Source organism: Ambystoma mexicanum, chromosome 3p, assembly GCF_040938575.1.
Source record: "Ambystoma mexicanum isolate Mex_15411 chromosome 3p, UKY_AmexF1_1, whole genome shotgun sequence".
Lineage (NCBI taxonomy): Eukaryota > Metazoa > Chordata > Amphibia > Caudata > Ambystomatidae > Ambystoma > Ambystoma mexicanum.
The window spans coordinates 467,987,755-468,276,112 of record NC_090925.1 but is presented as its reverse complement, the minus strand read 5'-3'; positions in this window follow the sequence as shown (position 1 = coordinate 468,276,112).

The following is a 288,358-nucleotide window of genomic DNA, read 5'->3' as shown; positions in this document are numbered from 1 at the left end:
CTGGTTCTGGAACGTTGAGGGCTAGTTGAAAATGGTTCAGCTATGCAATGGGTTTCTGCTTTGCCAAGTTTCTGGAGTCTCGAGCAAGGAAGATGTAGAGTTCAGCAGCAGGGTGCTCTGCCAGCATCAGGATAGTGAGTGAATCTGTCTGTCTTTTTGTGTGGTGAGCTGTCTCTATTTATGCTATGAACAGATGTCATAAAGGGGGTGTGTGTGGGCCGGTTTAGCCTAAGCTTGCCCCTTTTGACAGGTGATTGGGTCAGAGTCTACTCTCTGCCTTGATAGGAGGAGAGAAACGGTGTGTCACCTTTATGGTGTGATTTTATGAGGCTGAGAATTCACCCCTAGCCCCTGGAATACAAAATCTACTTTTGGCACCATCCATATTTACACATGTGCAACCTCTATAACAATCACATATACAGATTACATATTTTACACAGCAACTACTCCTCAAAACCCTGTAGCTGTGGGATCTTGTCTCCGCTTTTCACAGAATTTTGCCCTTTTCATCAGGAACACAATGTCCATTTTATAAGCAAATTTCTACACGTATGCGCATTTAACATGGGCATAAGTGTAAAAAGTTTCACATTTCTAGCGGAAATACATTTTGCGTAAAATCACATTTATTGCCTTTTCTTTCCAGAACATGTCACACGATTTTGCTGCCTCTTGAAACATGCAGCCAAAATTTAGATTCACAAATCTGTTACTTTTATATTTTTTACAATTTTAAACAGTAAGTTACCCGTCTTTTTAAAATGTGTTCTTTGTTAATGTTCAGCCACAGATGGTTGTTTGGGTCCGTCTCTTTTTGTCTCCCTTCAGTCCAGTAGCAGTCTCCTCCCTGTTTGCCCCTGGCAGAGGCCATTTACGACTGTCCTCACACCTTGCATTTCCTTACTTGCAGCTGGTCATTGTTCCTCATGCCTCTGTAGACCAGGTTCTTTCCCAACCCCATAATTAATGCTTTTGTGTGATTTCCTGCTGGGGAGAACGACCTTCCTTCTTTGAGAAAATCTGTTCTTCCAGTATGGTAGCTTCAAACAGGCTTAATTTTAATTGTTACTTCTGTTGAATTTTCCCTTAGCTTAAAACAAACTTGTTGTATCAAATCACAGCTAAATTCTCACCCAAGATTTTAAACTATGGGATCAAAACAATTACAATATGGGTTACTATTGGTAACAGGCCTCTTAGTTTGCAAACATTTGATTTCAGTTTATACATGTTAAAGTTTAATCAGGCACGCTCCTTACAGCTGTCATTCAGGCGGCCTGGGTACTGCACCCAGAGTTTTTTGACAGATCCACAGACAGGCCACTTTTGCTGGGGAAATCTCTTTATGCTTTCAGCTTTTCAGGACCTTGTAGGTTCACAATGATTTCTTAAACTAAGTGAATCGTAGCACCCAGTAAGAATTTTGGATGTTTGAGGGTGTTCTGTACCAGTATTCTGAAGTTTCAGCAACAAAGAAAAAGGGATTTAAAGGAAGATTTTGGGTTTCATTTAGCAAAGCATTGCTTTTTCCTTCTGTACTCCATTTTCAATTGTTGTGGAGCCCAGTGACACATTTCATGAGTGAGAGCTCTGTTCCATCACTGACAACATGCGTGGCAGATTGGGCAGCCATCTTTTGTGCATTGAGAAGCATGATTTTCAGGGATTTTGGCGCACACAAAGGTTTCACAGCCATTTTGCTATTTCTGGCTTCTGGCACCACCATAGCAGAGCTATGCAGCATAGCAGAGTAAAAGTGGGTCAAAACATCAACAATATGGTCCTTGATGGTTCTGGAGGAGCAGGGGAGCACCTGTTTGAATGACACTTTCACATGTCAGATTTGTCTAGAAACATTGTCAGGTGTTGTCAGAGAGAAAGAGGAGAAAGGAGGAGGAGAGGGAGAGATGGCCCAGGGGGGCCAAGAGAGGAAGAGGGAGTGGAAGAGGAGGTAGAGGACAGGATGTCCTAAGTTTTAGCAGAGACGTGAGAGGCCAGAGCCATACAGAGGGCCTGGGAGGGAACAGGAGAGGTAGAGACTATGACAGGATTGGCCAGTTCCTTGCAGATTTTAAAGGGTTTAGCCATGTTGTTAGAGGCCGCAGAGACGCTGCCTTGAATGTGTATTCTCTTCTTGGACAGGACAGAGAGTGTGTATTACCTTTGTAGCAGGCAACAGGCCAGTTTGCCAGAGGATGCCCCCAAAGCTCTCCAATCCTCTCAGCCACCCCGCACTTGCATTTCAGGACGCCAAGGTTGGAATCATACCAAGAGTTGCTCTTGTAGGTAGGCTTCAGCCAGGCTCTCATGACAAGGACAAGGATGTCCAGGGTGTTGGAAATAGAAAGATGCCGAACATAAAGGGCTGTGTCAGGGTTGTGAGTCAGCCACAGGAGTGGGAGGATCAGAGTAAGTAGAGACAAAGGCATCCACTGACACGCTTCATGGGCTGAATGACCAAGAAGGTAGGTGGCAGTTCTGGGGTGGGCTTTGCCTGAGGGGTAGGGAGTTTCAGATGAGAGGAGAGTAGAAAATGGTCAGTCCAAACAAGAGGAGTGCTGAGAGGGTTAGAGAGGGGGATGTCTGAGGCAATGAGAACATCTAAAGTATGTCTGTCAGAGTGTGTCGGGCCAGAATGCAGAATGGAAAGAGAGAGAGTGTTGGCCATAGTTAGAGAGAGGCCAGGAGAGATAGAGAGCCTGCAGTCCAGTAGGTCTGCATAGGGATGACAGAGGCCAGAACGCACTCCGGAAAGGGCTTCTCCACCTCCAGGATGGTTGGTTTTTGGTTTGGAGAGGATCTTGTAGCCCACAGGGAGGAGAGTGTCAAAACTTGTGACAGAACTGGCCATAAACTGTGTCTCGGTGAGAGCAAGGACATATAGGTTGAGTTCTTCGAGGAGGTGACAGATGTCAGAGGAGTGTTTGACAGCAGAACGATAGTTGAGAGTAGCGTTGTGGAGCAGGTTGCCACATTTGAAAGACTTCCGTTGAATGGTACAGGCTTGAGGTACACCCTGCAGAGGTGGTAGCAGGGCCCAGGGGTGGGCAGAGGAGGAAGATGAGGGTGTCAGAGAGGTGGCAGAAGTAGTAGTAGGAGAAGGGAGGAAGCTGATAAGACGCAGGAAATGCCTATCACATGGAGGAGTTTTGGTTGAGGGCTCTGAACCAAGATGGTGCCGTTCAGATAGACATTAATTATGGTGTTGGAGGAGTGGGAGGGGGCCAAGAGGACCTCCCACCTAGTCCTACCATTAATGGGAGAGGAGGAAAAAGTAGAGAGAACAGAGATCATTTGAAGGGTCCATAGGTTTGGAGAGGGGACCACAAAGAGGATGTCAGTGAGGGTCTGTCTGGAGGAAGCACAATTCCACAATTTGATGTTGTATATTGAGCTGCAGAGACATGAAGTGTGGCAGCTGCCAAGGAGACTGCCCCTGCAAAGACAGTGGAGATGTGCCATGAGGAAACCACTCATACCCCAGGTCACACCCTCATCCTTCTCAATACATGATGATTAGACAACTTCACTCTACCAGCTGGACAGGGACACCATAGCTGAGCTGCTTAGCCTCATACAGCTAGACCTCCAGAGTGCGATCAGAATCAGGACTGCCATCCCACCCATGCTGAAGTTGGTAGCTGTCCTGCAATATCTAGGTACAGGCACATTTCAGCACACCATTGGGATGCTACAAAGTAGTGGCACAGGTGCTTGAGCCCTAATGTGACATACAACAAATCACCCTGCATGCCACCAAGGCAAGTTTCTATATCACAACTCAAAACCCCAACGTGACTGGTGCACTGAACTATATGCATGTTTTATTGGTACTACTCCAGGCATGGGAACATATATACCTGTCAGGTGTATTGACCCAGGTTCAAGTTATTACACTGCAACATTTGGTGCTGTGGGCTTAGAAAATCCAAGATGGTCGAAAAGCCCACATTTGCGCCAGAATCCAGGAAAAGCACGCAGTTTTGCGCACACCAAAATGGTCGCCTGACCCGCCACCCACCAGTGCAAGCGTGATGTGCCAGAAGCGCCATGAGTGAAACGTGGTGCCAAAGGAAAAACAGCAGTGCCTGTTAGCTCAAAAAAGCGCTTTGAAATCACCTTTGTTTCTCTGAATGCAAGCTCAAAATGCCTATTTCAAACATTGCAAGATATTCAAAAATCTTACTGAACACCAGCAGACGTCTGGTAGAATGAAGTATTTTGTGCATACCAAATCTGGAAAGATGAAGAGCCTAAAATAATGTTCATAACAAAACTGGCTGAGCTGTGGATGTCAGCAGCTTAAGTGAAATGGGATTTAAAGCCACTAAAATCGAAATGTTTAAAATAAATGAGTGACCTACTTTTGAGTGTCACATAGGTTGCAACTGCTTAAATGTCATGGTTTTGAACTTAGAATCAGCGTTTTAGCTGCATGTGTCAAAATTGTAAGTTTGATTTGAATGAAGAAAAATGGGAACAGAAGTGACCTTTGGCTGAAGCCTGGCTTAAGGAGATTGAATTCTGCCCGGCAACTACCCCCGACAGGAGATGAAACTTGCCCAGCAACTGCATTCACAGGCCTGGCCTGCCTTCTGCTGCCCCACCAAAAAGAGATTACACCTCTCTGATTGAGTCAGGGGAGGGGTACCTGGGACTGCAGGGAAACAGAACAATGAGCTTCCCTTTGCTCCAAGCAATTGCTAAATCAGGGGGTCGTAAATGGCTTCCTCTTGGAAGGAACTGGGAGGGGCACTGCCTCTGTGAGCCAGCTGAGCTTGGAGGAAGTGGACAAACCAGAAATTCCCCCATGTGCTTTGGGAAACCACACCCCTCTGGGCCAGAGCATAATTTTAAAAAGATGGATAATTCATAGTACAAAATAGTCAAAATTATATAAATAATATCATTATTCCTGTGATTTTTCTGTGCACATTTTAAGAGGTGTTAGGACTCTGTGGTATGTTCTGGGGGTAGTAGCGGAAAATAGGGTATTACTGAAAATGTCTGTATGTTAAAAATCTGACACTTCATCATCTGATGCCCATATTCCTTGTGCACATTTGTGTAAATTCTGGAAAAGTTTAGAGGTTGTGTTCTGGATGAAAAGGGCAGAATTCTGTCAGAAGTGAACACAACATCTTACAAAGACAGGGATCGGATGGTTTGGCGCTACAGAAAATATGTTAACTGGACACATAATATTAGAAAAATTGTACATAGATAAATATGCAGTTAAGTCAAGAATAGATTTGTGTGGAAAGTGACAAGGGGAGTGTTCTTTCTGTATGCCATAAAAATGATGTCTCATGACATGGGATGACTCACAGCTCAGTTCCCCAATCAGAGGACAGAAAATCCTCTAACCCATCAGGATCCTTAGAGGGTTGGGCATAGAAAGTCAGCCTTCCCACCCATTTTCAAAAGACATAAAAAGAACCACTGAAAGCCAGATAGGGACAGCTCCTTCCACTTTCTTGCGAAGCACTTTGATGGATTACTTCAAATTCAAGCAATATCCAGAGACCGAAACTTAGAAAACCAGACTCCAGATTCCAGAACTTTGAAGCAGAAGGCCTGTTGCAAGCTAAAAGTATTCTCAGCTGGCCTTACAATTTTGCAAACTGATTTACCCCAGAATTCCAAGGGGCACATCAGAATAAAACAGCCGGGCTGTGCTGTTTGATTCTAGCCAAGAACATTTGCCAGAACCAGACCCAGAGAGCAGTGCTGTATCCAGAACCGCAGACCAGACCAGACCAGACCGCTGTGCAGTGCCAAGAACTTTTGCCAGAACCAGAGATCCAGACCAGCAGAGTGGAGCTGACCCAGATAGCTCTGACTTCAGAACCACCCGCTAGAAGTCCAGTCTAAACCTGTTGACCAGATCTTGACGGCCTATTTCAAATTTATAGTGTGAGTATCCAGCCAGAACTGTGCAGAACCAATCTCTTAGTCTAAAATAATCTCATCCCATCCATTTCAACCTATTTAGAACTGCATAGAAATCGTGTGTCCATTCTGTGATTTCAAACCTGTGAAAGTGTCATTTGTCATTTGAATCTTACTTTACTTTATTTCTGAGAATCTACCTCCACTAACCCGTCCGTATCTTTTGAACTGCACGTCCTAGAAGCGAGATTTAACTTTCATTTTAATGCTAAGAACCTAAGCTTTCCAACAAGCCCAACTTTCTACTCCTTATGGTTTCTATAGTTTTTCCGTAATCGCGATCGACGCACTCGGAAAATGTGCTGCAAATTGCAATTTGACTCAATTTCTCCACCTGTCAAAAATAGCTGTCTTTTGCTGCAACTGCTGAAATTCGTTTTCAACCTGACAATCCCTCATGAATCACTGATAGTATTGACCTGAACCAATCTTAAGTAGCTGTCACCTACCCTGAATCTCCTGTAGGGAATTAAAATCATTTTTAGCATATTTTTCACTTCATTGCAAATCACATTTAAAAGTATTTCTGCCTGTTTTAAAGCATACCGGTTGCTCTAAGCTTGCTAGGGGGGAACTGGAATTTGTATTGCATTTTGTTTGCATTCCTGAAAACTATGTGCTCTCTTTTCCATCTCTTTATATTGCATATGGGGGAGTGAATTGTCACAAGGAAATGTGATCATATTATCTCTTGTTGAAACCATATCTCTTGTTGAAACCATATCAGTTTATTTCTAAGCTGCATTCTTTCCATCATTGCTTTTTCTTGAAACCATAAAAGTATTCTCTGCTACCTTATCCTTTCTATACTAACTCCTCACAAATATTAATTTATTCATAAAAGGTGTGATATATATATATTGTTTAATTTTTCAAATAAATCTTTTAATTTGCAAAACAAACCTACTTCTTGGCTCAGTGAGGTCAGGGGGATTCAAAGAGAGGGGTGTTATACAAGGGTTTATCATCCAGATCTATGAACTTATCATAAAAATATATAAATAAGGGCTTCCCTTGGGCATCCCAGACTAGGCATTGACTTAGTTGGAGTGCTGAATTGAAATCACTTAACATACCTCAACAGAAAACAGTACCATTCTATGAACATACAAATGACATGCAATGCTGATCTGACAGCGAGCCACTGCTGTGCCAGTTTCCCGGGTTCAACCGGGAAATGGTCTTGACGAAAAGCACCCTGCCAGTGTACACAAACTCCCCCAGGGACCATCATAAATGGATATTGGGTAAGTAGCAACTGTGAAAATGCAATGCACATGTGGACCAAAAAATGTGAAGGGGTGAATGTGGGGGTGGGAGGAACAGGATTACTGCTATGCATATATTATGCATAGAAAAACAAATGTAAGTACATATTCCGTGTGAGAGCAACAATGCAACAATGCAAGCCTACATGGGGCACAAAGCTCTAGACTACAGAGTGAGCAGCCCATTACCCACATCACGCCCTCCCTTAGGCACAGTGTGATATGAGTGTCCCTGGTAGTACTGGTAGTAGGATACAGAGGATGCACTGATGTACATCTCACAATCCCTGTCAATAACCACATCACAATAACAAACAGAAAAGCATACAATTGGCAAGACTCCCCAACTATGCCCAGCACAATGACAGATAAAAGGTAGCAGCAGGCCAGTGTTATTGAATAGAGTAAGGGCGATGTTGACCTTGTGATAAGCTGGTGAAGAAGGTGGCAAACGCATTCAACTGGAGACTTCCTTTAAGATGAGTAGCAATACTCTGCAGATGGATGGGGATGCAGATTTTAATCAAACATCAATAATTCAGACAACACAAATAGCTTGACAAAAAGTTTGTTCTGTTTTAATGTAAGTAAATAAAACAGGGAGTACAACGAACATCAGCAATCGCTTGATACTCAATTATTTAATAAAAAAGCTGAGTTCTTAAACCCTACATTGGTCATAGCTGAAGTGCTGACCTATGTCATTATCAACATCATCCTACGTGGCAAACTTCTAAAACCTATCGGGAAGCGGGGTTGGCTCTTAGTGAATAACTAAACATAGGTGTTATATCTGTATAGAGTAACAGAGGGAAATAATTGGATAGTCAACAACAGGTGGGGCAACTAAGCCCTCCCTTCAAAATGGCCACTATGAAAGTCACTAAATGTACAACGTCCCATTGGCTACACAATTATAGGACACCCTACTATGTGGTCCTCTACAATTGGTTGGCTACTAACCCCCGTCAATAACTTTCCACCTACGTGAGCAGCATGCAGACTGAACAACCAGGTGCGGGTGAGCTAGTCTTGATACCAGCTTCCCACTAATTAAAAGTACACTCCTTCACCACCTCAATGTTTCAGTGTTTGAAGTTGGCCTTGAGTCTGAACTGTTCTCTGAGATTTTTTAAGGAGTATGGGTACTGTCTGGCTTCCGTGCGTAGGTGTGATCTCCTCATGAGTCCAACTTTCTTCCATCACGTGACTGGACACGACGATTTGCTCCTTTTTGGGTATTTGATTTTATTCTTCAATAGTCCTCTGACGTGTTTTGTTTTCACTTGACCATCTTGAACGGGAGCTTCTGTTCTTTCACGTTAATTTTATCTAATGTCAGCCAATTTTAGTTCTGATAAGACCTTGGCTCTTTGGCTCATCCACCACCTTAGCTGAAATATGCTCTGCTTAATTTAATTGCTTTTGTAACTGCAACACTGAATTTAGGCCTTCCTCGTTGCTCAAGACTGCTATATACGTAGTGGAACCTTCATTCTTTATTCAGTCCATATGTATCTATGAGGTATATATATGTATATATTGGTGATTGCCGCAATCTATTTACTATAAGCATTTGGATAGCTTCATGATTACTTTGCTGCTTGCGTTTCATAGCATCTGTACACGTTTAAACTAACTAAGTATCTTCATCATGATTATGGCATAAATCTCGTTATATTGATCTCAAGATGTCACTTATCCTTTGTACTTCTTCATTCTTCATAAATCGTCTGCCTCTCTGGTCTTGTTATCTTCTATATATGGAGTTGATTCAGTTTCGTATGACGTCCCCATTCATCCTGGTCATTCAGTTTCTTTGTTTCATCAGGAATCGCATTCAAATGGCTATCATATTGTCTTGAATGTATGTATGGTTTCCTTAATGGATACTTCACTTCCCATATTCTCTTAGGTATATGTATTCTTATGGGTACTGCACAGAGTCGTTGCTCTTCTTCTTGCCTTCTGATTGGTGTAGTATATGTCACATGCTTTGGTTCACACTTCTCAGGTAATGTAGGAGGGGTAGGTGGAGTAGGGGTACTTGGCTCCTCCTCTACACTCCCCCCTTTGGGTGATTTATCTATCACTCTCACATTGTCTTCTATCCCTAGACATCCTGGCCTAAAGAAATGCCTCTTAGGCATCCATATGTGTATGACTCCCCTTCAGGCATCCAGCTGACTTCACATGCTCATCTTTCTTCCATGTCATGAGCATGTACTGTCCACTTGGACTGCAGTAGATCCATCTTCCCACATATTTTCTGTGTTCCTTTGGATACAGGAACTTCGTTCCCTCTGGTGCATGGATACTAGACTTCACAAAGTCTCTGATCTCTTCATCAGTCAAGTCTTTAGGCTTCCATCCTGGTTTAACATTGATCATGATCTTCATCCCTATGGCTTTCTTTGCTGTCTTCTTGCATTGCGAGATTATTATCTTAATCACACAGAATCCAAGCATCACTAATAATCGCAAGGCTCCAAGAAATTTGAACCTATCTGCCATCCATTGTGGTATCCATGAGAAAAGATTTCCAAACCAGCTGTCATCAGCAATGTCTTCAACCTCTTCTATCATCTTGCCATGGAGCTTCGTTAGCATGTCTATGGCCTCTGTCAATGTTCCATTCTCGTCATCATGAGAAAGTATAAATGTGCAACATGATTCTCCAATTTTGGCAAAAACACCTCCATCTATGGCTGTAATCATATCCAGGACGTATCTGTTCTGGAGAGCCACTAGTATTACTGCTCTCAGTTCTTCTCTGATTGCATTTAATCCTTTTATAGTTGTGTTAATTGTCTGCAGCAATTGCCATCTGGTGATTTGTAACCACTTTGTATTTGCTCCAACCTGGATTCTTGGCATAAAGATCATCGTGAACACTGATGAAATCTGGCTGAACAGCCTATGTACATACGGGATGGCATCAAAGGCTTCTATTGATTTAGCAGAGAAGTAATTCTCTCTCTTTGTTCAACTTATCAGTTCCACAGATCCCCTTTTTCTTAGATGAGCATCTGCTTTTGGGAAACTTTCAATGTTCAGGTCACCTTGAGGAATCACCAATACAGGAACATTGACATTCACCAATGTGCAAATTCCTCTCCAGCCTTTAGGCAGTCTGATGTAGGCTTTTGATCCACAAGCCCAATAATGATCCATGATTACTGCTGTTCCATGCACCATTCCTGGTATATTCGTACACAGTTCTGATTTTCTCCCATCTTTCTTGTACCATTGTTCCTGAAACAAAACCTAGAACTTTCTAATGCTACTATCTGCAATGGTCCTCTCCTCTCTTCGGCCCGTGTCAGTAGTTTAGCAAGTCTAGGCCATAATGGCTTGCATAACATTTGTGCATTCTCAATAGTTTCTTTGTAGTATCCAGTAATCATTCACGCTCTGCAGATCACCACTCCTTTTTCCCATTCTTCTGGTTATAGTACTGTTCCCTAAATTTGCATTTGTCCTCTGTTCTTCCATCTGCTTGCTTCTTCTGCTAATTTTCCTTTGACATCAAGTTTCTTGTTCACTTCACATCTAATGCCAGCTCCTTTCTCTCCTGGCTTCTCATATCTGATGATTTCTCGTATGGGCTCTGTTTCTTGTCCTTATATCTTGTATGTAGTCATCTTCATCTGGATCTGTCTTTTCGGTTGCCCATTTAAGAGAAGCATTGCTTCCCATAAATTGACCTCTTGTTTTGTTTTGCAAAGTGTTATGTGCAATAGGCAATGTGCTGTCTGGACATCAATTTCAATTGCTATGAAGATCTTTGACTTCCCCATGCTATATGGCAGAAGTGCACACATGAAGCAGTCTTCATCTGACGTTCTTCTTCCAACTTCTTTTATGTGTTGGTACCATATGTTGTTTCCCAAGTGTGCTGTGCTGTCTAGGTAATCGTTCAGTTCATAATTGTCTTCTTGGTTGCTTCTTTTAATTCTCAAAGTCTTCCTGTAGTTTTCTATAACCACATCTCTGAATACATCGGTATAACTTCTTCTAGCTGGTCGAATTGCAAGAACATCCATCCGGGTTCCCTGAGTAGAAGAAAGTTCAGCAAGTCTTTCTTTATCCCTCTCTTTCTGGCAATGGCTATGAATGGCCATATTGATTCTGCTATCATCTCTGCATGTGATTGTCTTGTGGGACTTGTGCTTGGGCTTCTTGTCACTGCATCAGGTGTGTCTGTATGCATTATCTGTGTAGGCCCAACCTTTGTCAATACCTTATTTTGCTTGTTTTGCCGACCCTGTCTCTGGCGTTCAAAAGTAATGTTTGAAGCAAATGCTGTGTGTGATGCATTACTAATAACATCCATTTCAATCTTGGGTATCTGTCCATTTTTTCTAGGGACGGGAATGACTACAAATGGGCTGGGTTGCTTTGTAGTTGCCACGTTTACCTTTTCCTTCTGCTCAGACACATACATAGGAACCTTTGCATCATGTGCTCCTATATAGAAAGCATTTCTAACTGTCAGTGAAAGCAATGACTACAATACATGTGTAAACAATACAGTGATAAGTGAGTTTACAGCATCTGCTTCTAGGGCAATGTGACCGTTTGTCCTCTTGGGGCACCACATCTCGATCATTTGATGTTAAGGAAAGAAAAATTCTTGTTTAATGGCACTGCTTTTTTTTAGATTGCTTCTGGAACTTGTTATATTTCTGCAGCATTCGTCCTCGATCAACTAGCTGCTTTCTGGAACCAATTTCTCCACCAGTCGCGGTGCAAATGTTCCTTTATTGTGAAAAAAGATGATTTCTGCAAGCTGCTATGAATTCATCTCCATTAAGCAGTTCCCAATCGATACCTCAAATCTGCTTCAGACCAGATGACCTTGTAGCTTCCCTGTCAGCATGAACAAAGTTTTAGGTTTTTATCACTTCCTCGATCTGTCCCCCGGAGGAAAGTTTCTATACAGCTCTGTGGTTTCTTTGAGAATAGATTGCTTCCTGGATTATGATGCCTTCCAGGATCACATAAAAAATTTGTCACCACATCCGTGTGTCTTCCAACGAGATGCAGGTAACTGTCATGCCCGCGCCGCTGGCGCACGCATTGGCAACCATCATGGACCACTTGGTACTCATTTATCCTCCTAATCCTCTTTGAACAACTCCTATTCACGCCTTGGTCTTTTATTTCCATTTGTTCAACTTTGGTTCTTTCTTGTTTTATTCAATTAACTACATTTCCCATAATGCACCTGGCTACAGTCCTCAATTCGTGGCTATTCTCATTCCTCGTTATTGGGACCACAATCCCCAGAAGCCCTAGCAGCCAGTGCTGCTTCCACCTGCTCAGGGCCAGAGAGGGAGGAGGCAGATTGTCTTCAGGTGTGCTGCTCCAGGTGCTGGCAATTAGCCTGCCTCAGAACAGGGCAGGGCTGTATGTAAGCAGCTGCCTGCAGGAGCACAGGGTCTTGCATCTTGAGATCTCCCCGCTCCTGTTTGCCTTGACCCTCTACTTTGTTTGCTGTTCCTGTTGCTGCATTTCCCTGTTTTGGATCCAGTGCCCTACCGGGCTCTCAACATTGCAGCCGACCTCGCTCTGCTGCCTTCCAGCCTCCGCCCTTGCCATGCCGGGCTCTCAACATTGCAGCTGATCACGCTCTGCTGCCTTCCAGCCTCCGCCCTTGCCCTGCCGGGCTCTCTACATTGCAGCTGATCACGCTCTGCTGCCTTCCAGCCTCCGCCCTTGCCCTGCCGGGCTCTCTACATTGCAGCTGATCACGCTCTGCTGTTTTCCAGCCCCCGACTGTGCCTTCGGGGTTTCCTACCTTGCAGCCGATCACGCTCCGCTGCTTGCTACCTACCTTTTTCCGCTGGGTTCTCAGCCTGGCAGCCTACTACAGTCCTCTGCAGCCCTCTACAGTCAGTGACCCTGCTCCTCTGGGCTCACTCCCCGCGGCCCTGCTCTTCAGGGCTCCCTGCCTTGCAGCCGATCACGCTCCGCTGCCTTCTACCTACAGCCCTTGTCCTCAGGGCTTCCTGCCTTGCAGCCTACTACAGTCCTCTGCAGCCCTCTACAGTCAGCGGCACTGCTCCTCTGGGCTCACTCCCTGCTGCCCTGCTCTTCTGGGCTCCTTGTCTTGCAGCCTGCCGCACTCCGGCTGCCTACAGTCCTTGTCCTCTGGGCTCCCTGCCCTGCAGCCTGCACCTCTTTGCTGCCTACAGCCCCTGTCTTCTGGGCTCCTTCCTTGCAGCCTACTCCCTTCACTGCCTACAGCCCTTGTCCTATGGGCTCCCTGCCTTGCGGCTTGCTACACTCCTCTGCCTTACAGCCTGTATTACACTTAGCTACCTACGGCCCTGCTCCTTTGGGCTCCCTACCTCGCGGCCCTATTCTTTTGGGCTCTCTGTCTGTCGCCTACTACTAATCTCTCTCTGTCCTGTTCTTCTGGACTCCCTGCCTTGCAGCCTACTACAGTCCTCCGCAGTCCACTACAGCTTGCCTGCACCTAGTGCCACTCTTAACTGCAGACCTGCTTCCTACTTTGCAGCCCTTCTGTTTTCCTGACTGCTGCTCCCTTGTTCTCTTCCTTGAGTCCTCTGTACTCCACCTTAGGTTATCTACTTCAGTATAATTGCCTTTCCTTCATTTCCTTCTGCTAGATTGCTCATAGACTTCCTTTTCGCTGGATATTTCTGTTCTTGTCTTCTTATGTGTCTTATGTAATCCCTTTGTACAGAGCTTGCCCGTTGGTTTCCGGCAGGCAACCTCTGCCCCTTCCCTTGTCGCGTTTTCAGTGTTACAGACACCCACTGCTGTTGTTCCCAGCCATAAGCATACAGCGCAGGCGTCTGTTATAGCAATCTGTGCAGAAGGCTGGAGTTTCCTAAGGTTCGTGGAACACTCTTTCCCATTTCAGCATACACCCCAAGAGGGAATCCAGTTTGTTTGTACCTTTGTATCTTTTGCCCCTTTTGGCTCCCAGCTAAAGTTTCCTACTCTTCTTTCTTGTTGAACTTCCTGCTGTGTGCGCTTATCTGCTACCTTACTTCAGCACAGCCACCCAAACCCTACCGGGGTGCCCTGTGCCACTCTTGACAGAGTGCCATTCCTGACAGTAGCCTTCAATCAAACGAAAGAACACTACACTGACCAGTCTATGTGCTGTGTCAGGTGATAGGGGCATTTGTGTTTTCCTCACTGAACTCAGGCAACTTCAAAAACTTCAGCGATGATTATGAGCAATCTTCTAACAATTTTTTCGTTGTCAATATTACCAAGAAATGCTGGAACGCAACAAGTTCTCCCCACCAGTGACGGATACGTACATAATACCAACTCAAAATATGTAAGTATGTGCCTAGAATGGTCATCACTGACTAACACCATGTGTAATTCCGAAAAAGAGCTCTGTATGGAATGAATCAGGATACTGATTTTCCAATTGCTGTGTCCACGATCATAGTTTGGCATATCCTTTTTTTTATCAAGGCTTAAGTGTGTCTCAGTCCAAAGTTAATACCCTTTTTCACTTTTCTTATCAAGGCTTTAAGCATGCCTCAGTCCAAAGTTAATAACCTACTGTGGCTTTCAAGAATGCAGAGCTTCCCTTAACCCTGCAACTAAGATGTGCAGAGTGTTTGAATGTGTCCTTTTACCCTTTTATTTGTAGATAAAAAGGGAGTGTCCATATTAAGCCACAGTCCAACCACAGAGTTCTTGACGCTTTCCACTTGTCGGGTTATGCGTCCTTCTTCCTCGCCATGGATCTCGTCTGCATATGCTGTGGTTTTTCCCTGATGTTTGTAGCTTCTTCACGGTGGGGTGTAAGCAAAGGTGTCCCTCCAGCGTAGATCTTTGTATCGCCCAGGAAGATCCAAGCTGACCTACCCTGCACTTTGACAGCAGATTGCGTGACGTCCTCAACAATGAAAGGACCATGAAAGCGGGGCTCGTCCCACTTTTTCCTTATGTGATTATGAATCAGGATCTTATCATCTGGGTAAATTCTTGGACGTATACATTCGGGAGTTTGGATTGTTGCAGCATCTCTTTCTGTGTTCTGTACTTCTGTACACACTCGCATCTGCAACTGTCCTGAAATCACAGAAAAACTAGATGTTAAACAAGTAGTTTTGCAATTCAAGTCCTAATACTTCGGATGTTGGCTGAGCATCACTTCTAACTCGGGATGGAGGCATTAAAGGTGTTCTCACTCTCCTGACAGTCACAATCTCGTGTGGCGTAAGATGATGGTCAGAACCTAGTTGGTTCCTTAATGCATACAATGCCAGTGGTAGGCAGTGCAACCACCCTTTTTTCAAAGTAAGCTTCAACTTAGCTATTCTCTCCTTTAACAGGCCATTGAGCTTTTCACAGATACCATTTCCTTGCAGATGATAAGCTGAAGAAAACATATGTTTTATTCCGAGCAGCGAAGTGATCTGCTCGAAAACTTCATTAACAAAGTGAGGTCCGTTATGCTATCTCATTACTTCACACACCCCCATCTGGGAAACACTTCCCCCACCAAAAACTTGGCTGCACAGTTAGAGTCTGGGTGCGTACATGGACCTGCCTCTATCCATCTGGAGAAAGGATATACTACAACTAAAAGGTATCTGTATCAATTACAAACTTGTATCATGTAGACATAGTCGATATGTAAGTGCTGAAAAGGACCATTGGGTATTGGGATGACCCCCCTCACAATGTGAAGTGTATGCCGAGCCATCAACTGCTGGCAAATAATACAATTTACCATAAAAAATGCAACATGTTCCATTAAGTTTGGAACAAACCAATCCTCAGCAATGGTTACAGCAAGATTCTCCCTAGTTTTATGTGCTGGGTAGTGTAGCTGTTCTAGCGCTATCTTTAACAAGACTATAGGCATTACTGGTTTACCAGTGCTGTCTTGTCACCACAATGCTTCAGAGGGGTTTAAAGAACACCCTCTTCACTTCCACAAGTTCTTTTCTTCTTGCGGTGCCTCCCCTTGGAGCTCTACCATCTGTGTTTTAGGCATATGATTGTATCCCTCGTCCACACTTAATATTACATTAATTCTTTCATTTACATCAATGGTTTGGACACCCACCATTCCTGTGTCTGTATTTGCTATTCGCTTGGCTTCAGCGTCTGCTGCTTGATTTCTGCCTGAGATAAAATCTGTCCCTTTCACTTGAGCTGCGCATCTAACGACTGCTATGCCCACTGGGAGTTGTAGTGCCTTAATGAGCCTATCCAATAAGGCTGCGTGCTCCACTGGCGTGCGTCCGCTTGGAGGTAGCCCTCCTTTTCCAGCGCGCTAATCCTGCATGTACTGTCGACGTCACATAGGTGGAGTCGCTGTACACTGCCACTTCCTGGTCTGCGTGATTGTCGACTGTGAGTATCAACACAAATAATTCTGAAACATTTGTGCTGAAAAATGTGATGGCAATCGAGTACTCACAAGCACTCAAAATTCTCCATATGTCAAATGTTTCACTACCGCAGCGCCTTTATATCTTTGCCTGTCATTTTGATCGATTCTTGAAGAACCGTCAATGAAGACAATCTCTCCCCCTGCAAGTGCATTCTCCTTTACCCTAGGAAGCTCATCACAGAACTCTTCATGTTTTGCACAATCGTGTATAGGCTCTCCTTCTGTGATTGGCTCAGCTATAAACATAGCTGGATTCACTATTTTACATCAGACTATTTTAATCGCTGGAGTCGATATGATTACCTCACAGGCAGAAGCCCTTTGAGTATTCAACGTGTCTTTTCGTTTTTCTAATATTTGCGAATAATGCATGTTCAACAAATAACGTCATGGAACATCCCATCACCATGTTTGTAGCCTTCTCTATGGCGAACGCGGTGGCTGCTAAACTTTGTTAGCATGGAAAGTGACCTCTCATTACAGGGTCCAAAATTCCACTGTAATATGCAAGGGGTGTGTACCCCAATGTAGTTCTCTGTGTAAGTACTGCTGTCAGAAAAAAGTACCATCTGTGTGCGAGAATAAAAAGAATTCCTCTGCATAAATGGGAATCTCTAAAACTGGAGCTGTGCAAATGGCTTTTTGCAATTCGTCAAACCCTTCTTCCATTACTTCAGTCCACCTGATTTTCTCTTGCATCGCCTGTGCTTTGTTTAAGGCCTGCAAAAGCAGCCTAGTGTACGAACTGGAGTCAAAGACCCATGCTCTGCCATAATTGCATAATCCTAGAAAACTCTGCATTTGTTTTATCGTGTGTGGCTTGGCTGTTTTAAGATTGGCCTCAGGTCTTTCAGGGGCAACTTTCTTTCCCTCATGTGAAATCAATTGGCCTATATACAATACTTCTTGTTGACAATATTTTAACTTTTCCTTGACAACCTCATATCCTTTGTCAGCAAATATAATCATTAGCTGAACAGAATCGCTTCTGCACTCTTCTTCTGTGGTGCTGCAAACTAAAATATAATCTACGTATTTCAGCGCAACGCTTTCTAAAGCAATATTGCTCAAGTCCATCTGGAGGACTCTGTTAAAAATCGATTGTGGACTCACAGTACCCCTGCGACAGCCTCATGCTTTTTAATCTCACTTGTCTAAAAGTGAATGATGCCAAATCTTGTGAGTCTTTGTGCAATGGGATTGAGAAAAATGCATTTTTCAAGTCAATCACTGTAAAATATCGTGCATCAACAGGTATATTACATAGAATCATGGACAGGTTAGGGACTAGAGGGAACTCGGTCTCTACAATCTTGTTTATTGGGCGTAAATCTTGAATTAGTCTCCAGGACCCCCCCTTTGATTTTTTTAATAGGATAAACTGAGGTATTACATGGTGACTCTGATGTCACTAAGATACCTTGGTCCATCATAGCAGAAATCGTCTTGAAAATTCCTTCCTCTGCCTCTGGAGACATGGGATATTGCCATGCTCGAGGTAAAGTCACTCCTGGTTTCAATTTAATCTTCACTTCCCCAACTCCTTTCAGTAAGCCTACGTCATACGGGTCAGTGGTCCATAATGAAATTGGCACTTTCGCCATATCTTTGTCAAAATATTCAGGACGCTTCTTTGCTAGCATCATTCTCTGCGGGACCTCTCTCTTAATCACTTTGACCCAATAAGTGATGCATATTTCAAATATCATAAAATCGTCAGATTTGTCATCTCCAATCAAATCTTCATCAGTAACGTCAGTCACTCTGCAGCCTTCCTCAATGGCAATTATTGTGCTCCATCGTCTATCCTTGTCATCAGTTGCATCAAGCAAAGCCATATTTCCTCGAGCTATAGCTGCCTCTATAGCTAAGGGGAACATTCACCCCTCTTTCTCATCCATAGGTATATGTGGTCTAACTAGAAACTCATCTGGTATTCTCATGGTTCTGCCTACCAGACCTGGCAGCCATGTTAACAAAATGCATATCCCATAATGAAACACTTTGGGTTCCAATCGTATTGCTCTAGGCGCTATTTGTCCTGCGTATGCCCTAATCATTTCGCACACGTTTAAATAATGCATTCCCGGTGTTGAGCATACTATACCATTGTCTGTAAACAAAATGGTCATATTCATTTTTGTCATTAAATCTCATCCTAATTTGTTGACAAGTGTTTGCCTTGAATAAAGCAGTGGTACCTTCATATCACATTCTCCTATAGAGACTGGTAATTCTTCTGTAAAAGTAACACAACTTGTAGCTCCTGTAAAGCCCTGAGTATTCATCGCATCGCCAGAAAACTTGCCCTCACGTATACACGAGCGTGTCGCACCCGTGTCCACTAGGTAGAAGTAAGCTTTGCGCCTATAATTATGTCTATCCTTGGCTCCTCACAAGGATTTGGCATAATAGATAGGACTGAACACATCAGGTCTCCCAGTGAGCTGTCCTATTGTGGGTGGAGCCTCACTCCATCACTTGTGAATGGATTTTCTCCATCAACAGTGACACCTCCCATTCTACGCATCATAGGCTGGTCTGTGTTTGTGTTTTGCTGAAGTTTCATAGGAGATTGCTGCGATTGCCCTTGCGGTTGGTTACCTGTTACTTGCTGTGGTTGCAAGTCTTGCTGCACCCTCAGCGCTTGCTGCTGCACTGTTTGATCTTGCGCAACTCCATGTCCCCTCTGCTGCGAATATGCAAGTGTATTTGGCATTCACTGTCTTGAAAACTGAGCATTCCGTACCATCCCTTGGCTTCTCCACATACAAACATGTGCCCTGTCATTCCACACGTCCAACACACAAGCGGTTGTCTTCCCATCTGCCCATTTTGCATGTTTTGATTACTATTTTGCATATTCTGAAAACCTCCCTGATTATTCTGTCAATACCCTTGATTACCTTGCCAACCGCTCCCTCGATATCCCCTTCCTCTTGGAGTATATCCATTATTTGTCTGATCTAACTGTCTTTGGTTATTTACTTGTGCATAGGTACTGCTTGCTGTGGGTTTGATCCGCTCATGTTAGTTAACATGGCCCCTTCACTGGCATACTTGGATATCTTTTTCTGCACTAAATTTGCTTCTTCACCTTTTCGTGCATTGTCCTTTTTGCGATTCTTATCCTGCAGGAGTCTGCAATATTGTTCGATGGTCAACTGAATTTCCGACCATGGTTTTGCTTCGATCCCCACTAATTTCTTGAGCTGCTTCTGCACCTGCTCTGGCAGCCCTTGGCATAATATATGATAAAATACAGGTATAGACTTCCCCCAAGCCTCACGTGTTTCAAGCGCCCATGCGTCTTAAAAACTTTGAATCTAAAGCAACAGATCCTCTCCTTCTTTCATTTTTCTTGTCATTATAGCTCCCAGATCAGTCGTGTGCGGATATAGCACTCGAATCGCTTTCCAAATCGCTGCTCTACAATTGTTTAACGTCGCTCCATCATGCGCGCTATTGACTGTAGTCACACCAGGGTAACCTGCTCTTGTCCATACGTCATCAGCTCTTTCACCAAGTATGGCGATTAGAAGACCTTTGATATCTCCTATAGCTAATGTATTCCCTCCCGTCATTTTTTCGAAATCATGTATCCATTTTCCAGTGCCGAAAGTTAAATTTGGCAGTTTACTTTTTAAGTTTTCCCTGTCTATCTGGGGCCACGGTATATACTGTGTCCTGGCTCCTCCTTTTTCTAACAAGGGGAACTGTGATGCTCTAAACTCATTCTCATCTCTCATCATTTGTCTATCTACTGCTGGAGTAATATTTCCACATTGCCGTCTACCTGGCAATGACATTAGCCTGCTTACATAGGGTGGCGACTCCCCCCTCTGACCATGGGGTTTCCCCTTGTCGGTCTGACTGTGTCAGTGGCTCTGATGCCTTAGACATAGGTAATTTTAAATCTGACCATCTTACTTCTTTATACAAAGGCGGATGTTCTTCTAGGTCACATATTAAACGTCTCACTTCCCTTGAGTAGGTTTCCCTTTCTTCGTCTATAGACAGCTCCTTCTGTCTCGTACTTCGGGAGGTTTCCTCCGTGTCATACAACTGAGTACTCTCGAGACAATCATTTTTTCCCTTCCTTTGTGCTTCTTTCTGGGCTTGTATTTCGTGATATACTTTAACAATCGTTTCCCCAATGCTTTGCGAGTCAAATTTGTCTTACAGATTTACTCTAGATGTGCTTGGAAATGGCTCTGACTCAGGAAAGAATTCCTCTATGTCTTCCCAGTGGATTGGGATCTCTTACTTCACTTTCCAAATACTCAAGATCGCGTGCTCTCTGTCTCCTTTTGAGTTCTATGTCATCATCGACTTCTCTGCGCTTTCTCGCCTCTTCCCTTATTTCATCTTCCTCTTTCTTTTTCATATCCCTTCGTTCATTTGCCCTTCGCTTTTCCTCATCCCTTCACCCTTGTATTCTTTTCTCTCTTGTTCTTTCCTGTTCATCGGCTTCTATTCTTTTCTCCTTTAGTCTTTCTTTTTCCTCTGCTGTTCTTCTTTTATTATCACGCTTTCTTTGTTCTTCTGCTCTCTCGTGTTTTTTACATTGCTCATCTTGATATAACTGTTCTCATCTTTGTGTATCTTTTCTTCTCGCTCCTTTGACTCTCAATCGTTCCTCCCTTCTTTGTCTTTTCTACCTTGTTCATCTTGGTCTCCCCTTTGCCTTACATCTTTGATGCCTTTACCATCGAGTTTAAGTAAAATCTGACCTCCCAACCATTTGTTCTGTAGGAGCGCTATCTCATCAGTTTTGTCCTTACCTCCTTTGCATCTCTTTATTTCTCTCCTTATGTCTAGAGATGTACTTGCTTGATCAGTTCACTCCTTTTCAAGTCCCTCCTTGTTCCTCGGGACTTTGGTGGTGATATCTTTCGCTGTGTCTTTATCTGGGCCCTCGTCACTACTTTGCGTAGGTGACTCATATGAAGGATTGCTATATCCTGTCACTGCTTTACGTTCCCTTAATGGGTATAACCCTTTGTCTTTCTTAGTCTCGTCTTTTATTTCAGATGGAGCGGGCGGAGCAGAAGGCATATATTGAGTATCCAATCTAAAGCAGGCTCCTTCTCCTTCTCACGTTCATACATTTTCTAACTTTTTTCTTGTGTATGCGGCATGCAAATATGTCATCATATGCTGTAGAACTGTTCTCGATAATGACCCGCTCTGGGGCCATGGCATGAACATTTTATCTACGGTCCCTTTAACCCATTCTGCACTGTACTGTTTAAGTTTAGGTGCATGCTTTGGTAGCTGTTTGCAAATATGCACTAATGGCGTAACTTCTTCCATTTCTAACTTTTACTTCTCTTTTTATTACCACTTCGCTTTGCTTTAGTTACAGTTTTCAATTGTGTTTCAATCAACATACACTTATGAGCAAGCACCAATCGTCGCACGCAAGCTCCAATCCCGTTACAATGCAATTTGTTTACTTTAATCTTGGTAAAAAACAACCATCAAAGTTTAATCTTAAAATAATCCCTTTTCGTTTCTTAAATTTCATGTTTCTTTATCACTTAAAACATTTCTTTTTCCAGCTCTAACATCATCGCACTTTCCAATCACATGATATGATATGATATGGCATTTGTAATGCGCCTATACACAAGTGTTTGTATAACAAAACAGGCAGACTTGACCGGCCATATATACGTGCAACTCACAATCCTTTCCTTAGGACTCGTTTTACCCTCTACAATTCTTGTTCCAACTGGAACTTAAGCCAATTCCCTTAAAAAAGTCTTTAAACTTATCTCATCTCCTATATGTCCCTCATTAAAGGGGGCTCTGAATTAAGGCTTCTGCTAGCATTCTTTAAAATCTAGGAACAGGGCGTATCCTTATAGCGTGGCTATACCTCACATCTATTTTCCTTCTCGTGCCTTGAAACACTTGAGTATAGGTGCGTTATAAATGCCATATCATATCATATATATTACTTGGCAACACTCAAGTCAATATATTTCCCCATATACATATATGTTACGCTCTTACTGTTACATTATATTTTATCCCGCCTCCCTCAATTACTCTCTGTTACTTACTACACATGCATCCCTTTCGCCACACTCTTTGGTCTTATTCACTCACTGTTCGCATGTTTTTGTCTTCAGACCCTCGGGATCACCGCCTTCGTTACCGCCTCTTCAAGCTGATTTCTGATCCGCTTTGCGTAAATGTTAGAGGGGTTCCTATATTAAAATAGGGGTACCGTCACACCCGTCTTGCAAGATTTGGGTCCCATTCTAACAACAATCTACGGGGAGCTTCACGTCCTGTCAGACGAATGGCAAAGGTCATGCAATATTGCCGAGACCCTAAAGTTACTTGTGTCGACGGCCGATGGTATCTTATCTAACTATCATCCTCTGCTACCAAGTGAGCTGGAGACTTCCAGCCCTTTAAGATGAGTAGCAGTACCCTGGAGATGGATGGGGATGCAGATTTTAATTAAACATCAATAATTCAGAGGACACAAATAACTTTTCAAAAAGTTTGTCTGTTTTAATGTCAGTAACTAAAACAGGGAGTACAACGAACATCAGCAATCGCTTGATAATCAACTCTCAATTATTTCATAAGAAAGATGGGTTCTTATACCCTACATTGGTCATAGCTGACGTGCTGACCTGCGTCATTACCAACGTCATCCTACGTGGCAACTTCTAAAACCTATCAGGAAGCGGGACTGGCTCTAAGTGAATAACTAAACATAGGTGTTATATCTGTATAGCGTAACAGAGAGAAATAATTGGATAGTCAACAACAGGTGCGGCAACTAAGCCCTCCCTTCAAAATGACCACTATGAACATCACTAAATGTACGACGTCCCATTGGCTACAAAACTATAGGACCCCCAACTATGTGGTCCTCTACAATTGGTTGGTTACTAACCCCCATCAATAACGTTCCACCTACATGAGCAGCATGCAGACTGAACAACCAGGTGCGGGTGAGCTTGTCTTGATACCAGCTTCCCACCAATTAAAAGTACACTCCTTCACCACCTCAATGTTTCAGTGTCAATTAGTGTTTGAAGTTGGCCTTGAGTCTGTACTGTTCTCTGAGATTTTTTAAGGAGTATGTGTACTATCTGACTTCCGTGCGTAGGTGTGATCTCCTCATGCATCCAACTTTCTTCCATCACGTGACTGCACACCACGATTTGAGCCTTTTTGTGTATTTGATTTTATTCTTCAATAGTCCTCTGACGTCTTTTGTTTTCACTTGACCTTCTTGAACAGGAGCTTCTGTTCTTTCACGTTAATTGTATCTAATGTCATCCAATTTTAGTTCTGATAAGACCTTGGCTCTTTGGCTCATCCACCTCCTTAGCTGAAATATACTCTGCTAATTCAATTGCTTTTGTAACTGCGACACTGAATTGAGGCCTTCCTCGTTGCTCAAGACTGCTATATACGTAGTGGAACCATCATTCTTTATTCAGTCCATATGTATCTATGAGGTATATATATATGTATATATTGGTGCTTGCCGCAATCTATTTACTATAAACATTTGGCTAGCTTAATGATTACTTTGCTGCTTGCACATATATTGTACACGTTTAAACTAAGTATCTTCATCATGTTTATGGCATAAATCTCGTTATCTTGATCTCAAGATGTCACTTATCCTTAGTAATTCTTCATAAATCGTCTGCCTCTCTGGTCTTGTTATCTTCTATATGGAGTCGATTCAGTTTCGTATGACGTCACCATTCATCCTGGTCATTCAGTTTCTTTGTTTCATTAGGAATCACATTGAAATGGCCATCAGATTGTCTTGGATGTATGTATGGTTTCCTTAATGGATAATTCACTTCCATATTGTCTTAGGTATAGGTATTCTTATGGGTACTGCACAGAGTCACTGCTCTTCTTCTTGCCTTCTGATTGGTGTAGTATATGTCACATGCTTTGCTTCATACTTCTCAGGTAATGTAGTCGGGGTAGGTGGAGTAGGGGTACTTGGCTCCTCCTCTACAGCGTTCACCATGCAGCTGGATTATTGGTACTCCTCTATCAGCCATTGTAAAGCACAGAAAACCCTAATGTCATGCAGAAAGAGGCTCCATGTATTACTGATGTGCCTGATGAAAAATGAACGCATGCTGCACTGTAGAAGGAGGGCCATGTACACAACAAACACAAACACTTCCATCGTAAAAATGGTCACTTACCTATTGCAGGTGACTCGGTCTATCCACTGCTGCCAAGGCCGATGACACCCATCACAATTCCTGAAACCCCACAGGAGATGGCTTACAATGAGGCACACACACCGACCATTGAGTGCACATTTGGGCTGCTCAAGGGAAGATTCCGGACAGGTCGGACACTAATGTACAGTCCTCAGAAGGTGGGGAATATGGTCATGGTCTGTGCAATGCTGCACAACATGTGCATTTTGAGGAATGTCCCTTTGCCTCCTGAGAAAGATATTGGCCACCCAGACTCTACCTCAGACTCTGATGATGCAGGTGATCAGAGGCCACTTCGAGGTGGACGTGAGGATGCAAGGGAAGGATGCATCATCTGTCATAATCTAGTTCAGAACTTTGTTGAAATCCCTTGGCTTTCACATTGCACTGTAACATAACATCACTAGATTCAGTACTATAAGGTACACTCAATGATTACTGTACACTTTTGCTGGAGTGATGCTTTTTTTATTTAACTGGAGCAGCCCTTCCCCAACAATTATACCCACCCACCACCCTCATCCCCAACGATCATGCCCACCCACTTCCCCAAAACAGTACCCTTGGCATAGTCCCTCCTATTTCCTTTGTGTCTTGCCATGTCCACGTGTCACAGGTGCTGAGGGGGGCTGTCTCCCTTGATAGCCCCTCAGCGGGGTGATGGGCAGAGATCCCCATGTGGGCGTGGCCGAGATGGAGCAGGAATGTGCTGGAGAATGAGAGTGATAGCCCTCAAGATGGGCTCATTGCTTGAGGAAATTAACTTGGCCAACTCCTCCACCCTTTGGGCCACTACTGTCACCGCCGCTGTGACATCTATCACCCTCCTGCTCTGCCTCTTCACCACAGAGGCCACTCTTCTTGACGCCCCTGAATGGCATCACACATGGCCTGAGAGGGCCCCAGTTCCTCCTGTGCCCTGGCCTCTATTCGCTCATGGCTTTGATCCATCTGGCTGCATCTTTCTCAGATCACATCTAGGGTGTTTGTGGGGACTGGTGATGGCCGGTCATGGGGCATTCACCAACCCCCTGATACACGTGGTCTGCCATCTGTAGTGTCATCATCATCAGGAGTAGAATCAATATGGTGATCATTTTGCCACTGCTTAGCCTAGCCAGTGGATATGGTCAATGACTTGGTGGTGAGAGGCAAAAGGGAGGGAAGTGGAGGCCAGTCAAGCTGATGGGGCACACGCCTTATGGTGACCGAAGTGTGTCAGAAGGTATCCTCAGAATCCACTGCCACCCTTGCCTCAGAGGTTGCAATTGGCATACTGATTGTCTGAAACTCAGAGACACATGCAGCTGTGATGATGGTCACTTCTGCGGCTGTCATGGTGGCACACATGGCAGAGGTTGTGGTGATGGTGGTGGTGACCACAGTGTCACAGCTGCCGAAGGTGGGTATGGCACTGGTATTATCAGTGCTGGCAGCCACAGCTGATAGTTTATTTGATAGTTTATTTAATGTTGCTATCGGGACATCTGGCACAGTGGTGCCTGGTGCAGACATTTGTGTTTTTTATACCTCTGCTAGCACTCTGCCATGCATCCCTGAAGGTATTGCGGGAGGGTGGTGTTGGGTTTGCAGTTGAGGTACCAGAGGTGCCTGTAGTTTTGGTGCTTTACTGTTCCTCCTGGCTGTCATGGCTACCTGTGATGAGATAAGGGACATACTATCAGATCCTTTGTGCAAAAGGGGTTGTAAGTGCATTGCATTACAATGTTAATTTTAGCCCACCCAATACAGTTCTTTTGGGGAAGGGTGTGAATATTTCACATGGGACCCCTGGGACTTGATATGTTAGTTCCATGCAAATTCTGAATGCCTCTTGACTACCTGAATGTCGTGGACTTAAAGGGAGTGTGTAGTGGCCACAGTTGGGGATTAGAGAGGTGAATCTTGGTTCACTGTTTAACGGAGTAGGTCTTCATTGTTGGATGAAGCATCCCTACAGCCCTTCATAATAATTGTAGGTGCATGGATAGGTGGCACATGCCCCACATCGACTGGGAGCCTTTTATATCAACCATCATGGTCACCATTATAACAAATAGTGACAAAGCCAATAGATCTGGTTTTGTAAACTTAGAGGTTAAGATTGTTTTGCAAAGCACTGACAGGATAAAAAAGTGTAATAACCAGCACGTTATTTTGGTACACATTCTATTCTGTGATTATTACCCGATGAAGAAGTCTACGGGACTTCAAAATCGTGTGCGCTGTACAATATCAACATACTATTTTCATTTCATCCAGAAAAGGCACACACACTTGGTTTCTGTGAGATTTAAAAACTGGACAAACATGGCATGAAATCTTTCTTTGCAAATCAGCGTGGCTGACAACTCAAATCTGGGTGGACTTGAAAAAAATAACTCCTTTATTGGAGACATTTTTAATCTGAGTTCATCCAAAAAAGGCTTACCCTGATAACATTTGACTCATGCCTCGCATCATTGAATTCACGTGATCAAGAGATGCAGATCACCTGTTGGGGAGCTTAAATTCCCAGTGTTTGATAATGCATCCTCATAATACCTCTTTGAAAAATGAGATGCATGAGGCTAGGTGAAAGGTTTTGGGAAGCTTGTTTGATCTCTACAAAGGTACATCATCCCTAATAAATGTAAACTATTTACTTCCCTTCAGGATTGATTCAAAGAAAGGCAGTAAACTGGAATATTCACTCTGGCCCTTTTTGTTTCATCCACATTTGGAGCCTCTAGCTTTGGCAAATCAATTGAATGTCAAATCTGAATGTATAAATCTTAAAGATTCGAAATGTAAAGAATTAGGATATGTGTGGAATGCATGCTCATGACTACTCTGGCCATGATCTAATCCAGCCTGCCTTGCTGGGTCAAGTGAATGGGTGAGTGAATTAATAAGGGCGTATCTCCAGTTCTCATGTGTACTAGTCGAAACCCATTCTTATGGTCATTCCATTGATGGGGAATAAAGAGTCTATAAAGATCTTCTTTTCAAATTGAGGAGCAGGAAAACTCGCTACATGGGCATTTATATAATAAAACAAGTGTCTGGGATAGGGTGAATCTATTTAACTGATTTTGCTACTGAGAATTATGCTCCTGTTCAGAAATATGTGGATCCAAGCAAGGATTAAATTATACATCAATATGGAGAACATCGTTAATTGGTTATCTTTCTGGGAAGATCTTAGACTCGTGAGCATGCTGATAGTGTTGACACTCTTTGCAAAGAGATATCATGTGAAAGATGTCAGAGGGGTTGGGAGTCATTGCAGTTCAGATCTGGTTCAGTGCACGTTGGATCAAGGTCACTTTCTCACGCACTGGGGAAACAGAGTCAGACCTCCCTCGTCCTGGCTGAAGCACAGTAATTAAAATCTCATGATCATTATTTCCTGATCCTCTTCAGGAGTGCAGATCTCACCAATTAGGACCTTTTGTGGTGGAGGGCCCTGTTTTCACTCTCTGAGTTGCAGAAGCCACAGTAGAATCTGGGCTTGCTTTGTACCCCTCAGAATCTCTTTAACCAGTTCAGAGCTAATGGCTTTAGTGGCAATACTTCCTTTCCAATGCCTGAGCAGCAAATCGTGTTCAATGCAGGTAACAAAGTGAGAGAAAAAATCTTGCTAGAGACCCCCCACAAAGTTTGGAATTTCACAAGTAGCTCTCTTTCAGTAACACCTCTCCCAAATACTGTTTTAACTCTATTTAAAATGTTTTTGACCATAAGGTCAGAAACAGCTTTATGAAGGAACTGTAAGTGAGGCATATCGTAAACTCTGAACTTCAAGTTTTAACTTTTTGATATCATTCTTTTGCCAGGTTTAGAGCATTTGAGACACCTGGTACCAACGTACTCTTCTGACCAGGGTGCACCCAAGAGAAAGGATACACTCACATGTAGTGACCATGTTCAATTTGGTCGGGCATCATATCCAGCATTAGTTGTTGAAATGTATGGCCCACAATGTCCACTGTGAATTTTGTTGCCGCCATAGCACTGTAATTCATTTCATCTGCAGAAAACGATAACATGTATGAGAATTTGTATATTCAGCACCTCTCTTTTCCATTGCCTGTGGCAGTTTGGTGACATTCACTTCTTGGTTCCTAGACAAATAAACCTGCTATGTGTTTGGGAAATGTCCTAGGCTCTTCTGAACACGTGAAGGCCTCCGATAGCTGGACCAGCAGTTTGTGAATTCCAATCAGTTCAAGGTTAGAAAATATAAAGGATACAATGCAGTCTGTTTTAAAATTGGAGGAGGATGAGCAGATACATGAGAAAAATGTGTTTTGGGGGAATCCATAACACATAAATAAACACAATAAAAGACAGCATACACATTGTGCCAGATTACCATCTGGTGCAGATGTAGTAGCCTGAGCTTTTTGATTCTTAGTAATAAAATGATGTGGGTAATTCTGTTTCTGAAAGTGATATCTGCTAATCAGACACCACCAATTGTAGAAGGCATCAGGCCAGAAACATAATGCACACATGCACCTTGCTGTCACTGTCTCCTGAAATACCCAGCAGCTGCCCTTCAGTGGTGACAGGGAAGGTTCAAAGGCCAAATACGTGTGAATTCCTGAACACAGCTGCTAGAACTCCAAGTTCCAATAGGCAGAGGTGGCTTTTTGACCATCCGCACCCCTGGTTCAAAATATCATAATTGTGCACCCGAGAGAGCCTGGTGGCAATTATTCAAATCTAAAGATAAGCTATGTCTGGGTTTGACATGGTGGCCACTGGTATTACACAATTATACATCCACAAGCAGTTGATGTCATTTATTGACAGCATTGTGAAAAGCGACTCAGTCTTGGCAGGGCTGTATGCTTGAAGCGGTCTGGGCTGGGTGTACTCAAAGCACACATGTTGGGTTCAGTACGGAAAGCTCTCTTTTGATTCACTTGAGGAGGGGTGTCACCTTCCTGCAGGAAACAGGAACACTCCTTTGGAGGTCCTTAGGGAACCGGTGCTTCAAAGACAATCCTCTTGTGACAATGGCCACCTAACACCAGGATGCTGAATATTGAAGACATTTTGATGTAGTCAGACAGAGGAAGGGGGCAGAGGTAGAGTAGTCCAGGGGAGAGGTTTCAACCACAGAGTTGTCCCACCATCTTGTATTTGCATTGCAGTCATGATTGGACCCTTAACATTAATCCACTGTAGCATTTCCCATATATGATGGGCCAGGAACCTCTGCCTAGAAGATTTATCTTTGGTTCATTATTGAAGAAGGATTTACCTGGAAATATGTGCAGGTACAGTCTGCTTCAAGGGCATCTGCCATAGAGGTGTACACTTGGCTGTACAAGGCCAACTGCATAGGAGCCACTGGTATGGAGAGTGCTTTCTAAAAACTGAATTGCCTCGATGACAGTTTGGGCACCTTCCAGGGCGTCCAAACTGCTGTATGGGACCCACCTGAGTCACCTTCACCTATGAAATTTGATCTCCTTCGCATTTCTGAATATTTTGAGCACCAAGCTGTTACAGTACCCCGACCCTGTGTTGAGCCAGGCAAGTGTGTTTACTGCCAAAGGTCAGTCTCCACTTCTCTGCATCTGAATCCGGCAAGACATTCAGTACCACCAAACCAATCAATCAAATTGTTTATTCTAAAGCGCACTATAGCCAAAGGCATCAAGCTCTGGCAGGAGATACCGAGAAGAGAAAGGGACTGGGAAAGGAGACACCTATGTGAAAAAGAAGGTCTTAAGTTCTTTCCTAAATGATGCAAAATCTATGTTAGTTCTTAGTTGCAGAGCAAGGAGTTCCAAAGCCTGGGCCCGTCCACAGAGAAGTCTCTTCCAACAAGCCATTCCGTTCTGTACCTGGGCACACATATAAGTGCAGTGTTTGTATATCTCAGAGTTTGGTTTTGGTTATAGCTATGGAGCTTCTCTTGAATGGCTAGACATCCTTTGCAGTTTCGTGGACAATGAATCAGGGCACAGTTATTTAAATGTAACCCTCGCTTCAATGGGCAGATAGTGTAGACATTGCTGTGCCCTGTTTACCCCTCTTCCAATGGGAACATGTTTCACCAGAGGAACTGCTGCATTTTGCAAAATTGTAAGTGATGGATAAGATAGGACGGCTGTGCCAAGTATATTGCGTTGCAATAGTCAACGCTGCAATTGACACCTGCAGCCACAATCTGATCACGGAATCTTTCAGGCACAAAATGGAGAACCTTCTTCAATTGCTTAAGTTTGAAGAACCCCAGGCCACACACTGCATTCACTTGAGCCTCCATGGACAAAGATTGAGATATTTTGATGCCTAAATTTCAGACTGTTTTTGCTGGCTCAGGAAGTGATCCTAATGAAGCTGGCCAAAACGCTGAGATCGATTTACTAGCTGCCTCTGAAGGACCGATGACCAGGACCTCCATCTTCCCGACATTTAGTTTTAGCCAATTAGCCTCCATCCAGCCCCAAATTGCCTCCAAGCAATTTCTAAGGCTCTCACCAATTTCTGGCTTGTCCGGCTGTAGCCTGAACAAAATGTGGGTGTCATCCGCATAGGAAAAAAACCTAAAACCGAATAAGCAGATAAGGGCCCTCAGGGGGTGAATATAAAGGTTAAACAGCAAAGGGGACAATGCTGACCCCTGAGGCACCCCACATGTCACAGCCACCAGGGACGAGCGGTAAGGGGGGAGTGAGACTATTTTAGAGCAGAAAACCAAAAACTCATGAAACCAATCCAGAACCGCCCCAGAAAGCCCTGTTTCCTTCAGCCTGGATACCAAAATCCCCTGATCGATAGTATCGAAAGAGGCCGAAAGGTCTAGTAAACTAAGACGTGCCGTGCCGGCCTGGTCTCTGATCATGGTAAGGTCATCGAGCACTGACACGAGAACCGACTCTGTGCCCATCATGGGCAAAAAACCCATCTGGCAGCTATACAAAATCATTTGTTCTTCAAGAAAGTCCATCAATTGAGGAGTGACTTCTGCTTTCAAAACCTTCATGATTAAAGAAAGAGGCAAAATAGGGCGATAGTTCACCAAAATCGAAGAATCAAAGGATTTTGTTTTAGTAGAGGTATTACATACGTCTCCTTTAGTTTTCTAGGGATTTGACCCCAGACTAAGGACGAGTTAACCTCCTCGGTCAAAATCCCAAAGAAATCCTGAGGTGCCAGTTTTAATAAATGCAAAGGAATGGTATCAAGAGGAGAAGCAGATTTCAGATGCGCTACTATCTTGCTCACTTCCTATTTGGTTATCTGGCTAAAGACAGAAAAGCTAGCAGCCGTATCCTTTACAATAGGAGATGTTAAAATCTCACTGTCAAGGGGGGGCACTGTTGCACGCAACGAAGATGGCCGCCTGATCGCCAAGCTCACCTCCGGTGATAATCCTTTTGCAAACAAATCCTATTTCAGAGCCACCCGAGCTGCCTACACTGGCCGTGCTGTCTGCCTATATCCCCAGGGACCCCAGGAAGAAACAGCGAGAAAAATCAGTGACATATGACCTAGAAATGGAATCCACACGGCACAAAGGGTTGGAGCTGTGCGGCGGGCCGACATAGATAACCAGCGGATTGCTGTGAGAGGCTGCGGCTCCGGCGGAATACAAAGGCCTTGGAGTGGGTGGAGCCTACCTTCCCGCCCGCAAGTCATCGTAACTGCAACCCATTGCCTTTCGTGGGGGTATGCTGAAGATGTGGTCCGGACATCACCGGGGCACCCCTCGAGCAGTGGATAATAAAAATACAAAGAAGAGGCTGCCCTGCCGCGTGCATGACTTCTTGAGTAGCTGGGGAGCACTTGAGGACAACTCGTATATTAACATTTCCCCGGTAAGATAAGTGCACCCTCCACCCCCCAAAGGCCAACTGAGCTCATAATACTCTGGGGCACCCAATTCCACCTTCTGGCCTGCCCGGGAGGGTGAGAGCTGTGGGTCATGCAGTGCGTCGACTGGGCAGGATCACTCGCTGCCCCGGGGAACGGCAGATACACCGGGAGGCTGGTTGGAGCAGCCGCCCTCACTGAATTGAACTGCTGCGGGGCTCATCCCTCCCTGCCCGGCCTCCTCCTTCTGCAGTCCGGCGCTGGCTGAGACAGTGGTTGGGGGGTGGACAGAACATCCGATTCTCGTTGTGGTGCCCCTGGGTGGACCCGGCCTGCGGCGGTGCCGTCTGCCGCGCTGAGGGGGCTCCAGGGCCTGACACCACACGGCAACGAGATACTGCATTTTCCTGGTACACTGGACAGATACGCGACACCAGCGGATCACACGTTCCTTGGAATAAACAAGCCGTCGCCTGGCGGATTGCCCCAAGCAAACACATGAATGGTTCTGACCAGTGGCATTACTACCTACATCACGGACTGGTCACTAGCTAGCTAGCCGCAGAGTGATCCTTCCCAAAGTAGTCGCCATTTCCTCCTGATCTAAAGATAAAAATATCAAGGTACGTGGGAGATCACAGTCCATCCTCTATTATAACTGGGCTGTGCCGGAAGTAAAGGCCCTGAAAATTGAATAAACAACATATATGCTTTAAACTGCACATCCCCTACAAGCACAGGAAGAAGCCTGAAATATCGCTGGAACAGTGGCGATCCTTCTGGGTACACATACCAGTCTGAATTCAATAGGAATCACGTGGCCATAAATATATCTTGTGAATATATCCCCCTCTCAGGTGCACATCTACTTTAAACACGAGTGCATATATAGATGCTGGTGATCCTACCTGGAGTACCGTCAGATTGCTCTGAACACCCAGACAGCCGTTGGCTGCATGTTATTGATATCCAGGAGATGCCAAGAGAAACTAGTGCAAAAAAGAAGAAGACAGGCCCAATGGATTCATACCCAAGCTCCCAGACCCCGACTGGTTTGGCGGGTCCCGCGGTCACAGCCTCCTCAGATGACACCAAATTCGACCACCTCCTCACTTCAGTACAAAATGTTTTTTTGGCAGTAAATGTTAAACTAGACAATATCGTATCAAACATCGGTTCACTCAAAGCCCGCGTTGATAAAGAGAGTGCGAGAATCACAGAGGCAGAAAACAGAACTAACGAGGACTCAATAGGCCAAAATACCCACGACATAACCCTCTTGAGAGGAGAGATGACCAATCTTCGTGGTAAATGTGATGATTTGGAATCCAGATCGCGCTGCAACAACATCCGAATAGTAGGTCTCGCCGAATCCTTTTGTATGGGCCCCATGGAACCTTACATCGAATCACTGCTAAGAACCTTGTTTGGTGAGAACTGCTTTTCAGAACACTTTTTGGTGCAAAGGGCGCAAAGCACTTTGGCCCTGATGCCCAAGCCGGGGCCCCTCCTCCTACCGTCATCGCCAAACTACTCAATTACAGAGACAGAGACATGGGGCTACGGCTGGCCAGGGAGATGGGCCAGCTGCGGCATGGCAGTGACAATATCCACATATATCCTGACTTTGCAGCAGGAGTCCAAACGCAAAGGCGATCATATGATCTGGTTAAAAGACAACTTAGACTGCGAAAGATCCCCTATGCCCTACTTTTTCCTGCAAAACTACGGATCCAACAGGGCGGCCGGGCACACTTCTTTGAGAATCCATCAGTGGCAATGAACTATGTAGAAGCCTGCATACCCCTGCCACCGCAGAGGGGTGACCTTGACCAAAATAATCTCCAACGACCGATTGACGAAATGAAAGACCCCAATGACTGAAAGGCAGCACTGCAATATCCTTTACAAGTTTAATGTGTTATGGTAGGTGCTCGGAGGGCACTGTCTCAGAATTGGTTATTAACCGGATGAGATGCATTTGGCTACAGGGGCTGTGGCCGTAACATACGCTCCCCGGGAAGTTCCACAAGTTAAAGATAAGGGCTCATCATCAGGTTGGGGTTGATGGTTTGGGTGGGGGTAGGGGCAAGGCACAGAGTACTATTTTTTGGGATATTGGGGGAGCGCGTTTTGGCTTGGAGCAGGTAAAGACCCCCCGTTAGGCACCGGGAGTTGAAGTTAAAATGTTTAAAATTTGCACTCACATCATCACATGCTGCACCACACTGGGGAAAAATTTCCCTTATTATGGTTTATTCAATTATACATGAATGGCACAACTCGTGATATTGGGCACAGAGCTGAAGCTTAAACTTCTCACATGGAATGTCCCTGGGCTTAATAACAGATCAAAATCTAGCAAAGTTGGAGGATACATTAACAGGCTTCATCCCCATATTGCAATGCTGCAAGAGACACAGGCATTACAAAATGTAAACAATGGTATTCTACGGCAATGGGGAAACAATAGATATTATACTAAATACTCATCTCAAAATAGAGGAGTCCTTACACTGATACACCCCTCATTGGGCTTTAAGGTTGAGAAAAGTAAAATTGACCCTCAAGGCAGATATGTAATCATATGGGGCAAAGGGTCGGGGGAGGAGCTGATCCTAGTGAATACCTACGAGGCGAACACTGATGACCCTGATTTCTTTGTGAACATAATTGATGAAATTGGTCTAGCGGAAAATGCATTAATATTGTGGGGAGGGGATTTTAATACTATACTTGATGTGTCTCTCGACCGGTCCTCCGATAAACAAAGGAGTCTCACCAGAGCAGCTAATGTACCACATCAGGCCTTAGCACAATTATCCCTTGTTGATACATGTAGAGTTCTACACCCACTAGAGAGGAAGTATTCATTTTATTTATTGGCACATGACACTGAGTCAAGAATTGATTACTGGTTTATTTCATCCCATCTGGCAAACTTGGTAAATCACTGTGGCATACCCCCCCGTACATTATCGGACCATTCCCCAATCACTATTGAGGTAACATTGCTGAATATCAAACCTCCCGTCAAAAGATGGAGAATGCCCCCAAACATCTTCAAAGATCTGAATGTGGTAGAATCACCACACACTGAAATTGGAGAATTCTTTAATATACACAAAGGATCGGTAGATAAAAATACAACGCTCTGGGAAACCTTTAAAGTGTTGGTAAGGGGGCCATAATGTCTAAAACCACAGGACTCCTGAAAGAAGTCAGGTCAGAACTAGCAGATAAGGAAAAACACTTGAAAATACTTGAGAATGATTACATCACAACACATGAAAAGGGAACCCTAGCCAAGATCAATATTCTTCTTCAATAATTCAATGAACTAGTAGCCAGGGAACAACAATACATGATATTGCCCATCAGGCCACGCAGATACGGAGATGGGAACAAGGCAGGGCACTTACTAGCCAGTCTTCTAAAGAGCGAACAAAATCATATACCAATCACAAGCATTATAACGGGGAACAGTGAGGTTTTAAATGATGAAGGAGGGATCAACGCAGAATTCACCAAATTTTACACCAATTTATACTCAAACCACGACACATGCCCGGAAACCAAAATGAGGAATTATCTAGACGCCATCACGCTCCCAACACTGTCAATGGATAGTGCCCTAGCTCTTGAACAACCAATAACAAGCGAGGAAATCGCTGAAGCAATTAAATCACTAACATCTGGTAGAGCCCGGGGTCGGACGGACTGGGTGCAGAATTACACAAAGAATACTCCTTAGAACTCTCCCCAATATTATCTCTCATATTCGAGGAAGCAATGACATGTGGCTTACTCCCAGGCACAATGAGGGAGGTAATCAATACAGTGTTATTGAAACCTAGATGTCCCTCCCATGAAATGTCCTCTTATCAACCTCTCTCTTTAATCAAAATGGACGCAAAAATATATGCCAAAGTACTTGCCACTAGGTTACTACCCAATGTGACAACACTGGTCCACAAAGACCAATGTGGTTTCATCCCGACCAGATCCACCGCGTTAAACTTACGCAGACTATTCAGAGTTATGGCACAAATTAAACCTGAGGCTCAAGCCGCTGTTGTGTCACTGGATGCCGAGAATGCTTTCGACTCGGTATCCTGGTCATATTTATTTGCAGTGCTCGAGAAATTTGGATTAGGACCATATTTTGTCCAGTGTGTTAAACTACTATATGCCTCTCCGGAAGCAAGGGTCCTCACCAATCACACTCGTTCCAACAGTTGGAAGACTGCCCGTTTTCCCCTGTTTTGTTCGCCCTCACGATAGAGCCTGTTGCCGCCGCTGTCAGACAATGACAGGAGCAAAGAGGTAAAAAGATGGCCGGTATCACCCAGTCCATATCCCTCTATGTGGATGAAAAACTGCTATACATGCACGAACCGGAGGAAAATCTTGGTCCTTTACTGGAAGTCATGAATAAATTTGCAGTATACTCGGGATATAAGATAAACACCTCCAAATCCGAGATCTTCCCACTAACACCTGCCACCACTCACCCAACTAACACACATGGCCTTCGATGGTCATAAGATATCTGGGGATCCTTGTATCCACAGACAAGGTGTCCCTTTACATTGACAACTATGAGCAACTCCTACAAACAATCCATGGCAAGCTTCAACTATGGGCCAAACTCCCTATCTCGCTCATTGGTTGAGTTGCGGTACTGAAAATGGTGATCCTCCCAAAACTCCTATAAGTGTTTAGCAATGCCCCAATATGGTCGGCTAGACCATTCTTGGATAACCTATGCTCCATTGTGACGACGTTCATATGGAATGGCGGGGCGAATAGGATGAAGTGGGAAAAGCTTGCTGAACCATATGAGATGGGTGGCATAGCGGCACTGGATTTCGAATTATATTATCTAGTAGCCCAGGCACAATACGCCAAGTACTGGCAGGACCCGACCGATACAGCACTACATATCCCCGTAGAGCGTCACTCAGTATGCCCAAAAAACTTGCGCTCTATAGTATTTACAAAACACCACAAAGACACATGCAAATATGAGCCGGTAACCACACTCTATGACTCACAGGCCCCGCTGTGGAACTTTCTAGGTATTAAGCCCACGTATGATGAAGATGTACAAAAGACATGGGTCCCGGAATATGAGATTAGAATGAGAGACATGTTCCCAAATGGGAAATTTGTCACACCGGTGGACTTTGCAACCACGGTGGGAGGAGGTCAGCTAGCCATCTTACAATACCATTGCATGAAGTCCGCATTTAAAGCAAAATATCCGTTGTTCCCAGATGAACCAGCCCCGCATGCATGTTTTCAATCCCTATATTCACAAAATGGTATTGGTATATCTAAACTGTATAATATAATACAAACTCAGACACAGCCACTGAATAAGGTCAAAACCTCATGGGAAACAGACATGGGCGTAATCATCGAGAAGGAAAAATGGAAAAGATACTGCCTCCTAACTAAAAAAGTCTCGCTAAATGCTGTTCTCAGGTTAATACAGTTTAAGGTGTTGGACAGACTCCACTATACACTGGTTAAAATGGCTAAATTCGGAAACACTGTAACTGGGAGCTGTCAGAAATGTGGAAACCCCATGGCTGACGCATACCATATGTACTGTGCATGCCCACCCATCACTGAGTTCTGGAGGGAAGTGGCGGGAGTACTAGAGGAAATGACACAAATCCCAGCAAACCTTACACCCCAGAAATACTTGTTTGGAGATATAGGGAAAATATCAGAGAAAACCAGAAGGTTATTCAATGTCACATGCATTGTAGCAAAGAAATGCATACTCCAAACCTGGAAAAGTCCCCATGGGCCACGTATAGACCACTTTCTCCGAGAGCTAACATATGTGAATGAATGTGAAGAAGCATATGCCAAGATGATACCCAGCACAAATAGACCGAAAGACATTTGGACACTGTTTAGAGCATACCTGCGTGATACGCTGTCAGATGAAAACAACCCCATTAATACGTAATTTGTCAAATGGATGTATACAAAGGCAATGTAAATACAAAATACCCAGGTGTACTGTATACTTGTTGATATTGAACATATGTAACAGCTGAGATGTGATGCGCAATCAAAAATAAAGGTTTTTTTAAAAAATGTCACTGTCAAGATTCTTGTTTATGTTTTGATATATCACTGGACTTTTCATAATCTCCTTTCTGATTGTTTCAATTATGTTGTTAAAGAAACCAGAAAGGTAGCCGCACATAGCTTGCAAACTAACCCTGTCAGTATTAACTTCAGGTTTAGTTACGTTTTTTATTATCTCAAAGAGTTTTTTCGGGACTTTCACTGCTGATTGAATGGTGTCAGCAAAATACAATGGTTTGGCTTCTTTCAGACCTTTATGATACGCTAAGCGTTGTTGTTTAAAGACTTTGCACATTTGAGTATCATAGTGCTTTTTCCATTTACGTTCTGTCTGTCTGGTCTCAAGGCGTAGTGCACGTAGTAGCATAGGTGCATACCAAGGTGCGCAACGAGGGGCTGTTTTTGTCATCATTTGGAAAGGCGCTAGCTCATCTGCCACTGCCTCCATTATACTGATCAGTCTAAATATATCTGATGGTCAAGGGGCCAGATCAGAAGGGGCCTTGGTGTAATACTGAGCCACTTTGGAAAAGATTAAGGCAGGGTCAATTCTTGCCCAATTTCGCTTCAAAGTGGGAATATTACAGTTAGGATTTAATCTAGATGTTCCCACTGTCTGAATCTTGAAACGAATCACACGATGGTCTGACCACGTGAGAAGATGACTCGAAAAAAATTCACAAGTGCAGATGAGGCGAATATTAAATCCAAAGTATTGCCTGTAATATGCGTGGAGCCCTTAAATAGTTGCTCAAATTGTGCCAGTCTCATGGTATTTAGGAGACCCTCATTATCTTGTCCTGTTCTCTCTTCCACCCATAGATTAAAATCACCTAAAATTATTAGATTTTTAAAAAGCAGTGGTGAATTGAAATCAGCAACAAAAGCCTTTGAGAAAACCATAAGATTAGCAGATGAAGGGGGATAGCCCAACATACAATGACAAACCCAGGTCGCGTTTACCAGAATTCTGACCAACAAATGTTCCATTTCTGTCTCCAGAATATTTGGGAGCAACAAGCACTCATAATGCATGTTGTAGATCAGTGCAACCCCTCTCCTGGTGACTTAGCCCCACGATCCATATGAAGAATAGCATAGCCAGATGGCAACATTTGAATAATATCCGGACCGGACGACTCGGTCAGCTACGTTTCTGTGACGAACACCAAATCAGGACAGTGGGATTCTAAAAAAGAATGCATCTCAAAACTATGCGTCAAAAGTGAATGCGCATTTATTAGACATGCATACAAGTGAGTAGAAGGACCATAGGCAGGCAGCTTCTCTTGCATTTCCTGCCAACCAACTGGAAAGATGGCCTGGGGAGGCACTAGATCAAGTATTTTTCTACATGTATCAAACGTACTACTATCCTGCTGTGCCCAAAGCACGGACTCTGCGCAGACGAGCGCAGACGGGACGGACTTTGGCCTGACTTCGGGCTGTGCTCAGTCGCTGCATTCCCGGCGCTTCCGTTTAAATACTATTGCCATAGTAATTGTGGAGACCAATACAAGCAGAGATCGATTCAGATGTATAAAGCGAGGAAGGACTTGCGGTCTAATGTTGAATGCAAGTCAGTAATAAAAGAAAGCTGGGAGCTGAAGTCCTGGCACGAGCACCGGTCTCCCCAAGCCCAGGTAGCTCGCTACCGCAATGCGCTGTGTACAAGGAAATAAAAATGGAAATGTCACGTTTAAAAACAAACTTAAAGAGTAAAATAAAAATTATTAGCAATAGTTTGCTTATTTTCCACGGGGTTCAGTCAACCCAACATCACCTGCCACCCACTGTGTCTTTGACTCCCAATGGGTCACTGTTGCCGAACAGCACCACATCAATGGGACCCTGCACTGCTGGCCCCTGACTCAACCACAGCCCAGAGCTGAAAGCACCCAGACTCCAGGTTCAATGCCAGAAAGCCTGCCTTGACACTGTTGAGCCTTGAAAGACAAATCCTAAAGGTATTTGAAGTGACATTGTCCCCATACTCTGCCTTAAATGACCCTAGTGAATTGTAAGCCCCTTTCTCTAACTCTTTGAAGACATACTTATAAACTTTGATATTTTGCTGCTGAAATCGTTGCCTGGGCTCCTCTGTCTACAAAGCAAGAGTGCCCTTTAGTTTAAAGTCTGATTTCTATGGGGGTCATCACGAGTTGGGCAGAATGGTAACATTTCCAGAAGTTAAACATTGAAATAAATTGTCTATTGATGCATGTGCATCTGGTGAGAGGTAATTGAGGGTGGACTTAAAGCTATGTTAACAATCCATATCCAAGTTATGGGGCTGAGGGAAATCAGATAACGCCCAAGTTATGGGTCTGTGGCAAATTCGAGGGTACATATGGGCATAGTTATAGGTTACTAGCTAGGGTACCAGGTGTTGCCCATATCCTGATCGAGTCATGTCTCTTGTGCCCTGGAGGATGTTGCTCTTGTCGGCAAGTCTTGCTTCAATTTGCTCTGGTGTCTCATGTTTCCTGGAGGATGTTGCTCTTATCCTCATGTCAGCAAGTCCTGCTTGAGTTTGCTCTGGCATCTCATTTGCCCTGGAGAAAGTTGCTTTTGTCCTCTGGTCAGCAAGTCGTGCTGCTGTGTGTTGTTGTGTTTCAAAAGCTCTTGATAGGGATTTTCACCTTGCATCAGATGGAGCTTTTCCAAGTGTTAGTCGTTTTTTGTGCTGCATGTTTCAGTCACTCAATGGCTTCAGCACATTTGAGAAAATGTCTAAGAAATACTGATTGATTATGCTCTCTTCTTGTGAATGAACTTAAGTAAACTGTAACCTTGCCTTTTCCCATATTAAGAGTGGCATGATAAAACATGTTTTTTTATTCCCTTTAAAAATGCTTTAATAAACACTTTCGAGATGTATAGAGTAGTAATACATTTCAAAGTCATAACCAACACATTGAAGACACTTTTCCATATGTCTCCTTCTAGTACCCATTGTAGTGAATCAGGGTGAGCCTCACTAAATGAGGGCATCCAAACATAGACTACAATCTTGCCCAGACAAATGAGGAATCCATGCAAAATTTGGTAGCAGTGGGTTCAACGGTGTGAATTTGTATAGCCGGACAAACATAACGACACACATCCAACATTTTGTTTGCATACACAATTTTTGCATCCAAACATAGACTAGGATCTTGCCCCAGACAAAAGAGGAATTCATGCAAAATTTGGTAGGCGTGGGTTCAACGGTGTGGATTTGTATAGCCGGACAAACATACACATATACATACATTCAGCTTTATATATAAAGATTAACCAATACCCTATTCATGGGAATGGGTCGTTACCTTGATTACATCCTTCTCCCCAGCCAATTAAAGAACTTTCACTTTGGACATCAGCACTCTCCGAATTCTGGGAGTTTTCCCGAACCACAGGAGAGTTCAAGCTCAGACTGCATTTTTCAGTGATGTTGTTTTATGTTACTATGCTTTTGTATTGTGCCGAATCACCACTGTAGTAGTTTCAAATCTCTGGTATTTGTCCATGGCGTATTGTGCCTCTGCCTGGGGAAGACCTTAATCTGCTGGGAAGAAGAGCAGGACCAAGACTGAAATAAGGGAAAGTGTGATAAAAGGTTGAAGATGCAGGGGGGAGTCATGCTGGGGGGATGTACTGTGTACTAGTGTGGTTGCCCATTAGTCGGCTATACATGGACTATCTTCTAGAGGGATAAGATACAGAAAATTATGTCTTGGGTTAATATACACATTGGGAGTTCAAGACAGTTTTTGAAGAGTTATAGGTTTGAGACCAAGCAGTGTTGGGTGTGTGAGGGCCTCAAGAGCACATGGCAGACATGTGCAGTGTCTCTTTATGACAGCAAAGGTAAGTTCAAAATAGTAATATTAGGACTAGCAAGCTGATTCCAGATGGTGGCTTAGTCCAAGATTAGGATGTTTGGGGAACTGAATGTTGTTGGTAACAAAATGTAGGAGAGTGGGCTAGACCACCATATTATAGTCATGAGACAAAAGTGACGATGCTGCTGGTGTCAGCTGCCATTCACCGTACACCCCAGCACTTAATGCCTGCACTACCGATCAACCATCCAACCCTTGTGATGGCAATTGCCCTTACCCATTATTCCCAACTGGCATTTGATTTGAGCCTTACAAATTGTGTTAATAAAAGGAACTTCATGCTATTCATATCTCACTACCTCTTCTGTTCCTCTATCGTTGTGCAGATTGCCTTAGTTGAGTCTGAATCTTCCTTCAGAAAGCTGTGGTACACTGTTCACAAGTAGAGGTTAGAGGCATACATCAGATTGTGTAGGGACAGTTGAAGGAAGATGGAGACTGACAGATTTTGAGCACGTAAATCTGAAATGGTGCTTTCCTGTCAAAGCTCAGACGAGGATTGGCTAAATATCCATGCTCCCTCCCTAACCACATAAGCTAAACAGGACAAGTCCCTTTCTCCTTGTTTGGCACGGGTGCCTGATTTAGGGACAAAAAGTCATAATGGGGAATCCATTGAGGTGAAGAGGGTCAGGGAGAGGTTGCGGATAGGAAGGGGATATCAAGGAACCACCTGGATAGAGGTTTATGAAGAGGTAGTGGATAGGTATGAGGGATTTATAGGAACACACTTTCAAATCTTCTTGTGCATGCAAAAAAGGATCTGAACCATTAATCAATCAGGATTATCCCTCTAACTTGCAACGCCCATGGGCACTAATAGCAACACATATAATAGCCGCACATTTCTTATTGCATCATTATGAACATGTAAGCACATCAACATAGTCTGTGTAAGCTGACAAAATGTAAGCAGACATGAGGGAAGCTGATTAAATCAGTACAACAAGCAGGTTAGCAAACCAAAACGATGTGACAAACAAAACATGGCAGAAGCAGATTCCTTAGGTTATAAGCTTGTCATAGTGTTTGTCATCTTGTTTTTTTTAAACAATTTTTATAAATGTTTCCAACAACCAATCAACAAAAAACCCAACAGTGCGTAACATATAACTTCAGACATCATATACAGTATCATACAACGTCCACTGCCTCCCCTTACCCTCCCCCTGAACTCGAGCCTACTCCACTTCACCCTCCGCCGTTGTTTCCTCTAGGGGTGCCTCCCCCTCTGTATTCTCAGAGGAATCATAATCACTTTGGCAGGCCTGGGTGGACCTTGAGGGTGTGGCCACTAGTATTCTCCAGGCCATCAGAGTTTCCGCTTCCTCCTCCCCACCCCTATTGTCCGCTTCATTCCATACCGCCGTTTACGCTTCTGCCCATTACTGGAGATCGTGCCACCATACCTCTACTCTTGACCTGTTGTTTGCTTTCCACCCCATGGCAATTCTGCGCTTGGCAAGTATGTAGGCCAAGTCCTTGAGTTTACTCACGTGTTTCAGTTTGCGAGGTCTAGAGAATCCCCCTACCATGCATCCCCATACATATTCCACATCTAGTGTGATCCCTCTTCTCGGTTAAGCATTGGGCTATTTCTCTCCAGAATTTTCCAATTTTCAGGCAAGCCCAGAACATGTGTATCATCCCTGAGTTCACTACCCCACATTTGGGACATGTTTGTATTCCTGCACTCTTGAATCGAGCAATTCTCTGCGGGGTCATATACGCTCTGTGGGTAACATATGGCTGGATCTGTTGTAGCCTCGCATTCCTAGATACTTCTTTATGGTATCCCTGGACCCTCTCCCACAGCTCATCACTAATGGGTTCCCCGGCGTCCTCTTCCCAGTCCAGTCTCAGCTGGGTCACTCCTTTTCCCACCCTGGACATCAGTAGTTTGTAGATTCGGGATACCTCATGCCCCCTCTGAGATATCATAGATTGTTTCTATGGCCGTGTCGGGTTGGTCTTCCAGCACTATTTCGGACCATGTCTCCTTCAACCGCTGTATTAATCTGATATAGGTAATACACTGTCATGAGTGTAGGCCTGTTTCTTCTACCAATACGCAAAATTCTATTACCTTCCCATCATGCCACACATCTCCCAGCATTGCAATGCCCACCGGTTCCCAGTGCATGCGTATCATCTTCCTCAGCTGCTTATCCCCTCTGGTCAGTGCCACTAACAGCACTTGCGGAGAACACAGTGTCGGGTTCTCCATGGCCTAGCAAGCCTTACGCCACATCGTCCATCCCAGTTTTAGCATCCTCGTGCACCCTTTTAGCAGTGTTTGTCATCTTGTTAGTGTCTTTCAACACAATCTGTTCCTTCACAGGCAAATCCTTGTTCTAAATAATGAGCAGTCTTCCAGAGTAGTTAGATCTACAACAAAAAATAAACACACTGTTGTTTTATGTTTCACCACGTTGCCTTTGTATGATTCAACTGGTGTTTACTTAACTTTGGCCCTGGAACCCTCTATGTGGTTTCCCTGGGCTGGTTGTTGTAGGCGGGATATCAATTTAGCACGGTTTGCAGTGTGGCATCAATGCAGTAAAATAGCTACACCATATACCCTTTTGGTGAACTCTCTCTGCATGCGGGTGCCAGTGCACAAGGAGAGGCACCAAACGGTGATGTTGGCACACCAAGTGGTGAGGGAGGGCTGCTAAGCAGCGAGGCGCACATCTGTGCTGAGATCACTGAATTCCTAGTGGTAAGACAGCGAGGAAACACTGGGTGGGAGAGGCTGGCGGGAAGGCTCTGCTTATTCGACGCTTGAAGTGTCATCTTAATTGAGCCAGAGGAGAAGTTGTTTGCACCCTGCCTGTGGTGTGCTTGTCAGTTACCAGCAACTGCCATAGCAGGGCTTCACTTTATGTAGAATCTCCAGTACATTGAATAATTCTGGGTAGTACAGTCCTAGAGCCCAATGTTTGGGATGTCATGGGAATAGACGCACATGGTGTGAGTCAGCAGTTACCCACTCCCGACCATCCCTATAATACTGACATTTTCTGGGTGTAAATCAAACAAAATAGTGCAGTCTGATCATATCATTCTTTAAACTTATGTCATATCATTTATCACTAAACAACATGTAAAAAATCACTTTAAATGTAAAAACAGTATATATGTTAATACTATTCAGGAGGTGTGTGGTGAAATAGGGTGAGTGCTGTGCCTAAACAATAATACCCTAAGTGCACAGAAAACCTCGGTCAATGACCATAGACAAATTACACAACTGTTAAAAATACATTAAATATGTTACAAAGATAGGTTATCCGAGGACAACTCAATGGGCCTCATTACACAGTAGGCGGTAGCCATGGCGCTATTAGCGCCATGGCTACCCCCTTACCGCTTTCCGGGTCCATGTTCCCAGAATAGGGACTTACCGTGTCATTCCGACCTTGGAGGACCCGGTAAATCCCCATTCCGGGAACCATTCCCCATTCCCATTTGAGCCCCAATAGGGCTCAATGGTAATGGGGATGGAGCTAATAACGGGACCGCTATTAGCGGGCCCGTTATTAGCTCTGACGTCCCTCAACGGGTCCCTTAGGGAAGGGACCTGCTAAAGGACCTCGTAGTAGGGCGGTAAGGGATTACTGGCACCAGTGCCCTTACCGGTGCCGGTAATCCCTTACCGCCTACCATGTAATGAGGCCCAATATCTTTGCAACGTCAACATGCATGTTTCAAACCTTTCACGTGTTATTTGGCAGGTCTTCATCAGGACGCGATATCCCTCCTGAAAATGTGATTATCCAATTATTGAATATGACACTATTGATGTTTATTAATTAGTGCTGGACTCCCATGTTGAGTGGTACCAGACTGATGGATATTTCTCATCCGTGAAAAGTACAGTGAGCTAAAACGTTGTTGTAGACCTTCCTGAGTGGGAAACTGCCCACAAAACATGTTATTTGACCTGTTTTCATTCTCAGTAGAGAGGCTCCCACATTTTTTTTATAATTTTGTAAATCTTGGCGTTTAAACCTAGGTTACCCCAGGTAATCCAGACACATACCCCTTGCACACTGTGCTTAGAGAGGCACCGTTTCACCACACTTAGGAGACCCAACAAGGCTTAAACATGTGTCAGGTGTTGCTGTTGGTACTCTTGTTCAGAGGATATGATATGATATAATATTTTATTTAATTTGCGCATATACACAAGTGTTTCAGAGCCCGACCCAGCAATGGGAGGGGAACAAGGGAGAAACAAAAACAACGATCTTACTAGGCCCAGTGACATTAAGAACGTGCAAGTGAATGGAAAAAGGGAAAAGGGGAAAAGTGCGTGGGAGGTGGAGAGGTGGAGAGAGGTGGAAAGTGCGGAACAAAGGAGAGAAACAGAATAAAAATAAGTGCAATAAATACATTTTAAAAGGCTGTGAAAAATGGTAGTGCAGCCAGCAAGTGGCAAGGGCATGATTAGTCAGATAGGGTATATCTGATAAGTGTAGAGAAAAATGGGGGACAGAATGGGTACAGATACAGATCTCAGTGCAAGGTGTGGCCCGGAGGCAGTGCAGGAAGGAGGCAGGGGGGTCAGGTACCTGGGCACGAAGGACAGAGGGTGGCCAGGTGCACGGTGCAGAGAGAGAAAAACAGATCAACAGGGGAGAAGAGGGGCAAAGGCAGAAGCAAACAGGAATGTCTTGAGGTGCTTCCGGAACCGGAGATGGTTCTCCTCAAGTTTCAAGGTGGACGGGAGGCTGTTCCAAAGGGAGGCCCCAGCCGAAGACAGAGATCTGCCCCCAGCTCGTTTTTTTTAAAATTAACTGACGCTGAGGGAGTTAGAAGTAGAGGAGAGAAGGGCTCGAGAGGGGAGGTATTTAGGAGGGATAGTTGAAGGTATTTTGGACCCAGGCCCCAGAAAGCCTTGTAGACTATGCAGAGAGTTTTAAATGTAATCCTTCCATCCACTGGGAGCCAATGAAGGGATTTCAGAGCTGGAGAGATACGATCCCAGGGCTTGAGGCCAAGGACAAGTCTTGCAGTCCTATTCTGGATTAGTTGTAAAGGGCGGAGACTAGAGGCAGGTAGATTTAGAAAAAGGCTGTAACAGTAGTCCAATCTAGAGAGAACCAGAGCTTGGGAGACAGTGAGCTTCTGTGGGAAGGAGAGGAAAGGCAGAGTACCTCTAAGGAGGTGCAGTAAGAAGTTTGCCTTTTTAGAGATGTCAGAGATGTGTGCGGAGAAGGAAAGTGTGGAGTCAAAGATGACCCCGAGATTCTTAGTCTCAGAGGTAGGGGTAGGAGGAGGGCCAAGGGAGGCCGGCCAGAGAGTGAGGGGAAAGGATGGTGAAGGTTTGACAATGAGGAGGATCTCTGTCTTGGTGGCACTTAGGCAAAGATCATTGGCAGCACACCCATTTTGAATGGCGATTAGGCAAACAGAGATGAGGGAGGGAGTGGAGGTGTCAGAGGGAAGCCTGAAAATGAGTTGGGTGTCATCAGCATAGCACTGGAGGTTTGAGCAGAAAATGGAAATGCAGTAGGCGAGAGTTGCCAGATATTGGTTGAAAAGCCAGTGCGAGAGGTTAGACCCCTGGGGAACACTAAAGGTAGAGAGGGAGATAGAGGATAGGAAGGACCCAAGTTGGACCTGGGAAGGTCGATGATTAGAAAGAAAAGAGGTCAGCCAGAGCCTGATCGGTGATACCCAGGTTGTCACAGAGACGATTGAGCAGGATGATATGGTTGACCGTGTCGAAACCAGAGGAGAGATCAAGTAGGATGAGGACAGAGGGAATGTTAGAGTCAAGGTTGGAGAGCAGGTCTTCACAGATGTTCAGGAGAGCAGTTTCCGTGCTTCTGGCAGCTCGGAATCCAGATTGATGGTCATGGAGAGAGCCAAACGAGTCAGAATGAAGGTTAAGCTGGGAGATGGCCAGCTTTTCCAAGAGCTTCCCCAAAAAGGGAGTGATGGAAATTGGGCTATAGGTAGCCAGACAAGAGGGATAAGGTGTGGGTTTTTGAGGAGAGGATGCACAAGGGAGTGCTTCAGAGGGGATGGGAAAGATCCAGAGGCAAAAGAATGGTTACAGAAATCAGAAAGGGCCGGAGTGAGGGTATCGATATGGTCCTTAATGGTTTTAGAGGAACAGGGATGGACCTGTTTTGATGAGGCTTTCATAGATTGGACTTGTCTAGCCACCTCATCTGGGGAGAAAAGTGGAAAGGAGGAGAAAGAGGGAATGGGGTGGCTGAGACAGGGTCAGCAAGCCGGGACAGAGAGGGGGGAGGAGGGGTGGAGGAGATTGTGGACAAGGTGTCCTGGGTTTTGGAATTAAAGTGAGAGGCAAGGGCATTGCAAAGAGCCTGGGAGGTGAGAGGAGGGGTAGAGATTGCAGCAGGGTTGGCCTGCTCCTTGTAGATTTTAAAGAGTTTGTTGGATGCTGCAAAGACGCAAGCTTGAATGTGGCCTCTCTTCTTGGAGCAGGCAGCGAGACAGTATTGGCTCTGGAGCAGGCGGTAGGCTAGTATGTCAGAGGATGAGCAGGAAACCCTCCATATCCTCTCAGCCACCCTACACTTGCGTTTAAGTGTAGCTAGGTCCGAGTCCTACAGGAATTACACTTGGCTTTGGACTTCAAACGGATCCTCATGACATGGGCAAGAACATAAAGGGTAGCAGAGATAGAGGAGCAGAGCAAGGACAGGGCTGTGTCAGGGTGTGAGTCAGCCTGAGCTGGGAGAGGGGCGGAGAAGGTGGCAGCGAAAGCCTCGATTGACATATGCTTCATGGGCCGAATGTTCGACAGAGTGGGTGGCAATATTGGGGAAGGCTTGGCTTGGTGGGAGGAGATGGAAAGATGAGAGGAGAGTAGGCAGTGATCACTCCAGGAGAGAGGAGTGGTGAGGGGAGTAGAGAAGGGGAGGCCAGAGGAGATCAAGACATCAAGTGTGTGACCAGCAGAGTGAGTTGGGCAGGAGTGGAGGATAGAGATGGAGAATGAATCGCAAAGGTCACGAAAGAGCGCAGATGAGGAACAAGGAGAGTCAAGATCACCAAGTAGGAGGAGTTGAGTGGTTGAGGCCAGGAGGGAGGTGGGGAGATCAGCCCACTCGGACAGAAAAGAGGTAATTTGACCAGGGGGCCGGTAGAGAGTAGCAACAGTGAGAGAGTGGCTAGGAGAGAGAGAGAGAGAGCCTGCAGACAAGGCATTTGAAAGAAGAGTAAGTCTGAGTGGGGATGATAGAGGTAAGAATCCACTCAGGGAAGATCAGGGCTACACCCCTTCCATGCCGGTTGGATCTGGGGCGGAGAGGATCTTGTCAGGGAGGAGAGTGTCAAAACTCATGACAGAGCTGGCCGTGAAACAGGTCTCAATAAAACAGAGGATATCAAGGTCAAGTTCTTCTAGGAGGTGGCAGATATCAGATGAGCGAGAATTGAGAGTGGCAAGATGAAGAAGGTTGCCAGCCTTAAAAACCTTCCCGGGTGGGGTACAAATCAGGGGTACGCCCTGCATAGGTATTGAGGGAGCTTCAGATGGGGCAAAAGTGGAAGGAAAGGAGGGCAAGGTAGCCAAGGGAGGAGAGTAGGGGACAGCTGGAGATGAGAGGAAGTTGATAATGCAAACAAACTGTCTATCAAAGAGGAGGAAATTGTCCTGAGGGCCTTGCACCATGACAGTGCCATTCAGGTAGACATTAATAATGACTCTGGAGGAGTCAAAAAAATCCATGAGGTCTTCCCAACGTGTGCCACCATTAATGGAAGAGGAGGAGACAGGACAGAGCACAGCGATCATATGAGGGGTCCATAGATTAGGTGGAGGAACGAAAAAGAGAATGTCAGTAAGGGTTTGTCTGGCAGAGGCGCTGGATTAGGTATCAGCGATGGGGAGACCTGGGTTGGAAGCCAATTTATCCTTTTTGAATTTCTTCTTACCAGACTTAGTGAGAAGGGAAGGATAGTTAATAGAGAAGCAGTTAGAGTAGATAGGAGAAACAGATAAGACCATGAGCAAGTAAAGAGAGGATGGCAGTAGGAGAAATATGCAAGAAAGCGGTAAGGAAAAGTCACTGGGCTAGCAGGTTACATTTGAGGGCCAAAAGTAATGTGAAAGACAACCAAAATTTCAGTTACAAAACACACCCAGATTTGACTTTCATAAGGCAATGCAAGGCAACATATGTGAAAGAAGTGAGGTATGGGTTAGAGACAGGTGCTAAGACGTGGGCAATTGAGAGCATACAAGGAGACCAGTTGGATCAAGCAGAGGGAAGAGTTAAGATCAATGAAGGGAAAAGAAAGGGTAGGCAGAAAGAGGGAAGCTAACCTATAGAGAGGGAAATGCTAGAGTCTTGGTAGTCCAAATTTATGGCTGTGTGAACTGGCAGCACCAGGGAGGGTCAGTTTGTGTAGCTTCATGTAGCATCCCGGTAGAGGACAGGGAGCAGACAGGGGCCTTAGAAGTGGGCCTTTGAAGAACAGGCCGGCTCCCGCCTCCCGGTCCCAGTGATAGGCAGATTAGGACAGAGGTGGCCAATGAGCAAGAGGCTATGGCAGGCAGCACAGACTGCAGTGCAATCCGGCAGCCATCTTGGAAAGGACTCCAGGTTACTTCGAATGGTGGACAAAAGCACACAAGTTAGCCAAAATTCAGAGCACATACAAGTGGGTGAAGGCTGAAAACACACGATTTTCAAAACATGCTATTCACAACATGCAGCTGCTAATTTCACGTGAAAAACTATGATTTCACACAAACTTGGTTTGCATCAGCCACACAATTCACAGTTCTGCTACAGTCACAGGATAGAAGGGCCTGTGCCAGAGAAGTCGGCCACAAACACTTACCTAAGCGGAAAGAAAATGCCTGCGCAGGAGCAGAGCTTGAGCGTACAAGCAGACAGATTGATCTTGGTCAGAATTTGTGCGCGCATGGAGCGTGAGGCTGCGGGGCACAGTGGAAATGCTCAGAGAAGCTGATCACCCTCGTAGATGAGGCATGCAAGGCTGCGGCCGATGAAGAAATTATCAGAACAGCTGACCTCCCACGTGGATGGTGCACGCGTGGAGCGTGAGACTGCGGGGCACAGTGAAAGTAATCAGATCAGCTGATCTCCCACGTGGATGGTGCACGCAGGGCAAGAGGAAATCAAGAAGCAGGAAAAAAACAAAGAATGGAGGACCGGAGCTCGAAGTGGGCCTTTGAAGAACAGGCCGGCTCTCGCCTCCCGGGCCCAGTGATAGGTTGATCAAGTAGGGGTGGCCAATGAGCAAGAGGCTATGGCAGGCATCACAGACTGCAGTGCAATCCGGCAGCCATCTTGGAAAGGATTCCAGGTTACTTCAAATGGTGGACAAAAGCATACAAGTTGGCCAAAATCCAGAGCACATACAAGTGGGTGAAGGCTGAAAACACACGATTTTCAAAACTTGCTATTCACAACATGCAGCTGCTAATTTCACGTGAAAAATGATGATTTCACACAAACTTGGTTTGCATCAGCCACACAATTCACAGTTATGCTACAGCCACAGCGTAGAAGGGCCTGTGCCAGAGAAGTCGGCCACAAACGATTACCTAAGCGGAAATAAAATGCCTGTGCAGGAGTGAAGCATCAGCGTACAAGCAAACAGATGATCTTGGTCAGAGTTTGTGCATGCATGGAGCGCGAGGCTGCGGGGCACAGTGGAAATGATCAGAACAGCTGATCTCCCATGTGGATGGAGCGCGAGGCTGCGGGGCACATTGAGAATCTCCCTCCTCCATTTTTTATGCAAATAATTCTGCTGGGTTCATTGTTCTGCACCTCACCACCTCTGTTGCAGGGTATGCCAGTATTACTTTGTACCCTGAAGATCTCTGAGTTGTCAATGTTGATTTGGTCCTTGCTAGTATTGAGAACAGTGCATGTTCCACGTACAACATTACAGGGCACCCCATTGTAATTGTGAAATGTTTCTCAATTGCAAATGCAGCATTACTGGAGCTAGTGATCCACTGTAATAAGCCAGTAGCTTGTGTCCCTGCCCCTTCTTTTGTGTCAGTACAGCTGTCATTACTTTACCGTCTGAACGGGAAGACAAGTGAAACTTTGCTTTGTAATTGGGTGCAGCCAATACTGGTGCATGTTTGAGTTCTTCAACATTTTCACCCATTTCAGGGGTCCATTTTATGTTGCTTTTGTTTTTCTGAGCTTAATTTAGTGCTTGCAGTAATGGCCTGGTATACGTTGAGTAATCGGAAACCCATGCCCTGCAATAATTGCGCAGCTCTAGAAACTGTTGCATTTCTTTCACTGTCTTTGGCCTGGATGTTTTATGTATTGCTTCTACTCTCTCAGGTTTTATTTTTCTCCCATCTGGCCTAAGTAAACTACTTCTTTTTGATAATACTGCAATTTGTCTTTGTCGACTTTTTACTATTTGTCATGTCGCAATGTCAGTAGTGTGACAGAGTCCCTTCTGCATTCCTCTTCTGTTGTGCTATACACTAAAAGGTCATCCATGTACTGTATCACTGTGCTTGCAACATGTACATTGCTCACATCCATTTGCATTACTCTATTAAATATGTTGGTCCCTCAAAATACACTTGAGGCATTCTTGTATGTTCGAATCTGGTCCCGCAATATGTAAACACAGGGAGATACCTGGAGTCTGGATGCAGGGCAATGGTGAAAAAAAACATTCTTTAAATCTACAACTGTGAAGGAGTGTGCCTCTGCGGAATGCTGCAAAAAATTGTTGCAGAGTTTGGAACTAATGGGTGTTCTGCCTCGATGATGTTGTTAAGGGGCTTAATCCTGCATGAAATCCCACGCCCCTCCCTTTGATTTTATGATCGGATAGATAGCTGTATGGCAAGGTGATGTGGATTTCTGTATTATAACTTGCTGTCATAGGGCATGCAATGCCTCATATATGCCCTTGTCTGCTTCTCGGGAGAGAGGGTATTGCTTTACTCATGGTAACAGAGCCCCTTCTTTTATTTTAATGTGTACTGCTCCTTCCTCTTTCAGTATGCCCACATCATGGGGTCCATTTGTCCACAGTACCTTTGGAACCTTCCCCAGATCCTCCTGCAAGTATTTTAGACATTTCTTCATCAATTGTGTCATCTGAGACACTGCTCTTTCTTGAAAATGCTATACTCAGTTCAAACACTACCTCTCCCTCCTCATTGTCTTTGGTAGCGAACAACTCTGTGGGCCTCATTACAGGGAAGGCGGTAAGGGTTAACGGTCACCGTTAACCCTTACCGCCTTACTACAAGGTCCCTTTGCGGGTAGGTACTTTAACGCCTGCTTTTTAGGTACCGTAATTAGCACCTTCCCCATTCCCATTATGCCCTATGGTGCAAAAATGGGAATGGGGAAGGGCAATGGGGGAAGGGGGAATTACCGCCCCGCCAACCTTGGAATAGGGCGGTAATTCCCCTTTCCTCCAAGGCGGTGCCAGTATTTTACCGGCAAGGACCAAGGTGCTAATAGCACCTTGGTCCACCGCCTACCGTGTAATGAGGCCCTGTGTCTTTTATGCCTAAGATTGATCACCACACCATGTTCTCGTCATCAGTAGCAACTAATATAATCGTGTCTTTTCTCACCACTACTTCCTCTACATATAGCAGTGTGTGTGTGCCTAAAGTAACAGTGGAGGGGCCCGTGGTCTGAACGGAAATTCATTGGACAATCAAAACACCTTTCCTTCAATTCCTGGTATCCATCCCAACCACACCCACACCCCATACACAAATACCTCTCTGTATGGGTATCCCTCCCATAGTGCTGTGTGCATAGTAGGCCTGTATCAACACTGCCACTCTAGCTGGGCATATCCCAGGTGTGGTGCACACCTCCCATTCTCTGAAAATGAAGTTGTGGCGTTCGGTTTGCTTAGCAAGTCTCTTCCTAAAATGTTGATAGGTGTGTCTTTCAAATACAATAATGGTGCTACAATATGCTGCATCCCTATTGTTAATGATAAATCTTTAGTCTGAGGAACCTTCAAAATTGTCCCCGAAAAGCCTTATGTGTCCACATTTCTGTTGGATAATGGGACTCCCTCTTCTTTTATACATGATCTGGTTGCCCCAGTATCTATGAGAAAGTTAAACCCCCTCTGTCTAATTTAAACTGCTACCTCAGGCTCCTCTTTGGGGTCTTCAGTTACTGCTAGGAGAGGACACACTCGCACTTCCTGTGGGCACACCTAATGGGGAAATGTGTTTGTAGAAGATGTGAATGGATTGCCACCCTCCACTGTCAATCCTGTGTTTTGGGATACTGCATTCTGTCCCAGTATTGTTACTTTTTATTGTACCTGTGCTTTGCTGGTGCTTGAAGTATGCTCACTGTACCTGTCGTTCCCACCCTCTCCCCATATTGCACTTTTGCTTGCTCCTGTGCTGCTATAACCTGTGTCTGTGTGGGCAGCAATTGCATTTGCTGCTGTGGCATCACTTGTATCTATTGTCTGTGTCTGCATATATGCCTGCTGCTACTGGACTCCTTGATGCCCTGTTTGCAAAATTAGTGGGCAAGTTTGCGCCAAATGAACAAAGTTGCTGCACGCAAAACATTACCCTCCAAACTGTGGCCCCATACCCCTGTACCCAACTCCCCTTCCTCATGAATAATATCCACTTCCTGTCTGGTATTGTACTGTGTAATTGTTTACTCCTCCCACATATGAAAATCCAGGCTGTTGTGTGTTTGTAAATGCAGGTTGTTGTTTCATCTGCACCACCCCCCACTGCTGCCTATATGGCCCTTGAGTGTATCCTCTCTGCTGTGTTACCACTGCTACTGGGAGCCGCCCGTTTTGAACGAGTGGGAAACAACTGGTCCCATGAGCACTGCGTAAATATGAGGTGTGAGCTAGTGGTAAGTTTCTAGTTCTTTATTAGTAAGGGCCTGCACAGACAGTCAACACAGCTAGCTCCCTCCACTGTTCCCAACCGTCATCCCGATCTACTGAGCCTTCCAAGTTCCATGACTCAGAAGGCTCGGGAGGTTCGTGGGACACATCAGAATACAACACATCTTCCCCCTTAATATTTTGGAGTAACAATAAAATGTAAACTAACAACTAAATCTTGTATGCACACTGACTATGGTAACCAACGGATATACAGAATTGCAGGGTGGAGAAAATGGATGCCAAAAGCAATTCAATACAATTTGCAATAAGGCATCAAGGAAACTAGGAACCTATGAACATGCCGAAACAAGGTATACAGGTACACAAAAATGTGTTCATGAGAGAAGTGGCACTGTACCCAGCTCTGTCACTGGTCAATCACATACAAAATCCCTCATCCAGTTTGGCTCTCTTCTCACTCTTTTTGCTGGCAATTCTTTGAAACTTCCATTGACTCCAACAGCCACTTCTTCACCCTCTTCTTCTAATGACAGGACCACCAGTATTGTCACCTTCATTGCATAGTACTAACCTGCCCATTGACAATACCTCACCTCCCTCAACAATTACAACACCATTTCTCGGAGATGAAATTCTCTTCGGGCCCAGAAATGTACTCTCCAAACACATGTAAATAGATCTAGGATTGCATATGAACATACAATCTCCTACCTTCCACACATAATTCCTGATACATAATCAAATAACTCCTTGGTATGCCTTTGACTGTTCTTGATCAAGTCCATTATAGAACTCCTATCTACTGCCACATAATTTGCCAAACCTATCCAACCCGGACACACTTTGGTCCTGATCTCCCTCCCTTTCAATGAAACAAAAGGTGACACTTTAGTCACTGAATGCGGGGTAGTGAGATAACCCTACAACATGTGATTGAGAACTACGTTCCATGGCAAGCTTGATCTCAAAGCCAACTGGATTCCATCCTTAATTAATCTGTTAACTCTTTCCACCTAACCATTAGCTCTAGGGTGATAAAAACAGTGCAAGTGTGTTTAAGAAGATAAATATTCACAAAAGTCTTCATGAAATCAGAACAGAACTTCACACCATTATCTGTAACAATTTCAGTGGGAAAACCCTCTCTTTAAAACACATTCTCCAAGAACGTAACAAGATCCTTCGCCGTAACCTCCCTGACAGTACTCCACTCCACCCATTTGGTGTGATAATCAACCATCAAAACAGAAACCTCAAACCATCACCCAAACCCTGAACGGATCCCATAATATCAACAGCAACCTTCTGCCAAGGTTGACCAGGACTAAGGCAGGAATAAGTGGAGTCTCATGCACTACTTTCATTTTGTCACTCACGGTAGGCACTCTCTGATCAATCTTTCTGCCATACTATCCATACTAGCTCACCAGAAATGTTGCCTTAGCCGTCTCTTAGTACTGCTAACCCCCAAGTGTCGTCCCTGCTGGGCTAATTCAATCAACTTATACCTGAGCCCCTCTCGGGAACAATGCTCAATCCTCTCTTCAGTCTACCATTAATGAGAGACAACTCATCCTTAACCTCCTCCTACATATTTCTAAACTCCTATCCAAAATCTCCTTGCCTGGCCAACCGGAGACCGTCCACTCCTTGACCAACTTCCATTCCTCATCAGCTTCCTCATACAACTCCCATTCAGTTTTCTCCACACATCCCAAATCAATACTGGCAACAATAATATCGTCATTCCAAGCTTCTAAGACACCTTCACTTGCACTCACCGGCAATCGTGACAGGCAGTCCACATTTTGCTTCCCCGGCAGATAACAGACTCTAAAGCCAGAACCTTGCAAACCTAAACACCACCTGCTGATTCTCTGGGACCGCACACCCCAACCTCCACATGCTAGCATCTGTGCCAACAGCTTGTGATCCAACCTCACTATGAAATCTCAGCCCCACAGAAAGAACTTAAAATGCAATATAGCCCAGAAAACCGCTAACACTTCTCTCTCAATCACAGTATAGTTTGTTCAACTCCATTGAGTGGTCTTGATGCAAAATTGATACTATTCACTTGAACTACTAGGTTTGTTGGTGTAGAGTAGAATTTTTATTGAGTTGTACATTTTTTTAAAAGGGAAATTGAAATTGAAATTGTGCTTTAAACCATGTGAATCGTTTTTAAATTGCCTTTATTCTGATTTTAGTTCGAGGCACTCTCGAGTGCTAGTAGGCTCCTACGGGTGAAATTAGGATTTATAAATATCACCGTGCATTCGTTGAACGCGGACCTCGCATCGCGAGGAGGTAACGCCTTTAATTAGAAAAGAACTACAACCCCCTTGATAGTTGTAGTTCGGTCGCGCTCTTAAAGACATGTCAGGCGCGTCAGCACCGGCGCGTAGGAGCCGGTTTGCCCTGGTTTGTCACGGAAGCTAGGAACTAGCACTAACTCTTTTATTGCCGGGTGAGTGTTCTATTTCGACGTTCTCTCCCAATATGGGTATGAAGGAGGCCCTGGAGGCCATTCAATAAGCCAGAGATCGTATGGATGCCTTAAGTTTAGAATGGGCATCTAGGATTAAAACTATCCCCATCTCCCAGGCAGCTAAACATTTGGCAGACACACCTCCTTCATGTCAGCTCCACCCTAGAGTCCCTAACGTACGAACTACCTCCCAAAGCGTTTATCCAATGCCTCCTAACCACAGCCCTGTCTCCTCCTTGAACATATTAGCCCCCCCTGATTCAACACAAGAAGTGCCTTATCCACCCGAAACCAATATGAACCTTGAGCTGTCATCGATCAACATGGCTCAGCCATGTGTTGGCGCCCCTAGCGGGATGACCTGTTCTCTCAAATGCATGCTGTTAAACACAAGATCCCTTGTTAAACACACCACTCAGGTAGCTGCCATGATCCAGGATTTAGACTTGGACATATGCGCCCTCACCGAAACCTGGGGACATGAAGCAGCAGACCCTATATTGGAATTGGCCACTCTAGCGGGATATCATATCATTAGAAAGGATAGGACATTGAGCAGGGGAGGGGGTGTTGCCCTTATCATCAAATCTCATTTTAGAACTTGGGAATGTAAGATTGATTCTATACAGGGCTCTGAACTTTTGAGGATTAAATTATCTGTCAATGCGGAAACTACCCTGAATGTCTTGGTTTTATACAGAGCGCCCTCAATTGATCCTACTTTTGCAGCAACTTTAAACAGTTTACTATTATCTTTCCTCAAACCTAAAAGCAAATCACTTCTGTTGAGTGATTTCAATTTATGGCTGGGATGTGCTACTGACGCCTTAGCCAAAAATATGGAAAACATTCTTGACTCCCTTGACATGTCTCAACATATTCGAGTTCCAACTCATATTAGGGGACATACTCTTGATTGGGTCTCCACTTTGAATCTTAGTTTGGCCAATCAAGAGGTTCTTGCATGCCCTTGGTCTGATCACTCCTGTATTCATTTCCTAATCCAGATGGATTATTATGAAAGCGGTGTTTCTCTCCGTAAAATATCTATCAAGACTCAAAACCGTAGGAAGTTAAACCTCACGCACCTTGCGGAATGGGCTTCATCTCTTAATAACCAGATTACCACCATGGACAATCTAGATGAAATGTCCACTACTCTTTTTGAGGCAATGGGCTCAATCACAGAGAAATTGGCACCACTCAAAAACAAATCAATACCCGTGGAGGTGCGCAACACATTGTTTAACAAAGAACTCCAAACACTTAAATCTAAGAAAACTAACCTTTTACATACTTGGCGAAAAAATAAAAACTCTATGGATGTTGACGCTTATAAAAAAGCTGTCAAAGTCTATAAATTAGCTATTTATTCGGCTAAGAAAGAGTCCTTTGATACAAGGAATATAGAGGCTAAATCAGACAGTCGGAATTGTTCCAAATCTTAAAAGAACAAGCACAAGCCCCCAGACCCGCTCAAGTTATCTTTTCTAAGGATGAGGCATGGTGTGCGGAGATTCAATCTGCCTTATCTAATAAACTTGAGAAAATTAGAGAGGTGATTGAGTTGAAGAAACTCGATTTACTGATACAGGCTTTAGACAACAGTCTTCTGCCTCCTACTAAAAAATTGGAGAGTCAGGCCATATTCAGCTTTCAGCCTATTTCAGAGCAAGAATTGGCCAAGGTGATCACCAATTTAAAAAGCACAAGTAGCAAAGGAGACCCCTGTTCTTCTATAATAATTAAAGAGTGCTCCCCTGTCCTCATTCTAGCCTTGACCAAGTTTGTTAATGCTTCTCTTATAGCGAATGAAGCCCTAGGCAACATAAAAAAGGCGTGGATTACTCCATTGCTGAAAAAACCTAATCTCTGTCCCCTTACAGCTTCTAATTATAGGCCTATCACTAATACTCCTTTTTTGTTAAAGATCTTGGATAGAGTTGCCTATAATCAGATCTCCACTTTTTTGGAGCAAAACCAGATCTATCATAAATATCAATCCGGGTTCCGCTTGAATCATGGCACGGAGACGGCTTTGTTAGCCCTTAAATCCCATCTCCTTCAAAGGATGGATGAAGGACACATCTCGCTTCTCATGATTTTAGATGTGTCGGCTGCCTTTGACCTGGTGGACCACACCATACTGTCCACCAGGCTAAAGAGGAATGCCAACTTCTCAGATGAAACGACAAACTGGGTCATCTCCTTTTTGAAGAACAGACACGACAGAGTGACCAGTCACACTGCTGAATCAAAACCGACAGTGCTCACGTATGGTGTCCCGCAGGGAGCCTGTGTGTCGCCCTGTTTTTATAATATATTCATGATCCCCTTTTTCCAGATGTTGGAGAAGGAGGGGGATCATATTTGCAAACTGTGCAGATGACACACAATGCGTCATCCCCATATCTGAATCCCATGTGGAAGATCAACACAGGATTAATGAAATTTACAAAAAAATTCAACACTGAATGGTGGTGAATGGCCTAGCCATTAATAGCTCTAAAACAGAACTTCTACTCATTGGCTCAGAGTCCAAATTAGAGAAGTTAGGACCCAGCTACGAGTCATTTCTTAAAGATAGCTGCCACATAGAGGTTATGAGCAAAGTGAAAACACTGGGCATTTATCTTGACAAAAACATGAACATGAATGCCCAAGTGAACAGTCTTGTGTCATCGGCCTCATACTTCCTCAAGTTGTTTCGCTGCCTTAGACCTTTTATCTCGGAATCAAATTCCAAAACTCTGGCAAGGGCTATAATCGGATCAAATATCGACTATTGCTGTAGTCTCCTTGTTGGGTTGCCGCTATCTGACGTCCATCGGCTACAGTTTATACAGAATGGAGCAGTTAGAGTGGTGAAACGTCTATCTAGAGGAGACCATGTGTCAGAAGCCCGTCAAAGACTACACTGGTTACCTGTGCAGGCCAGGGTTGCGTTTAGGCTTCTTCTTATTACACATAAATGTGTACATGGAGTCATGCCCCTCTACCTGAAAGAATTAATCATGGTAAAAAAAACATCACATCCCTTCGATCGGATGAAACAAATACCCTGACTATGCCACGCCTGAAAACAAAAAAATCTAGGGAGTCTGCATTAATTTCGGCAGCCCCCCTTAAATGGAACTCTCTTTCATCTATATTGAGGACCACCTTATCTACAGAAATATTTAAAAAGGGGCTGAAAACCGCACCATTTTTATAAAATGCTTCTGCCTCACTCCTGATCCTGTCTTTGTAAGACTTCCGCTCTTGAGCCAGTCCTCAGATTTGGCTTTGTGTTTGTCCTTGTTCTGTTTGCTTGTTTTACGTTTCACAGCGCCCTTAAGCCTTAGGGTACCTGGTGCGCTATACAAATGTTAAACATAAACATAAACATAAAATCTATTATGTGCTCCTCTTTGCTTCAATCACATTACATGAGCGATGCACCCAAACCCAACATGCTAGCATCCACTGTAAGAATTGACTTGTCCTTGGAATAAAATGTCCCCAAAGAAGGTGCTTTTACAATGACCTCCCTGATCTTCTGAACAGCTTCTTCACACTATTTTGACCAAACAAAGTGTACTCCCTTCTTGACTAATGTCTGTAAAAGGTGTGGAGACCATGGCAAATCCCTGGACAAACTTATGGTAATATTCAGCTAAGCCAAGGATTGAACAGAGTTGATCTTTATCTTTGTGACTAGGGGCTTCGATGATTGCCTCGACAAGGCTTGCTTTGGGACTGATTCTATTACTTGACACACAATGTCCTAAATAATCAACACTTTCCACAGCTATGCAACATTTCTTCAGTTGAAATGTCAAAACCCGCCAACCTCAATATGTGCACCACCATTTCTAACACTTTGTCATGTTCCTTTGGAGAAGCTGCGAGAATCAGAACACCGTCCTGAAACACTGTGATGTTGGGAATTCCTCCAACACTTTCTCCATAATTCTTTGAAAGGCTGCTGCAGCTGAGGCCGGTCAAAAAGGCATACGACAATATCTAAATTTTCCCTCAGCGGTGATGAATGCTGTCAGATGCTGACATTCACTTGTAAGAGGAACATGATGATAATCTGCAGACAAATTGATCACTGAGAATAACTTGGAACCACCCAATGTTGATAAAACCTCAGAGATGCCAGGTAATGGATGGCGATCCACCCAAATGTTCCTAGTGAGGTCTCTGAGATCCACGCAAACTCTAATGCTGCGATTTGGTTTTGCAACAATCACCACTGGAGACAGCCAATGTGAGCTTTCAATCCTCTTGATTATGCCTCTCTGGAGCAAGGAATCTATCTCTTCCTTTAACTTTTCCTTTAATTGGTGGGGCACTGACCTCACCTTGTGGACCATAGGTATAGCATCTTTCTTGAGTTTGTTGTAATGCTCAAAGTCTCTCGGTTTTCCTAAATCATCCGAAAACACTTCTGGGAATTTTATTTCTCGCCTATCTTCCACTTAAGCCACCGTTAACGGAGTAGACACATTATCTTGAATGTGAATCCCCAATTCATATTGTTCATCCCAACCCAGTAATGATGACCCTTTGTTCGTGACATAAACATCTAACACACAACCTCTTCCTTTGTACTTAATTGTGGCCGAAAATGTTCCCAGCAAATCAATTTTCACATCACCATAGGCAAACGTTTCTATATCATGTTTGTGTAAATCTTCTACTTTGCCTTCTATGCATCCTTTGTATGTTTCAAGTGAAATGATTGTCCATGGAGAACAGCTGTCAACCTTCATGGTAATAAACCTTCCATTCATTATGAAATCATCAGTTTGGCCCTTCCTTGTGCCAGTGATTACACTAATCTCCAGGGCATGTCTACCTTGCATCATTACCTGGACACTACTTGTTGATGCCTCCTCTTGTTCTGGGTGGTGCCCTCCTTACTCTGCCATTTCTACATAGCATTCTCAGCATACTCGAGCAAAATGCTTTTATCTCTTGCACTTGAGGCAGTTCCTAGCAGGACAAAACAAGGAGGCTGCAAGGTGCCTGTTGCTACCGCATATAAAGCACTTCAGCTCCTTGTCGTCGTTTACCTTCCTTGGCTGCCTGATAGCCGCCACTTCTTGAATCTGTTTGTCAGACCTCATGCTTTTCATATAACAAGCTATCTGCTCTATACTCCTTGCTATTTCCATGGCTTGGTCAAGAGGCACATCCTTTGAGAGCAGTTTTTCCTGCAATCTGCTATTCTTGGTGCAACGTGCTAATTAATCCCTGATGAAAGAGTTGGCCAACCCCCCAAACTCACAAGTATGGCTTAGGGCTCTCAATGGTTTAACAAACTAGTCCACTGGCTCTAATTGGCAGTGTTCTTTAAATGGTGGCAGTATTCATTAACTGGCTCTTTTATATATATATTTGGGTGTTTGCTTTCTGGTTACTTTAACAGAACTTTCAATTACCTCTGTTGGCTCATGTCAAAGTGTTCACGTCAGAGTGCGTTAATATTGGTCACCTTGGTAAGCAATATGGCTGTGACATTGCCTCGGTGCTCGCGGGTCCTTTTCTCTAACCCACGAGTACAACGTCAGACGGCCTCGGGGACTTGTTTCATTTAATTGTCCCTGCAGTTTGGCAACGCAGCACCTCTCCCCTGGAGGCCACAGCGCTACACCCCATTTGCTGTGAGGGTTTACAAGTCCCCCACTCAACCTCCTGGATGTGAACTGAGTGCGACAGGCTAATGTCCCACAGGCCCCCGTCAACTCCCAACCCGGATCCTCGTCACCACTGTAAAGATGAGGTGTGAGCCAGTGGGAAGTTTCTGGTTCTTTATTAATAAGGGCCTGCAGAGACGGTCAACACAGCTAGCTCCCTCCGCTGCTCCCAAACGTCATTCCTGATCTCCCTAGCCTTCCATGTTCCATGACTCAGAAGGCTCAAAAAGCTTGTGGAACACATTAGAATACAACACACTGCTGCTCTCATGCTTATTTTAGCCAGTTTTTGTTGCACTCATTTATTTTCTGCTTTTACCACATTGTCTGCTATCTCTTTATCTTTCTCCTGCTTCTTTTTACAATAGTGCATAATAGTTGCCCGTATCTCAGGCCATCCTTTTGCCTCTATCCCAAATATTTTTTCTAGGTAAACCTGCACATCCGAAGGAAGTCCCCTCACTAAGATATGATAAAACAAAGGTATTTTGTCATCCCAGTACTATTTATTTTCTTGTGTCCACATCTCTTGTATGGATGTATATACTCTGCGAGGTCCACATCTGGCTTCATTTTTCATGTTAATATTGACCCTTTATTTGACGTATCTGGATCCAGCTCTCTCAAAGCTCAGTCATGTATGTTAGATCTTAATTTTACCCCTGGATATCCTGTTTGTTGCCATATTTTGCCACTTTGTCCCCCACCAATACAGCCAGTAAACTCGTAATGTCTCCTATGGCCAGCGGATTCCCTGCTGACATATAGAAGAGAAACTGCACACCCTATATTTGTTAAGCAAGAATCAATTTAGTTGAGTTTAGAGAGTTTAGAGCTATGATAGCTCACACAACTTCTTAGTCTTAAACGGTGCAGGGGAGAAAGGAAATGACTCTGGTATCAAAAGTCATGTATAACATGGAAAGAAAACAGAGTTCCTATTATCAGTAGAAACTCCTGTCCCCTGCACACCACTTGGTATTGGAAATAAATGTTCCAAACAATATTTTAACAACTTAAGTAATTCAAACAGTGTATGTTTCAATATAAGCAATTACTTTTTTGGCAATTATTTCAAAACATTCAAGGAAACGTTCAATTAAGAATAATTTAATCTTGTAATTATAATTGAAAATCAAAATGAGAGTTTTATTCACTCAAAAATATCAATTTGTAATGATCATGAGCTCTACGCGTTTCGAGAGGGAGCCTCTCTTCTTCAGGAGCAATCAACAATATTTAAAGCAAAGCATTTAACAGAAATTCTTTAGACAACAATTTTACAGTTCATTAATTCAAGAGAATGCCTTCTCTTCAAACTTTGTGCAAACACAATAGAATTTTTCAGCTTAATTGTCTTGTGTGTCTTCAACACGATCCTTCGATTGTGGGATTATGGAAACGTCATCTTGTGGCACAATTCTCTGAGATTCTGTGAATAATATTGATATGTAATATTAGTAATGTGTGGAATAAATAAGGTTCTGATAATGATCAGATACATTATTTAAATACCTGTGTCGTGTTAAAGCATATGCCAACAGGTCTTAGGTGTCCAAATGCCAGACTGTTCAAATAATATTGCCCTATGGAGTAAAGTATATCCACTTGTTAGATGTATGTGTTTCAGTTGTTCTTATTAACAAATAAGATGTATTTACACAATGTGTATATTGGAAATATTTAATGCACTCACCTACTCCGTAGAGTGCTGTGTTTGGTACAGCCCACGTTCTACTGGTGTCAACGTTCTTTAACTGTAATGTCGTGCGGTCCAAATTCCAGAGTTAGTTACCCTCAAGTGTTTGATTTTCTAAAGAAAAGACGATATCTGTCAAAATTCAGTGGTTTCTAGCTGCTAAGTGCTGAATTAATTGTGTGGCATTAGCAAGTCTTACCTCAATCTCTCCGTGTGCTAATCGTCAGTATTTATTTCCCGATTCTAGTGAATGAAAAACGATTCACTTGCGTGTAGTTTCTTAAGTAGTCATGTGATGTGAATCACATGATCACCCGGAATTCTAGGCATCTGTCATTCGCAGTCACGCACATCGCCGTGACTGGCGATTACTTCCGTGTTGGAGTTTGAGGAGCCACAGAGGAAGGGTGCATTAGTCCCTTCTCTGTGTTCACTGCCGCCTGCTCCAAGCACGGTACGCAACGCTGCCAGGAGTATTTAAGACCCCGCCTCCCGGCAGGACGTTGCGTTGCAACCCCCACTGTTTGTTTATCTCTCGACTTTGGGTCCCTCGCTAGTCCTCTGCTCCCTGCCTTGGATTTCCAGAGGAGTTTTTCTTCGTGTTTTACTTTTTGGTGTTCCCGTCCTCAGAACACGGCTCTTTTCGTCTATTCATTTTCTCCGCCGCTTACCTGAGCGGCGCTTGCTGTGCCTTTTTCCTCCAGCGGTCTCTCTCTCTCTCTCTCTCTCTCTCGCTCTCTCTCTCTCCTTCTCCCTCTTGCTCCTTCACTCATATTCTTTCGCTCTCTTCCACTTACCTTCATTATTCCTCGTTCTACTGGGCCAGGCAGTTTGTGGACATACTTCCGTGCTTCCCTGAAGACCCTTTCGGAAGAGTTTGCTACTTCCGCAGCCTCCTGTTGCTGCCTTCTCCGTCAGCTCGTACGGCCTGATGTTACCATTGGACTTGGACGTATTGAGGGCTACTACCTCAGTGTTGGAGATCCCCTATTGCTTTACCACCTATTGAACCACGGGCCACCTGTCAAGAGTCTTGGCACCTTTGATCAGGTTTTTTTTCCCTTACGGGTTTTTCCCTGCATTTCTGGCTTGATTCCGGAAGGAAGGTCCCGGTGCCGCTGTTTCTTACCCAGCGGTCACTGTGGCTTCACTCCGTGACAAGCACACGCATCTTAAAAAGGAGAGAGACTACCTGGCACGTCGAGGCCTTCAAGAGACTATCGACTCGGAAGACTCAGGTGAGGAGAGTGTGTGCACAGGGGAAGAAAAGCCAAGGGTACTTTACAAGTCACAGATTGCAACGCCAAAGAGTGTTACGATGTCAGCTGAGGAACAGGTCCAAGAGCTATGGAAGGCTTTCCAGGCCATGTCCCAGGAGCTACAAGGAGTCAAGACCGAGAACGCTCTGCTCAAACAGATGGTAACGGCTAGGGAACCGACTCCCTCGGAATTGCCACCCATGGCACTGTCCTCTGGGAAATTCGATGGCTCCCCCAAGAAGGTGAAGGAGTTTCTAGAAGCATGCTTGGTGTATTTCACATTCAGACCCCGTACCTTTGCTACAGACCAGGCCCGAGTGGGTTTCCGAATATCTAATATGACAGGAAACACTCTGTCCTGGGCCACACCATTGGTGACTAGCGGAAACATCATTCTGCAGGATTTTTCCGGATTTCAGAATCTTCTCAAACAGACCTTCGAGCGACCAGAGCTCTCTTTTACAGCCTGCAAAGACCTGTTGGATGTCAGACAAGGCTCGCTAGATGTTTTGTCATACATCTCCTCTTTCAAGACATTAGCAGCCGGAGCAGGATGGCCCGAAACAGCGCAGTATGCCATTTTCAGAAGAGGACTGAAGGATGAAATTAAAGACGAGTTGGCCAGATCCCCTCGTTCTCCTACTTTCTCAGATCTGCTTTCTGCTGCCCTTCATATTGAATACCGACTACAAGAGAGAAGGGCTGAACGTCGCAAGCAAAGAAACCCTGGCTATACCCCAGGCACCTCTGCACACGTTCTCCCTGGTCGCTCTACTAACATTTCTTCCGAAGAACCAATGCAGATTGGTTCTACCAGGGCGCCTTTGTCCGCAGCAGAAAGACGTTGCAGAAGAGAGAAGGGACTATGTGCCTACTGCGGATCAGATCAACATTTCCTCAAATACTGTACGGAACTGCCAAACAAGAGGTCGGGAAACGACTACCCTCGGCGTCAGTAGCGACAAGCGACCGGGGGTCTTCAGGAAATCTTCATCGTCCCTATGTCTCTCTGTCAGTGACCTCACCCGAATCCAAAGAGGACTCCAGACTGATGGTGATTCCCGTACAACTCAACCTCGGAAACCATCAGGTGGAAACGCTGGCTCTATTGGACTGTGGCGCAGCAGGGAACTTTGTTGACACCCTGTGGGCAGCCAGGGTGGGTCTCCGGAGGATCCCACGGGCAGAAGGTCAGAAGGTGGAAGGTGTGGACGGTTCGCCTTTGTCTTCAGGTCCCATCACCCATACCACTCAGGATCTATCCTTGACTGTCAACCAACATAAGGAAGTTTTGTGCTTTGATATAATCAGGGCCGCCCATTTCACTATCATCTTGGGCATCACATGGCTCCGTCGACACAATCCTTTGATTAACTGGACCGAGAATCAGATAAGCTTCAGTTCCCCATATTGCGCATCCAACTGTTTTTCACTGGAAGGTCAAGCTGATCTGCAGCCAGTCAAAGTGTTTTCCAACAGCCATGTGGGTGTCCATGCTTTACCGAACTTCTGCTCTGGGTTTTCCGAAGTTTTTCAGGAATGCCTCCATGCCAGACTTCCACCTCATCGGCCAGAGGACTGTACCATCGATCTGGAACCCAATGCCTTTGTACCTTTCGGACGGATGTTCGCTCTCACCCAGACCGAGAGACAGGTTCTTCGGAGATACTTAGATACCAACATGGAGAATGGTCTCATCCAACCTTCAAAGTCTCCAGCAGCATCCCCTTTGTTTTTCATTAAGAAGAGAAATTCCGCCGACCTTAGACCCTGCATTGACTACAGGGGCCTAAATAAGGTGACAGTCCGTGACCGGTATCCTATGCCCCTTATCACGGACATTATCGAGGCTGTGCAAGGTGCTCGAGTCTTTACTAAACTGGATCTTCGCAACGCATACCATCTGTTGCGGGTTGCCAAGGGCGATGAGTGGAAAACCGCATTTCGTACTCCCCTGGGCTTATTTTAATACAAGGTAATGCCGTTCGGTTTGGTGAACGCCCCAGCGATATTTCAGAGGTTCATGGACCGAATGTTCTCCGACATGCTCTCCATCTCTGTCATCATCTATTTGGATGATATCTTGGTGTATTCCCCTAACATGAGAGAGCACATCGAACAAGTACGACAAGTTCTGGAGCGTCTCAAGGAAAACAATCTAATGGTCAAGGAGGAGAAGTGCAGATACGCCGTATCTTCAGTACACTATCTGGGCTATGTATTGTCAGAAGGAGGGATCACTATGGATCCCGACAAGGTGCAAGTCATTCTCGACTGGGCAGCCCCGACATCCGTCCGGGAAGTCCAGAGGTTCTTGGGTCTTTCAAATTACTACCAGAGATTCATTCCCAACTTTTCGGAGGTGGTGTTTCCCATCACTCGTCTCCTGAAGAAAACGGCCTATCCTTTGTCTTGGTCCATTGAGGCGGAAGAAAGTTTCTGTCACTTCAAAGCCCTCTTCTGTTCCGCCCCGATTCTGCAACATCCCGACCAAACACTTCCCTTTATTCTGGAAACAGATGCCTCCGCTATAGCGGTTGGGGCTGTCTTACTTCAGACTATCAAGGAGGTGGAACATCCTGTCGCCTATCTCTCTAAGACTCTTTCTCCCAGCGAACTCAACTACTCTGTTCTGGAGAAAGAATTATTGGCAATGAAGTTGGCTTGTGAGGAATGGAGGCACCTTCTCATGGGTGCCCGTCATCGGTTCCTCATTCGCACCGACCACAAGAATCTGAAGGCCTTACAGGACATGGAATGTTCGAACTCCAGGCAGGCTAGATGGGCCTACCTATTTTCTCAGTACAACTTTCAGATCACGTACATCCCTGGGTCACTCAATCGTCTAGCTGACGCTTTGCCTCGCAAGGACTCTGACTCGGAATCAGTAGTGGTCAAGACTGAACCATTGTTTCACAGAAATCAGATCCTAGCCACGGTGGGTTCTTTCCTTCAGGAAGCCAAGGCTGCTGTTGCACAAGAGGCACCTCATATCTCTTTTTCCTCTGACTCCCCCTTCCAAATCAAGGACGGTTGGGTCTTCTACAAGAAAAGGTGGTATATCCCTGAAGGGCTGCTACGCCGGAAAGTCCTAAAAGGGTGTCATGACTCACGCCTAGGCGGACACAGAAGTGGAGACGGCACGATGGAACTTATCTCAAGGTCGTTTCTTTGGCCCAACATCAGGAGAGAAGTGTTAAATTATGCGAAGACCTGCCCGACTTGTGTCAGAGCCAAATATGCCTCTGGTAAGCCCCTAGGGCTTCTCACCCAAGCAGAGATGCCGACTCGCCCGTGGGGACTCATCTCCACGGACTTCATAGTGGAGCTTCCTGAATCCGAGTCATGCACATGTATCATGGTCACGGTGGACACTCTATCTAAATTAGCTCATTTCTCTCCTCTTCCGGGACTCCCTTCTGCCACTAAGATGGCAGAGACATTTGCTCGAGATGTTTTCAAACTTCATGGCCTCCCCGACAAGATCATATCTGATCCAGGAAGTCAGTACATTTCTAAATTCTGGACAGCTTTATGTACTCGATTGGGAATAGAAAAGGCTCTTTCCTCTGGCTTCCACCCGCAAACTAATGGCCAAACGGAACGACTTAACGCGACTCTGGAGCAATACTTACGATGCTTCATATCTCAGCATCAAGAGAATTGGGTCTCTCTACTCCCTACTGCGGAATTTGTTTACAACAATTCCAGGCACACTGCCACAGGTTTTTCCCCTTTTTTTTGTACCTACGGAGTTCACCCGCGATACCTAATGCCCAAGGTGCCCAGTTTTTCCAACTCTTCAACCGCCGAAGAGGTGTTAAGGAATATTCGGGAGGCCAGGAACAACGCGTTGCTAAGTTTGGAGAATAGCAGACGGCGGAACAAGGCTGAAGCTGACAAGCATTGTAGAGAAGCACCTTCATGGAAACCTGGAGACAAGGTGTGGTTGTCCACCAGATTCCTTCCCAGATGGACAAGACCTTCTAAACTGTCTCCACATTTCTTGGGCCCTTTCCCCATTCTCACCAAGGTCAATCCTGTTGCCTTCCGTCTACAACTCTCTCCATCTCTTAGACGAATACACCCTGTCTTTCATGCCTCTCTTCTTAAACCTTACTATCCAGATCCACATCGCCGGTCTCTCAACCGGGATCTTCCTGTCACTGCAACCGACCAAGAGGAATACGAGGTTTCCGCCATCCGTGATTCTAGGTTTCTTCATGGTCGGTTGGAATACTTCCTGTCATGGAAGGGTTACCCGGAATCGGAGGATTCCTGGGAGCCGGCTTCTCAAGTACATGCCCCTCAGCTGTTGGCCAGGTTCCATCGCCTGCACCCGGGTAAGCCTGGTTGGTTGCACTCTAGGGGGGGGCATACTGTCATTCGCAGTCACGCACATCGCCGTGACTGGCGATTACTTCTGCGTTGCAGTTTGAGGAGCCACAGAGGAAGGGTGCTTTAGTCCCTTCTCTGTGTTCACTGCCGCCTGCTCAAAGCACGGTACGCAACACTGCCGGGAGTATTTAAGACCCCGCCTCCCGGCAGGACGTTGCGTAGCAACCCCCACTGTTTGTTTATCTCTCGACTTTGGGTCCCTCGCTAGTCCTCTGCTTCCCGCCTTGGATTTCCAGAGGAGTTTTTCTTCGTGTTTTACTTTTTGGTGTTCCCGTCCTCGGAACACGGCTCTTTTCGTCTATTCATTTTCTCCGCTGCTTACCTGAGCGGCGCCTGCTGTGCCTTTTTCCTCCAGCGGTCTCTCTCTCTCTCTCTCTCTCTCTCTCTCTCGCTCTCTCTCTCTCGCTCTCTCTCTCTCTCTCTCTCCTTCTCCCTCTTGCCCCTTCACTCATATTCTCTCGCTCTCTTCCACTTACCTTCATTTTTCCTCGTTCTACTGGGCCAGGCAGTTTGTGGACATACTTCCGTGCTTCCCTGAAGACCCTTTCGGAAGAGTTTGCTACTTCCGCAGCCTCCTGTTGCTGCCTTCTCCGTCAGCTTGTACGGCCTGATGTTACCATTGGACTTGGACGTATTGAGGGCTACTACCTCAGTGTTGGAGATCCCCTATTGCTTTACCACCTATTGAAACACCGGCCACCTGTCAAGAGTCTGATCAGGTTTTTTTTTCCCTTACGGGTTTTTCCCTGCATTTCTGGCTTGATTCCGGAAGGAAGGTCCCGGTGCCGCTGTTTCTTACCCAGCGGTCACTGTGGCTTCACTCCGTGACAAGCACACGCACCTTAAAAAGGAGAGAGACTACCTGGCACGTCGAGGCCTTCAAGAGACCATCGACTCGGAAGACTCAGGTGAGGAGAGTGTGTGCACAGGGGAAGAAAAGCCAAGGGTACTTTACAAGTCACAGCATCGGAGTGAATTGCAGTATAATGTTCATATTAGTGAACAACCTGTGTGTGTATGTCATAGATGTATGAATCTCGCCTAAACTTCTAAGTGTATTCGCCAAATATGTTTATTGCAATTCTAATCGACTCGGGTCTGTGCATTGATACATATGATGTTGATTGCATGCTTGCACAGAATTTATACCTAATACGCTTCACCAGGTATACTTCTTTGTAAATATGAAATTTGAAACAAATTATCAATGCGTGTTATGGTAATAGGTCATGTGATGTTAATCGCATGACCACACAGGATTCTGGGAATCGTAGTGTCTCTGTATCGGAGGCTATCTAATTGTATTCAGATCTTCTTTCCATTATCCCACAATCAAGGCAACATATATCATGGTGAGATGCAAAACTTTGATGTTTAAACAATTTTAACAACTGTTTAACCAATCTGACCAGCATATTCTGTTGATTTCCATTTTATTGGTCTAAACATGTTATTTTCATGTTATCAGTTGTTTACGAAGGGGCGTGGCCTGGTGCTCATGGAGTGAGGAGGCTGAAATCCCGAGCTCCGGCCGAGCCCGTAATCCGATCCTGACTAGTGAGCCCATCCACTAGCAACATCGAAACTCAAGCTGCCCATTCGAAGCCGGGACGACCCCCCCTCTTTGGCAGCTTAGCCCGACGAAAATCGGACAGCGGGGACCGAGCAGGAGCTCTGGCCCGGCGTCCCCCCCGACCCTGAGCGAGACGCGCAAGATGGCGGCCGCGGCGCACTGACGCTGCGGACCCGAGCGGCGAAGGCGGAGCGCCAACAGCAGCTACTGCCTCCCCTGCCGCCTGGAGGAGTTCGGTGGACCGGAGGAGGCGAGATCCGGCGAGACCCGGCGCGGACCTCCTGGAGCTCTCTACGCCGACTGAGGACCGCGGCGCTGAGCGCCGGGGACCGTGCGAACCAGCGGCCCACACCCGGGCAGCCTCGGCGGAGGGGCCCCCAGCGCCGCCAGCGCCCTGCAACCCGGCCCATCCAGGCTGCGCAACAGCGGGCGGGACCCCCCCGCGGAGCCTCCGGAGGGAATCAATCGGAGAAGCGGCCGAGACCTGGGGCCCCCGACACACGCTGGTCTTCGGAGGCCGTGAGACGCGTCCCTGGACCGCGCGGAGCGCGCGTCAAGAACTGCGGCCACTGGCCGGAGCCCCGGGCCCACCTGGGTTGCTGCCTCCACCGCCCTGGGGGCCCGCGGCTGACTGGCACACTGGGGCTGCGGGCGCTGCGCGTCCCCCACCACCGCCTCCACAACCAACGGGGGTGACTCCGAGCGCCCTGCCCACCCGGACATACTGCGACGCCGCCCCTGGCCCGCCATTCCTGCGACGAACAGGCCCTAGGGCGAGGCCTTCCTGGGGGCCGCATCACGCCCCACACACCCGGGCAGGACACGGCCCTGTCCCCGGTGCCACCGAGCTCAAAATACCTGGGACCCTGAGGCAGCACGCACCCCCCAGACCTAGAGGAGCACACTGCAGACAGTCCTTACCACGACAACTTGGAACACCGCAGGCGAAACAGACTGGCGGGGCCCACGCAGCAACCCAGTTCGAAGAGGCGTAACAGCCGAGCAAATAACACCACAATGTCCACCCTGAGGAGCAAGCCCAAATCGGCTACAATGGACCCCTTCCTCACGACCAAGGCCCACCCAGCCGCCCAATCTACCCCAAAGGGGGCGGCGCCGCAGGACACTCAGGGGGAGAGCCCCGCAAACAGCCAAGTACTTGAAGCAATAGCGGCCCTAAAGGAATTTATAGACACTAAGATAGGGGAGGTAAAAGCCGATATCCAGCTCATCCGTCAAGATGCTCGCAACCTGACAGAGCGTGTCACCAACATAGAATCCGCCCAGAAAGACACCATGGAGGACACGAAAGATCTTAAAGCCGAGGTGGCAGATCTCAGGAGGAAGGTGGGCATCCTAGAGGCAAGGTCGGAGGAGGCGGAAGGACGAGCCAGGCGAAATAACATCAGGATCCTTGGCGTCCCTGAGGGGACAGAGACTTCCGACCCAACCACATATGTAGAATCCCTAATCCAGCAGGAGATTGGGGCCGAGAAGCTGTCACAGGGTTTTGCCATTGAGAGAGCCCATAGATCACTCCAGAAGAAGCCTCCCCCAGGCTCGTATCCCCGACCCATCATAGCGAAGGTTCTCAACTTCCGAGACAGGGAAGTGATCCTGAGATTCTCCAGGGAGGGTGGTGCGATTGATAGAAACAACTCCAAAATCACCATCTACCCGGACTATACACAATCGGTACAGAGGGCAAGGAACTCCTTTGTCCCAATCAAGGCCAGACTGAGGCAACTAAACCTGAAGTACATGCTGCTGTACCCATCCAGACTAAAGGTGATCTATAAAGGGAGAGCGATATTTCTTGAAACCCCGGACGCGGCCACCATGTAGATGGAACACAACAACCTGGCCGTGGTCCTTGAAGAGCCCATCCCTGAGAACAGCGTCGGAGCTCGCAAAGCACGATAGCCTGGAGCCAGAGCCTTTCTCTCCCGATCCGCACATTGAACCTCAACCTAGCACAATACAACGAGCATGCTGGACACCAGCATGACATGAGAATGCAATATGATTACGGGGCCGGCCGGGCCTCCCACACATGAGCACGCAACGACGACCCCCGAAAGATCAGTGCAGGCCCGTTGCCAGCACGACCCTGCTCGCACCGGAAACCCTGATGGGGCCAGATAGCGCAAGAGCACCTGAGCACTGCACTTCACCGGCAGGAGCTGGGCGCACCAGTTATAGTTATTTTGTATGTGTTACTGTTGAGACCGCCCCGCTACCCGAAACAACCCAAGTAACGATTGAGTACCCGACACCGAGAGAAGCATTTGGTCGACCCGCAGAACTAGAGCAAGTAACGGCACCCAGCATCACGAGATCAAGTGTTGGAGAGGAAAGGGGCCGCCTAAGACAGAAACTGTATTCAAGCAATGGCACCACAACTTAACATAATCACATGGAACGTCAGGGGGATGGGATCCTATGTAAGGAGGAACCGCGTCCACTCCTACCTGAGGCGCAAGAAGGTATCGATTGCACTGCTCCAAGAGACACACCTACTGGCGGAAGCCACACACAAACTAGCAGACTACTGGCGGGGCAGGGCAGTGGCGCATCTTACTCCAAATATGCACGGGGTGTATACACATGGATAAGCCCAGACACACCATTCCACCAAATGGGAACAGAAGTAGACAAGGACGGAAGATATGTAGTGGTGTGGGGCACGATAGAGAACACACGGATATGTATTGTAAACTCATACTTCCCTCAGCACGGGGTCCCCTCCCACCTGAAACAACTATGCACTAGAATAGTGCACCACAGAGATGACACCTTCCTGTGGGGAGGCGACTTCAACTGTGTCATGAATGAAGAGATGGACAGGACTAAGACGCCACAAACCACCAACAACTCTGTCTCAAGGGCACTTCGCAACGCAGTGGAAAACCTGGACCTGGTCGACATTTGGAGAGACCTTCATCCAGCCGATAGGTCTTATTCATTCTTCTCATCCCCGCATGGCCTCCACACCAGGATAGATTACTTCTTCATCAACGGCGAACTTATCCCACAGGTGCACTCCGCGGATTACCTGGGCAGGTCGATCTCGGACCACTCTCCTCTGCTCATGCAACTACGCCTGAAGGGCCCCAGGCCCCCCATCCCGATGTGGCGTATGCCCACGGAGACCCTGATGGATCCCTCTTTCAAGGGCACTCTAGGAGAAAAACTGGAAGAATACGTAAGAATCAACACGGGGTCAGTCGAGAAATGGAGCACGCTCTGGGAGGCAATGAAGGTAGTAACCAGAGGCGAGGTGATAGCAGAAGCAGGCGGAATCAGGAAGCAACTGAAAAGGGAACTTGAGGCCAAGGAAGAGGAGATCAGGCGACTGGAGAACAGCCCGACCCCACCCAGTGAGAGGGAACCCAAGCTAGCAGAAATCAGGGACGAATGCCGACTCGCCTGGGACAGGCTGTCCAAGTTCGACTTCTCCACACGCACCGATAAGGCACACAAGGAGGCGGACAAACCGGGCAGGATATTGGCCTGGCTATGCAGGAAAGAGCAACCAAGACAAGCCCCCAAGGAAATCAAGGACGAACACGGAGTGACCCAGAGGACACAACAGGCAATCAACGATGTCTTCTCAAACTTCTATGCCAAGCTCTATGCTCATGATGAGCTGGTCCCAATAGAAGACATCCGTGACACCCTGGACGAAGTGGGTCTCCCCAAACTGAGCTCGGAGCAGCGAGAGATGCTGGGAGAAGCCATCACGAAGGAGGACATCTCGGAGGCAATCAGGTCCCTCTCTACATGCAAGACTCCCGGAACCGACGGCCTCACACCAGAATTCTATAAAGCCTACGAGGAGATCTTAGCCCCGGTGTTACACGGAGTATATGTAGAGGCATATGAGACCGGCATATTACCTGGCAGCATGAGAGAGACACTCATAATACCAATGCTTAAACCTGGCAAGCCCATCGATGAGTGCGACTCGTACCGCCCCCTAGCAATGCTGAACTACGATAGCAAAATCCTTACAACCATACTGGCTAAGAGGCTGTCTAGGGTGATCGGGTCTATAATACACGAGGACCAGAACGGCTTTGTCCCGGGGCGCAACACCACAGCCAACCTGAGAAGGCTCCAGCACGTCATAGCACAATCCGCAGGGAGCAACGAAGATCTGGCTGTGCTCTCACTGGACGCCATAAAGGCGTTCGACTCAATATTCTGGGAATGGTTGATTGAGACCCTGAGGGAGTTCGGACTAGGCGAGCACTTTATACGATGGATCAGGGTGCTCTACAACACCCCAGTGGCGAGGGTAAAGACAGGGGGTGTGGTGTCTGGATCCTGGGACATCCAAAGGGGAACAAGGCAGGGATGCCCACTGTCACCAATGCTGTACGTCCTCGGCCTGGAACCAGTAGCGATCTACTTCAGGAAGCAGCTCTTCGACGCAGGGATCAGAACGGGCGAGACGGACAACATCATCTCGCTGTATGCAGACGATGTCCTCCTCTACCTGCGCAACCCCCGAATGAATGCACCCACAGCGCTAGACATCCTCGACAACTTCGCGAAATACTCCGGGATAAAGTTCAGCAGGCAGAAATCATGCTCCTTCCCCCTGGCCAGGCTTCAAGGGAAGGAAACAGAAGAGCTACCAGACATTGGGATTCAGTGGCAGACGGCAGCGTTTCGCTATCTTGGACTCACCATCATGCACACGCCTGCTTCCACACACGAAAGCAACACGGAAGCTGCAATGCGAGGGGTACACAAATCCACCAAATTCTGGTCCCGACTCCCACTCTCTGTGATGGGCAGAGCGGCCATCACTAAGATGATAATACTACCGAGATTCCTGTACTACTTCACCAACATAACGCACTATATACCCCCCCCCCTTCTTCAGAAAATTGGAATCTCTCCTCAGAGACTTCCTGTGGGGCCCGGCCAGACATAGGCTTTCGCTGCACACCCTCACTCTCCCGTACAAGGAGGGTGGAATCCAGTTGCCTGAATTCCAAAAATACTACCTCGCAGCGCAACTGACACACGTTGTTAAGTGGTTGTCCGACGAACCAACAGCTGAGACAGGCCTTCTTCGCCAACTGATAGCCCCAATGCACCCTAAAGAAGTAGTATGGAACTCACAGGTTGGGCCTCCCGACCCGCCCATGCTGGTGAGGCTGGGGAGACAAGTCTGGAACAAGGCACGCACGTCGCTCGGCCTGGGCCAACCATACATGCCTGAAATCCCCATGCTCGCTGACGTCTGTAAGACACCCATCGATTTACCAGCAATGAGGAAATGGGAGAACTTTGGCGTATACACCTGGGGGGACATGTATGAGGATGGAAGCTTCAGAGAATTTGACTCACTACAGATGAAAGAAGGGCTTGCTGCTGGAAAATTCCTATGGTACCAAAGGGTGAAACAGGTCGCTAAGAAGACATGGAGCACATGGCCAGAGGAACCGGAAACCCACCCCCTTGTGCAAGAGATGCACAACTTAAGCGACGGCTGGAAACCCACGGCGAGACTGTATGCCCAACTGAACGACAGGCGCAACCCGAGGAGTGCACTCCTGAAGGAAAGGTGGGAGGCGGACCTGGAGACTGACATCACGGAGAGTGAGTGGGACAGGGCCCTGATGCACCCGAAGGAAGTGTCCCGCAACGCCAGATTCAGGCTCATCCAGCTGAACGTCCTATATAGGACCTACATGACCCCACAAAGGGTATCCACATTCAGCAGGAAAACCCCACCAGTGTGCCTATGGTGCACCAGCGAGCACGCAGACCTAATCCACTTGTTCTGGACCTGCCCCAAAACCAAGAAACTCTGGTCCTCTGTCGAAAGGACTTGTAGGGGAGCCGGATTGGAAAGGTACGAGTGGACGCCCAAGGAGTGCCTCCTGGGCACATACCCTAGACTGAGTAAAATCAAGCATTTAGTGAAACTAATGGACATGGCGTGCATTCTAACGAAGAGAACGATAGCAATGGCCTGGAAATCCCCAGGAGGCCCCAGATACGAACCGTGGAGCAGGGAAATGGAGAGATGGACCAGCGCTGAAACCAAAGCCTGGGAGGAGGGGAACAACCGAGGAGGCGAAGACGTGAGTGCAACACTGGAGTCCTGGAAGACCCTCCTGAAGGACATGATCTTCCTGACGGACTTTAAGCCCCCTTGAGTGCATCCTCTGCCACGAACTGTCGACCTGAAGCAGACTTAACAGTTACATTCACAACAACCCTGACCCTGTGACTTTAAGAGACAACCGGATGGTGTCTGGAGTGAGGCCCGAAGCGGGGCCGGCAGGTACCCACGCGGTGGGGGGAGGCGGGACGGTCGAGTTATTGTTTGTTTTTTGTTTTTTGTTCTTTTGTTACTGTTCTGTAATGTTCATCGGGCAACCTTGTGACAAACCGGATGTTGCTATGCATCCATGTTTAACTGTTCTTTGTCGATATAAATGTCAATAAAAACATTTAAAAATAAAATCAGTTGTTTACGAAAACACATTCAAGGAATACTCTTCGTTCATGCCTCTAGGTTCTAGGGCATCCAATTTGTGTACCCAAAACATCTCTCTGCGAGACAGAATTTGTTGTAAGTTACCACCTCTCGCTGGTCGTGTAATGGTCTCAAGGACCACAAACTTCAGTTGTGAGATTGTGTGATGGTGATCTCGAAAGTGTTTTGTAACTGGTGATTTTATGTTACCTGTTCTAATATTCGACTTGTGTTCAGATATACGATCTTTCACACTTCTCAGTGTTTGGCCCACATAATACTTGCCACAAGGGCAAATTAGTCCATATATCACACACTTGTTTTCACAGGTTGCGTAATGTTGTAAATTAATTTTTTGGCCTGTATAAGGATGTCTTATTGTGGAACCTTTTTGGACATTATTGCATTGACTGCAGTTCAAACAGGGAAATGTCCCTTTCTTTGATATTACTAATAACCGTTGTTGTGTTGTGGTCGTTCTCTTCGCTTTGACTAGTGAATCCTGTACGTTCCTTCCTCTATTGTATGCCATTAGCAGTGGTTTCGGGAGCAGAGTACGGAGTTGTGGGTCTAGTCTAGTGATTTTCCAATTCTTCTGTAGACACCTTTTGATCTGTGCGCTGCTTGTAGAGTACTGTGACAAATAGATCAATTGAGGATTATCCTTATCTTGCTTGTTCTGTTGAATTAAAAGTTCAGACCTTTTCTTCAGTCGACATCTTTCTTTGGCTTCTGTCATTATCGGTTGTGGAAAACCTCTCTCTTTGTACCGTGTGAGTTGATCTTTTTCTGCTTCTTTATAGCCTTCTTCATTGGAAACAATATGTGTAATCCTTTGTAGTTGGCTCAAAGGTAGATTTCAAGTGTTCTGGGTGATTACTTGTAAAAAATAAACTATTATTAACGTCTGTGGGTTTTCTGTAAATTGTTGTTTCTAATTTACCATTCTCTGGATAGATCTTTGTGTCGAAAAATGTACTGCTGGTGTCCCAATTCCAAGAGTAAACTTGATGCGGTTGTTACATCTGTTCAAATACTCCAAAAAGTCTTACAGTTCTTTTGTCATACCTTTCCATATTGCAAAGACGTCATCAATGTAACGACGCCACATCACCAGTTGGTTTGACCATCTTGGATTCTCTAAGATATGTTGGGTCTCAAAATGAAACATAAAGGTGTTTGCATATACTGGGGCCATGGCTGACCCCATTGAAGTTCCAGATATCTGTAAATAATATTTTCTTTGAAATCTAAAATAATTATTGTAGAAAATCATTTTCGCAAGTTCAATAGCAAAGGTTTTGTTAGATGGCAAGTATTCCTGTTGAAGTAATAACCATTCTAGGGCTTCTAGCCCTTCTTCATGTGGTATAGATGTATAGAGTGATTGTACATCCAGTGTAAATAATATCCAACTTTCTTCCATTCGTTCAACAGCATTCAAAACGTTCAGTAAGTGAATTGTATCTCTTAGGTAGGTAGATGTAGCTTGTATTATTGGTTGAAGCAGTTTGTCCAAATACCTTGATAACGGATCAAAGACTCTTTCTGTTGCTGCTACAATTGGCCTGAATGGGGGAATTGTCAATTTTTTATGAACCTTAGGTAGTCCATAGAATACTGGGAGAATCGGATTTTTGTTGATAAGGAATTCTTTAGTTTTCTTTGTTATCCACCCTTCTTCTGCAGCTCTTTTCACTACTTCTTGAACCAATAGTTGAGTTTCTTTTGTGGGATCGTTGTCAAGACTCATGTAAGTATTATGGTCCTCCAATAGTAGTAAGCATCCTTGTTTGTATAAATTAGAGTCCATTATTACAATTGCACCGCCCTTGTCTGCTGGTTTAATCTCAATTGTTCTATCATTAGCTAATTCTTTTAGAATTCTATGTTGGTGTTTCCTGAGATTTTGGTGTTTTATTTCTGCAAATTTGATTGATCTTAGATCCTTTTTCATTTTGGATTCGAACAGATCCATGGTCAGATTTTTTACATTTGGACTGAAGGTGCTCCTTGGTTTCATTTCTAAGGATGTTGATCTATCTTGCATCAGTGGTATGGAATCAAAAAATAGTTTTAGTTTGATTTTCCTAATCAATTTGAATAGGTTAACCTCTTCTTGGAACAAATTTGTGTAGTTCGTTGGTACAAAGGATAATCCTAAACCCAAGAGATCCAATTGTTGTTTGGTAAAAGTTTTGTTGGAAATATTTACAATCAGGTTTGGGTTTTCTTTTTGCTCCTTAGGTTTCTGCCTTCCTCGTCGCGTTCGCTGTCTTCTAAAAAAGAGGCCGCGTCTGATTGACTTTCTTCTCTCTGTGGTCTTGGAGTGACTCCTGATGTTGTAGGTGGTGATGATGTTGGGTGACTGGACATTGGATCTCTTCCTTCACTGGAGGCGTCACTTGAGGGATTTGTACTTTTACTACCTCTTCTTGGTGTTTTTTGAGGTGGTGTTCCAGATTTCGAATTTTGAAATTGTTGATTTTGTTGATGATAAAATTCCTGCCACGTGTATACTATGTCTCTTGAATAGTCCAAGGTGTCTCTGCAATATTTACGTATTTTCCTCTGTTCGATATCTTTTTTGTATGAATCTAGTTTCTCATTTGTTAGAGCCAAGATATTCTTAAGTTCTTCTACAGAAGTTAATGAGACCAACTGATCTTTTAATTCTGCTATTTCTGTGTCTAATTTAGTTAAAGATGCTGCCAATTCTTCAATTGTGAGGAGGATTAAGTCTAATGAACATTTATTTAAAATACGTTCCCATCTAGCCACAAAGTCAATATTGTCTTTGCAAAGTGTCGGTTTCAAATAAATGTGTAGACCTCTTGGGAATACCTGCTGTCTCCTTCTCAAAAACATAAATCCACGTGCTTTCTCCCATCAGTGAAGGTAATCTGTAGACTAAATGATCCCTGTCCATTGTCTGCCAAGGTAGGTAATGCACTTCACCTTTTGCTTTTTGAGAAAGGGGCATCTATGCTCACGCTCTGGATTTATTCCCTCGTCGTGGTCTTTTGGCTACTGCTATGCTAGTCCACCTACACCAAAGCCTCTCTTTTCTCTTCTTCCCCTACATTCCTTCTCCTTTCCCTTCCCGTACTTAAATTTGTTAATTGCATGTGCTGAATTCGTCATCCCTATGGTCACTATCACCGCTGTCCTCTCAATCTGATACACTGCGATCACCCTCTGTCGTGTCTAGTTCGTCGTCCCCCAAGTCTTGTCCCCATTTATCAATTTTAATGTGTATGCGTCTTGCTGTCCATCCCTTCTCGTATGCTGTCTTACCTTGTTCTTTCCCTTTTTTCTCAATCTCCCTTTCCATTGCTTTTTCTGCTTCCTTGTTGAGTCAAGTTGCTGTAGTGTGCTCTTCTTAATGTCCAATAAATATTTATTTTTCCCCTTCTCATCCTTATTCCCGGAGTTAGTTTGGGACTCATCTTTCTTTTTGTTTATTCTCTCCTTATCTTGAGATGCTCGCCTAGGATTTGTATATCCAGCAGCTGGTTTCAACAGTAGGTACATTGCATAGAGAGGGGGTGGCACACTCCCCTTCTCCTCCCCCCTTCTTGGTTTTGTTTTCTATTTCTTCGTACAGCTTCCAGAGCCCTAAATTTTCCTCATCTTTTTGAGCTTCGCTCTTTTAGAAGTAGCTGACAGGTATGAGTACATGCTGTCGATAATACTCTTGTCAAAAATTCCCTCCCTGGGCAATTCATGATAACACTTCCCCACTGTGTCGTTTACCCACTCAAAATGGTACTTCATTATTTGATCATGACATTGGGGCAACATTTTACACATATGATTGAGAGGTGCATCCATGTAATCAAACTTCATGTTTTTTTAAAAACTATTTCCTCTCTCACTTTTATTTTTTAACCCCTCCTAATTATTCTTCCTGTTACACTTACCCGTGCTCCTACTCATACACAGCCGCTCACTCTCATACTTACCCTTTTAACTCATTCATACTAGCTCATTCACACTGGCCTTGTCCACAGGCCCCGCCTCCTCACACCTCTCGGTCCACTCCTACATGCAATAGCCCTCTCCACAGGCCAGTCTTGTTAGTTTTGATTAGTACACGAATGACCTGCTCGACAAGCCCACCACCTTAACAATGCCCTATGTTAGTATACCGAGAGTGCGGTTGCTCCTCCCTTCATTCGACCACGACCCCTGCACATGATACACAGCTCTTTTGATATTTACATGTTAGTTCGACTCTGGCCATTCTGTAATTTCCACAGCCACAATAAACAGAAAATGGCGACAACTTCCACCTTATCACGATAGACAGCTACTACTCACAAAAACGCTAGTGCCTATGCTTCTTCCCCTTTTTTTCTTCTCTCGTTTGAAAATGACACAACTATACTAATTGCCTGCACTACATGCAACTCTTGTCTAACAAGGTCTGCCACTTACTATGCAACCCTCCGCTCTAACACAGATTTTCCACCACCCACTTACTCCCTATTGGATAAATGGACCTAAAATCTAAGACTATTACAGACAACCGTTCTCCACCTCTTGAGGATGCATCCTATACACCATAAAAATAATCCTTCCCGCTCCCTGCCCCTTGATGCACGGGTACACTCACATATCCTTTTAGGAGATTATCCACTCCTCTCGCCTTCTGAGTCTCCTTTTAAAGGCCAGTACCCCTTAGGAGCAAAGGTAGTGCTCTGACCAGGCGGACCTTCAGGAACTCGACGTCCGCAGGCCTCCTCGATATTTGAGCTCATAGGAATGGTCAGAAAACGCTATCCCAAACTCCTCTGGCAGTACGGCTGGAATCCCTGCGCCTGGTCGGGAAAGCTGATGAATCTCGCTTGTGCCTCCAAAAATTTTCAGGTGGTTGCCTCGGAACTCACCAGTAAAAATGACAAAAGAAGTCAAAAAGAAGTGTATGCCAGGCAAGAAGTAACACAGTTTTATTCCGGGCCCCAGACGCAGTGGGCACAGCAATATTCAAACAGAATGCAGAACAGAACGGCATGAAAAGGTGCTGTTAAAGAAACACCCCTAAACCAAAAGCTTTTATAATCATCTAAACTAATTAACATCAATCACTTTGCAACATTATAATATCTCCCCACAAGAAGCTGATTGGTGAAATCATATCATTATCTTATAGAAGGAAATAAATTATCTTCTCTGATTGGGTCCCGTAAACCTTACCAAACCTTACCACACCACCCCTAGCTTCCCGTTGTGACGTCACAATCCAACCCCCAATTGTCGCTTCATAATGCCAATTCATTGAAACATTTGAGAAGACCAGCAAATATTTATTCATCAGTCCCGGGCATCTCATCTACGTTCTCATAAGAAAGTCTTCTACCATGATACTGTCAGAGCTTTGAACCAAGAACATGTTACCATGTTAAAGTTGCACATTAGGAACTGTTCGACCTTCTTCCCAGGCAGAAATGTACGCGGGCAATTTGAAACTGCCATGGGCTTTCTGAAACCGTCAGTAGATCAGGCTTCTTAAATTAATATGCCTAATTATAAAATGATTGTGCATTCATTGCCTTTCCGTGGCACCCATGACCCCAAAAGTAACAAAGATTGTTCGCTTCCTACCGTGCAATCCTGGGATCGTGGGATTTGCAATGTACTATGAGCCGCTGTGGCTTCTAAGCAAAATAACTAATCAAGCACTTGTTTCTGAAAAGCATGCTTTGAGGCCTGTTGGCAATGTCTCAGTCTAGTGCTAAACCTTATATACTTACCTGTGACCCATAATGCAAACGCTGCAGGAGAGGTATTGAAGGGATCAGACAAGGCACTATAAATGCCAGTCTAGCTGTCGAGTTTTGGAGTACCTGCATCCGTTGGATCTGGTACTTGGGTTGTCCCAAGTATATTCCATTGCAATAGTCCAATGACCTCATTATAGTTGATGTCACCAATGTTGTTCGTTTGACTGGATGAAGCAAAGGGAGAATCTTCCTCAGAACCTCCAGTTTCCCGAAACTGATGCTGCTTATCGCAGAGATCTGTGCCTCGCGTGAGCCATTGGGTAAGAGTTTCACCCCAAGGCTTTTTACTGTGGTGCAGGGCACCGGCGGGGGCTCAACACTTCGGCCAATATTGCAAATTCCAAAGAAGATCCACCTTTTGAGGTAAAAAACCAGGACTTCATTTTGCTTCCATTCAGTTTCAGCCAACGACATCCAGCTACCTACTCTCTCCAAACAGTCCCGCAGTTTCTCAGGGGGAGCTGTTTGAGGGGAGTCCAGCCGAAACCCACCAGCTGGGTCTCGTCGGCATAAGAATAAAAAAGGACTCCAAATTCAGCAATGAGGTCAGCCAGTAGTCATACATACAGGTTGAAAAGAAGGGGGACAGTGCTGACCGCTGCTGGACTCCACAAATCAGTTCCACAGGAGTAGAGAAACAAGTTTGAAAAAAACAGCTTGAGAGTGTCCTTCAAGGAAAGACTCAACCATGCTAAGAAAGGTCCAGTAACACCTTCTTGCTCCAGCCTGGTCAGCAGGATATCATGGTCCACTGTATCAAAAGCGGCAGAGAGACCCAGGAGAATGAGTGCTCTGGTTTCTCTGCGGCCCTGAAGCAGCGCTAGATGCAACTAAAGTTTTTTCCTTGATGTAGTATATGGACAAGACCACATAAAACAGAGCGGGTGATCCAGAATACATGTGTGCAGGGCTTCATGCTGCATTGCTTAGCAAAGGTGGCCTTGCCTAAGCCAGCCCATTCTTTAGCCAACGCCCAGCACAATTTGGCAGTCCCCCTTACAAGAGCCACCCCTCAATATTGCATCCCACTTAAAGCACAGCATTTTCAAACTTTTGACTGTTGAAACGAGTCGTCCTCAACATGTTCATGTTTCTGACCCTTATTTTCTAACCAAAGAAATATGGCCAGTTAAGGCCAAACAGTTCAGGCAATTCTGTGAATGCGACCGATTTTATGTGTGCGTTCTGACATGATTTAGAGGCATTTATTATTTGTAAAGAAAAAAGCCCCCATAGTGAGTGCGTTAAAACTACTCTTGCAGTATTTGCCGTTAATTCCGGGTCATTATTTTCTATGTATCCCAATGTATACTGTACTTACTTCCGGTTATTTCCGGTTCTAGATAACACTGCTGCTCATCCTGCTCAGAAGGCCAGCCTCCTTTGACTGAGTGGGCCACTGCTTAAGAGGAAAACACGAGGACAGCAAACAGCAGAGCCTGCCGAGATCTGCCGCTAAAAGACTGCTCTGGGCCATGTGTTAATGATTACACACACCATCTGTCTTTGTCATTATACCAGTCACAATGAATACACGAGTAGATACTCGGCCTTTACACAATTGCCATGAAGAGTGTCGCTTATTTTAATTGCACACTTTCACGTAGTGGACATCTCCTACAGATGTTAGATAACTCAGCAGATGCAGTTGTAGTTCTGTTATTTTCACAGTTCTTATTGTAATGCAACACGAGCCAGGGAACTGCATACAACCTACTGTTGAAGAGTTGGTAGGAAACGTGAAAATATATGTTAGCCTATGGAGTGCGTGCCTCTTCACGCATTCCCAGCGTGTTTCGCGGTTTCGGCTTTATTTCCTTACAGTGCAGTAAATAATCATTGACCAAAACAAAGCTGTCAGGTATTTTTCTGGTAACAGGAAATTCCCAGAAATACAATTATAAGCTTCTTCTTGTGAAGTCCATTGTTCGATAAGACAATTTTAAAGCTTAGAGGAAAAACACGTCAGGACTGCACAAGGTTACAAGGTTACATTTCCAGCAACAGCTCAAGTTGCTGGAAAAGCCTCGGTCTGGTGAACTTTATTTTCCCATAACAGCGACACCGTCCTGGGGCTAAATCTTGCCAATAAACTACTCGCTAAATAATGCACCCTATCTACTGTAAACGGATGCACATTTGCACGGAGGAAACGTTAAACTTTACTTTTCGGTTTAATCCTATAGATCTAGCTCAAGCAAACACTTGGGGCCTGATTCATGGAATTCTTTGCACGGTCCAAAGTGACTTTTCACTGGTGCAAAGTAATTCTGCACCGCCAACAAACACCCTGATTCATGGAACCTTGCAAAGTGTATTTTTGCAGTGCAAAGTGACTTTGCAGCAGTAAAAAGTGACTTTGCACCGTGCTAAAAATTTCAGGCCCTTATTTTGTAGGAACCAGATTCTCCAATCTTGTCCTGGTGCAAAAAATGCAGCAAATGAATTTAGCACCAATTTTGCTGCTTATACGGAATGGAACAAACAGGTTTAGCACCAATCCCAATGATCAAAACATGTTTTCACTAGGGCAGAAATGAAGAAGGTTGTTTGAATTTCAACATTTGCTGCATAACACAAATATATATATATAACGCAGCAATCATAGAAAAAACGGCCTGATTTGTTTGTGTTTTGTTGCTTTAGTGCAACTGTTTTGAGATAATGCAGATTGTGACAAAGGGTGACTAAATTACCACTGCTTTGCAGGAATGTAAGGATGAGAATTTGTTTTTAAAATCTACTCAAGCTCACACTACTACTAAACCAGCAGTGAACTCAATCATAAAGGCGAAACAGGCATGACATGAATGGTATCCCTCCTTTGTCTCTTTGAGTTGGATGGGTAGAGTGCTGGGTATTTTCTTCACGAGGTTGTCAGCCAGTATGGAAGCATCCAAACAAAAATAATAGCTGGGGTCTTAAACGTCACTAGCGGCAATGGAACAAGGCCAGAGGGATAGAAACATTGCTAGATAACTTACTGTCTTCGTTCAGGAGCTCAAAAGCAGGAAGCCAGGTTCCTGGGTGATTTCAGGTGTATCGACTCAGGTTTAAGTTTGTCAATCCAGTTCGAACAGAACTCAGCAAAATGGTGCGATTCAACAAGCAACAACCTGTTGAAAGCATAGAGTGTTAAAGGCAGCTCTGTTGAGTTTCTGCAGAAGCTCACTTGTAGCTACCTGATTCGACTAAAAAGTTCAGAGAGAGTCAAAGGCAGTTCAATTTGATCCTTAGATTACTGTGAGACCCTCCTCTATATTTCTGAGGAAAGGCAAGTCAATAAGCCTGCCCTTCCTTGCCAGGAAATTTGCCAGGAACACTTGCGGGGCTAGCAACTTCAGTAAGCAGTGTCCTGGTTACCAATTTCAAGCAGCAGTCAAGCATTTTCAATAACATGCTGCCTTAAGTGTTCCCCTGAATTGGTTATGGAGGTGTGCACCCTTTTTGGAAGTCGTTATCTCTACTCCAATGGCTAGGGACTTTGGGCAGTTTCTAGCCCAAAATGATTAAAATGAAATCTTCACGGAAGTGCAAAGATGATTACATTAAAGGGCGGTCTCAATCAGTATATGGTCATTTTGCCACAGTAGATTGGTCCATTCCAAGTCTTCTGTAATGGGGCAATCATTGCTGTTGCAACCAAAGTTGTTTCTTGTGATGCCAGCTCTCAGAGTGCAGAGTGGAAGAAAGTGTGGCCTGGGCATATTCAAGATGGATGGACCCTTCTCCTGTGTATAGGTCCTCACCTTAGCCACCCTATACTTCCCACAGGGATGTCGATTCATCAAAAGTCCAGTGGTAGCAGAAGTGACATCACAGACCTGGTGAACTCACAGGAAGTGATGCCACTTGACATTTGACTCAGATGGCATCACTTTCTCTTTAACCCTGGTGAGATGACCAAAAGTGTCTTCTGGGAGTAAAAAAAAGTACATACACGTAAATATGTTAAAATACCAAATACGTACTGAAGCAGACAATAATATTTTAGGCACCATCCACATTTTAACAAGGGTGCTGCCTTTATATTCCCTGTATGGGGTTATGATATAATAGGGTTAGACCCAATAATACAACATAGGCTGAGGCAATATTGGTTCCACCATCGTGTTCACTATATGAAGAGTTGAATATATCTTTAAGCAATAATTATGACAAAGCATTGAACAATTTCGGTGTGTGATGTGTCCGGATTCTTGGTAAAATGAATTCAGACAAGCCTACATTAATGGAAAGACCAGTGAAGATGAACAACAAAACAAAAATTATAAAATGGGGAAAGATATACATAGAATGTAATTGTATAAACTACAAAGGAAGCTAACCACACACCTGAGGATATACAAGGCGATGCAGTTCTCTTTGATAAGATTCCCAGGCCAAAATAGTGTTACATTTGTGTGCACTTTTGTCTTAACTTACTATGCTCCCTACAAAGGTGGGGTCCCACAAGCGGGATCCTTTTAAAGAAAGAAACAGTCGGCTCTGTAAAAAGTTGGGGGAAGCAGAAATGCTAAAATATTGGCTGATTGGCTATAGCGCAACACTAGGGCTGAGGAAACTGTGGTTGGCAATGTTCATAAGGAGATCAGAGGATTTAAACAGTGAAGGCAAGTGGGCTAGGTTCCTGTATGGATACTTGATCTCAATGTCCAAAGCTTTAGTGAATATTTTAATAGTGATACACAAAAAGTAGAGGGATATTGTTTTCTCGATTATTCCACCATAGCGAAGTAGGAAAGAGATCAATTTGTAGCATAGGTGGAAAATATAATCTTAGGGGTTAGAAAGGGAGGCCCTGATAGGTATATAGAATATGATATTATATTGTGTTGAATGGATTAATGTCTTTAATATTTGTTTTAGAATGTTGTGCCATTTGCAATGAACTAAGAGTTGTGAAGTATAGGATTAAACATGTGTTAAAGTTTTTAATAAACGATAAACACAAAAAGAAATAGGCTGAGGCATTGCTATAGATATGCCACTTCAGCATTGTATGGCCAGGTACTTCCATATTATGTCAATTATAGCTGCATGTCGGGTATTGTCATTATATGAAAAGTAGATCCCCTACGTACCAGTTGCTGCAATAATACAGCATCCAAAAATCCAATAGTTGCAAGTCACTTTCAGTGCACAGGAGCATTAATGCCTTAATGATAATGATTTGTTATTTGAACAGCGCTTTCGCAAAAGCACTGTAAATAGCTCATATTTACATACAATTAATATCCCAACCAAAGTTGTTACTCATTTATCAACCTCATAACAATGAAAGGCTGAGTTGGCCTTGCCAGGATTTGAACCTGCGATCACACACATATCACAGCAGTGAGCATTCAACCCATTGAGCTAGATAACAGCTTTGCAATTAAAAATGTAATGCCACCATAAGAAAGCATGTCAAAACTGGCTGACAAAGTAGACCAGACATGTAATAACACTCTGAAAACAAATAGGATCCTAGGCAGGCTGAACCAAAGGCCTACAATATTTATTACACAAAAAGTTTAGCTTTGAAATCTTACATATATTAAAGTTTAGATTTGAAATCTTACATATTCAATTACAGTGAATCAACCTCGCTATCCTCACCCTCCAACATTCACTAACTATCCCTTCTGCTGTGGCAAACCCTAGCATTCAGTGGTGCGGTGCTTACATAGGGCGAGGGGATAGTGCGAGAACTGACACTACAATCCTATCTAAACTCAGATTGGTCAGGTTCAATTGAGCACAACTATGGCAAAAACTACATGGTCAAAAATCTGGTGGGCACAGCAGGAAGTCAAAATGAATTTATTTCCATCTCCATGTCTGCTCATTATAACAAGTATAAACATTGTTTTCTTGGTGCCGAAATGATTGATTAGGTATCCCTCGTTGCAATGGTCGACTGGCTTCATAGTATTTCATTACTTGTCTTCCACTTTCATTGGGACCCAATATATATAAGTCTTTATACCAAGAGTCACTTACCGGCTTCCATACGGTCAAAAACTGCCTGCCACAACCCTCTGTTGTGTTCCTAAAAACAAAGAAAGAGATGTTTTCACCATCAACAATGCCAAATCCAGTATTAATATAGTATTGGAACATTGGTAAACATTCCTAGAGTATGGCTATATTCGTCTGATCAGCACTCCGCATTAAGTATCTATCAGAGCAGCCACATTAGATTCTGCTTCATATAAAATCGTGCTTGCACCTGGAGAAATATTTATTATTCTATCAATACTATCTTATTCCTATTCAGAAACCCCTATTTACAACACGTGATTTTTTTAGAGGGTATTAGTAATAGAGACTCACCACTAGATGATGCTTTTAATTTGGACGGGGGTTGTGGTCACAGTCTTTAGATTGATTGTTGCATTTATCTGTAAAGTAAGTGGTACAGAAAATTGTTGTTGGGGTGGGAGCAATTTAATTGTTCATTATAAAGGAAAACTTTCCTACTTTTAAAATATGCTTACCCGACAGAGAGAGCTCGAGTCTCCTGTATCCTGCTTCAATGGTTACCTCAAAACAAAGTGTCAGCACACCGCTTGGCACGTGCAATTGTAACAATCTTTTCAACACGTAACGCTAAACATGGCCGGCGATAAATTGGTCGCCATCATGTAATGGTATACATAACATGGAGTTGAAATAAGCCATCAAAAATCCACATGTTAATCTGCCCATTCAAATTATTCAGTGGTCATCAAGTTAGAGTGAATTGGATATTATCATCCTCTGCCTCTTTTCTGTGTTTTTTGTCAAAAACTATTTCCATCATGTATTTGAAAAGTAATTACACAGACCACGTTAGTGGCTGTGTGGTTATGGTTAAGTTGCTTATCCCATAGGAAGAGCACTTTTTGGGCGTCTTATAACTTCGCTCCGCCTGGATGAATCCTCAGCAAACTTTGCAAAAAAAAGTTTATGGCCCACTCTGAATTTTATTTTCAAATTGTGGTGAGGTTTGGTCCAGGGGGTGCAAAGTTATAGGGGGTGTCCAAACATTTATTTTTTTCCCATAGACATAATGGGAAAAAAACTTTGTGCATGCCTACAGCTCAAACCGCTGGACGGATTTCCACCAAATTTGTGGCATTAGCGGCGGCTTAGTTCTGAAAGCGTGCTTTTGTTAATTTGGTGTAAATCCGTCCAGTAGTTTGTTTTAAAATGACCAAAATGTAAGGCAAAAAAATTAGTGATAATTATGTCTGCTCCGCGGACGCGCTTCCCTGTTCACTCCGCGGACAGGATACGGAATGGCTGAGCGGCTTGTGTCATGTCCGCGGACACGCAACGTGTTCGCCGATTGTCTGGGGTGAGACATGAGGTGCGTCACATTGTTTCAATCACCTGCCATCTTGGATCCGCCAACAGCGCAGTGGCAAACAGAGGCAAAATGCAATTTTGGGGAATGTGTTGGTGTGCAGAAGTGCTTGGGGAGGGTTGGGGTGTATGAGATGGGTCAAATACTGTGTTTGTTTAGGTGGCAGGTGCCCCTGATGTGTTTGCTATGTCCGCGGTCTTCGCGGCTGTCCGAGGACATAATAAATGCACTACTGGCTATTTTACTTTAGTATGATGTTGTTTTTTTTTTATTGTATCATTTAGTTTTATTACAAAACTTTAATTACATGTAAAATGCCCTCAATCCTTTAAATCCTTAACTTAATTCATTTAGTTAGAATAAGATCATTGGTCAGGATCTTTTCCAGATAATCAATTACTGCACAAATTAATGGAGGCCTATTTCCAGATAGTAAATTAAACCACAAGTCCTCAATGTGAATCCCAGGAGAAAAAAAATCTGCCTAGGATGGACGAACGACAGGACGATAGTTCAGCACACTCTGTGATTAGGTGTTTTAATGATTCTGTAGATTTTGTACAGAATCTACACAGATTATCCGTTGACTCTTTGTAGTGTTTCATCCACATCATTTCTTTTGTGTTGTAAGCATTCAAGCAAAGTCTTAAAAACTTGTTTCGATGATACCTCGAGGGGAATCTATCCAAATATTTTGGTATTTTGTCCAAATTGTTACATGTTACGCCTGTAAAAAGGGAGGTCGACATGGAATCACGGATCTCAATGTTCTTTATCCAGATCCACTTTCAAAGCTTTTTTTTTAGCAAGTTGCGGTATGTCCATTACCAAATCCCAGGATATGTCGGCCACTTCAATGATCTTAATGATTTTGTTTACCCACATCAGCAGAATCACAGAATGTGGGTGATGAGTTGTTGATTTAAATATTTTGTAGGGTGGAGCAACTTTATATAGGCAGATTTTGCATAGCATAGCGATGGATTTCCATTGTATAATTCCATACAGAGGCTCTAGACCTATTTCATGTCTGATGGCTACGATGGAAGTACCTGAAGGCAAATTCAACACCTTTCTCCAAAAAAGGCCCTCTAATAACGACCAGAATTTATAGTCTATATTTAGACCAGTCTCCACTCCATGGGTTAGTGCCGGAATGACCTTCTGCACGTAGAAAGATCTTATTGGGGCGAGTGTGAATTTGCCATATTCGGAGTGCAACCTTTGACCTTGCATGGTGAATGTTGCCATGCGATGTTTCAAGTCTGTTGTCCAATCCCATTCCCTAATGGATTTATTGATCTGCACTCCCAGATATCAAACAACTGAGACTGATTCAATTAATTTGCCGGCAGCAGTCCATTAAAAAGGATTTTTTAATGGGCTGTTTAGATCCAAAGTCTATAATTTTTGATATGCTGGCATTGATAACAAGATCATTGGCTGTTAGATATGAGACTAGTTTGGTTAATAGTCGTTGTAGGCCAATCTCCGTTCGATCAAACAGCACAATGTCGTCAGCATAGAGGGCCCAACTAATTTGTTGGCCATTCACTTTCGGTGGAAAACATCGCACATTATTCAGGTCTTCAGAGATGTCAGAAATATATCATTTAAACAAGAGGGCTGCTAAGGGGCAGCCTTGTTTTACAACATTTGTTGTTCGTACTTCGTTAGTAAGATGCCCACTCCTATCAATTCTGATTGAGGTTTCATTATGTAGAGCCATTAACGGATGAAGTAATGATAACGGGCAAGACCATGCTAATAATTTTTTCCAAAGTTTAGAGCGATTGATAGTATCAAAGGCTTGTCTCATATCAATGAAAGCCATAAACAGTTTTTTGTTGGACTTCATTGCTTCAAGTTTTAGAAGATTGACAATTACAGATTTACTTCAGTGCCAACTTCTTTAGTAAAGCCAGTTTGCCGGCAGTCAATCAGGCCGTTGTTGGTGGCCCAAGCAGTGATATCGAGTTGTAGGCATGTGGCGAAGATCTTACCTATTATGTCCATTAAGGCAATGGGACGATAATTTACTGGATCTTCCCTATTGCCTTTCTTGAATATTGGGTCTAATGACAGTCTTCCACGAGACCGGAATTTCCTTTGATGTAGCTATGAGAGAAAATAACTCCACAATAAAATCTGCCCATGCTTCTTTTTTTTCTTTAAGCATGATGTTGGTCAATCTGGCAGGACCTGCAGCACGGAATTTTTTAATTGTTGAATCATTTTTACAATGTTTTCATAGGATTCACATACATTCCAAGGCTCCAAATCGAGTTGCGACATAGGGACTGGACAATCATGGCCTCTATTGAAAACACTTTTGAAGTGCATTTCCCAAGCTGAAGTAGAAATCCCATTTGACATTCTTAATTCTTGGTTTACATTTCCATTTAGTATTTTCCATATTTCCTTGGAGTTATTTTGGAATATCAGAGACAAAATGGATTCACCACGTTCTTGGTCTCTTAAGAACTTAAAAGATTTGAGCCAATTACAATATTTTTGTTTGCAATTCTTTATCGCAGAAGAGATCTCAGAAGTGTGACTTGTCCTTTTTCTTATCTTCTTATTCATTTTCTTTTTCTCAAAACTGACTTGGGCACTAAAAATATGTTTTTTGGCTGTAGCTGGATCTTTATACAATATTTTGTAGTGCAGTACTGAGTCAGAAAAAGGGCGTAGTTCATTCTGGAAAATGTAGAGCTTGGACTTTCATTCAAAATTTGTCTTAATAAGCTTATGTGACTTTCATTGATTCTTAGTCTGTTACCCTGTTGGTTCAGTTCCACTGGCCCAATGTACATCTTCAAGTTCACTGCCCGTTGTACTGACCCGGTTAATTCCATTAAGTGATGGTCACTACTGGATGTCTTATGAATTTTCAGATTATAGATTTTTGACCAACAAGATAGGGACACCCAGATGTAATCTAGCCTTTTCTTACTTGGGCCTCTTTGCCATGTGGAGCCAGCTGGTATGTCGCCTTTAACTGAGCCGTTTAACATCTCACAGTTTCTTATTTGCAGAGCCTGTCTCCATAAATCTCCTCTTGTGGTGCAAATGATCTTACTCGAGGCACATGTTTGTTGTACCTCGAACCAGGAAAAGTTCACATCACCACAGATTATTATTACCAGGTCTGAATAGGATGTCAGGCATGGATCAATTATCGAGGTCACTGCTCTAATGAAACCAGTTGTCGAGATCATTAAAGGGTTCCAATACGTATTTATCAGAAGTAGATGTTTCGTTTGATCCATGTTTGGAATTGGAAGATACAAAAGTGTCCCCTGAATTAAAATATTTGGATTGAAAATTTGCTCGACTGTCCATCCATAAGAATTATTCACCATGGTAATAAGACCAGAGAAAGGACGAGCTCGAAGATTTATTCCTGCCATGTTTAGCAAAACAGTGTAGCCATCTTTGATTGGTGTTTCCCGCATCCAGGCTTCCTGTAAGCAAATGGCAAAGTTGTTTATTAGGGACAGTGGGAAGTCACGAAAAATACGATGAATTCCTCCAGTATTCCATGAAATAATCCCACATAGTACTTCTTCGTAGGATGTCTTTAGTTATGGGCGGGTGTCGCTATTGTGACCAGAGCTGTTAACGTATGCATTTTTATCTCTGCATCGAAATTCAGTAGATGACCTTGGCGATTTTACATTGAATTGTTGTCTCAAAAACTGGCGACACACTTCGGAGGGTGATATTTGTTCTTTGTCCTGTGCAGAAGGATCATCTTGCAATTTGTGGTGTCCTTTCTCAAGCTGAATGTCAAAGCCACATGCTAAGATCTCCTCTTTGGAGGCTAACAGTGTTTTTTCCACAGCTGTTGATCTTATATGTAGAAACACCTTATCAGCTGAGTCCTCCGATATATATTCCACAATTACTATATCATCTGAGGTAATTGTACGAAGTAAAGGTATACTGTAAAGTAACCTCATCACGTTTCTTCTATTTAGATTCACTTCATTATCATCGGGAAACAGGTTTTCTACTCGGATCCTCCAAGCCGAGCAGTTTTGTTCTTCTGAGCGCCTTTGAGATATTCTTGGTTGTAACGCCGTTTGATTTTTCAAATGAGCAAATGTCATTTTGGATTGAAATTTATTGTAGATTTTTTGGTTGGCTTTACACTTGAAGCTTGAGAGATTGAAGCAACAGCCTTAGTTGGTGAGATGGCTTGCTTCACTGCTATGTCCGACTTCCAGGGCACCAACATTTTTCTTGTTAGAAAACAAGACTTTAGTTGGCTTGGCTGTATTGCCCAGTCCTATGCTCAAATTTGAACCATATTTGTTGACAACTTTCTGTTGGATTCTTGGTGAATCTTCCGTACTCTTTGAGTCTTCTGAGTCAATGGAGTAAGGAGAATATTCACATAGTTCCAATGAATTGTCCTGTGTTTCACTTATTTGATCTTCTGATTCCAAACATGCCCGCTTGTTTGGATTTTGTTGTTGAGAAATGGTCAGAATGTTTGTACTATTCTGAACTTCACGTGTGTCTTCATTTACTGCTCCTTTTGGAGTTGTTTTTTTTTCTCCTGTTTGCGTTCAAACAGGCCTAATTTTTGTGGTGTAGATAGATTTCTGACAAATTTCTTGACATTACCCAATTTCTTTTCTCTGACCTTTTTACAATTCTTGCTTGATGTTGAACTCACTGAAAGTCAATTGCTTATTACCAGGCGCACCTTCGTTTTGAGCGGTGTCCTTGATTGTCTGTTCAGATGGAAGAGAAGCATTGGATGCCACAGGCAGTGTTTGCAGGTTAAGTGCGAGCCGTTATGCTTATTTGATGCCGCAGAAAACGGACATGTTTTTTCATTTGATTTGAGGTCAGTGAAGTTCGCCAGATTTTTTCCAGCAGATGCAGAATTTTGGGCCACTCTTGAGTAAGGTGACTTGTCCGCAAAGGTCGTCTGTTTGTTTCTAGCAATGTCACCTTGGTGAAAGCATTGGGATAAGCTCCTCGGGGTGACCGTGATCGGTGGAGTTGGCGACATTTGACTATTGCCTTCCTTTGTTGCACGAGTACAAGGCAAAAAGGACTTGTCCCCAGATGCGTTAGAGAAACTATTAATTAGTTTCTCTTTAATTAAGTGAAAGCCAGCTGAAGTGGGAGAATGGAAGACCAGGCTCCCGTCCTTCGCCTCTCGCGCTTGGCCTAGAGGGTCACGACCCAAACACCCGCCACGAGAAGAGTTTGTCCATTTACCAGACGACCAGATACCCTGGTACAGGAACATACGGATGTGTCCATCTGCTTGCCCAGCAGCCCGCACTGGCCATGCCGACACCTGCGGCACGGATCAACTAGACTAAAATCTACACGTCGTTAGAGATGCCATGACGACCTAGACAACGGGAAGCACATCTGTACAAATGTACACACTGGACATTCCCACACCAACCTACACGAAGAATATACTCAGTGCTATGACGTAGGCGACAGGCATATTCACGGACGTGAATCTTTATTATTTTTACATAGGCTTTCAGAATGCAGAAACGCAAGACGCGTCATGAACTCTTTTACTAGCTTGCTCACGCTTCTCTTGAAACCAGTTACCGCCATGAGAAGTATAATGAAGACAATACTGGTCATGAAATTATATGCTCCTATAACCTAAAGCACCTGTGCACCAAACGGACAACTTATGCACCAGGCCCAAGTAGGCCTCAAACAAGAGCTCCCGTGGACATCAACAAGGCAAGAGTCAGTTGCTGATCCTGCAGAATGAGCTCGGCGAAGCAACCAGCCAAGGTCGCAATGTTGCAAACCCACGTTCCAAGAGCAAATCATCAAAGGCACGATGTTGCAACCTCGTACTCCGCGCACCAACGTTAAAGTCACACCGACAAATTAAACCAGACGCGCAGTAGAAAAACAATATTAATTGTGCAGAATTCTGCCTCTTTCACGGTCCCTCCCCACGTGACCAAGCCGAACCTGACGAGATGCCAAACCCAGGAGAACAGAGGCGTCTGGATCCCTCGCTACGAGACACTGGCAGATACACTTGAAAGGCTCAATGGACATCTGCAACAGTGGGAGCGGTACCCCGTCCAGCTATGAATAAGTCCTCACATTGTCTGCATGTACCCATAGTGAAACATTGTTGCAACTTACAGGTACACCGAGAGCTGGGAACGACGGTGGTCCCAGGCTGGGAAGCTCACGGGCGCACCAATCAGAACATGGGGCTCTTATCACTGATGCCAGCAAATTTAGCCAATCCTCAGGAGTCTTCATGTAACAATTCTCATGTATCTAATTGTAGGGACAACCCAGATATACCACCTGACTACACCTTGTCCACTAATATCTTTCTCTATATGTGTGCTATACTAACCCTACCACTCGAACACCCAATTAAGAGTGGCGATAGGTTTTTTGTTAACTTTCTGAAGTGACGCAAGTAGCGCGTCATAAAACAGTAAAAAGGGCCTGCGAGCCCCACGATTGTGTGTGTGTCAGGACGAACGCGTACGCTCCTTGACCCATCCCTGCCGTTTGTCTAATAAACAGCAGAGTCACCTTGCTCCTTGTGTGCGTCTCATACTCTATCTCATCTCATCTGGGATATACACGGGAGGAGTTGGGGCCTCCCTGCCTGGAGGTCCGCGGACGGCCCGGCCGACCCCGGCAGAATTTCCCCCCGACAAGTTGGAGGCACTGCTGAGATCTGTTTAAGATCGACTTTTTATTTTTACTTTTTCCAGGCACTCCCGTTGCGAGGAGGCCCGGCGGCGCGGCCCCCTCTGCCGTTGCCCCCTTCTGAGGACTACAGGACCATCGCGGAGCTGCGAGAAGACCGGACAGCGCAATCCGGATATTGGCCCTCGGGAGCCGGTTGAGAAGTATCCCGCCCGCGGTTGGCGAGTGTCCAGACGTGGTCCAGACGAGCGGAGGTGGCGAGCCGCTTGGAGGGGTGCACGCAGTCGAGCGGCCCTGCATCGAGAGAACTTGGTGAGCATGACACACACAACGAGCAATGAGAAATTGTGAGGGAGGGGGAGGAAGTAAATAAGGGAGGAGGGAGGTATTGTACAGATGCGCGGCGAAGGTTTAACAACTGAGTGTTGCTAATGGAATGAATGGTGGCGAGACGAGTGCGAGAGCAGTCGGCTACGTCACGCGAAAGAGGGGGGCGGAGCACGAAACATCACGTGTGGCCGCTCGTAGACACTGATTGGCCTAAGTCGCGACTAACGTGTAGGGGTGGGTGTGTGTGGTTTCCTACGATTTGGCATTTATTGATCAATGAGTAGATGAGGTTCCCTATTGTTCGAGCAAGAAACTCGATAGGTAGATGACGAGATTCCCTATTGTTCGAGCAAGAAACTCGATAGGTAGATGACGTTTCCCTGTAGGCGGTAGCTAGTTGCATAGTTGCCCAATACGGAAGATAATTGGCTGGTTAAGCCCTCCTGTTGAGGGGCGTATCACACGCGAGGCGACGCAGCGTGCGCAGTCCGATTATATTATTGATGAGATTACCTTGTTCCAGGAGAGACAGGAAGACAGCTGTAGGGTTAGCGGGGGTAGAAAGTGTATTTTGAAATTAATAATGAGAATGTACCAGTAGCGTAAAGACATCGGTGACGTCACCAGTAGGGATTTAATAGGATATCGCGAGCACAAGGAACATTGGGTTTTGAAAGTGGTGGGGAAGAGAAACATGATAAGGGAGCGGATACGAAGGTAAACGATAAACGAGTGGATCGGAAGAGGAGAAGGGGAGAGGGGCGTGGCTGCGCACGGAGAACGCCGGCCACGGCAAGTGTAAAAGGGGGAGGAGAACGAGGAATAAGGACGACTGTATAAGATCGTCGTAAGGGGTACGCAGCCACAGGGGGCTGCGTGCGCCTCGGCCGCAGGGGGCCGTAGGGGAAGGAATATGCAATACAAAATTATACATATATATATTTGTGTTTTATTATTTTTTGTTTTTTATTAATTATTATTATTGCATAATTTGTCAAGGATTGTCGTAAGTCCCCACACTTACGGGGCCAGGTAAACAATATAAGGTTGTAAATTGCAAGCTGATAGTGAAGGGAGGAGTAACAAGTGGGGCACCACTATGTCATATGGGACAGGGTCGGGAGGGTGGGGGAACACCCTCACTACCCCACTACAACACATATGCACCACACAGCCACCCCATAGGGAGAAATTAATTAAGTACAGCATAGAGTGGACCCAGGGGACGGATAACAAAATGTTAACACCATGGCCGCCTAATGGTAGTTTCGATCCATATGCCCAACATTCATTGCTAAACCATCTGCACAATACATACAAGGGGAAGAAGTTGGCGAGCCATGTGGAGGTGTTTAACTTATGGAGGATGTTCCAGGGGTCCCGACCAGGACCAAATGGAATGTTCTCTATGGGAGAAACACCGGAAGTAAAGGAGATTAAGAAAGAGGGAACGGATGGCGAAAAGGGGTGTGAAAGGACAAAGAATACGGGGAATGAAGGAGAGGGAGGAGAAAAGATTGATAAATTAGAAAACATAAAAAAGGAACCTAGCAACGAGATACCCATAACACCGGGAGTGAAAACAGAGGGAGAAGGGTTGTACCCTTTAAGAGAATTAGGAGAAATAGAAGGACAGTTAAGGGCGGCTGGGGGATACTCGAACCCGGCATACAGCCCTCCACCATATGTGGCTCATAGGAAGATGATAGTGGGGGAGGGGAGGATTGGAGAAGAGCAGATTGTAGAGATAGGACATGATGAGTGGGTAGCTGCACAGATATTATTAAAATTACGGGGTTCACTAACGGGAGAAGAGAGGGAGGCAGTAAAGAGAACAGACGAGGATAGTACAAGGGAGAGTGAGATGAAGGGGGAGGAGCTATTACGACAAAGAGAAGAGATTTTGGAGGAAAAATTGGCAAAGCTAAGGGATGAGCAGAATGAATTAATAAAACAGCTTGAGAAGGGGGAAAAAGAGAGAGTGAGGAAAAGGAAAGAGGGTAAAGACGAATTGGACAAATTAAGGGAACGAAATGAGGAGCAAAGGATAGAAGCTGAAAGGATAAAAGCAGCAGCAGAAAGGGTGTCAAGAGTAGTGTTGAGAGAAAAAAAGAAGGAGGAAGAAGATAAAGAAAGGGAATTGGAAATATGGAGGAGGAGGGTAGTATCAGAGGCAGCTAAGAAATATGAAGAAGGGAAAGCAATAGAAAGAGAAAGGGTGAAATGGGAAAGAAAGAAAGAAGATGAAAGAATATTGGAACAGATGAGCAACGAAGTGATGGAGGAATTAAAAAGGAAAAGGGAGGAAAATAGTAGGGAGATGGAGGAGAGGAGTGAAGGGGAAAGAGGAGGGAGAAATAAGGAGAGTGAAAAATGGGGGGATGTATATAGAAGTAGAGAAGTAGCAACAACATCAACAACAGGGGGAACAGTTGGTAACAAAGGAAGAGGAGAAATGGAGCTAATAGACTTAGAAACAGTAACAGTAAAAGGGAAAAAGGCAGAGTGGGGGATACCATTTATGACTGATTTTTGCAGTGAGGAGGAAGAAGGAGTAGAGAGGGTAGGAAGAAAGAGTGAAAGGGAAAGCTTAGATAAGCTGTACCTCACTAGAACAAACATAGACTCGCCATGGATCAGTAAGAGAAGGGAGGAGCTGGAACAAAGTGAGGAGAGGGTGCAACAACTAGTGGAAAAACAAATCCATGAAGCCACATCATCGCCATCTCCATCACGCCCTCCCCCATCGCACCCTACATGCTCAACAGCCACACGCTCGCTGCGCACAATAAAGCTTGCGCCCTTCATGGACGAATTGACTCCCTATGCATGTCGGCTTAGAGACCTCCCTAGCCGCAGGCAAGACAGACAAATAAACATACCCATATCAAACACAGGAAATGATGAAAAAAGGGGAAAGGACGGAGAGGTAGGTAGGAGCAGGGGTAGTAAGGAAGAATTTGAAGTGGTAAAGGAAACGGGGGAAGAGGAGGGGTGTGAGGACTCAATATTATGGAGCATAAAGGGTGACACAAGACACAACTTAATGCCACTGTTGGAGAGAGGAGGGGTTAGACCGCAGTATGTACCTTGGAAGCATACGGATAAAGAAAATATAAAATGTAGGCTCCCATCACTAAGTGGAGGTGCGGGTAAGTGGATATATGAAATGGAAAAACACACCGCAGGACAGAAACTAGCAGTGGGAGATGTGAAGGGCCTGTTAATATCAATATTAGGGGATAGAGCGGACGACATCTGGAAGAGAGCGGGATTCCATGGGGTAACAATAACGAACACATCGCATGATGGGGCGCCATTTGCAAACTGCAGACATGCGCTATGGCAGGCACTGAGAGTACAGTACCCAGACACATCAGACATAGGAGCAATTACTTCCCGTAAGATGCGTGAGAATGAGGATCCTGTCGATTATATCCAGGATATTCAAGAGAAGTGGCGCATGGAAACTAGAGAACAATGGGATAAAACACCAGCCATATTTTATCATATACTAGTACAAGGGCTCCCAGAAGGAGTTCAGAAACAACTAAAGAAAGTAGTGGGAATGGAAGCAAAACCATGGCCAGAAATACAGTTGACTATAGTACATCATTGCAGGATATGGCAAGGAAAAATGAAACAAAAGGAAGAGGACAGGAAAACAGAAGAGGCCAAACTAGTACAGAAAAAACTAACTAAATACACAATGGAAGGGGCACTAATAACTGCGCCCACACCAATGGCCCAAAGCCCCACACAAGTAGTGGCTGCACAAGATCCAGCTCCAATAGCACCTCCACAAAGTATAATACAGCAAGTGCCGCCACTACAATTACACGCACCAAACGTGGGAGGAGGGTACCCAATGCAAGGAGCTGGGTATTATAGTTATAACAGGGGGAGAGGAGGATTTATGAGAGGGAGAGGATACGGATATAATAGCCAACAGCAGGTGGGGGGAGTTGGAAATTCCTACCCCACAGGACAACCGGTATACCAGGACAACACAGGGAGCTTCCCATGGCAGAGCAGAGAACCACCCGTGTGTTGGAGTTGTGGACTACTAGGACACATGTCACGTACGTGTAGGGTCAGGCCAGGAACACCAGCATGGAATGAGCAGGCACAACCTAGGCCACCACAAGAACAGCAGGGCATACAACAACAACAAATAACGCAACAACAGCCACTGCCACAACAACAAGTAGTGCTAACACAACAACCCCAAACTGAACAAACGTAATTGGGTAGGGTGACGGTCTTGGGACACAACCCTTACACAGGGAATGGCCAATCATTGTACCCCCAATAGGACAGCCCACAGACGGCCTTGGTGTGTCCCATCCTGTCAGTAACACCTAATAGTGCGGAGGAGCCACGCATAGAGGTAACGATAGGTGACAAAAAGTTATCATTCCTTGTTGACACCGGGGCAACCCGGTCTTGCATAAGGGAAGGTAAATTTAAGATGTCAGGCGAAGCCATGAACACCCAAGGATTTTCTGGGGCTAAAGGATTGGTTCCTTTTACTGATAACGTTCCCTTATCTATCGGAGATTATGATCTATCAGTTCCACTTTTGTATTATAGTGCCTCACCAGTAAATATACTGGGGAGGGACATAATGAATAGGTTAAATATGACAATCTCCTTTACAGAGGATGGTATAATTTGCTCTACTCCAGGGATTAACATGCTAGCAGCACGACAGATTATGCAAGCATACTGCGGGCAGACAGCAATTAGGGCGGAACCAGTAGATGGCGAGCTATTCCAGTATGGAACAGACATGGCATTTGCATGGATGCCAGGGATAGAAGGGAAAATATGGAGGAGGCCAGCAGCTTATCTGTTCCGACAAGAACAAGAAGGAAAGTTGGTTGTAATAGACATTGAGAGCATTATTGCAACAGCTGAGTATATTGCTGTGCACGCCCAAGACAAAGAAGAAAGAGCATGGAGGGCAGTGATAGCACTAGCAGAAGGATGTAGGTTGACCCAGGTGTCAGATGAGGAGCTGTTTTCTGAAGAAAAGGAGGAGGGGGAAATGGTGTTCATGATGAGTGTAGAAATATGGTTAAGAGTGGCTCACAAACAAATAGCGCAGAAAATTGCGATGGCACTTGAGGCACCTGCATGCACCCCAGTCCCTTTCTTTAAGGAGGATATGTCAAAGGTGCCCAAATCATTATGGACCATTAGCCCTTATGACGTAGGATGCATAAAAAGCATAGGGGGTGTACGGATAAAATTGAAAAAAGGTGCCATACTACCAAGAGTAAAGCAGTACCCATTGTCAAAAGAGGCAGATGAGGGCATATATGAAACTATAACGGCCCTTATAAACAATGGCATATTGGTCCCCTCAGAATCACCATGTAACACGGCTGTGTACCCAGTGCGCAAGGCTAAAGGGGGGTCTTGGCGCTTCATACAGGACCTCAGGCCCTTGAACAACATAGTGGAAGCAGAATATCCAGTAACAGCAAATCCGGCCACAATATTGTGTGGCATTCCAGCAGAAGCATCACGATTTACAGTAATAGACCTTAAAAATGCATTTTTCTCAATACCATTACACCCCGACTCACAAGATTTGACAAGTTTCACTTACCGAAATACAAAATGGAAACATACCAGGTTACCACAGGGGTATTGTGAATCACCCTCAATTTTCAATAGAGTAATACAGATGGATTTGGGTAACGTTGAGGTGGAAAGCACAGTGTTACAGTATGTGGATGACATAATAATTTGCAGTATAAACGAAAGTAAATGCAGAGAGGACTCTTTAAAAATGTTGACTATATTGGCTGAAAAGGGGTATAAGGTAGACATGGAAAAAATACAATACTGTCAGGAACAGGTACTTTACATTGGCCAACTGATATCCCAACATGGAAGAAAGATTGCACCACAAAGAGCACAGGCCATCTCAAGCACTCCCATGCCACAGACTGTGAGAGAACTGCAGCAATTTCTGGGGTTATGCAACTACTGTAGAGCATGGGTATTTGATTACAGCTCATACATAGGACCCCTGCTTGAGGGTTTGAAGGAAGCAAATAAAGGGGAGAAAAAGTTGGGGTGGACTATGGAAATGAGGGAGGCATTTGACGAATTGAAGGACGCGATATCAACAGCTCCAGTACTGGCATCCCCAGAGTATGAGCGACGCTTTTTTATATTTTCACATTGCGACTCAGCAGTAATGAAAGCAGTATTGGCCCAAAAAACAAGCATGGGCTATAAACCAGTAGCATTTTATAGCGGTCACTTAGACCCCGTGATGTTAGGCCACTTCCCGTGCGAACAAGGTCTCGCTGCAGCTGCTTTTGCAGTAGAAAAGGCATCAGCAATAACCATGGGGTGTCCAACTACACTGTTTGTGGAACATGCACTATTTGCAATATTAAATAAACCCAAGTCAACACTAACGACACAAAGGGCATCAGGTTATGAGATCATTTTGTCTAGGGCTGAACTAGCGATTGTTAGATGTAGCACTGTTAACCCTGCAAGATTTCTAGCAGAAATAATTGAGGAGGGAGATTACGCCCACGACTGCACCCAACTAAATGAAATATATTCATGTACTAGAAAAGTTGAAGAGAATGCACTAGAGGGAGGTGAGCTTTTGTTTATTGATGGGTCATCAACTATTGATCAAGGAGATGGGATACGGAGAACTGGGGCAGCAGTGGTAAAAATGATGGAGGCTCCGGTGTGTGTGGCTATGAAGTGTGTACAGTTACCACAGCATTACTCTGCTCAAGCCGCTGAACTAGTTGCACTAATATTGGCATTAAAAGAAAGTTTTAACAAACGTGTAACAATATATTCCGACAGTGCATATGTTACATCCACTGTCCACTCAGGGCTATCAAAATGGAGGAGAAGAGGGTTTAGGAGAGCTGATGGCACTCCAGTGCAACATGCCCTCTTGTTGGCTGAATTAATTGAAGTAATAAACGACCCCCAAGAGCTAGCCCTAGTAAAATGCACCGCACACACCAATGGTGAAGACCACGTCTCAAAAGGGAATGCAGCAGCAGACGCACATGCAAATATGCTGCATACTTTGGTGAGATATGGAACCCCACAGACTCACAGAGAGGGAGAGGGAGGGGAATGGCTAGGGAGATGTTAATAAGAGAAGGGTACACCCATCTCCCAGCCACACAGATTATGGAATTACAAGCAGCAGCACCATTGGCCGAAAAGGAAATATGGGTAAAAAGAGGATGTACAATGTCACCAACCGACGCACTATGGCGCCAGGGTGGTACTGGGAAAGTTGTAATACCGTTGGCACTTTTAAATACCGCCCTGAGCCAATTACATCACCCAGCCCATACAGGCAAGGAAATAATTGCAGCACGAATTAGAGAAGATTGGTTCTGTCCCAAGTTAAATTGTCATGTGTCAAATTTTATCAGCAATTGTCTCACCTGCCAACAGTTTACGGCCGGTCATACCCTAAAAGTGATAAGAGGTACCATACCCCGGCCAGAAGGACCTTTTCGGCACCTTCACATTGACTATGTTGATATGATCAACATATGTCAAGGTAATAGGTACATGATTGTAGTAGTATGCCCATTTTCTAGGTGGATTGAAGCAGGGCCCTGTTCACACCCAGATGCATTTAGAGCAGCCAAATTCATAGTAAGAGAGGTCTTCCCCAGGTGGGGAGTGTGCGAGGTGTTAAGATCAGACAACGGCCCACATTTCGCAAACGAAATGTTCCAACATATCACAGCCCTGCTGAGCATAAAGCACAAATTTGCATGTGCATATCACCCACAGGCTAACGGTATATGTGAACACCTAAATGGCTTATTGAAGGAGGCAATTGCAAAGATACAACAAACAACAAAGAAAAGTTGGTTGTATTGCCTTCCGTTAGCCTTATTCGAACTAAGGAACAGGCCAGGGTCCGACCACCACCTCACCCCACACGAGGTGGTTACTGGACGTCAAATGCGCCTTCCCCTAACGCCAACGTCAAGGGCATTCACTGACCACGAAAGTTCAGCGAGTGTACTAGGTGATGAAATGTATCAATATGTGTGGTCTTTGATTACTAGTGTTGTGTTTGTGTCTCAACAGCTCGAGCGCACGCGGGGCGGGTCCACCAGAAATAAAGAAGAAGGCGCCAGTACAGAATTAGAAAAAGAGAACTTGTGCAAACTTGCCAAAGGTGACCACGTGCTACTTCGCAATTTCAATAGAAGGTGGAACGACAAAAGGTTCACCGGCCCACATCTGGTAGAAGACGTATCAACAAGAGCAGTAAAACTAAAGGACAAGCGTGCCTGGAACCACCTACATGATGTAAAGATATACAAACTGCAGACCCGCCCCAGCGCCAACGACAGGTCCATTGGAAAAACAGCAACAACATCCCCGACAGCGGAAGGAAGTTCTACCACAGACGACGACCCAATTGTTCCCTTACCGTGTCACTACCCAGCTACCCCAGAGACAACAACTGACGAAGAAAGGGGTGATCACTACACTGCCCACCCCATGGTCACACGTTCAAAGAGTAAAAATACGTCCGCCATCTGAGCGCTAACAAAAACCCCCCCCCCCCCCGCCCATTGACTGCCAAGGACAGTTGTAACTTAAACTGAAAGCCACTGGCCGCACAAATACACATGTAAACACGTGAATGTTCTCTTTTTCTCTCGCACATACAGGAACTGCGTATTATTATATAAATGCAACTTAAACTGAATGTTCTCTCGCACAAATACACATGTAAACACGTGAATGTTCTCTTTTTTCTCTCGCACATACAGGAACTGCGTATTATTGTATTGTTAAGTAGAAAGCTAACTAACAAGTCCACTGTCCAGGCGTAGATGGTACTCCCAGACGATAACTACCCAGAAGAATTGTCACACCAATTTGTATACGAAATAAAAAGGCCAACATACCTAAAAAGAAGAAGGGTACGTGTCTACTACACAGCCTTCCTCCTGGCCATAGAATATTACATGCCCCACCTCCGCCCATACTTGCCGGTCCTAAGAGACCAATCACTTAGAGTAGCGTGGGAGCAGCTCTTCGCCTGGGCACTGAATGACTATTTGATAGGGAGAGCTTAAATAAAACAAAACTAACATCTAAAAACGAGCATTTCTGAGAATTTTTAGGCGGGCAACTTTAACGTCGCAAGAATACGCTGCCAGGACTGCAGCAAGGTAAGAGCAAAATGCCGGTGAGATTAGCAGTTGTAATAAAAATAATAGGGATTTTGATGATCACCGGATTTTTGGCTGCCTCTGTCTGGCAGTACAGCTGTGCTATCAATTTTGTTGCTGCACCCAAACCTAATATACCCCCGTTCCTTGCTGCAACAGGTGTTACGTCAGGTGGTAGTAGTAACATTGCACCCAAGCAAAATAGAGTTAAACGCAGCACATACTCAGACAATAAAGGTATTGATAATTATGTACAAGATTCAGCACACGTCACAAACAACATATGGTACCAACACATGACCCGCATTGGTAAGCAGACAACTGAGGATAGCTGCTACGTCTGCTCATTAATACCATACGCCATGAGTGCTTCACGAACATTTGTTGCCACAGAAATAAATGAGAAGACAGCGCAGTGCATAATATACTTGGCACTGTTCCAGACGAAAGGAAGATTCCAAGGAACTGTAGTGCACATGACATGGAAAACACGAGACTCATACCCATATGAAAACAACTTCCTCAAGACCTACTTGAGTTATCACAAGACCAGTTTACATGCTGAAGCATTCAAATATATAACAAGTGGCCCTGCAAAAGGAGAAACACAGAAAGTAACACTGCAGTATCTACCATGTGATTGGTACGCCACTGAAGTTCCGGGTAAACAAGGATGCTGGGAGAGGCCGCTACTGACGATAACAGGAAAGGTGTATCTGGACAACAGCTGGGAGATAGGAGTGATTGGCAGCAACATGGTAACAAAAGAAACTATCTCAACCATCGAGACACACAATCACCGATGTTGGACGACGTGGATCAAGTATGTACCAATGCTCACGTGGGTAGAAGAAGATGAAGACCCAATAACGATACTACCGTTGACTGCGCCCAAGGTATGCTACCAGCATAAAGGAGAGGTGGACGTAGGATATAACACCAATTGCGCAAGTGTGACGGAGTTACCTGAGGGGGGAGCGGGAACAGCAGTAATAATGGACCATTATTGGGCCTGTGGAGAAAAGGCATACCATACACTGCCTCCCCTGTGGAATGGTGTGTGCACAATGGTACACGTCAATGTACCATCACTAGTGGTACCTAAGAAGCACGTCAATGTGGCGAAATTTCCTAGAATGAATGAAGGGGATAAGAGAAGAAAGAGATCTGCACCACTTCAGGAGGAGCAAGGGAACAGGACCAACAGCAATGACACTGTCCTAAATAGAAGAAAAAGACAAGGAGAGCCGCTGACAGGAAATTACCTGTGGGGAAGGTCGGAAACGGCACTAACATCAATACCGCCAGAACACAGACTATTTAGCAGAGCAGCAATGTTCTTCTCCTCAATAATACACCCGGGACTACAGGCTTACGCAAACGCAAAATGGCTCCAAATAACTAGATGGGAACTAATGATGACCATCAATTCTACAGTAAATGGGTTTAACGCAATAAAAGAGGAGCTGCGAGCTGTAAGGATGGTAGCACTCCAGAACAGATATGTATTGGACCTTCTCACAGCAATGGAAGGAGGAGTTTGTGCAAAGATAGGACAATCATGCTGCACGTTCATACCTGCCAATGATGCTGACAATGGTACACTGACAGAAGCAGTTTCGCAATTGGCCCAGATGCACTCCAAAATGATGGATGAAAGCAACGGTGTGAACAAGGATAAGAGCTGGTTTTCACTATTATGGTCATGGATGCCATCCTGGCTGTCAGATGGACTGAAAATAATAGTGGGCTGTACTATATTGGCTGGAGCTACCCTGATCATAATTAGATTTTGGAAGGCACGAAAGGCACGCACTACTGACGAGTTGCTGGAAATGGTGGGAATGCACCCCTTGATGCCAGCAGATGACGGCCAGCATACAGGTGTAATAATACAGGAGAGGGAGAAGCTGCGCACCCAAATACTTACCAACCATCTAGATCCACCATCAGTGAAGATCGAGAACCCAAGAAACCCCAGGAGCTACATAGGAAGATGGGTATACTGTACTCCTGGAGGTACCTGTGAATATATGTATTGGTCCTTTGAAGATCATGTAAACCACTATGGACATCTCGGAGGAATAACTAAGATATGGCGAGTAAGAGGAGATAACGAGAAGGATATGTTTGTGGTCGACAAGTCGACCAGAGGGGGGACTGAAGTGGGAGAATGGAAGACCAGGCTCCCGTCCTTCGCCTCTCGCGCTTGGCCTAGAGGGTCACGACCCAAACACCCGCCACGAGAAGAGTTTGTCCATTTACCAGACGACCAGATACCCTGGTACAGGAACATACGGATGTGTCCATCTGCTTGCCCAGCAGCCCGCACTGGCCATGCCGACACCTGCGGCACGGATCAACTAGACTAAAATCTACACGTCGTTAGAGATGCCATGACGACCTAGACAACGGGAAGCACATCTGTACAAATGTACACACTGGACATTCCCACACCAACCTACACGAAGAATATACTCAGTGCTATGACGTAGGCGACAGGCATATTCACGGATGTGCATCTTTATTATTTTTACATAGGCTTTCAGAATGCAGAAACGCAAGACGCGTCATGAACTCTTTTACTAGCTTGCTCACGCTTCTCTTGAAACCAGTTACCGCCATGAGAAGTATAATGAAGACAATACTGGTCATGAAATTATATGCTCCTATAACCTAAAGCACCTGTGCACCAAACGGACAACTTATGCACCAGGCCCAAGTAGGCCTCAAACAAGAGCTCCCGTGGACATCAACAAGGCAAGAGTCAGTTGCTGATCCTGCAGAATGAGCTTGGCGAAGCAACCAGCCAAGGTCGCAATGTTGCAAACCCACGTTCCAAGAGCAAATCATCAAAGGCATGATGTTGCAACCTCGTACTCCGCGCACCAACGTTAAAGTCACACCGACAAATTAAACCAGACGCGCAGTAGAAAAACAATATTAATTGTGCAGAATTCTGCCTCTTTCACGGTCCCTCCCCACGTGACCAAGCCGAACCTGACGAGATGCCAAACCCAGGAGAACAGAGGCGTCTGGATCCCTCGCTACGAGACACTGGCAGATACACTTGAAAGGCTCAATGGACATCTGCAACAGTGGGAGCGGTACCCCGTCCAGCTATGAATAAGTCCTCACATTGTCTGCATGTACCCATAGTGAAACATTGTTGCAACTTACAGGTACACCGAGAGCTGGGAACGACGGTGGTCCCAGGCTGGGAAGCTCACGGGCGCACCAATCAGAACATGGGGCTCTTATCACTGACGCCAGCAAATTTAGCCAATCCTCAGGAGTCTTCATGTAACAATTCTCATGTATCTAATTGTAGGGACAACCCAGATATACCACCTGACTACACCTTGTCCACTAATATCTTTCTCTATATGTGTGCTATACTAACCCTACCACTCGAACACCCAATTAAGAGTGGCGATAGGTTTTTTGTTAACTTTCTGAAGTGACGCAAGTAGCGCGTCATAATACAGTAAAAAGGGCCTGCGAGCCCCACGATTGTGTGTGTGTCAGGACGAACGCGTACGCTCCTTGACCCATCCCTGCCGTTTGTCTAATAAACAGCAGAGTCACCTTGCTCCTTGTGTGCGTCTCATACTCTATCTCATCTCATCTGGGATATACACGGGAGGAGTTGGGGCCTCCCTGCCTGGAGGTCCGCGGACGGCCTGGCCGACCCCGGCAGAATTTCCCCCCCACACAGCAGTCAGGCTCTCTGTTAGTCGAGCTTCTCTCCCGACGAGATCTATTTTGTGCAAACTATGTGCCACAGGCTCGTATAAGGGCCTTTTGGGCAGCTGCGCAAAAGTCGAGGCTTGATGTATCTGTGAAAGATCGATTGTACCCATCTGACACACTGCTGCCAGCTTTTGATGCTGGCTCTGGCAGCCTAGATGCTGTGCTGCAGCAGAGCTAATGCCGGCTTCGGTCACTGCATCTTTAGTTGTGTTATTTGTAATAGAATCCCTGGTGTTACCAACAACCGAAGGCACGAGATTTGTTACTTCAATCATGGAGATGCTGTGTTTTTCCACGCTGGCCTCACGTGTGTCAAATGTAGATTTCATTAGTGGTGAGGATAAGGCACCTTTCTTTAGTGGAAGCACAGTTTCATCGTCAACATTACATTCCTCCGATTGAATCGGCAGCTCCATGTTGGACACGGATGAGTTGATAGGAGGAACAAAGACAAATCTAACTTTGTTAACTTCATCAGAAGAGATGTGTATTTGCATAAGTTCCGTGTCGGTCACATCAAACGGTGATTGAAACGAAGAGATATTAACTTCGATATTAACTTTGATGGCTTGAGTACTATTGATGACTGGTACTTCAGTAAAAAATATTTCCTAGTTGTTGGGGTAAACTTTCCCCAATTGAATCACGGTCTGCTGCACTTTCCTGCAGATCAGCCGACAAGAGCAAGTCCATTGCTTGCGTCTGTAGTGCTAATACGCTAGAGGGTGGCGTCTTAATTGCATTGTTTAGCGCCTCGTTCGTGTTCTCATTTGGTAAAGTCAAAATGTGAGGTGTGTTAGGCATTTCGCTGCTGGATTGATTTTGGGTGACATGAAGCGAGATAGAGTCTCCTGCTCCCGTGACCGCAGTCGCTATTTCACTTTTGTTTTCACACGCACTTGCCTCGATATAAACCACGTCACTTTTATTCAATTTCCTATCCGTGCAAGCATTGACAGAAGCATTATGCGGTGTACCTTGGTGCTCGAGTTCAAGTTGTGTCTTTTGTTTTTGCCGCGTGTGTGGGGCCATCATAACAGTTGCGATGGCCCTTGGCCCTGGCCCTGGTTCCCAGGGTGGAGTGGGGTAGACTGGGCTCTCCTCGGGACTCCGTGCGGCGCTTCGCGCACGCGTACACCTTTTAAGGTGGAGTCTACCGAGTGAGAGCCAAGTGTTAAAGTGACAGTAGCAGCAGAAAACAGCGATGAACAATTGAAACAAACGAAGCAGAAGTTGCTGCAGCTCCTCTCACATCTGTGACTGGGGTAGACTGGGACTCTCCTCGGGACTCCGCTTTTGGGTTGTTAGTAGAGGATTGATTGTAATTAACATCCCCTATAAGCAGCCCATATACCACAGTTAAAATAAAATGATTGGTAGCATAGGTGTGTTATGCTGCGGTGGTTATGGCCAGGGCCTAGAGTCTTGGGTGCAGGGCTGAAGGTCGTAGGCCATGCACCCAAGACTCTAGGCCCTGGCCACAACCACCGCAGCATAACACACCCATAGAATCAAACACCCATCAAATATCCAGAACCCAAATTTGTGTACTGTTTCATTTGTACAGTTTGTATGTGCAGTGTTGGCTAGGCTATGCAGTTAAGATTGTAGAGTTTGTAATAGGACTTCGTTATAAGATATCTTTGGAAGTAAATATTTTGGATTGTGATGTATGAGTGTGTACATTTTCTTTGAGATCTAATGGTAAATAAACTACTTTGCCACTAATGCCTTTCACTAATTTAGAGGGAGGTCATTTTGATGTTTTTGTTGAAGGCATATTATTGCTTGAAGTGGGTGCACTGTTTGAATTATGATGCTCTCATATACATTTAGTTGTTGCAGGGGTTTTGGTAGTGGGAATAATTCCAAGTTATTTGTGATAGCACGCAAAGGTGTTTGGTTGCAGTCAAGTTTTGCAGTGCAGTAATTGCAAAGTATTAAGGGGTCAGTAATTTCGTATTTGTTTTCTGCTATAAGGTAAAGAGCTAATTGGAACCATTTGGAATCTTCATTGTCTTCTATTTTGTACATTATGTGTACAGTTTTGTTTATAAAAAAAAGTCCTGCGGCAACACACACACATGGTTTGGTACTTCACCTGAGGTACTTTTAAACTTTAGTATTTCTTTTTTGTATGTGTTTAATAGAAGGTTGCTATTTGTACAGTAGTTGGTAGTTTGTTGTAAAGCTAATGCATTTTGTAAGTGGCTTTCACTTCCAAAATATTTTCTATGGATATGCTCTATTTCTTTGAGTAGTTGTTTGACTGTACCATGTAGAAGATTGTTATTTAAATTGACTAGTGCTAAAGCAGGACTTTTAGCATAGTAGAGTTTATGGACCAAATGTTTATAGTTGAATGATGTGTTGATATCATTTTGATATGATGTGCTTTTGCAAATAGTTCCTGAAATGCAGGCTAATGAATGTTCTTGTAGTCCTGTGTATTTGTGCACTGGACAGGCATCCATATTTTATAGTAGATTCATTTTGATTTTGTCTTTGCTTTTTACATACTGATTAAGGAAGCGGCGTAAAGATTTGAAAGATTTGAAACATTGATGTGCACGGCCATTTGTAGACTGGACCTTTTGCTTTATTAGAATGGAGAGGTGATACTGAGTTTTCTGGGGATATTTTTGTGAGCAGAGTTTCTTGTTTATTAATGGTGTTATTAGGTTTTTCATACCCTCGACCACTGCTATGTATGGCAATTGGGTTTGTTTGCTTTTGTTTATATGCTTCTTCATTTAAATATGGTTCTGTGCTCGTGGTGTGACTCCATTCACGGTAACAGATGTTTAAGAAGCTATTTTTGTTGATATTCAGTTTATTGAGAAGTGTTTTTTGTAATTTAGTAGTTAGTTTTGTTAGTGGTTTCATTCTGTTTAAAGATAAAATGAATAACTTCCTTTTGAGAAGGATTGCAGTGTCTATGAGAGCTTTTAGGATAACATTTTTACGGTAGGTTTTAAGGGTTGTCCATGATTTCTCTCCTGTTTTTATAAGGTTCTGAAATATTTTTTTTGATATGGTTAGTTGCTACTATATCAAGGCTTATAGGTGCAGCGTTAGCAGTAGTGTTAGCTGAAGTCTTGTTAATCACTTTTTGTTTCGTTTTACATTTTGATAGAAAAGGGAACATTTCTGTACTGGAAGCTTGTTTTGTTTTGTGTAATGACTGTATTAGCTGTTTTGTTTGAAGTTTTTGTACAAAATCTGGTAGAGATGGATGATTATTGTGGACACTTTTACTTTGATTTGCTCTACTTCTGCGTTGCTTTCTACAGAGTTGCTTTTTGCTAGGCATTCTTTGGGGTTTGTTGGAGAAAAAAAGAAAGTGTGTGTTGGGCTGTTGTGCCGTGGATGCGTGCTTTGTGCATGAGTGTCTGAGTATGATGGTAAGGATGATTGTGGAGGTGTGTGATTGTGCAATGGGCAGCTACATCAAGTTGGGAAGGTTATTCTTGTATTTGTGTGTTACTATACTGGGCTTCAGATGACAATATAAAGTGTGCAACTGGTAAGGGGAAGTGCTAATAATACATCTAATGGGAAAGGGTTAATACACTTCTTTGTTCTACAACAGTAAAATGCTAGTGTGTTTGAGTAACAGTTAGAACATTATGTTAGTATTGTACTTACTTTTTTGTATGGCAAGAGTAGGCTTTTTTGAAGTTGTTGTTCGTACTTCAGACACTGCTGCTTTTCAGGAGAGTGGTCTTCGCTGCAATTGTAAAAGAAAGAAGTTAGTGAATATGTGTGTTTATAGCACTTTTGTTAATGTAGACATTGTTTTTTTGTTTTTGTAGTAGTAGTGTTTTTTTACAACTGAACACAGTATGCATATGCATTTTCATTGCCTATGTGCATTCTGTATATTTTATTTAGAGTCTGTTAGTTGAATATGTTTTACAAATAAGTATAACAGTAAACATATAGAGCACACTTGTTTTTTTAATTTTATGTTATTGGATGGTAAGAGGTAAAAGAAATAATCATATGCATTTTTTGCTATTTTTACAGGGTAATTGGCAGAGATTGTACAAAAAACATGCAATGTATGCATTTGTGAAGGTGTGGGAAAAAAAGGAGTAGGATTTCATATAGAGGCAGTGGTCATGTTTGAGCTGGGAGCCTTTGTGATGATATTGTCTGTGTGTGTGCTTGAATGAAAATGCATGTACCCATCCTAGCTGCGTGTAATTTTATAACACACTGGACAGTCTTTTTCATAATTATACTCTTATTTCTCCCATCTTTTAATATGAAATAAAAACATTTTAGATAGCTGTGTGAGTAAATAAAAATTTGGAGAGAGACAGGTTTGCAATTGACACTTAATCATAGCAGATGGGAGAAATGACAGTAAGTTCATTTTACAGTTTATACAGGGTTAGTGGTAGTTACTCTTTTTATATGTATTCCTAGAAGAGCTGTACATGTACTGTGTAGAAAATATTCATACCTGTAGTCTGTGTTCATGCATGTTGATGTGCATGAATCTGCAAGTAGAAATATTGGGCAGTTTCATAGTAGTTGTTGCTGTAGGTCTGTTGCAGTGACAGCCGAATTGTACTGAGAGTGATCAATAGTACATCTAAAGTGCTGATGTGTGATGATAGAGTTAGATGTAGAGTTCTTGGATGTGATTGGTGGATGATTGTGTGACTGTTTAACAGTAGCCAATGAGGAAATGGTGCAGAGAGAGAAGTGGAAAGGGTAGAAGGGCTGCCGCAGTGTTACGTGCTCCTTGGACACCATGAGTGTCCGCAGGCAGGGCGTGCCAATTCTGGGGTTTTTCAGCAAATGCAACATGGAAAGGGGACTGTAGGGATCCGCCAATTAGATGCTGAGATTGTGGTTTGTGTTAAAAGAGGCTGTGTGTAGTGAAGATGGTAGAGGTGGAGAAAATCAGGGTGTTGGTGGTTTGGAATAGTAATCTAAATGTAGGAATGTGACAAACAATTTTGATATTAAAGTAGTGGAGGTGGTGTGGAGCACTGTGTCTGGTTTTAATGTGCAAGGAATTGTTGCGCAGGGTAAACATTCCACATGTAGTTGTTTTGTACTGTGGTGCTTTGTATTTGGGGTATGTCAGTGCCCCTTCTTTGTTGGCAGATTTGGGATATTTGGTTCAGGCAGTAATGAAAATACTTCCAAATGTCAAGGTTATTTTTTCTGGTTTAGTACTTAGGGCAATATGGGACAATAGTTTTGTTTTTTGTCCTCAGCAAGTGGAAAGAAGAAGATGTAGGGAGTGGTTTATTGAGGTAGGTTGGAGACCTTCTCATTCTCTGTTTTACAGTAATGTTGGTATCATTATATTTGACCCATCCACACTTCTTTTCTATATATGCAGTGTAGTGACGTGCATTGGTTGTGGCTCCTGCGTGGTAGATTATACCTACTGTTGTGAAGGTTTTCTTAACAAGTGATAGTTTACCATGTGTAAGTCCAGTTAGCTTGCAGTTGTTTTTGGTATCATCTGCATACTTCCCATCTGTGGAAGGTACAGTGAGCAAAAAGCGTGTGCTGCAAACTCTCATCTCAGAACAGGTTATCATGCCATGTTCTTGTGGAGAGGAGCGCCTGCTACCTTTTTTGAAGTGTTTACAAGGAACTTGGGGTTGGTCACCCTGAGTTACCTGGGGGCAACGAGACGTGGACTCTCTGCTCACTGTGCCCAGAGAAGCACAGCTTCACCTCACTGATGAGGCCCAACAAGGCTGAAACACGTGTATGGGGTTGCTGTTGGTACCCTTGTTCAGAGATGAATTGCCATAGCATTTCGGTGCTGGACTGCCAATGTGGGCGGGACAAAGACTGATATTCAAATGGTTATTTCCCATCTGTGAAAGGTACAGTGAGCAAAAAGCGTGCGCTGCAAAGTCTCATCTCAGAACAGGTTATCATGCCATGTTCTTTCTGGAGAGGAGCGCCTGCTACCTTTTTTGACGTGAAAGCATTACTATTATGTATTTACTATGTGTCTGTATTTGTGAGGTGGCAAGACGCCCACACCGTTAATCTTGCTAGTGACCGAAAGTGGGATAGTGCAAACACACATGTGCAAATTATAGGCCTCTAATATATAACTGCTGTCATTGGGGTCAGGGTCTGTGGCATTGCGGAGGGAGTTGCAGCAGGGTTTGCTCAGACATTCTCACACGAGCACATTTTGTCAGGGCTCAAGACTTGCTCCTTTAAAAAATGTTTACGTGACTGTGGGAGTCGCTGGGAGAGTGCAAAGGTCTACAGAGGAACAAAATAAATCCATAAAAATGTTGCCTGCATTGGTGAATGGTAGCAAACAATTCATATTTTTTTCAAAAATATTTGTAATGCCACTGTGTTCTGAAGGGCTATCAGCTCCCATTCTGAGTGAAGGTCAGCACCATTGAATTTTTGTTTCCTAGCAGAGCAAACCCACGTGTGGTACACAGTATAAGATTCAATTGTTTTTCGACCTTGAAACAAAGGGAGGATTCCGAAAGGGAGGGATGTAAAACTATCAAATATGATAATGTTCACCATTCAAAAATTGGACAAAGGAACATGTTATTTCATTTTATGAAAGTTCGTTGACCTGAACGGAGTGTCTGCATTACGCCGCTAGACTGAAAATGCCGAATATTATGTAAGTTTTACTTTGGACGATTTCATAAACGAACTAGTCAAATTATCATTCAGTGACCATTATTGGTGGGCTACATTGTATTGTTTGTTGTGCAGCATATTGCAATGACATGCAATTACAACTTGTGTGTGTAGTTTGGTTTGTTCTGGGCACATGGGCAGTGCAGCAGCGAGATGCGTGTAGTCCAGTAGTGGGTTCCCCCAGGTTCCACAAACGCGTAATTCAGCGCTAATATTTAATTAAAATTCCGTCTATGTGTTCTTCTTGGCTTCATCTTGCTCCCTGATTGTAGCGTCAGCCTCTGCATCCCATTTGAGCTGACGATACTCATTAGTAGTAACTTCTGAAGCAAATTGAAGAGTACTTTGCACCTTGTTTTGTCTGAGTTCCCATTGTTTCACGCCCATATGCCCTTACACCGTATCAGCGATAAGGAGTAACTTGACATCGTTTACGGTGGCCTAGCGCCAAGTTCATGCCAAAGCCTTGCGATTCACAGTGCATCCAATGTGCTTCTTATACCCAAATGGAACACTGCGTGACTCACGATAAACATTTGTGGATCGAGAACGAAGACAATAATTACCTATTTGCTTGAATATGGCAATCGGCGGATGTTCTCGGAGCGTTTATTGTGAAATAAAAGTACTTTACAAATTGTACAGTTTTGCTATTTCCTTTAAAAGTATGTTTTTATATTCAAAATTGGGACACGCTGTGTTGTGAGATGATGTGTGTTGATATTCCCCGTTCTGCGTCAAGTAACGTTTTCACGTAGGTGATGATTGGGTGCATCTCACTACGATGTATAGTAATGTCCTGGAGATAGGAGGAGAATATCACTAGGTTTGGTGATGTCAGCCTCAGGGGTGGGCATATGAATTAGTGCCGCCAGGGCAGTCCACCTTGGTCGATCCGGCAACGGATAAGATGAACTCAAGATGGCCGCGCCCTGGGGCTTGATTTCGCATGTGTAAAAAAGAGGAAAATTACGGTAAGGTGCATAGGAAATGTTTGTATGATCGATCAACGTATGTTTAGAAGCACATGCCCGAACACTTGGGAAAATAGTATTTCTGAGTGCACTATTCTTTTAATAGATCAATTTTTTGCTGCATTCACTGCAGATGATTTTCTAAGGTCTGTTTCTGTATTATTTATAATGTCTGTATGGTGTGTTTAAAAAATACATTTGGTAAGTACACATAAAGTAATGGGTAATAATTTGTTTGTATAGAGAAGTGTAGTGTCTTCTATTAGTATCAATGTTTTCACTTATTTCATCATGAGGAAAATTTTCTTGCAGCCATTCCAAAGTAGTAGACATTGCTGTGTAAAAAGAAATATAAATATTATTTGTACTGTACCTAATACAGAAAGTTTCTAAATATATAAAATAAATGTTGTCTACTCACTAGTTTGTTGCTAAGTTTTGGTGTTACTGCTGCGTAGGTGTGCTGCTGATTTTTGCTGTGCAGTTTGTGTGAGGTAATTCTGTTGGAGGCATAATTATTTTGTTTTGGTATATTGCATTATGTTGCGTATGTTATGTAATTGGAAGGTTGGTGCATTACATATACAGTTTCCACTTCTTATTTATTATTGAATGTAATGTATTTATGTGGTGCTTTCTGGTGTTATTATTGTATGATACAATAATGTAAAATACCCCCTCAGTTTTTGCAGGGTTGATGGTGACCGCGTCCGTCCGTGGACATGCAGGGGGTTCAGTATTTTCTATGTCATATGTATGTAAGCTAACAGAGTCTTAGTAAACATTTATACATTTACATTATCTATATCTATATTGAGTGAAAAAAACTTTGTTAAAGGGACTTTATGGTTAAGTTGCACTAGTGAAAACCTATGCAATTCTATGGACAAACGTTGTTACAGGGACTTTATGGTTAAGGGTAAAACCGAAAACCCCCAGAAATGTGTGATGTCATCTTTGATGTCATGGGTGTTAGTCCTTGCAGTGCACAGGGGTAGCATGAGTTATGGTTGCTTAGCTTACCATTACTGGCAAATATCTGGGGGTTTCGGTTTTACCTGTAACCATAACGTCCCTGTAACAACGTTTGTCCATTGAATTGCATAGGATTTTACTAGTGCAACTTAACCATAACGTCCCTTTAACAACGTTTTTTGTCAGTGAATTTCATTGTTTTTTAGCAGGATACCCTTAGTTTGTAAAGAGGAACTGTGCAACATAGTGAAACTGCTGGCACCGTGTCAATGTGGACAGCAGTCGCAGACTATCTGTCTGTTTGTGGAGATTGTGTGTGGCATCCAACCTGGTGAGGAAGGCAGGTGATCTCTTACATGGTGGTACCAATCACCAAACGCAAAGAACATAGACAAACAGAACCATGTGCAAGAATTACCAGGGAAAATAGAGTAGGTTTGCAAATTGTGTACTTATGAAGCAAACAGGACAAAGGCATAGGTAGTACACCATAACGGAATGCATCAACAACATAAGTGACGTCTGCCTTCACCAATCTTACCGCACTGCTACTGTAAAGGGGAACAAAGAACGAACGGCCAGAGTAACGACTGGAAAGTGCTAAGACCGGAATGTCACTACAATGAAGTAAGGACCCTAAACTTTGTCTAATAATTGCACAGGTGCTGCAGTATGAAATAGTACAGAAGCATAACGTGTCTTTTTGTAACGCAGCAATGGCAAGCACCTTAGAGTGCCAGGAAGAACATTTCCCTCAAGACGCAATGACTTTCTATAGTAACCCCATTGGTACGCACAGTACTGTGAACCGTAAATGACGTAATATATATTGCTGCATGTACACCAAACACATTGGCCCTCATTACGACCCTTGCGGAAAGCGAAAAACGATGGCGGAAATGCAATACCGCCATCGAATAGCGCTCAGTGCGACTATGACCCGTCACCGTAAAGTACGATGCCATTAGCGACACCGTAGTGAACGCCAACGCTAACTGCACCAAGTACGCGCGCGCGCGCCATGCCAAACCGTAATTAGCACCATGGCGCAAGGGTACGCGAATTCCGACCCTAGCGGACATGTACTTAACGCCATCAAGCACGGCGGAAAGTACCATTCCCCCATGGTGAGAAGTACAGCATCGCGAATCAACCGTAAACGGCCCCACTGAGTGCCTGTACACCGCTCCCTGGCCACATAGTACAACTCCCCGAAGGTGCAACGAAGTCACAATGCAACCAGTGAAATGTACAAGTCACCCATGCATGCCAACGAACAAAAGAATCACAAGAGGGGCCAATGGGAGCTGTAGGGCACAGATGGCACGAATACAGAAGCCATACCAATGGACATGACCCCAGTCTCCCACCAAGAAACGCACGCAAACACAGGCACCTGTGACCAGCAATATTCCGATAATCACATCATTCCACCAATCCACCTGGCTGACCGGCATCTGTTACACAAAACCTAATCCCCCGCCCCTGAGCATGACATCATCCAAACAGTCATATTGGCAGCCCTCACCCCTGACCTCACTGGGCTTCGTAGGCAAACGCGCCCAGCACAGTACCACGCAACTATACTCCGAAGCTGGAACCCAATGCAGATCCCCTCACAATACATCGCTCCCCAAATAGGAATATGCCACATCACTTGCAAAGAAGAACGCTACACGGCCCATATCAGAATAGAAATTTAATGCACAACAAATTCACCAAGCCCATACAGCCATTAGGCCATGAACTCCAAAACACATTTCACCATTGTGGGCTGCATCCGCAAGAAATGACCAGCTACTTCTTGTGTGACGCCCTGTTCCTTCATGGTACAGAGGGTCTACATTCCGTACGAAAAGGCAACATGGAAGCGCCTAGAACCGCAGGGCCGTCCCAATAGGGAGGCACTAGTCCAGCTGAAAGGCCGAAATGTTGCTCCGAGCCACTAGTACTGCGTAAGGGCATGTGGCCCATTGGCGATCGTCCCATAGGATCGTAATGCTGCTCCACTGATTAACACGAAGCAGCAGGTGTCGGGAGTAAAACCCATCTGCAGGAGTGACATACAGATGGCAGTGGCAAAAGGGGAGGAGATACCTGTCAACCAAAAGAAAAGAAAAAGAAAAGAATGGCCATCAGAACTACATCCGAACAACTCACCTCAATGATCACACTAAATCCACAGCCATATGCATGCTAGCCCACTCCAAAGGATCATCACCACCCCAAAACCACTTGCGACTCATAACTATCCATATCGAGGTGAAAACACCATCACAAACGAGTGTACCTGTGCATGCGTCTGTGAAAACAGAATCCATCAGATGGGATTGGTAACGTGCATGGACACAAGTGTCTGAAGGCGCGTCGAGACAGGGTGGGCTCAACAAGGCCAGATAGACGATGGTCCCACTATGGCAGCCCTGCATCACATAGCGCAGGGGAGGCGGACAGATTCCAAGAAGCCCTGTACATGGCAAACACCGTATCAAATTATCTGCCCATGCATCCATTCATCATTCCCTCATCCCGTAATGAGAACGCCTGTTACCATACTCACATAACATGTGAGAATTCCATTGAGTCTGTGCGTTATGCAGCCTGCAAAATCCACTGTGCCCCAGCCCGTAATTCCAGTGTTGTGAAGTAACATGTATTTGGGAACGTCCGGCCTCATCATCCACTTCGCTATTGCGCATCCCAAACTATTCATATCAATCATTGCATCCTCGCCATGGCCCCTGTCCCAAGGACACTGAACAATAGAACGTTATATTTGCAGTCAGACCTGTGGGCATCTCCTCGCCGCTAGCTGAAGACCGAAAGCGCCGCCCTTCGAATTCCTCATTTGCAACATCACGTCGAAAAGGCATCTGTGGCCGCTTGAAATCACAAATTAATCCATCTAGTGCGGCTGTGTGTGAAAATGGCAACTGCCTTCACTCACAAATGGGAGGCCCCGCCCGTCGGTGAACCTCGGTACAGTGATGCATGAGGGTCCACCGTTACTCGAGTACTACGTTCCACTGACCCTTCACAAGTCTGTTCGCGACTGCAAAGAATGCATGTGAAACAATGGGACCATAGCCGAATGAACATATCAACCAATGTTACACGGCCATCGGGTACTAATACATGATTGTAATAGCAAGATGCCATTCCTCGAATTGCAGCGTTGTGTGCGGGACGTGCTCGCCCAAAGGGGAGAGCAGCTTGCACAGGTGGAATGAATCACCACAGGTGGAGGCCATACAGCCTGAAAACACATAAATTGCACGCCCAGTCTCCTCCCACAACCACTCCGAAATGCTACCGGCAGGACTCGCGATGTTGGCCCTGGGGGACCTGATAGCACTGCAAGTACTCCAAATCCAAGAAGAAGACGAACACCAACTACAACCGGCCGCACGGAGGAAACGCAGGAGGAGGAGGAGGGCAAGGCAGGGCCAGCAAGGGCTGCCAGCACAGCCACTACCACCACGCAGGCAGCCCGCAATCCCACGCCTCCGAGCACATCCGTTCAACCTCACTGATGAGCAGATCCACACCCTCTACCATTTGGACAGGGACACCATAGCCGCCATTGTGGACATGACACAGGCTGACCTTGGCAGCATGATAGATAGCCCAACCGCCATCCCACCCCTACTGAAGGTGGTGTCTGTACTCCACTTCCTGGCCACAGGCACCTACCAGCACACAGTCGGACAGTTGCATGGCATTTCTCAGCCACTGTTCTCACGGACACTATTGCAAGTGCTCGATGCCCTCCTGCAGCACGCAGACGACTACATCTCTCTACCACGCTCGGAGCAGGAAATAACCAACACAAAAGTGGGATTCCATGCACTTGGCGGCATACCGGGTTGCATTGGTGCCATCGACTGCACCCATGTGGAATTGGTCGTCCCACATGCCATGGAGGCCCAGTACCGCAACCGAAAACAATTTCATTCACTGAATGTACAAATGGTGTGTGACTCCAACAGGATCATTACACATTGTTGTGCCCGATTCCCTGGATCAACCCATGATTCTATGGTCTTGAGGAACTCTACAATACCACGCTACATGGAGCGACACGCAGGGAACAGATCCTGGCTACTCGGTGAGTCTCATTTCATGCATGATGATGTGGGGTATGTGATGCGGCAATGACCTGGCAGGAAGGGGGGGGTGCGTACGTAGCAATGGCATTCCACATAATTCGTTTATCGTCCAAATACAGGTGATGCCGGATATCCACTGAAGAGATGGCTCCTCACACCAGTCCGGAACCCACGGGACCAGCATGAGGAGGACTACAACCATGCCCACTCACGTACCCGTGTAGTCATTGAACAGGCATTCGGCCTACTGAAGACTCGTTTCCGGTGCCTCAGCAGGTCTGGCGGGGCACTCCTGTACCGCCATGAGAAGGTTGCAAAGATGGTGATGGCATGTGTCATGCTCCACAACATGTGCGTACGTAGAAATGTGCCCATGCCCCCTGACGCAGAACTGCAAGCACCTGAAGATGGTCATGATTAGGGTGGGGATGTGGCAGCACCTCAAGGAGTCTGCGAGGCACAGGAGGGCCGTGAAATTCGTCAGCATCTCATAGATGCATGCTTCTAGCACTCACGCCTGGTGGCTGATACATGGACACGGGACTCGTGGCACTGTGTGTGTCTGGTAAATGCACAATATGGACTGTACGCCTATGATGGCCTAGTACACAAAGATCATTGTCCACACATCTCATTGTTTGATCGTGCATTGTTTATGGCATATGTGATATCATGTTGAACACCCTATCGACCCGCCACCCAAGTGAGCCCAACACACCCCCTCCACCCTCCTACCTCCCCCCCGAACACCAGTGTCCAAAGATGCTCATTGTCAGTGGGCAGTCGCTATTGCAAGCCCCCTCTGCGGGTATCAGGGGCACCCCTGCCTGTGGAGCGCAGGTTCCTCCCAGATCTACGTTGGGGGCTGCCCTGGACGGAACTTGCAACGGATGATGTCTCTGCCTGCTCACGTCCATGCATGTCCCTAAGGGTTTGTGAGAGCTCAGTGAGCACACGGCGCACTGCGGCAAGTTCGGCACATACGTCTTTGGACGTCGCATGCAGTTCCCCCCTGAGGCTCTCGGTGCTTCTCTCCATTTGGACTCTCAGGCTCTCGGTGCTACTCTCCATTTGGACTCTCAGGCTCTCGGTGCTACTCTCCATTTGGACTCTCAGGCTCTCGGTGCTACTCTCCATTTGTGCCCTAAGTGTCTCAGTTGATGTTTCTATGTCTGCCTTAGTGCCCCCACATCCATCGGCATGGTCCTTGAGGAGCGTGGCCAGTTGCTGCTGTTGCACGATTAACTGGTCGAGGGACTGTTGCCTGTGCTGTGCCATGGCCATTTGCGGTGGTGTCACAGAGGGGCTGTTCGCCTCATGTTGCCCTGCCACAGGGCTTGTGGGGGATGGCCAGTCGTCGTCTTGTGGGTGCCCCTGCGTGGTATCCTCATGGTGTACGGGATGGAACAGACAGGGGGATTGGGACAGGTCATGGATGGATCTGACTTCGACATCCCCGTCTTCTGTGTCGGAGCATGCTGCCATTAATGGGGTGTCACCTATGGTGCTGCTGCCACCAGAGGCAGTACCTTCTGTGGCATCCATTGGGGGGACCTGTGGTGGTGCTGTTGTGGGCATGCTGGCTGCTGGGGTGCCTGTTGATGTTCCCTCCTGTGTGCTGCCACTTGATATGTGCTGCTGCCGTGTCTTGATGCGTGCAGCTGAGGTGGAGGGTCTTTGGCCGTCGGTCTTGGCCCTCTTTGCAGGTGTGCTGGTAGGGGTGTCCTGGAGCTCGTCGTTTGGATCGGACCCTGTGGTGGAGTAAAGGAGGGCGAGCGTTATTAATGGGTCTGTGGGAATTGGAATGGCAATGTATCACATGCATTGGGGTGGTACCTGAGGGTGATTTGGGTCGGGGCCTTGGAGGTGCTTTCATTTGTGTGTGGAGTGAGGGTGCAGTTGTTTGGCAGCCTGCAGTTAGGGTGTGCCTGCTGCACGTGTAGTGGGTGTTTTTGGGGTTTTTAATTATTTATGTATTTATTGTGGTTTTAAAGTGCGCTATCAGGCCAATGTGTGTGGACGTTCTCCTGGCCATGTGTTGCTGTTGCGCTATGTGGACACATGTGAGTCACATGATTGGACATTGTGGATTTGGCATGGTTTTATTTGGGCCACCTACCTGATTCTCCGGATGTCTGCACTCCTTTCTCCATCCCTCCGACTCCCTCTATGCTCTCCATTCCAATGGTGGAGGCACAGATTTCTTCCCAGGGGGTCAACTTGATGGGTGATTCCGACCCTCCCCCGGTGGCTGTGGCAATGTTGCGGTTGGCAGAAAGTATGCTACGGACGCGTATCCGCAGGTCGTCCCACCGCTTCCTGCATTGCTGTGGGTTGCGGGGTGCGGTCCCCACCGCACTTACCCGCTGTGCCACCAGGGCCCATATGGCCTTCTTGTTCGCTAGTGCCGTCCTGGTCATTTGCGTGGAGAAGACGGCGGCGGCATTCTCCTGGAGGGTCTCTGTGAGTACGGTGAGTTCCTCACGGGAGAAGTGGACCTGCCGCTTGCAGTCGCACGCTTTCTTCGCTACTTTTCCCATTTTTCTTGGTTTCACTAGGGTGGATGACGGGTTGGGATGTGTCTCAGGGTGGTGTTTTTAGTGGTTGTGTGTATTTTGTGGTTTTATAGGTGTACGGGGTGTTGTTTCCCGTTCCGGGCCCATGTTTTTACTTCCGTTTCCGTATATTTACGGTCGCCGTACTTTCCGGTTGGCGCTCACTGCAGTGTCCGCTATGATGGGTGGCGGTATTGCACCTAGGGCGCCGTACGGCGGCGGTGTGGGCCGTTTTGGGGTCATTTCCGCCATCGCGGACTTTGCACTTCCACCATGGCGTGGTGCTCGTGCCCGATGGGTCGGAATGGGCCGCACTTTGCTCCATCGTGCAATGGCGGAAACGCTATTTACGCTGTGGCGGTCCGGTCAGTCGCTTTCCGCCAGGGTCGTAATGAGGGCCATTCTCTTTTTGGTAAGAGAACATATTGGAAAGGAAAGCAGGGCAGTACAAGAAGCAATCCTTCCACAACAGCATACGGGCATAGGAAAGGAAAGAAACTCTGTGCATAGGGAAATGGACAGCGTGGAACTCACAGTGGAAAAATTGGTGAACAATTGTGCCACTTTAAAGGTTGCGTACAAGGATATATTTTGGACAAAATGAGACAGCAATGGCACACCTGCATGTGTACTCCTTCAACATGTTGGAGCCCGCCATTCCCTCAAAAACCATTTCATGGGAGACGTTACGGTAATACATATATCTCTTCCTCCCCTCACAACCAAATTGTGCAAATCCCCATTTCCCCACAATAAGTATCCACTTCTGCTACCCCTTCCCTTTCCAAATGGGTTGTATGTATGTGTACAAATAAACAGTAATAATGAGAATGTTGCTGAGTGTTTGTGTGGTATTCTTTTTTACCTGAAATGGGGTTCTGACTCAGCGCGACACAGTCCTTGGTGCAATGACCGCAATTAAGAAAAAGTTAGGTGTCCTAAGGACACCACAGCTGTCCGGCCTATCCATAATGACAATGGGAGAATCCGTATGCCACCAGCAGGCTCTGCATGTCCGCATATTATCGACCACCTATGAATGCGTGTGAGAGCGGTCGTTTGTGCGTAGTGCAAGTACACTCATGTGTATCTGTTCCTCTGTGTCCTGGTAACATCGCCAATATGCAGCATATGTGAAGGAACGTTAATTGGGTTGTCATCCACCCACGTCCTACAGGTAGCTATACAGATAAACATCCCACCTGCTGTACCCTATAAATAGCCAGTATCTCCCAAAATGGTCGGCGCACGTGTGGCGCACTTTCAGTCAGTAGAGAAGAGGTAACGGTGTGCATAGGGCACCCATGCACATGCACACAAAGTATTCTGGCCAAAATGCTTCCAGCGGACAGCCGTCCCAAAAGAGAACAGTGGCGACATCACCATGCGACCGCACCCATGCTGCGCGTGGGCCCTATTTCAGGGACAGGAGCCGGACTCTCAAACCGCGGCAAAGTGCAGGGTTGTGCAATGTATGGAGTGTTTTTTGGAAATTACACACTTACAAACACACCATAATGTGCCGTTTCACATGTGTGTATGTTTTGGAACAATGTAGGCCTGCTTTCTGGGTGTAAGTTGTCCACAGTAACCCTGAAAAAGGGCACACCCCAGAGGTGCTGTACAATTTGTTTGTAGCTTTTTAGAACAGAGTAGCAGGCCACATAGGTTTGCCCTGTAAGTAATGGTGCACCAAATCTGCTGTTCTACAGTGCATCTGCAACTAATAGCAACCATGTCAGTCTGGCGGAGTACGCACAGTAATGGAGAAAATTATGAATGGGCCTTGCTGTGACCCACACCCGCAGCTGCGATAGTCCCCATTGTCCCAATATCATGGGTAGCTAGTGGCAAAGTGTTGTATGCGCACATGTGTTTCCCCAAGGACGGCGAGGGCCCTGTCCCAATCAAGCAGAAACATTCCTTCTTCCCTTTCCAGTTTCTTCTTTGCAGCACATCGTCATTGCATACTGTTAAAAAAGTTCCATACGCTTCCACCAATGACATTGAAGAGCTTTCCATGTAACAGTATCAGTTCTATACAACAGTCGTCGGGGTACACACCACGGCCAGAAACATTGTTGCACAATCCCTTTGGCTCTACAGTCCCATTTCCATGGCCGCCATCCTGAAAATCCCCAGATGTGGCTTTCGTGCTGCGTGTGAGCGTGGGGGAATAACTTGCAATCAGGGTAGGGGGAGTTCATTGAAATGGGCGGCTCTGAAAAGAGCCTTTTTTTTACATGCTTCTAGAGAAAAACATTTTTTCACTTTTTATTTGATTTTGCATTTCTTATGTGGACATTGTTACAGTAAACTCTTCAGCACAAACAAAACAGCATTACCAATGGGCGACAAAGAAATGCCATTTGCTTGGGAAAATTCTGCATTTCCACAACTAATGAGGTCATTGTTGTAGAAGAACATCCCAGCAGAGGACACCAAAGTATACATGCTTCTGTTGATGAGGCACCTTCCTGCCTCTGGCTCGGAACAACTTCCATTAGCAATGTCCCATACTCTTTGTGGTATGGATGAGAAAACCACCTTGGCTGCTGGAAAAAGCCTCTTCACTAGATTTAGCAACCTCTTCAGTCGAAGGAACAAGCCAAAACAAGACGCGTAGCTCATATGGATGCCGCCATGGTGGATGACGACAACATCGGCTCTAGCAAAGTGGCCCGGTCTCTGCAAAGTGCATGCATGTCGGCAAAACTGGGTTCGCACACACCGTTAAACAATGCGTCCACTCCTTCCAACCCGAAAATGCCATCAAAGTTTCTTTCCAGGGCATACTTCTGCAGAACTAGTAGAAAGGCATCACCTATAGGCAGCACAGTATGTTTCACCATGCCTCACTACGCAGAGTATAATGTACAGCAGTTTGACTGCCCCTTCCTGTGAACCACACCCACAGTACCTGATTGGATAATCCTGAAAGTCCCATGTCCATTGGCCAGCAATGTAAGAAGCGCAGATTGTGGCACGTGCAGTGCCCAAATTACAGCGAGGGCCACACCCCAGTAAAGCAGGAGCAGTCCTTCTTTCCTTTACACTACCTTTTGTCCAGCACAACCTCATTGGGTATGGGTAAATGGGCACACACTATACCACCAATGCCCTCCAAGACGTTACCATCTAACACTGTCAGTTCTGCACAACACTTCATAGGTACCGTTACAAATTCAGCCTGCTAGTGTGCTGTCACTGGACAGTACATACATGAGAAAGTTCAGTAAATGATTGCAAGATTTGTGCATCCACGTTCATCCACTTGTGCACCCATCACCACAAAATGGAGGTACAGAAACCTTTTCTGCACTATGTGTATGGCTGTGTTATAAGTGCTGCTGCGCACGTTACTGCCACTGAGCGGCCATTACGTTCTTTAAAAGCATACTGTTTTTTCCCCATCCACTACCATAAAGTGGCACTTCAGTGATATGTGCTTGCAGCGTTCTCATTTACCTATATCATACAGTATAACATCAAAACAGGAATTCTATGCTTTCCCTCCAACAATGCTACGAAATGTTTTCCCTACTAACCCACCTCCTACATAAATCGTGAAAAAATGGCACCAATAGCAGCATTGAATGTATCGTACCAAGCAAAAGCAACTTTCCAAAAGATCACTGTCTCCACTGCTGTACTTCTGTCTATGCTGCACTATTGCAACAGGCTCTTTATAAATTTGCCCCCTTGCACTCTCCGCTCTCTGGAATGCATCCAGAAGAGGAGTGCCCCGACTTGGGATGGTATCTCTCCTGCACTGAAATATTGCCAATATCTCCCAGTGGCTGAGAGGAACAAAGTAAGAAGACTCTGCATTATGCAGAAGGCCTTCTGGGCTCTGAGACCTCAATACCTTCAACTCTAACTCCCAATATATCTGTGTGTGCAAGCTCTTCCCTCATCTGCCTCCAACTCTCTCAGGGTCAGGCACTCCTGCAAAAAACCAGTTGGTGGTAGATGTGCTTTTTCGCCTGCCTACCTGACATTTGAGGTGAACCATTGCCAGTTCCGGAAGCACCTCAAAGCCTTTCTCTTAGCGTCTGCTGTTTCTGCTCCTCTCCCCGGCTAACTGCCTGACGTAAACTGATTCTGCACTGCTTACCTGGTGACTCTGTGATGTCGGGCCCATGTCACATCCCCCCGCCAGGCAAACCCCTGCACTGGCTTTCTAGCAAACCCCGCACTTGAGGACTGTTTTCTTTATGCCTAACAGTGCATCCATCACCTGTTGTGTGCACTTATCCGTGCACTTGGCACAATTAGCCCCTATTTTTACTTATTGTTCATTTGTTCTTCTCCCCATGTACTGTACCTTCCCCTCCCTCCACCCATGCACTTGGGCAAGTCACACCTGGCCTAGTAGGGTTGTTGTCTATGTCTCCCCTCTGTTTCCCCTCCCTTGCCTCGTTGCGCTTTGCTAGACATGTGTGTAGGCGCAATACGAATACCATAACATACAATTGAACATCATATGATATCATACACACAATGCATGCACACAGTAGGATGCCTGCCACTTACCGTGTACACTGCAAAGTTGTTTTTTGTTTTCCCCACTTCCCCACTTACTGCACACTTTTCAGAAAATATTGCGCACATGCAGCACAGCTTGCATGTTACTAACTGCAAACAAAGACATACAGTTCATGCATGCACCCAGAATGCCTGCCCCTTAACTTGCACATTTCAACCATAGCCTTCGGCACTTCTTTGTGCAAAGAGACCTTCTGGCACAGTGTTTGCATACACACTAGACCCACCACCCTTATAGAGCAGTGTCTTTCGCTCCACAGTTTCCTTTCCATGGCTCTCATCCAGAAAATGGCTGTATGTGTCATGTGGAAGCAGGAAAGTACAGAGTAATCTGCTGAGTTTTCGTGCTAGGGAGCGAGGGAGGATTTGAGGGGGTAAGTGTAAAACAGGGTAGAGGTTTGGGTCTGTAGTACTGTCTCAGAAAACAAAAGTTTTTTGTGTCATGTTTTTGTTATGTACGTGCTTGCATACAATTTTTTAAAAATTTCTCTCGATGAGTTTTTGTTTGCTTCTCCTCCTGACATTTGTACGGACTGAACGTCAATGCTTCTCTTACAGTTCTACAGGATTGTCTGTAATCCTGGGTGCAGAGTGGCAAACAAAACAGCATTGCCAATGGAGGTAAAAAACATGCCATTTCCTTGGAACCACTGCAAATCTTGCTTGTTAATGCTGTCAAAGTTGGTGCAGAATTTCCCAGCACTGCACATAAAGTCACACATGCTTATGTTTATGAAACACCTCCTGACCTCTGGCTGTGGGCAAAGACACAGCATGGTTCCATGCACCTCTTGGTGGTATGTAGGAGAAAATCACCTTAGCAGTGGGAAAAATCTGCATCACTGCTGTCATTAACTTCTTGAGGTGACGGAGCAAATGTGAGCACGACATGTACCCCAAATGTAGTGCTCTATAATGCACGACCACAACATCCACAGTACCGACAGAAGCCACACATGTACAAAGGAGCACCATGTCACTGAAACCCCACTGATAGTGTTTGATGAGGAGGTCTTGGATGTGAATGCTAAATGCACTGTGCCCCAAAAAGCCTCCACTCCTTCCAACTGAAAGTTAGTATCAAAGCCTCATCCCACGGCATACCTGTGCAGATCTTGCACAAAGGTATCACCCACGATGAGCACTCTGCGTCTGTCCATCTCTGTCAACCTCACTGCATCGAAGTTTGAGGAAATATATCACCACCCCTTCCTGTGAACCACACCCTCGACAGCTGATTGGATAATGCGTTCACCTTCCCAGCTACAGCGAGGGCCACACACTAGTAAAGCACAGGCACTCCTTATGCCATTTCCACTATAGTATATGCAACGCTACCACATTAGTTAGTATTCAATAGTCACACACGCATGTAGCATTCACATCCAAGACCTCCTCATCAAACACTATCATTTCTGCGCTGCACTGCAGTTGTACCTTTACACACTCACAGTACAAGCCTTGTGTCATGGGAAAGCACCTCCAGGTAACAGCTCTCCAAACCGATGCACGCTTTCAATGTCCACATTCAACCAAAGCTCCACCCAGCACCACAAACTGCAGGTAGCCATTGTTTTTCCTCCCAGCACTCCACCAACTCCAATGATAAAATACTTCAAAGTGCAGTACAGTAGTTAGTAATCTGCGCAATGCACACTACTCAAGCACATACACTATGCAGTTGAACCCTATGCAATGGTACACACATACTTTCTCACCACAGCACTCAGTGGACACACTGAAGACCATTTCATTCCATAAGGTCCTTCCATGCACTGGAAAATGTACCATGTGCGAACAATGAGCACACCCATGGAATCAACAATGCATGCACAACTCACAAACCACACACGAAATGCAACAATCTGAGAAGTAGTTGCAAGCAACCCACATAGCTGTTTGTGTAAGTTTTCCAGCCATGCATCCAAGACGCTAGGCCCTCACCACACACAGCACACCCTAGTGCACTCCACGTTGTACTCCTCATGTCATGTGTTATGCGTTCTCACCTGCAATTGCGCCTGCCACCTTTCACCCTGGCCAAATCTTTACATGCATGGCTCCATGACCTTGCGTTGGCTGTGCTGAACTGTATGTGAGTGCCTCTGTACATTGTCCATAAGGCAACTTTCTGATGCTGATGACTTCCTTTCATTGCGCAATGTGTTCAAACACTTTCTCAAGCAAGGGTCTTATAAGGGCCTAACCTTAGCAAATGCAAATGGTGACATGTGGCTCCCTATTGTGCAACAGGGGCAATGATGAACACGCATAGCAGCTCACTTCTGCTGTTCTACCAAGTGCACAATGTCCTCCGCAATCATTGTGTGCTACTCACCAACTTCACATGCATGCAGAGTGACAACTGCATCACTGCATTATGTTGTGGTGGCTGTGATGAAGGCCTAGGCTGTTGGGTGCATTGCCTATGTCCTTTGGCCATGCACCCAACAGTCTAGGCCTTGGCCACACTCACCACAACATAACAGAGCCATGCAGGTGACCATGTAGGCATGTGCCAGAAATCACAAAGGAAACATACGCACAAGCACTTCCACCCAACCGCCGCACCATAAAGCAGGGAGGCAAGGACACGTGTTCCACTTACCGTAATGCAGAAACATATTCCTGTGTTTGGCACTGCGACCCATTTCCAAGCACAAAACATTATAAGCATGCAAACCAAACAAGACAATGTTCATAGCATTGGGCCTGCTCCCAACACTCTAGTACGTGCATAGAACCAATTGTGCATAGTGCACATCAAAACACTTACTAATCTGTGCAATGCACACTACGCGAGCACATACAAGAACCAGTTGCACCGTGACCTCTTCCATCTGTACACTATTCCGTTAGTGCACCCAGTGGACATACTGCACGACTGGTCACTACACCATCTCCACCCATACACCGACAACTCTAGGTTGTTCTACCAATCACCAAACCCATGCAACCAACATTGTGTGCACTTCAATCCACACACAACAAGCAACAATGTGGCACCTACTTTCAACCACTGGACAAACTTTTTCAACCAGTGGACATACTTTTCTGTGTTATGGCTGCAGCCATGCATTGAAGGGACTAAGGACTTACCTCACACAGCACACCATAGTACACGCTATGTTTAAACCCTCATGTCTCGTGGAATGCACTTCCCTTCTCCAAATGTGCCTGCCACCACTCATCACAGAAAGACATCGCCGCTGCAGCTTGCATGCCACAACGAAAGCTGCCTGCAATGACCAAACAAGATTGTTGCCTGTTGAGGTATCTGCGCATTGGCAGAGCATGTACTGATAGCGCTGGCACACCACCATCTTATTCTAATGTGATACATCACATGAAGCATTTCTCACTCCCACACCCTTTCCAGCCCTTCTTCCCACCAACAGATGCTGTACACTATGTTTTTCAGGCCCTTTCGCCGCCGCATTGTCCTCTGATACAACATACCGCTGTCATGGAACACTTTTGACACACATCCCGTCACCGCACACTGCAGTGAAATCAATATTTTGACCATGCAGCAAACAGGGAAATTATATGCCGGAGCAGAGCCAGAAACGACAAATTTTAGTGAGCACAATGCTACATACAAGAGGTCCAGCCAGACACATAAAGGCTTAGAGCCTTGCCACACGCACCACAACACTATCCTCTGATACACCATGGCGGCGTTTCCCAAAACCTTTGATGCACAGCACGCTTCCCTCCAACCAACCACCGGCCATGTTCAATGTTCGCCGACATCACGGCGTACTGCAGGCCAATGAGACTTTGGTCCGCGGAGCGAACAGGGAAATGGGTCTGCGTAGTACAATCTCTGGGGAGGTGAGGGGTGATGAGGATAGGATGGGATATAGCCATAAGAAGCCAAATAATGGGTGTTTTTCATCCCCGAAGTCCACGGACACTTGAGCTGTTCAGGGATATTCATGCCTATTTCTGCATTACGGGGTTGATGAAAAGCATTTCTTGGATGGCCTATAGCTTTGGTGCCACTCAATGAAACTGCATGAAATCTTGGAATTGTATTCTAGACTTGATTCTGAATCAAAGCTGTTTTGTCAAGAGGGAACAAATTTAGAGGTGGGTCCCAAAATATTGTAAAGGCTTATAAATGTGGTGCCATTTGATGAATCTGCACAAAGGTTTGCAAAAGAATTTTAAATCTAGCTATAAATGTTTTTGGAAAGTTTGGTGGTATTCTGTCAAGAGGGGGCAAAATTAGAGGGTGGTGCCAAAATATTGCAAAGGCTTATAAATGTGGTGCCATTTGCTGAATCTACCCAAAAGTTTGCAAAACGATTTTAATTCTAGATATAAATGTTTATTGTACAGTTTAGTGGGATTTTCTCGAATTAGAAGGGGGGGTCTCAACATTTTTAGATAGCTTATAACTTTGTTGCCATTTGACAAATGTCGGAAAAAGTTTTCAGAAAGATTATAGACCCAACCTTTAAAGGTTGAATTCTGTCAAGTGGGTCTAAGTTAAATGACTATTGTATGTACATACATTTTGACACTTTTGAAAATGTAAAAAAACATGGGTGGATTTCAAACAAACTCATGTAAGGAGCATTGGCAAGAACCTTAAATCAAGCTTTTGCAAATGTGCCTGTGTTTTAGTTTTTGATAAGTGTCATAATGTAGGTACAAAAAATAATGATATATCTTTGGTGACTGAGGTGTAGATTGTGGCCATGGGCAGTGGCCAGATTGTCCGGGTCATGGTATAAGGTCATGACCCAGACAATCTGGCTACTGGTCATGACAGCGAGGGATGAAAAATGGTGATAAAGTGGCCATGTCCACCTGGGACCGGCTATGTGATAAAGTTATTCGAAAGTGGGATAGGTTTGAAAGGGAAAAAAAAGTCATTTCCGAAAGCATGCTTTTGTAAATTTGGTGTAAATCCGTCCAGTAGTTTTGTTTAAAACAGGCCAAAAGTAGGTAAAAATTGATTAGTGAAATCTGGGTTCAGTCTGTAGACTCACTTCCCTGTTCACACGGCGGACGGGTCTTCAATTGGCCCATGGGCCGACGTGATGTCCGCGGACATTAGGCGCGCCCAGTGATTGGATGGTAAAAAGCGTTAGGTGCATCATATTTTCCGAAACGCCTGTCATGTTGTATCCGGATACAGCTGCAACTGACTGCGGACAGCGCGGTGGGTAAAACGTCTTGAAAACACATTTTGGGTCATTTGGTGTTGGAAAGAGGGGCTGGGAAGGGTCGGGGAGTGAAAAAAAGATGAGATGGGGCTGTTTGTTTATGTGGAAGAAGAGCGAACGGTGGGGCAGCAGTGCGCGGACACCGCAGTATTCTGCGGGCAGAGTCTTGGGCAGACAGCTTGAGAAACAAATTTGGGGTTATTTGGTGACTGAAAGAGGGTTTGGTCAGGTTAGGGGAGTGGAATCTAGATGATATGAGGACATTTGCAAAGGTGAAAAATTGGGTTGGCGGTCCATTTTGATGTCTGCAGATGTCATTTGAATTGGGAGGTTCAGGGCAAGATGTGGTGTGGTGGTTGTGGCCAGTGGCCAAATTCTTGGGTGCATGGCCATATTATGCTGTGGTGGTTGTGGCCAGTCCCTAGATTCCTGGGTGCATGGCCATAGGGCGTTGGCCATGCACTCAAGAATCTAGGCACTGGCCACAACCACCACAGCATAATACAGTCATGCACCCAAGAATCTGGCCACTGGCTACACCCATTATAATAATATGTCTGCAGAAATTGAATCCGGCCATTGGCTATAACCATTTTAATGATATGTGTATAGAAATTATAGGTAGTGTGTGGGTAGTATATAGTATTTGTAACATGGTGACACAATACAATTGAAGTGTAATTATGATTGCTGAACCACTGGGGGGAGAGGTTGAGTTTGTTGTACATGGTAATGAAGGAGAAATCTTTGCTTGAGAAACACATTTGGGGTTATTTGGTGACTGAAATAGGGTTTGTCCAGGCAGCTTGTGTTATTTGGTGTCTGAAAAGGGCTTGGGCGGACAGCTTGAGATGCACATTTGGGTTTATTTTGTGACTGCAAGAGGGCTTGGTCAGGGTAGGGGAGTGAAATCTAGATGATATGGGGACATTTGCATAGGTGAAGAATGGGGTTGGCAGTCCATTTCGATGTCTGTAGATGCCATTTGAATTGGGAGGTTCATGGCAAGTTGTGGTGTGGAGCTTGTGGCCAGTGGCCAGATTCTTGGGTGCATGGCCGTATTATGCCGTGGTGGTTGTGGCCAGTGCCTAGATTCACTTTAACAAAGTTTTTCCACTGAATTTGCTATGTTTTTATTAGTGCAACTTAGCCATAATATCCCTTTAACAACGTTTTTCACTTAATTTGATAGGTTTTTATAAGTGCAACTTAACCATAACATCCCATTAACAAAGTTGTTTCACTGATATATATATATATATATTCACTAAACAAAACTTTGTTGAGGGGACGTTATGGTTAAGTTGCCCTCGCAAAAACCTGTACACTTCACTACAAAAATACTTTCCACCTCCCCTTTATGCTTCAAATTAAAACCGAAAACTCCCTGAAATTCGACAGTTATGGTAAACTAAGCCCCCAACCCTGCCACCGCCCCTGTGCACTGCTAACACTAACACCTAGACCATGAAAGATGTCATCTCAAATGTCAATGATGACATCAACGATGTCATCACTTGTTTAGCCCCTTTCTTTTCCTTCCCTGCCATACATATATATGTGCATTCAGTAAAAAAAATTCACTAAAAGAATGTTATACTTCACAGTGCAACCAAACACCACTGCAAATTCCCCCATTATAATAAGCTAAGCAACCATAACTCACACCATCTACGTGCATTGTTAAGACTAACAGCCAGGAGGACATCAAAGATGACATCACAAATATCATTGATGACATCACTGATGACATCACATGTGAATATTCCTAAAAAGTCCCTGCCTACAAGGGGTTCTTTCTATTATGTTGGTAGCAAGATGTCAGGGGTGATTGTGTAATGCTACACATATAATAACTAACTCACAAATGTACACTTAATACACACTTTTGCTAAAACAAACAATACATATGCTGACCCAATGCATATAACTGAGCAGCACATACAGGGAAACTGAAGTAGGGTAAAAATAACTAGCAGCATCCCACCGTTTATCTTCCTGTAGACACATTAATTGTGTGTTTGAGGCCTGCCATTGCCCCATGCATGTGCATCATGAGCTGACACCTGACCCTAACGAAAGTACTTTACGAACACACGACAAGGGTACCGTTTTGGTTTACAGCACCTTTTCAATTTTCATATTGTGCTGGTCAGTGAATAAAACCACCTAGCCTACATTTTTCAATGCACCAAAATAAGTGAGGCACACATGTGATGTTATAAAGTAATGGCAGATTTTCAGTAGTGCAACATAACCAAAAGGTTTCTTTAGGAAGGGTCGTTTGGTAAACAATATATAGCTTCCGAAGAATGCCACATGAAAATATACTGTCGTACAGCACCGTGACATGTCCCAGAATCAGTACACACTTACCTGAACGAAGTATGCCTGTTGGGCAATGTGGAAATAGATTTTATATTCATGTAGGAACGTCCGCCTTCAACATTTGCCTTAAACAACGCCAACACGTACTGGTATGCAACGACTGCGAATGCACTACACATTATATATTGGTAGGGAAAGTTGTACTTATCTGAAAAAGACATCAGCTAAATGCAGCCTCCCTCCCTAAGAAACAGCAGCAGTGGTGTAATGCAAAGGCATAAGAAACTGTGTTGCTATCTTGCACATAACAGACGGAAAAAATGTGTTGCCACACATACAGTCACTCATATTACCGTTTGATGCCTTTTTGGTCAATGCCGGTCGCATATTACCTTATTGCCTGCCGTGGCAAAAAATAAAGCCATCCATGAACAAAGTTAATAATGGGTTAACAACGACCTTCCACAGTATAATTGAAAAAAAAAAAAACTTGAATACACTCCACGCACTCCTTATTTCTCTGTAAAGTATATAGGCGCAATAATCTTTGCCAGCAATAGTCTAAATTACAAATGCAGTAACGTGTGCTACTAAAAAGGACGTGTACTTGTTGTAATCCGAGGCGACTTTGGCAGTAAGGATCACAAAAGAAAATCCTCTTTCAAGATGGCCACCATAGAAAGGGAAGGCGGTCATTCCATACATAACCCCTCTTCCCTTTCCATTGTAGGTTGCCAAAAGCACAAGAACGTGGCGTGACGCAGAACTTGTATATAAACATTCAGCGACGTACAAGCTAATAAATTACATTTGCAAATAAAAGAAAGGAATGGTAAATAACACGTGGCCATTTTACAGGTTACAAACTAGATTTATTTAATAACAAACTTGCAGAGACCATCGGAATAAACGCATAATCAATGCAATGATTACAATGCTGGTTAGGGAGACATTGCAAATGTTGAAGATAAGGAGGCTGTTTTTTTTCCGCAAACAAACATTTTTGGGTCTTCGTTGAAGCAGTCGCTTTGTTTCCATAGTTATTTCCCAAAAGTCATCATGACGTTGAGCCTACAGCACCATAAATGATGTCACGTTGCTCTGAATAACGAGTTCAGCGAACGGACAAAGCGGGCTTACAGTGTCATTCCACATTATTGTTATGGACAGGCAACCGCTCACCAGCAGTTGTATTTGCCGTTCGAAGAAGCCCTCACTCTGGATTTGAAAACCATGGCATGCACAGTATGGCAAAATATACATAGTCGGGAAAAGTTACAAAAAATAAGTGTCAGCAACCAACCTGTACCACCTGTACCAAAATGTTTTAAAAGATCAAATAGAAAATGTGCAAAGTGGTACACAAAAATACGTGCTCAAAGTTGACATTTTAGTAATATTTTACTAATGTCCAAATGTACCTATAGGTGGAGGTTAGAAATGGTGAGATTTTGCATGCGCCGTAAGAGAAAACAAAATGGCAAGTACACAGAAAGACAATAATTTAGGTATGAAACAAAAAAGAGTGGACAAATAAAAAATAATTACGTCTCGTCATTTCAAAGAAGACAAAAAAAATGTGCAAAGTTATACACAAAGCTATGTGGACAAAGTAAGCGTTTCAAATTAGAACTATAAATAGTAAAAAAGGTTGAGTGCATTCATACCCTGCAAATGAGCAACGTGTGCACTCTACAACATTACAGGAAAATTGTACAAGGGCAGAAAAATAATACGTTAATTATACTAGCTCAATTAGATGGGCAGTTATGTAAAAATAAAGCACGGATTGCTGTACAGTGGGCCAAAGTAAACTTACAAAAAATTTAAAGCCTCCATTCTTTTTCGGCAAATCAGTCACGAATGTGTTTGCAGCGAAGATTCTTCCTTGACTGATATGCATGTCACTTACAAACTTTTGAAAACATAACCTTATCAATTGCGGTTTTTTTTACCCTTTCATTCCGTGAATAGCGCGCAAGTTTCTCTTGGGCTGAAGATCAAAAAACAATTGCCCCTTTACTTTCACTCGGATGCGTGGGCGTACTGAGCAGTCAACCAAAAAAGCAACTCGTGTGGCCTTCACTCAGAAGGCAAATTATTCTTGCTTTGAAGCAACATAATGAAATCTAATTATCAGAACCTGAACTCCCATACAGCTTCAGAAGCGCTGTTTCAAGCAAACAGTGCAGATAATGGCCTTAGTTCTCAAAACTGTAGAGGCCAATCTGAGGGAAATATTAGTGCAAAACACATTTTACTCCACACGCTGTAATTGGTTGTGGTGCAGTGAGCACGAACTTCCATTTAAATGTATCATTTTGCAGACAAAAAAACTGCACTTTTTCACTTTGTGCTTCCACAGCTCATTGGGCCCCCTCAGAGGTCACCTTGTGAAATACTATTACTTGAGTGTGAGAAGTCTAATGCTCTCTTGTTTTGGAGCTGTTTCTGGCGGTATCCGCGCATACGAAAACATTAGTAGAAGAGAGGGGGCCACCGAACAAAGCTACCTTACTGCACGCTATTTACAAACAATCTGGGAAAGAGCCACATGATCATGAGCACGACCTTTCCCCCCGTTCAGTGTAAGGGGGAAAAAGAAGTTTTGAGAACCCCTCCCCTTATAACTTTCACCCCTCTGCACCAAACATGACAAAACATTCCAACCAAAGTCAGAGTGGGCGATATATTTTTTTTCCAAAGTTTGGCGACGATTAGTCCAAGGGTAGGACATTTATAAGGCAGCCAAAAACAGTTCTTTCTATGGAAACAGCCACTCCACCAAAGCAACACAGTCACTAACCTCCCTCTCGAATGTGCTGCAGTGGGTGCCGGCAGGACCTAGAGGTTAAGATATATTTCCACGTACTTTTGAATGTATAGGTGTACAATGGCTCATACCTCCACCGCTAACAAGGTCGTTACTGTGTGCATGGGCTTCGGCCATGCAGCCAAGACTGTAACCCTCCCCAGAACCACCTGACATGCTAACCTATAGATGAGTGTATGCACTGCAGTAATATGAAGAGGTGTTTCTGGGCAGGGCCTAGGGTTTTACAAGTATGATGTATGGGCTACATGGTGCAGCCATGGAAGCAAAACTCTACATCCTGCCCACAATCACCTCAGTGATGTACAGTAGTATGGATGTATTGAAAGGTGTGCTATGCTTCACTTATTCTGGCCAGACAGGCACTCCTACCTGTTTGTACATAGATAATATTGCAATGTGTTGATGTGCACTGGCTTTTAACTCCAGTGCTTATAACTTTCTTGTTGGGTGCATGGCCTTTGGCCATGCACCCAACACTGTACACTCTCCCCTCAACCATGTAAGCGATAATCAATACTACACGTGTAGCCATGTTCGTGACATGCAGCAGTGGTTGTGGGCAGGGCCTACAGTCTTGGAAGTATGGCCTTCGGCCTACGGCCTACGGCCATGCATCCAAGACTCTAGGCCCTGTCCACAACCACTGCAGCATGTCACGACCATGGTGGCATACTAAGGAATAACACACCCATAGGAAAATGTAATGTAATCGGGAAATACACTCAAAATTAATGGTTACTAACGCCACGCGTGTCCTGCAAACATTTTCAAGGTGCCTGTACACAGCACGGACTCAAATACTAGCCTTATTAGATCCTTCATTTTCTGCACGTACAAACATCCTAAAGAAGGCGCCAATGCAGGTTATCTAGGCCCTGCCCACAACCACTGCAGCATGTCACGACCATGGTGGCGTACTAAGCCATAACACACCCATAGGAAAATATAATATAATAGGGAAATACACTCAAAATTAATGGTCACTAACGCCACACGTGTCCTGCGAACATTTTCAAGGTGCCTGTACACAGCACGGACTCAAATAGTAGCCTTATTAGATCCCTCATTTTCTCCACGTACAAACATCCTGAAGAAGGCGCCAATGCAGAATATATAATACACAATTGCCGGCCAAACAAGCACAGTATTTCATCTGTCTCTTACTCTGTGATCCTCCCCACGCACTGCAGGAGAGCAAAACAGTTTCGAAAACAGCATTTCGCCTCTGGTAAGTAGCACGTTGTCTTCGGATCCAAGATGTCGGGCGCATCCACACATTCTGACGTACATCACTGCTCGCTGTAGCCAATCGGCGCAGACATTACGTGTCTGCGGTGATGACGCCACCCACCTGGCCAATCGGTGTCATGTCCGCAGAGCGAACAGGAAAATGTGACCGCGCAGCGGACATAGATATCACTAATTTATTCAGACATATTTTTGGTCGTTTTAAAGGAAAGTACTAGACGGATTGTCACCAAATTTACTAAAGCACGCTTTTGGGTCCAAGCCCCTGCCCCTGGCACAAATTTGGTGCAAATCCGTCCAGCGGTTTCACCTGTAGCTGTGCGCAAAGTTTTTCCTCCATTCAGTCTATGGGAAAAAAGACATTTTGGGACCGCCCCCTATAACTTTGCCCCCCCTGGCCCAAACATCTCCAAACCTTGCAAAAAAATTCCGAGTGAATCATATACATTTTTTTGCAAAGTTTGGTGAGGATTCGTCCAGGGGGAGAGGAGTTATAAGCCACCCAAAAAGTGCTCTTCCTATGGAAACAGCAACTCAACCATAACTACACGGCCATGGATATATATATATATATATATATATATATATATATATATATATATATATATATATATATATATATATATATATATATATTCAGTGAAAAAACTTTGTTAAAGGGACGTTATGGTTCCAAGTAAAACCGAAAAACCCATGAAATTCGCCAGTTAAGGTAAGCTAAGCAACCATAACTCGCGCCACCACCGTGCACTGCTAAGACTAACACCCAGGACATCAAAGATGACATCACAAATGTCATTGATGACATCACTGATGACATCACATGTCTGGCTCCCCCTTTTTTCCTTTACTGACATATCTGGGCCACATGGTTTTCTTCAGTAACAGTCAGTAATTAAAATTGGAAAAGGGAGTATATTTGTAGACTTATCCTTCAAGTATGTTCTTACAATAATTCCCTTAGGGTCCAGTCATATCATATGAAACATATACATAGGGGAAGACATGAGCTTGAAAGACAGCAATCCTTTCTGTGCATTAAAATAATCAGTAAAGTTGTCAGCACCTTCTGATAGTTCTGTTGTTTTTTATTACTGTACTTTCCCTGTATATGTTCCTATTTTTATATCTTGTATTCACACTACTTTCCTTAGAGTCCAGGCACATCATGTGATATATATATATATACATAGGGTAAGTAGCACGTTTGAAACAGAGCAATCATTTCTCTGCATAAAGGTAATCTGTTAGGCTATGAACACTTTTTGCTACTACTGATGTTTTTTTTCTTTCTTCAATTTCTGTGTATATACTCATATTTGTATGTGGTGTTGTCTCTTTGTGTTTTGTCTATAATAATGCAATTATGTAGTAAGTGGGTTTTATTATCTACTTATTACATGTTTCACAGTATGCAAAACTCTAATAAGAAAACAGTTATCATTTCACTATTCAACATGGCAAGTTCATGAATATTGCACCTCCATCATGTATGCTGCACACAATGCCTATGTTTCTACATGAGCACCTTACTATACTGGATGGACGAATTAGCACTTGATATTTATTCCAATTATCCTTGACACTTTTTTTAATTAACATTACAATAAGAAACCCTTGTACAGACTTTTTATGAAAGATAAATGCACATGTGATGTCATCAGTGATGTCATCAATGACATTTGTGACGTCATCTTTGGTGTACTGGGTGTTAGTTTTAGCAGTGCACGGTGGTGGCGTGAGTTATGGTTGCTTAGCTTACCATAACTGGCGAATTTCAAGTGTTTTTCGGTTTTACTTGGAACCATGACGTCTCTTTAACAAAGTTCTTTCACTGAATTTCATAGGTTTTTAGCACAACTTAACCAACACGTCCCTTTAACAAAGTTTTTTCACAAAATTTCAAAGGTTTTTAGTAGCGCAACTTAACCATAACGTCCCTTTAACAAAGTTTTTTTCACTGAATTTCATAGGTTTGTAGTAGCACAACTTAACTATAACGTCCCTTTAACTAAGTTTTTTCACTGAATTTCATAGGTTTTTAGTAGCGCAACTTAACCATATCGTCCCTTTAACAAAGTTTTTTTCACTGAATTTCATAGGTTTTTAGTAGCACAACTTGACCATAACATCCCTTCAACAAAGTTTTTTCACTGAATTTCATAGGTTTTTAGTAGCATAACTTAACCATAACATCCCTTTAACAAAGTTTTTTTCACTGAATTTCATAGGTTTTTAGTAGCACAACTTAACCATAACGTCCCTATAACAAAGTTTTTTAACTGAATTTCATAGGTTTTTAGTAGCAAAGCTTAACAATAGTAACTTTGACTTTATGTACATGTAATATGCAACATACTGAACCACTTCTACTAAATGTAATGTCCGCAAACATTTTTGATGTCTGCGGACATATTCGGACAACAGTACCACTACCTAAAAAGTCTGGTGGGGGCATGTTTCAATGTTATATTACAACATGATAACATTAAAAAATTCACAAAGTAGTACACATACATATTATATGTAGTAATACATAAGAAATGTAACCCATATATGTACCACACTAACCATTCATTTAAATACAATATATTCTAAAAACGAATATGCCAAGAGAAGATAAATAGGCTTCCAACATAATTACCTGACAGACAATCCACAACTAAGACCAAGACCAGACCTATAGACTACTCAGAACATATCTTACCTGAAATAGTAAGTATACATCATTTTACTCATAGCTTTATAAACTTTCTGTATTAGATTAAAAAAGAAATATTATATATATTTTTTTCTCACAGAAATGTCTAGTACTCTGGAATGGCTAGAGGAGCACTTCCCACATGACAAAATGTCAGAAAATAGTGAAGCTAATGGTACACACTTTACAATATGAACCATTTAAGTGTTATTATTTTACAGAGCATACCAAAATAGAAAATACGTCTGAAGAAACTGTTATAGAAAACACGCTTGACAGCTTAAAAGAAAAAATGGATTTATTATTTATTATTGAGCAATTTTAGTATTTTGAAAACTTTTGTTGAGGATCATTTTAAAACAAAAACCTCATACCATTGTCCCACATGTACTTGTCCCCCCTCAACATATCCCAGTCAATTATCCCCAAACCCTCTCCATAATCCAAAATGTTTTGATGAGATTTCAATCCCTTCTTCACCTGATATCAATCATGTTGAAACCCCTAATTCACCTGTTTTTGTTTCTGTTTCTGCCTCACCTTCTCTGTCATAAATTATTAATATATGTGAAATAACGTAACATTTTTATATTGTGTTGTAATTACCTCCCATTTTTTATTTTTTTAAAAACAATGTAGATGTCCGCGGACAGCGCGGGTGTTCTGAAATGTTCGTAAAAAAATGAAAATGGAGGTGTCCTGAAGAACACTATACCTGTCCGTATTGTTCGCTAGCAAGTTGAAACTGTTCTAAGAACCCAATTGGTGTCCTGAAATGTTCGTAATTAAACGAAAATGGAGGTGTCCTAATAAAGAACACTATACCTGTCCGTACTGTTCGCTACCAAGTTGAAATGGTTCTAAGAACACATGCGGTGTCCTGAAATGTTCGTAAATAAATGAAAACGGAGGTGTCCTAAAGAACACTATACCTGTCCGTACTGTTCGCTAGCAAGTTGAAACTGTTCAAAGAACACAAGCGGTGTCCTGAAATGTTCGTAATTAAACGAAAATGGAGGTGTCCTAAAGAACACTATACCTGTCCGTACTGTTCGCTAGCAAGTTGAAACTCTTCTAAGAACACAAGCGGTGTCCTGAAATGTTCGTAATTAAACGAAAATGGAGGTGTCCTAAAGAACACTATACCTGTCCGTACTGTTCGCTAGCAAGTTGAAACTGTTCAAAGAACACAAGCGGTGTCCTGAAATGTTCATAATTAAACGAAAATGGAGGTGTCCTAAAGAACACTATACCTGTCCGTAATGTTTGCTAGCAAGTTAAATGTTCTAAGAACACAATTGATGTCCTGAAAAGTTAGTAATCAAATGAAAATGGAAGTGTCCTAAAGAACACTATATCTGTCCGTAGTGTTCGCTAGCAAGTTTAAACTGTTCTAGAACATACGCGATGTCCAGAAATGTTCGTTTGATGTGTGACGCACTTTTAATTAATTCAGGACCCGAACACTGTCCGTAGAACATCAACACGCATGCGCAAACCAATGTCCGTGCATTTGGTGTCCTGCGGACAGGAGCTTCCTTCGCGGACCTGTTCACAAAGGGATCATGTGACCGTGCCCATGCTGATCACGTGTTCTGAATGCGGACACTGTTCGTGTCCCCGAACAATTTAAAAGTACATTTTCGAGTAATCCACAATATTTTTCCATAAAAACTCATCATAGCACAAGTCCCACATAGTAATCCTGAGTTTCTACATATCTTTTGAAACTTTTTGAACCCTTTTTTGTGTTCGATTTGTCCGCGGACAGCGCGCATGTCCACGAACCGCGTACAAGCACCCCTATAAAAGACCACGTCCTAGAGCTTATTCTCATTGTGTTTCTGGCTATTCTTCAGAGCACAGCTATTTCTCCAGCAACTTGCTGATTCCACCATCGAGATGGCATCCCTGGCTGCAGAACTGCCACCTGGTGCTGCACCTGCTTCAGCACCACCCCGACCCCCTCCACCACCACCACCTTCCCAAAGGCCTGAAGAGGGGAACAGGAGTGAGGATGCAGAGGAGGAAGAAGAGGATGATGAGAATGAGGTAGAGGAAATCCCTACTACCCGCACTAGATGTGAGTCGTGGGTGTGGCGGTTATTTTCCATTTATGGGAATGGTCCTAAGGCTCGTGCGAACCGTGTTATCTGCAATGAGTGCAAAATGATACTCAGTCGTGGGGGGCACGGTTCGTACAGCTTTGGGACCACGACCATGAAGTGACACCTGAGGTCATTTCACTCTGGGGCTATTCGCAAGGTTGTACCTTGCGAAGAACGTAGTAGGTTGATTTCCTCTACTTCATCCTCTGTTTCAGATCCTGTCACCACAAGGACCACCTCTGTGGGACAGCGTCTTCCTCAAGCTGCCTCACAGGCCATACAGAATTCTGATGACCCTTACCTTTCGAGGGTCATAGTTGTATGTATGTACTGTGACACAGTACTCTGCAGGAGGGAGTGACTTTGGAGTGCTTTTGAGACTATCGTCTCAGGGCACGAGAAGACCTGCTCACTACCCAAATAGAACCCACTCTACATCTTCCTCTCTCAGCTCGCCCTTTCTTATCCCTGTGGTTGGTGTTCGCCCCTTTACCCTCCTTTCCCCTCATCTCCTAGTGTGTCGTGTCTAAAAAACCAAAAAAAATAAAATTACAAAAATCAAAAAAAAAGAAGACTCTTTTCAGAGCCGCCTTTCACAGTTAAAAAATGGAAGTGAAGAAAAATAAAGCAGGGCCCTATGTATTTCTTAAAAGTCCGTGGACAGTTCGCGAACATTAAAAAAATTGGGGTGATACCCAATTGTTACCATTGCATTTTTCTCTGGGTGGAAGTAGTGGCTCTGAAAAGAGCCTTTGGGAGGTGTTTGTATGTCAAAAATTATAAATTTTTAACACCTACTTCAAAATGGATGCTGAATTTCTAAAAAAGGTTGCAGTGCAGTTTGTACATTTCTCAGAAAAATCTGATTGCCAGCATAAGTAAGATGGACTCCATCTCTGCGAAAAATCTATGTACTACGAAACATAATATTTTCATTGTGAAAAGAGGACATGCCAAAATCTCTTAGAAATGCACAAACAGCCTTATTAACATTGCGCCTTGCTTTTTTCCATTTGTGGACCAAATGAAGAAGAACGAAGCCACATTTGTCTCTGCGCAATCCGTGAAAATATTACTTGAGAATTAGGAAACATGTCCATGACTTTCCCAAGTCCTTCTTTAATAGCAAATTGCAAAGAAATTCCAGACACATGTCCTAAACTGTTCCCTCCACAATGAATTACAATTATGTCTGGATGTTGCTTTGTTTCCAAAGTAGCACAGAGAGGTAGCAAGTCCAACCACTTCATTCCACGTACTCCATGCCAGTGTACTTCCACATTTGGAAATACAAGATCTACAGCTACTCCACAGCTTTGTGCATGCACCTTCAACCAATGTATCCACAAATCTCCCAATATCCAAACAATCTGTTTTCTGAAACACACAGCCATAGCTATCTGTTCTCTCAGCAAAAAGCGTATCTGAGAAACTCTCTCCTGGCACAACACACCCACTAAACTTTCCTGACCAATCCCTTTCAATGCTCATTCTCATTTGCATGACATCTAAACACAAAAATCCCCGGATGTAACTCCCGATGTCCGCGAACTACCGCCATGTCCGCGAACATATCGTAACATGAACAGTCCTTCTACCATTTCCACTTCACTCTCTGTGCCATTCCCTCATTGTATGTAGCTAAGAAATCGCATGACCATGCACCAATCACATTCAGGACCTCTACATCTAACTGCATCATCATAGATCAGCACTGCAAATGTACTGTGAATCTCTCTGAGTACAAGTGTCATATCATTGGCAAGTACTATCTACAAGAAATACTGTACAAGTCTCCAAGATTTCTACTTGCAGCTCCATGCATATCCATATGCATGAACACAAACTACAAGTATGCATATTTTCTGTAAAGTACATGAACACATTTTCAAACTGACTTTCAAACTGACTTTTAGCATCTGTAAAATGAATCTACTGTCTTTTTTCCAATTTCCTAAAATCAACTATCACTTATAAACCTTTATACTATTTACTTTCTTAATACACACACAATAAATCATGTTAAACTAACATTTTTTAAATGAAATTTATAGACTACATATATTGAAACAAAATTTCATGCATGCACACTCTATGTTCCAATCTCAAAAAATAATACTTATACAATAACATTTATTTATTTATTCATTTATTTGATTACTTTAATTTAAGCATGACATTAAGGCACTATTACCTAGAACAGCTTAGTTACAGAAATGGTGGTATTCAGTGGTACATTATGAATTTCAAAAGACATACTAAAGATATGTTGTTTGTTACAGTTACTCATTGCAATACAATTTGTTCATTAAGAACATATCATATGTATTGAACTGGTGTGACGTATCTTATGTGATTAAGATCGTTTTAATGGTTTTAAGGAAGGCACTGAAGATTTCAATTAAAAAATCAATATCTAAATTAAAAACAATGCTATATACAAACAAAATTACTAATTTGTTTCTTTTACAATTGCAGTGAAGACCATTCTCCTGAAAAGAAGCAGCCAAATTTCAAGAACAAAGAAGAACTAAGAATTAAACTGCTCATTTTAGAAAAAAAGTAAGTAGAATATCACCATAATATTTGTATTATTACTCAAACATACTGTAAAGTTAATTCATGCTATTTCTGTGCCTAAAAATAGAGATTGTGCACCATTCTGTCCAAAAATCCCAATGTCTTAAACACTGATTTACAGCCAGAATGGCGCACAAATTCCTACTTTTGGACACACAAATTACCCAACGCTAGAATTTTCATATTATAGAATAAACAACTGTTTTTATTGTATACATTAGATTTACTATTTATACTTCTCCACACCACCAGCTTATTTTTTTCTGTCATCTTAACCTGAGTTTAGTAACATATTAATTGAAGAATACACATCCCTACTAGTTGTAGTTCCCAATGCACAATCAGACACCATTACATACATCATCTTACTCAAACACTCATGCACACAGCACACATACATTGCAGAACACCCCAACCCATACCTTCTTTATTTTTTTCAACAGACCCTAAAGAATGCCTACCAAAGTGAAGTCCGTAGAAAGCAACACAGAAGTAGAGCAAATGAAAATAAAAGTGTCCAACATAAGCATCCACCTCTAGCAGAATTTGTAAAAAAAAGTTCAAACAAAACAGCTAATACAGTCATTTAGTGAAACACAAGAAGTTTCAAGTACAAAAACTTTGCCTTCTCTATCAAAATGTACAACAAACCAAAAAACAATTAACAGAAAATCAGCTATCACTACAGATAAAACTACTTCTTTAAATGTTAATATAGTGCAAAGTAAGCATACCAAGAAAAGTATTTTAGCCAAAATGTTCCGTCACAAAGTCCTTCAAAATCTTATAAAAACAGCAGAGAAATCAGGTTCAATGCTTAAAAACTATCGTGGGAAATTAATTTTAGAAGCGTTGATAGATAGTGCAATTCTTCTCAAAAGAAAGTTATTTATTTTAATGTTAAACAAAATGAAATCACTAACAAAACTAATAACTAAATTACAAAAAAGACTTCTCAATAAATGAAATGTCAACAGAAAGAACTTCTTAAGTATCTGCGGAGGTGAATGGAGTCACACTACAAGCACAGAACCATACTTCAATGAAGAAGCGTACAAACAAAAGCAAACAAATGCAATTGCCATACAAAGCAGTGGTCGAGGTTATGAAATAGTTAATAATACCATAATGGAACAAGAAGTACTCCTTACAAAAATATGCACTGAAAACTTAGAATGACCCCTCCATTCAACTGAATCAGAACGTCTAGTGTACAAATGGCCATGCACGTCAATATGTAAAATTCCTAAACAATTTTTCAAGTCTTTACGCCAATTCCTCAATCAATATGTGAAAAGCAAAGACAAAATCAAAATTAAACTACTGCAAAATATGGATACCTGTCCAGTGCGCAAATACACAGGACTACAAGGACATTCATTGGCCTGCATTACAGGACCTACTTGTAAAACCACCTTCCATGATATCAAAAGAATCTCAACACATCATTCAACTATAAGAAATCTAGTCTATAAACTGTACTATTCTAAAAGTCCTGCTTTAGCACTAGCACATTTTTATAACATTCTTCTACATGGTACAGCAAAAGACCTACTTCAAGAAATTGACTATATCCAGAAAAAATATTTTGGAAGTGAAAGCCATTTACAGAATGAAATAGCTTTAAACCAAATTAGCAACAATTTTACACATGGCAACCTTTTGCTAAACACATACAAAAAAGAAATACTAAAATTTAAAAGTACATCAGCTGAAGTACCAAACCATGTATGTGTATGTTGCCGCAGAACTTTTTCTAAACGTAACACGAAAACTGTAGACCTATCATATAAAATAGAAGACAATGAAGATTCTAAATGGTTTGAATTAGCTCTCTACCTTATAGCAGAAAACAAATACAAAATAAGTGACCCCTTAATACTTTGCAGTTACTGTACTACAAAACTTGACAACAACCAAACTCCTTCACATGCTATCACAAATAATTTGGAATTATACCCACTACCAAAACCCCTACAACAACTTAATTTTTATGAGAGCATCATAATTCAAACAGTACACCCATTTCAAGCAATAATACGCCTTCAACCAAAAACAATAAAATTACCTCCCTCTGAATTGGTAAAAGGCATTTGTGGAAAAGTAGTTTATTTACCATTAGATCTAAAAGAAAATGTGCATACTGTAGGAGTGCAACGTCTATTGCAGCAATCTTTAATTATCTTAGTAAATGCAGTACCTACAAAAGACAAAAAATATGGCAACAGCTGGTAGATTTACATAAAGCTAGACAAGCCTTACAATATCTTAAAGAGAATAATGAATATTACAAAGAAATTAATATTGAAGGAAACTTGAAAGATACAACTGAAATAATCCAAGAAACACAAGAAGCTGGTCAATTTGAGCTACTAGATCCTGTTAGAATATCAAATACTTTAGACCATTACACAATTCATCCTTTGCACTCTAATGACACCATAGAAGATGCACTGGAAACATACCAAATGCGTCAAACAAAAGGATCACCAATCAGCATATGGGAAAAAAGTATAGAAGCACATGCTTTTCCTCTACTCTTTCCTACTGGCAAAGGAGGAAGGTATGATGATAGACCTATTCAAATATCGGCTTCAGAATACCGCTCATTACGGATGTATTCTGAAGATCCCAGATTTAGACAAAATGTGGAATAGATATTCCACCTACTCTTTGAAAGTGAACTAGCAACTTTATGTTATGGAGTTGCACACATATTAAAATCAGGATCCCACTTTCAAAATATGACAGCTACACAATTATTACAAAAAGTGCAACAAAAGGATGAGATTTTACAATCAAATATTACAAATCTATTAGCAAATATGCGTGGTACTAAAGAGTACTGGTTTCGACATCACGGAGATGTATGTTGTATGATCAGAAACCTTGGCCCACCCACTTGGTTTGTTACATTATGTTGGCAGAATATGCATGGGAAGATTTACATGATTTCCTACGCATATCAAATAAAAACAAAACAAACATAGATATACTAACACCAGGAGAACTTTGTTCTTTGGATCCTGTCAATGTTTCAAGATATTTTCACCATCACTTCATTGCTATGCTACATTTTATTTGTAATACCACTGTGCAACACTTCTTTTGGAGAAAAGAATACCAAGCCAGAGGAGCACCACATATCCACATGCTTTTATGGATTAAAGATGCTCCTAAATTTGGTCAAGACAGTGATGCAACTGTTTTACAGTTTATTGATAAATATGTCACTTGTGAAATTCCATCAGAATCCACAAATAGTGATCTTCATGCACAAATTTTACAATTTCAAAGACATAAATGTGGCAAATATTTTCGTCGCAAATACAAAAACAAAGGGAAATACTACACCAAATGCCAATTTGGTTGCCCTAGACCAGTTACAAATACAGGTCAAGTGAACAACCTCATGTCTTCAGTTAGACATAGTGTTAAAGGTAAGTCACCTAAAAATACATATTACATAAAAAGAAAAGAAGAAGAAAAATATATCAATGATTATAATGCAATCATTGCCCACTTATGGAATGCAAACATAGATGTGCAGTACATTGCAGGCACAGCATACTTAACCAAAGCAGAAAGGACAGAGCTCCAACACCTCTGGAATGACATGTCATCAGATAAAACAGTGTCTCAGAAATTATACAGCTTGGGCATAAAAATGCTCTCCCATAGAGAATGTGGATCATATGCAGCAGCTGATCGTTTAACTGGTACTGCAGTGTACGGTAAATCTGAAAATATAGTATGGCTAAGTCTTGGTCCAACTACATCTAGAAAAAGAGTTCTAAAAACATACAAAGATATAGAAGCAATAGCCAAACATGATCCCAACAGCCAAGACATTTTAAAAAACAATTTATTGGACACATACTACCCAAACAGAAGTAATACTTTGGAAACCATGTGTCTATACCACATAGCCCAAAACTACACATACAAAAATAATATAAAAGCTGATGAAAAAAAAGGTAAATACAGAGTGACAAACTGTGAAGGCAGCTTAGTTAAACACACTAAACAAATTTAATTAATCATATCAAATTTTCATTGAAGACTCCTCAACATAAAGAAATATATTACATGTCCCTGCTACAACTCTTTAAACCATGGAGAAAAGAAGAAGAAATACTAGAAAATTATGACTCATATGAAGATGCTTTCAAAGCAAATGAAAGCAATATGAACAGCAACACGATGAAGAACTCTAGGCCCAACTAGATAAAGACACTTCTGACAGTAGTCAACCTTCTGTAACAGGAAGCCAAGAACCACTGGGAGAACCACTAATAATAAATGAGGCAGAATTAGCTATGATAGAAGGAGAAAACACCATGTGTCAGTATGAAGATAAAGAAGACTTAACTATACTACAATCAAAACTAAACTAAACAACGAACAACGTAGCATTTTTGAAGAAGTAACAAAACAAATTGCACATGGTGTGCAACATAAAAATAAAGAATGTTCCTGCCATAATTATAAACCTATACTACTGTACGTCAGTGGTGAAGCTGGTTCTGGCAAAACATTCCTAATCAAAATCATCAGTAAATTCCTTCAACAATTGACAAAGAACAAACTGTCAGCTGTTGTCACTGACCCCACAGGTTTAGCTGCCTACAACATAGGTGGTGTCACTTTACACCGATTACTACTATTGCTAGTAGAACACCAGAACAAATGAGACTATTACAAACTTTCTGCAGAAGCTACAATGGAACCACACAGAGTATTAAAAGAAATGAAAATGCTACTAATAGATGAAGTGAGCATGTTCTCCAACCTAATGTTGGCTTTGATTCACCTCAGATTACAAGAAGTACTGAAAACAAACTATGAAGAGCTCTTTGCAGGAAAACACATTATTGTTTTCAGAGATCTTCTTCAATTGACACCATGGAACAATTAGCCCACAAAAATGTCAATTGTATGGCCTTAATGTCAACTCTTGCAAGCTGTTTCAAATTCAATGAAATAATGTTAAGTAAAGAAATGCAACCAATAATGGAAATTAGCGCCACAGACAAACTAGATGTACATGGTATGACACTACCTATGTGTGACCAAGCCACAACAAGACTAAATAGTTTAGAAAAATCAATCTCAAACACAGTAGGCTTAGACAAGATATTAAAATTATCCTTAAATTGCAGAGTAATGCTTAAACGTAACCTTGACGTGGACCAAAGACCAGTTAATGGAGCACTGGGTACAGTTGTTGGCTTTCAAACGTACCCACGTGACAACAAAATTCAGTTTGTCAATATACTCTTCGACAAACTTTCAGAAGTCAATAGGATAGGACGCTCAACAGCTCGATTCCTTCTCTTCAAAGACATGTATGTACGCAGAGAACAATTTTCTCTAACTCTTGCATACGCAGTCACGATTCATAAATCACAAGGTCTTACCCTAGGCAAAGCAATGATAGATATTGGTAACAGTCTTTAAAGAAGGCATGAGCTACGTAGCACTATCACGCTTCCGTACACTTGACGGTCTATTTCTAATCAACTTTGATGCAAGTAAAATAAACGCTGATATTCCTTGCATTTTAGAATACAATAGACTTCGCTCACTATACAATCCCAATCTAAACACATACAGGCCGATTCATGGAATAATTAGCGCGGCGCAAGTGGGCAAAAACGTGCGAATCGCAGTGGAATAGCGAAAATCGCAGTGCAAGTGTGAAAATCGCACCAAAAGCAGCGCACATCGATTCATGGAAGGCCGTGCGCGAGAAAACCAGCGGATGTGCGACAAAACAGTGCGCGGCGCACGTTGGCGCACAGGCCATCTAACAGCGTGCGCCAGGTCACAGCGAAAATCGCACAGGCCACAGCGAAATTCGCACATAGCGCGGCGCACGCAACAAAAGTAGGCGGAACACGGGCGTAACACTCGGAATGGGGAACAACTTGCCAAAACGTGGGCGTCACGGGGGAAGTACAGGGCACAAGTGCGCGGAACGCCCACACGCTCGCCTACAACACGTATTCATGGAATAGAATAGGGGAAAAAAGCGCACGCTCAAACCAGCGCACAGGCACAAACACGACCGCCACAAGAAAGCAGGCGGTAGCGTCTCTGCGGCTGTAAGAAATCTGCGCCAAAAGGTGCGCCAACAAATCGCACCTATATACTGCCATGATGAATGTCCTATACTGTGGGCCTCCAGGACAAATGACGTGCAAAGGGGTACCCACAAACACGGACAACCGCTGACAAAAAATACGTGTGCGTGTATACCGGGGTGCGCGGGAAGTCTCACACGCGATTTCAGCAGGGTGCGTGCATTTCAGGGGTGCGCGGGAAGTCACACACACGATTGGCCCAGTACGAGCAGGGTACGTGTATTTCAGGGGTGCGCGGGAAGTTACACACGCGATTCCAGCAAGGTATGTGTATTTCAGGGGTGCGCGGGAAGTCACACACGCAATTTCAGCAGGGTACGTGTATTTCAGGGGTGCGCGGCCAGTTCCACACACAATTGGCCCAGTGCGAGCAGGGTACGTGTATTTCAGGGGTGCGCGGGAAGTTACACACGCGATTCCAGCAAGGTATGTGTATTTCAGGGGTGCGCGGGAAGTCACACACGCGATTTCAGCAGGGTACGTGTATTTCAGGTGTGCGCGCGCAGTTCCACACACGATTGGCCCAGTGCGAGCAGGGTACGTGTATTTCAGGGGTGCGCGGGAAGTTACACACGCGATTCCAGCAAGGTATGTGTATTTCAGGGGTGCGCGGGAAGTTCCACACGCGATTACAGCAGGATATGTGTATTTCAGGGGTTCTGGGGAGTACCAGACGTGAATTGGCCGTGTGGGCCCTCCCAGGTGTACGCTCCACAACCTCCACGGACCCTGCAGCCAGCCCACACCACGGGGGACTACCCTGCACCCCTGCCCATGTCCCGCAGGCAGCCCATTCACCATGGGCATGCCCCCGAGCAAACCCACATGTCACCTTGCACTACTGATCAACAATGCATGTCTACCGCCACCCCCACCACCCAGCAGTGCAGGGTCACCCTCCACCAGGCCCCCACTCATGTCTCCCACCACCCCCACCCCCCTGCCACCAGGGGCAGCCTCCACCAGGCCCCCACTCATGTCCCCCTGCACCCCCACCCCCCAGCAGTGCAGGGGCATCCTCCACCAGGCCCCCACTCATGTCTCCCACCACCCCCACCCCCCAGCCACCAGGGGCAGCCTCCACCAGGCCCCCACTCATGTCTCCCACCACCCCCAGCCCCCTGCCACCATGGGCAGCCTCCACCAGGCCCCCACTCATGTCCCCCTGCACCCCCACCCCCCAGCAGTGCAGGGGCACCCTCCACCAGGCCCCCACTCATGTCTCCCACCACCCCCACCCCCAAGCAGTGCAGGGGCACCCTCCACCAAGCCCCCACTCATGTCTCCCACCACCCCCACCCCCAAGCAGTACAGGGGCACCCTCCACCAGGCCCCCACTCATGTCTCCCACCACCCCACCCCCAAGCAGTGCAGGGGCACCCTCCACCAGGCCCCCACACATGTCTCCCACCACCCCACCCCCAAGCAGTGCAGGGGCACCCTCCACCAGGCCCCCACTCATGTCTCCCACCACCCCCACCCCCCAGCCACCAGGGGCAGCCTCCACCAGGCCCCCACTCATGTCTCCCACTACCCCCACCCCCCAGCCACCAGGGGCAGCCTCCACCAGGCCCCCACTCATGTCTCCAACCACCCCCACCCCCCAGCAGTGCAGGGGCATCCTCCACCAGGCCCCCACTCATGTCTCCCACCACCCCCAGCCACCAGGGGCAGCCTCCACCAGGTCCCCACTCATGTCTCCCACCACCCCCACCCCCCAGCCACCAGGGGCAGCCTCCACCAGGCCCCCACTCATGTCTCCCACCACCCCCGTCCCCCTGCCACCATGGGCAGCCTCCACCAGGCCCCCACTCATGTCCCCCTGCACCCCCACCCCCCAGCAGTGCAGGGGCACCCTCCACCAGGCCCCCACTCATGTCTCCCACCACCCCCACCCCCCAGCCACCAGGGGCAGCCTCCACCAGGCCCCCACTCATGTCTCCCACCACCCCCACCCCCCAGCCACCAGGGGCACCCTCCACCAGGCCCCCACTCATGTCTCCCACCACCCCCACCCCCCAGCCACCAGGGGCACCCTCCACCAGGCCCCCAGTCATGTCTCCCACCACCCCCACCCCCAAGCAGTGAAGGGGCACCCTCCACCAGGCCCCCACTCATGTCTCCCACCACCCCACCCCCAAGCAGTGCAGGGGCACCCTCCACCAGGCCCCCACTCATGTCTCCCACCACCCCACCCCCAAGCAGTGCAGGGGCACCCTCCACCAGGCCCCCACACTTGTCTCCCACCACCCCCACCCCCCAGCCACCAGGCGCAGCCTCCACCAGGCCCCCACTCATGTCTCCCACCACCCCCACCCCCCAGCCACCAGTGGCACCCTCCACCAGGCCCCCACTCATGTCTCCCACCACCCCCACCCCCCAGCCACCAGGGGCAGCCTCCACCAGGCCCCCACTCATGTCTCCCACCACCCCCACCCCCCAGCCACCAGGGGCAGCCTCCACCAGGCCCCCACTCATGTCTCCCACCACCCCCACCCCCCAGCCACCAGGGGCATCCTCCACCAGGCCCCCACTCATGTCTCCCACCACCCCCACCCCCCCAGCCACCAGGGGCATCCTCCACCAGGCCCCCACTCATGTCTCCCACCACCCCCACCCCCCTGCCACCATGGGCAGCCTCCACCAGGCCCCCACTCATGTCCCCCTGCACCCCCACCCCCCAGCAGTGCAGGGGCATCCTCCACCAGGCCCCCACTCATGTCTCCCACCACCCCCACCCCCCAGCCACCAGGGGCAGCCTCCACCAGGCCCCCACTCATGTCTCCCACCACCCCCACCCCCCAGCCACCAGGGGCAGCCTCCACCAGGCCCCCACTCATGTCTCCCACCACCCCCACCCCCAGCCACCAGGGGCAGCCTCCACCAGGCCCCCACTCATGTCTCCCACCACCCCCACCCCCCAGCCACCAGGGGCACCCTCCACCAGGCCCCCACACTTGTCTCCCACCACCCCCACCCCCCAGCCACCAGGCGCAGCCTCCACCAGGCCCCCACTCATGTCTCCCACCACCCCTACCCCCCAGCCACCAGTGGCACCCTCCACCAGGCCCCCACTCATGTCTCCCACCACCCCCACCCCCCAGCCACCAGGGGCAGCCTCCACCAGGCCCCCACTCATGTCTCCCACCACCCCCACCCCCCAGCCACCAGGGGCAGCCTCCACCAGGCCCCCACTCATGTCTCCCACCACCCCCACCCCCCAGCCACCAGGGGCATCCTCCACCAGGCCCCCACTCATGTCTCCCACCACCCCCACCCCCCAGCCACCAGGGGCATCCTCCACCAGGCCCCCACTCATGTCTCCCACCACCCCCACCCCCCTGCCACCATGCGCAGCCTCCACCAGGCCCCCACTCATGTCCCCCTGCACCCCCACCCCCCAGCAGTGCAGGGGCATCCTCCACCAGGCCCCCACTCATGTCTCCCACCACCCCCACCCCCCAGCCACCAGGGGCAGCCTCCACCAGGCCCCCACTCATGTCTCCCACCACCCCCACCCCCCAGCCACCAGGGGCAGCCTCCACCAGGCCCCCACTCATGTCTCCCACCACCCCCACCCCCAGCCACCAGGGGCAGCCTCCACCAGGCCCCCACTCATGTCTCCCACCACCCCCACCCCCCAGCCACCAGGGGCACCCTCCACCAAGCCCCCACTCATGTCTCCCACCACCCCCACCCCCCAGCCACCAGGGGCACCCTCCACCAGGCCCCCACTCATGTCTCCCACCACCCCCACCCCCAAGCAGTGCAGGGGCACCCTCCACCAGGCCCCCACTCATGTCTCCCACCACCCCACCCCCAAGCAGTGCAGGGGCACCCTCCACCAGGCCCCCACTCATGTCTCCCACCACCCCACCCGCAAGCAGTGCAGGGGCACCCTCCACCAGGCCCCCACACTTGTCTCCCACCACCCCACCCCCAAGCAGTGCAGGGGCACCCTCCACCAGGCCCCCACTCATGTCTCCCACCACCCCCACCCCCCAGCCACCAGGGGCAGCCTCCACCAGGCCCCCACTCATGTCTCCCACCACCCCCACCCCCCAGCCACCATGGGCAGCCCCCACCAGGCCCCCACTCATGTCTCCCACCACCCCCACCCCCCAGCCACCATGGGCAGCCCCCACCAGGCCCCCAATCATGTCTCCCCCCACCCCCCACCCCCCTGCCACCATGGGCAGCCCCCACCAGGTCCTCACAATCCCCAATTATGTGCGTAATGGTCAGCCTCCACAGCCAAAAAGCCCTACCAAGTAACCCATTCACCCACATGGAAATGGAAATCACATGTTACACCCCCAATGTTCATGAAGCTAATGAAGCCATGTCCGTCACACACAATGGTTGCAATTGAATGGGAAAACACACAACATGACATGCATGAAACCAATGAGATGATACCACACAGTGAAGTATGCAAACAAAATTGTATTGAAAAAAAATAAGAATGCTAAAGAAAGAAAACAAACTACAATGTGAATGAGAAAAAATAAGCTGCATGTCCGTATGAAAAAATAAAACTTGAAATCCAAATAGAAAAAAATGTTGTCCAAAGTCAAATGTAAACAAATCTCCATGCAATAAAGAACTATGTACAAAAATAACAAGGGTCCATGAGCCCAACTGAACAAAGGAAACCTACTAAAAAACCTATCTAAAAATCAACTATATACAAAAAGTGGAGCAGTGTCCGTCGACTCCAAATCATAATACGAAAGAAAGGAAACCTAAAACTAAAGAACTATATACAAAGGCGGCGGGCAAGTCCAGCGGCTCACTCTGTGGTGTCCCGGGCCAGGGCATCATCGAACTCCTGTTCGATGTCCCGGAGGCGGTCCAGTTCCATGGCCCCGAGGGTCCGCAGGGACGACGATGTGTCCTCCTCCAACCCCCTGTGGATTGCCTCGAGGCACTCGGCCCGCCTCAGGGCCCTCCGCATGGAGTTCTCCGACCTGACCATTGTGAGCCGCGCCTCTTCCGCCCGCCGCCGCTCCGCACCTATGGTGTGGCCCAACCGCTGCCACACGGAAGACACTCTCTGTCCTGGGTCCCCCTGCCCTCCGGCCGATGCCTGCCCCTCCGATGTCGAAAGCCCCGAGCCTTCATGGCTCCCACCATGTTGCTGCTGCTGCTGCTCTGCCTCTGCCCGTGCACTGCCTCCTGCTGCCTGCACATCCTCCGCCGGCTGGGGTGCACTTGTTGATGTGGCCACCCCTGCTGGACCACCGACTCCCGACTGTGGCAGGGATGCTTCCTCCACCAGCCTGGCCGCACCGTCAGAGGCAGCTCCACAGGGCACCCAGGTGACTGATGGGTGGGAAGATGGCACAGAGGACGACTGGCGCGTAGGGGGTCCAGTTGAGGAGGGGGTCTGAGCAAGCCCCATCAGACGGAGGAATCCAGCCTGGGTGACCTGTCCCAGCTGGCTGACGTGGTCAACGAGCCATTCGAGATGACGTGCAGTCTCTCCATGAAAAGACTGCAGGTCACCTCGCATGGCCCGTTGACGCAACGCCACACCAGCCAGGACAGGCTCAACCCGGACCTGGATGGCCACGTCCGCAGGCAGAGGAAGGACAGTTGACGTCAGCTCATCCCCTGCCTGAAAACGGGTCTGGACGTAGGCATCCCTGCTGGTGCAAGATGATGCAGGGACAGGATCGGGGACAGGATTGCACACAGGCACCTCCGCGGCCGCCTGTACTGCCTCCTGTCCCTGGTCCTGCACTGCACCACTAGCACCAGTGGGATCCCCACCTCCAGACCCCGTCTCTGGTGCTTGCGCGGCCCCCTCCTCCACCAAACCCCCCACCAACCTGGATGACTCCATGCCATCTTCCCCCGTTGGGCCGTGTGGGGTCCCAGCTGCCCCTTCTGCTGCCGAGGAGTCCAACTGCAACCTCCGCCTCTTGGACCTCCCCCGGCAGCTGCGGCCTGGGATGCGGCACCGGACTCCTCACTCCCCGACGAGATGACAACACGGGAGGGGAGCCGGGCCTTGCGTCTCCGGCTGGCGGTCGGATCCCCGCCGCTGTGCTCCACAGCACCTTCTCCGCCCTCTTCATCAGTTGACGCTGCAGACAGGGAGAAACAAAACACAGGCATCAGGGCACTGTACAATGGACACATACACGCATGACAGTTGCACAGGAGTGGCATTGGCAAACCTCAGACATGTCATCACAATCCCCAACACACATGTCATTGCAACTGGCACACATGAGCCATACCACAGCCATATCGCAACTGCCACCACCATCCCTACACATACAACAGCATCAGCAGCCAAAGGGGAGCCAGACATCACATGCAACACAGGAAGTGCACCACACATGTACACACACCACCACACTATAAGATTTGCTGGTAATCTCTGCTTTAGAGTAATGGTACTATCATTACATTGAAACCATCCACATTTCTTTTTTTATATATGCAGTGTAGTGCCCTGAATTGGTTGTGGCTCTGGCGTGGTAGATTATACCTATTGTTGTGAAGGTTTTCCTACCAAGTGATATTTGACCATGTGTGAATCCAGTCAGCTTGCAGTTGTTTTGGTACCATCTGCATTGTAACGTAGAAGCATTAGTATTACGTGTTTACTATGTGTTTGTATTACTAACGTGGAGTGATTATCTGAATTGCAGGTCAAACATAATCTACCATGGTTTGCATTTTGTACAAGTTGCTGAAATGGAACGGATTCACAATTAGGTATTGATATATACACAAAGCATACATTGGGGATTTGGTCTTGTGTCACATTGTTCCAGAGAGCGCATGTACGTTTCCACATGTATGAAATCTGGAAGATTTCATTTATAGGTATGTTTCTGTTTTCCAGTACTAATAGTAAGTACATTAGACATTCTTGTGGATCTTCCTGTGAGTTTATAGTGAATTTCACCATTCCAGCACAGTAGTCCAATTGTTGTCTTATTCCATAAACACTATACGTGTTGTCAGGATTGTTCGCTGCATTTCTGTGAAGTACTAACATTTGCAAACACAATGGGTCTGTACTGTGTAAGTAACTGTTCTCAACAATTGGTGGTAATTGAAATAGAATATTCATTGCTACATTTGCGTAGCAACTTACACCAACTATATTTGAGAGTTTAAATGGACGAGGTAGTTCTGTATCTGACTGCTTTTTTTGGAGTTTGTCTTCCTTCTTTGAAGAAGTACCTGGTTTACTTTCCCTAATTGATTCTTTTTTGCTTGTGGCACTTGATGAAGTATTACTTTCTTTTACTCTCTTTGGAGGATTTGCATTAACATCCTGTTGCTTTTCTGTTTGATTTATTTTTCTTTTATAATGTTTTACTTTTTGTGGAACAGAATATGTGTTTAGATGGGGAGTGTATAGTGAACGAAGTCTATTGTATTCTAAAAATGCAAGGAATATCAGCGTTTATTTTACTTACATCAAAGTTGATTAGGAATAGACTGTTAAGTGTATGTAAGCGTGATAGTGCTACGTAGCTCATGCCTTCTTTAAAGACTGTGTTACCAATGTCTATCATTGCTTTGTCTAGGGTAACACCTTGTGATTTATGAATGGTGACTGCGTATGCAAGAGTTAGAGAAAATTGTTCTCTGCGTACTTACATGTCTTTGAAGAGAAGGAATCGAGCTGTTGAGCGTCCAGTTCTTTTTACCTCTGAAAGTTTGTCAAAGAGATAATTGACAAACTGAATTTTATTGTCACGTGGGTATGTTTGATAGCCAACAACTGTACCCAGTGCTCCATTAACTAGTCCCTGGTCCACGTCAAGGTTACGTTTCAGCATTTCTGTGCAATTTAAGGATAATTTGAATATCTTTTCTAAGCCTGCTGTGTTTGAGATTGATTTTTCTAAACTATTTAGTCTTGCTGTGGCTTGGTCACACATGGGTAGTGTCATTCCATGTACATCTAGTTTGTCTGTGTACAATTGACATTTTTGTGGGCTAATTGTTCCATAAGATCTGTAGCACATGCATTATCTCCATAAAGTGCATGAATGTGCCGGGTTTTCAATATTGCTTCTGCTTCTTTAGAAAGTATACCAACTCTGATACTTTTTAAGATGTTGGCATAAGTGAGAGCTGCAGATTGGCACATGTTTTCTGTTAATTCTCTGTATTGGAAATGTTACCAAAGGTTGCCATTTCCTATGCTGCCAACAGTTTTACGGCAGAGTTTGTGTCCTAATGTTTTAAAAATAGACTCACCTTTTACTGGTGTTAATTGAAGAAGATCTCTGAAAACAATAATGTGTTTTCCTGCAAAGAGCTCTTCATAGTTTGTTTTGAGTACTTCTTGTAATCTGAGGTGAATCAAAGCCAACATTAGGTTGGACACCATGCTCACTTCATCTATTAGTAGCATTTTCATTTGTTTCAATACTCTGCATAGTTCTATTGCAGCTTCTGCAGAAAGTTTGTAATAATCTAATTTGTTTTGGTGTTCTACTGGCAGGAGTAGTAATCGGTGTAAAGTGACACCAACTATGTTGTAGGCAGCTAAACCTGTGGGGGCAGTGACAACAGCTGACAGTTTGTTGTTTGTCAATTGTTGAAGGAACTTACTGATGATTTTGATTAGGAATGTTTTGCCAGAACCAGCTTCACCACTGACATACAATAGTATAGGTTTGTAATTTTGACAGGTGCATTCTTTGTTTTCATGTTGTACACCATGTGCAATTTCTTTTGTTACTTCTTGAAAAATGGTACGTTGCTCATTGTTTAGCTTTGATTGTAGTATAGTTAAGTCTTCTTTATCTTCATACTGACACATGGTGTTTTCTACTTCTATCATAGCTAATTCTGCCTCATTTGTTATTAGTGGGTCTCCCAGTGGATCTTGGCTTCCTGTGACAGAAGGTTGACTACTGTCAGGAATGTCCTTATCTAGTTGGGCCTGGAGTTGTTTTTTGTGTTGCTGTTCATTGTGCAACATTGTTTTGTACTGTGCAAAGTTTACATCAGTTATACTGCTTTCATTTGGCTGTTGGGATCATGTTTGGCTATTGTTTCTATATCTTGGTATGATTTTAGAACTCTTTTTCTAGATTTAGCTGGACCAAGACTTAGCCATACTATATTTGCAGATTTACCATACAATGCAGTACCAGTTAATCGATCAGCTGCTTCATAGGATCCACATTCTCTATGGGACAGCATTTTTATGCCCAAGCTGTATAATTTCTGAGACACTGTTTTATCTGATGACAGGTCAATCCAGAGGTCTTGGAGCTCTGTCTTTTCTGATTTGGTTAAGTATGCTGTGACATATCGTGCAACTGCAGTAGAATTGTCTGCAATGTACTGCACATCTATGTTTGCATTCCGTAAGTGGGCAATGATTGCATTGTAATCATTGATATATTTTTCTTCTTCTTTTTTTTTATGCAATATGTATTTTTAGGTGACTTACCTTTAACACTATGTCTAACTGAAGACATGAGGTTGTTCACTTGACCTGTATTTGTAAATGATCTAGGGAAACCAAATCGGCATTTGGTGTAGTATTTCCCTTTGTTTTTGTATTTGCGACGACAATATTTGCCACATTTGTGCCTTTGGAATTGTAAAATTTTTGCATGAAGATCACTATTTGTGGATTGTGATGGAATTTCACAAGTGACATATTTTTCAATAAACTGTAAAACAGTGGTATCACTGTCTTGACCAAATTTAGGAGCATCTTTAATCCATAAAAGCATGTGGACATGTGGTGCTCCTCTGGCTTGGTATTCTTTTCTCCAAAAGAAGTGTTGCACTTCTCCAAGGGGAGGAACAGTTTTATTACAAATAAAATGTAGCATAGCAATGAAGCGATGGTGAAAATATCTTGAAAAATTAACAGGATCCTGAGAACAAAGTTCTGCAGGTGTTAGTATATCTATGTTTGTTTTGTTTTCGTTTGATATGCATAGGAAAGCATGTAAATCTTCCCATGCATATTCTACACAACTTAATGTAACAAACCAAGTGGGTGGGCCAAGGTTTCTGATCATACAACGTACATCTCCATGACGTCGAAACCAGTACTCTTTAGTACCACACATATTTGCTAATAGATTTGTAAGATTTGCTTGTAAAACCTCATCTTTTTGTTGAACTTTTTGTAATAATTGTGTAGCTGTCATATAAAGTGTGATCCTGATTTTAATATGTGTGCAACTCCGTAACATAAAGTTGCTAGTTCACTTTCAAAGAGTAGGTGGAATATGTATTCCACATTTTGTCGAAATCTGGGATCTTCAGAATACATTCGTAATGAGCGATATTCTGATGCTGATATTTGAATAGGTCTATCATCGTATCGTCCTCCTTTGCCAGTCGGAAAGAGTAGAGGAAAAGCGCGTGCTTCTATACTTTTTTCCCATATGCTGATTGGTGATCCTTTTGTTTGACGCATTTGGTACGTTTCCAGTGCATCTTCTATGGTGTCATTAGAGTGCAATGGATGAATTGTGTAATGGTCTAAAGTGTTTGATATTGTAGCAGGATCAAGGAGCTCAAATTGACCAGCTTCTTGTGTCTCTTGAATTATTTCAGTTGTATCTTTCAAGTTTTCTTCAATATTAATTTCTTTATAATATTCATTATTCTCTTTAAGATATTGCAGGGCTTCTCTAAGATTGTTGCATTGGACGTTGCACTCCTAGAGTGTGCACATTTTCTTTTAGCTCTAGTGGTAAATACAGTACTTTTCCACAAATACCTTTCACTAATTCAGAGGGAGGTAATTTTGCAGTTTTTGGTTGAAGGCGTATTATTGCTTGAAATGGGTGCACTGTTTGAATTATGATGCGCTCATATAAATTAAGTTGTTGAAGGGGTTTTGGTAGTGGATATAATTCCAAGTTATTTGTGATAGCACGTGAAGGAGTTTGGTTGTTGTCAAGTTTTGTAGTGCAGTAACTGCAAAGTATTATGGGGTCAGTTATTTCGTATTTGTTTTCTGTTATAAGGTAGAGAGCTAATTCAAACCATTTAGATTCTTCATTGTCTTCTATTTTGTATGATAGGTCTACATTTTTGTGTTACTTTTATAAAAGGTTCTGCAGCAACATACACACACGTGGTTTGGTACTTCAGCTGAAGTACTTTCAAATTTTAGTATTTCTTTTTTGTATGTGTGTAGTGAAAGGTTGCCATGTGCAGAATTGTTACCAAGTTGGTTTACAGCTAATTCATCTTGTAAGTGGGTTTCACTTCCAAAATATTTTGTCTGGGTATAGTCGATTTCTTTTAGTAGGTCTTTTGCTGTACCATGTAGAAGAATGTTATTTAAATTGGCTAGTGCTAAAGCAGGACTTTTAGCATAGTACAGTTTATAAACTAGATTTCTTATACTTGCATGATGTGTTGATATCCTTTTGATATCATGGAAGGTTGTTTTGCAAGTAGGTCCTGTAATGCAGGCCAATAAATGTCCTTGTAGTCCTCTGTACCTGCGTACTGGACAAGCATCCATATTTTGCAGTAGTTTAATTTTGATTTTGTCTTTGCTTTTCACATATTGATTAAGGAATTGGCGTAAAGACTTGAACATTTTTTTGGAATGTTACACATTGACGTGCATGGCCATTTGTACACTAGATGTTCTGATTCAGTTGAAGGAGGGGTAAATCTACGTTTTCAGGGCATATTTTTGTAAGGAGTACTTCTTGTTCCATTATGGTATTATTAACTTTTTCATAACCTCGACCACTGCTATGTATGGCAATTGTATTGGTTTGCTTTTGTTTGTACGCTTCTTCATTAAAGTATGGTTTTGTGCTTGTAGTTTGACTCCAATCACCTCCACAGATATTTAAGAAGTTATTTCTGTTGATATTTCATTTATTGAGAAGTCTTTTTTGTAATTTAGTTATTAGTTTTGTTAGTGGTTTTATTCTGTTTAACACTAAAATCAATAACTTTCTTTTGAGAAGAATTGCACTGTCTATCAACGCTTCTAAGATTACTTTTCTACAATAGGTTTGAAGTGTTGAACCTGGTTTCTCTCCTGTTTCCATAAGATTTTGAAGGACTTTGTGATGGAACATTTTGTCTAAAATACTTTTCTTGGTATGCTTACTTTGTACTACATCAATATTTATAGAAGAAGTTTTATTTGTAGTGATAGTTGATTTTCTGTTAATTGGTTTTTGGTTTGTTTTACTTTTTGATAGAGGAGGCAAAGTTATTGTTCTAGAAACGTCTTCTGTTTCACTGCATGACTGTATTAGCTGTTGTGTTTCAACTTTTTTTTTACAAATTCTGCTATAGATGGATGTTTATGTTGGAAAGTTTTCTTTTCATTTGCTCTACTTCTGCGTTCCTTTCTATGGAGTTGCTTTTTGGTAGGCATTCTTTAGGGTCTGTTGAAAAAAATACAGAAGGTATGGGTTGGGGTGTTCTGGAATGCATGTGTGTTGTGTGCATGAGTGTTTCAGTAAGATGATAAAGATGTATGTAATGGTGTGTGATTGTGCTTTGGGAAGTACAACTACTAGGGATGGGTATTCTTGAATTAATGTGTTACTAAACTGGGGTTCAGATGACAGAAAAAAGTAAGCCAGTGCTTTGGAGAAGTATAAATAGTATATCTAAAGCTATACAATTAAAACAGTTGTTTGTTCTACACATCTAAATTCTAGCGGCTGAGTTGGGTAATTTGTGTGTCGAAAAATAGGAAGTTGTGGGCCATTCTGCCAGTAAATCACTGTTTAAGACGGGGCGGGGGATTTTTGGTCAGAATGGTGCAGAATCTCTATTTTTAGGCACAGAAATAGCATGAATTAAACTTACAGTGTGTTTGAGTAATAATTCAAATATTATGGTAACATTTTACTTACTTTTTTTCTAAAATGAGCAGTTTACTTCTTAGTTGTTCTTTGTACTTCAAATTCGGCTGCTTCTTTTCTGGAGAATGGTCTTCACTGCAATTGTAAAAGAAAGAAATTAGTAATTTGGTTTGTATATAGCACTGTTTTTAACTTAGACATAGATTTTTTAAATTGAAATGCTCAGCGCCTTCCTCAAAACCATTAAAATTATCTTGTGACTAACTGAAGGAAAGAAAATATCTTTACTATTGCTTGTGAAATTCATAATGTACCACTGTATACCACTATTCCTGTAACTAAGCTTTTCCACGTAATAGTGAGTCAATGCAAAGCAAACCATCGACCCTGCCATTCCTACCAATTTTAGGCCTATCACGACTGTGCCCTTTCTTCTAAAAATTTTAGACAAAGTGGCATACATGCAAATACAAAATTTCCTTGAATCCAACCACCTGCTCGGAACCCGCCAATCTGGATTCCGTCCCCAGCATGGTACAGAGACTGCCCTTATCGATCTCAAGGCCCAAATAGATCAATGTAGGGACAATGGCCAAGCAGCCTTACTCCTCTTGCTAGACCTCTCAGCAGTGTTCGATTTAGTCGACCATACAGTCTTATGCAGCCACCTAGTCTCTGATGCTCACTTCTCTAAAGAGGCCATATTATGGATCAAATCCTTCATGAATAACCGTACCATGAGAGTCTTCTCTCCATCAGCCAAGCTGACCCGATCCCTATAACGTGCGGTGTACCCCAGGGATCTTGTGTATCACCTACCCTCTATAACATTTTCACAAAGCCGCTCTTTGACGAAATGGATCATCTGGGTATCGCCTACACCAACTATGCAGACGATACCCAGATCCTCCTTCCGCTTTCAGGAGATTACGTCGTGGATCTGGCTTTAGTGAATAAAATTTACAGCATCGTTCAGGCATGGATGGCCACACACGGCTGATGCCTGAATGACGAAAAAACTGAGCTCATAATCCTAGGCACCCCGACATACATAACTAAACTCAACACTGACTATGCCAGCTTCATTGTCGATGGGAACAATATCAAAGTAGCAAAGGAAGTCAAGACCCTAGGCTTTTACCTTGACGCCACCTTAAACTTTGGCAAACAAGTCAAATCCCTAGCCTCTTCCACAGCATATACTTGCAAACTCATTAGAGCCAGCAAGCAATTCCTCTCTATAGACAGTTGCATCACGCTTGCCAGAGCCCTTATTCTGTCCAAACTGGACTACTGTAATGGTCTTTACATTGGGGCCAACAAACAGACTATCCAAAAAATCCAGGTCCTACAGAATAATGCCTTGAGAGCCGCGCTTAAGATCAACAGGAAAGAGCATATCTCCTCTATAAGAAGAGAATATAAATGGCTATCCAGTCAGGACAAAATCCAACTTAAAATTGCCTCCCTTACTCACAAGTGCCTCAATAACATGGCACCACCCTACCTCATGGACAGGCTACACTTAAGAACTTCACTTAGACCAACAAGAATGGTCAATGCAAATTGCCTCTATGTCCCTCGCTTTAAACGTGCCACTATTGGAGGACATAGCTTCGCAGTCAAAGCAGCACAGCTTTGGAACTCCCTACCACATGACATAAGAGAACCCCAGCCCTTTGCGAAATTTAGGCAGAATTTGACCAAGTGGCTGAGAGCTAATGACATCTAACTAATCCGACCTGCTTGACCTGACTGTCCCTACTAGCTTTCCACCTGCATGCCCCAGTTCTGATACGACTTTCTGTATTTTACTCCATTGTATATTACTGCACCTATTCCACTGTATATCACCTCCACTTTGTGAATATTCCTGTACTTTGATCACCTCCTTTCTCGACCTTGCTCCAGCCCTGCTCATTCTTGCTTATTGTATACTGCATTATGACCATGCACATGTACCTGTATATATTTTATTTATGGCAGAATGTATTATGTTTATGTAATTGTACCTGTAACAAAGCTGAGCATATTCTTGTCTTGTGCGCCCTGATGCTCCAGGGCCTGGCGCGCCCTACAAATAATAAACTAAACTAAACTAAACTAATGTCATAGCCTGCTTTTCCACGTAATAGTGAGTCAATGTCATAGCCTGCTTGTCCTATATAAATGTAAGTAATTATATAAATTGAAAAAATTAAAACCAATTATGTGTTTGTACAAATATTATTATTTGAGATTTTATCATAGACTGTGCATGTACTTTTGTTTGATTATATGTAGTCTATATATTTTATTTAAAAAATGTTTGTTTAACATTATTTGCATGTGTGTGTGTGTATGAAGAAATTAAACGGTATAAAGGTTTGTAAGTCACAGTTCATTTTAGGACAATGAAAAAAATGATCGTAGATTCATTTTACAGATTATACAAGGTAAAAGTCGGTTAGAAAATGTGTTCATGTACTGTATAGAAAATATGCATACATGTAGTTTGTGTTCATGCATATGGATATGGACGAAGCTGCAAGTAGAAACTTGGAGACTTGTATAGTATTTCTCGTAGATCGTGCTTGCCAATGGTATGAGACTTGTACTCCGAGAGATTCACTGTACATTTGCAGTGCTGATCTATGATGATGCAGTTACATGTAGCGGTCTTGGATTTGATTGGTGGAAGGTTATGTGATTTCTTAGCTACATCCAATGAGGGAATGGTACAGAGAGTGAAGTGGAAATGGTAGAAGGGCTGTCCATGTTACGATATGTTCGCGGACATGGCAGTAGTTCTAGGATACCGCGTATTACATCCGGGGAATTTGGGATGGGGAGGCATGCAAATGATATTGAATGTAGCAAGGGATTGGTCAGTAAAGTTTAGTGAGTGTGTTGTGCTAGGAGAGGTTTTCTCAGATATTCTTTTTGCTGAGAGAAGTTCAGATATGGCTGAGTGTTTCAAAAAACAGATTGTGTGGATTTTGGGAGACTCGTGGATACATTGGTTGAAGGTGCATGCAGAAAGCTGTGGAGTATCTATAGATCTTGGATTCCCACATGTGGAAGTGCACTGGCATGGAGTGTGTGGAATGAAGTGGTTGGACTTGCTACCTCTCTGTGCAACTTTGAAGACAGAGGATCATCCAGACATAATTGTAATTCATTGTGGAGGGAACAGTTTAGGACATGTGTCTGGAATTTCTTTGCAATTTGCAATGAAAGAAGGACTTCAGAAGATCATGACATGTTTCCAAACTCCAAAGTAATTTTTTCACGGATTGCGCAGAGACAAAAGTGGCTTCGTTCTTTCTCATGTGGTCCACAAATGGAGAAAGCAAGGCGTAATGTCAATAAGGCTGTTTCTGCCTTCCTAAGAGATTTTGGCATGTCCTCTGCTCACAATGAAAATATTAGGTTTCGTAGTACATACATTTTTCGCAGAGATGGAGTCCATCTTACTTATGCTGGCAATCAGATTTTTCTGAGAAATGTACAAAATGCATTGCGACCTTTTTTAGAAATACAGCATCCATTTTGAAGTAGGTGTTAAGTGTTTATAATTTTTGACATACAAACACCTCCCAAAGGCTCTTTTCAGAGCCACCACTTGCTCCCAAAGAAAAATGCAATGGTTACAATAGGGTAGCACCCCGATTTTTTTTATGTTCGCGAACTGTCCACTGACTTTTAAGATATACAAAGGGCCCTGCTTTATTTATCTTCACTTCTATTTTTTAACTGTGAAAGGCGGCTCTGAAAAGAGCCTTATTTTTCTTTTTGATTTTTGTTATTTTGTATTTTTTTTTTACACACAACACACTAGGAGAGGAGGGGAAAGGAGGTGAAAGGGGGGGACACCAACCACAGAGATAAGAAAGGGCGAGCTGAGAGAGGAAGATGTAGAGTGGGTTTTATTTGGGTAGTGAGCAGGTCTTCTCGTGTTTTGAGACGATAGTCTCAAAAGCACTCCGAAGTCGCTCCCCCCTGCAGAGTACTGTGTCACAGTACATACATACAACTGTGACCCTCGAAAGGTAAGGGTCATCAGAATTCTGTATGCCCTGTGAGGCAGCTTGAGGAAGACGCTGTCCCACAGAGGTGTTCCTTGTGTTGACAGGATCAGAAACGGAGGATGAAGTAGAGGCAATCAACCTACTACGCTCTTCGCAAGGTACAACCTGGCGAATGGCCCCAGTGTGGAATGAGTTCAGGTGTCGCTTCATGGTCGTGGTCCCAAAGCTGTACGCACCGTGCCTCCCGTGACTGAGTACCATTTTGCACTCATTGCAGGTGACACGGTTCGCACAAGCCTTAGGAACATTCCCATGAACGGTAAACAAACGCCATACCCAAGAATCACGCCGAAGGCGGATAGTAGGGATTTCCTCTACCTCATTCTCGTCATCCTCTTCTTCCTCCTCTGTATCATCACTCCTGTTCCCCTCTTCAGGCCCTTGGGGAGATGGTGGTGGTGGAGGGGGTGGAGGTGGTGCTGAGGCAGATGTAGCACCAGGTGGCAATAGTGGAGCCAGGGATGTCATCGTCTTGGAGATGGAAGAATGCAGCAAAATGCAGTGTGCTCTGTGGAATAGCCAGAAACACAATGAGAATGAGCTCTAGGGCATGGTCTTTTATAGGGGTGCTTGTACGCGGTTCGCGGACATGCGCGCCGTCCGCAAGACAGATCGAACACCAAAAAAGGTTCAAAAAGTCACAAAAACTATGTGGAAACTTAGGATTAGTATGTGGGATTTGTGGTATGGTGAGTTTTTAATGAGAAATATTGTGGATTACTTGGAAATGTACTTTTAAACTGTTCGGGGATACGAACAGTGTCCGCATTCAGAACACGCGATCAGCGTGGGCGCGGTCACATGATTGCTTCGTGAGAATGTTCGCTAAGGAAGCGGCCGTCTGCAGGACACCCAATGTACGGACATTGTTTTGCGCATGCGTGTGGATGTTCTACGGACAGTGTTCAGGTCCTGAACTAATTAAAAGTGCGTCACACGTAAAACGAACAGTTAAGGACAGCCGTTTGTTCACAGTTTAAGTTTAACTTACTTGCGAACAATACGGACAGACATAGCGTCCCCAGCACACCTCCATTTTCATTTATTTACGAACATTTCAGGACAGTACGAGTGTTCTTAGAACAGTTTCAACTTGCATGAGAACATTACGGACAGATATAGTGTCCTCAGGACACTTACATTTTCGTTTATTTATGAACATTTCCGAACAACCGCGCTGTCCGTGGACACCTAAATTGGTTTTAACACAAAGAACTGAAAGTAATTACAACACAATATAAAAAAGTAACTTTATTTGAAATATATAAACAATTTATGACTGAGAAGGTGGGACAGAAACAGATACAAAAATAGGAGATTTAGGGGCCGATTCATGGAACAAACGTGCGCCGAAAATCCTCGCGCAAGCATGCGCAAGCAGGCGCAAGCAGGCGCAAGCGGAAAAAAACAGGCGCACGCGCACGTGTGCGATTCATGGAAGTCCCTGCATGTGTTCACCGCGGGATGTGCGCCAAACCCGTGCATGGCGCACAAGTCACTGCAACATCCCGAAAGGCGTGCGCAACGCGCACAGTGAAAGCGCACAACCTCAGCGCATACACCAGAAAGTGGGCGGGACACGGGGTGTAACGCGCGGAATGGGGAACAACGCGCGAAAATAAGGGCGTAACTGGGGATGTACTGCAGGGAAGCAGACGGAACGCCCACACGCACCCAAACCACACGTATTCATGGAATCGAATAGGGCAAAGCCACGCACAGCCAAAGACACGCACAAGCTGAAACACGTCCGCCACACGAAGGCAGGCGGTAGAGTCCCAGCGCATCAAAAAAGTGGCGCGCGGGAAGTTACACACGCGATTGAGCGGGGTACGTGTAATTCGGTGGTGCACGGGAAGTTACACACGCGATTGAGCGTGGTACGTGTATATCAGGGGTTCGCGTGAAGTCTGTCACGCGATCGGGCCTGGGGGAGCGGGCTACGTGTATTACAGGGGTTCGCGTGAAGTTATTCACGCGATCGGGCCTGGGGGAGCGGGCTACGTGTATTAGAGGGGTTCGCGTGAAGTTATTCACGCGATCGGGCCTGGGGGAGCGGGCTACGTGTATTACAGGGGTTCACGTGAAGTTATTCACGCGATCGGGCCTGGGGGAGCGGGCTACGTGTATTACAAGGGTTCGCGTGAAGTCATTCACGCGATCGGGCCTGGGGGAGCGGGCTACGTGTATTTCAGGGGTTCGCGTGAAGTTTTCCACGCGATCGGGCCTGGGGGAGCGGGCTACGTGTATTACAGAGGTTCGCGTGAAGTTATTCACGCGATCGGGCCTGGTGGAGCGGGCTACGTGTATTTCAGGGGTTCGCGTGAAGTTTTCCACGCGATCGGGCCTGGGGGAGCGGGCTACGTGTATCACAGGGGTTCGCGTGAAGTTATTCACGCGAACGGGCCTGGGGGAGCGGGCTATGTGTATTTCAGGGGTTCGCGTGAAGTTTTCCACGCGATCGGGCCTGGGGGAGCGGGCTATGTGTATTTCAGGGGTTCGCGTGAAGTTTTCCACGCGATCGGGCCTGGGGGAGCGGGCTACGTGTATTACAGGGGTTCGCGTGAAGTTTTTCACGCGCGCTTACTCATGGGCCCTTTCCTCGTATTACACGCGGACGTGCAGTTTTTCACGCGCGCTTACGCATGGGCCCTTTCCTCGTATTACACGCGGACGTGCAGTTTTTCAAGCGCGCTGTAATGCCCATGCACGTCTGTACGCGTCACGTCACAGGGGCGCTTGCGCTCACAGGGGCGCTTGCGCTCGAGGGGCCTTCTGTCCAATGACAATGCGTATGCGTGCAGACGCGCTTACGCGCTAAGGGCCTTTCCTCGAATTACACGCTGATGTGCAGATTTTTCACGTGCCAAATCACTCCGTATCAAGCTGGCCACGCGAAAACACACGGGAGACCACGCTCCTGCCCAGAAGGCCGAATCACTGCCCCCCAGTGCCCCGAGCAGCCTCCCACGTGCCATCTGCTGCTGCCTGCCTGCCTGCCTGCCTGCCTGCTGCCACCGTGCCCTGCCATTTGGTACCTGCACATCAGCCATCTGCAGGGGTCCAGTTGCTGTGTCCACCCCTGCTGGTACAGAAGACTCCCGACTCGAATAACATCGCTCCACAGCCCAGCCCCAGGACCCAGTTGCCCACCCACTCCTGCCCCTGGGGTTGCCATGTCGGGCACATCCACATCTGACCCCAGTGGCAACCCCCGGCCAGAGGGGCAGAGGAGCACCAGCTTCACTGCCACCGAAGTTGGTGTCCTGGTGGAGCAAGTCCTGGGGCAGTATGATGCCCTCTTCAGATCGTCCCGCGCCAACAGGGAAGGACGGGAGAGGATCTGGGCCGACTGTGTGTTTGCCATCAACGCGGAGGGGGTGGCAACCCGCACCATCCAGAAGGTCAAGAAGCGCTGGGAGGACTTGAGGTCCAGGACCCTCATGAAGGCCCGGCGCCTCGTGGAGGGGGGCCTGGGCCGCATGAGTTCCATCCAGTTGAGGGTCCTGGAACGCGCACACCCAGCGCTCCACGCCCAGGTCCTTGAGAGGGAGACCCGTCTGGAGTTGAGCGGTAAGTGGCCAAGCATTCCTGTGTGAGACAGGGCATGTTGCAGTGTGCTGATTGTCTGATACTTGCCTGCATGTTTGACATAGGCCATGTACGCATGTATGTGTGCAGGGACATCATGGGAATGCATGTGCGACCTGTAATGTGTGAACCGCACGGTTGTTGCATGTGTTTGAATGCGACATGGGGAGCCCTGTGCAGATTGCACACATGAGAGCATGGCAGTCTCTGTTCCTGGACATGGGTGGGGGCGAGGGATGGGTGCTGATGCCAGATACATATGTGGTATCCATGTCTGTGTGCCTGACCTGCGTGTCTGTGACTTGTGAGTGCCATGGATGCATGACACATGTCTGTGACAATGTATAGATTCACTGATGCAGCCTAGTCATCCTTGTATGCACTGTGATTGGGGTGTACGGGGCCAGATGGATGTGACTGAGGTGAAGTGTGTGCATGTGATAGGCATGACCCATGATGCATGTGAGTCCCATTACATTGTATGATTCGAGAGTCCATTGGATATGCATTTAAATGTCCATGGCACGCACCATGACTGTCACTGTGTGTGTTTTGCCTGGACTGACACATGTGTTGTGGTGTGACATGATGGAAGTGTACTTTGACAGTGGCACTCATCTGCTATTGCTTCCTGACTAGGGGACCATTGTACAGTACCCTGATGCTTGTGTTCTATGTCTCCCTCTATGCAGCGGCTAGTGAAGGAGAGGGCGGAGACGGCACTGTGGAGCAAGGCGGCGGGGATGCCCCCACGGCTGCAGCGGAAGGGGTGGGTGAGCCCCCACAGGGGCCTGCTACGGCGGTAGACGGCGAGGAGCCATCCAGGTTGGTGGTTTCCACAGAGGAGGAGGAGGCCGCCACTGAGGCGCACATGGGGCCTGGTGGGGGCATCCCTGCTGGTGAAAGTGGTGCAGTCCAGGGGCAGGAGGCAGCACAGGTCACCGTGGAGGGGCCTGTGCATGTCGCTGTCCCTGAACCTGTGGGTGCACCACCTTGCACCAGCAGGGATGCCCCGTCCCAGGCCCGTCCGCAGGTAGAGGGGATGTCCATGTCATCTGACTCCCCTCCACCTGCGGACGAGGGGACCCCTGGCCGTGTTGAGAAGGTCCTGATTGGGGTCGTGATGCGCACGGCTGTGATTCGTGATGCCGTGCGTGCTTCCCAGGAGGAGCACGCACGTCATCACGAAGAGCACCGTGCCGACGTGGCCCAATTGGGATCGGCCATGTTCGGGGGTTTCCTGCATGTGTCGGCCAATCTGGCAGCCCTCTCCTCCTCTGTGGAGACTATACGCCAGTCTTTCTCCTTGCCGTCTTCCGGCCCAGATGCCACCAGGGCCCCCTGTGGACCTCCCCTGACCAATGCAGCCAGCTCGGTGGGGATCCCATCCCTGCCACAGTCGGGAGTAAGAGGTCCAGCAGGGGTGGACAACACAGCAACTGGACCCCAGCAGATGGAGGATGTGACGGCATCATCGGGCAGGGCACGTGCACAACGGTGTCGGTGGTTTCCATCATCCTGGATGCCGTCGTGCTGGCAGAGGCAGTGGCGTCGGAGGCAGCAGCAGACTCGACGTGGGAGGCATCATGGCTCGGGGCCATCAAAATCAGAGGGGCAGGCATCGGCCAGAGGGCAGGAGAACCCTGGGATGGTAGTGTCTTCCGTGTGGGAGCAGTTGGTCCAGCGGATAGGTGCGGAGCGGCAGCGGGCGGAAGAGGAGCGGCTCACCATGGTCAGGGCGGAGTTCTCCATGCGTCGGGCGTTGAGGCGGGCTGAGTGCCTCGAGGAAGCTCGCAGGGAGTTTGAGGTGAACATGGGGTTATCCCTGCGAGACCTCGGGGCCAGGACAGAGTCCCGCCTCCAGGACATCGACATGGAGTTCGATGATGCCCTGGCCGGCAACATCACAGAGTGAGCCGCAGGACTTGCCCGCTGCCATTGTATATAGTTCTTTAGTTAGTTAGTGTTAGGTTTCCTTTATTTTTTGAGATTTTTTTGGACCGCTCGGACAATGGCCACTTTTCTGTATATAGTTTTTTTATTAGGTAGTAGTAGGTTTCATTTATAGTGTTGGGCTCATGGACCCTGGAATATTCTTGTGTATAGTTGGATTTTTTGAAATACATTTTTTTTATTTATATTTGTGTTCACCATGAGGCAATGGTTTTTCCTTATTTTTTTTCACCATGATTTTGCTTTGGACAACATTAGTTTTTGGATTCCTTTGTTTTTTGGATTTTTACATTACTTATCGGACATGGACAATTTATTTTGTTATCCCCATTGTTGTATGTTTGATTAGTTTACTTCATTTTCTTCGAAAATACATGTTTTTATAACTTTCTTTTGTGGTATTTTCTCATTGGTTTCATGCATGTCATGATATGGGTTTTGACATTCACTTGCACCCATTGTGTATGTGTGTGTGACGGACATGTGTTCATTTACATACTTGCCATTGGGGTTGTATCATGTAATTGCATTTGCTATGTGGGTGGATGCAATCCTTGGCTGGGTGTTTGTGCTGGGTATGCTGCCCATTACTGCCATGATTGTGTATCGTCAGGACCTGGGGGCAGGGGGACATGAGTGGGGGCCTTCTGGCAGGTGCCCCACAGTGCTGGGGGGTGGGGGTGCAAGGGGACATGAGTGGGACATGAGTGGGGGCCTTCTGGCAGGTGCCCCACAGTGCTGGGGGGTGGGGGTGGTGGGAGACATGGGTGGGGGCCTGGTGGAGGCTGCCCCTGGTGGCTGGGGGGTGGGGGTGGTGGGAGACATGGGTGGGGGCCTGGTGGAGGCTGCCCCTGGTGACTGGGGGGGTGGTGGTGCTGGGAGACATGGGTGGGGGCCTGGTGGAGGCTGCCCCTGGTGACTGGGGGGGTGGGGGTGCTGGGAGACATGGGTGGGGGCCTGCTGGCAGGTGCCCCACAATGCTGGGGGTGGGGGTGCAAGGGGACATGAGTTGGTGATCATTGGTGCAAGGAGACATGTGCCTTTGCTGGGGGGCATGCCCATGTTGGGTGGGCTGCCTGCGGGACATGACCAGGGATGCAGGGTAGTCCCCTGTGGTGTGGGCTGCCTGCAGGGGCCGTGGAGGGTGTACAGGGAACACCTGGGAGGACCCACACTGGCAAATCACATGTAGGACTCCCCGGCACCCCTGAAATACACGTACCCTGCTGGATTCGCGTGTAAAACTTCGTGCGCACCCCTGTAATACCCGCACGCAGCCCAATCGCGTGTAAAACTTTGCGCGCACCCCTAATACCCGCCCAGGCCAATCGCGTGTGGAACTTCCCGCGCACCCCTGAAATACACGCGCCCAGGCCAATCGCGTGTGGAACTTCACACGCACCCCTGAAATACACGCGCCCAGGCCAATCGCGTGTGGAACTTCCCGCGCACCCCTGAAATACACGCGCACAGGCCAATCGCGTGTAGAACTTCCCGCGCACCCCTGAAATACACGTGCCCAGGCCAATCGCGTGTGGAACTTCCCACGCACCCCTGAAATACACACGCCCAGGCCAACCGCGTGTGGAACTTCCCGCGCACCCCTGAAATACACGCGCACAGGCCAATCACGTGTGGAACTTCTCACGCACCCCTGAAATACACGCACACGCTCCCCCAGGGCCGATCACGTGTGAAACCACCCGCGAGCCCCTGAAATACACGCGCCCAGGCCAATCGCGTGTGGAACTTCCCGCGCACCCCTGAAATACACGCGCACAGGCCAATCGCGTGTGGAACTTCTCACGCACCCCTGAAATACACGCACACGCTCCCCCAGGGCCGATCGCGTGTGAAACCACCCGCGAGCCCCTGAAATACAAGCGCCCAGGCCAATCGCGTGTGGAACTTCCCGCGCACCCCTGAAATACACGCGCCCAGGCCGATCGCATGTGGAACTTCCCGCGCACCCCTGAAATACACGCGCCCAGGCCAATCGCGTGTGGAACTTCTCACGCACCCCTGAAATACACGCACACGCTCCCCCAGGGCCGATCGCGTGTGAAACCACCCGCGAGCCCCTGAAATACACACGCCCAGGCCAATCGCGTGTGGAACTTCCCGCGCACCCCTGAAATACACGCGCCCAGGCCAATCGCGTGTGGAACTTCTGGCGCACCCCTGTAATACTCGTACCCTGCTCGCACGGGGCCAATCGCGTGAGGTACTTTCCGCGCACCCCAGTGATACACGTAGCCCGCTTGCCGTGCTGGTACAGGGTTAGCGCAGCCCTTTGCGCTGGATTGGGGATTTTGATGGCTTTTCCCTGCGCGGAAGGCGTTCTTGGGGGCGTAACTGGCACTGCTGCAAGGTCGCTGCGCCACTGTGCGCCACGGCTGGTTTTGGTGGCTGGAATCCATGAATACGCTGTGCGCGGAAATGGGTTTTGGCGCACGGGGCTGGCGCAGGGATTTGCACGCGCACACTGTGCGCCAGCCGCGTGCGCCACTTGTGCGCTGAATTCTATGAATTACCCCCTTAGGGTTTTCAACATAATTGGGATCAGGTGAAGAAGGGATGGAAATGTCATCAAAACGTTTTGGTCCATGGAGAGGGTTTGGGGTTAAATGAATGGGATATGGTGAGGGGGGACAAGTACAGGGGGGACAATGGTATGTTGTTGGTAGTATTAGGTGATCTTCCACAAAGTTCTTTAAAATTTGCCATAAGTTGGTCCATTTTTTGGTTAATGTGTTCCAGAGTGTTATCCACCGCTTCTTTTTCTGTGGTAGTGGTAATTTTTGTATGGTCTGTAAAAAAAAAAATGCATATGTTAAATGTATACAAAATAATATTTATTAATTGGTTTTATAATATTTATTAATTGGTTTATATAGTAAAGTGTGTACCATTAGGTGCACTATCTTCTGACATTTCGTCTTGTGGGAAATGCTCCTCTAGCCACTCCAGTGTAGTACACATTTCTGTGAGAAAACAAAAAAGTAATATATTTTTTTCATCTAATACAAAAAGTTTATAAATATATGAGTAAAATGAACTGCACTTACTATTTCAGGAAAGTATGTGATGAGTAGTCTGTACGTCTGGTCTTGCTCTTAGTTGTGGAGTGTCTGTGAGGTAATTATGTTGGAAGCCACTTTATCTTCTTTTGGTATATTCCATTTTAGAACATATTGTATTGAAATGAAATGTTAGTGTGTTACATATATGGGTTACATTTCTTAAGTGTTACTACATATACTTTGTATGTGTGCTGCTTTGTGAATTTGTTAAATGTTTCTATGTTATGATATAACAATTACACATACCCCCCCAGAGTTCTTAGGTGGTGGTACTGCTGATAGCCTGTGTCTTCCGCTATATATATGTTTCATATGATATGACTTGACCCTAAGTCTACAAATATAGTACCTTTTCAATTTTTACTTCCTGACTGTTACTGAAGACAACTATGTGGCTTAGATATGTCAGTAAAGGAAAAAAAGGGAGAGCCAGCCATGTGATGTCATCAGTGATAACGTCCCTTTAACAATGTTTTTTCATTGAATATTTATATATATATATATATATATATATATATATATATATATATATATATATTTCCAAACGAAGGTCAGCCCGACACAGGGCAAAACCAATGGATTGCACTCCACAAAGCAGCTGAATCAGGAGAATTCAGTCGTCAGCAAAATGAAGGGCTCAGACGGCAAAAACAGTTAGCACCAAATGTCCTTTATTTAATCAAAGTGCATCAGAGAGGAGGACTTGAAGAGCACAACGACGCGTTTTGCGGTCCTCCGACCGCTTGATCACGTAAGTAGGGAGAACATAGAAGGAGGACTCATTTAAGCAATGCTCCAACTCTATGGTAACAGTGCATAGAGAGGACCTAGACACACGTTAATACAATGTATAATTCACTCAGCGGCCATATTAGAATGTGCAAATGGCAGCATGTGCTTTAATGTACCAGCAAATAACTAAAATACAACACTGTATAATAACAGTCAGCAATCACCAATATCAAACTGGCAAATAGCCTGCACAGCCGCGAAATTCAATAAAAGTGGGAACTAAAAAAAAGAGACGGAAAACTAAACGTGTACAATGCGTGTAAAATACGAACATGCAGTGGATAAAACCACAGCCGGTAGCAAATGCCGCTGTCAAATGAAAACCCTTTTTGATTGGCCATTAAAGAAAACCTATGCCGTTAATGTTGGCATGCTCGGCTAAGTCATACCGTCTCAACAATTAGTCCCATGAGTTGAATTTAAAAAAGGCGCTAGGTCCAAACGTTTGCTAAATGCAAAAAATCTCTTGGTCAGTAGTCTCACAATGTATACATATACTCAGAGAGTTCATCATGCATATATGGAATAAAAAAACTGGAAAATTCAAGTCATAAATGTCTGTATATATGGACAGAATAACGTGCATAGTGCAAGAGTAATCAATAAAGTGCAAAGTGCATAGCAGCATGAATACAAAGCAGGGGAAATAAAAAGAAAGATAAGAAAGGGTAACAAGTAAGAGGTACCAAGAAAGGGACGGGGAAAAAGAGTTATGAGAAAATGTGAAATAAGCCTGAAAATCTCAACAGCAATAATCCTGTGCACAGTGCTCTGCGTCCATGATGGCTATAGTTGTCAGTCTCAATAGACCAGGAGTGTGTAGTATGAAACAAAACGTCTATTTAAAATATATATTTAGAAAAATCATTAAATATCTAAAATAACATAAAGTTTCAATGGTTAAAATCTATCATACTCCCTCAAGTAAAGCAACAGACTAATAGGCCCTAGGAAACAAGCCACCATGGACGACCGGAGAAAATTCAACAAATATATCCACAAGAAAAGTGCAATATCCCTAAAAAAACTCAATTATTGAGGCCAACCTCCTGTCCCCTGAGTAGTACTACAGCCATAATAAGATAATACATTCATGCTTAAAGAGACCCGTTAAAAAATCTATAATAAAAAGCCAGAATGCAAGAAATGTATATTACAAACCCCTATATAAAGATATTAAAAGCGAGACAAGGTTATATGACCAAGAAAAAGCACATATAGAGTCCCTCCTACATAGTGTGACACAATATAATAATCAAAAATACAAAAATAAAAAAGTGTGAATTAGCCCTACAAGAATACATGTTAAAAATAATGTGCAAAACGAGCGAACACTAGCACATTAAATCACAACCTGTAAAAAACCTATCATAAAAACTATGAAAAAACTGTAAGACAAAAGAAGAGCACTGCTGATATTCTGAGGTAGGAAAAAACCTTATGAAATCTTAATGGATATTAAAGAGGTCATAAAAGATACATACCAAAACACCTGGCCTCCAGCCATTGTTGAGCATTGGTAAACAGAAAATTGCATGCCTGTTAGGTCCCTAAAAAAGTATACAACTCTTCGTCAAGATTATGACCTCTAGGTTTCTTGGTCTCGAGGTCCAAAATGGACTTTGTCTCCAATTGCCTCAGCAGTAGCTCTCTATTACCACCTCTGGGTGATTTGAGCACTGTTTGAATCCCAAAGAAGGAAAAACCTTCCATTTTGCTGTCATGATGGGACTGAAAATGTAAGGCCATACGATAATTGGAATCAATGTTTTTGATGGCTCAAATATGCTGAAGTATTCTCAAATTAAGTTTACCTTTAGTACTGCCGACATACCACATATTACAAGGGCAATTCAAAACATAGACCACATAATCCGTGTTGCAAGTAATTCTAGATGCGATCTTGATGTTGTTACCCAAGATGGGATGAATGTAATGGGTCTTGTTAACCGCATATGTGCATGCTTTACATTTGGAACATTTACTGAAGCCATTAGATTTAGTATTAAGCCAGCCATTGGTCACTACATTGGTGATTGGCCTCATAAAGCTCGGAACCAATGTATCCTTAAAAGAGGTAGACCTCCTAAAAGTGATGTTAATATGGTCACCTAGAATGGTGTTCACATGTTCATCAGATTTAAGGATGTGCCAATGGCGCTGCATCACTTTTCGAATGTGATGTACTTTAGCTCCAAATGTCAAAATGAGTCGTGTTTCATTAGTATTAGCCGTGGTATGATCGGCAGAATCAGCCAACAATAGCTGAGAACGGTCCATGCTTCTCGCTTTCAAAAAGGCCCTCTCCAGAATTTTCTTGGGGTATCCCCGTTGTTTGAATTTATTGCCCATATAGGCACATTCATAGTCGAAAGTTTCGATCTTTGAACAGTTTCTACGTATTCTAATAAACTCACCATAGGGGATGCTCCATTTAAGGGCGGTAGGATGATTGCTCATGGCATGCAGTGGGATTTTAGAGCTTGTGGGTTTTCTATAAAGACTGGTGGTAAGTGCACCTTGAGCCACAGTAACAAGAATATCCAAGTATGTAATAGTAGTCTTGCTGTGGCTCTCGGTGAACTGTAAATTCAAATCATTGGTATTGAGAATGTTAAGAAAATCCAACCAATATGCACTGGTCCCTTCCCAAATAACAAACAAATCATCAATATACCTCAACCAAAGGGCAATTTTGTATGTATGATGATTGATCCCGGGATGCCAGACTACAAACTTTTCCCACCAACCCATAAACAAATTTGCATTGGGGGGGCAAAGGTAGAACCCATAGTAGTCCCCTGGAGCTGCATGTAGTACTGCTTGTCAAAAAGAAAACAATTATTAGTAAGACAAAGTGAAATCATCTCTAGAATCATCTGCAAGTGTTGGAGATAATTCAAGGAACGTGTATGCAAAAAGTATTCACAAGCTTTTAGACCATCGTTATGTCTTATTGACGTGTAAAGTGAAACAACATCAAGTGTTGTGAGTAAGAAAGTAGGTTCCCATGGAATGTCATCTATGCGGCTCAAAAAGTCCTTGGTGTCCCTTAAATAAGAAGGCAGAGTGGTAACAAACGACACCAAGGTCTCATCTATAAATCTAGAGGTATGTTCTAATAGAGCGCCGCATAGAGTTACAATTGGTCTGCCAGGAGGTCTAACGAGGCTCTTATGTATTTTTGGCAGGAAGTAGATGGTCGGAGTCACAGGGAACCTGGGATGAAGGTAAGAACAGATGTCCTCATCCAGAAAATCTTTTTCCCTCCAGGTCAGCAAAAGATGGCCTAGTTTGTTACTCATCATTTCTGATGGATCACCAGGCAATTTAGCATAACAGTCCTTATTCAACAATTGTCTATGTGCCTCTTTAATATAATCTCCACGATTCATGAGGACGATGTTCATGCCTTTATCTGATGGTTTGATAATGCAGTCACTCATAGTACTCAAACGTTCAATAATGTCAATTTGTGAATTTGTGAGATTCGATTTATAGGGCACACGTTGTTTCCTAATTTTCTTTAAGTCATGAATAAACAGATCCTGAAAAGCCTCTATATGGCCACCTGGATTGAAAGCAGGGTTAAAGCGTGACTTTGCCTTAAGTTGAGTTTTCCCCGGCCAGGCGGTGTCTACATACAAAGACACGGATTCTTGGTCCAAAACATCAGTGTCCAATTCACCTTCAGTGTACAAAAGTTCCAAGTCTCTAAGAGTGAATGTATCTTGTATAGAGACTTCTGTGCCACCTTGGAGATTCAATTTAGGTTTGGATTTTGGAGGATACATGGCAAAGAATTTTTTCAGTCTGACTTTGAGCATGTATTTGTCAAAGTCTATCCTGGTTTCAGCATAGTCATATTTGGAAGAGGGGAGAAGTTAAGGCCCTTTTGTAAGACGTTGGTTTCATCATCGGTAAGGGGGTGCGAGGACAAATTAATGATGGACATGTCCTGTATATTCATATCTGCTTGCGTTATTTCTTGGCACCAGAGCGTGTTAATCTCTCCGGTTTGTCCACGCTTGGTGTAGATGCTACGCCTCCCACTCCTTGTTTTTTTCGACCTCTTTGGCCCGAGGGTTTTCCTCTTCCTCGGCCTCTGGTTTTCTTTCCGCTGTTTAGCCGACCCTCCATACCCAATAGTCTCATCTCCTCTAAAAAATTCAACTTTCTAGAGGGCTGTTGTTCACCCTCACTCTCTGTAGTGTCCACATCAGAGGAGGATACATCAGTAGGGATATCATCAGTAGTTCCAGTTGCAGGTGCGGGAAGGTTTTTGCGAAGGTTGTCAAAACGTTTTACAAAAGTCAATACTCTTCCTTGTTCATAATCCTGTTTATCTCTAATGAACTTCCTTTGTTTCCGTAATTTAATTTCCTCCTCATATGTTTTATATCCATTCTCCTAGTGCAAATGCTCTTTCCTTCTTCGCTCTGGTCGAGTTTCTCCAGTTCCTCCTCAATATCCTGGATTTTGGCCAAAATCTTATGGCGATCCATACGAGCATATTTAATCAGAATATTAAGAAATGTAACTGAGCAGGTATTACTGGATTCACCCCATTCCTGTAGCATGGCTGGATCCTGTTCCTCAAAGGAGGGCGTAGTCAATATTCGCAGACCTCTTGGGATGCGTCCAATGTCAATGTAATTTTTGAGGGAGTGTTCCTCCCACCACTTGCTGATCTCACAACGCCTTAATTTCTCCAATTCCCTAAGCAATCTTCGGACACCCCCATTTTGTTTATTTACGAACATTTCAGGACACCACGACTGTTCTTAGAACACATTCAACTTGCCAGAGAACAATACGGACAGTGTCTTCAGGACACCCCCTATGAACATTTCAGGAAACCGCGAGTGTTCTTAGAACACTTTCAACTTGACAACGAACAGTACGGACAGTGTCCTCAGAACACCCCCATTTTGTTTATTTGGGAACATTTCCGGACACTGCAAGTGTTCTTAGAACACATTCAACTTGCCATCGAACAATACGGACAGCATCCTCAGGACACCCCCATTTTGGTTATTTACAAACATTTCAAGACACCACGACTGTTCTTAGAACACATTCAACTTGCCTGAGATCAATACGGACAGCGTCCTCAGGACCCCCCCATTTTGTTTATTTACAAACATTTCAGAACACCGCGGGTGTTCTTAGAACACATTCAACTTCCCATCGAACAATACAGACAGCGTCCTCAGGACACCCCCATTTTGTTTATTTGCGAACATTTCAGGACACCGCGAGTGTTCTTAGAACACATTCAACTTGCCTACGAACAATACGGACAGCGTCCTCAGGACACCCCCATTTTGTTTATTTACAAACATTTCAGGACTCCGTGAGTGTTCTTAGAACACATTCAACTTCCCATCGAACAATACGGACAGCGTCCTCAGGACACCCCCATTTTGTTTATTTATGAACATTTCAGGACACCGCAAGTGTTCTTAGAACATATTCAACTTGCCACAGAACAATATGGACAGCCCCTTCAGGACACCCCCTACGAACATTTCAGGACACTGCGAGTGTTCTTAGAACACTTTCAACTTGACAACGAACAATACGGACAGCGTCCTCAGAACACCCCCATTTTGTTTATTTGGGAACATTTCAGGACACCGCGAGTGTTCTTAGAACACATTCAACTTGCCATCAAGCAATACGGACAGCGTCCTCAGGAAACCCCCATTTTGTTTATTTACGAACATTTCAGGACACCACGACTGTTCTTAGAACACATTCAACTTGCCATAGAACAATACAGACAGCGTCCTCAGGACACCCCCATTTTGTTTATTTACGAACATTTCAGAACACTGCAAGTGTTTTTAGAACACATTCAACTTCCCATCGAACAATAAGGACAGCGTCCTCAGGACACCCCCATTTTGTTTATTTACGAACATTTCAGGACACCACGAGTGTTCTTAGAACACATTCAACTTACCAGAGAACAATACAGACAGCGTCTTCAGGACACCCCCTACGAACATTTCAGGACACCGCGAGTCTTCTTAGAACACTTTCAACTTGACAACGAACAATATGGACAGCGTCCTCAGAACATCCCCATTTTGTTTATTTACGAACATTTCAGGACACCGTGAGTGTTCTTAGAACACATTCAACTTGCCTACAAACAATACAGACAGCGTCCTCAGGACACCCCCATTTTGTCTATTTACAAACATTTCAGGACACCCCGAGTGTTCTTAGAACAGATTCCGCCCATTTGGTTTATTTACAAAATTTTCAGGACCCCACAAGTGTTCTTAGAATACATTCAACTTGCCAGAGAACAATATGGACAGCGTCTTCAGGACACCCCCTACGAACATTTCAGGACACCGCAAGTGTTCTTAGAACACTTTCAACTTGACAACGAACAATACGGACAGTGTCCTCAGAACACCCCCATTTTGTTTATTTCCGAACATTTCAAGACACCGCGAGTGTTCTTAGAACAGTTTCAGCTTGCTTGCGAACAAAACGGACACATATTGCGTCCTCAGAACACCCCCATTTAGTTTATTTAGAACATTTCAGAACAGCCGTGTTGTCCGCAGACAAATCGAACACAACAAGAGCGTCTACCACATAAAAAAACACAACATTTAACCTATCTCATACTCTCCCACCCTCCCCAAACACTCTTACACACCAACACACTCGACTAAATACACATTTTAAACCAAGTTTCACCGCGCTGTCCGCAGACGTCCGTGAATCCCAGATGGCGGGTGCTACTGAAAATCTGATGCGCTTCATGCTCCACGCCGTCCAATCAGCTAACACGTCGCATGTCGCATTGGCCAATCAGGACACTGTCCGCGGAGCGAACAGGGAAGTGTGTCCGTGGACCGAACACAGATATCACTAATTTTGTATGACCTACTTTTTGGTCATTTTTTAAAAACTACTGGACAGATTTTCAGCAAATCTGCAAAAGCACGCTTTCGGGACCAAGTGGCTGCTCCTGGTCCAAATTTGGTGAAAATCCGTCCAGCGGTTTGGGCTGTAGGCGCGAGTAAAGTTTTTTCCCAATTCAGTCTATGGGAAAAAAAAATGTTTTGGGACACCCCCTATAACTTTGTCCCCCCTGGACGAATCCTCACCAAACTTTGCAAAAGAATTCAAGTTTGGTGTGGATTCGTTCCAGGGGGAGCAAAGTTATAAACTGGCCAAAAAGTGCTCTTCCTATGGTAACAGCAACTTAACCATAAGTACATGGCCACTGCCTTTTCAGGTGCGCGGGAAGTTTCACACGCGAATCCAGCAGGGTACGTGTATTTCAGGGGTGCGCGGGAAGTTTCACAGGCAATTCCATCAGGGCACGTGTATTTCAGGGGTGCGCGGGAAGTTTCACATGCAAATTCAGCAGGGTACGTGTATTTCAGGGGTGCGCGGGAAGTTCCACAAGCGATTGTCCTGGGTACGTTTATTCCAGGGGTGCGCGGGAAGTTTCACACGCAAATTCAGAAGGTTACGTGTATTTCAGGGGTGCGCGGGAAGTTCCACACGCGATTGTCCTGGGTACGTGTGTTCCAGGGGTGCGCGGGAAGTTTCACACGTGAATTCAGCAGGGTACGTGTATTTCAGGGGTGCACGTGAAGTTTCACACGCGATTCCATCAGGGCACGTGTATTTCAGGGGTGCGCGGGAAGTTTCACACGCAAATTCAGCAGGGTACGTGTATTTCAGGGGTGCGCAGGAAGTTCCACACGCGATTGTCCTGGGTACGTGTATTCCTGGGGTGTGCGGGAAGTTTCACACGCAAATTCAGCAGGGTACGTGTATTTCGGGGGTGCGCGGGAAGTATCACACGCAATTCCATCATGGCACGTGTATTTCAGGGGTGCGTGTGAAGTTCCACACGTGAATGTCCTGGGTACGTGTATTTTGGGGTGCGCGGGAAGTTTCACACAGGAATTCAGCAGGGTACGTGTATTTCAGGGGTGCGCGGGAAGTTTCACACGCAAATTCAGCAGGGTACGTGTATTTCAGGGGTGCACGTGAAGTTTCACACGCGATTCCATCAGGGCACGTGTATTTCAGGGGTGCGCGGGAAGTTTCACACGCAAATTCAGCAGGGTACGTGTATTTCAGGGGTGCGCGGGAAGTTCCACACGCGATTGTCCTGGGTATGTGTATTCCTGGGGTGTGCGGGAAGTTTCACACGCAAATTCAGCAGGGTACGTGTATTTCGGGGGTGCGCGGGAAGTATCACACGCAATTCCATCAGGGCACGTGTATTTCAGGGGTGCGTGTGAAGTTCCACACGCAAATGTCCTGGGTACGTGTATGTTGGGGTGCGCGGGAAGTTTCACACAGGAATTCAGCAGGGTACGTGTATTTCAGGGGTGCGCGGGAAGTTCCATACGCGAATGTCCTGGGTACGTGTATTTTGGGGTGCGCGGGAAGTCTCAAACGCGATTTCAGCAGGGTACGTGTATTTCAGGGGTTCCGGGGAGTACTACACGTGAATTGGCCGTGTGGGTCCTCCCAGGTGTTCCCTCTACACCCTCCACGGCCCCTGTAGGCAGCCCACACCACAGGGGATTACCCTGCACCCCTTCTCATGTCCCGCAGGCAGCCCATCCACCATGGGCATGCCCCCCAGCCAAGCCACATGTCACCTTGCACTACTGATCAACAACACATGTCTCCCAGCACCCCCAGCCCCCAGCATCCAGGGGCACCCTCCACCAGGGCCCCACTCATGTCCAACTCATGTCCCCCTGCACCGCCACCCCCCAGCAGTCAGGGGCACCCTCCACCAGGCCCCCACTCATGTCCAACACATGTCCCCCTGCACACCCACCCCCCAGCAGTCAGGGGCACCTGCCAGCAGGCCCCCACTCATGTCTCCCAGCACCCCCACCCCCCAGCAGTCAGGCGCACCCTCCACCAGGCCCCCACACATGACTCCCAGCACCCCCACCCCCCAGCAGTGCAGGGCACCCTCCACCAGGCCCGCACACATGTCTCCCAGCACCCCCACCCCCCAGCATCCAGGGGCACCCTCCACCAGGCCCCCACACATGTCTCCCAGCACCCCCACCCCCCAGCAGTGCAGGGCACCCTCCACCAGGCCCCCACACATGTCTCCCAGCACCCCCACCTCCCAGCATCCAGGGGCACCCTCCACCAGGCCCCCACTCATGTCTCCCAGCACCCCCACCCCCCAGCATCCAGGGGCACCCTCCACCAGGCCCCCACTCATGTCCAACACATGTCCCCCTGCACCCCCACCCCCCAGCAGTCAGGGGCACCTGCCAGCAGGCCCCCACTCATGTCTCCCAGCACCCCCACCCCCCAGCAGTCAGGGGCACCCTCCACCAGGCCCCCACACATGTCTCTCAGCACCCCCACCCCCAGCAGTGCAGGGCACCCTCCACCAGGCCCCCACACATGTCTCCCAGCACCCTTACCCCCCAGCATCCAGGGGCACCCTCCACCAGGCCCCCACACATGTCTCCCAGCACCCCCACCCCCCGGCAGTGCAGGGCACCCTCCACCAGGCCCCCACACATGTCTCCCAGCACCCCCACCCCCCAGCATCCAGGGGTGCCCTCCACCAGGCCCACACTCATGTCCAACTCATGTCCCCCTGCACCCCCAACCCCCAGCAGTGCAGGGCACCCTCCACCAGGCACCCACTCATGTCTCCCAGCACCCCCATCCCCCAGCAGTGCAGGGCACCCTCCACCAAGCCCCCACACATGTCTCCCAGCACCCCCACCCCCCAGCATCCAGGGGCACCCTCCACAAGGCCCCCACACATGTCTCCCAGCACCCCCACCCCCCAGCAGTGCAGGGCACCCTCCACCAGGCCCCCACACATGTCTCCCAGCACCCCCACCCCCCAGCATCCAGGGGCACCCTCCACCAGGCCCCCACTCATGTCCAACTCATGTCCCCCTGCACCCCCACCCCCAACATTGCGGGGCACCTGCCAGCAGGCCCCCACTCATGTCCCACTCATGTCCCCCTGCACCCCCACCCCCCAGCATTGCGAGGCACCTGCCAGCAGGCCCCCACTCATGTCCCACTCATGTCCCCCTGCGCCCCCACCCCCCAGCATTGCGGGGCACCTGCCAGCAGGCCCCGACTCATGTCCCCCAGCCAACACGTCATCACAATCTAGATTCCCTTGCCCTTATGGGCTGCCTCCACATGCCAAACACCCACCCAAGTATTGCATCCACCCACTTAGAAATGCCAATTACATGATACAACCCTAATGGCAAGTATGTAAATGAACACATGTCCCTCACATACACACAATGGGTGTCAGTGAATGTCAAAACCCATATCATGATATGCATGAAACCAATGAGATGATACTACACATTGAAGTTTGATGAAGAAAATGTATTAAAACCAACATAAATGGAATCAAAAATAAACAAACGACAATGGGAATTAAAAACCAAAAGCAGCATGTCCGTAAAATAATGTAAAACCACAAATCATAATCCAAAGGAAAGGTGTTCAAAGTCACAGTTCAAAAAAGTAAATCCAATGGAAAATCAAAACCGAAAACCATTGCTCCATGGGTAAATTCCAAATAAAAAAATAAAATCCAACAGTGAACTATATACAGATAAACAATCCAGGGTCCATGATCCCAACGGAAGAAATGAAACCTATCTAATAATACTACCTAATAAAAAAACTATATACAAAAATGTGGTCCATTGTCCAAAAGGTCCAAAAAAAATAAAAGAGCAAAGGAAACCTAACACTAACTACATAACTACTTACAAGGGCAGCGGGCTAGTCCGACGGCTCACTGGTTGTTGTCATGGGCCAGGGCATCATCGAACTCCTGCTCAATGGCTTGCAGGCGGGCATGTTCCCTGGCCCCGAGGTCTCGCAGGGATAATGCAGTGTCCAGCTCCAACCCCCTGTGAATACCCTCGAGGCACTCAGCCCGCCTCAGCGCCCTCCGCATGGAGTTCTCCGCCCTGACCATTGTGAGCCGTTCCTCCTCTGCCCGCTGCCGTTGTGCACCTATCTGCTGGCCCAACCGCTCCCACACGGAAGACACTCCCATTCCAGGGTTCTCCTGCCCTCCGGCCGATGCCTGCCCCCCCTGATGTTGATGGCCCCGAGCCATGATGCCTCCCATGTCGAGCCTGCCGCTGCCTCCGACACAACTGCCTGTGCCAGCACAACGGCATCCAGGCTGATGGAATCCACCGACGCCGTCGTGCACGTGGCCTGCCTGATGATGCCGTCAAATCCTCCATCTGCTGGGGTCCAGTTGCTGGTGTGTCCACCCCTGCTGGACCTCCGACTCCCGACTGTGGCAGGGATGGGATCCCCACCGAGTTGGCTGCATTGGTCGGGGCAGGTCCACAGGGGGCCCTGGTGGCATCTGGCCGGAAGACGGCATGGAAAACGACTGGCGCGTAGCCTCCACAGAGGAGGAGAGGGTCGCCAGAGTGCCCGACACATGTACGAAACCCCCGACCATGGCCGCTCCCAACTGGGCCACGTTGGCACGGTGCTCTTCGTGATGACGTGCGTGCTCCCCCCGGGAAGCAAGCACCTCATCACGAATTACACCCGTGCGCAACGCGACACCAATCATGACCTTCTCCATACGGCCAGGGGTCCCCTCATCTGTAGATGGAGGGGAGTCAGATGACATGGACATCCCCCCTACCTGCGGACGGGCCTGGGATGGGGCATCCCTGCTGGTGCATGGTGGTACAGTCACAGTGTCAGGGACAGTGACATGCACAGGCACCTCCACGGCGACCTGTGCTGCCTCCTGCCCCTGCCCTTGGACTGCACCACTTGCACCAGCAGGGATGCCCCCAGTAGCGGCTCAGTAGCGGCCTCCTCCTCCTCTGTGGAAACCACTAACCTGGATGGCTCCACCCCGTCTCCCGCCGTTGCAAGCCCATGTGGGGGCTCACCCACCCCTTCCGCTGCAACCATGGGGGCATCTCCGCCGCTTTGCTCCACAGCGTCGTCTCCGCCCTCTTCTTCACTTTGCGCTGTCTAGAGGGAGACATAGAACACAAGCATCAGGGTACTGTACAATGGTCCCCTAGACAGGAAGCAAAGGCAGATGAGTGGCACTGTCAAAAATCACATCCATCATGTCCCTCCACAACACATGGGTCAGTGCAGGCAAAACACATGCAGTAACAGGCATGGCGCATGCTATGGACATCAGCAAACATGTCCAAGGGACTCTTGAAACATACAATGTTGTTTTGGAACTCACATGCATCATGGGTCATGCCTATCACATGCACACACTTCACCGTACTTTCATCCATCTGGACTCGTACACCCCAGACACAGTGGATGCAAGGATAACTAGGCTGCATCAGTGATTCTGAACATTGTCACAGACATGTGTACTGCATCCATGGCATTCACAAGTCACAGACACGCAGGTCAGACACACAGACATGGACACCATACATGTACATGGCATCAGCACCCATCCCTCACCCCCACCCATGTCCAGGAACAGAGACTGGCATGCTCTCATGTGTCCATTCTGCACAGGGCTCCCTATGTTGCATTTAAACACATACACCAACTGTGTGCTTCACACATTACTCATCTCACATGCATGATCATGATGTCCCTGCACACACACACGCGTACATGGCCTATGTCACACATACAGCAAGTATCAGACAACCAGCACACTGCAACATGCTCTGGCTCACACAGCAATGCTTGGCCACTTACCGCTCGACTCCAGACGGGTCTGCCTCTCAAGGATCTGGGCATGGAGTGCTGAGCGTATGCGTTCCAGGACCCTCAGCTGGATGGTACTCATGCTGCCCCGGCCCCCCTCCACGAGGCGCCGGGCCTTCATGAGGGTCCTGGACCTAAAGTCCTCCCAGCGCTTCTTGACTTGCTTGATGTTGCGGGTTGCCACCCCCTGCGCGTTGATGGCAACCACAAAGTCGTCCCAGATCCTGTCCCGTCCTTCCTTGTCGGCGCGTGATGATCCGAAGAGGGCATCATAATGCCCCAGGACAAGCTCCACCAGGACACCAACTTCCTTCTGACTGAAGCTGGTGGCCCTCTGCCCCTCCGGCTGGGGGTCGCCAGTGGTCTCGGATGGTGTTTGCCCCGACATGGCGACCTCCGAGGCAGGCGTGGGTGGGCAACTGGGTCCTTGGGCTGGGCTGTGGAGCGATGGTATCCCAGTCAGGAGTCTTCTGTTCCAGCAGGGGTGGACACAGCAACTGGACCCCTGCAGATGGCTGATGTGCAGGCACCAAATGGCAGGGCACGGTGGCAGCAGGCAGGCAGGCAGCAGCAGATGGCTCGTGGGAGGCTGCTTGGGGCTCTGGGGGGCAGTAATTTGGCCTTTTGGGTAGGAGCGTGGTCTTCTGTGTGCTTACGCGTGGCCAGCTTGATACGGAGTGATTTGGCACGTGAAAATTCTGCACGTCAGCATGTAATTCGAGGAAAGGCCCTTAGCGCGTAAGCGCGTCAGCACGCATACGCGATTCAATTGGACCAAAGGCCCTTAGCGCGTAAGCGCGTCTGTGACCTATCACGCACGGGCGTTGCCCTGGCAGGGCTTGAAGATCCCACGTGGATTTCCATTGCTCTGTACGTGCTTTTCGTGGGGTGCGGTGCGTGTGTTCTGCAGGCGTTGGGGTTCATACGCTATTACTTCACAGCGGGTGGGTGTTGGCTACGCGTTCTTCTACACGCAAGGCAGACGGTGAGTGGTACCCCGCTCCCCCAGGCCCGATCGCGTGTTAAACTTCCCGCAAGCCCCTGAAATACATGTACCCCGCTACCCCAGGCCCGATCGCCTGTTAAACTTCCCGCGCACCCACGAAATACACGCACATGCTATTATTCACACAGTGGGTGTCCGTGTTTGTCGGGTACCCCTTTGCACGTCATTTAGGGGTGCGTGGGAAGTTTCACACGCAAATTCAGCTGGGTACGTGTATTTCAGGGGTCCCGGGGAGTACTACACGTGAATTGGCCATGTGGGTCCTCCCAGGTGTTCCCTCTACACCCTCCATGGCCCCTGCAGGCAGCCCACAGCACAGGGGACTACCCTGCACCCCTGCTCATGTCCCGCAGGCAGCCCATCCACCATGGGCATGCCCCCCAGCCAAGCCACATGTCACCTTGCACTACTGATCAACAACGCATGTCTCCCAGCACCCTCACCCCCCAGAACTGTGGGGCACCTACCAGCAGGCCCCCACTCATGTCCCCCTGCACCACCCCCCCCAGCATCCAGGGGCACCCTCCACCAGGCCCCCACTCATGTCTCCCAGCACCCCCACCCCCCAGCACAGTGGGGCACCTGCCAGCAGGCCCCCACTCATGTCCAACTCATGTCCCCCTGCATCCCCACCCCCCAGCAGTGCAGGGCACCCTCCACCAGCCCCCACACATGTCTCCCTGCACCCCACCCCCCAGCAGTGCAGGGCACCCTCCACCAGGCCCCCACACATGTCTCCCAGCACTCCCACCAACCAGCATTGCAGGGCACCCTCCACCAGGCCCCCACTCATGTCCCCCTTCACCGCTACCCCCCAGCAGTGCAGGGTACCCTCCACCAGGCCCCCACACATGTCTCCCAGCACCCCCACCCCCCAGCATTGCGGGGCACCCTCCACCAGGCCCCCACTCATGTCCCCCTGCACCCCACCCCCCAGCAGTGCAGGGCACCCTCCACCAGGCCCCCACACATGTCCCCCTGCACCACCACCCCCCAGCAGTGCAGGACAGCTTCCAGCAGGCCCCCATACATGTCCCCCCAACACCTCATGACGATCCATAATCATGGCCCCCATGCCCCCTCAATAAACTGCCCACGCCACCCCAGTCCGAACACACCACCAGGTATGACATCCACCCCACAAAGAAATCACCAGCACACGATGCATCCCAAATGGCTAGTCTGCACATCAACATATATCCGTCAAACCCACACAATGACAGCATGTGAATGAAAAAAACACACATTGCGACATGCATGAAACCAAAGAGAGAATACCACACATTGAAGTACCAAATGATAATGTATTAAACAGAAAGCAAGGCAACGAAATGGAACAGAAGAAAATGGAAATAATAAAAGAAATCCAGCATGTCCAATAAATGAAAAAGACGCATGAAATCCAAATGAAAAGCAATCCAAAAGCAAGTCTCCAAAGGGTCAGTCTGAGAAAATAAATCCAAGGTGCAAAAATAATAATAAACCATTGATCCATGGGAAAAATAAATCAACAATCCAAATCCATTGTCAAACTATGTACAAAGTGAACATCCAGGGTCCGTGTGCCCAATCCTTTAAATGAAACGTATAAAATAAAATCCTACCTAATGAAGAAATATATACAAGAAGTTGGGGCATTGTCCAAGCGCCCCAAAACAAAACAAAACCGAAAGGAAACTTAACACTAAAGAACTATTTACAAAGGCAGCGGGCTAGTCCGACGGCTCACTTCTGGATGTTCCGGGCCAGGGCATCGAACTCCTGCTCAATGTCCCGGAGGCGGTCCTCTTCCATGGCCCGAGGGTCCGCAGGGATGACAACATATCTCCTCCAACTCCCTGCGGATTGCCTCGAGGCACCCAGCCCGCCTCAGGGCCCTCCGCATGGAGTTCTCCGCCCTGACCATTGTGAGCCGTGCCTCTTCCGCCCGCTGCCGCTCCGCATCTATGGCATGGCCCAACCACTGCCACATGGAAGACACTTCCCGTCCTGGGTCCTCCTGCCGTCCGGCCGATGACTGCCCCTCCGATGTCGAAGGCCCTGAGCCATCATGGCTCCCACCTCGTTGCTGCTGTGCATGTGCCCGTGTCCTGGCTCCTGCTGCCTGCACATCCTCCACCCGCCGAGGTGCAGTCATTGATGTGGCCACCTCTGCTGGACGTCCGACTCCCGACTGTGGCAGGGATGTGTCCTCCACCAGCCTGGCCGCACCGTCAGAGGCAGCTCCACAGGGCACCCAGGTGACAAATGGGTGGAAAGATGGCACGGAGGACGACTGGCGCATAGGGTGTTCAGTTGAGGAGGGGGTCGGAACAAGCTCCATCAAACGGAGGAATCTGGCCTGGGTGACCTGTCCCAGTAGGCTGACACGGTCAACGAGCCATTCGAGATGACGTGCAGTCTCCCCATGAAAAGACTGCAGGTCACCTCGCATGGCCCGTTGACGCAACGCCACACCAGTCAGCACAGGCTCAACCCGTACCTGGATAGTCACGTCTGCAGGCAGAGGAAGGCCAGTTGTTGTAAGCTCATCCCCTGCCTGAAAACCGGTCTGGACGTAGGCATCCCTGCTGGTGCAAGATGATGCAGTGACAGGATCAGGGACAGGATTGCACACAGGCACCTCCGCGGCGTCCTTTGCTGCCTCCTGTCCCTGGTCCTGCACTGCACCACTAGCACCAGTGGAATCCCCACCTCCAGACCCCGTCTCTGTCACTTGCATGGCCTCCTGCTCCACCAAACCCCCCACCAACCTGGATGACTCCATGCCATCTTCCCCTGTTGGGCCCTTTGGGGTCCCAGCTGCCCCTTCTGCTGCCGAGGAGTCCAACTCCAACCTCTGCCTCTTGGACCTCCCCCTGGCAGCTGCGGCCTGGGACGCGGCACCGGACTCCTCACTCCCCGACGAGATGACAACCTGGGAGGGGAGCCGGGCCTTGGGTCTCCGGCTGGCGGTGCAATCCCTGCCGCTGTGCTCCACAGCACCTTCTCCGCCCTCTTCATCAGTTGACGCTGCAGACAGGGAGAAATAAAACACAGGCATCAGGGCACTGTACAATGGACACATACACACATGACAGTTGTACATGAGTGGCATTGGCAAACCTCAGACATGGCATCACAATCACCGACACACGTAATTTCAACTCGCACACATGAGCCATACCACAGCCATATTGCAACAGCCAGCACCATCCATACACATACAACAGCATGAGCAGGCAAAGGTGAGCCAGACATCACATGCAACACAGGGAGTGCACTACACATGCACACACACCACCACACTTGCATGCATGTGTACACCTCTGCCAACTGTTGCAGTGTTGAGATCGGCATCCATGTCACTTCTGCCAATCAGTCTTCCACATCCCGGTGTCACATGCATCCATGTTGCATCACTGTTGCCCCCTTGTCAAATACACACACATGCACATGTACGCAGTGCAGATACATGTAGCTGAAACCAACATCCATGTGTGACATCACGAACATGCCTACTTACATACACATTCATTCAAACATGTGTGCCCACACATCTGCATTTGGCATGCAAGCCTACACACACAAGCACCATCCATGTCTCACACATGAGAGCCCTCGCATGTGTTAGCCTTATGGCCCTGTACACCCCCCCCTGCTTGGCCCCATTAAAAAACATGAGCAACCTGCACACTACTGGCACACCACCACACGCACAGCTTACCATGAGGATGCATGTACACTTACCGCTCGACTCCAGATGCGTCTGCCTCTCAAGGACCTGGACATGGAGCGCTGGGGATATGCGTTCCAGGACCCTCATCTGATCTTCCGACAAGTGGTCCCAGCGCCCCTTAGCATCCGCTGCCTTCAAGAGGCGCCGGGCCTTGTTGAGGGTCCTGGACCTGAAGTCCTCCCAGCGCTTCCTGACATGATGGAATAGTCGGACTGCCACCCCCTCCGCGTTGATGGCAGTCACGATGTCCGTCCAGATCCGAGTCCGTCCTTCCTTGTCGGCGCGCAAACTTCCGAAGAGGGCATCATACTGCCCCAGGACTTGCTCCACCAGGACACCAACTTCGGTAGCAGTGAAGCTGGTGCCCCTCTGCCTCTCTGGCCGGGGGTTGCCAGTGGTGCCAGATGTTGCAGTGCCCGACATGACAACCCCAGAGGCAGGAGTGGGTGGGCAATTGGGTCCTGGGGTTGGTCTGTGGAGCGATGGAATCCCAGTCGGGAGTCTTCGGGTTCCAGCAGGGGTGGTCACAGCAACAGCACCCCTGGCTGATGTGCAGGCAGCAAATGGCAGGGCACGTGGACAGTAGGCAATCAGGGTCAGTTATATTTAAAGCCACCTCTATCAACTATACATTGTTTGTGCAATAATCATATATTTATGTGGATGATACAGTACAGAATTTGATATGTGTGTGCTTGTTTTATCTGCTTAGGTTTACTCAAGGTTGGAAGGCCGAATTAGTTTGGTTATGGGCTTGTAGAAAAGTGGACATGTAGCCGCGGATACAAATCAAGGCCTGCACCTGCGTCAAATAGTTGCGGCTATGAAATAGGCTGGGTGGGAGAAATAATGTTTGTTATTGGTTGTTGTTACTGTTCTATTTGTGTAGCTGTTTATGGTTGGTTGTAGTGATAATGTGTCATCCATTTTAGTAGTTTTATTGGTATATAGTCCTCCTTTTTTTGGTATTCATTTTGGAAAGTATAAAAGTCACCATTTCCTGCAGTTTTATCCTTTTAATTCCAAAGCTATCACTGTTCACATGGCAGGAGTGTGCCGGATGTGAAAGTAAGTGTTAATAAATATTTATCACATGTTAGTGATGTTGAAGGTTTATCTGACTGTATGTGTTGTAATTTTAAAGCACATTCAGCTATGAAGTACTATTAGCTGTTTTAAGATTTCTGTGAAGTTGTACAATTGATGGTGTTTTGCAAGTTCATTTCACTTATTTTATTATTCTTGTATTTTGCTGTAGGTGCATTGTTCTCATCATCCCAGCATACTTTCACCAGATGTTGTATAGTTAACTCCTGTGGAAGGCCAACCTATATTCAAAACATAATGGTACTGCTGGAGATGAGAGCAGTAGTTCTGTAGTCAGTTAAGGAAAAGCCTCCTTTGTGAACTTTTTTAGCATTTCTGATGATTTTTCAAATGGAGTGCTCCAGTGCTGCAGGTGTTTTAAGACTCTGGCTGTTGGTGGCAGCACCTTTAATGTATCTAGGTTGATTGTGCACAACCACCGTCACAGCTCCAGTGATGAGGGAAGACCACATGCAGGTCAAAAAAGGCTGCATCCTAGTATGGGGCAGACCAGCTAGAAACATTTGAAGGTCTGCTTCTTGGTGTTTTTTTTGCATAAGGAGCAATGGACTTTCTCGATTTCTTTTTTGCCACAAAATATGAAAAAAGATTTTTTTTTAAAGTATTTGTGTTTCTACCTGTTTGATTGTTTTCTATCCCATGTTCTCCAAGTTAACTTAACCTTCCCCCTCCTCTCTCCTGCAACCACTGAATATAACATCCTTTGTTAATTCTTACCGAGTTTATATGTCTGTGTTTGTTTATTGTGGTGATATTTTCTTATACTTTAGTATATTATTGTATTTTCTTTTAATCCAAGTTGGATTTTGTTTCCCAATGACCCAATGATTAGTATGTGCAAAGAGAACAACAGTGGTGTATGCACAAATGTTGTATCTTATATAGTGTATGTGATGCACTGCATACACAAATGAAGGGCATACCAACTTGTATATTAAATTGTGTTTCTTAAAGTGTATGTGTTGTTTAATTGATAATGTTTTTTTCAGATAGAAGGATATTTTATTTTGTAACAGTAGATTAATATCCACAGCTAAAGTTGTAGCCCAATGGGTTGTTGAGTATTGGAGGTGCAGTTAACCACAACAAGGACTGGGGAGAGTCATAACTGCAGGTTTGTTGTACCATACCCGTGGCTATAAGCGTCAATGTGCAAAAAAGTATGCTGTTTGCACCTGAACGAGTCCTTCCTAAGAATAATATTTTATTTATATATTTATAAAAAATGTATGTGACTTACCCACAAAAGTTTCATATTGTAACAGTGGTAAAAGAAAGTCAATGAACTCTAGCCATGGCTATTAGTGATGAGTTATCATGTACTTTACATAACTGTTTTTAGGTAATGTGCTCCTTTTACTGTGTCTTTTGTTATTTATATTCTATACACAGTTTCTGAAATAAACTCAAAATCCTATAGCCACAGCTAGTATAGATCGGGCACCATTGGTACATCCATGATCGCATCTAGGAGTATCAACGTTTGTCTGTGGCTATCCCAAACCCACCCCATGTGCTGGGTTGGTAGCCGCGGCTATGGACATTTAAAAAAAAAAAAAAAATACATGTGGGTGGTATTGAGTGTATTGTTTGTAAACAGTTATTTTAACATTTGAAATACATTTTATTCATTAATAATACATATAAGTGTACATACTTGAAAAAGTAAATAAGTATGCAAAGTTTGTTGAAAACAGGTTTGTTGGGGGGGGATGTGTTTGTGGTTTTTGTTTTAGTTGGAACACATGATAGATACATCTTCTTCTTTAGCCCAGTTATCTGGATTTTTACTGTCAATGATTTGTCTTAAATGTTCAATGTCCTTTTTCATTGATTGTCCTTCTTTTTGAATATTAATTAGTAGTTGTTTTAATTCTGTTAATGAATCCATGATTCGTTGTGTGTATATTTGTTTTAGTGCGTCTTGTTTGATTCTTATTGATACTTGAATGACTTCTTCATCTGTTTTAAAATATTCTAAATATTCTTAAACAACTGAAGATATAATGCACTTTAAACATATTTGTATTGGTTTTATAGACATTTGATAGTAGGTATACAAAGTTTATCTGTTTGGTGACTGATATTTGTTCCTTAAAATATTATTTGTTATTTTTCCATAAATATAAAGAATGGACTTACAAAATCCTGAATGTGGTGTATTTTCTATATATAGTATTTTCTTCTGGTTCATTTTCTTCAGTGTCTTCTTTTTTAATGTCTTGCACTGTAAGATAATTGTCCTCTAGCCGTTGCATGTATTTTCCATTTTAGTGTGATAGAAGGAAATACTGTTTGTCACTTCAGATATTAGAATTAGCAATGGAGGAAGAGTACATGAGTAGAGAAGGTGGAATGTCTGTATTTACTTTCTGATTGGTTGTTTATTGTTTGTGTGGTGGGTGGCTGCCAATAGGATGTCAAGTACCTCAGATGCTGTTGAATTGTTGAACCTATTATAGAATGTATTTTTCTGAGTGATCTTTATATATACCAATAAAACTGTAGATTATATTGTATCATTGTATTATGGGTTTTTCTACATAGTACCTTTTTGTTGATTGAGACTGAGGTGTAGTGTTAGGAGATTGTGCTATTGTTGGGGTATATTTATTGTTTGATTCGATATTTCAAACATGCAGCCAATGTCAGAAGGAGAGGATTTTCATTGTTCAGAATACTGTGGAGGATTTGATAATTTTGAGAGTGGGGTTCATAGTGATGTTGAGGACAAAGGTAATGTGTTGTCAAAGCATTGGCTCGGATATCATTTCACTGACAAGCACTTATAGCAATCATCAACATAAACTTTTTTTTTGTGTGTGGGGTAATTATTTGCAGATACACACAAAGCTCTGTATGCGCGGATGTCCTCATATGGCATGGGCATAGCCGCGTCAATACATCGCAACTTGTGATAGGACCTTTCATTGATGAGGATAGGAGTGATGTGTCAGTGCAGAGCTGCAGCGTGTGATATGATTGACTGGCACATCAGGCATGAAGATGCGTAGCTAAATTAAAAGAGGCGGACATAGAATTGGCTAATTTCGCACTTGCGGGTTTCATCAAACTTTATGGGCATACCCTCATCAATACATCGCAACGTGTGATTGAATCGCTCATTGACGTGTATAAAAGTCACATGAAGGCAAGTAGGCACGGAGCCATAGTGCATGATATAAATGGTTGCTGCATCAGGCAAGAAGATGCTTAGCCGCGTTGAAGGAGGTTGATGTCCAATTGGCTGATTTCACACTCGTGGGTTTTGTCAAACGGCATGGGCGTAGCTGCGTCAACACATTACAACATGTGATTGTATCATTGGTTGACACAGATAAAAGTCACGCGTAGGTGCGGAGCCGCAGCACGTCATATGATTGGCTGGCAGATAAGGCACGAAAATGTGTATCCGCATTGAAGGAGGTTGACGCTCATTTAGCATGCACAGGTTTCAATCAACGGCATGCACGTAGACATGTCAATACATTGCAGCTTCTCATTGGCTCATTTGTTAATGCGGCTATGCAGCCCATAATGCAATTAGCTGTTAAAAACAGGCGTACATCTGTGTAGCCACATCAACGTAACTTTCAAAGTGATTGAGCCATCCATTGATGTGGCTACTGCTACATGCAGGCGTGACTCATCATTGGGTGATGTGATTGGTCAATCATTTAGGCGCAAACATGTAATTTCACTTGGGCATACCGGCGTGTACGGAGAACACATGTTGGTTGGCTGGATCACATAACCGTGATTACATCCCTCTCCCAAATACCTTTTTCAAGTTTTCTGTCATGGCTTTTTGTCTCTTGGTGTTTGAAATTCATTGTGAGCCTTCAGGAACTTTTAAAAGCAGTACCTTGATTTAGCCATTAATTTTTTATCTTTCTTGTTACAATACCTTTGTCTTGTGCTTTGTAGTTTGTCAGTTTTTGTTATTTTAGCTTGTGTTATATATTTTTTTAAATGTTGTGATATTAAGTGTCAGAGTCCTTTTTGTGTGACCAGTAGTGATGATGAGGTGGTGTGGGTGGATTCAGCTTTACCACTGCAGAAGAAGCAATGTGCACAAAAAACATAGCTGAAAGTTGGCAATATTTCTGCATAAAGGACCAATACAGCAAAAAGGGGATTGAGGAGGTCATGTGTAATTTCCGCAGCAATGTTTTATTTATTTATTTATTTATTTATTTATTTATTTATTTATTTATTTGTTACATTTGTTATACGCCCAGACCCTGAGGTATCACGGCGTAGTTACAGACAAAATCAAATACAATATTGGTATTGATCAATGCAATAGGACAATACAGGTTTGGTTACATTTCTACATTATATAGTTTGTCTGGGATACAAGTATCTGGGATCAGCTTAGAACTGGTTGGATAACCAAGTTTTGAGCAATTTTTTTAATTGTGGGAAGGACGTTTCATTCTTAATGTTGATGCGTAGGGCATTCCAATGCTTAGGTGCGAGTACTTTGAAGCTACGCCCCCTGCTTTTTCTTTTTTGTATCGTGGGATTTCGAGGTTTTCACTGTTATTAGATCTGAGGAGTCTGGTCTGGGTTTTCTTGGTGACTGTGTTGAGGAGGTATTTGGGAGCTTTGTTGGCGATGCATTTATGGGGGATGCTAAGGGCTTTAAAGAGTATTCTGGTTTTGAGGTGGAGGCAGTGATTTTGTCTCCTGATGTTGGAGATATGATCGGATTTCATTATGCCTAGTGCAGATCAGAGGTCTTTATTCAGCATCAGTTGGAGTTTGGATAGGTTGGTGTTGGAGGTGCCTAGGAGAAGGATGTTACAGTAGGCAAGCTTTGATAGTATGAGTGCTCTTGCTAGCGTGATGCAGTTTTCTGGTGTCAGGAATTTGTGACTAAGAGAGAAAGGTTTGGCTGCATAGGAGGTAGAGGAGGCTAGGGTGTTTACTTGCTGAGACATGGTGAGTGTCGTGTCAAGGTAGACCCTGAGTGTCTTAACTTCTTTAAGTACAGGGATTGTGGTGCCGTCAATGGTGAATGATGAGTAAACAGACTGAAGGAATGCGATTTTGGACGATGATCCTAGTATGAGTAGCTCTGTTTTGCCATCACTGAGACATAGGCTATTATTGGCCATCCAGTTTTGGATTAGTGAGTAGATTTTATTGATAAGCAAAGAGTCTTGCTCATGGTTGCCTGTTAGTGGGATGAGGATCTGGGTGTCATCTGCAAAACTGGTGTAGATGACACCCATAGCATCCAGTGCTGCGAAGAGCAACTTGGTGTAGGCGTTGTACAGGGTCGGGGATAGGCAAGAATCTTGAGGGACGCCTATTGGGACTGGTATAGGATCTGCTGATTTTTTCCCAATGGCAACTCCTGAGGTCCTATCTGCGAGGAATGATTTAATCCAATCTGTGGCATTGTTAGATAGGTTGAAGTTATTGTTTAGGGTGGCACGGTGTTTATCATGGTCGACCAGGTCGAAAGCCGCTGAGAGGTCAAGGAGCATTAAAAGGCAGAGTTTACCTGATTCTCTTGTGGCATCCATTTGGATCTTCAGGTCGAGAAGGGCTGTTTCTGTATTATGGTTGGGGCAAAACCCTGACTTTCTGTCCCCTAGTAATAGGTGGTGTTCTAAGTGGTTTTGAATTTGGGAGTAGGCTATTTTGTCAATGATTTTCAGTAGAAATGGGACGGTAGTTACAGGTCGGTAATTGGTGGGGATTGAAGGGTCCAGGGATGTTTTTTTAAGGAGGGGTGTTACCCAAGCTTTTTTAATGCTAGCGGGAACTGTGTTTGAGTTGAAAGATGTGTTAACAAATTCAGTGATTACTGGTGCTAAGGTATGGGCGCACAGTTTGACTAGAGGAGAGGGGAATTGGTCTTCTTTGCAGTTGGAAGCTTTGAGTTTCATTATGGTGACTTCTTTATTAGTGACTGGGGTGAAATGAAAAGGGGTGCAGGTGGAAGTAGTGGGAGGGTTGGAGGCTATGTTACGAAGCGTTTTTTTGGCATTGGTTATGCATATATTAAGGGTGTTGGCCTTATTGAGAGATTATAGCCGATTTGTACTTTTTATTGGCTGTTTGGAAGGCCTTTGCTGATTCACTGGTGTTAGTTTTCCTATTTAGGTGCTCAAGTGCTCTTTTAGTACATCTGAGGGAGACTAGTTCTTTGTCAAACCAGAAGCAGGAGTGTTTGTCAGGTTTCCGTGTTTTGGTAGTGACAGGGGCGAGTGAGTCAATGGTGCTGGTGAGACTTTGTTGATAGCAGTCTGCTAAGTAGTCGGATTGTTCGTATTGAGGGTGACATTGGCAAAGGCCAGATGTAGAATGGGAGAGAGGTTGTCTACTGTGAGTTTTTTAAAATATTTCTAGATTCAAAGGTGTCAGGTGCCTTGGGGCTGGTGAGGTCCGAGCTTTTGTGTTCCAGGGTGAAGGAGATGGTAAAGTGGTCTGACCATTCTACGGGTAGGATGGAGTCTATGATGACTTGAGAGTTGAGGGATAGGATCCAGTCCAGCGTTCTGCCTTTGGAGTGAGTGGGTTCATTAACCATCTGGGTAAAGTTCATATCTGGCATAGCTTTGTGAAAGGCAGCATCCGTTTCAAGGGGGTCGCTGTAGCCTAGGTTGATATACCCTAGGATGATACACGCTGCCTTCTTTCCGCCACATTTCGTTTTAGTACTGTTTTTAAGGATTTCTTTGTTTTAAATCTAATAGAATTGAAACGCTTTTAATCTGTGATAAAATAAGTTTTGTCCATTAGATTACGTGCCAGAATCAAGTTAGTACTGTTGTAGACGCTGCCTAGACTTACAGTCTGATTGTTTTCCTGCACGCGCTGTCTGGGTAGTTAAACTACATATCCCAGCAGCCTTGTAGTTTGTTTAAACCTGGCGCAAACGCGCCAACGCGAAGGAGGCAAGCCGGTCTGTGCCGGTCCATGGCCGGACGTGTCAGCGTTTCGGGGTAAGTCCTGCTTCCTAACCATGGAAACACCTCCCACACCCCCGAACACCACCGCCCTTTACCCATTATGCATCTGCAACCTTTCTCAGCCTAACATTGCCCTTTGCACAACCCCGCTGAACTTACTAGGCACACCTTCAGAAAACCAGCAGTTAGATTCAGCCATTCTTAAGTTTCAGCCAGATATTTCGTCTATCAGTAACAAAGGAGGGGTTCATACCATCTCCTGTCCTACTGGATCCCTGTATTGTATGCTGCTCAATACTAGATCCTTGGTCAAGCATGCCCATGAAGTCTCCACTTACATTGATGGCAACAACCTTGATACTTGTGCCATCACGGAAACATGGGGTACTGCGGCATCAGGACCTTCATTACAGCTTTCCATCCTAGAAGGGTACGGTATGATCAGGCAGGATAGAGAATCAGGAAGGGGAGGTGGGGTAGCCTATATTTTAAGGAAATCACAATCAGCTTGGAAAATTAAGGGTCACCTAATGGAAGGAATAGATTTTCTCCATATAAAAATAGGGATGAACGCCAAAACCACAGTGAATATTGTCCTTATGTATCGGCCTCCCTCATGTCTAGGCAATTTCTGTACTGAACTTGCTAGCTATCTCCTCCCATTATTAAAACCCAACTCACGCTTCATTGTTCTAGACGATTTCAATTACTGGCTGGGTCACCCTGATGACCAGACGGCATCTGAACTTGCGCAATCTTCTTCTGATTTAGGTTTCACCCAAATAGTGCAGGTCCCTACCCCCAACCTAGGACATACCCTTGATTGGGTAGCAGTTATTAATAGCCCTCATCATGACGTCTCAGTATCACCCAGCCCATGGTCGGACCATGATGCTGTTCACTTCTCTATTACCATACCATTCGTCACCAAAGTCCAAACAGCTTGCTCGGTAGCCATTACATATCGTAACACCAAGCCCCTAACCATGGATAAAATTGACGCCCTCTCCTCTCAGACCCTACAAATCCTAGAGACAGACGATCTTGACATTCTTACTAAGAAAATCTGCTCCAGTCTTAAACTAGCGGCGGACTCTCTTGCCCCTATGAAAGACAAAAAGAAACCTTCAGAAAGGAAACTAACCAATCCTTGGTTCTCGCCCGAACTCCAATCCCTTAAAGCCCTTTCCCTTAAACTATTCTATATCTGGAAAGCCAATCAATCACCTACAGCACTATCCAACTATAAGGAAGCTGCTAATAACTACAAAAGAGCTATCATGGAAGACAAGAAATCCTATTTGGATTCCAGAATTTCTCAGGCTACCTCGAACTCCAAGGAAATATTCAAAATTTTGAAAGAACAAGAGGCTGTCCCAGAGCCGGCACTATCCGCGATTACCAAAAATGACGATTGGTGTCTGGACATCCAGAATGCCATGGCAAATAAAATGGAGGGTATCCGGGAATCTATAGCAACCAAAAAAAGTGCTTCTGACATACATGGTACCCATCCAGTTAGTAACACCTTTACTAGGGATCCCAATATCCCCATCTTTGATTTTACAACCATATCAGAGGAGGAGTTAGCATCCATCATAAACAAACTTAAGGCAACTAATTGTACAGGGGATCCTTGTGCCTCGACAATCATCAAAACATGTCCCCCTACTCTTGTTCAAGCCATATGTAAATTTGTAAATGCCTCTTTGCAGAATTGTACGGTCCCAGACGATATGAAACAAGCTTGGGTTACACCTTTATTGAAAAAACCCAACTTGGATCAAAACGTCCCCACTAATAATAGGCCCATAACCAATATTCCTTTCTTACTAAAGATATTGGACCGGGTAGCCTATACTCAAATAGCGCAACATCTCAACTCTCACCCTATTCTCAATCCTTTCCAGTCGGGGTTCAGACAAGGCTTTGGTACTGAGACCTCACTCCTGGATCTCAAGTCACAACTACTCCAAAGAATGGACTCCCAAAAGGTCTTCCTTCTGATCTCTCTGGACCAATCGGCAGCGTTTGACTTAGTCGACCATGCCATACTAGCAGATAGGCTTATGTCCGTAGCCAACTGCTCGCAGGCTTCTACCAACTGGCTACTATCATTTTTATCCAACAGATCTAGCAGGGTATGTGCCAACAATGCCAAAGCACCAGCAATCCAAATACTGTTCGGAGTGCCACAAGGCGCCAGTCTGTCGCTGTGCATTTATAACTTCTTCATGACTCCCTTTTTTACCCATCTTGCCCAGGAGGGCATACTCTTTTCCAACCATGATGATGACACTGAATGTATCATCCCTCTTACAGGCCAACATGATGAGGATGAAAAAGAACTTAATCGCATTTTTGTCATGATAGAACAATGGATGTTGTTGAATAATCTTGCACTTAATCGTGGCAAGACGGAACTCATGGTCGTGGGATCTGACAGCACTGTTGCTAAACTAGACCCAGCTTACTAACAATTCCAGCTGCGAGACGCTTTAATCTCTACTCTTCCCAAGGTAAAGATCCTGGGTGTGGTTTTGGATCAATCACTTAACATGAAATCTTATGTGGCCAGTACTGTATCCTCTGCCACCTATTATATTAAACTGTTGTCCCATCTGCAACCTTTTATTTCTCAATCCAATGCATAGACCATCGCCAGAGCCATTATAGGCTCCAAACTGGATTACTGTTGCAGTTTATTAGCAGGCTCCAGTAAAAAAACTATCAACCGTCTCCAGGTGGTCCAAAATGGAGCAGTTAGAGTGGTATCTGGTCTTGCATACAGGGCACATGTTTCTGAGGCACGGCGAGCGCTGCACTGGCTGCCTGTGGACTCAAGAATCTCCTTTAGACTGATGGTTATTACATTTAAATGCCTTAAGGGCAAGATGCCCTCCTATCTTCAAAGGTGTATTGGAATAAAATCCTCGGTTAGAAATCTTCGCTCCAACAACCAGAACCTGCTCCACCAGCCCAAAGTGAAAAGCAAAAAAGCACAATGCCTTTGCCTCTGCGGCGCCGGCTCTTTGGAACACTCTGCCAGATCAATGGAGAAACTCAGCAGCTCTGAGTACCTTCAAGAAGGGCATTAAAACCTTCCTCTTAAAATAGTCGTCCTCAGTCTGCGGTTCCTCTCCTTATGGATTTCCCGGCCTTCTCTCTCTTTTTGTGTTTTGTCTGCGCCCTCACACCTATGGGTTTATGGTTGCGCTATACAAATGTAATAAAGTAAAAGTAAAGTAAAAGGAATGGGGCATTATACAAAACAGGAACATTATGGAGGTTAAAAGTGTTAACATTATTGGACGTGGTTGGTTTTTTCAATGCTGGTGGTTTTCGGAATAGCGACAAGATAGATCTACTTAGTTCACTTAGCTGGCATGAATTATGGCTGTTGGCTAACTCAATTTAACTTGTTTGGAGTGCAGGTGGCCACAGGTGTCAGGGTGTCAATTTACGTATTTTAGGCAAGATCAAAGTACCTTGAGGCAACAGTAGTTATCAATTTCCACAGTTGAGGCAAAAACGAAAATCCAAGTGGCAATAGTAGTGACTGATTTCAAAGTTTGGGCAAGTTAAGTATGTAAGATGGCAACATTAGCTAGCAGATTCAGAATTGGGCAAAATCAGCTCATAAGTATCAATACTGTCTATGCGGTCGGGGTATAAGGTGGGCCTATCTGACTGTGGCAACGTGTGTTATAGACATTCATTGGCAAGTTGAAGCATTTTAAACATTCTAAATGCAAGGACTAAGATATCATGAATTAATCCTGAGGCAAAAATAGGCAAGTAGAGGTAGTGTGAGGTTGGTTTAGAGCCGACTTGGATTAGAGTCGCTTAGAGAGTCAATGAATCTGCAGAGGAAGAGGTTGTGCAGAGCAGGCAGTTGTGGGAGCATTGGGCTGAACATAGTGCACAGAAGAAATGCAATAGGTTAATTCCGTGTTGGGGCACATCACAGTAATAGGCAACTGTGAGTTATATGGCACTGTATACAGCGGTCATTGGGTGAATAGCGAATCACGCTACATGTTGTTTTAGGTGCTTCTAAGGGAGCGGGCATGCAATGAAATGCAATGAGCTGAAAGGCAGTAGCAAACGTGATGCAAGATTAAACACACACAGTACAGATGCAATGCAGTGAACTGAAAGGCAGTAGCAATCGTGATGCAAGATTAAACACACACAGTACAGATTCAATGCAGTGAACTGAGAGGCAGCAGCAATCATGATGCGAGAATAAGCGCACACGGGTACAGGAGTATGCTAAATAGTGGGAGTGCAATCAGTGTAATATACTAAAAAAGCAAGGCTGCGGGGCAATAATGTCAGCCTAAGAACACAGCGGTACAATAGTGAGGGATATGCAAAGACTCAAATGCAGTTATGATGGCTCATGTAAACATTAAGAGGGAGCAGTGAGACATGCTCATGGGTCAAACCGGAGGTGAACCAAACTTGCGTGTCCATGAATTACAACGTGGCATGCGGCGAAGCTTCATAGGGTGGAATACTCTCTGGGCAGAAGGCACGTGAGCACAATAGAGCGTATGTTTTATCAAGCGGCGGGTTAAGCATTGCAAAGGGAATGTCACAATAGTCAGCCAAAGGGGGCTTACCAAGCAGAACTTGTCCAGACAGTGGTGTAGGTCCGCCTTAGATGAGGAGACAAACAGACAGCGATCCTGGCCCTGGGATCTGTCAGCTCTGGATAGGCTCGGGACAGGAAGTGCCTTAGGGTGTGTGCCTTAAGGGGTGTGCCTTCGGGGGTGTGCCTTCGGGGGTGGGCCGGCTTGTTGCCTGCCGGCAAGGGATTGGCAGGTTAAAGAACTGGCAGCCAATCAGACGTGGGGGCTGGTCCTAGATGAGTCCTGGAGCTGGTTAGAGCATTAAGGCCAAACAAAATTATAAGCAGCCATCTTGGAGCGGCAAGGCCTTGTGGGCTTCAATGGTGGCCCAGATCATGATGACCACAAATCACACAATGGCAGGTCACAGCTGCAATCCGACTCAGTGCCGGAGATCAGGATACATGCGTCGGAATTATAGTGAATAAAAAGTGGATCCTTGGCGAAATGCACGTTCAGAGCAAGTCAGGCCGCAATATATTGAGCCGAATGCCCAGGGGCCTACCTTGCTTCTGGATAATGCCCAGGTCCTCCTGGTGGCAGGGGAGCTGCTCCAGCAGTCGAGGGAGCTCCTGCTCCTCCAGCAGATGAAGGCAATATATGCGGAGGGGACTTTCACACAAGCCGTCGCAAAGCTTGAGGACATCCATGTTAATTCCACATTTTGTCTGTGTTCATTGGGATGAAGTGGAGTAATCCTTTAGGAAGGCTAATGTGATTCATAAGGTCAAATCATACGGAGCAAGATCAGCACAACAGCATTTGTGATCTGTGATACAGACTTCCAAATTGATTATCAACTATTTTCCACCAAGTAATACCCAACCTCAGTCCATCCTGCCTGCACCCGATCTTTCTAATTTTATTGTGATGTGCAGAACCTGTTAAAGTACGATCGAGGTGGGAAGTTGCACCATAGATGCTTCGGGCAAGACTCTTATGTAATATACAGGCAATTACCAACGCTTGGTATATTTTTAAGTGTCCATTTTTTACCTATTCTTTAGAAAAAAACACCAAGAAATGTACAAAATATAAAATGTGAGAAACAAAAATGTTCTTTTTTTAAAGTTTTCTTATATTTATGAATCCTCGTGTTTTTCCCTTCCCATTTCCTACCTCTTTATTCCTTATCTCAAAAACGGTCCTTTTCAGGGCCAACTTTTCAGTTATCAAAATAGACATTAAAGCACATATTGTAAATATGGATCAAAGACCTTTAATTGATCCTTACAATACAGTGTGTGTAAAAGAAAACTACATATCGTTATGTATTTTAAGATTTATTGAGTGTAGTCTTTGTACACAGTTACTGTAACACTTTAATAACCTTCTATTTATCAATGGTACATATAAATGTAAATACTTTAAAAAGTTAAGTACATATGCAAAAAAAATGTATTTTAACAATAGCTTTATTTGGGGGGAATGCAGTTGTACAATTTCTGTTTATTTTACTTTCTACACATTATATATTGTTTTCATTAGCCAGATTGTCTGTATTATTAATGTCAATTATGTGTGGCATAACAAAACCTTTGAAATTCAAGGAGAAAACTTCAGTTGCAGGACGTTAAGGTGAGTACTACATTGTAAAAAGAAAACTTGAAATTCAAGGAGAAAATGTTAGTTGCCGGAACATTAAGGTGAGAAATAAATTGTACAAAAAACACTTGAAATTCAAGGAAAAAACTTTAGTTGCAGGGACGTTAAGGTGAGCAATACATTGTAACAAAACCTTTGAAATTCAAGAAAAAACTTAATTGCAGGGACCTTAAGGTGAGAACTGAATGCAACAAAACCCCTTCAGCTAAATCCACCATACCATGCACCCCCTGTTGCGCAGTCTATGACCATAACAATGACATCACAGATCACATCACTGATGACATCACTAATTACATTACAACAGTAACTGGCATTCAGTCATGGTCAGTGTGCATGGCCAAATATATTTTAACACATTAATGGGTACTAATCATGGCCTTCAGTCATGGACACTGGCCACAGTCTTCTCCCATGTGCACTGTACATTGCAAAACACTAACAGGCCACCAAACGTAGGCTTTGGCCTTCACCAGTGGCTACAGCTTTCAGTTGTGTCCACTGTATATTATATACACTAATCAGCCACTAGCCATGGGCTTTAGCACAATACTGGGCATCGGCCACAAGCTTTGGCTGTGCCCACTACATATTCTAATATATAAATGGGCCTCACTAGCCAAGGCCTTTGACCATGAACAGTTTGTACATCTTTTGGCCAAGTCCACTTTATATTTTAAAAATACTAACAGGCCATAAGCGATGGACTTCGGACGTGCCCACTGTGTATTATACAACACTAACCAGCCCCTATCTATGTCCTTCGGTCGTGCCCACCGTATATTATTGATGTATTTATTTCTAATGCGCCAAAAGCCCATTGGAATCGTGGCGCAATACATCAACACAGAAGAACAAACATCACTATACAGGACCAAATATCATGAAATTATAGGAAGGGAAGGAAGGGTTACTTAAAAAGCAGGGTTTTTAAGGATTTGCTGAAAACTCTTAGGTCAGGTTCCACTGTAAGAGTGGTGATAAGGGAATTCCAAAGCTTTGCTGCTTGGACCGGAAAGGATCTTCCCAGGCCATTTGCTCTATTTGGGAAGTACTGTGGGAGACAGATCCATGCACACATTTATGGACCAGAGATCCTACTTTGAATTTGATATGTTCCTGAATTGGCAGCCAGTGTAAATCCTGTCTATGATTAGAGATGTGTTCTTGTCTAGTTAGTTTGTTAACAATGTGTACAGCATTGTTTTGTAGCACTTGAAACCTTCTTAGATTGAGAGTTGAGGCTCCAATCATTAGCGAGTTCCATTGATCGAGCCTTGGTAAAATAGGGGCTTGGGCAATGATTGTGCTATTGTATTTGCTGATGTATGGGTGGAGTTATATACACTAACGAGCCACTAGCCATGGTCTTCAACACAATACTGGCCAGTGACCATGGCTTTTGGCTGTGCCAACTGTATATTCTAACATATTAATGGGCACTGATTACAGCTTTCAACCTTGCCCACTGTATATTTTAAAACAGGGATGGGCTACAAGGCATGGCATTTAACCATGCACATTGGTATCTTTGAACACTAACCAACCACTAGCTATGGCCTTTGGTGCTAGCCATTGGCCCCAACCTTTGTCATGGCCAAGTCCACTGCCTAAATTGTTATTAAGGTAATTCAAGTTTTTCATGAGCTGAATTATAACTTATGTCATATCTAGTTCCATTATTGATGTAATCACTTATATACAATGTAATTCGTGCTATCACCAGTGATGGCATCAGTGATGTGATTTGTAATGTCATCAGTGTTCTCATACAACGCGCCGGCGTGAAGGGGGCAAGCCGGTCTGTGCCGGTCTGGCCGGACTATAAAGTCCATTTGAGCCTCTACCTTCCTCAAGTCTCATTTATTTAATACGCCGCCTTCTTTCCGCCGCATTTCGTTTTAGTACTGTTTTTAAGGATTTCTTTGTTTTAAATCTAATAAAATTGAAACGCTTTTAACCTGTGATAAAATAAGTTTTGTCCATTAGATTACGTGCCAGAATCAAGTTAGTACTGTTGTAGACGCTGCCTAGACTTACAGTCTGATTGTTTTCCTGCACGCGCTGTCTGGGTAGTTAAACTGCATATCCCAGCAGCCTTGTAGTTTGCTGCTGCTTCATTTGTTTAAACCCGGCGCGAACGCGCCGGCGTGAAGGTGGCAAGCCGGTCTGTGCCGGTCTGGCCGGACTATAAAGTCCATTTGAGCCTCTACCTTCCTCAAGTCTCATTTATTTAATACGCTGCCTTCTTTCCGCCGCATTTCGTTTTAGTACTGTTTTTAGGATTTCTTTGTTTTAAATCTAATAAAATTGAAACGCTTTTAACCTGTGATAAAATAAGTTTTGTCCATTAGATTACATGCCAGAATCAAGTAAGTACTTTTGTAGATACTGCCTAGACTTACAGTCTGATTGTTTTCCTGCACGCGCTGTCTGGGTAGTTAAACTACATATACCAGCAGCCTTGTAGTGTGCTACTGCTTCATTTGTTTAAACCTGGCGCAAACGCGCCGACGCGAAGGAGGCAAGCCGGTCTGTGCCGGTCCATGGCCGGACGTGTCAGCGTTTCAGGGTAAGTCCTGCTTCCTAACCATGGAAACACCTCCCACACCCCCGAACACCACCGCCCTTTACCCATTATGCATCCGCAACCTTTCTCAGCCTAACATTGCCCTTTGCACAACCCCGCTGAACTTACTAGGCACACCTTCAGAAAACCAGCAGTTAGATTCAGCCATTCTTAAGTTTCAGCCATATATTTCGTCTATCAGCAACAAAGGAGGGGTTCATACCATCTCCTGTCCTACTGGATCCCTGAATTGTATGCTGCTCAATACTAGATCCTTGGTCAAGCATGCCCATGAAGTCTCCACTTACATTGATGGCAACAACCTCGATACTTGTGCCATCACGGAAACATGGGGTACTGCGGCATCAGGACCTTCATTACAGCTTGCCATCCCAGAAGGGTACGCTATGATCAGGCAGGATAGAGAATCAGGAAGGGGAGGTGGGGTAGCCTATATTTTAAGGAAATCACAATCAGCTTGGAAAATTAAGGGTCACCTAATGGAAGGAATAGATTTTCTCCATATAAAAATAGGGATGAACGCCAAAACCACAGTGAATATTGTCCTTATGTATCGGCCTCCCTCATGTCTAGGCAATTTCTGTACTGAACTTGCTAGCTATCTCCTCCCATTATTAAAACCCAACTCACGCTTCATTGTTCTAGACGATTTCAATTACTGGCTGGGTCACCCTGATGACCAGACGGCATCTGAACTTGCGCAATCTTCTTCTGATTTAGGTTTCACCCAAATAGTGCAGGTCCCTACCCCCAACCTAGGACATACCCTTGATTGGGTAGCAGTTATTAATAGCCCTCATCATGACGTCTCAGTATCACCCAGCCCATGGTCGGACCATGATGCTGTTCACTTCTCTATTACCATACCATTCGTCACCAAAGTCCAAACAGCTTGCTCGGTAGCCATTACATATCGTAACACCAAGCCCCTAACCATGGATAAAATTGACGCCCTCTCCTCTCAGACCCTACAAATCCTAGAGACAGACGATCTTGACATTCTTACTAAGAAAATCTGCTCCAGTCTTAAACTAGCGGCGGACTCTCTTGCCCCTATGAAAGACAAAAAGAAACCTTCAGAAAAGAAACTAACCAATCCTTGGTTCTCGCCCGAACTCCAATCCCTTAAAGCCCTTTCCCTTAAACTATTCTATATCTGGAAAGCCAATCAATCACCTACAGCACTATCCAACTATAAGGAAGCTGCTAATAACTACAAAAGAGCTATCATGGAAGACAAGAAATCCTATTTGGATTCCAGAATTTCTCAGGCTACCTCGAACTCCAAGGAAATATTCAAAATTTTGAAAGAACAAGAGGCTGTCCCAGAGCCGGCACTATCCGCGATTACCAAAAATGACGATTGGTGTCTGGACATCCAGAATGCCATGGCAAATAAAATGGAGGGTATCCGGGAATCTATAGCAACCAAAAAAAGTGCTTCTGACATACATGGTACCCATCCAGTTAGTAACACCTTTACTAGGGATCCCAATATCCCCATCTTTGATTTTACAACCATATCAGAGGAGGAGTTAGCATCCATCATAAACAAACTTAAGGCAACTAATTGTACAGGGGATCCTTGTGCCTCGACAATCATCAAAACATGTCCCCCTACTCTTGTTCAAGCCATATGTAAATTTGTAAATGCCTCTTTGCAGAATTGTACGGTCCCAGACGATATGAAACAAGCTTGGGTTACACCTTTATTGAAAAAACCCAACTTGGATCAAAACGTCCCCACTAATAATAGGCCCATAACCAATATTCCTTTCTTACTAAAGATATTGGACCGGGTAGCCTATACTCAAATAGCGCAACATCTCAACTGTCACCCTATTCTCAATCCTTTCCAGTCGGGGTTCAGACAAGGCTTTGGTACTGAGACCTCACTCCTGGATCTCAAGTCACAACTACTCCAAAGAATGGACTCCCAAAAGGTCTCCCTTCTGATCTCTCTGGACCAATCGGCAGCGTTTGACTTAGTCGACCATGCCATACTAGCAGATAGGCTTATGTCCGTAGCCAACTGCTCGCAGGCTTCTACCAACTGGCTACTATCATTTTTATCCAACAGATCTAGCAGGGTATGTGCCAACAATGCCAAAGCACCAGCAATCCAAATACTGTTCGGAGTGCCACAAGGCGCCAGTCTGTCGCTGTGCGTTTATAACTTCTTCATGACTCCCTTTTTTACCCATCTTGCCCAGGAGGGCATACTCTTTTCCAACCATGATGATGACACTGAATGTATCATCCCTCTTACAGGCCAACATGATGAGGATGAAAAAGAACTTAATCGCATTTTTGCCATGATAGAACAATGGATGATGTTGAATAATCTTGCACTTAATCGTGGCAAGACGGAACTCATGGTCGTGGGATCTGACAGCACTGTAGCTAAACTAGACCCAGCTTACAAACAATTCCAGCTGGGAGACGCTTTAATCTCTACTCTTCCCAAGGTAAAGATCCTGGGTGTGGTTTTGGATCAATCACTTAACATGAAATCTTATGTGGCCAGTACTGTATCCTCTGCCACCTATTATATTAAACTGTTGTCCCATCTGCAACCTTTTATTTCTCAATCCAATGCATAGACCATCGCCAGAGCCATTATAGGCTCCGAACTGGATTACTGTTGCAGTTTATTAGCAGGCTCCAGTAAAAAAACTATCAACCGTCTCCAGGTGGTCCAAAATGGAGCAGTTAGAGTGGTATCTGGTCTTGCATACAGGGCACATGTTTCTGAGGCACGGCGAGCGCTGCACTGGCTGCCTGTGGACTCAAGAATCTCCTTTAGACTGATGGTTATTACATTTAAATGCCTTAAGGGCAAGATGCCCTCCTATCTTCAAAGGTGTATTGGAATAAAATCCTCGGTTAGAAATCTTCGCTCCAACAACCAGAACCTGCTCCACCAGCCCAAAGTGAAAAGCAAAAAAGCACAATGCCTTTGCCTCTGCGGCGCCGGCTCTTTGGAACACTCTGCCAGATCAATGGAGAAACTCAGCAGCTCTGAGTACCTTCAAGAAGGGCATTAAAACCTTCCTCTTAAAATAGTCGTCCTCAGTCTGCGGTTCCTTTCCTTATGGATTTCCCGGCCTTCTCTCTCTTTTTGTGTTTTGTCTGCGCCCTCACACCTATGGGTTTATGGTTGCGCTATACAAATGTAATAAAGTAAAAGTAAAGTAAAAGGAATGGGGCATTATACAAAACAGGAACATTATGGAGGTTAAAAGTGTTAACATTATTGGACGTGGTTGGTTTTTTCAATGCTGGTGGTTTTCGGAATAGCGACAAGATAGATCTACTTAGTTCACTTAGCTGGCATGAATTATGGCTGTTGGCTAACTCAATTTAACTTGTTTGGAGTGCAGGTGGCCACAGGTGTCAGGGTGTCAATTTACGTATTTTAGGCAAGATCAAAGTACCTTGAGGCAACAGTAGTTATCAATTTCCACAGTTGAGGCAAAAACGAAAATCCAAGTGGCAATAGTAGTGACTGATTTCAAAGTTTGGGCAAGTTAAGTATGTAAGATGGCAACATTAGCTAGCAGATTCAGAATTGGGCAAAATCAGCTCATAAGTATCAATACTGTCTATGCGGTCGGGGTATAAGGTGGGCCTATCTGACTGTGGCAACGTGTGTTATAGACATTCATTGGCAAGTTGAAGCATTTTAAACATTCTAAATGCAAGGACTAAGATATCATGAATTAATCCTGAGGCAAAAATAGGCAAGTAGAGGTAGTGTGAGGTTGGTTTAGAGCCGACTTGGATTAGAGTCGCTTAGAGAGTCAATGAATCTGCAGAGGAAGAGGTTGTGCAGAGCAGGCAGTTGTGGGAGCATTGGGCTGAACATAGTGCGCAGAAGAAATGCAATAGGTTAATTCCGTGTTGGGGCACATCACAGTAATAGGCAACTGTGAGTTATATGGCACTGTATACAGCGGTCATTGGGTGAATAGCGAATCACGCTACATGTTGTTTTAGGTGCTTCTAAGGGAGCGGGCATGCAATGAAATGCAATGAGCTGAAAGGCAGTAGCAAACGTGATGCAAGATTAAACACACACAGTACAGATGCAATGCAGTGAACTGAAAGGCAGTAGCAATCGTGATGCAAGATTAAACACACACAGTACAGATTCAATGCAGTGAACTGAGAGGCAGCAGCAATCATGATGCGAGAATAAGCGCACACGGGTACAGGAGTATGCTAAATAGTGGGAGTGCAATCAGTGTAATATACTAAAAAAGCAAGGCTGCGGGGCAATAATGTCAGCCTAAGAACACAGCGGTACAATAGTGAGGGATATGCAAAGACTCAAATGCAGTTATGATGGCTCATGTAAACATTAAGAGGGAGCAGTGAGACATGCTCATGGGTCAAACCGGAGGTGAACCAAACTTGCGTGTCCATGAATTACAACGTGGCATGCGGCGAAGCTTCATAGGGTGGAATACTCTCTGGGCAGAAGGCACGTGAGCACAATAGAGCGTATGTTTTATCAAGCGGCGGGTTAAGCATTGCAAAGGGAATGTCACAATAGTCAGCCAAAGGGGGCTTACCAAGCAGAACTTGTCCAGACAGTGGTGTAGGTCCGCCTTAGATGAGGAGACAAACAGACAGCGATCCTGGCCCTGGGATCTGTCAGCTCTGGATAGGCTCGGGACAGGAAGTGCCTTAGGGTGTGTGCCTTAAGGGGTGTGCCTTCGGGGGTGTGCCTTCGGGGGTGGGCCGGCTTGTTGCCTGCCGGCAAGGGATTGGCAGGTTAAAGAACTGGCAGCCAATCAGACGTGGGGGCTGGTCCTAGATGAGTCCTGGAGCTGGTTAGAGCATTAAGGCCAAACAAAATTATAAGCAGCCATCTTGGAGCGGCAAGGCCTTGTGGGCTTCAATGGTGGCCCAGATCAGGATAACCACAAATCACACAATGGCAGGTCACAGCTGCAATCCGACTCAGTGCCGGAGATCAGGATACATGCGTCGGAATTATAGTGAATACAAAGTGGATCCTTGGCGAAATGCACGTTCAGAGCAAGTCAGGCCGCAATATATTGAGCCGAATGCCCAGTGGCCTACCTTGCTTCTTGATGATGCCCAGGTCCTCCTGGTGGCAGGGGAGCTGCTCCAGCAGTCGAGGGAGCTCCTGCTCCTCCAGCAGATGAAGGCAATATATGCGGAGGGGACTTTCACACAAGCCGTCGCAAAGCTTGAGGACATCCATGTTAATTCCACATTTTGTCTGTGTTCATTGGGATGAAGTGGAGTAATCCTTTAGGAAGGCTAATGTGATTCATAAGGTCAAATCATACGGAGCAAGATCAGCACAACAGCATTTGTGATCTGTGATACAGACTTCCAAATTGATTATCAACTATTTTCCACCAAGTAATACCCAACCTCAGTCCATCCTGCCTGCACCCGATCTTTCTAATTTTATTGTGATGTGCAGAACCTGTTAAAGTACGATCGAGGTGGGAAGTTGCACCATAGATGCTTCGGGCAAGACTCTTATGTAATATACAGGCAATTACCAACGCTTGGTATATTTTTAAGTGTCCATTTTTTACCTATTCTTTAGAAAAAAACACCAAGAAATGTACAAAATATAAAATGTGAGAAACAAAAATGTTCTTTTTTTAAAGTTTTCTTATATTTATGAATCCTCGTGTTTTTCCCTTCCCATTTCCTACCTCTTTATTCCTTATCTCAAAAACGGTCCTTTTCAGGGCCAACTTTTCAGTTATCAAAATAGACATTAAAGCACATATTGTAAATATGGATCAAAGACCTTTAATTGATCCTTACAATACAGTGTGTGTAAAAGAAAACTACATATCGTTATGTATTTTAAGATTTATTGAGTGTAGTCTTTGTACACAGTTACTGTAACACTTTAATAACCTTCTATTTATCAATGGTACATATAAATGTAAATACTTTAAAAAGTTAAGTACATATGCAAAAAAAATGTATTTTAACAATAGCTTTATTTGGGGGGAATGCAGTTGTACAATTTCTGTTTATTTTACTTTCTACACATTATATATTGTTTTCATTAGCCAGATTGTCTGTATTATTAATGTCAATTATGTGTGGCATAACAAAACCTTTGAAATTCAAGGAGAAAACTTCAGTTGCAGGACGTTAAGGTGAGTACTACATTGTAAAAAGAAAACTTGAAATTCAAGGAGAAAATGTTAGTTGCCGGAACATTAAGGTGAGAAATAAATTGTACAAAAAACACTTGAAATTCAAGGAAAAAACTTTAGTTGCAGGGACGTTAAGGTGAGCAATACATTGTAACAAAACCTTTGAAATTCAAGAAAAAACTTAATTGCAGGGACCTTAAGGTGAGAACTGAATGCAACAAAACCCCTTCAGCTAAATCCACCATACCATGCACCCCCTGTTGCGCAGTCTATGACCATAACAATGACATCACAGATCACATCACTGATGACATCACTAATTACATTACAACAGTAACTGGCATTCAGTCATGGTCAGTGTGCATGGCCAAATATATTTTAACACATTAATGGGTACTAATCATGGCCTTCAGTCATGGACACTGGCCACAGTCTTCTCCCATGTGCACTGTACATTGCAAAACACTAACAGGCCACCAAACGTAGGCTTTGGCCTTCACCAGTGGCTACAGCTTTCAGTTGTGTCCACTGTATATTATATACACTAATCAGCCACTAGCCATGGGCTTTAGCACAATACTGGGCATCGGCCACAAGCTTTGGCTGTGCCCACTACATATTCTAATATATAAATGGGCCTCACTAGCCAAGGCCTTTGACCATGAACAGTTTGTACATCTTTTGGCCAAGTCCACTTTATATTTTAAAAATACTAACAGGCCATAAGCGATGGACTTCGGACGTGCCCACTGTGTATTATACAACACTAACCAGCCCCTATCTATGTCCTTCGGTCGTGCCCACCGTATATTATTGATGTATTTATTTCTAATGCGCCAAAAGCCCATCGGAATCGTGGCGCAATACATCAACACAGAAGAACAAACATCACTATACAGGACCAAATATCATGAAATTATAGGAAGGGAAGGAAGGGTTACTTAAAAAGCAGGGTTTTTAAGGATTTGCTGAAAACTCTTAGGTCAGGTTCCACTGTAAGAGTGGTGATAAGGGAATTCCAAAGCTTTGCTGCTTGGACCGGAAAGGATCTTCCCAGGCCATTTGCTCTATTTGGGAAGTACTGTGGGAGACAGATCCATGCACACATTTATGGACCAGAGATCCTACTTTGAATTTGATATGTTCCTGAATTGGCAGCCAGTGTAAATCCTGTCTATGGTTAGAGATGTGTTCTTGTCTAGTTAGTTTGTTAACAATGTGTACAGCATTGTTTTGTAGCACTTGAAACCTTCTTAGATTGAGAGTTGAGGCTCCAATCATTAGCGAGTTCCATTGATCGAGCCTTGGTAAAATAGGGGCTTGGGCAATGATTGTGCTATTGTATTTGCTGATGTATGGGTGGAGTTATATACACTAACGAGCCACTAGCCATGGTCTTCAACACAATACTGGCCAGTGACCATGGCTTTTGGCTGTGCCAACTGTATATTCTAACATATTAATTGGCACTGATTACAGCATTCAACCTTGCCCACTGTATATTTTAAAACAGGGATGGGCTACAAGGCATGGCATTTAACCATGCACATTGGTATCTTTGAACACTAACCAACCACTAGCTATGGCCTTTGGTGCTAGCCATTGGCCCCAACCTTTGTCATGGCCAAGTCCACTGCCTAAATTGTTATTAAGGTAATTCAAGTTTTTCATGAGCTGAATTATAACTTATGTCATATCTAGTTCCATTATTGATGTAATCACTTATATACAATGTAATTCGTGCTATCACCAGTGATGGCATCAGTGATGTGATTTGTAATGTCATCAGTGTTCTCATACAACGCGCCGGCGTGAAGGGGGCAAGCCGGTCTGTGCCGGTCTGGCCGGACTATAAAGTCCATTTGAGCCTCTACCTTCCTCAAGTCTCATTTATTTAATACGCCGCCTTCTTTCCGCCGCATTTCGTTTTAGTACTGTTTTTAAGGATTTCTTTGTTTTAAATCTAATAAAATTGAAACGCTTTTAACCTGTGATAAAATAAGTTTTGTCCATTAGATTACGTGCCAGAATCAAGTTAGTACTGTTGTAGACGCTGCCTAGACTTACAGTCTGGTTGTTTTCCTGCACGCGCTGTCTGGGTAGTTAAACTGCATATCCCAGCAGCCTTGTAGTTTGCTGCTGCTTCATTTGTTTAAACCCGGCGCGAACGCGCCGGCGTGAAGGTGGCAAGCCGGTCTGTGCCGGTCTGGCCGGACTATAAAGTCCATTTAAGCCTCTACCTTCCTCAAGTCTCATTTATTTAATACGCTGCCTTCTTTCCGCCGCATTTCGTTTTAGTACTGTTTTTAGGATTTTTTTATTTTAAATCTAATAAAATTGAAACGCTTTTAACCTGTGATAAAATAAGTTTTGTCCATTAGATTACATGCCAGAATCAAGTAAGTACTTTTGTAGATACTGCCTAGACTTACAGCCTGATTGTTTTCCTGCACGCGCTGTCTGGGTAGTTAAACTACATATACCAGCAGCCTTGTAGTGTGCTACTGCTTCATTTGTTTAAACCTGGCGCAAACGCGCCGACGCGAAGGAGGCAAGCCGGTCTGTGCCGGTCCATGGCCGGACGTGTCAGCGTTTCAGGGTAAGTCCTGCTTCCTAACCATGGAAACACCTCCCACACCCCCGAACACCACCGCCCTTTACCCATTATGCATCCGCAACCTTTCTCAGCCTAACATTGCCCTTTGCACAACCCCGCTGAACTTACTAGGCACACCTTCAGAAAACCAGCAGTTAGATTCAGCCATTCTTAAGTTTCAGCCATATATTTCGTCTATCAGCAACAAAGGAGGGGTTCATACCATCTCCTGTCCTACTGGATCCCTGAATTGTATGCTGCTCAATACTAGATCCTTGGTCAAGCATGCCCATGAAGTCTCCACTTACATTGATGGCAACAACCTCGATACTTGTGCCATCACGGAAACATGGGGTACTGCGGCATCAGGACCTTCATTACAGCTTGCCATCCCAGAAGGGTACGCTATGATCAGGCAGGATAGAGAATCAGGAAGGGGAGGTGGGGTAGCCTATATTTTAAGGAAATCACAATCAGCTTGGAAAATTAAGGGTCACCTAATGGAAGGAATAGATTTTCTCCATATAAAAATAGGGATGAACGCCAAAACCACAGTGAATATGGTCCTTATGTATCGGCCTCCCTCATGTCTAGGCAATTTCTGTACTGACCTTGCTAGCTATCTCCTCCCATTACTAAAACCCAACTCACGCTTCATTGTTCTAGGCGATTTCAATTACTGGCTGGGTCACCCTGATGACCAGACGGCATCTGAACTTGCGCAATCTTCTTCTGATTTAGGTTTCACCCAAATAGTGCAGGTCCCTACCCACAACCTAGGACATACCCTCGATTGGGTAGCAGTTATTAATAGCCCTCATCATGACGTCTCAGTATCACCCAGCCCATGGTCGGACCATGATGCTGTTCACTTCTCTATTACCATACCATTCGTCACCAAAGTCCAAACAGCTTGCTCGGTAGCCATTACATATCGTAACACCAAGCCCCTAACCATGGATAAAATTGACAATCTCTCCTCTCAGACCCTACATATCCTAGAGACAGACGATCTTGACATTCTTACTAAGAAAATCTGCTCAGTCTTAAACTAGTGGCGGACTCTCTTGCCCCTAAGAAAGACAAAAAGAAACCTTCAGAAAGGAAACTAACCAATCCTTGGTTCTCGCCCGAACTCCAATCCCTTAAAGCCCTTTCCCTTAAACTATTCTATATCTGGAAAGCCAATCAATCACCTACAGCACTATCCAACTATAAGGAAGCTGCTAATAACTACAAAAGAGCTATCATGAAAGCCAAGAAATCCTATTTGGATTCCAGAATTTCTCAGGCTACCTCGAACTCCAAGGAATTATTCAAAATTTTGAAAGAACAAGAGGCTGTCCCAGAACCGGCACTATCCGCGATTACCAAAAATGACGATTGGTGTCTGGACATTCAGAATGCCATGGCAAATAAAATGGATGGTATCCGGGAATCTATAGCAACCAAAAAAAGTGCTTCTGACATACAGGGTACCCATCCAGTTAGTAACACCTTTACTAGGGATCCCAATATCCCCATCTTTGATTTTACACCCATATCAGAGGAGGAGTTAGCATCCATCATAAACAAACTGAAGGCAACTAATTGTACAGGGGATCCTTGTGCCTCGACAATCATCAAAATATGTCCCCCTACTCTTGTTCAAGCCATATGTAAATTTGTAAATGCCTCTTTGCAGAATTGTACGGTCCCAGACAATATGAAACAAGCTTGGGTTACCCCTTTATTGAAAAAACCCAACTTGGATCAAAACGTCCCCACTAATAATAGGCCCATAACCAATACTCCTTTCTTACTAAAGATATTGGACCGGGTAGCCTATACTCAAATAGCGCAACATCTCAACTCTCACCGTACTCTCAATCCTTTCCAGTCGGGGTTCAGACAAGGCTTTGGTACTGAGACCTCACTCCTGGATCTCAAGTCACAACTACTCCAAAGAATGGACTCCCAAAAGGTCTCCCTTCTGATCTCTCTGGACCAATCGGCAGCGTTTGACTTAGTCGACCATGCCCTACTAGCAGATAGGCTTATGTCCGTAGCCAACTGCTCGCAGGCCTCTACCAACTGGCTACTATCATTTTTATCCAACTGATCTAGCAGGGTATGTGCCAACAATGCCAAAGCACCAGCAATCCAAATACTGTTCGGAGTGCCACAAGGCGCCAGTCTGTCGCCGTGCATTTATAACTTCTTCATGACTCCCTTTTTTACCCATCTTGCCCAGGAGGGCATACTCTTTTCCAACCATGATGATGACACTCAATGTATCATCCCTCTTACAGGCCAGCATGATGAGGACGAAAAAGAACTTAATCGCATTTTTGCCATGATAGAACAATGGATGATGTTGAATAATCTTGCACTTAATCGTGGCAAGACGGAACTCATGGTCGTGGGATCTGACAGCACTGTAGCTAAACTAGACCCAGCTTACAAACAATTCCAGCTGGGAGACGCTTTAATCTCTACTCTTCCCAAGGTAAAGATCCTGGGTGTGGTTTTGGATCAATCACTTAACATGAAATCTTATGTGGCCAGTACTGTATCCTGTGCCACCTATTATATTAAACTATTGTCCCATCTGCAACCTTTTATTCCTCAATCCAATGCATAGACCATCGCCAGAGCCATTATAGGCTCCAAACTGGATTACTGTTGCAGTTTATTAGCAGGCTCCAGTAAAAAAACTATCAACCGTCTCCAGGTGGTCCAAAATGGAGCAGTTAGAGTGGTATCTGGTCTTGCATACAGGGCACATGTTTCTGAGGCAAGGCGAGCGCTGCACTGGCTGCCTGTGGATTCAAGAATCTCCTTTAGACTGATGGTTATTACATTTAAATGCCTTAAGAGGAGGAGTTAGCATCCATCCTATCTTCAAAGGTGTATTGGAATAAAATCCTCGGTTAGAAATCTTCGCTCCAACAACCAGAACCTGCTCCACCAGCCCAAAGTGAAAAGCAAAAAAGCACAATGCGGTGCCTTTGCCTCTGCGGCGCCGGCTCTTTGGAACACTCTGCCACATCAATGGAGAAACTCAGCAGCTCTGAGTACCTTCAAGAAGGGCCTTAAAACCTTCCTTTTCAAATAGTCGTCCTCAGTCTGCGGTTCCTTTCCTTATGGATTTCCTGGCCTTCTCTCTCTTTTTGTGTTTTGTCTGCGCCCTCACACCTATGGGTTTATGGTTGCGCTATACAAATGTAATAAAGTAAAAGTAAAGTGAAAGGAATGGGGCATTATACAAAACAGGAACATTATGGAGGTTAAAAGTGTTAACATTATTGGACGTGGTTGGTTTTTTCAATGTTGGTGGTTTTCGGAATAGCGACAAGATAGATCTACTTAGTTCACTTAGCTGGCATGAATTATGGCTGTTGGCTAACTCAATTTAACTTGTTTGGAGTGCAGGTGGCCACAGGTGTCAGGGTGTCAATTTACGTATTTTAGGCAAGATCAAAGTACCTTGAGGCAACATTAGTTATCAATTTCCACAGTTGAGGCAAAAACGAAAATCCAAGTGGCAATAGTAGTGACTGATTTCAAAGTTTGGGCAAGTTAAGTATGTAAGATGGCAACATTAGCTAGCAGATTCAGAATTGGGCAAAATCAGCTCATAAGTATCAATACTGTCTATGCGGTCGGGGTATAAGGTGGGCCTATCTGACTGTGGCAACGTGTGTTATAGACATTCATTGGCAAGTTGAAGCATTTTAAACATTCTAAATGCAAGGACTAAGATATCATGAATTAATCCTGAGGCAAAAATAGGCAAGTAGAGGTAGTGTGAGGTTGGTTTAGATCCGACTTGGATTAGAGTCGCTTAGAGAGTCAATGAATCTGCAGAGGAAGAGGTTGTGCAGAGCAGGCAGTTGTGGGAGCATTGGGCTGAACATAGTGCGCAGAAGAAATGCAATAGGTTAATTCCGTGTTGGGGCACATCACAGTAATAGGCAACTGTGAGTTATATGGCACTGTATACAGCGGTCATTGGGTGAATAGCGAATCACGCTACATGTTGTTTTAGGTGCTTCTAAGGGAGCGGGCATGCAATGAAATGCAATGAGCTGAAAGGCAGTAGCAAACGTGATGCAAGATTAAACACACACAGTACAGATGCAATGCAGTGAACTGAAAGGCAGTAGCAATCGTGATGCAAGATTAAACACACACAGTACAGATTCAATGCAGTGAACTGAGAGGCAGCAGCAATCATGATGCGAGAATAAGCGCACACGGGTACAGGAGTATGCTAAATAGTGGGAGTGCAATCAGTGTAATATACTAAAAAAGCAAGGCTGCGGGGCAATAATGTCAGCCTAAGAACACAGTGGTACAATAGTGAGGGATATGCAAAGACTCAAATGCAGTTATGATGGCTCATGTAAACATTAAGAGGGAGCAGTGAGACATGCTCATGGGTCAAACCGGAGGTGAACCAAACTTGCGTGTCCATGAATTACAACGTGGCATGCGGCGAAGCTTCATAGGGTGGAATACTCTCTGGGCAGAAGGCACGTGAGCACAATAGAGCGTATGTTTTATCAAGCGGCGGGTTAAGCATTGCAAAGGGAATGTCACAATAGTCAGCCAAAGGGGGCTTACCAAGCAGAACTTGTCCAGACAGTGGTGTAGGTCCGCCTTAGATGAGGAGACAAACAGACAGCGATCCTGGCCCTGGGCTCTGTCAGCTCTGGATAGTCTCGGGACAGGAAGTGCCTTAGGGTGTGTGCCTTCGGGGGTGGGCCGGCTTGTTGCCTGCAGGCAAGGGATTGGTAGGTTAAAGAACTGGCAGCCAATCAGACGTGAGGGCTGGTCCTAGATGAGTCCTGGAGCTCGTTAGAGCATTAAGGCCAAACAAAATTATAAGCGGCCATCTTGGAGCGGCAAGGCCTTGTGGGCTTCAATGGTGGCCCAGATCAGGATGACCACAAATCACACAATGGCAGGTCACAGCTGCAATCCGACTCAGTGCTGGAGATCAGGATACATGCGTCGGGATTATAGTGAATAAAAAGTGGATCCTTGGCGAAATGCACGTTCAGAGCAAGTCAGGCCGCAATATATTGAGCCGAATGCCCAGGGGCCTACCTTGCTTCTTGATGATGCCCAGGTCCTCCTGGTGGCAGGATAGCTGCTCCAGCAGTCGAGGGAGCTCCTGCTCCTCCAGCAGATGAAGGCAATATATGCAGAGGGGACTTTCACACAAGCCGTCGCAAAGCTTGAGGACATCCATGTTAATTCCACATTTTGTCTGTGTTCATTGGAATGAAGTGGAGTAATCCTTTAGGAAGGCTAATGTGATTCATAAGGTCAATCACACGGAGCAAGATCAGCATAACAGCATTTGTGATCTGTGACACAGACTTCCAAATTGATTACCAACTATTTTCCACCAAGTAATACCCAACCTCAGTCCATCCTGCCCGCACCCGATCTTTCTAATTTTATTGTGATGTGCAGAACCTGTTAAAGTACGATCGAGGTGGGAAGTTGCACCATAGATGCTTCGGGCAAGACTCTTATGTAATATACAGGCAATTACCAACGCTTGGTATATTTTTAAGTGTCCATTTTTTTACCTATTCTTTAGAAAACAACACCAAGAAATGTACAAAATATAAAATGTGAGAAACAAAAATGTTATTTTTTTAAAGTTTTCTTATATTTATGAATCCTCGTGTTTTTCCCTTCCCATTTCCTACCTCTTTATTCCTTATCTCAAAAACGGTCCTTTTCAGGGCCAACTTTTCAGTTATCAAAATAGACATTAAAAACACATATTGTAAATATGGATCAAAGACCTTTAATTGATCCTTACAATACAGTGTGTGTAAAAGAAAACTACATATCGTTATATATTTTAAGATTTATTGAGTGTAGTCTTTGTACACAGTTACTGTAACACTTTAATAACTTTCTATTTATCAATGGTACATATAAATGTAAATACTTTAAAAAGTTAAGTACATATGCAAAAAAATGTATTTTAACAATAGCTTTATTTGGGGGGAATGCAGTTGTACAATTTCTGTTTATTTTACTTTCTACACATTATATATTGTTTTCATTAGCCCGATTGTCTGTATTATTAATGTCAATTATGTGTGGCATAACAAAACCTTTGAAATTCAAGGAGAAAACTTCAGTTGCAGGGACGTTAAGGTGAGTACTACATTGTAAAAAGAAAACTTGAAATTCAAGGAGAAAATGTTAATTGCCGGAACATTAAGGTGAGAAATAAATTGTACAAAAAACACTTGAAATTCAAGGAAAAAACTTTAGTTGCAGGGACGTTAAGGTGAGCAATACATTGTAACAAAACCTTTGAAATTCAAGGAAAAACTTAATTGCAGGGACCTTAAGGTGAGAACTGAATGCAACAAAACCCCTTCAGCTAAATCCACCATACCATGAACCCCCTGTTGCGCAGTCTATGACCATAACAATGACATCACAGATCACATCACTGATGACATCACTAATTACATTACAACAGTAACTGGCCTTCAGTCATGGTCAGTGTGCATGGCCAAATATATTTTAACACATTAATGGGTACTAATCATGGCCTTCAGTCATGGACACTGGCCACAGTCTTCTCCCATGTGCACTGTACATTGCAAAACACTAACAGGCCCCCAAACGTAGACTTTGGCCTTCACCAGTGGCTACAGCTTTCAGTTGTGTCCACTGTATATTATATACACTAATCAGCCACTAGCCATGGGCTTTAGCACAATACTGGCCATCGGCCACAAGCTCTGGCTGTGCCCACTATATATTCTAATATATAAATGGGCCTCACTAGCCAAGGCCTTTGACCATGAACAGTTTGTACATCTTTTGGCCAAGTCCACTTTATATTTTAAAAATACTAACAGGCCATAAGCGATGGACTTCGGACGTGCCCACTGTGTATTATACAACACTAACCAGCCCCTATCTATGTCCTTCGGTCGTGCCCACCGTATATTATTGATGTATTTATTTCTAATTCGCCAAAAGCCCATGGGAATCGTGGCGCAATACATCAACACAGAAGAACAAACATCACTATACAGGACCAAATATCATGAAATTATAGGAAGGGAAGGAAGGGTTACTTAAAAAGCAGGGTTTTTAAGGATTTGCTGAAAACTCTTAGGTCAGGTTCCACTGTAAGAGTGGTGATAAGGGAATTCCAAAGCTTTGCTGCTTGGACCGGAAAGGATCTTCCCAGGCCATTTGCTCTATTTGGGAAGTACTGTGGGAGACAGATCCATGCACACATTTATGGACCAGAGTTCCTACTTTGAATTTGATATGTTCCTGAATTGGCAGCCAGTGTAAATCCTGTCTATGGTTAGAGATGTGTTCTTGTCTAGTTAGTTTGTTAACAATGTGTACAGCATTGTTTTGTAGCACTTGAAACCTTCTTAGATTGAGAGTTGAGGCTCCAATCATTAGCGAGTTCCATTGATCGAGCCTTGGTAAATTAGGGGCTTGGGCAATGATTGTGCTATTGTATTTGCTGATGTATGGGTGGAGTTATATACACTAACGAGCCACTAGCCATGGTCTTCAACACAATACTGGCCAGTGACCATGGCTTTTGGCTGTGCCAACTGTATATTCTAACATATTAATGGGCACTGATTACAGCTTTCAACCTTGCCCACTGTATATTTTAAAACAGGGATGGGCTACAAGGCATGGCATTTAACCATGCACATTGGTATCTTTGAACACTAACCAACCACTAGCTATGGCCTTTGGTGCTAGCCATTGGCCCCAACCTTTGTCATGGCCAAGTCCACTGCCTAAATTGTTATTAAGGTAATTCAAGTTTTTCATGAGTTGAATTATTAATTATGTCATATCTAGTTCCATTATTGATGTAATCACTTATATACAATGTAATTCGTACTATCACCAGTGATGGCATCAGTGATGTGATTTGTAATGTCATCAGTGTTCTCATACATCATGTAATTAGTGATGTCATCAGTGATGTGATCTGTGATGTCATCATTGTGGTCATAGGTTGCCCAAAGGGGGCGCGAAGTTAAGGTGGCTTTAGCTGAATTTCAGGGGTTTTGTGGCATTAACTTCTCACCTTAACTTAAGTTCTTTCCGTGAATATATCAGTGAATATATATCAGTGAAAACAATTGTTAAAGGGACGTTATGATTAAGTTGCACTAATAAAAACCTATCAAATTCAGTGAACAAACTTTATTAAAGTGACATTATGCTTCAATTGCACTAATAGAAACATAACAAATTCAGTGGAAAAACATAGTTAAAGTGAATCTAGGTACTGGCCACAACCATCACAGCATAATACGGCCATGCACCCAAGAATCTGTCCACTGGCCACAACCACCACACCACAACTTGCCCTGAACCACCCAATTGAAATGACATCTGCAGACTTCAAAATGGACTGCCAATGTTATTTTTCACCTATGCAAATGTCCCCATATCATCTAGATTCCACTCCCCTACCCTGACCAAACCCTCTTGCAGTCACGAAATAACCCCAAATGTGTATCTCAAGCTGTCCACCCAAGCCCTCTTTCAGTCACCAAATAACCCAAGCTGTCCGCCCAAACCCTCTTTCAGTCACCAAATAACCCCACATGTGTTTCTCAAGCAAAGATTTCTCCTTCATTACAATGTACAGCAAACTCAACCTGTACCCCCAATGGTACAACAATCATAAGTACTATATGCACTTCAATTGTATTGTTTCACCATGTTTCAAATACTATATACTGTCCAGACACAATCTATAATTACTATACACATATCATTATAATGGTTATAGCCAATGGCCGGATTCCATTTCAGTAGACATATTATTATAATGGGTGTAGCCAGTGGCCAGATTCTTGGGTGCATGACCGTATTATGATGTGGTGGTTGTGGCCAGTGCCTAGAATCTTGGGTGCATGTCCTACGGCCTATGGCCATGCACCCAAGAATCTAGGCGCTGGCCACAACCACCACAGCATAATACGGCCTTGCACCTAAGAATCTGGCCACTGGCCACAACCACCACACCACTACTTGCCCTGAACCTCCCAATTCAAATACCATCTGCATACATTGAAACGGACCGCCACCCTATGTTTCAGCTATAAAAATGTCCCCATATCATCTAGATTCCATTCCCCTACCCTGACCAAGCCCTCTTGCAGTCACAAAATAACCCCAAATTTGTGTCTCAAGCTGTCCACCCAAGCCCTCTTTCAGTCACCAAATAACCCAAGCTGTCCGCCCAAACCCTCTTTCAGTCACCAAATAACCCCAAGTGTGTTTCTCAAGCTGCCTGACCAAGTCTATGTCCGTGGACTAATGCAGTGTCCCCAGACTGCTGCGCCATTGTACACTCTTCTTCCAACTAAACAAATAGCCCCATATTATCTTTTTTGCACTCCCACATCCGCGGTCAGCTCTACAACATGGCGGGCATTTTGGAAAATATGATGCACCTCATGTTTTTCACCATCCAATTATTGGGCATGTCTTATGGCCGCGAACATCATGTCGGCTCCTCGGCCAATCGGAGGCCCGTCCGTGGAGCGAACAGGGAAGAGAGTCCACAGACCGAACCCAGATATCACAAATTTCTTTTTATCTACTTTTGGCCTGTTTTAAACAAAACTACTGGACGGATGTACACCAAATTTACAAAAGCACGCTTTCTGACCAAAGCCACCTCTCCTGCCACAAATTTGGTGAAAATCCATCTAGCGGTTTGGGCTGTAGACGTGAGCACATTTCTTTTTGCATTGTGCCTACGAGAAAACAGAAATTGTGGGACCCCCCCGAAGAAGTTTGACCCCCCCTTGATGAAACCTCACCAAACTTGCCAGACATGTTCGGTCAGGACCATATACCTTATCTGTAAAGTTTGGTAAGGATTCGTCCAGGGCGAGCAATGTTATAAGCCGCACAAAAAGTGCTCTTCCTATGAGTTGAGCAACTTAACCATAACTACAAGGCCGCTACTGTAGGCCCTGTAATATATATTCACTGAAAAAACATTGTTAAAGGGACGTTATGGTTAAGTTGCACTAATAAAATGTATGCAATTCAATGAAAAAACATTGTTAAAGGGACGTTATGGTTACAAGTAAAACCGAAAAACCTCAGAAATTCACCAGTTATGGTAAGCTAAGGAACCATAACTCGCGCCACCACCGTGCACTGCTAAGACCAACATCGAGGACATCACAAATGTCATTGATGTCATCACTGATGGCATCACATATATGGGCCACTTGTTTTTTTTTTACTGACACATCTAGGCCAGGTGGTTTTGTTCACTGACAGTCAGAATATTAAAATTCAAAAGGTGCTATATATATATAGACATTAATCTTGTCATATGTTCTTAAAGTACTTTCCATAGGGTTTGGTCTCAGCTCATGGTGCACATACATGGGGCTATAAGCAGGCCTCAAACACACAACTAATTTGTATACATGAAGATAAACTTTAATGTTATTAACATTTTCTGATGATGCTGTTTCTTTCTTCCTTACTTTAGTTTACCTGTATGTGCCTCTGATTTGTATGCATTGTGGGTCTTCATATGTATTGTTTGTACTAGCACAAGTGTGTAGTAAGTCTTGAATTGTTAGCTAGTTATTACATGTTTAACATTACTCAAAACTCTGATAAGGTAGCATTCATTATTTTACTATCCAAAATTACAAGATTATAAATATTGTACTTCTATGGTGCATGCTGCAGCCATTGCCTATGTTTATGTATGATTAGGTTCCTGTATTAACAAGAACACTCCAATACAATGTTGTTTAGATGACTACATTCGCTAATAGATTAAGTAGTTCATGATAGGTCTCCAGATCACCCCTGACATCTTGTTACCAACATTATAAACACAACCCTTTGTAGGGACTTTTCATCATAATTAATTTCACATTTGATGTCATCAGTGTTGTCATCAATGACATTTTTGATGCCAACATTGATGTCCTGGGTGATAGTCTTAGCAGTGCACGGTGGTGGCACGAATTATGGTTGCTTAGTTTACCATAACTGGCACATTTCTGAGGTTTTTTGGTTTTACTTGTAACCATAACGTCCCATTAACAACGTTTTTTTAGTGTATGTCATAGGTTTTTATTAGTGCAACTTAACCATAACGTCCCTTTAACAAAGTATTTTCAGTGAATTTCATGGGTTTTTCCAGTGCATGCTATTTTCCTACAACTTAATAATATCATACTTACCCCAATATTGCAACATTTTTGTCCAATTTACAAAGTTTCACCATAGAATTCTGCCTTTGCCCACCCTCTAGCATAATTTCTAATACTTCTGTCCACTTTTTGCAACTGTTTTTGCGCCAGTCGACATCCGCAAACATCTGATGTAATTGAGGACCTTCTGGACAGTGCCACATGACCATGCGCTCGTGCGTGGCATGATGACGTGTCCATGAACATTTCTGCACTTCGCGATCGGGTCCGTGCTCTGAGGACAGTTCAGAATTGTATTTTCTACCAATCTAGGAACTTTCAAGCTAAAAATGTACCCTTGCACAGTTCTTACACCTATTCTTGCTCATTATCCATTGACAATCTAGTACAAAGCGCTTACCTGCAAGAATATTAGCAAACCTGCTATTTATCTTAAAAATGGCATCAGCTATTTCCATCCCCCCTCCTCAAGAGCCACCACCTCCACCACCAGCTGGAGGACCTACACAACAAAAAAAGCACAGTACTTCCAAAGACAATGAGGAGGACCAAGAAGATGAGGTGGAGGAAGTGCCTACCTCTAGCACTCAGAGAGAATCATGGATGTGGCAGTTCTTTACTACTGTTGGGAATGTACCAAAGGCTAAAGCTACCAAAGTGAAAAGTACTGAGTGCAAGTTTGTACTCAGTCATGGACTACCTGGACAGTACTCCTACGGGACCACCTACATGCAACGCCCACCAAATCCAACCACTGCAATGCTCTCCGAAAGGTTGTTCCTTTCTTAGCAAGTAGTAGGCTGTCTTCCTCCACCTCATCTTCCTCAACCAACACTGTTACACACAGCCTACTTCTATTGGACACAAAATCCCAGCAGCTACCTTGCAAGCAATAAAAAAGGCTATTGATCCATATCTTTCTAAGACAACAGTCCCCTGTATATACTGCAACACACCACTCTGCACGGGGAACACATTTTGAAGTGCTTTTGGAGCTGTAATCGAGGAGCCTGAGAAACACTGCCCCTTACCCTAGAAGTAACACACGCGCAACACCTTCCCCTGTCCACCTGCTCCTCCATATTAGTGCTTGGTGCCTCTTCCCACATTGGGCTGTAGACGTGAGCAACATTTTTTTTCCATTGCATCTATGAAACACTGACACTGGCAAAGTTATAGGAGCGGTCCCAAATGTTTTTTTTTCCATAGATGAATGGGGAAAAACTTTGCACATGGCTACAGGACGAACAGCTGGATGGATTCTCATCAAATTTGCAGCAGGAGCGGGGGCTTGGGTCAGAAAGTGTGCTTTTGTGTGTTTGGTGGAAATACGACCAGTACTTTTGTTGCAAAGAACTAACATGTACATCTCAAAAAATGTGTGATATCTGGCACCACTCTGCGGACCCATTTCCCTGTTTGCTCAGTGGACAGAAGGCTCATTGTCTTGCAGTACACCGTGCTGTCGATGAACTTTGGATGCGGCCGGTAGTTGGCTGAAGAGAAGCGTGCTGTGCGTCAAAGGTTTTTGGGAAATGCTGCTATGGTGTATCGGAGTATGGTGTTGTGGTGTGTGTGCCAAGCCCCTAAGGCACTGTGTTCTTGGCTGGGCCTCTTATATATAACAGTGTGGCTACTAAAAGTAGTCACATCTGCCTCCTCTCTGGGGTCCCATTTCCCTGTTTGCCGCGCTGGCAATATTTTGATTACACTGCAGTGTGCAGTGACGTGTTGTCGTCAATAGTTGTTGATAATGCGCGGTTACCTCAGCAGGCAACAACCTTGTGTGCTGATTGCAGGCAGCCTTCATTGTGGCATGACAGCTCCAGCGATAATCTCTGTGATGAGTGGTGGCAGGCTGAATTGCAGAAAGGGAGTGCATTCCACATGACATGAACTTTTAAACAAAGCATGTACTATGGTGTGTTGTGTGGGGTAAGTCCATATCCCCTTCCCCTTCGATGCATAGCTGGAGCCCTTGCACAGAAATATATGTCCACTGGTTGAAATGCTATGTCCACTGGGTGCAAGTAGGTGTCACATTGTTCCTTTGTGTGTGTGATTTGGCTGCATTGCAGATGCTGTTGTTTCCATGGGTGTGGTGATTGTTAGCATATCGTACAGTTGTCGATGTATGGGTGGAGATGCTGCAGTGAGCAGTCATGCAGTGTGTCCACTGGGTGCACTCTTGGAATAGCGTACACATAGACGAAGTTACGGTTCAACTGGTTCTCATATGTGCCTGGGTAGTCTGCTTAGCGCAGATTAGTACGTGTTGCAGTGCAGTATTGCTTGTATGCACATAGTAGAGTGTGGAGAGCAGGACCAATGTTGTGAAGATTGTGTTGTTTGGTTGGCATTATTACAATGGTTTCTGAATGGAAGTGGGTAGCGGTGCCAAACACTCTGGTATGTTTGTGCATTACGGTAAGTGGAACATGTGTGCTTGCATACCTGCTTTAGGGTGTGGAGGTAAGGTAGAAGTATTGGTGCCTATGTTGCCTTTCTGAATTGTGGCACATGCCTACATGTTCGCCTGCATGGCTTTGTTATGTTGTGGTGGGTGTGGGCAAGGCCTAGACTGTTGGGTGCATGGCCGAAGGCATGGCCAACAGGCTAGGCCTTCATCACCACCACCACAATATAATGTAATCATGCACTTGTCAGTCTGCATGCATGTCATGTTGGTGATTTTTACGCAATGATTGTGGAGGGCATTGTGGACTTGGTAGAGCAGCAGAAGTGAGCTGCAATGCGTACATTAGCATACGGTGCACATCACTGCCCCTGTTGCACAATAGGGAGCCACATGTCACCATTTACGTTTGCTATGGTTAGGCTCTTGTAAGACCCTTGCTTTAGGAAGTGCTGTAAGATATTGCAGCATGAAATCACATGCTCAGCAGCACACATGTAAAATATGACCAATGTACACAGCCTCCTTCATACCGTTCACCACACCTGCACCCAACAGCCTAGGCCTTCATCACAGCAACCACAACATAATGCAGCCATGCAGTTGTCACTCTGCATTCATTTGAAGTTGGTGACTTTTACACAATGGTTGTGGAGGACATTGTAGACTTGGTAGACCAGCAGAACTGAGCTGGTATGCGTACATTATCAAATGATGTACATCAGGGGCCCTGATGCACAATAGGGAGCCACATGCCACCATGTGCATTTCCTATGGTTTGGCCCTCATAAGCCCCTTGCTTTAGGGAGTGCTTTAAGATATTGCAGCATGAAAGGACGTGCTTAGCAGCACACATGTGAACTATGGCTAATGTACACGTCTCCTACATACCGTTCAGCAAACCCAATGCAATATTATGCAGCCATGCATGCAAATATGTGCCCAGGGTGAAAGCTGGCAGGCTCAATTGCAGATGGGTAGTGCAGTGCACATGACATGAGCATTTAAACATAGCGTCTACCATGGTGTCTGCATGCATTTGAAGTTGGTGACTTTTACACAATGATTGTGGAGGACATTGTAGACCAGCAAAACTGAGATTGTATGCGTACATTACCATATGGTGTACATCATTGCCCCTGTTGCACAATAGGGAGCCACATGCCACCATGTGCATTTCCTATGGTTTGGCCCTCATGCGCCCCTTGCTTTAGGGAGTGCTTTAAGATATTGCAGCATGAAAGGACGTGCTCAGCAGCACACATGTAAACTATGGCTAATGTACACGGCCTCCAACATACCGTTCAGCAAACCCAACACAACGTTATGCAGCCATGCATGCAAATATGTGCCCAGGGTGAAAGCTGACAGGCTCAATTGCAGATGGGGAGTGTAGTGCACATGACATGAGCATTTAAACATAGCGTGTACTAAGGTGTGTTTTCTGTAGTGAGGGCCTAGCGACTTGCATGCATGGCTGGAGTGGAAATGGAAAAAGGGCTGTCCCTGCTTTACTGGGGCGGCGCACTCACTGCAGCTGGAAACACGCACGTGCCACATCCTGCCCTTTTATAGATGGTGGGCATGGAAATGGAACTGTGTGATTCACCCAATCAGGTGTCGAGGGTGTAGTTGACAGGAAGGGGCAGTGATACATTCCCCAAAAGTCGATGCAGTGAGGTTGGTAGAGATGGAGAAACGCAGAGTGCTCATTATGGTTGATACCTTTCTACAAGATCTTCACAGGTATGCCATGGAAAGAGGCTTTGCTGCTAATTTTTAGTTGGAAGGAGTGGAGGCTTTTTGGGGCACAGTCTATGAGTGGGGTTTCGATTCCATGGTTCTCCTTTGTACATGTGTGGCCTCTGTCGGTACTGTTGATGTAGTCATTGTGCATTATGGAGAACTACATTGGGGGTACATGTCGGGCTCATGTTTGCTCCGTCAACTCAAGAAGTTGATGACAGCAGTGATGCAGATTTTTCCCACTGCCAAGTTGATTTTCTCAGCCATAGCACCAAGAGGACCATGGGACCATGCCGGTGTAATTTGTTCACAGCCAGAGGGTTGGGAGGTGTTTCATAAACAGAAGCATGTGTGACTTTATGTGCAGTGCTGGGATGTTCTGCACCAATAGCATTAACTAGCAAGATTTGCAGTGGTTTCAAGGAAATGGCATTTTTTTAACCTCCATTTGCAATGCTGTTTGGTTTACCACTATGCAAGTGTTGCAAAGAATCCTGTAGAAATGTAAGAGAAGCGTTCACCTTCAGTTGGTAAAAATGTCAGGAGGAGAAGCAAACAGAAAACATCGAAAGAGATAAAAGAGATGCTTTGCAAGCACGTACATACCAAAAATAGGACTAAAAAAACAAAAAAAACCCACATCTTTTTAGACACAGTACTAAACGCCTAACCCCCCAGCCCTCTAGCACAAAAAAACCTCAGCGGATTCAGCAGCAGTTTCAGAATTACATGTGCTACATCCAGCTATTTGCAGGATGGGAGCCATGGAAATGGGATTGTGGAGACTAAGTCATTGCTCAATAAGGTTTGTGGTTGTGTTGTGTAAGCAAAAACTGTGGCAGAAGTTCCCTTTGTACAAAGAAGTGCATTAGGCTATGGTGGAAGTGTGCAAGGTAACGGGCAGGCATCCTGTTTGTATGCATGCAGTGCATGTACTTGCTTGGAGTTGCGAACATGCATTCAGTGATGCTTTTGTGCAATATCTTTTTGAGACGATTGTCGTAAGTGCTGTAGTGTGGGAAAAAACCTAAGAAGTGCGCAATGTAAGTGACAGGCATCCTGTTGTTATGAATGCAATGTGGGTATGATATGATGTCAGATTGTATGCTATGCCATTTACAGTGCGCCTATACACTAGCTGTGCAAGGTGCAACGAGGCAAGGGGGCGGAACAGAGGGGAGACAGAGACAACAAACCTACTAGGCCAGTTGGCACTGAGATCGGCCAAGTGCATGGGGAGGGGTAGGCGAAAGTGCAGTACATGGGAAGAAGAAAAAATGACAAGAAATAAAAATATAGCAAAATGGTGGCAAGTGCAAGGATAAGTGCAGATATCTGGAGGTGGTGGGACTGTTAGGAATACAGCAAACAGTCCCCAAGTGAGGGGTTTGCCAGAAAGGCAGTGCAGGGGTGCAACTGGCAGGGGGTGGACCTGGGCTGACATCAGAGGGTGGCCATGTAACCAGTCCAGAATCAGTTTCAGGCAGTAAGTCAGCAGGGGAGAGGAGGAGCAGAGGCAAAGATAAAGATGTTCAGTTGCTTCCAGAACCGATGATTGTTCTCCTCAAGTTTCAGGAAGGCTATTGCAGAGGAAGGCCCCAGCCAAAGATAGAGATCTACCACCAAGTGGTTGCTTGCAGAAGCGAGTGACCCTGAGGGAGTTGGAGCCGGATGAGGGAAGAGCTCGAGCACACAAATATTTACAAAGTGACAGTTGCAGGTATTGAAGCCGCAGGGCCCAGAAGGCCTTGTGCATTATGAAGAGGGTTTTCACCTTATTGCTTGCAGGTACTGGGAGCCAGTGCAGACATTTCATTCCTGGAGAGATACCATCCCTGGGCTTGAGGTCAAGGACAAGGTGCACAGTCCTCTCCTGGATGAGTTGCAGAGGGTGTAGAGTAGAAGGAGCCAAATTTCGACCAAGGCTGTTGCAATAGTGTAGCCACACAGAATCACAGTTGTGGAGATAGTGATGTTTTGGGACCTTGCTTTACGTTGCTAATATACATTCAGTGCTGGTTTTGAAGCCACATTTTGACAATTTCTGTAAAACATGGGTTAGTGGTGAAAAAAATGTGTACTTTTGTTGGAAAGAGGCTTAATGTGCAACGGTACATATGAAGTGTTATACAGAATTGACAGCGTACGATGTTAACATCTTGAATGCCATTGGTGGATGCATGTGATTATTTCCCAGTCCCCAATGAGGTAGTGATGGATAAGAAATAGTGCACAGGGTAGAAGGAGTCCTCCTGCTTTACTGGGGCGTGGCCCTCGCGGGAAGCGTACATGCCACATCCTGCGCTTCTCACCTTGCTGGCCAATGGAAATGGGACTGTGGGTATCGTCCAATCAGGTACGCAGGGTGTGCGTCACAGGCAAGGGCACATATGGGGAGAAGCACTCCTCCTGCTTCACTGGGGCGCGGCCCTCATGGTACTTGGGGAAGGTCACGTGCAACATTCTGCGCTTCTCACCATGCTGGCCAATGGAAATGGGGCTGTGGGGAATGTCCAATCAGGTGCTCAGGGTGTGTCTCACAGGAAAGGGCAGCAAAGGGAAGAAGGACTCCTCCTGCTTTACTGGGGAGCAGGCCTTGCGGTACTTGGGTAAGAGCATGTGCCACATTCTGCACTCATCACATTGCTGGCCAATGGAAAAGGCACCGTGGGGATTGTCCAATCAGGTGCTCAGGATGTGCGTCACAGGAAAGGGCAGCAATAATTTTTTTCATTACTTTGTGTAGTGCGGCTGGCAAACATGGCAAGATGCACACTTTTCGTCATGGGTGATGCCTTTGTGGAAGATCTGTTCCTGTATGCCCTCCAAAAAGGCTTTTGTGGCAATTCCGATTTGGAGGGAGTGGAGGCTTTGTGGTGCAGTGTCGAGCGTGCTGCTTCGGCGGAGTGCTTGTAGAATGTCGACGCAGGGCCACTTATGCAACTGTACATGTTGTGGTCATGCACTTTGGAGCCTTCTTTTCGGGTCCCATGCCTTGTTCCTGTGTGTACCGTCAACTGAAGATGATGATGAAAGCAGTGCAGTGCATTTTTCCAACTGCCAAGGTGCTTTTCTCATGTATACCACTGCGAATAGTATGGGACTATTCCAATGATTCCTGTCGCCAGCCAGAGGTCGGAAGGGGTCTCATCAACAGAAGCATGTGTGACTTCTTGAATACTGCTGGGATGTTTTCTTGTGAGAATGAGAACATTGGCTCACGATATATACACCTTTTCAAAGCAAATGGCATGTCTTTGTTGACCAGTGGCAATGATATTTAGTTTCACAATGCACAGGCTGCACTGAAGACCCTATTGTAAGAATGTGAGCTGACGTACAAAACACAAAAATATTTTAAAAAACCGCAAAAAAAGGTGTTTCTATGTGAGCACCTTTAAAAAAAAAAAGCTCTTTTCAGAGAAGCCACAAGTAACAACGTCCCCTACCCTGGTTGGAAGTTATTCCCCCACTCCCGCGGGCGCACAGTACGAAAAGTTCTCAGACATCGCAATATTTGCAGGGTGGCACGTGTTAGATACGCCCCTTTTGCAGATGACGGCCATGGAAATGGGCCTGTAGAGGCTACGGGATTGGTCAATAAGGTTTCTGGGTGTGGTGTGTACGCACAGACAGTGGTACATGGTGTAGTTGTCAATAGAAATGCAGATGGTGAGGTTATGGCTTTGTGTTTCACGAGCCACAGTGTGCAGGTTTTGGGGGAGTTCGAAATACATTGATTGAAAGTGAATGGAAATCACTGTGCAGTGGCTGCTCATTTTGGATTCTATCATGTGGATGTGTAGTGCTATGCACTACCTAAAATGAAGTGACTGATTTTTGTTTGTCTGTGTGACACTTTGGCAATGCGTAATCATGCCGACATTATTGTTGTTCATTGTAGAGGGAAAATTGCACAGCATGTTACACGAGTTTCATTGCCGTTTGCGAAGAAGGAGGCACTTGCCCAGGTCATGCATCTGTTTTTGATCTCCTGCATAACTTTTGATTGCATTACACAGACACTAATGTGGCTGCGTTATTTTTCATTTGGTCCGCAAATGCGAAGAAGTCTATTTGTGCCTTTCTACGACACGTGCCACATAGGAATAGGCCATTTCACAGCACAATCACTTTTCCCCAGCAATTACGTTCATCTTACTATTCCTGCCATCCCGGTTTCTGCACACCGCATCCAAATTGCCTTGGTGCCCTTCTTGAAAGTGGTGGAAGAATTTTTGTAGTAAGTGTTGCACACTGAAACTCTTCAAAACGCTCTTCAACACATAAAGAAACCTCTTTCTACAGTGAACCCCTTTTGACCCGATTCAACTACAGTGTTTTGCACAGTGCCACGCCTCCCACCCTGCATCCGTTCACTGGCAATTCCATTTTCATCTCTTTCCCTTTTTTCCTTTCCCAGTTAATTTCTATTTATTTTGGTCTTCTAACACACGTCACAGAAGGAACGCCAGGAAAGGCCCGGTACGGAAGGGGCAGCACCTGCATGGATACCATAGGGGATGTGCCAAGAGACAGAATTATTGGGTGGCCCTCACCTACATAGGCGCCAGTCATTGTCATGCTCCCAGACTGACCCTTCCTCCACACTTCCAAGTACCTTCCCTCTGTAGAGTAGCACGTTGCAGTACATGCACAATACAACGCCCTTTGCCGGGTAAGGGTCTGTAGCGCGGCATATGGTCTGCAAGGATGTTTTACAGCTCTGCTGCCCTACAGAAGCGCCCCTGTTGTTGGCCGCAGCATATGTGGAAAATGCTGTACATAAAATTACCCAACTTCATTGTTGGAAGAGCGGTAGACTGCCCACTGGTCCCTTGTACTTCCAGTTCAGTTGTCTCCACATGCAGTAGAAACACTCCATGCTACGCCATTAGCCGTGGGTGCAGCAATTACAGAGATGCATACATTCTGGAATACAAGAATGTTTACAACAATGTGCAACACATCTTCATTATGTGGAGCAGGAAGACAATTATTCAGTGTGACCCATGCGGCTACAGTCCTTTTCTAACCACCACTGACATTGTTTGCGCTCTGAACATTGTGCTGTTTGCTCACTTGCCTTTACATGTGCTAGTATGTGCATGACCAAACTACACCACCTTTGCCATTTTGCAGACTCACTACAAACTGTTCCACCTGCAGTTACATGTTTTCTTCAACTGTACAACCCGCAGGCGACCTCTTGACACTTTCCGTCACAGTGCTCAGTGCAGAGATGGTTTGTCTGTTTCACGGGTCATGGAAAGGCAAGCAGCATATCAATCAAATTAATGTAATATTTAACACACCCATGTTACACTGCAGGTTGCTGTTCCTTGTTTACCAGTGGGCCTCATACAGCCAGCAGTGCTGCAGCAATACCTTGGTAGGTTTGCAGAGCCACCCACATAGTCGGCCGGTGTACTTGAAATGAGGGAGCCTACCATATGAATCCGTAGGGCTGCTGACAGGGGTAGTGTTAGCAGCACACTGAGGATGCCCTACACATGGGTATAGCTGTGCACTGGATACACGTGCGCTCCCACAACTATTTAAAAGCTTATTAGAAGATGTGGACATGCAGTCACTAATAGAGTCCTACGGAAACTTGCAGTGTGATTGCAGATACGCCGGCCAGGTGCAGTCTCCCTAGGAAACACCCATATTGCTCACCTGCAGTCAGCTCGGCCAGTACTGTGCGGCACAGATTCACCATGCAATGTTAACACAAAAAGAGAAACCACTGAAACACTCACCAACACTTACCATGTACAGCTGTAATTGCTAAGATACACCAACATTATTAGGGATGGGAAGGGGTAGCACAAATGGATACATACACCAGAGAATTTGGCCTTTCCACATGTTCATCATGAGGGCAGCCAAGGAATCAGGGACAAACCGTTGTTAACGGGATGTGATGGTTCCGTTGCAGTAGCAAACAGCTATCATCTTTACAGAAAACACTATGCTAAAGCAACATTCCAGTTACAGTCCCCTTCTAAAAACCTATGTGATGGCGCAAGTTATGGTTGCTTAGCTTACCATAGCTGGTGAATTTCTGGGGGTTTTGGGGTTTTACTTGTAAGCATAGTGTTGATAGGTTGTTGTTAGTGCAAAGTAGCTGTAACGTTCCTGTAACAATGGTTTTTTGCAATGAAGTTGCTAGGTTGTTCTTAGGGTAACTGAAGCATAACGTCCCTTCACCAATGTGTTTGCACAGAAGTTGATAGGTAGGCCATTGTAACCGGACCCTTCCTTTAGCATAGTTTTTTCAGTAAAGGGGATAGGTGTGTAGTAGTGCAACTTAACCATAACGTCTCTTTAACAATGTTTTTTGTTAGTGAATATATATATATATATATATATATATATATATATATATATATATATATATATATATATATATATATATATATATTCAGTGAAAAAAACTTTGTTAAAGGGACATTATGGTTAAGTTGCGCTAATAAAAACCTATGAAATTCAGTGAAAAAACATTGTTAAAGGGATGTTATTGTTAAGTTGTGCTACTAAAAACCTATGAAATTCAGAGAAAAAAATGTGTTAAAGGGACGTTATGGTTCCAAGTAAAACCGAAAAACACCTGAAATTCGCCAGTTATGGTAAACTAAGCAACCATAACTCGCGCCACCACCGTGCACTGCTAAGACTAACACCCAGGACATCAAAGATGATATCACAAATGTCATTGATGACATCACTGATGACATCACATGTCTGGCTCCCCCTTTTTTCCTTTACTGACATATCTAGGCCACATGGTTTTCTTCAGTAACAGTCAGGAATTAAAAGTGGAAAAGGCAGTATATTTCTAGACTTATCCTTCAAGTATGTTCTTACAAGAATTCCCTTAGGGTCCAGTCATATCATATGAAACATATACATAGGGGAAGACACAAGCATGAAAGACAGCAATCCTTTCTGTGCATTAAAATTATCAGTAGAGTTATCAGCACTTTCTGATAGTTCTGTTGTTTTTTTATTACTGTACTTTCCCTGTATATGCACGTATTTTTATATTTTGTATTCACACTACTTTCCTTAGGGTCCAGTCACATCATGCGATATATATACATAGGATAAGTAGCAGCTTTGAAACAGAGCATTCATTCCTCTGCATAAAGGTAATCAGTTAGGTTATGAACACTTTTTGCTAATACTGCTGTTTTTTTTCTTACTTCAATTTCCTTGTATATACTCATATTTGTATGTGGTGTTGTCTCTTTGTGTTTTGTCTATAATAATTCAATTATGTAGTGAGTGGGTTTTATTATCTACTTATCACATGTTTCACAGTATGCAAAAGTCTAATAAGAAAACAGTTATCATTTCACTATTCAACATGGCAAGCTTATGAATATTGAAACTCCATCATGTATGCTGCACACAATGCCTATGTTTCTACATGAGCACCTTAGTATACTGGTTGGACTAATTAGCCCTTGATATTTATTCCAATGATCCTTGACACTTTTTTATATTAACATTACAATAAGAAACCCTTGTACAGACTTTTCATAAAAGATAAATGCACATGTGATGTCATAAGTGATGTCATCAATGACATTTGTGATGTCATCTTTGATGTCCTGGGTGTTAGTCTTAGCAGTGCACGGTGGTGGCACGAGTTATGGTTGCTTAGCTTACCATAACTGGCGAATTTCAGTGGTTTTTCGGTTTTACTTGGAACCATAACGTCCCTTTAACAACGTTTTTTCACTGAATTTCATAGGTTTTTAGTAGCACAACTTAACCATAATGTCCCTTTAACAAAGTTTTTTCACTGAATTTCATAGGTTTTTAGTAGCGCAACTTAACCATAACGTCCCTTTAACAAAGTTTTTTTCACTGAATTTCATAGGTTTTTAGTAGCACAACTTAACCAAAACGTCCCTTTAACAACGTTTTTTTACTGAATTTCATAGTTTTTTAGTAGCACAACTTAACAATAATAACTTTGACTTCATGTACATGTAATATGGAACATACTGAACCCTTTCTACTGAATTTGACTGTCCGCGGACATGTTCGGACAACAGTACCACCACCTAAAAACTCTGGGGGGGTATGTGTAATTGTTATATCATAACATAGAAACATTTAACAAATTCACAAAGCAGCACACATACAAAGTATATGTAGTAATACTTAAGAACTGTAACCCATATATGTAACACACTAACCATTCATTTAAATACAATGGGCCTCATTACGAGGTATGCCGGTAAGGGAAAAATGATGCCGGTATGTAAATACCGGCATCATTTAACGTTCCGTAGCATTCTGACCCACAAACCCGGTATTAACGGCACCGTTATTTACGGTGCCGTAAATAGCGGCATAGGCGCCGTACACGCGCCTCTTCGGGCAGGAAATATGGGCATGCCGGTAATAGGTGCCAATTAGAACCCACGCAAACATGCAAATACCGGCATCGCGAACCCGGTAATAACGGGCTGCATGATGCCGGCAAAACAGGCATCGCGGACCACCCGCAAACAGCAACCAAGATACAAGGCAGCTGCCACAGGTGCACACAATCCCCACAGGTGGAGTCAAAGGAGGCTGTGCCAGTATGAACTGAGGACACCCACACACCACAACACCCCCCCCCACAGGTGTAGGCAATGTAGAGTGGCCCAGTACAAAAGGAGCATACCTACACACCACACCCCTTCCTACACCAAAATGCTACCACTAGCATTTGCAATCATGGCGCAGGAGGACATGCCTATACTGCTACAACTACAGCAACAACAGCAACAACAACAACTACAGCAGCAAGAACAGGCAGCACAGAGGAGACGCAGGAGGAGAAGGAGGGTGAGACAGGGCCAGTAATTACCACCAGCGCAGCCACCAACACCTCGTACGCAGCCACCAATCCCTCGCACCAGACCCAGCCCATTCAACCTATCCCCTGAGCAGATCCAGACCCTGTACCGGTTGAACCATGACACCATCACCACCATAGTGGACAGGATGCCCTCCTGAAGCACGCAAGCACCCACATATCCCTACCACGGACTGCCCAGGAGATAGCCGAAACCAAAGTAGGCTTCCATGCACTGGCAGGCATGCCCAATTGTGTTGGTGCCATCGACTGCACCCATGTGGAATTGGTAGTCCCCCATACCATAGAGGCGGTGTACCGCAATCGCAAGCAATACCACTCCATCAATGTGCAAATGGTATGTGACTCCAGCAAGATCATCACCCATTACTGTGCCCGATTTCCTGGATCCACACATCATGCCATGGTACTGCGCAACTCCATGCTACCCGGTCACATGGAACGACATGCCGGACCACGTGCCTGGCTGCTCGGTGAGTTGCACAACAGGCTCATGGCCATGCTGTGGGGTACTCATGTGTGCGGATGCAGAAGGGGGGGGCTACTGCACCCGGGTGGAAAAGGGGGGGATACTTCACCAGGCAGGGAAAGGGGGGGTTAATAGTACACCTGGGTGGCAATAGCCAGTGAGTGGAGAATGAATGCAGAGCTAAACACTCCTCACCTGACCCAGCCAAACGGTACATGACACTTCACTGGGCCACATCTCACAAATAATGCATATCGATGAGAACAAGTAAGAGGCACAACCAGGCCACCCTGGTGATGGCAAGCAATGCATGAATGAACAGGATGGCAAGTGTGACAATGTGGGCAGTGTGACCATGCATAGTAAATAATGAACAGCATGAATTGGAGTCAAAACATTGTTGCATTACCACATCATATCTGCCTCAGCATGCATGATTACACCCTGCATCATCTATTGAACACCATCCAGACTACCACACCTCATGACAGTATAGATTGCACCTAGATAACATTTTTTCATGCTTACAGGGACATGTGCATGGCCACACCAAATAGCTGCCGCCATGACTGTGCTCCCTGAATGTGGCAGTTCAGAGTGACACACACCTATTTGAATCTGCTTGCAGGTGATGGAGGATATCCCTTGAGGCCGTGGCTACTCATCCCTGTGCGTAACCCGCAGAACATACTTGAGGAGGAGTACAATCGTGTGCACACCCGTCCCCTTGTTGTGATTGAGCAGACCTTTGGCCTGTTGAAGGGGAGGTTCTGCTGCCTCAGCAGGTCTCGTGGGGCACTCCTATATAGGCCTGAGAAGGTGGCAAAGATCACCATGGCCTGTGTCATGCTGCACAACATGTGAGTCTGGAGAAATGTACCACTGCCACCTGACATTGACATGCATGGGCTGGGTGAGGATGATGAGGATGGAGACGGAGGTGAAGTAGCCCCCCTGCCAGTACGTGATGCACGGGATGGCTATGCTTGTACGCCAAGCACTAATTCACGAATACTTCTGAAATACAGGGACTATTAAAGACTTGTGTCAGTCAGACACTGGGCCATTGTGGAAATGCACACAGGGAATGTTGGGAGTTGGGCACTGAACACCGTCCCACATTAAATGGATGCACACAAAAATAACAATGTCCAGCCATGGATTTTTCTTGTCATAATGTGTGTATTATTTACAACAGAAAAAATGTGCCCACTCCCCCCTCCCACACTCCCCCAACAAACTCCCTGACCCCCCCAACAAACTCCCTGACCCCCCAACAAACTCCCAGTCCCCCCCAACAAACTCCCTGACCCCCCCAACAAACACCAACACCCCCAATAGACTCCACAAGATGCACCCCTTCACCCCCAACCTTGTGTCCCACTACCATTGTCCCCCCACACTACTTCCGGGACTTCTTCCTGTCCAGAGGCGGCATTTCAGTGTGCCTTGCACTCCTACGTGTGTGGCACACTGGGCTGGTGGGGACAGATGAAGCTGGTGTGGAGGTAGTAGGTGATTCGCTGGCAGGTTCCACACCTCCTGCAAGTCGTGGCCGCTGCATATGAAGCAGCATGGAGGTCAGCACCTGTGTCACCAACCCCAGGCAGTCCCTCATTAGCCGAGCCGATGCATTGACAGCGGCTGTGTTTGCTTCGATGGCCGCTGTGATCCCTGCAATTGCTGTGGCAATACCCCGCCTGGTTTCCTCCCTGTCTGCTATGTACTGGCGGAGTAGGTCTAACATGGCCTCCTGTTGGGCCTCCACCATCGACAATCATGTCTCCAGGGTTCTGGAGGGGGCTGGAGTGCTGGGTTGTGCAGTCACATGGATGACATTTTCAGGACTGGACTCCTCAGAGGTGGGTAGTTCACAGTCACGGAGGCAGGGATCAACTTCACTGCAGGTGGGTGACTGCAGGTGTTGGGGCGAAGGGTTGGGCACGGGGCGCGGGGTGGCCGGGCATGTCACCTCAGTGTCTCCCTCAGGCTCCACACTGGCATCAAGTTCTTCCCCAGTGGAGGCGGGTGCTGCCAGGGACTCCCCTTGGAAAGGTGTGGGTGTGGCCTGCTTGTCTCCAGCGGAGGTGGTGGTGGTGGTTGCCCTCTTCTTACGGTGTGAGGTGGATGCCCTCGCAGTTGTCTCCTGGGTTGCTTCTTCCTCATCAGTGCCTGGGGGGTAGAAGAGATGCAGGGCATCAGTGATGGTGTGACATTGCAGTGGCGGTGCTGTTCATTATTCATTTGATCATGCCTTACAGGTGTGTCACGCAGGGTATTCAGAGGGGGCATGTAAGCATTCACTGCATGGCAGGTGGCATGCCATTGATTTTGGGTTTGTGTGAAGTATCACATGGGCAAGCTCCAGGTGTGTTGGCTGTGTGTTGGTTAAGGGATGGGCACTCAGCATGCATTTCAGTGTGGCAGCGTTTGGCCCACCATCTGTATTTGGGTATGGTCATGTGGGTGTTGGGAAATGCATTGCCTTGCCTAGACTCTCTACCACTTCACTTGTGCTACTTCATGGTCTCCCCTACAGGGATCTGCAGGGTCACTCACCTCCTTCCGCGGTTGATGCCGCACCCGTCTCCATCTCGCATAATCCCTCGATGGACTCAGGACTGATGAATCTGCTGGCCGTCTCCTCCCAGGGCATCAATTTGGCATGGGGGTTGGCATCCCCGCCTGTGGCCATGGCCTCCCTCCGATTGGTGGCCATGATATTGCGTACCCTCAACCAGAGGTCATCCCACCGCTTCCTGCAGTCCCTCACACTGCGCAGGGTGGGACCTACGGCTGATACCTTGCGGGCTACCTCCTGCCAGATTTGCCACTTTTGTTGCTGCACCTCCCGCTTCTTGTCATGGGATTGTATTGTCTCTGCATGTGCAGCTAGAGTGTCCACTAATATGGTGAGCTCTGCGTCTGAGTAACGCTGTTTACGCAGCCGGGGGGTGGTCTTCCTGGTAGCCTTTGACATCCTCTATGGTTTTCCACTGTGCTCTCCGAGTATCGGCTGGTGGTTATGGAGAATGGCAATGGATTGTGTTTATAAAGATGGCCGCCAGCCCATTTCCCGTTCCTGAGCGATGATGTAATTTCCGGGTTAGTTTTTTGGCGAACACGGTATTACCATGCCGGTATTACCATGCCGGTATTTAGGGGTTGGTATGAGGCGGTACCGCTATGGGATGCCGGTATAGGGGAGTTGGGGGCCCTTTAGCGGCATGGCGGTATTGCCACTACCGGCATGGGGGGACGCGCGTGCTCGTGCACTCGTAATCACCCGCTATTAGTGGGTTCATACGAGCACGGACCCACTCATTCCGGCATGCCGGTAATGAACCCGGTTTTACCGGGCAACTGGTAATGAGGCCCAATATGTTCTAAAATGGAATATACTAAAAGAAGATAAAGCGGCTTCCAACATAATTACCTCACAGACCCTCCACAACTAAGAGCAAGACCAGACGTACAGACTACTCATCACATATCTTACCTGAAATAGTAAGTGCACTTCATTTTACTCATATATTTATAAACTTTCTGTATTAGATAAAAAAAAAAATAACTTTTTTGTTTTCTCACAGAAATGTGTAGTACTCTGGAGTGGCTAGAGGAGCATTTCCCACGAGAGGAAATGTCAGAAGATAGTGCACCTAATGGTACACACTTTACTATATAAACCAATTAATAAATATTATTGTGTATAAATTTAACATATACTTTTTGTTTTGTACAGACCATACAAAAATTGAAACTACTACAGAAAAAGAAGAGGTGGATAACACTCTGGAACAAATAAACGAAAAAATGGACCAATTTATGGCAAATTTTACCAATTTAAAAAACTTTGTGGAAGATCACTTAAAACTAACAACAAGATACCATTGTCCCACCTGTACTTGCCCCCCCTCACCATATCCCACTCATTTTACCCCAAACCCTCTCCATGGACCAAAACGTTTTGATGACATTTCCATCCCTTCTTCACCTGATCCCAATTATGTTGAAATCCCTAATTCTCCTGTTTTTGTTTCCGTTTCTGCCCCACCTTCGCAGTCATAAATTGTTAATATATGTCAAATAAAGTTACTTTTTTATATTGTGTTGTAATTAGTTTCAGTCTTTTTGTTAAAACCAATTTAGGCGTCCATGGACAGTGGGGTTGTTCGGAAATGTTCATAAATAGACGAAAATGTAAGTGTCCTCAGGACACTATATCTGTCCGTAATGTTCTCATGCAAGTTGAAACTGTTCTAAGAACCCTCGTAGTGTCCTGAAATGTTCGTAAATAAACAAAAATGGAGGTGTCCTTAAGAACACTATGCCTGTTTGTAGTGTTCGCTAGCAAGTTGAAACTGTTCTAAGAACACTCGTGGTGTCCTGAATTGTTCGTAAATAAACGAAAATTGAGGTGTGCTGGGGACGCTATGTCTGTCCGTATTGTTCGCAAGTAAGTTAAACTGTGCTAAGAACAAACGGCTGTCTGTAACTGTTCGTTTTACGTGTGACACACTTTTAATTAGTTCAGGACCCGAACACTGTCCGTAGAACATCAACGCACATGCGCAAAAGCAATGTCCGTACATTGGGTGTCCTGCGGACGGCCGCTTCCTTAGCGAACATGCTCGAGAAGCAATCATGTGACCGCGCCCACGCTGATCGCGTGTTCTGAATGCGGACACTGTTCGTGTCCCCGAACAGTTTAAAAGTACATTTCCAAGTAATCCACAATATTTCTCATTAAAAACTCACCATACCACAAATCCCACATACTAATCCTAAGTTTCCACATCGTTTTTGTGACTTTTCGAACTTGTTTTGGTGTTCAATCTGTCTTGCGGACGGCGCACATGTCCGCGAACCACGTACAAGCACTCCTATAAAAGACCACGCGCTAGAGCTCATTCTCATTGTGTTTCTGGCTATTCCACAGAGCACACTGCATTTTGCTGCGTACTTTGCAGATTTTGAGATTTCCATCTCCAAGCCGATGACATCCATGGCTCCACTATTGCCACCTGGTGCTACATATGCTTCAGCACCACCCCCACCCCCTCCACCACCACCATCACCCCAAGGGCCTGAAGAGGGGAACAGGAGTGAGGATACAGAGGAGGAAGAAGAGGATGATGAGAATGAGGTAGAGGAAATCCCTACTACCCGCCCTCGGCGTGATTCTTGGGTGTGGCGGTTGTTTACCGTTCATGGGAATGGTCCTAAGGCTCGTGCGAACCGTGTCACCTGCAATGAGTGCAAAATGGTACTCAGTCGCGGGAGGCATGGTGCGTACAGCTTTGGGACCACTACCATGAAGCGACAACTCAACTCATTCCACACTGGGGCCATTCGCCAGGTTGTACCTTGCGAAGAGCGTAGAGGGTTGATTGCCTCTACTTCATCCTCCGTTTTTGATCCTGTCACCACAAGGAACACCTCTGTGGGACAGCGTCTTCCTCAAGCTGCCTCACAGGCCATACAGAATTCTAATGACCCTTACCTTTCGAGGGTCACAGTTGTATGTATGTACTGTGACACAGTACTCTGCAGGGGGGAGCTACTTCGGAATGCTTTTGAGACTATCGTCTCACAGCACGAGAAGACCTGCTCACTACCCAAATAAAACCCACTTTACATCTTCCTCTCTCAGCTCGCCCTTTCTTATCCCTGTGGTTGGTGTCCCCCCCTTTATCCTCCTTTCCCTCTTTTCAGAGCCGCCTTTCACAGTTAAAAAAATAGAAGTGAAGGTAAATAAAGCAGGGCCCTTTGTATTTCTTGAAAGTCCGTGGACAGTTCGCGAACATAAAAGAAATTGGGCTACTACTCTATTGTAACCATTGCATTTTTCTCTGGGAGGAAGTGGTGGCTCTGAAAAGAGCCTTTGGGAGGTGTTTGTATGTCAAAAATTATAAATACTTAACACCTACCTCAAAATGGATGCTGTATTTCTAAAAAAGGTCGCAATGCATTTTGTACATTGCTCAGAAAAATCTGATTGCCAGCATAAGTAAGATGGACTCCATCTCTGCGAAAAATGTATGTACTACGAAATATAATATTTTCATTGTGAAAAAAGGACATGCCAAAATCTCTTAGGAAGGCACAAACAGCCTTATTAACATTACGCCTTGCTTTCTCCATTTGTGGACCACATGAGAAAGAACGAAGCCACATTTGTCTCTGCGCAATCTGTGAAATAATTACTTTGGAGTTTGGAAACATGTCCATGATCTTCTGTAGTCCTTCTTTCATTGCAAATTGCAAGGAAATTCCAGAAACATGTCCCAAACTGTTACCTCCACAATGAATTACAATTATGTCTGGATGGTCCTCTATCTTCAAAGTTGCACAGAGAGGTAGCAAGTCCAACCTCTTCATTCCACGCACTCCATGCCTGTGCACTTCCACATGTGCGAATCCAAGATCTATAGATACTCCACAGCTTACTGCATGCACCTTCATCCAATGTATCCATGAGTCTCCCAAAATCCACGCAATCTGTTTTTTTGAAATACTCAGCAAAAAGAATATCTGAGAAAACCTCTCCTAGCACAACACACTCACTAAACTTTACTGACCAATCCCTTGCTACATTCAATCTCATTTGCATGCCTCCCCACCCCAAATTACCCGGATGTAATACGCGGTGTCCTAGAACTACCGCCATGTCCGCAAACATATCGTAACATGGACAGCCCTTCTACCATTTCCACTTCACTCTCTGTGCCATTCCCTCATTGGATCTAGCTAAGAAATCACATCACCATCCACCAATCTAATCCAAGACCTCTACATGTAACTACATCATCATAGATCAGCACTGCAAATGTATGGGGAATCTCTCGGAGTACAAGTCTCATACCATTGGCAAGCACGATCTACGAGAAATACTATACAAGTCTCCAAGATTTCTACTTGCAGCTTCGTCCATATCCATATGCATGAACACAAACTACAGGTATGCATATTTTCTATACAGTACATGAACACATTTTTTAACTGACTTTTACCTTTTATAATCTGTAAAATGAATCTACGATCATTTTTTCATTGTCCTAAAATGAACTGTGACTTACAAACCTTTATACCGTTTAATTTCTTCATACACACACACGCAAATAATGTTAAAGTAACATTTTTGAAATAAAATATATAGACTACATATAATCAAACAAAAATACATGCACGCTCTATGATCAAATCTCAAACAATAATATTTGTACAAACACATAATTGGTTTTAATTTTTTTAATTTATATAATTACTTACATTTATATAGGACAAGCAGGCTATGACATTGACTCACTATTATGTGGAAAAGCTTAGTTACAGGAATAGTGGTATACAGTGGTACATTATGAATTTCACAAGCCATAGTAAAGATATTTTCTTTCCTACAGTTAGTCATAAGATAGTTTTAATGGTTTTGAGGAAGGCACTGAGCATTTCAATTTTAAAAATCTATGTCTAAATTAAAAACAGTGCTATATACAAACCAAATTACTAATTTCTTTCTTTTACAATTGCAGTGAAGACCATTCTCCTGTAAAGAAGCAGTCGAATTTGAAGTACAAAGAACAACTAAGAAGCAAACTGCTCATTTTAGAAAAAAAGTAAGTAGAATGTTACCATAATATTTGAATTATTACTCAAACACACTTTAAGGTTAATTCATGTTATTTCTGCGCCTAAAAATAGAGATTCTGCACCATTCTGACCAAAAATCCCCCCGTCTTAAACAGTGATTTACTGGCAGAATGTCACACAAATTCCTATTTTTCGACACACAAATTACCGAACTCAGCCGCTAGAATTTAGATGTTGTAGAACAAACAACTGTTTTAATTGTATAGCTTTAGATATACTATTTATACTTCTCCACACCACTGGCTTACTTTTTTCTTTCATCTGAACCCCAGTAACACATTAATTCAAGAAAACCCATCCCTAGTAGTTGTACTTCCCAATGCACAATCACACACCATTACATACATCTTTATCGTCTTACTCAAACACTCATGCACACAACACAGATGCATTGCAGAACACCCCAACCCATACCTTCTGTATTTTTTTCAACAGACCCTAAAGAATGCCTACCAAAAAGCAACTCCGTAGAAAGGAACGCAGAAGTAGAGCAAATGAAAAGAAAAGTCTCCAACATAAACATCCATCTATGGCAGAATTTGTAAAAAAAGTTGAAACACAACAGCTAATACAGTCATGCAATGAAACAGAAGAAGTTTCTAGTACAACAACTTTGCCTCCTCTATCAAAAAGTAAAACAACCCAAAAAACAATTAACAGAAAATCAATTATCACTACAAATAAAACTTCTTCTATAAATCTTGATATACTACAAAGTAAGCATACCAAGAAAAGTAATTTAGCCAAAATGTTCTGTCACAAAGTCTTTCAAAATCTTATAAAAACAGGAAAGAAACCAGGTTCAACACTTCAAACCTATCATAGGAAAGTAATCTTAGAAGCGTTAATAGACAGTGCAATTCTTTTCAAAAGAAAGTTATTTATTTTAGTGTTAAACAGAATGAAACCACTAACAAAACTAATAACTAAATTACAAAAAAGACTTCTCAATAAACAAAATGTCAACAGAAATAACTTCTTAAATATCTGCGGAGGTGAATGGAGTCACACTACCAGCACAGAACCATACTTTAATGAAGAAGCGTACAAACAAAAGCAAAAAAATACAATTGCCATACATAGCAGTGGTCGAGGTTATGAAAAAGTTAATAATACCATAATGGAACAAGAAGTACTCCTTACAAAAATATGCCCTGAAAACGTAGATTTACCCCTCCATTCAACTGAATCAGAACATCTAGTGCACAAATGGCCATGCACGTCAATGTGTAACATTCCCAAAAAAATGTTCAAGTCTTTACACCAATTCCTCAATCAATATGTGAAAAGCAAAGACAAAATCAAAATTAAACTACTGCAAAATATGGATGCTTGTCCAGTACGCAAGTACACAGGACAACAAGGACGTTCATGGGCCTGCATTACAGGACCTACTTGCAAAACAACCTTCCATGATATCAAAAGGATATCAACACATCATGCAAGTATAAGAAATCTAGTTTATAAACTGTACTATGCTAAAAGTCCTGCTTTAGCACTAGACAATTTAAATAACATTCTTCTACATGGTACAGCAAAAGACCTACTAGAAGAAATCGACTATATCCAGACAAAATATTTTGGAAGTGAAACCCAGTTATAAGATGAATTAGCTGTAACCCAACTTCGTAACAATTCTGCACATGGCCACCTTTCACTACACACATACAAAAAAGAAATACTAAAATTTGAAAGTACTTCAGCTGAAGTACCACACCACGTGTGTGTATGTTGCCGCAGAACTTTTTTAATAAAAGTAACACAAAAACTGTAGATCTATCATACAAAATAGAAGACAATGAAGATTCTAAATGGTTTAAATTAGCTCGCTACCTTATAGCAGAAAACAAATATGAAATAACTAACCCCATAATACTTTGCAGTTACTGCACTACAAAACTTGACAACAACCAAACTCCTTCACGTGCTATCACAAATAACTTGCTCCTTCACGTGCTATCACAAATAACTTGCTCCTTCACGTGCTATCACAAATAACTTGGAATTATATCCACTACCAAAACCCCTTCAACAACTTAATTTATATGAGAGCATCATAATTCAAACAGTGCACCCATTTCAAGCAATAATACACACTCAACCAAAAACTGCAAAATTACCTCCCTCTGAATTAGTGAAAGGTATTCGTGGAAAAGTAGTGTATTTACCATTAGATCTAAAAGAAAATGTGCACACTCTAGGACTGCAATGTCCAATGCAACTGTCATGATGCCTACCTCCAAGGAGCCAGGTCCGACCCAGCAACCCCAGAGGCAGGCATCATTTCTCCCAGGGAAGTGCCAGCGGGCCCAAGCTGGGGCCCTTTGGACACAGTCCTGGCGCCTTAGGTGCCAGGCTCATGTTGGACCCCTGTCTTGGCGCCTTAGGCGCCAGGCTCATAAAGCTAGACATGTGTTCAAGTGTTTTAAGGTGCACTTACCTGATGCAGACCATGCTGCTACATCCAGGCCCTCTTGAGGCCTGAATGGAACTACTTTACCTGTGGAACTACTTTCCCCTGGGTGTGGTCGGGGAAGGATACATACCTGATCGGTGGAAGGATACATACCTGGAACTTCTTCCAAAGCTATTTAAACCACGCCCGATCAGCAACTCACGCTTCGCGTTGTTCTGCTCCTCGCAGCTGGATGCTCACCATGTCAGCTCCTGCATCTGGACTTCAGCCATGCCTGTCAGCATCCTGGGTCACCTGCTAAGAGAGAATTGGTAAGAAAGAAGACCTTACCTGCTAAAGCTGCATCACGGAGACTTCACACCGACGATCCTGAAAGGGAAGACATCATTTTAAAAGCATTTCGCTTCGATCGCTGCAGCGCTGCATTTCACTCACCTTTCCTGGGCACCTCCATCTTCAGCAGCGATCATCCGGATCCGCAGCCACTTCCCAGTGCCTAGAGAGAAAAAGACAAGAACACAAGGTGAGAGAAGGAAGGGAATAGGAAAAGCTCAGTTTCCTTCTAAGACTTACCTGTTGGGTCATTCCCATTTCATTTCGGGTCCTGCCGCTTCCTGGCATTCCGGACCCCGGCCCCTATGGGGAAAAAAGACAAAGACATTGAATGAGCGAATGCAAAGACATTACCCGAACGCTCATCCAGAACTTACCTGTTATTTACTGGAACTGCACGTTTCACTTCGGGTCGGCGCCATATCTCCGGCATTCCGAACCCCGGCCCCTAAGGGGAAAAAGACATAAGCGTTAGCGCTTGCTGCAAAAAGACAATGAACATTATTATTAAGCTTGAACTTTTGAACTTGCTACAGAACTCTTACAGCGCCTTACCTGAATAGTCAAGCTTATGTGAACTCCCATCAAACCTCAATCCAGTGAAGTAACTGGGTTTCAACGCGCCCCTGCATCAGAAGCAGGATGGAGAACTCATCCTTCCAGACCCTAAGGTGAGACTTCGCGGGGAATCGAGGAAGGGTATCGTGGAGGGTTGGAAGAGAGTGGGAGGCTTGAGCTTTATTCCGTCAGTAGGTAATACTCCCTTTTCACGCACAGGGGAATATTCCTGCGAGCCAGTGAGTCCATCTTCAGAGTCCTGCGCTTCACCATAGAAGAAGCATCAGCACTCGAAGCCAGACCTGCGCCTCCGTGGGAATCAGGTGAGCGTGACAGCAACAATCTTTAATTATCTTGGTAAATGGAGTACCTACAAAATACAAAAAAATATGGCAACAACTGGTAGATTTACATAATGTTAGAAAAACCCTGCAATATCTTAAAGAGAATAATGAATATTACAAAGAAATTAATATTGAAGAAAACTTGAAAGATACAACTGAAATAATTCAAGAGACACAAGAAGCTGGTCAATTTGAACTCCTAGATTCTGCTACAATATCAAACACTTTAGACCATTATACAATTCATCCATTGCACTCTAATGACACCATAGAAGATGCACTGGAAACGTACCAAATGCGTCAAACAAAAGGATCACCAATCAGCATATGCGAAAAAATTATAGAAGCACATGCTTTTCCTCTACTCTCTCCGACTGGCAAAGGAGGAAGATACGATGATAGACCTGTTCAAATATCAGCACCAGAATATCGTTCATTACGAATGTATTCTGAAGATCCCAGATTTTGACAAAATGTGGAATACATATTCCACCTACTCTTTGAAAGTGAACTAGCAACTTTATGTTACGGAGTTGCACACATATCAAACTCAGGATGTGTAATCAAAATATGACAGCTACACAATTATTACAAAAAGTTCAGCAAAAAGATGAGGTTTTACAAGCAAATCTTACAAATCTATTAGCAAAAATGCGTGGTACTAAAGAGTACTGGTTTCGACGTCATGGAGATGTACGTTGTATGGTCAGAAACCTTGGCCCACCCACTTGGTTTGTTACATTAAGTTGTGCAGAATATGCATGGGAAGATTTACATGCTTTACTACGCATATCAAACGAAAACAAAACAAACATAGATATACTAACATCTGGAGAACTTTGTTCTCAGGATCCTGTTAATGTTTCAAGATATTTTCACCATCGCTTCATTGCTATGCTACATTTTATTTGTAATAAAACTGTTCCTCCCCTTGGAGAAGTGTAACACTTCTTTTGGAGAAAAGAATACCAAGCCAGAGGAGCACCACATGTCCCCATGCTTTTATGGATTAAAGATGCTCCTAAATTTGGTCAAGACAATGATGCCACTGTTTTACAGTTTATTGAAAAATATGTCACTTGTGAAATTCCATCAGAATCCACAAATAGTGATCTTCATGCAAAAATTTTACAATTCCAAAGACACAAATGTGGCAAATATTATCGTCGTAAATACAAAAACAAAGGGAAATACTACACCAAATGCCGATTTGGTTTCCCTAGACCAGTTACAAATACAGGTCAAGTGAACAACCTCATGTCTTTAGTTAGACATAGGCCCTCATTACGACCCTGGCGGAAATCGATAAACGATGGCGGAAATGCAATACCGCCATCGAATAGCGCTCGGTGCGACTATGACCCGTCACCGCAAAGTACGAAGCCATTAGCGACACCGTAGTGAACGCCAACGCTAACTGCACCAAGCACGCGCGCGCGCGCCATGCCAAACCGCAAACACCACCATGGTGCAACGGTACGCCAATTCCGACCCTAGCGGACATGTACCTAACGCCATCAGGCATGGCGGAATGTACCATTCCGCCATGGCGAGAAGTACGGCATCGCGAATCAACCGTAAACGGCCCCACTGAGTGCCTGTACACCGCTCCCTGCCCACAAAGTACAACTCCCCGTAGGTGCAATGAAGCCACAATGCAACCATTGAAATGTACAAGTCACCCATGCATGCCAACGAACAAAAGAAACACAAGAGGGGCCAATGGGAGCTGCAGGGCACAGATGGCACGAATACAGAAGCCATCCCAATGGACATGACCACAGTCCCCCACCAAGAAACGCACGCAAACACAGGCACCTGTGACCAGCAATATTCCGAAAACCACATCATTCAACCAGTCCACCTGGCTGACCGGCATCTGTTACACAAAACCCAATCCCCCGCCCCTGAGCATGACAACATTCAAACTGGCATATTGGCAGCCCCCATCCCTGACCTCACTGGGCTTCGTAGGCAAACGCGCACAGCACAGTACCACGCAACTAAACCCCGAAGCTGGAACCCAATGCAGATCTCCTCACAATACATCGCCCCCCAAATAGGCATATGCCACATCACTTGCAAAGAAAAACGCTACACGGGCCAAATCAGAATAGAAATTTTATGCACATCAAAATCACCAAGCACATACAGCCATCAGGCCATGAACTCAAAAACACTAATCACCATTGTGGGCTGCTTCCGCAAGAAATGACCAGCCACTACCTGTGTGTCGCCCTGTTCCCCCATGGTACACAGAGCCACATTCACGTACGAAAAGGCAACATGGAAGCGCACAGAACCGCAGGGCCGTCCCAATGGGGAGGCACTAGTCCAGCTGAAAGGCCGAAATGTTGCTCCGAGCCACCAGTACTGCGTAAGGGCATGTTGCCCATTGGCGATCGTCCCATAAGATCGTAATGCTGCTCCACTGATTAACACGAAGCAGCAGGTGTCGGGAGTAAAATCCATCTGCAGGAGTGGCATACAGATGGCAGTGGCAAAAGGGGAGGAGATACCTGTCAACCAAAAGAAAAGAAAAAGAACAGAATGGCCATCAGAACTACATACCAACAACTCACTTCAATGATCACACGAAATCCACAGCCATATGCATGCTAGCCCACTCCAAAGGAACATCACCACCCCAAAACCACTTGCGACTCATAACCATCTATATCGAGGTGCAAACACCATCACAAACGAGTGTCTGAGGGCGCCTCGAGACAGGGAGGGCTCAACAAGGCCAGATGGACGATGGTCCCACTATGGCAGCCCTGCATCACATAGCGTAGGGGAGGCGGATAGATCCCAAGAAGCCCTGTACATGGCAAACTCTGTATCAAATCACCTGCCCATGCATCCATCCATCATTCCCTCATCCCGGGATCAAAATGCCTGAATAATTACTCACATAACATTAGAAACATCCATTGAGTCTGTGCGTTATGCAGCCTGCTAAATCCACAGTGCCCCAGCCCGTAATTCCAGTGTTGTGAAGTAACATGTATTTGGGAACGGACGGCCTCATCGCCCACGTAGCTATTGCGCTTCCCAAACTATTCATATCAATCATTGCTCCCTCGCCATGGGCCCTGTCTCAAGGACATAGAACAATAGAACGTTAAATTTGCAGTCAGACCTGTGGGCATCTCCTCGCCGCTAGCTGGAAACCGAAAGCGCCGCCCTTCGAATTCCTCATTTGCAACATCACGTCGAAAAGGCATCTGTGGCCGTTTGAAATCACTAATTATTCCATCGAGTGCGGCTGTGTGTGAAAATGGCAACTGCCTTCACCCACGAATGGGACGCCCCGCCCGTCGTTGCAACTCGGTACAGTGATGCATGAGGGCCCACCGTTACTCGAGTACTACGTCCCACTGACCCCTCACAAGTCTGTTCGCGACTGCACAGATAGTATGTGAAACAATGGGACCACAGCAGAATGAACATATCAACCAATCTTACACGGCCATCGGGTACAAATACATGATTGCAATAGCAAGATACAATTCCCCGAATTGCAGCGTTGTGCGCGGGACGTGCTCGGCCAAAGGGGAGAGCAGTTTGCACAGGTGGAATCAATCCCCACAGGTGGAGGCCATACAGCCTGAAAACACATAAATTGCACAGCCAGTCTCCTCCCACAACCACACCGAAATGCTACCGGCAGGACTCGCGATGTTGGCCCTGGGGGACCTGATAGCACTGCAAGTGCTCCGACTCCAAGAAGTAGACGAACACCAACTACAACCAGCCGCACGGAGGAGGAGGCCAAGGCAGGGCCAGCAAGGCCCACCAGCACAGCCACTACCACCACGCAGGCAGCCCGCAATTCAACGCCTCCGAGCACATCCGTTCAACCTCACTGATGAGCAGATCCACACCCTCTACCGTCTGGACCGGGACACCATAGCCGCCATTGTGGACATGACACAGGCTGACCTTGTCAGCATGATAGATAGCCCAACCGCCATCCCACCCCTACTGAAGGTGGTGTCTGTACTCCACTTCCTGGCCACAGGCACCTACCAGCACACAGTCGGACAGTTGCATGGCATTTCTCAGCCACTGTTCTCACGGACACTATTGCAAGTGCTCGATGCCCTCCTGAAGCACGCAGACGACTACATCTCTCTACCACGCTCGGAGCAGGAAATAACCAACACAAAAGTGGGATTCCATGCACTTGCCGGCATACCGGGTTGCATTGGTGCCATCGACTGCACCCATGTTGAATTGGTCGTCCCACATGCCATGGAGGCCCAGTACCGCAACCGAAAACAATTTCATTCCCTGAATGTACAGATGGTGTGTGACTCCAACAGGATCATTACACATTGTTGTGCCCGATTCCCTGGATCAACCCATGATTCTATGGTCTTGAGGAACTCTACAATACCACGCTACATGGAGCGACACGCAGGGAACAGATCCTGGCTACTCGGTGAGTCTCATTACATGCATGATGATGTGGGGTATGTGAATTGTCAATGACCTGCCAGGAAGGGGGGGGGGGGTGTGCGTACGTATCAATGGCATTCCACATCATACGTTTCTCGTCCACATACAGGTGATGCTGGATATCCACTGAAGAGATGGCTCCTCACACCAGTCCGGAACCCACGGGACCAGCATGAGGAGGACTACAACCATGCCCACTCACGTACCCGTGTAGTCATTGAACAGGCATTCGGCCTACTGAAGACCCGTTTCCGCTGCCTCAGCAGGTCTGGCGGGGCACTCCTGTACCGCCATGAGAAGGTTGCAAAGATGGTGATGGCATGTGTCATGCTCCACAACATGTGCGTACGTAGAAATGTGCCCATGCCCCCTGACGCAGAACTGCAAGCACCTGATGATGGTCATGATGAGGGTGGGGATGTGGCAGCACCTCATGGAGTCTGCGAGGCACCGGAGGGCCGTGACATTCGTCAGCATCTCATTGATGTATGCTTCTAGCACTCACGCCTGGTGGCTGATACATGGACACGGGACTCGTGGCACTGCGTGTGTCTGGGACATGCACAATATGGACTGTACGCCTATGATGGCCTAGTACACAAAGATCAATGTCCACACTTCTCATTGGTTGATCGTGCACTTTTTATGGCATATGTGATATCATGTTGAACACCCTATCGACCCGCCACCCAAGTGAGCCCAACACACCCCCTCCACCCTCCTACCTCCCCCCCGAACACCAGTGTCCAAAGATGCTCATTGTCAGTGGGCTGTCGCTATTGCATGCCCCCTCTGCGGGTATCAGGGGCACCCCTGCCTGTGGAGCGCAGGTTCCTTCCAGATCTACGTTGGGGGCTGCCCTGGACGGAACTTGCAACGGATGATGTGTCTGCCTGCTCACGTCCATGCATGTCCCTAAGGGTTTGCGAGAGCTCAGTGAGCACACGGCGCACTGCGGCAAGTTCGGCACATACGTCTTTGGACGTCGCATGCAGTTCCCCCCTCAGGCTCTCGGTGCTACTCTCCATTTGGACTCTCAGGCTCTCGGTGCTACTCTCAATTTGTGCCCTTAGCGTCTCTGTGCCTCTCTCCATTTCTGCCCTAAGTGTCTCTGTTGATGTTTCTATGTCTGCCTTGGTGCCCCCACATTCATCGGCATGGCCCTTGAGGAGTGTGGCCATTTGCCTCTGCTGGGCCATGGCCATTTGCGGTGGTGTCACAGAGGGGCTGTTGTCCTCATGTTGCCTTGCCACAGGGCTTGTGGGGGATGGCCAGTCGTCGTCTTGTGACTGCACCTGCGTGGTATCCTCATGTTGTACGGGATGGGACAGACAGGGGGATTGGGACAGGTCATGGATGGATCTGACCTCGACATCCCCGTCTTCTGTGTCCGAGCATGCTGCCATCAATGGGGTGTCACCTATGGTGCTGCTGCCACCAGAGGCAGTGCCTTCTGTGGCATCCATTGGGGGGACCTGTGGTGGTGGTGTTGTGGCCATGCTGGCTGCTGGGGTGCCTGTTGATGTTCCCTCCTCTGTGCTGCCACCTGATTTGTGCTGCTGCCGTGTCTTGATGCGTGCAGCTGAGGTGGAGGGTCTCTGGCCGTTGGTCTTGGCCCTCTTTGCAGGTGTGCTGGTAGGGGTGTCCTGTAGCTCGTCGTTTGGATCGGACCCTGTGGTGGAGTAAAGGAGGGCGAGGGTTATTGATGGGTCAGTGGGAATTGGAATGGCATTGTATCACATGCATTGGGGTGGTACCTGAGGGTGATTTGGGTCGGGGTCTTGGAGGTGCTTTGATTTGTGTGTGGAGTGAGGGTGCAGTTGTTTGGCAGCCTGCAGTTAGGGTGTGCCTGCTGCACGTGTAGTGCGTGTATTAGGGGTTTTTAATTATTTATGTATTTATTGTGGGTTTTGACGTGCGCTTTCAGGCCGATGTGTGTGGACGTTCTCCTGGACATGTGTTTCTGTTGCACTATGTGGACGCATGGTACTTCACATGGATGGACTGTGTGGATTTGGCATTGTTTTATCTGGCCCACCTACCTGAATCTTCGGATGTCTGCACTCCTTTCTCCATCCCTCCGACTCCCTCTATGCTCTCCATTCCGATGGTGGAGGCACAGATTTCTTCCCAGGGGGTCAACTTGATGGGTGATTCAGGACCTCCCCCGGTGGCTGTGGCAATGTTGCGGTTGGCAGAGAGTATGCTGCGGACGCGTATCCGCAGGTCGTCCCATCGCTTGCGGCATTGCTGTGGGGTGCGGGGTGCGGTCCCCACCGCACTTACCCGCTGTGCCACCAGAGCCCATATGGCCTTCTTGTTTGCAAGTGCCGTCCTGGTCATTTGCGTGGAGAAGACGACGGCAGCATTCTCCTGGAGGGTCTCTGTTAGCACGGTGAGTTCCTCACGGGAGAAGTGGACCTGCCGCTTGCGGTCGCACGCTTTCTTCGCTACTTTTCCCATTTTTCTTGGTTTCGCTAGGGTGGTTGACGGGTTGGGGTGTGTTTCAGGGTAGTGATTTTAGTGGTTGTGTGGTTTTGGTGTTTTTATAGGTGTACGCCGGGATGTTTCCCGTTCCGGGCCCATGTTTTAACTTCCGTTTCCGTATATTTCCGGGCACCGTACTTTCCGGTAGGCGCACACTGCGGTGACCGCTAAGAGGGGTGGCGGTATTGCACCTAGGGCGCCGTACGGCGGCGGTGTGGGCCGTTTTGGGGTCATTTCCGCCATCGCGGACTTTGCACTTCCGCCGTGGCGTGGTGCTCGTGCCCGATGGGTCGGAATGGGCCGCACTTTGCTCCTTCGTACAATGGCGGAAACGCTATTTACGCTGTGGCGCTCCGGTCAGTCGCTTTCCGCAAGGGTCGTAATGAGGGCCATAGTGTTAAAGGTAAGTCACCTAATAATACATATTGCATAAAAAGAAAAGAAGAAGAAAAATATATCAATGATTACAATGCAATCATTGCCCACTTATGGAATGCAAACATAGATGTGCAGTACATTGCAGACAATTCTACTGCAGTTACACGATATGTCACAGCATACTTAACCAAATCAGAAAAGACAGGGCTCCAAGACCTCTGGAATGACCTGTCATCACATAAAACAGTGTCTCAGAAATTATACAGATTGGGCATAAAAATGCTGTCCCATAGAGAATGTGGATCCTATGAAGCAGCTGATCGATTAACTGGTACTGCATTGTATGGTAAATCTGAAAATTCAGTATGGCTAAGTCTTGGTCCAGCTAAATCTAGAAAAAGAGTTCTAAAATCATGCGAGGATGTAGACACAATAGCCAAACATGATCCAAACAGCCAAGACATTTTAAAAAACAATTTATTGGACACATACTACCCAAACAGGAGTACCACTTTGGAAACCATGTGTCTATACCACATAGCCCAAAACTACACATACAAAAATAATATAATACCTGATGAATAAAACCGTAAATACAAAGTGACAAACTGTGAAGGCAGCTTAGTAAAACTCACCAAACCAAATTTAATTATCATATCAAATTGTCAGTAAAGACTCCTCAACATAAAGAAGTACATTACATGTCCCTGCTACAACTCTTTAAACCATGGAGAAAAGAAGAAGAAATACTAGATAACTATGACTCATATGAAGACGCTTTCAAGGCAAATGAAAGCAGTATAACTGATGTAAACTTTGCACAGTACAAAACAATGTTGCACAATGAACAGCAACACGAAGAAGAACTGCAGGCCCAACTAGATAAGGGCACTCCTGACAGTAGTCAAACTTCTGTCACAGGAAGCCAACAACCACTGGGAGACCCACTAATAACAAATGAGGCAGAATTAGCTATGATAGAAGTAGAAAACACCATGTGTCAGTATGAAGATAAATAAGACTTAATTATACTACAATCAAAGCTAAACAATGAACAACGTATCATTTTTCAAGAAGTAACAAAAGAAATTGCACATGGTGTACAATATGAAAACAAAGAATGCACCTGTCAAAATTACAAACATATACTATTGTATGTCAGTGGTGAAGCTGGTTCTGGCAAAACATTCCTAATCAAAATCATCAGTAAGTCGCTTCAACAACTGACAAACAACAAACTGTCAGCTGTTGTCACTGCCCCCACAGGTTTAGCTGCCTACAACATAGGTGGTGTCACTTTACATCGATTACTACTCCTGCCACTAGAACACCAAAACAAATTAGATTATTACAAACTTTCTGCAGAAGCGCAATGGAACTACGCAGAGTATTGAAACAAATGAAAATGCTACTAATAGATGAAGTGAGCATGGTGTCCAACCTAATGTTGGCTTTGATTCACCTCAGATTACAAGAAGTACCCAAAACAAACTATGAAGAGCTCTTTGCAGGAAAACACATTATTGTTTTCGGAGATCTTCTTCAATTGACACCAGTAAAAGGTGAGCCTATTTTTAAAACATTAGGACACAAACTCTGCCATAAAACTGTTGGCAGTGTTAGAATGTCAACCTTTGGCAACATTTCCAATACAGAGAATTAACATAAAACATGCGGCAATCTGCAGATCTCACTTATGCCAACATCTTAAAAATGATCAGAGTTGGTATACTTTCTAAAGAAGCAGAAGCAATATTGAAAACCCGGCACATTCATGCACTTTATGGTGATAATGCATGTGCTACAGATGTTATGGAACAATTAGCCCACAAAAATGTCAATTCTATGGCCTTAATGCCAACTCTTGCAAGCTGTTTCAAATTCAATGAAATAATGTTAAGTAAAGAAATGCAACCAATAATGGAAATTAGCGCCACAGACAAACTAGATGTAATTTTAATGACACTACCCATGTGTGACCAAGCCACAACAAGACTTAAATAGCTTAGAAAAATCAATCTCAAACACAGCAGGCTTGGAAAAGATATTAAAATTTGTGATGTCATCTTTGATGTCGTGGGTGTAAGTCTTAGCAGTGCACGGTGGTGGCGCGAGTTATGGTTGCTTAGCTTACCATAACTGGCGAATTTCAAGGGTTTTTCGGTTTTACTTGGAGCCATAACGTCCCGTTAACAAAGTTTTTTCACTGAATTTCATAGGTTTTTTTGTAGCGCAACTTAACCATAACGTCCCTTTAACAAGGTTTTTTCATTGAATTTCATAGGTTTTTATTAGTGCAACTTAACCATAACGTCCCTGTAACACAATTTTTTTTCACTGCATTTCATAGGTTTTTATTAGTGCAACATCACCATAACATCCTTTTCAATAGATAAAGACCACTAGCATCTTAGGTCCTCAAAGTGGGAACTCCAGGTGGTAAAAAAAAATTTTTCTTCCCAAACCGAGACGCGGCGTCCCGGTGCAGGAAGGAAAATCTTTTACCAAGGTGGCCACCATGGAAAGGGAAGGCGGGGTGTATAAAGAGAACACAACAGGGCATGAGCGCGGGGTCGGGGGGAACAGGTGAGAGACACGGGGCATGAGCGGGGGGTGGGGGGCAACAGCAGGGAGACACGGGGCATGAGCAGGGGGTGGGGGGAACACGAGGGAGACACGGGGCATGAGAGGGGGGTGGGGGGTAACGGGAGAGAGACACGGGGCATGAGAGGGGGGTGGGGGTAACAGGAGAGAGACACGGGGCATGAGCGGGGGATGGGGGGAAACAGAAGGGAGACATGGGGCATGATCGGGGGTGGGGGGCAACAGGAGAGAGAAACGGGGCATGAGAGGGGGTGGGGGGTAACAGGAGAGAGACACGGGGCATGAGAGGGGGGTGGGGGGTAACAGGAGAGAGACACGCCGGGCATGAGCAGGGTGTGGGGGGCAACAGCAGGGAGACACGGGGCATGACGGGGGGGTGGGGGGCAACAGGAGAGAGACACGGGGCATGAGAGGGGGGTAGGGGGTAACAGGAGAGAGACACGGGGCATGAGCGGGCGGTGGGGGGCAACACCAGGGAGACACAGGGCATGACCAGGGGGTGGGGGTAACAGGAGAGAGACACAGGGCATGAGCGGGGGGCAACAGCAGGGAGACGCGGCATGACCGGAGGGTGGGGGCAACAGGAGAGAGACACAGGGCATGAGAGGGGGGTGGGGGCAACAGCAGGGAGACACTGGGCATGAGCGGGGGCAACAGCAGGGAGACACGGGGCAGAGCGGAAGGGTGGGGAGCAACAGGAGAGAGACACAGGGCATGAGTGGGGGGGTGGGGGGTAATAGGAGAGAGACACAGGGCATGACCGGGGGGTGGGGGGCAACAGCAGGGAGACACGGGGCATGAGTGGGGGGTGGGGGTAATAGGAGAGAGACACGGGGCATGAGTGGGGGGTGGGGGGCAACAGCAGGGAGACACGGGGCATGACCGAGGGGTGGGGGGCAACAGGAGAGAGACACGGGGCATGAGAGGGGGTGTGGGGGGTAACAGGAGAGAGACACGGGGCATGAGCAGGGGGTGGGGGGCAACAGCAGGGAGACACATTGCATGAGCGGGGGGTGGGGTTAACAGGAGAGAGACAAGGGGCATGAGCGGGGGGCAACAGCATGGAGACACGGGGCATGACCGGGGGGTGGGGGGAACAGGGGAGAGACAAGGGGCATGAGAGGGGGGTGGGGGGTAACAGGAAAGAGACACGAGGCATGAGAGGGGGTTGGGGGGCAACAGCAGGGAGACACGGGGCATGAGCAGGGTGTGGGGGTAACAGGAGAGAGACACGGGGCATGAGCGGGGGGTAGGGGGCAATAGCAGGGAGACACGGGGCATGAGAGTGGGGTGGAGGGTAGCAGGAGAGAGACACGGGGCATTAGAGGAGGTGGGGGGTAACAGGAGACAGACACGGGGCATGAGTGGGGGCAACAGCAGGGATACACGGGGCATGAGCGGGGGGTGGGGGGCAACAGCAGGGAGACACGGGGCATGAGCGGGGGTGGGGGGCAACAGGAGAGACACACAGGGCTTGAGCGGGGGTGTGGGGGAACAGGAGAGAGACACGGGGCATGAGCGGGGGGTGGGGGTAACAGTAGGGAGACACGGGGCATGACCGGGGGGTGGGGGGTAACAGGAGAGAGACACAGGGCATGATCGGGGGGTGGGGGGCAACAGGAGAGAGACACGGGGTATGTGAGGGGGGTGGGGTGTAACAGGAGAGAGACACGGGGCATGAGCGGGGGGTGGGGGGGCAACAGCAGGAAGACACGGGGCATGAGCGGGGGGTGGGGGGTAATAGTTGAGAGACACGGGGCATGAGCGGGGGGTGGGGGGCAACAGCCGGGAGATACAGGGCATGACCGGGGCTGGGGGGAACAGGAGAGAGACACGGGGCATGAGAGGGGGTTGGGGGTAACAGGAGAGAGACACAGGGCATGAGACGGGGGTGGGGGGCAACAGCAGGGAGACACGGGGCATGAGCGGGGGTGGGGGGCAACAGGAGAGACACACAGGGCTTGAGCAGGGGTGTGGGGGAACAGGAGAGAGACACGGGGCATGAGCGGGGGGTGGGGGTAACAGTAGGGAGACACGGGGCATGACCGGGGGGTGGGGGGTAACAGGAGAGAGACACAGGGCATGATCGGGGGTGGGGAGCAACAGGAGAGAGACACGGAGCATGAGCGGGGGGTGGGGGGGCAACAGCAAGAAGACACGGGGCATGAGCGGGGGGTGGGGGGTAATAGTTGAGAGACACGGGGCATGAGCGGGGGGTGGGGGGCAACAGCCGGGAGATACAGGGCATGACCGGGGCTGGGGGGAACAGGAGAGAGACACGGGGCATGAGAGGGGGTTGGGGGTAACAGGAGAGAGACACAGGGCATGAGACGGGGGTGGGGGGCAACAGCAGGGAGACACAGGGCATGAGCGGGGGGTGGGGGAACAGGGGAGACACGGGGCATGAGCGGGGGGTGGGGGGCAACAGCAGGGAGACACGGGACATGACCGTGGGGTGGGGGGCAACAGAAGGGAGACACGGGACATGACAGGGGGTGGGGGCAACAGGAGAGAGACACGGGGCATGAGCGGGGGGTGGGGGTAACAGGAGACAGACAAGGGGCATGAGCGGGGGGTGGGGGGCAACAGCAGGGAGACACGGGTCATGAGCGGGGGCAGGGGGAAAATGAGGGAGACACGGGGCATGAGAGGGGGTGGGGGGTAACAGAAGAGAGACATGGGGCATGAGCCGGGGCTGGGGGGCAACAGGAGGGAGACACGGGGCATGACCGGGGGGTGGGGGGCAACAGGAGAGAGACACGGGCATGAGCAGGGGGTGGGGGGTAACATGAGAGAGACACGGGGCATGAGCAGGGGGCAACAGCAGGGAGACACGGGGCATAAGCGGGGGGTGGGGGGAACACGAGTGAGACACGGGGCATGAGAGGAGGGTGGGGGGTAACAGAAGAGAGACACGGGGCATGACCGGGGGTGGGGGCAACAGCAGAGAGACACGGGGCATGACCGGGGGGTGGGGGGCAACAGGAGAGAAACACGGGGCATGAAAGGGGGGTGGGGGTAACAGGAGAGACACACAGGGCATGAGAGGGGGGGTGGGGGTAACAGGAGAGAGACACGGGGCATGAGCGGGGGTGGGGGGTAACAGGAGAGAGACACAGGGCATGAGCAGGGGGTGGGGGGCAACAGCAGGGAGACACGGGGCATGACCGGGGGGTGGGGGGAACAGGAGAGAGACACGGGGCATGAGAGGGGGGTGGGGGGTAACAGGAGAGAGACACGGGGCATGAGAGGGGGGTGGGGGGCAACAGCAGGGAGACACGGCGCATGAGAGTGGGGTGGGCGGTAAGAGGACAGAGACACGGGGCATGAGAGGGGGGTGGGGGGTAACAGGAGAGAGAGACACGGGGCATGAGCAGGGGGTGGGGGGCAACAGCAGGGAGACATGGGGCATGAGCGGGGGTGGGGGCAACAGCAGAGAGAAACACGGGGCATGAGTGGGGGGTGGGCGGAAGGGGATAGAGACACACGGGGCATGAGCGGGGGGTAGGGGGAGGGGGAGAGAGACCCGGGGCATGAGCGGGGTGTGGGCGGGAGGGGATAGACACACGGGGCATGAGCGGGGGGGTGGGAGGGATAGAGACACACAGGGCATGAGCAGCAGGGGGTGGGTGGGAGGGATACAGACACATGGGGCATGAGCGGGGGTGGGTGGGAGGGATAGAGACACATGGGGCATGAGCGGGGGTGGGTGGGAGGGATAGAGACACACGGGGCATGAGCGGGGGGTGGGCGGGAGGGATAGAGAGACACGGGGCATGAGCAGGGGGTGGGGGGAGGGGAGAGACACACGGGGCATTAGCAGGGGGTGGGTGGGAGGGATAGAGACACACGGGGCATGAGCGGGGCTGGGTGGGAGGGACAGAGACACATGGGGCATGAGCGGGGGGTGGGTGGGAGGGATAGAGACACACGGGGCATGAGCGGGGGGTGGGTGGGAGTTGTAGAGACACATGGGGCATGAGCAGGGGGTGGGTGGGAGGGATAGAGACACACGGGGCATGAGCAGGGGGTAGGTGGGAGGGGTAGAGTCACACGGGGCATGAGCATGGGGTGGGCTGGAGTCATAGAGACACACGGGGCAAGAGCAGGGGGTGGGTGGGAGTTATAGAGACACACGGGGCATGAGCGAGGGTGGGTGGGAGTAACAGAGACACACGAGGCATGAGCGGGGGGTGGGTGGGAGGGATAGAGACACGCGGGGCATGAGCGGGGGGTGGGTGGGAGGGATAGAGACACATGGAGCATGAGCAGGGGGTGGGTGGGAGTGATAGAGACACACGGGGCATGAGCAGGGGGTAGGTGGGAGGGATAGAGTCACACGGGGCATGAGCAGGGGGTGGGCTGGAGACATAGAGACACACGGGGCAAGAGCAGGGGGTGGGTGGGAGTTATAGAGACACACGGGGCATGAGCTGGTGGTGGGTGGGAGTTATAGAGACACACGGGGCATGAGCAGGGGGTGGGGGGGAGGGGAGAGACACACGGGGCATGAGCAGGGTGTGGGGGGGAGAGACACATGGGGCATGAGCAGGGGGTGGGGGTAGGGGAGAGACACACGGTGCATGAGCGGGGGTGGGTGTGAGGGATAGAGACACACGGGGCATGAGCGGGGGGTGGGTGGTAGGGATAGAGACACACGGGGCATGAGCGGGGGGTGGGTGGGAGGGATAGAGACACACGGGGCATGAGCAGGGGGTGGGTGGGAGGGATAGAGACACACGGGGCATGAGCGGGGGTGGGTGGGAGGGATAGGGGCATGAGCGGGGGTGAGTGGGAGGGATAGAGACACACGGGGCATGAGCGGGGGATGGGCGGGAGGCATAGAGACACACGGGGCATGAGTGGGGGGTGGGGGGAGGGGAGAGACACACGGGGCATGAGCAGGGGGTGGGTGGGAGTTATAGAGAAACACGGGGCATGAGCAGGGGGTGGGGGGAGGCGAGAGACACACGGGGCATGAGCAGGGGGTGGGGGGAGGGGAGAGACACACGAGGCATGAGCAGGGGGTGGGGGGAGGGGAGAGACACACGGGCATGAGCGGGGGGTGGGTGGGAGGGATAGAGACACATGGGGCTTGAGCGGGGGGTTGGTGGGAGGGATAGAGACACACGGGGCATGAGCGGGGGGTGGGTGGGAGGGATAGAGACAGACAGGGCATGAGCAGGGGATGGGTGGGAGGGATAGGGGCATGAGCGGGGGGTGGGTGGGAGGGATAGAGACACATGGGGCATGAGCGGGAGGTGGGGGGGGCATAGAGACACACTGGGCATGAGCGGGGGGTGGGGGGGAGGCGAGAGACACACAGGGCATGAGTAGGGGGTGGGTGGGACGGATAGAGACACACGTCGCATGAGCAGGGGGTGGGGGGGAGGGGAGAGACACACGGGGCATGAGCAGAGGGTGGGGGGGAGGGGAGAGACACACGAGGCATGAGCAGGGGGTGGGGGGAGGGGAGAGACACACGGGGCATGAGTGGGGTGTGGGTGGGAGGGATAGAGACACACGGGGCATGAGCGGGGGGTTGGTGGGAGGGATAGAGACACACGGGGCATGAGCTGGGTGTGGGTGGGAGGGATAGGGGCATGAGCAGGGGGTGGGTGGGAGGGATAGGGGCATGAGCAGGGGGTGGGTGGGAGGGATAGGGGCATGAGCGGGGGTGGGTGGGAGGGATAGGGGCATGAGCAGGGGGTGGGTGGGAGGTATTAGAGAAACACAGGGCATGAGCGGGGGTGGGCGGGAGGGATAGAGACACACGGGGCATGAGCGGGGGGTGAGGGGAGGGGAGGGACACACGGTGCGTGAGCGGGGTGTGGGTGGGAGGGATAGAGACACACGGGGCATGAGCGGGGTGTGGGTGGGAGGGGAGAGACACACGGGGCATGAGCGGGGGGTGGGGGGGAGGGTAGAGACACACGGGGCATGAGTGGGGGGTGGGGGGAGGGATAGAGACACACGGGGCATGAGCCGGTGGGTGGGTGCGAGGGATAGAGACACACGGGGCATGAGCGGGGGGTGAGGGGAGGGGAGGGACACACGGTGCGTGAGCGGGGTGTGGGTGGGAGGGATAGAGACACACGGGGCATGAGCGGGGGGTGGGGGGGAGGGTAGAGACACACGGTGCGTGAGCGGGGTGTGGGTGGGAGGGATAGAGACACACGGGGCATGAGCGGGGGGTGAGGGGAGGGGAGGGACACACGGTGCATGAGCGGGGTGTGGGTGGGAGGGATAGAGACACACGGGGCATGAGCGGGGTGTGGGTGGGAGGGGAGAGACACACGGGGCATGAGCGGGGGGTGGGGGGGAGGGTAGAGACACACGGTGCGTGAGCGGGGTGTGGGTGGGAGGGATAGAGACACACGGGGCATGAGCGGGGGGTGGGTGATCGGGGAGAGACACACGGGGCATGAGCGGGGGGTGGGGGGAGGGGAGAGACACACGGGGCCTGAGCGGGGGGTGGCGGGGAGGGATAGAGACACTCGGGGCATGAGCAGGGGGTGGGCGGGAGGTATAGAGACACACTGGGCATGAGTGGTGGGTGGGTGGGAGGGTTAGAGACACACGGGGCATGAGCGGGGGGTGGGTGGGAGGTATAGAGACACAAGGGCATGAGCGGGGGGTGGGTGGGAGGGATAGAGACACACGGGGCATGAGCAGGGGGTGGGTGGGAGGGATAGACACATGGGGCATGAGCAGGGGGTGGGTGGGAGTCATAGAGACACACGGGGCATGAGCAGGGGGTGGGTGGGAGGGATAGAGACACACGGGCATGAGCGGGGGTGGGTGGGAGGGATAGAGACACACGGGGCATGAGCAGGGGGTGGGGGAGGGGAGAGGCACACGGGGCAAGAACAGGGGGTGGGGGGAGGGGAGAGACACACGGGGCATGAGCAGTTGGTTTGGCGGAGGGTAGAGACACACGGGGCATGAGCGGGGGTGGGTGGGAGGGATAGAGACAGACGGGGCATGAGCGGGGGGTGGGTGGTAGGGATAGAGACACATGGGGCATGAGCGGGGGGTGGGAGGCATAGAGACACACAGGGCATGAGCGGGGGGTGGGTGGGTGGGATAGAGACACACAGGGCATGAGCGGGGGGTGGGTGGCAGGGATAGGGGCATGAGCAGGGGGTGGGTGGGAGGGATAGAGACACACGGGGCATGAGCGGGGGGTGGGCGGGAGACATGGAGACACACGGGGCATGAGCGGGGGTGGTGGGGAGAGGAGAGACACACAGGGCATGAGCAGGGGGTGGGGGGAGGGGAGAGACACACGAGGCATGAGCAGGGGGTGGGGGGGAGGGGAGAGACACATGGGGCATGAGCGGGGGGTGGGTGGGAGGGATAGAGACACATGGGGCTTGATCGGGGGGTTGGTGGGAGGGATAGAGACACACGGGGCATGAGCGGGGGTGGGTGGGAGGGATAGAGACACACGGGGCATGAGCAGGGGGTGGGGGAGGGGAGAGACACACGGGGCATGAGCAGGGGATGGGGGGAGGGGAGAGACACATGGGGAATAAGCAGGGGGTGGGGGGAGGGGAGAGACACACGGGGCATGAGCGGGTATAGAGACAGACGGGGCATGAGCGGGGGGTGGGTGGTAGGGATAGAGACACACGGGGCATGAGCGGGGGGTGGGTGGGAGGGATAGAGACACACAGGGCATGAGCAGGCGATGTGTGGGAGGGATAGGGGCATGAGCGGGGGGTGGGTGGGAGGGATAGAGACACACGGGGCATGAGCGGGAGGTGGGGGGGCATAGAGACACACGGGGCATGAGCGGTGGGGTGGGGGGGAGGGGAGAGACACACGGGGCATGAGCAGGGGGTGTTTGGGAGGGATAGAGACACACGGGGCATGAGCAGGGGGTGGGGGGGAGGGGAGAGACACACGTGGCATGAGCAGGGGGTGGGTGGGAGTTATAGAGAAACACGGGGCATGAGCAGGGGGTGGGGGAGGGGAGAGACACACGGGGCATGAGCAGGGGGTGGGGGGAGGGGAGAGACACACGAGGCATGAGCAGGGGGTGGGGGGGAGGGGAGAGACACACGGGGCATGAGCGGGGGGTGGGTGGGAGGGATAGAGACACATGGGGCTTGAGCGGGGGGTTGGTGGGAGGGATAGAGACACACGGGGCATGAGCGGGGATAGAGACACACAGGGCATGAGCAGGGGATGGGTGGGAGGGATAGGGGCATGAGCGGGGGGTGGGTGGGAGGGGAGAGACACACGGGGCATGAGCAGGGGGTGGGTGGGAGTTATAGAGAAACACGGGGCATGAGCAGGGGGTGGTGGGAGGGGAGAGACACACGGGGCATGAGCAGGGGGTGGGGGGAGGGGAGGCACACGAGGCATGAGCCGGGGGTGGGGGGGAGGTGAGAGACACACGGGGCATGAGCGGGGGGTGGGTGGGAGGGATAGAGACACATGGGGCTTGAGAGGGGGGTTGGTGGGAGGGATAGAGACACACGGGGCGTGAGCGGGGGGTGGGTGGGAGGGATAGAGACACACAGGGCATGAGCAGGGGATGGGTGGGAGGGATAGGGGCATGAGCGGGGGGTGGTTGGGAGGGATAGAGACACACGGGCATGAGCGGGGGTGGGTGGGAGGGATAGAGACACATGGGGCTTGAGCGGGGGGGTGGTGGGAGGGATAGAGACACACAGGGCATGAGCGGGGGGTTGGTGGGAGGGATAGAGACACACAGGGTATGAGCGGGTAGTTGGTGGGAGGGATAGAGACACACAGGGCATGAGCGGGAGGTGGGGGGGCATAGAGACACACGGGGCATGAGCAGGGGGTGGGTGGGAGGGATAGAGACACACGGGGCATGAGCAGGGGGTGGGGGGGAGGGGAGAGACTCACGGGGCATGAGCAGGGGATGGGTGGGAGGGATAGGGGCATGAGCGGGGGGTGGGCGGGAGGGATAGAGACACACGGGGCATGAGCGGGAGGTGGGGGGGCATAGAGACACACGGGGCATGAGCAGGGGGTGGGTGGGAGGGATAGAGACACACGGGGCATGAGCAGGGGGTGGGGGGAGGGGAGAGACACACGGGGCATGAGCAGGGGGGTGGGGAGGAGGGGAGAGACACACGAGGCATGAGCAGGGGGTGGGGGGGAGGGGAGAGACACACGGGGCATGAGTGGGGGGTGGGTGGGAGGGATAGAGACACACGGGGCATGAGCGGGGGGTTGGTGGGAGGGATAGAGACACACGGGGCATGAGCGGGGGGTGGGTGGGAGGGATAGAGACACACAGGGCATGAGCGGGGGGTGGGTGGGAGGGATAGAGACACACGGGGCATGAGCAGGGGGTGGGTGGGAGGGATAGACACATGGGGCATGAGCAGGGGGTGGGTGGGAGTCATAGAGACACACGGGGCATGAGCAGGGGGTGGGGGAGGGGAGAGACACACAGGGCATGTGCAGGCGGTGGGGCGAGGGGAGAGACACACGGGGCATGAGCAGGGGGTGGGGGGGAGTGGAGAGACACACGGGGCATGAGCGGGGTGGGTGGGAGGGATAGAGACAGACGGGGCATGAGCGGGGGGTGGGTGGTAGGGATAGAGACACATGGGGCATGAGCGGGGGGTGGGTGGGAGGCATAGAGACACACAGGGCATGAGCGGGGGGTGGGTGGGAGGGATAGAGGCACACAGGGCATGAGCGGGGAGTGGGTGGCAGGGATAGGGGCATGAGCGGGGGGTGGGTGGGAGGGAAAGAGACACACGGGGCATGAGCGGGGGGTGGGCGGGAGACATGGAGACACACGGGGCATGAGCGGGGGGTGGTGGGGAGAGGAGAGACACACAGGGCATGAGCAGGGCGTGGGTGGGAGGGATAGAGACACACGGGGCATGAGCAGGGGGTGGGGGAGGGGAGAGACACACGGGGCATGAGCAGGGGGTGGGGGGATGGGAGATACACACGAGGCATGAGCAGGGGGTGGGGGGGAGGGATAGGGGCATGAGCGGGGGGTGGGTGGGAGGGATAGAGACACACAGGGCATGAGCGGGAGGTGGGGGGCATAGAGACACACGGGGCATGAGCAGGGGGTGGAGGGGAGGGTGAGAGACACACGGGGCATGAGCAGGGGGTGGGTGGGAGGGATAGAGACACACAGGGACATGAGCAGGGAGTGGGGGGGAGGGGAGAGACACACGGGGCATGAGCAGGGGGTGGGGGGAGGGGAGAGACACACGAGGCATGAGCAGGGGGTGGGGGGAGGGGAGAGACACACGGGGCATGAGTGGGGGGTGGGTGGGAGGGATAGAGACACACGGGGCATGAGCGGGGGGTTGGTGGGAGGGATAGAGACACACGGGGCATGAGCGGGGGGAGGGTGGGAGGGATAGGGGCATGAGCAGGGGGTGGGTGGGAGGGATAGGGGCATGAGCGGGGGTGGGTGGGAGGAATAGGGGCATGAGCAGGGGGTGGGTGGGAGGGATAGAGAAACACGGGGCATGAGCGGGGGTTGGCGGGAGGTATAGAGACACACGGGGCATGAGCGGGGGGAGGGGAGGGACACACGGTGCCTGAGCGGGGGGTGGGTGGGAGGGATAGAGACACACGGGGCATGAGCGGGGGGTGGGTGGGAGGGGAGAGACACACGGGGCATGAGCGGGGGGTGGGGGGGAGGGGAGAGACACACGGGGCATGAGTGGAGGGTGGGGGGAGGGATAGAGACACACGGGGCATGAGCCGGTGAGTGGGTGCGAGGGATAGAGACACACGGGCATGAGTGGGGGTGGGTGGGAGGGATAGAGACACACGGGGCATGAGCGGGGGGTGGGTGGGAGGGGAGAGACACACGGGGCATGAGCGGGGGGTCAGGGGAGGGGAGAGACACACGGGGCCTGAGCGGGGGGTGGGGGGGAGGGATAGAGACACTCGGGGCATGAGCGGGGGGTGGGCGGGAGGGATAGAGACACACTGGGCATGAGCGGGGGGTGGGTGGGAGGGATAGAGACACACGGGGCATGAGCAGGGGGTGGGTGGGAGGGATAGAGACACACGGGGCATGAGCGGGGGGTGGGTGGGAGGGATAGAGACACACGGACGGGGCATGAGCAGGGGGTGGGTGGGAGGGATAGACACATGGGGCATGAGCAGGGGGTGGGTGGGAGTCATAGAGACACACGGAGAATGAGCAGGGGGTGGGTGGGAGGGATAGAGACACACGGGCATGAGCGGGGGTGGGTGAGAGGGATAGAGACACACGGGGCATGAGCGGGGGGTGGGGGGAGGGGAGGGACACACGGTGCGTGAGCGGGGGGTGGGTGGGAGGGATAGGTGCATGAGCAGGGGGTGGGTGGGAGGGATAGGGGCATGAGCGGGGGTGGGTGGGAGAGATAGGGGCATGAGCGGGGGGTGGGTGGGAGGGATAGAGAAACACGGGGCATGAGCGGGGGTGGGCGGGAGGGATAGAGACACAGGGGGCATGAGCGGGGGTGGGAGGAGGGGAGGGACACACGGTGCGTGAGCGGGGGGTGGGTGGGAGGGATAGAGACACACGGGGCATGAGCGGGGGGTGGGTGGGAGGGATAGAGACACACGGGTCATGAGCGGGGGGTGGGTGGGAGGGATAGAGACACACGGACGGGGCATGAGCAGGGGGTGGGGGAGGGGAGAGACACACGGGGCATGAGCAGGGGGGGAGGGGAGAGACACACGGGGCATGAGCAGGGGGTGGGGGGGAGGGGAGAGACACACGGGGCATGAGCGGGGTGGGTGGGAGGGATAGAGACAGACGCGGCATGAGCGGGGGGCGGGTGGTAGGGATAGAGACACATGGGGCATGAGCGGGGGGTGGGTGGGAGGCATAGAGACACACAGGGCATGAGCGGGGGGTGGGTGGGAGGGATAGAGACACACAGGGCATGAGCGGGGGGTGGGTGGCAGGGATAGGGGCATGAGCGGGGGTGGGTGGGAGGGATAGAGACACACGGGGCATGAGCGGGGGGTGGGCAGGAGACATGGAGACACACGGGGCATGAGCGGGGGGTGGTGGGGAGAGGAGAGACACACAGGGCATGAGCAGGGGGTGGGGGGAGGGGAGAGACACACGAGGCATGAGCAGGGGGTGGGGGGGAGGGGAGAGAGACACGGGGCATGAGCGGGGGGTGGGTGGGAGGGATAGAGACACATGGGGCTTGATCGGGGGGTTGGTGGGAGGGATAGAGACACACGGGGCATGAGCGGGGGGTGGGTGGGAGGGATAGAGACACACAGGGCATGAGCAGGGGATGGGTGGGAGGGATAGGGGCATGAGCGGGGGGTGGGTGGGAGGGATAGAGACACACGGGGCATGAGCGGGAGGTGGGGGGGCATAGAGACACACGGGGCATGAGCGGTGGGGTGGGGGGAGGGGAGAGACACACGGGGCATGAGCAGGGGGTGGGTGGGAGGGATAGAGACACACGGGGCATGAGCAGGGGGTGGGGGGGAGGGGAGAGACACACGTGGCATGAGCAGGGGGTTGGTGGGAGTTATAGAGAAACACAGGGCATGAGCAGGGGGTGGGGGGAGGGGAGAGACACACGGGGCATGAGCAGGGGGTGGGGGGAGGGGAGAGACACACGAGGCATGAGCAGGGGGTGGGGGGGGAGGGGAGAGACACACGGGGCATGAGCAGGGGGTGGGTGGGAGGGATAGAGACACATGGGGCTTGAGCGGGGGGTTGGCGGGAGGGATAGAGACACACGGGGCATGAGCGGGGGGTGGGTGGGAGGGATAGAGACACACAGGGCATGAGCAGGGGATGGGTGGGAGGGATAGGGGCATGAGCGGGGGGTGGGTGGGAGGGGAGAGACACACAGGGCATGAGCAGGGGGTGGGTGGGAGTTATAGAGAAACACGGGGCATGAGCAGGGGGTGGGGGGAGGGGAGAGACACACGGGGCATGAGCAGGGGGAGGGGAGAGACACACGAGGCATGAGCAGGGGGTGGGGGGAGGGAAGAGACACACGGGGCATGAGCGGGGGGTGGGTGGGAGGGATAGAGACACACAGGGCATGAGCAGGGGGTGGGTGGGAGTTATAGAGAAACACGGGGCATGAGCAGGGGGTGGGGGGAGGGGAAAGACACACGGGGCATGAGCAGGGGGAGGGGAGAGACACACGAGGCATGAGCAGTGGGTGGGGGGAGGGAAGAGACACACGGGGCATGAGCAGGGGGTGGGTGGGAGGGATAGAGACACATGGGGCTTGAGCGGGGGGTTGGCGGGAGGGATAGAGACACACGGGGCATGAGCGGGGGGTGGGTGGGAGGGATAGAGACACACAGGGCATGAGCAGGGGATGGGTGGGAGGGATAGGGGCATGAGCGGGGGGTGGGTGGGAGGGGAGAGACACACAGGGCATGAGCAGGGGGTGGGTGGGAGTTATAGAGAAACACGGGGCATGAGCAGGGGGTGGGGGGAGGGGAGAGACACACGGGGCATGAGCAGGGGGAGGGGAGAGACACACGAGGCATGAGCAGGGGGTGGGGGGAGGGAAGAGACACACGGGGCATGAGCGGGGGGTGGGTGGGAGGGATAGAGACACATGGGGCTTGAGCGGGGGGTGTGTGGGAGGGATAGAGACACACGGGGCATGAGCGGGAGGTGGGGGGGCATAGAGACACACGGGGCATGAGCAGGGGGTGGGGGGGAGAGACACACGGGGCATGAGCAGGGGGTGGGTGGGAGGGATAGAGACACACGGGGCATGAGCAGGGGGTGGGGGGAGGGCAGAGACACACGGGGCATGAGCAGGGGGTGGGGGGAGGGGAGAGACACACGAGGCATGAACAGGGGGTGGGGGGGAGGGGAGAGACACACGGGGCATGAGTGGGGGGTGGGAGGGATAGAGACACACGGGGCATGAGCGGGGGGTTGGTGGGAGGGATAGAGACACACGGGGCATGAGCGGGGGGTGGGTGGGAGGGATAGGGGCATGAGCAGGGGGTGGGTGGGAGGGATAGGGGCATGAGCGGGGGTGGGTGGGAGGGATAGGGGTATGAGCGGGGGTTGGGTGGGAGGGATAGAGAAACACAGGGCATGAGCGGGGTGGGCGGGAGGGATAGAGACACACGGGGCATGAGCGGGGGGTGGGGGGAGGGGAGGGACACACGGTGCGTGAGCGGGGGGTGGGTGGGAGGGATAGAGACACACGGGGCATGAGCGGGGGGTGGGGGGGAGGGGAGAGACACACGGGGCCTGAGCGGGGGGTGGGGGGAGGGATAGAGACACTCGGGGCATGAGTTGGGTGGTGAGCGGGAGGGATAGAGACACACTGGGCATGAGCGGGGGGTGGGTGGGAGGGATAGAGACACACGGGGCATGAGCGGAGGGTGGGTGGGAGGGATAGAGACACACGGGGCATGAGCGGGGGGTGGGTGGGAGGGATAGAGACACACGGGGCATGAGCAGGGGGTGGGTGGGAGGGATAGACACATGGGGCATGAGCAGGGGGTGGGTGGGAGGGATAGAGACACACGGGCATGAGCGGGGGTGGGTGGGAGGGATAGAGACACACGGGGCATGAGCAGGGGGTGGGGGAGGGGAGAGACACACGGGGCATGAGCAGGGGGTGGGGGGAGGGGAGAGACACACGGGGCATGAGCAGGGGGTGGGGGGGAGTGGAGAGACACACGGGGCATGAGCGGGGGTGGGTGGGAAGGATAGAGACAGACGGGGCATGAGCGGGGGGTGGGTGGTAGGGATAGAGACACATGGGGCATGAGCGGGGGGTGGGTGGGAGGCATAGAGACACACGGGGCATGAGCGGGGGGTGGGGGGAGGGGAGAGACACACGGGGCCTGAGCGGGGGGTGGGGGGAGGGATAGAGACACTCGGGGCATGAGTTGGGTGGTGGGCGGGAGGGATAGAGACACACTGGGCATGAGCGGGGGGTGGGTGGGAGGGATAGAGACACACGGGGCATGAGCGGGGGGTGGGTGGGAGGGATAGAGACACACGGGGCATGAGCGGGGGGTGGGTGGGAGGGATAGAGACACACGGGGCATGAGCAGGGGGTGGGTGGGAGGGATAGACACATGGGGCATGAGCAGGGGGTGGGTGGGAGGGATAGAGACACACGGGCATGAGCGGGGGTGGGTGGGAGGGTTAGAGACACACGGGGCATGAGCAGGGGGTGGGGGAGGGGAGAGACACACGGGGCATGAGCAGGGGGTGGGGGGAGGGGAGAGACACACGGGGCATGAGCAGGGGGTGGGGGGGAGTGGAGTGACACACGGGGCATGAGCGGGGGTGGGTGGGAGGGATAGAGACAGACGGGGCATGAGCGGGGGGTGGGTGGTAGGGATAGAGAGACATGGGGCATGAGCGGGGGGTGGGTGGGAGGCATAGAGACACACAGGGCATGAGCGGGGGGTGGGTGGGAGGGATAGAGACACACAGGGCATGAGCAGGGGGTGGGTGGCAGGGATAGGGGCATGAGCGGGGGTTGGGTGGGAGGGATAGAGACACACGGGGCATGAGCCGGGGGTGGGCGGGAGACATGGAGACACACGGGGCATGAGCGGGGGGTGGTGGGGAGAGGAGAGACACACAGGGCATGAGCAGGGGGTGGGTGGGAGGGATAGAGACACACGGGGCATGAGCAGGGGGTGGGGGAGGGGAGAGACACACGGGGCATGAGCAGGGGGTGGGGGGGATGGGAGAGACACACGAGGCATGAGCAGGGGGTGGAGGGGAGGGGAGAGACACACGGGGCATGAGCGGGGGGTGGGTGTGAGGGATAGAGACACACGGGGCATGTG